Below are 205603 nucleotides of genomic sequence, written 5' to 3'. Positions count from 1 at the left end.
TTTTTGGTCAAAAATCAGGAATTTTGGCAAGCCTATAGCCTTACTTTTTCACAAAAAATCGACAACTTCTTAGGCCCAATTTTTCGTGTTAAATCATATTCTATTAGGTGAAGACTTTATTCAAAACTTTCTTCGCATCAAATAATATGTAGAAAAGCAGATTTTAGACAAATTTATTTTTGGTCAAAAATCAGGAATTTTGGCAAGCCTATAGCCTTACTTTTTCACAAAAAATCGACAACTTCTTAGGCCCAATTTTTCGTGTTAAATCATATTCTATTAGGTGAAGACTTTATTCAAAACTTTCTTCGCATCAAATAATATGTAGAAAAACAGATTTTAGACAAAATCATTTTTGGTCAAAACTAAGTAATTTTGGCAAGCCTATAGCCTTACTTTTTCACAAAAAATCGACAATTTGTTAGGCCCAATTTTTCTGTTAAAGCACATTCTATTAGGTCAAGACTTTATTCAAAACTTTCTTCCCATCAAATAGAATGTAGAAAAGAAGATTTTAAATAAAATTATTTTTGGTCAAAAATCAGTAATTTTGGCCAGCCTATAGCCTTACTTTTTCACAAAAAATCGACAACTTGTTAGGCCCAATTTTTCTGTTAAAGCACATTCTATTAGGTCAAGACTTTTTTCAAAACTTTCTTCGCATCAAATAGAATGTAGAAAAGCAGATTTTAGACAAAATTATTTTTGGTCAAAAATAAGTATTTTTGGCAAGGCTATAGCCTTAACTTTTTCACAAAAAATCGACAACTTGTTAGGCCCAATTTTTCTGTTAATTCGCATTCTATTAGGTGAAGACTTTTTCAAAACTTTCTTCGCATCAAATAGAATGTAGAAAAGCAGATTTTAGGCAAAATTATTTTTGGTCAAAAGTCAGTAATTTTGGCAAGCCTATAGCCTTACTTTTTCACAAAAAATCGACAACTTGTTAGGCCCAATTTTTCTGTTAATTCGCATTCCGATAGGTCAAGACTTTTTTCAAAACTTTCTTCGCATCAAATAGAATGTAGAAAAGCAGATTTTAGACAAAATTATTTTTGGTCAAAAATCAGTGATTTTTGCAAGCCTATAGCCTTACTTTTTCACAAAAAATCGACAACTTCTTAGGCCCAATTTTTCGTGTTCAATCACATTCTATTAGGTGAAGACTTTATTCAAAACTTTCTTCGCATCAAATAATATTTAGAAAAACAGATTTTAGACAAAATCATTTTTGGTCAAAAATAAGTAATTTTGGCAAGCCTATAGCCTTACTTTTTCACAAAAAATCGACAACTTGTTAGGCCCAATTTTTCTGTTAAAGCACATTCTATTAGGTGAAGACTTTATTCAAAACTTTCTTCGCATCAAATAATATGTAGAAAAACAGATTTTAGACAAAATCATTTTTGGTCAAAAATAAGTAATTTTGGCAAGCCTATAGCCTTACTTTTTCACAAAAAATCGACAACTTGTTAGGCCCAATTTTTCTGTTAAAGCACATTCTATTAGGTCAAGACTTTATTCAAAACTTTCTTCGCATCAAATAGAATGTAGAAAAGCAGATTTTAGACAAAATTATTTTTGGTCAAAAATCAGGAATTTTGGCAAGCCTATAGCCTTAACTTTTTCACAAAAAATCGACAACTTGTTAGGCCCAATTTTTCTGTTAATTCGCATTCTATTAGGTGAGGACTTTTTCAAAACTTTCTTCGCATCAAATAGAATGTAGAAAAGCAGATTTTAGGCAAAATTATTTTTGGTCAAAAGTCAGTAATTTTGGCAAGCCTATAGCCTTACTTTTTCACAAAAAACGACAACTTGTTAGGCCCAATTTTTCTGTTAAAGCACATTCTATTAGGTCAAGACTTTATTCAAAACTTTCTTCGCATCAAATAGAATGTAGAAAAGCAGATTTTAGACAAAATTATTTTTGGTCAAAAATCAGGAATTTTGGCAAGCCTATAGCCTTAACTTTTTCACAAAAAATCGACAACTTGTTAGGCCAAATTTTTCTGTTAAATTGCATTCTATTAGGTGAAGACTTTATTCAAAACTTTCTTTGCATCAAATAATATGTAGAAAAACAGATTTTAGACAAAATCATTTTTGGTCAAAAATAAGTAATTTTGGCAAGCCTATAGCCTTACTTTTTCACAAAAAATTGACAACTTCTTAGGCCCAATTTTTCTGTTAAAGCACATTCTATTAGGTCAAGACTTTTTTCAAAACTTTCTTCGCATCAAATAGAATGTAGAAAAGCAGATTTTAGACAAAATTATTTTTGGTCAAAAATAAGTATTTTTGGCAAGCCTATAGCCTTAACTTTTTCACAAAAAATCGACAACTTGTTAGGCCCAATTTTTCTGTTAATTCGCATTCTATTAGGTAAAAACTTTTTCAAAACTTTCTTCGCATCAAATAGAATCTAGAAAAGCAGATTTTAGACAAAATCATTTTTGGTCAAAAATCAGTAATTTTGGCAAGCCTATAGCCTTACTTTTTCACAAAAAATCGACAACTTGTTAGGCCCAATTTTTGTGTTAAAGCACATTCTATTAGGTCAAGACTTCATTCAAAACTTTCTTCGCATCAAATAGTATGTAGAAAAGCAGATTTTAGACAAAATTATTTTTGGTCAAAAATCAGATATTTTGGCAAGCCTATAGCCTTAACTTTTTCACAAAAAATCGACAACCTGTTAGCCCCAATTTTTTCTGTTAAACCACATTCTATTAGGTGAAGACTTTATTCAAAACTTTCTTCGCATCAAATAGAATTCAGAAAAGCAGATTTTAGACAAAATTATTTTTGGTCAAAAATCAGGAATTTTGGCAAGCCTATAGCCTTAACTTTTTCACAAAAAATCGACAACTTGTTAGGCCAAATTTTTTCTGTTAAATTGCATTCTATTAGGTCAAGATTTTATTCAAAACTTTCTTCGCATCAAATAGAATGTAGAAATAAAGATTTTAAATAAAATTATTTTTGGTCAAAAATCAGTAATTTTGGCAAGCCTATAGCCTTACTTTTTCACAAAAAATCGACAACTTGTTAGGCCCAATTTTTGTGTTAAATCGCATTCTATTAGGTGAAGACATTATTAAAAACTTTCTTCGCATCAAATAGAATTCAGAAAAGCAGAATTTAGACAAAATTATTTTTGGTCAAAAATCAGTAATTTTGGCAAGCCTATAGCCTTACTTTTTTACAAAAAATCGACAACTTGTTAGCCCCAATTTTTGTGTTTAATCGCATTCTATTAGGTCAAGACTTTATTCAAAACTTTCTTCGCATCGAATAGAATGTAGAAAAGCAGATTTTAGACAAAATTATTTTCGGTCAAAAATCAGTAATTTTGGCAAGCCTATAGCCTTACTTTTTCACAAAAAATCGACAACTTCTTAGGCCCAATTTTTCTGTTAAAGCACATTCTATTAGGTCAAGACTTTATTCAAAACTTTCTTCGCATCAAATAAAATGTAGAAAAACAGATTTTAGACAAAATTATTTTTGGTCAAAAATAAGTAATTTTGGCAAGCCTATAGCCTTACTTTTTCACAAAAAATCGACAACTTGTTAGGCCAAATTTTTTCTGTTAAATTGCATTCTATTAGGTTACGACTTCATTCAAAACTTTCTTCGCATCAAATAGAATAAAGAAAAACAGATTTTAGGCAAAATTATTTCCGGTTAAAAATAAGTAATTTCGGCAAGCCTATAGCCTTACTTTTTCACAAAAAATCGACAACTTGTTAGCCCCAATTTTTTCTGTTAAACCACATTCTATTAGGTGAAGACTTGATTCAAAACTTTCTTCGCATCAAATAGAATGCAGAAAAGCAGATTTTACGCAAAATTATTTCCGGTCAAAAATAAGTAATTTCGGCAAGCCTATAGCCTTACTTTTTTACAAAAAATCGACAACTTGTTAGGCCCAATTTTTGTGTTCAATCGCATTCTATTAGGTCAAGACTTTATTCAAAACTTTCTTCGCATCGAATAGAATGTAGAAAGGCAGATTTTAGACAAAATTATTTTCGGTCAAAAATCAGTGATTTTCGCAAGCCTATAGCCTTACTTTTTCACAAAAAATCGACAACTTGTTAGGCCCAATTTTTGCGTTAAATCGCATTCTATTAGGTCAAGACTTTATTCAAAACTTTCTTCGCATCAAATAGAATGTAGAAAAACAGATTTAATGCAAAATTATTTTCGGTCGAAAAAAAGTAATTTTGACAAGCCTATAGCCTTACTTTTTCACAAAAAATCGACAACTTGTTAGGCCCAATTTTTGTGTTAAATCGCATTCTATTAGGTCAAGTCTTTATTCAAAACTTTCTTCGCATCAAATAGAATGTAGAAAAACAGATTTAATGCAAAATTATTTTCGGTCGAAAAAAAGTAATTTTGACAAGCCTATAGCCTTACTTTTTCACAAAAAATCGACAACTTGTTAGGCCCAATTTTTGCGTTAAATCGCATTCTATTAGGTCAAGACTTTATTCAAAACTTTCTTCGCATCAAATAGAATGTAGAAAGGCAGATTTGAGATAAAATTATTTTTGGTCAAAAATAAGTAATTTTGACAAGCCTATAGCCTTACTTTTTCACAAAAAAGCGACAACTTGTTAGGCCCAATTTTTGCGTTAAATCGCATTCTATTAGGTCAAGACTTTATTCAAAACTTTCTTCGCATCAAATAGAATGTAGAAAGGCAGATTTTAGACAAAATTATTTTCGGTCAAAAATAAGTAATTTTGGCAAGCCTATAGCCTTACTTTTTCACAAAAAATCGACAACTTGTTAGGCCCAATTTTTGCGTTAAATCGCATTCTATTAGGTCAAGACTTTATTCAAAACTTTCTTCGCATCAAATAGAATGTAGAAAGGCAGATTTGAGATAAAATTATTTTTGGTCAAAAATAAGTAATTTTGGCAAGCCTATAGCCTTACTTTTTCACAAAAAATCGACAACTTGTTAGGCCCAATTTTTGTGTTAAATCGCATTCTATTAGGTCAAGTCTTTATTCAAAACTTTCTTCGCATCAAATAGAATGTAGAAAAGCAGATTTTAGGCAAAATTATTTTTGGTCAAAAGTCAGTAATTTTGGCAAGCCTATAGCCTTACTTTTTCACAAAAAAGCGACAACTTGTTAGGCCCAATTTTTGCGTTAAATCGCATTCTATTAGGTCAAGACTTTATTCAAAACTTTCTTCGCATCAAATAGAATGTAGAAAGGCAGATTTTAGACAAAATTATTTTCGGTCAAAAATAAGTAATTTTGGCAAGCCTATAGCCTTACTTTTTCACAAAAAATCGACAACTTGTTAGGCCCAATTTTTGCGTTAAATCGCATTCTATTAGGTCAAGACTTTATTCAAAACTTTCTTCGCATCAAATAGAATGTAGAAAGGCAGATTTGAGATAAAATTATTTTTGGTCAAAAATAAGTAATTTTGGCAAGCCTATAGCCTTACTTTTTCACAAAAAATCGACAACTTGTTAGGCCCAATTTTTGTGTTAAATCGCATTCTATTAGGTCAAGTCTTTATTCAAAACTTTCTTCGCATCAAATAGAATGTAGAAAGGCAGATTTTAGACAAAATTATTTTCGGTCAAAAATAAGTAATTTTGGCGAGCCTATAGCCTTACTTTTTCACAAAAAATCGACAACTTGTTAGGCCCAATTTTTTGTGTTAAACCACATTCTATTAGGTGAAGACTTGATTGAAAACTTTGTTCGCATCAAATAGAATGTAGAAAAACAGTTTTTAGACAAAATTATTTTCGGTCAAAAATTAGTAATTTTGGCAAGCCTATAGCCTTACTTTTTCACAAAAAATCGACAAATTGTTAGGCCCAATTTTTTGTGTTAAACCACATTCTATTAGGTGAAGACTTGATTGAAAACTTTGTTCGCATCAAATAGAATGTAGAAAAACAGTTTTTAGACAAAATTATTTTCGGTCAAAAATTAGTAATTTTGGCAAGCCTATAGCCTTACTTTTTCACAAAAAATCGACAAATTGTTAGGCCCAATTTTTTGTGTTAAACCACATTCTATTAGGTGAAGACTTGATTGAAAACTTTGTTCGCATCAAATAGAATGTAGAAAAACAGTTTTTAGACAAAATTATTTTCGGTCAAAAATTAGTAATTTTGGCAAGCCTATAGCCTTACTTTTTCACAAAAAAAGCGACAACTTGTTAGGCCCAATTTTTTGTGTTAAACCTTATTCTATTAGGTGAAGACTGGATTCAAAACTTTCTTCGCATCAAATAGAATGTAGAAAACAGATTTTAGACAAAATTATTTTCGTCCGAAAAACAACTATTTCCGCGAAAAATTGACAACTTGTTGGCCGCCATTTTTCGTTTTAAATCATACTCCATTAGGTCAAGACTTTATTCAAACCTTTTTTCAACTCTTCTTTTCACAGATCAACATTTAAAGTCTTGTGTGATCAATTTTGAGGTTCGAGTGTTCGATGCAGAATGATACCCTTACAGTGTGGGACATGAGTTTTGAAAAAATTCACTTCAAGAAAAGGCTAAGCTATAAGAGATGCTTGTTAATTGCTTTCTGCAAAAATTATGGGCAAAGTTATTGTCAAATGTTATCCATTTTTGGCTGACCAAAGTTTTTTATGAGAGAACTGTTATATGATAGGTTTGTTTAACCATTACTAGATATCATGTCGTCGAATCCTATGCTTTCATGTTCCCTGGTCGGAAGTTGAATTGAATTACAAACCTTTCGATTTAGCCTGGCTTCTGAAAGAATAGAAAGTTCGAATTTCAGAAGTTCAGCCAGTTAAGAATTCATTCTCGCATAATTGCAGCTATACGCCATTTTCAAAATCAGTTTTGATGGCTTCGTTCTTTGATTCTGTTTGCTGTCTTGGGGGGTATTGCCCCCAAACCCCCCTTAATCCATCGTCAATTTATTAATGTTATTTCATATCAAATTATGAATGAATGTCTTCGTTTCTTCAAATCTTCATTCTCATTGTTGCTCGCATCATCGTTGCTAGATAGTAGCGATTCAATTCAACTTTCGAACAGGGAACAAAAAGTGAGTCCCTAAAACTGCAGTCTAGCCCAAAAATCGTTTTTCGACTTTAACCACATTTTGGGGATACAAAGGCTTGGTCTATTTCCAGAAAAGACAGCTCATATCTGAGCATGTTTCTGTTGCAAAAAGAAATCCAGCGCAACGCTATCAATCTTTTATCAAAGGTGTCCCAGTACTTGTTGAACGTGATGTTAATAGATTGCCATTCAATTTTCAATAAAAAGACCTATTTCTTCTTTATAAAAATTCATTCTCAATATTTTCAAACATTACCATTAAATCATTATTTTTTACAAAAATTTCCCGCCATGTTTGGATGAAAAATTATATCCAAAGAGTAGTCTACTTGTTAAATATCAAATTGTACTAAAAAAACTATCTATGATAACGAAAATTTTAAAGTCTGGGAAAGCTACCAATTCTATTGGATCTTCAAGTATGGAAAAATGGCTTTGAAAAAACAAAAATCTTGAAACATACGAACAATTTTTTCGAACACTCTTAAACGTAAGAAGTACACATCGAAAATTCTAAAGAAGAGACTTTAAGACTCAGGATGTTTTTACGTTTTACACACTGAAAAATGTAAGACGAAAAGCCTTAGTATGCTTCAAAATGCTTGCCTTTTTTCAAAGCAATTTCTAATTTTTATACCACTAAAAAGCAGAGGTAGGAAAAACAACATCTCGTTTAAAATCAGCTGGCCAGGAGAATTTGAAACTATTGTTTGTCCTGAACACAAGTGAATTATTCTCTGTTCACACGAAAAAGGATTTATCTCGCACCAGATTCATTTAAATTCGGATTAATTTCGCATCAGATTCATTCCGCAGAGATCCCGCTTGTACCAGATTCATTTCGCATCGCATTTAATTCGAACCGGATTCATTGGGCATCAGATCCATTTTACAGCCGATTTGTCTCGCACCAGATTCATTTCACACCAGACTCGTTTCAAATCGGATTAATTTCGCACCAGAATCATTTCGCAGAGATCCAGCAGCGTGTACTAGACTCACTTCGCATCGCATTAAATTTGAACCGGATTCATTGCGCATCGGATCCATCTTACAGCAGATTGTATGGCGCCAGATTAATCTCACACCGGACCCATGTCGAATCGGAATCTATCGCATTATATCCGTCTCATAGCGGATTAATTTTGTAGTGGATTTGTCTCCCACCAGATTAATTCCACACAGGATAAATTCACCTTGCGTTCAAGTTGGAATTTGCGTTTCATAGCAGACTCCGATTTCGCATGGTGAAACTCAATTCGCTCTGATGGTGCGGGGGGGGGGCAGTAAAGTTGCAGTGGATTTATCCCACTTCAAACTCTTCTTTTCAATGGACAAATCGGAGTCGGACGGACGGTGGTAACAGACATCTTGCAGTAAGGGACAGAGCAGGAGCGTTTAAAACGTAGAATATTTTAAATCAACCCGATAACGCGTGATCAGGGCTAAATTTGACATAAGACTCTCTGAGAACATCCAATATGACCCAGTTGAGAAGTCCTTGCGGCATTGTGCGAAAATCTCAATTTTACCATTGTAACATCACAGCACCACATTCATCTTTGGGTGCTTTTATGCAACAATCAGTAACAGGCTGGACATAGAATATAATTTTTTTACGAGTCGTTTTAGGGATAACAAATCGAGTCGTTCTGAATGACTGGACAAATGCTTTGCCAAGAAATATCCCCAATTCATCTTCTTCATACCTTTCCCGTGAAAGATCATCCCAGAAAACATTGTAATTGCTGATCACTGCTTGACAGGTACCCCTTGCAAGGCAATCCCACATGATCGTTGTGCTTAAGACAAAATGGTCGTCTTTGTCTTCAACTAAAGAGTCCCGGAACCGCATATTATTAATCACAGGGAACTCAGGCACCAGATCTTGAACGGCATGCACCTTGATGTAAATACAGGACGAAAAATCTTTACGCTTAGGGTAAGGCGCTTAAGCAATAACACGAAAATTCTTATTGACATCATTTAAGTACCCTTGCCATCTAAACACCAGGCAAGGGACTTAATTAAATATGAAACACAAATACAAAATTACACCGTTTTTCGGTTTGTGTCTTCCATTTTCCAGTTTTCTTGTAATTTGGTGCGTTTTAAACCACCGTTCAAAAAAGAGGTTTATCAAAGAAGAAACCACCAAAATTTACAGGAAACATTAAACGAGCCTGACTTATTTCCAGGAGAGTATTGGCAGGAAGGCAGGGGGGCGGACTAAATGCCCTTCAACTTTTTCAACTTTTTTTTGTCAGAAAATTTCGAAAATTTTGCTGGAAGTTAAACGAAACTATTGTCTAAGTATTCATTTAATTACAAAGAAATACAAAAATACAAACTCACTTACCCGAACCTCCCCTAAGAGCAATGAGAACGGTGAAATTTTCTCGCCAACTGAAATAACAGAAAATATTTAATCAGAGGACCAAGATCAATGCAATGCGATCGACCAATTTTTATGTTTGCATTAAAACAGGTAGAAACTTTACACTATAAAAGCACATGTGAGAAATTCGACTATAAAGATCAAATTGAGAAAAATCAGTAAGAAAATAAATGTACTGAACAACGTGATTGATTAATTTAATGATAAAATACCTAAATAAAGTGGGCACCGCAAACCGTAAGTGGGTGTCTGTATATCATTAGGCTTTTTGACTTTGATGCAAGAAATCTTTCTTGGATATCAAATTCATGCTGCCCAGTTTGGCATTCTTGGGTTAATAACTTGTTTTATATCACTTTAAGATGGGAAATTTGTTTACTGTCAATCGATTGCCGCTTCATAGTGATTTACTATCATTTGAAAGTAAGGTTAAATGGTACATCCTGCTGCTCTAAGCACGTACCTTTTACACAACATTTTTGAGCCAATTTATGAAAAATATAATATTTTTTAAATAAATACTTAAGTGAAATAAATCTCAAGGTTTCGGGATAATATGCCTCAAAAACTAGTAAATGAAATGGGTGCAAATGAAACTCCGCTGTCTCTCATTTTTCCTTATCATTAGGCACGTCCGGTTGACTACTTTTCAAATTCGTATTTGAAGGTACTCTTCACAATAGATACAATTAATAACGAGAAAATTATCGGAGCTTAACTCCTGGATTCCACAACACGGTCCTTAATGACCCAAGATGATAAAATCTAGTGTGATTGAGAAGTTTTCCAACAGCGCTAGGTTATTGGTGAGTTGATGATTGGCAGATAATTCTGACAGATCGGATTGATCGCTTCATACCCGATAGGGCCCAGAAAAACAAATTCAAGATCTGAATACCAAATTTTCCAAACATCAACATAAGATGTCTTCCAGCTGCAAATCAACGAAAATAATACAACAACCACGCTCAAATGCAATACAAACCTGAAGATGTAGCCGTGCATGCAAGTCGAATTTCTTTCAATATCCTTGCATTTTTCTCGGAAATTAAGTAATACCTGGAAAACGATCAATTTCTCATTCAATATCAATTGAAAATAACAAAAAGAGACTATGGAAACAAACAATGAAATCTTTATCATCTTTAACCTGTATATACAGCGTAGTTTTTATCAATAAATTTCATGATAAACAAACTGGAACTTCTAGCTACAAGATACATGGCATACCTTGTCTTCCAGTTGACATTATTCCTTCCTAAAATCACGTTCATGGTTTCTTCTTCTTTGCCATGCAAGGGCTGCAGTATCATATAATTTCCTGATTCGCCCACAGGAAAATCACAACTTGAACTATCGACTTGACGAGAAGCATTGAATTCATGGTTACCAATCATTATTTCATTCTGCTTCTCAGCTTTTCTTTCTGAAAAGAAAAGCAACTTAAACTTAAAAATAAGGCAGGAGATTGCTTCAGCGGTGAAAAGGACAAAAGGAGAAGAATTATTCAGAGAACCAAAAGCAGCGGGAAAAAGTTACAGACGAAGAAAAACGGGTACATGCAAAGAAAATAGGAAGAACGAAAAGAAAAATATCAGAAAAAAGAGAAAGTGTGGCCAAGCAAAACAGTGTGCGCGTGGTATTGGTAATACACCGTCATAGAGTTGCCACGCAAATCAAAGATTAAGAAAGTACAAAATAATAGAAGAAATTTAGAGCAGAAGAAGATAGTATAAACGAAGAAGAAATTGAAAGGACAAAGAAATTGAAGTGATGATAAAGATACGAAAAAATTGAGGAGGCAAAGAGGAACTCATTAAAGGGGTACGATGTATTTAGGGATAACAAGTCGTGGAAAAAGTTTGAACTTAAAAAATGTCGCTGCTTAACACCACTGTTAAATAAAATTACTTTGTGAACGCAAATGCAAGACAATAATCTTGGGGAGACAACAAGTGAAGTCAAACACTCCATATCAGTTGTTTATTGTTAAGAATCAGCTGGCTTACCTTGGCCTAAAGGTGCTAGAACGGTGTAATTCGGCTTGCCCTCAAGAAGCAGCAGAAGATAAACTTGAAGATCGTTGTAATATTTTACTTTGAATGTAAAACTCACAATGATAGGAGAGTCTAGATGGAGGCCACATCTGAAAAGCCTGGAAGCGAAAAGAAAAGATGCTTATTAATCACATGCTTAAATAATTATACCGTGATCAAGAACTATTGTAAGTTGAGAAATCAGAGAGAAAAACAACATCTGCTGCCAGAAAAAACCTGATGTAAAAATTTGGAAAGTTTGAAAATGGAAATGTGGAGTTTTCTTACTCAAAACGAAAAAAATTTTGGTCGCTTGAAGCTGAGAAGACAGTAAATCGAATATGCATAGCCTGGTTTGGCATTTACGGCATTTTCGTGATACGGCCTAAGTCCGCATTGCAAAAACATATTTTACCTGAATATAGCTCTTGAGCCTTGTATTCTTGTATTAACAGCCCCCTCAATCTTCAAGCATCCACCGCCTTCAAATCCATCATCAATACAATAACCAATATCCTTGATTTCAATTCCTTTTTTAGGACCAAGTACAAAGTACTCATCGTTGAATGACGGCTGCAGTTGCTGGCAGCTAAGATGCGTCCACGATGTAGAAATAAGTTTCTTTGAAAAAATTATACGTTTTCAAGGCAGAGAATCAAGAAATGGTGGCTACACAAACAAACATAGATAATTTGCAAGAAAGCATAAAAATGAAAATCGTAATTGTATAGCATCTCGTTCTGTTATTTGTTTCATCAGTGAGACGTAATTCAAAGAGAAGATGCTTGTCTTGGGCTTACGACAGGGAAAGGTAAGACAAATTTTTTTATTCTTTGGAGACCCGTTGCTACAGTGTGACAGTAAATAAGTTCCCAAATAATGAATTGTACTCCGGTCTGTATCCGTAAACTTCAGCACTGCCATCAACCATTCTAGTGACAAACTGGGCTTCTAGATCAGGTAACATTATAGGCCATACAGGTTATCGACAGAATGTAAAAATAGCATCATAAGGCCTTCCACAAAGGAGGCTAGCAAAGAGGAATGGAACAAAAATGGATAGCTGGCAGGACAAAGCTGTGTAGATACTGGAGATTCTGCATTTCTGTTCCTTGAAAACGGGGCCTACTTGACTGTATATTGCATACATCACCCATTAATCAGAACATTCTACCTTGAGATTTTGACTATATTGATTATGACACCATATTCAGGTTACTAGGCAACATAGCTTGAGGTTAGGATATACATGATAACATGAGAACTGAGAACAAGTGGAGCAAATTAGTAAAATATGGAAGGAGATCTTTCCGAGTCAACGCAACTAGGCACTTTTGCTCACTCCCCGAAAAAATAAGGAACTATTCTACACACAACATTCCCGTATCTAGTAGAAAATTATCTGAACAAGCAGAGGAAAGTTTATTAAACATTGAAAATCTACTAAAACATTTCTGTAACATTTTCAGCCGAATAAAAGCTTGCAGTTCAGATCGAAATCGAAAGTTTGTACCTTCCCGCTAGAAAAATAATGCTTTCCAAATCCTTGACAAAATGAAGATACAATTGGTAACTTGACAGGAAAATGTGGGTAAAGATAGGGTGCAATCAAACGCCAGAATCTGAAAAGAAATCAAGGAAAGGATTTAGTTATCGATGTTAGGAATTCTGATATCATGTCAAACATCAGGATATTTAATGATCAGAAACATATGAAAGCATTCTTGCAATACATAAAATAGATTGAAAGAGCTTTTGTCAACATATCAGGTCAGGGCACCACAACTGCATTGAAAGATAGTGGTGGCTGATAGGAAAGAATCTCTTTTGGTAAGAATTCCAGCAACAAAAGGGCAATTCGTTTACATAAATGATGTTATTTACTTCATTTTATCGTCTTGAATGGCTCGGATGATATCAACCGCCAGTGGTTTTAAGTTAACAACCACGTAGTTTTGCAGTTTTGCTTTTTTGATGAAAGAGAGGTGGGTTTTCTTGGATTTAATTGAACTGAATGATGGGATAAGATCTGATTGCAAAAGCTTGATGTTTATGTATAATATTTAATAGCACTCAACTTACCAAGAGGTACCCGAACATTGTAATGCAACTTCAAAATTCTTAGTTACAAGAGTAGTTAGCTACAAAACATTAATTGATATCTGTTGTGGGCCATTGTGCTTTGTAATGTCTCTGCACGTTTTTAGTAGAGTTTACTGAATTTGCAATTTTAAAGATTAATAGCAGCAATCCTGCCTCTCTTGATTGTGCGGTAAAGTAAATTCATAAATGACTTCGACAAATATGCCAATAACCTGCTTTGATTGCTTGTAAAGTTGTCCTCTCCTTGGGTTTCCAGCACCCATCCCGGCGCAAATATTGCAGCAGAAAGATTATGTTCACGGATAACTTGCAATGCCTAGAAATAAGCCAAGACAAATCGTAAATTTAGGCCAATGTGATATGAATCAATGTAGAAACTGGCTCTGATTTTGTAAATCTTACCACCAAGCCCTAACACAAAAACATTGCTACTTTATAGTTCACCCAAATAAATTCTCGGCTTAGAACCGTCATGTTCGGTACACAAAAATCCTACAGGTCCACCTACACTGCATCGAGCAATTTATGACAGAAACTTGTGAAGGAAATCCACCGAGATTAATATGCCAACGCAGATTCGGTAAAAACCTTAATTAAAAATATACATGTAATGAAATAAATAATAAATAAAGAACTAAAATATTATTAAGTACAAAATTATCTATTTGACTGATTTTTAGACAAAGCAGCCTTTTTCGTCACTTGGATATCAAAATAGTAGCATTAAAAATGCCTGCACCAACACTCCACCGTGGCTTCTTTACTTTTTAAATCACAAGCAAACATGACCAATTACAGTTTATAAAAACTCTTTCTTTCGGCGTGTCATTGATAATAAAAGGCATTTGGCATTCGCTTATTTCTTAGTGTAATTTTGCCTTGAAGTTGACAAGAATATTTGCTCACTAACTTGCCATGCAGGCTATTTTATCCTAAAATGCTACCAAATCGTCAAGAAAAAGCTTCAGCAAAAAACAGGATAGTTTAGAGGAGACCACAAAACAAAATATCAAAAAATGTGCAGAAGATGTGTACGTGCATGTGAATCAGGGGTAAATAGCATTAGCTGTTGGATTTCAGCCTTGCTAGGCAACCCTATAACATTGCAGGTGACATGATCAAGTAGACCTTATTTGGACAGTAATCGTTTCGATATACATAGAAACTATTGCAGAAACCATTACCATAGAAACCTGCAATTACAGACCACTGAACTGAAATTCTACTTGTTACATCTTGATCTCCATGGTAATTTACAATGCCGAGTTGGAGAAAGGTGATGAAGATGATCACTTCTTATGCATATTGGCAGCAAGGAGTGAATCAGTAGTGAGAGTATGTCTGAGGAGGAATGGCAGCATAGTATCCCCAATCCCCCCGGGGGGGGGGGGGTACTTCCATTATGGCCTGACAGGGGGTCCAATCAGAGTCAAAGAGAGCCAAAGCTAAAGTGTTAAAAAATTACCCGCGAATGGTAGTCTTTTTTTACAATAACCCTCAAATGGTAGCACAATAACCGAAATTATGCCCTTGGTAGCATTCATGTGCTCGTCTGGTCCTCCTTTGACAAATTTTTTCGCTATTAAATGTTGTTGATTCGGGAAAGATAAGATCTTGTTAATTTTCTATAATGACTGCAACCTAAACAATGGAGCTGATTAGAAGTTCTCCCTACAAGGTAGCAACTACTTGGAATACCCCCCAAATTGCAGTATTATTGTCGAAACTGGGCCATTTGGTAGCCATTTGATAAGACCCCCAAATCCACTGGACCCCCCTGTCAGGCCTTAATGGGAGTACCCTCCCGGGCCCCAATCTCTCATTAGTCAGTGTCCGAAGGTCTTTAGATGTTCGCAAAATCCATAGTCAGTCCGTAAAAAAAATTCACCAGATCATATGTGAATAGGAACCCAATCCTCATTCGTGCCTTTAAGTCTCAAATTTTCACACCAGCCTCCTTTGCCAGGAAGGTAGAAGAATGCCATTTTTTATAGCAGTATGTTTCGTTATAAAATGTAATTAGATTGACTTAAATAAAACCCTAAAAAGCCCACTAATTAAATAACGAAGTAAGGCACTCCTCTTTCTGAATGTAACCGGAATGACTGAGTGACCAACTATTCCTTTCTAACGAAAAGAGTTATATGACTGGCTTTCTAAATGAGACAAAATTTCCAAAATAAAATGACGTTACCTTGTACGTGTTCCAGCCACCTCCACCAAAACAACCACGACCAAAGCAGTCAACACCAACATATACATCGAATTTTCTTTCACTTCCAGCTATAATCGACGATCTTGACAAATGGTGTACTGACCAGGTATAATTCAGGAAGATTCCATCGCAAACATAAAAAAACTTGCTGTTCGGAAGAAAGTGTCATTTAAGTGCTGAAAGCGTAAACTTTGAGTTCAGTTATAAGTATACTATTTTCCAATGAGCAGTTATTCATTATAAATTAACAGAGTGCAACAATGATAAGCAATGCAAAATTCGGCTAAGCTTGTGAGCATTAGAAATTTCCTCTCAAGCAACGCCATATTTGACAATGATAATTATAGAAAATATGCTGTTAAAGCTCTATCACAAGATTTTGGGCGATAGTGCCTTGTGATCGCTTTGTTGTTGTCTTAGATTGGGAAACATTTAAAGGAGTGTTGAGTGCAGCAAAAGTGCTATTGATTAGTAAGCACAAACTGAGTATAAGGAAAATTTAAAGACTCCAAGTCCAATAAAGTCAAATTTGTTGATACAACTTAGCCGTCACCAAAACTGTGTCACAAATTGTAGACTAAAAGAAACCCTAGTTACTAAACTTTGATTGCTGTAAATTTTTCTTTGAAAACGCAATCAAAAACACCAATTACAAGACTTGTCAATTTTGTGTTCCTGAAAAGGTGGGAGCAATTATTCTATCCAATTAGTTATATTGCTTCTATTCTACTCTCCATTGTTCCTTCCATTTCAAAAGCTTGCGACTTGGTAGGTCTGCATTACCAACCTTACAATACACAATCATCCTCCAATTTCTAGGTTGGGAGCTTTGTTAGTTAGAGCAGTATGTTAGGTGTTAACTTAATAACATCGATGAAAAGATATAGAATGAAGCTTGAACAAGAGAATGCACAGATTTGGTCTAAAAAGAACTACCTATTGTTTGCATTCAGCTCATCTTGCCATTTCAACTCCCCCTGGACTGTCACACTGTCATACCAAATAACCTGACTGGATGGGTTAGCTGCATGCATTTTTTTCGTCAGTACGTCAAGGAAACCAATTAAATCCTCCACTTGACTGGCCTACAACATTAATAATATATCCATCAACCTAAAACCATAGCTGTATAAACATCAATTTCGACAACTTTATAAACTTATCAAAACCACTTGAAACAAATTGTCATAAAGTATTGGCTAGAACTGGTTACTTTTCATTGTCAGGGAAACTGTCCAATAAAGGTTGAGGTAAGGTTTAAGACCAATAACTACACTTTAATCCCTAAACCTTTATTTGGCTTAAGTTACACTAATCAGGTCATATATAGGTCGCTTTTAGCATTCAAGAGCGTCTACTCTCTACCAAAATGGTATGAATTATCTTTACTGAATCACAGTGAAAATAAGCACATCTCAAAAGTGACAATAATGGCAATGATGATTATGATGTTGATGAGGTAAATGGATGTTATTTACATTAACTATTATAGACATGGACTAAATAGTTAATACACAAAATGTATAGATACAGAAAAGTTTACTTCTGACCCGATATTGATTTCACTATTCAAATTCTCAAATTTTCTTCAAAGCTAGAAATTTCCTCATGACCAAGTTTCATCTTATTTAAAATTTAGTCAAAGAAAACTTTGTCAATTTAATGTTTGTCCAAAATTTTGTCATAAAAAAATTATTTGTGGTTAATGTAATACTGCTGTCTTAAAATATTATCCATAAAATCATACATTATATTATATTATCAACTTGCATATTTATCAAAACTAAGAGCAAGGGCTATCACTAGCATTTGTGCCGAACAGAGGTCCCACAACCCCAATTGAGGAAAAAGGGGGTTATCTATCCTTTGTTGCTGACATCTATGAAAATTTGACAACGAAACCAACTAACAAATGGCAAGAAACTTCTCATTTAAAAAAAATTGAATTTCACTCCAAGGGGGCATCATGCCCCACACCCCCACAGTAGCGATAGCCTTGCTAAGGACAACAAAATTTATCCTTCAAAAATTGGCTGAAATGAAATTGAGGAGAACATACTTGAATTTGGTTCTCTATGTTAACAAGCCAACCATCAAACTGGTAATAGCATGCTATACCAACTAACTGGTTTGCAAATCTTGTATAGGAAGCTTTACTTTCCAGAATATTTGCACAATGTTTGGCACCATCATCCCATTCAGTTATAAATGTGCCTAGAACTTTAACTCCATGCTGGTGACAGCAGTTTGTCCAACATGGTGGTGGGATTGTAACAAGATTGTGACTGAAGTATACAAATGTGTCAATAAAATTCCACTGAGATAAACTGTAGCAAGCTGTTGAGTTAAAACCTTGAACATATCTGTGAAAGAAGTAAAAACAATAATCAAATCAAACATTATGGAACCAATACGAAGAAAATATTACTTTAAAATAAAAAGGTGGTTGTTCTCTATTGGTAAAAATTTTTCTTGTTGAGAAAGTAAATGATGTTTATTTTCCAAAGCAAAATATTAATTTTCGAATCCAGTTTTTCTTAGAGGGATGAAAGTCTGGATTATGTAAACATATGACCTCAACTGGGATGTAGTGGAAAACTGTCCAGTAAGGCTTTTGACTTGATAAAACAAGGTTTCTTACCAGCGAATATCGCAAGCCCACTTTTACCTGTCGGTACATACCCTGGAATTCATTTTGCCCAAAACAACACAAAGTCAACCTTGTCAAAACTTTACTACGTAGGGCAATCATGATCTGGAGAAATCTAAACTGGATTGGTAACACCTCCCTGCCATTGGAGAGTCAGATTAGGCAAGCAATCACAAGATGTTTCTTTGCTGTCAGTCCCTGTATTGTTTACAGCACTAGGAGAGCCCTTCAATCCATTCAAAAGGGTTGCGCTCCTACCAACCAAAAAAGTTCTGTTCTTTATGAATTTACGTGCCAGTGTGATTCTGGCTACATAGGACACACAACCCAAAGATTGGGGGATAGGATAAGACAACATAATCCTTCCAACATAAGAAACAAAACTGCCCTGCAAAGAGAACAGCCTCCTCAATCTTATAGGTCTGGAAACACAGTTAAAACAAGCGATTCTGCCATCGGTTAACATCTTTTAGATAACCCAGGTTGTGCTAAACTCTATAATGACAACATGTTTCGGATAATTGGCAGAGCATGGTAATCTTTCCATCTAGTAGTTTTAGAATCGATTCACATACAAACAAAAAAGCTGCCATTGTGAAGACAGAAGGAGTTTGCTTTCTCTCTTGAACTGTAGAGGTAATTTTTCTTTAAGCATGTGGCACTGATTGTTCAACTATACTGGTCTTGAGCTTGCATTTTTCTGATTGGCCTATTTTGATCCACAACTATTTTATATATTTTTAATTGTGTTCTTCTGGACCCTTATTCTGATGTTTTATGCTCTGAGGAGTGTCAGAGGAAAAAGCTTTAAGCCAATATGTTGTAAAATGATTGCCTTTTTCCAAGTCATTTTCAAGTTTTGTACTGACGAAAACTGTTCAAAACAAGGTTTCTTAAAAACAAGGTTTCTCAAGGTTTTTTTGCAACTTATAATATTGAAATATACAGACACAGCTCTTCTTGGCTGCCCCTCTCCCTTAATCAGGCAAATTTACCAAATTTCAGGCTATATAAAGCAGTCCTTTTCGTTTAGCGCGTGCGATCGCACCCGCACACGCCTGCACACGCGCAAGTTAAATTGCGCGTGCTTTTGACCACACGCGCAAACAGGTGTTTTTGCAGTTTTCTGTTAAAGGGCCTCTCCAGCCAAATTTTGCACTTGCATTTTATTGGCAATTTTTATAAAGAAGTTGAGCCTGCTGATCACGAATTCGTTATTTGTTTTTCGATATTTTTTTACAGTTTGTGAGATATAAGCTCTTGCATTTCGATAACTTAATTGAATTAACCGACAGAAATTCTTGGTTTGGTGACACTGTGACGCAATTTTGAAGTCACAGTGTATTTCGGATAGTCTCGCCTCAAACCGAATCGAACGACGGCGATTCGCAAATTGAACACTGCAAGTGATGGTACTTTCAGTTCTGTTCCGCCAGCTTTTAGTTTGAGCATTTCAGACACCAATTCTGAAGCCTTTAGTTGTTCATCGTTTCTGGAGAACAACTGAAGTGACAATTTCGATTAATTATACGCGAGGGAAGAGCTGGAACAGGAACTGGAACTGGATGCAGTTATCAACGCGTGACCATGAGTCCTTCACGCTTCGGTGGAAGATATACGAAATTCATGGCGAACGAGAGCCGCACATTGTGACGTCAGAATGTCACCAAACTGATTCGGCTTTTATCGTTTTTTTTCTCGGAAAGGTGCAACTTTAAAGCCTTACAACTTCTAAACTAATTGGAATTTTTCAAAAACAATGACTTTGTCATAATACACGCACCAGATGCTAACTTTTAAGTCATTAAAAAAAATTTTTTTTTGCTGGAGAGGCCCTTTAACATCAATTTCCCATGGTCTCATGATTGTTTATCCTTTTCCCTTGTTACCTGATTCGCACTTTTGACCACAATATGATTTTTCCAATTTTCGGAAGTGATGTTTGGCTTTTGACTGAGTGCTCCATTCAACTTAGCGTCTCGTCTTTCAGCTAAGTCGCCATTAGCATGTTAAGTGTAATTACTGATTTCCTGTCAAAACGTAATTAGGCCCTGAAAGCAAGTAGCTGTTGGAAACAATTTTAACTTGCTCTTGTAACTTTGGAGAGTTACGACGACTTTTAAAAGATGGCTGCTAAGGGCAACAAAATCTGTTATGCATTGATTAATTGAGTTTTGCTCTTGCACGTATTCGAGTGGCTTTTTCCTTCTTGCTCCTTTTACCAATTTTATCAGGTTTGTACTTCAAATTTTCTTACAAGTGCGATCGCACGCGCAAATTTGTTTACATGTGCGATTTGCCACACACGCGTAATTTTGCTCACGAAAAGGACTGTAAAGGCAATTTCATCTTATTGAAGCAATGTTATTCAGGCAAGCTCCAAACTAACCCCCTAGACATGTTTAGCATCAAATTTGAATGAACTTTTTTTGAATGAACAAAAATGCTTTATCACGCCCCTCCCTGAATGAAGAGCAGGTATTGAAAATTTACACTGGATAAGAGAACAATGCCATGCTTCAAAATATGGCACATCCTTTGATAAAACATCTTGCAGTTATTCCTTTTTATTATTTTCTTTGTTAGACTCCAAAGTGAAGGCAAAGAAATTTGTAAAGGAAATTGAATGCATAGGCTTAAGGTGGGTTTCCACTTCACTATATGGACAGAAAACAATAAACAGTTTGTAAAGTTTCCGCCCATCAACTTCCACTTGACTTCATTTCTATTTCCATTTTATGAATGAAACATGCCTGAGGAAGAGCAAAGAAGGCATGTTTATGCTAAACAACTTTATGATACTTTTCTGTTTGAAAGAAGATTGAAAAGTTTAAAGAGAAAGAAATATGAGAAGGGCATATGAGTGAAACACATTTCAAGAAAAAAACCAAAAGGAAAGTTCCACCAAGGGAACTAGATAGAAATACAAATGTTGCTATGAAAAATACAAGAGGGACCTTCTTGAAAAATTTCTCAGAAATGATAGCAGAAAGTAGAAAAGGGTTTATTATTGGTATTTACAAGAGGGGCTCTACAACTCTGCCTGCTTCAACTGATGACAGGTAATACTATTTCAAGTATTTCAGAACAACTGTGACTCAGTTCGAAGCACAGCTTGTTGCTGAAGTTATGATGCAATGTCTTGAACATGATTGGTTGAGTGGTCAAACGATATGAATTCCGTGGAAAAAATTGCCTTGTTTTCAACTTTCAAAAACGGAAAGCGGTACTGTAAGTGTACCGTTCTTGAATGTCAAAATACCTTCTGTGCATGCGTGTACCATATTCTGTTTTCTGTCCATATTGTGAAGCGGAAATCCACCTTTACAAAATAAAGTTTCCTAAAACCTAAATTTCAAGTCCTGCCTGCAGACATGAATGATCAATGGCTTAATAAATTAATTTTAAAGGCATACCTGTCTTCAGTATAGCCTCCTCTCATATCATGACAAACAAGAGTTTTAGGCCTTCTAACTGAATCTCTTTTAGTTATTCTAAGGGGTAAATTTGCAACATTGAAATGATCAAAGCCAGGCATCCAACCATAAACCTCGCTGACTCCTTTCAAAGGTTGACAAATAGGCTGTGAAGTGTCTCTTTCTAGTTCATTATTCAATGTTAATGGTGAATTTTTTTCCAGTCTGGCCTAAAAGAGATAAAGAAAATATACTGAAATGACTTAAAGAACTTGCTTGTGACATCAAATATAAGCGTTTCTTACAACTCTTTTCATTTCATTTTAGATAATCAGACATCTAAACACTTTTTCTCATATAGTATAATAAAAAGATAGAATCCATGGGGTGATGGAGGTTTTGATCTTGTCATTGGGGTGGGGGCCCAATTTTTTATAGATATAGAAAGAATAATAACACAAAGAGGTAATATACAAACATGCACAAACCAAACCTGTAATGAGATAGAGGGTTAAGAGGCAACATGTGCTCATTTTGATTCTCAGTACATCTGTACATTGCAACTCATACACTACCAATACTTGCCCATCGATCTGCAAACGCTTTGGTTTAGGGCCCCTCTAGAATATTGGGGGCCTAGAGGGCCCCTTGCCCCCTCTAAATACCCCCTGAATAAGCTATGCTTACTGCTGGAATCTTGTTTAAACTTTTCGTTCCGATAGGAGTTTGTCTATCATTCTTCTCAGAAAGATTATTTACATCATTTGGGCGTCTACGAAGGTCATTTAATGTTGTCTTGTGTTCTGATAGACTTTCATTACTCCCCGCGTTTTGTTGTGAATTACCATAGCTATTACTTTCATCGTCATTTGATTGTTTCGTACAGTCAAGCCTTCTATTTGTAGCTTCAAGAACAAGCTTTCTTGACACTGCTCGTTCTCTCTTCCTTTTAGAATTTCTACCCAACCATAGAAAAAGAAAGTAAAATGACAAAATCCCAGCTATGAAACACCAAAGCAACGTACTGTCAGCCGCCATTTCTATAAACAGGACTTGTTTGTGTTTGCAACATTAAAGCCTCGAATTCGTGAAAGACGATTGAGTGATTGAGTACAAACAATCCTACAGAAGCGGTGACTGATCGTCAGGGGGTGCACTCCTAGAGCAAGCTCCTCATTTCGTGCTTCCAGAATCCAGTTTGGACGAGTATACTCATTTCGCTCTATAATTTCTATAATAAAATTGAGATATCACTGAGTAGGCAATATTAGAGTTTTTATTCAGATTGGAAAACAATAGCAAAATGCATCAACAAGCTCATATAATTTTTTTAAAGACTTGATAGTGTAGTGAAATTTATTTGAATTTTAACAAGGATACGGTTCTTGATATTTTGAACCACTACCAGGGCAGTTTAGATAAAATAATAAGAAAACCGATAAAGAAATTGAATGCGGAAAAATTAAATTTTATCAGAGTTAATTTCACGACGGATGTTGTAGAATTTGATTTACTAGGGTTTCTAATTGCCTTTTCCCCTGTTGATGTCAATTACCATGTTTTCATTCTGGTCGTTGGTCCTTGTGTGCCCCTTTTTGACGCATTTGGGATAAAGGGCAGTAGGAGTTCTGTATTTTGGGTTTCTACACAGAGTTGTTGGTCCCTTGGCTCTGATGAGGGTATTTAAGTGTTTAGGTGCAGCTTATCGTGATTGTTGGTAGACCCCGTACCCTCCCTCCCTTTTTGGTATCTAGCTAAGTGTGTTTTCTTTTTCAAGTCTTTTAAAATCTTTCGTTCTCTTAGAAATTAGAGCTTACCTACATCACAGAATTCTTTAAAAGGTCCTGTTGCTTTTTAGTTTAGGATGGGTCCGGCTTTTTATTCTATCATATTTCGTCTTTCCCTCTCATACCTTAGGAATCTAAGATAGGACTAGTGCAACGGCCCACTGGTGGGAAAAAGTGATATTTTCTTGTCCATTCCCTGCCTAGAACTTAAAACTGCATGGACTTGAGTTCAAGATTGTCTTTCAACAATGCCAGCAATATTTCTATCTCAGACGCCCCCCTTCCCCCTGGATGACTGGAGACGTTCCAGGGTCTGTTGATTGAGCATTTGATGAGTTGTCAAAATGCACAGTCGACGTATCCAACGCAGACGTTAAAGGGGACATTTTAGATTTGTAAATTGTTGACAAATGTTGTCTTCATAGCAAGTTCTAATAATAACATTATCTTTCTCAATTACAACATGACATCTGAATCAGAAGAGGAAATTTTTACGCGCTATGCAACGAACCAGACGGGGCCTAAACACAGGTCAGTGCCGAAGAAGAGGCAATCAAGAATGAAAAGACTGTTAAACAGCGGCAAACGAAAGTCTTCCGCATCTGTAGAAATCACACCTGCACGCGTATATTTGTTCAATTTCTTTCTCTTCAGTTCGATTGGAAGCTTGATGCCCTTCATGCCTGTATTTTTCAAACTCATTGGCTTCAGTTCACTAGAGAATGGGCTTTTGTTTGCTGTGAGGCCATTGATTTCGTTTTGGTGGGGACCTCTTGTGGCGTCATTTGTCACTAGCTCAAAGTTTAGACAGTTGATATTATTCACATGTGTTGCTGGAACAGTTGCCAGCACATTTTGCATATCAGTTGTAAGAACAAACGACGGAGGCAATCTTGAAGATATCGCTTGTCAACTAGAGACTGTTCGGACTCATTATGGCCGGAATCATCACAAAAGTGTCGTTACATCCAATTATTCGCAAACGATTCCAAGCAGCCTACCCAAAGCAGCAAAAGAAAGTGGTCCTACAAACAAAACTACTTTGTCTTCCTGGAAAACGTATATCACTAAAACAAGCAAGCAAATTTATCATCAACTTGAAAAGGGAATCGTGATGAAGAATTTGTTTTTTTCAGTCCTTGTGCTTACAATATTAAGTGAACTGTTTATGAGCCCAACTATGCATGTTTCTCAAGCATCAATCAAGTTCAAAAGTGACCAGCCCTTTTTTAACAGCCTTTGCATTAATCGTGCATTCTGTAGAATAGGCATGACAGTAGCAGCATTGTCAATTTCATTTGTGGCATGGAAGTACCGCTGCACTTTCCAGAATGTTCACTTCTTTTACTTTCATTTTTATGGCTTTCTTGCCACTGGATGTATCACAGCATTAATGTCAATAATTTTGCCATCTCAGAGCCACCACAAAACATCATTTGCTACAATGATATGTAACAGTTTTCTCACTGTTGTCTTCGACTGGAACAATTTTGGTTATATTTTCGGCTTGTGGATTGCAGGTATAGCAGAGGGCACCATTAATGCCTACATACTTTGGTATGCTTATGACATCGGTGCATCAGAGCTTGTAATTGGTATTCTTGTTGCCTTGGCTCTGTTTACAGACATGGTGTTCCACTTAACAGTTGGTTACTCCATGAAATGGATTGGTCACAATGGACTTTTGTCTGTTGGAATATTCTTGATGGCCATACAGTTTTTCATCCTCACATATGTAGGAAATATTCTGTACATTCTTCCTTCACAACTTTTGTGTGGAATAGCAAGCTGTTGTGTGCGAAGCTCGTTTATTGGCTGTGCAAAACGCAATGCAAACAAAGATATGGAGAAAATATTGTTCTTTGTTTTCCAGGCTTCATACATGGGGCTAGGCCTTGGTCTTGGGGGCATTTTTGTTGCAATCCCTTATTACACATTAGGAGCACAAAAGACTTTTAGTGCCCTCTCTGTGTTAACACTTTCATACACATGCTTGTACATCATTATAAAGATTGGCATGTGGATAAAAAGCCCAAGAAAAACAGACAAAATCGCTTACCAGAAGTTAAATACACGGGATAGAAGAAAAGGTGACTGGCTTTTGGATGCTCTGCAAGATGAAGAGGCAGAAGAAAAGACAAATACCAGTAAAGAAGGTACAGGAGAAGAGATATTTTTCATGGAAGAAGGAGTAGCTTCTAAGACTGAAGCCCAACTAGATAAAGTGGAGGAGCCTTCAACAATGTCCAACAATAACAAAACAGAGGAAGAATCACCTGATGATCATACTGTAACTTAATCATCATGTATCCTTGTACAAATTATAGAGAGGACCAGATGTATCATAGTTTTAGATCCAAAGAGCAATAGAAACCAGTTTGCTTTTTGTTATATGTAACTTTTTGGCAATATTTATATATGTAGTTTATTTACGTCAAAGGGAGGCAACAGAAGGATGAAACTTGTTTCATTATTTATAAGTGTCAATTAGAAGAAAGCAGTTTGCCCAATAGTTGATATTTTTACATTCATAAATTTTAGTCAGATAACATAGAGTTATGAGAAAAAGTTGGGGAAACATTTCTTTGTCTTTACTTCTGCACTTTTCAAGATCTTGAAGCCAATTTTTGCATTTTAGGAAGAAGAAACAACTTCACTTTTCTAGTGTGTTGAAATAAGAGCCTGCTTTTCCATTATATGATAACCCTGATTAAAAAACAAAGAGATTGTATCAGCCAGAATTGACAATATCTGGTCTCAGAACAGCCACATAGCTGCAGGGCGTGCACAGGGGGCTGCCCCCCCCAAATAGAAATTTTGACAGCAACTTGCCCCCTCTGGCTACACTTTTTCCAAATTATATTTTGAAAAGTTGGCATAATTATGTATAATTCTGTGAGCTTGATTTAGTCCAAATATATTTGTTTGTTATAAATCTGCTCTCTTGTTTTAAAGACTGCCCTGCCCCCCTCAGGAATGGTTCTTGCTCGAGTTTGCCCACCCTAGCTGTCATCTACAGCTACATGGTTGTCTCAGAATGTATTTTACGCTCTAGACTGTTTCAAGGACTTTGTTTCTAAGCCGCAATTATGTATAAAGCTCAATTGGAAAATTTGGAGCATTAGCTGCCATACCTAAAAGATGGAACAACGCCTTTTTGAAAAAATTGAAATTAAACAACTCAATTTGCAAATCTATATGTTACAGCTTTCAATAATGTCAAATTTTTTTGGAATTTGCTAATTCCCTTCAATTTCTTTGCAATTTTGGACAATCACCAAGGGACAGAGGCAGAGAAAATTGGCTGATTATATATACCTTTTTTTACCAAAATTAAATGTATCTATTACAGTAGCACCAAAATGTAGTTCAAAAAGCGCCAAATCTTCTTGCAAATGAGCTGAGGTTAATTATACTTAGTTCTTTAATGAAATTATTAATTTTCAATAACTATTTTCTTCTTTTTGTCAACATTTTAATTTAATACGATGGGTACCACAATGAGTGGTTTGCTCTTTGGAACAAGCAGTTTTGGTCCCATGCATTCAAGTTTGCACAGTATGACTGGTTTTGATATGATCTTGGGTGCACCAACAGTCCTCCATACTGGATCGCAATTTTAAAGACATTTAAAATCTGGCTTTTAAAATTATAAAAATACTTAAATTTGCATCTTTTACACTTTCTAGCAGTTAAAAGAAGTTAAATATCATAATGATCAACTTTCAAGACTAGGGGTAACATTTAAGAAGATAAACGTAGATATAGAAAATTAAGGGCTATTTATCCAGCAAATAGACCATTTACAACCACTGCAGAGAATACTTCAGATTGAAGGGGCTAAAAGTGGTTGCCTTTTGTGTGGTTTTAAACATGGACGAAAATAAGTTGCTAATTTTGGAGGGGCGTGGAAGGATCAAAATTCCAACTTTAAGTGAGAAATTTTTGATGCGACCAGTAAATCTACTGTACCCACCAAATTGATATTTGTAAATAGCCCGAACACCATAGTTCTATTTTCTTTATAATTACCAAAACCTTACTCAACAAATAGCCTAAAACATAAAAGCCTAAATCTCTAAATTTTGATTACCATGAAACAAAAATTTAAACTTGCTGTAAGAAGTAAAGCAACATTCAAGCAAAACCAGTATTAGATATACTTAATGATTAGTAGTATTCTTTCAGATCAATTGATCAATTTTATCTAAATTGATCAATTGATCAATTGATGCAGATCTATGTATCTAAAATACATTTTTTCACGATATAGAAGCACCCAGAATTCGAGCCTTTTATTTTTGTTCTTGATCGAAGAAAACTACTAACACTTTTCAGAGGACCAAATGCCTTTTCGTTCTTTACAATTGAAATGATGATTTGAGAGCAAACTTGTGCATATGCCTGATTCGAAAGATGAAACACTCTTCTTTGATCAAATACTTCTACTGCAATTTTGCAATGTGTTCTTGCTTCACAGCAGTTTTGTCATAGCAAATTTATGATAATGAGTCAAGGACGTTAACAAATAACAGGGGGAGTTTAGCATAAACTCCTTTTTTATAAGAAGCGTTAAGAATTTTTAGTACTGAAAGTTTCTTAATCTTTTATTGAATTAACTACTCGTAGTTTCTTAAAAATCTCCCACTCTAAAATTTTCTGATCAATGCGGGTATTATTATTCCAAACTGTAAAGTTTCAAGTTTCTTATCCGGAAATTCACCTTGCCTGTTCGTAATTTGATTCAACTCCCATCAGAAAGAAAGCAAACGGGGCAATTGTGCAATTTGGATCCAGTGGAGACGGGATTCACAATAGAAAACGATTAATGGATGAGTCAGATTCAGCCTGTGAATTTTGATGTTTAGAATTTTTAGATTTGAAATAAAAAAACTTCTTAAAATATAAAATTCATAAGTTTGGACTTAAGAAAAAAATTCCAAGTCAACCGTTAAGTTTTCCAACTGTAACTGGATTTTCCAAACTTTGGGGGGGCGTTACGCCCCCCACGCCCCTCTATTATTTACGTGCCTGGTTTTAAATACATTTTAGAGGGCTATCGGAAAGTGGGAGGTGTTCAAATCATCCGCAAGCTACCAGGATCTCCAATCGATGGGGGCAGGGGACCATGCCCAAACTTTTCACAAAATATTTTGCTACAGGTGTTATATTTTCCCTTTCCCCCACTCACTTTCCGGCCTGTGGTGGAACCCATGACTTATACTTTGTGATCACTTTGACGGGTTAAATTCTGCAAATAATGATTCCCATTTTTATGCAAATTATATGCGGCAGACTCCAGCAATCTCGTTTTGCGGATGGTAGCCTCGTATAAAATGGTTTCCATACCAACATGTCACAATTTTGATGGATATTCGATGCTTAGGCCAAATGTCTTAACTTTTAAAATCGCACATTCCAATTCTTTTCACAGTTTTAAGGGTAGTCTGTCAAATGGAAGAAAGGTACATGATATATTAAGGCCAGAATGACCGATTGGGCTAAGCTGAATCCAGTTTTTTATGAGCACGATGCAAAACTGGCTACAAATATCGCCGACAATTTTGATGTCAGTTTAATACATCCAGTGTATTATGGGTTTGAAGATGCCGAAGAAGAGGAAATAAACGAAAAAGATAAAAAATGTGAAGACAAGAATATAAACAAAGACGACGAAAGGCATCGATGTACGTAGCTATATGTGATTATAATTTAATATGACCCGATAAAGGTACATCAGATAGGAAAAACACGTTTTTTTACGAAAAGAAGTGTGAGAAGAAAAAAACGAAACTTTTTCATTGGGTTACACAATGATAAAATGATTGATCTATATAAAAGTAACTAGCACTGTTTTGATAAGGGTTTTGATAGTGGGCAGTAGTAGTGTAGGCAGGTTCTCACTCTCTTTCACAAAACAAGCTGTTTTGTTGTTCCAAACCACAGAAATCTTAGTCCACATCTATTGATTTGCTGATGTCGTGGAAAGGCAGCCACATTCACAGTTTTCAGTGGAAAGGCAGCCACATTCATTGCCAATTTTCACTGAAAGCCGCAAAATGCAACTTATCCTGAAGAGGCAATCAGCAGAAAACCCTTTGCCAAATACAAAGGCTGCATGTATAAATAGGGTCAGGGCCGTGAAGCCGCAAACCTATAATAGAATCCCCATAATGTGCTAAATTTTACAAACAAAAAATATAACTTAAGGTGTATAGTAATTTCAGATATTTATTTGCTTTGAAGGTTCTGCAAAAGAGTACTTGGAGAAGGAAATATTTCCAGTTTTGCTCCCAGCTCTAGACAAGATGCTTCGATCTGCAGTTGAGAATGATGCCTTGAAGGTAAAATCATATACTTTATGGTGTTTTTATTTATATTTTATGTGGCAAATTGTTTTTAGTTGGCCATCTCCATAGGCACAGGACATTTTAAAATGCAAGTAGTTGATACCTGACATTTTTCCATATTCATTTAAAGGCATTGAATAAATAGGCTTTCTCAATAGGGGGTCATTTGCGATTTGCATGATTGCTGTTGTTACATGTGATATCAACATCTATTTTTGAAAACTTGCTATGTGCAGAAGCTGTTTTGTTAATCAGTATGAGTGTGATTAGTGTCAGGCCAGCCAATTGCATTAAAACACAAAAAAATAGGAGTCAGCGTATGTGGGTATACCCTCTCTTTTTGTCACAATTCACTGCCTTTTATTGACTGACCTGCCTTTAAATGACTGCAATTTGGTCATATTGTCCCTTTTCAGTGGAAGAGAACAAAATTCAATGCATGTGATTACTTGACTGAATATCTCTACAAGTGAGTCTTATGCAGTTTTCAAACGTTATAAAAATAATTTGATTACAGTGTTGCACTTCCCACCTTGGTCTTGAAATGCAAGTCTTTTAATCAAATGAAGTGGAATGTGAATGTGAGATGTTAGAATCAGCTAAGGAACGCACAGATGACATTAACTTTTCTGTATTTAGAGGCATAATATCAGGGCTAACAATTTGTTATTATGATTTTGTTTCTTTTATGGATCCAAAATATGTAACACTGTATAAATTCAACTTTAGAAATACGATTAAAAATACAACTTCTCTTGGGTTATCTGTATTTGAACAATAAAAAGTGTGGAAGTTGAAAATATATCCTTAAAATCTACAACAAATTTCATGCTGGAGAAGGGCTAGTTGATTCCAATTATCAACATTGATTGGAGCTTGCCTTCAATTAAAAAGTTACACCTAGGAACAACTCCCTTTGTCATACATCTATGGCACTAAAAAACATGCAGGTTAATAAATACTCTATAAGTTTCTAATGCATCACATTTTACTTTTAGCAACAACCCAAGGCACACTGAAAGAGAGGAGACATCATTATGGAACATCCCATTTGTACAAAGAATTAATGCAGAAAAGTATGTCTTTTTAAAGTCTATGATTATCCTTTGAGACCAAACATTTAATTTTTAAAACCAATCTATTTTGCATATTATACAAGATTATGACTATTTCCTCAGTTGCAATAAATACCTGGGCAAACTTTTTAAAGGTTAAAACTGCATGTATAGAAATTCATGGAATTTGAAAATGCTCTATTATGCATTATGCTCTATTAAAATGAAAATGTAAAATATTGAAAAATACATACCTATATGTGAATCAAAATTCCCGAAATGTTAGCGACTGTTAATTCACCGGACTTTTTCCTTGATAATTAGATTTAATTTTGCATACAATTCTCATTATTTATTTTCTAATCACAGTCCAAGGCCCCCATTACCCTTATCATTGATACTTACTGACGAGGAAGCTGCCATCATTATTCAGTCCTTCTGGAGAGGATGTGTGGTGAGCCCAAATTTTTAAAGCTGATTTTAATGCTTGAAAGTAGATGTAGATTCTTCTTAAATGCCAATACAGAACAAATCAGACTGAAGTCGAATGGTTTTATATATTAAAATTATTCATGGTTACATAAATACCCCTTCCTTTCTAAATCACCATTTCTTTACTTAAAACTTTTGTAAATTTTAAGCCTCAGTTCCAGTTGAGTTATATATCAATTTATACAAGGGAGTGCTGCATAATTTTTCATTAGGTAACTATTTTTGAAACATATTAATAGGTGCGGATGGATGAGGAGGTGCAGGAGCTTCGAAAATATCAAAAAGAAATGCGCGAGGTAAGTCATTATGTATGCTAGTGAATCAGGAGTGAATCTTATGCATTTTAGCTGTAACACAGTTCAAGGGGTCAATGGAGATTAGAATTTTTAGTAGTTTTGTGTTGAAAACTTGTGTTTGCTATCTTATACCTGACAAAGTCTTGAAAAAATTTATGAAAGCTCATTTTTGTAAAGATGTAATTCCTTTCACAGAGAATACTGGGTGTATGATACTTTTCTAATAATCCAACCAGGTCTAATTTTTATGGTCCTTTTCGTACGATGATAGCTACCCATTGCTTTCAGACAATTTTAAATAAATCAAGCAATTTTTTTATGTTATTGACTCATTCTGATCTGCATTTAGGTATTTACCAATTAATATAATCCAATCCGATGTGACATTCTACCAGATTTTGTCTAGTAGGGTTGGCTGGGAAGTGTCAAACCCCCTGCCACTTCTACACCTCAGTATTCTTGATTCTAAAAAGCAGCTTTAAGGGAAGGGTATGTTTTCATCTGTTTTCACACTTTAGACTAAGCTATTCTTTCTCAGTGTCTTACTCTTTCAAGTTCACAATATTTTGTATATTCCCAATGTTGTCCCAAATCCTATCACTCTATCTTAGAAATGAATTTTAAGGAGGAAACAAGTCAATTTTCATAAAGGTGCTTTAGCAAATTTATGATTGGAACCTCAATATCAAAAAAGCATTGTACTATGAAAAAGAGGCAATATCTTAAAATCTGATCTTCATGTTACCCAAAGACAAAATTAAATTAATAAAATTTAATTTTTATTAATAATTTTTATAAAATTTAATTATTAATAATTTAATTAAACTTTGATAAAAAACATGGGGGGCAGCTCACTTATTAGACTTGATGTTGGTTATCCTGGCAAAACATAAGCATTAAACCCTTCTGTCCTCAAGTTCCACCTGTTATGAGAAATAGAAACAAGGTTTATTGACAGTGAGTGATTTTAATAGCAGTGTTCACACATAACACTGCTTAACTGAATGATTTTCTAGGTATTCTAAACAACATTATTACGCGTACTTTATTTCTTTTAACCCAGCAACATTTACAAACGCTTCTTATAGATTCGTTTAACTCAGTTTTAATTGTTAAATGTGATAAATTCTGCAAAATGTACTTGTTTCTATTTTATTTTTATATAGCAAGAGTATGATATTGTACTGAAAGTGGAAGACTTTTGGAAAAAACATCCAGTTGGGGACGAGAGTGACGAAACAGCTTCATAACAATTTATTTAAATGACTTGCGATACTTTTGTATGAAATTGCTAATAGCTTCTCTTTACTTTGAATTTTACCTTATTGAAGGATTTCAACTTTAAGCATCCTCTTCAACGCCCAGTTCATAAACTTCAGAATCGTCAATCATCGTTGGGAGACGTTCTCCATTCTCAACCAGTAAACAGTACATTTTCCGAAAAACATCAATTTTCTCACTGAAAAAGAAACGAAAAATTTACCAAGAAAAACGCTTAAAAACTGATTAAAAAAGGTTTTACACTTTTCACATCGTAGCCGACTTTGTTTCATTTGAACCTCGTGTACACACGATTTTACGGCATTTTTGGGAGGAAGATATATCGAAATATTCCACTGCTAAATGTTCATTAATACATAATGTAACAAGGTTTATGCTGCAGTAAATTTTGTAAAAAAAATTCAATATGATCGTGAAAACATGATGTCATTTCAACTTCCAAGATTATAGGACCAACCATTTAGAATATTGAATTTATGTTATTTGAAAGCCATGGTTTTAAGAAAAATGCGGGCCATATTGCCTTCAAATAGTCGAAATCTTGCTCTTAAGAATCTTCGGAATAATTATTAAGAGCAATAGGCAGTTATGAAAAATAGGTGAAAATAAAGCTTCAATGATGTTGAGAGTTAATTAAAAAGATTAAAAACTTTTCCTTCAGCATTTAATGTTGATTTATCGAGTATTTGCAGTTTTAACGAATTGATGTGTGTTGCAATGTAATGACTAGAACCGCAGATAGGAACGCCGTTAAGAGTTAACATTAAGTTTTGTGAGTTATCGACGACCGAACACAACGTTCTCCTACATAATGTGTATATTTGTAATCTTCTACAATGCAAAATCAACGTTAAAGCTTTGAATTTATATCGCTTCCTTTTTGTATGTTATAAAAACGTTTGGGCGGTAAACACTGAAAAATCACACCCCTAGGTGAGTTCAATTGCTTGGTAAAAAATTTACAGCAGTCAAACAGACTCGACAATTAACAAAACTTTGTTTTGAATTTTCTTTAAACCTCGCGTAGGATTATCAAAAGCAGAACCGGGTCGAACTTATTCTAAATATTTGTCTTTAAAAATTTAGGTGGAATTTTTAGGTGGAGTTGCCTGTCTGTAACTCTATACAAAACTGTGCCTCGTATAATCAAACCTCAACTTAATCACATCCTATGGTTTTCAAGCACATAGATCTTATTGAATCAATCCAGACAGGTTTTAGCCAGTCTCTACATATAATTTTTAATTTTTAAAATTTTTAAGAAAGGAACCCTGCTTCACATTAGTACAAATAAAGTTGGTCTTTTCTCGGTCTTTCTTCAGATTATATATACAATATAACCGTAAGCAAAAAAACAGTAGCTTCGTGGATAAATTTTATATTGTACTAAAAAGCATTACTTCAAAAAAAATATCCAAATTACAATATTTCTTTCGCCGTAGAAGATAAAATATGTATATTGTCAAAATTAAAGACAACTTACGATTTGGACAAAGTTTCTGAATGCAGCAGGTTTTCAGCCATCTTTTGCATGATTTGTTTTCCTTCAAGTTCCAATTTCAGTTCAAGATATTTCATCACAGAATCGCAGAGCTCTTGAATCTCCTTAAAAAGTAACCAGATTGTGAAATTCATGGATGATATAATAGTCTTCGGATTGAATGCCTAAGTTAAAATAAATACTACAGGCTTAAAAGGCTGTGTACTTGGGTAACTAACGCATAGATTGGAATGTTATTTGATGTTTGCATTAAGCGTGAAACTCGAAGCAGCTTCAGCTTACAAACTTTCTGTTCTACACATAAAGGCGTGTAAAGCGCTGTCTTAACAGCATCTAGCACTTTACGATTAGCTCTTTTCAAGGTACACCAGGCAGGGGGCTGCGAGGGGCAATTCACTATAGCAAATATCGTACGAGATTTTCCCTAAAACAAAAGGATTTCTAGGGATTTTCAGATAAAACAATAGGATTTTCACAAAAGGTGTACGAGATTTTCTAGGAGTGATTTGCCCCTTGGGGGGCTATAGCCCGCTCACTTTTTTGCCGAACCATGATATTCAGGTAGTGACATCAGAGATAAGGAGGGAAAAGCTACAATAAATCTTTGCCAATTTACCTAAAGCCCCCCACTCCAAAATGTGCTCCGGAATCCCTGTGTTCAAAATAACGTAATCTATTTGAACATGATGTCAGTATTTTATGTTTAGCCATTGCATTGTATGAAGAAAGCTGAGTTGAATTGAATCCAAGAGAGTTTTATTCAATTGAATTGAACTATAGGCTCTTCAGTATATTTTACCGGAACATTTTTTAGGTTCAGTATTCAATTTAAGTATGTAATGAGTGACTTTAGACTGCATGTATACATAGGATGAAAGCAAAATCAAATTATTTTTTTGAATGAGGTAAAACACGTTGATCATGATGACTGAATGTGAAAATTGTAAGTCGACTTAATTTAAGTTTTTATTGTTCGAAAAGCTAAAAAAACGTTTTTATTGTTTTTCAGAGGAGGTAAGGGGGTAAATTGCGCTAGGGCCTCGAGGTCTAGGGGGCCTCAAAAAGTAATAAATTCCATTTCAAGAATGGAATCAATGTAACGTGGCAAAAGTATACCTAAAAATAGAAAAACGTTTCAGATAATTGCAAAAAATGTTCTGAAATGCAATTTAGAGTAATCTTAAGGTAGTCGCAAACATTTTCTGCTCGTTCCGCCTCGTCTTCGAAACCTCTCGGCCGCCCTGCTTGCTATAGGATCAATGCAATCAGTTTCATCCCATTTCTTTAAAATCAAGGGGCAGGATTGGCTATGTTATTCCTGCTTTAGATTATTATATCACGGCTCTTTTTAGTGTATGTGTTTGCCTTGCTACTGTCAGCTGATAATTACCTTTACACTGCTAAATGTGCTGTTCCAATCCAGTAAGGCTAGTGCCTGTGACAAGGGCGAGTCTAAAAGAGTAATAAAAAAATAATCATTATGACGTCATTACTATAACAGGAATCATATTCAAAACATTTTTGAAACACCGAGGAAGTTGGTATTCTAGAAAGAAATTGGTAAAAAGAAAGTCGAAGATAACAATATGGCGTGGAATTATCTTCTTTGCCTAAAGCTAAGCTTTGTTGAGTACAGACAAGATTAAAAGACTTCGGCACTCCAGGTTGAGAAGGAAAGGTGCTCATGCCTCAACTGTCTCTTCTTAACTTACGCTTTTGGGTTTATTTAAGTATCTAAATAATTCAATTAAGCCACCCTAACCCTTCTATCGAGTTTTGATTAAGCCCCTTCCCGAACAAGCCTCCTCTTTATTTTCGTCAGATTTTAAAAGCCAGTTGATAACAACTTCGTCACAGCGATATTTGAATTAGAACAGGGGTCGGCAACCTTTATAAAACAGGGGGCCAAATTTGATTTTTGAAATGCATACGAGGGCCGCAACTCAAAATACAGTACAATTTTAATATATACCAATTCTACCTAACTGCTAATCTACTCAATAAAATTGTATTTATCAGTAAATGTACTGTAACGTGGAAGCTGTACGTAAATAGATGTAAATTACATGTTCACTGGTCAGTATATTACAAGAAGCTAATGCGCAAGTTGGTGTTGCATGTCCTTGGCCAGCTTCTCAAAATTTGGCAGAATTGTTGATATTGGCAGCCGCAAGTTGCCTTAAGGTGCTGATCAGTCATTCGAGATCGCAGTCGACTCTCCGCATGCTTCATCTTTCTGAAGAGACTTTGGCAAAGGTAAGTACTTCCAAACATGCAACACATCTTCTTGGCATGCTGCACCAGACCTGGATAAGAACCATCATCCACCATGGAGATTCTCCGTATAAAACTGGATGAGTTTCTTTGTATTTCTGTTTCAATTCACTGGTACCCTGCAGCTCGATCAACCCCATTTGAAGATGGAAAGTGAACCAAGTTCCCTTAATTCAGCTGAGTTTTCCAAAGGTGTTGCATAAGCAGGAACGTGACAACATGTTCATACATGACATTCACAAATTGACCATGGCCTTGAAGCTTCTTGTTCAGCTTGTTCGAGTGACTAGTAATGATAACGGGGAATGCTAATCTAGACAAGAATCTAGGATCACTGAATCCGAGCCGACACTCGTGCATTGGGCCAAATTATTTACAGGTTAACAAGGGCCTTCCGGGCCACACAAAAGTACCTTGCGGGCCGCATGTGGCCCGCGGGCCGCGGGTTGCCGACCCCTGAATTAGAAGATACAAATGCAGTTTCTTAGAGCTTATTCATCCAGCTTTCTAAGTCAAAAACTATACTGTTTTTAAAGATTTTCTTGATTGCAAATGAGCCGCCCATTTAGATTTAGCAATTTTCCATAAGCCTCTCTCTACGAATAACCTCCAACCCAACTGACAATTGGCTTTTCAATATGCCTCCCATTAGGGCCCAATCAAATTATTACGGAAAATGGAACAACAGTTCAAGCAAGAGCATAAGGCTCAAATCTTCATGCTTCCAAGCAAGGGGAATTTCCTTTGAGCGGCTATCTTCCTTTTGTGGATAAAATAATAAATGAAATAATAAATTATTTGTTCAAGGTTGGCGTAGTAGATAGCACAAGGCTAATCAATGCCAACCATAACTTATACAACAACATGAAAGTAAAGGTGGTTATATAAGAACTTTATTGAACAACGTTGCAAATTCAGTCGGGTGTGTCTTGCACTCTTCCAATGGCACGGGAAACTTCTTTTCGAGTTGTTTCGTTCCTTTCATTACTGCGAAGGATGGTAATTCTATCTTTAACAGTAAACTCCTACTCTTTAACAGAAGGAAATAAAACTCCAAGGCTACTTACTTCTTGTGATCCTTTCCAACGAACTGGTTGGCAATTGCAACACACTTGAAGTATCCGAGTACGTCTTGCTATCCTGGCATAGTCCTTTTACATCCATTATAAATTTTTCTTTAGCCAGCGTATTCTTTCTCGAATTTTTAGATTCTTCATTTACAAGTTTCTTCTTCAAATGTCGAAGTTTCATACATATATTGACAATTTCATTATTAACGACACCTTCCGTTTTATCATTAAGCAGTTTGATCTCTGTATCTGGTTGGGGATTATGTCCTTCGTCCTTTTCTCGTGTTGTCAGTTCAGTTTCTTTTTCACAACCTTGTTTCTTGACTGCCTGCACAGCTTTTCGCCTTTCTTCAGTCTTAAGTCTATCTTTTTCGTCATTCTTTACTCCTTTTTGCTCCAATTTGGGGACTTTCCTTGTGCTGGGTACTGTTTTCGGTCTACTTGTAACTCTAGGTGCAATTTTTTGAAAACGGGCAGCTCTGATCTCTTTGGAATGAGTTACTCCTGCTGAAACTGCTTTTCGTTCTCTGGCATCTGAAAATAAATATGTTAATCAACACAATATAACAGCAGATTAATAGATTAAACAATAGGTTAACTTTTGGCATTAAAAATGTCATAATAAGCAAGAAGGGGATATTGTGCAACAAAATGTTATCCCAAAGGCACTTCAAGCATAAAAAGTTATTGTTTTTGTACATTCAATTCTACTTTCGAAACTCCCTTCAAAATAGAAGTAGGGGAGTGATGAAAATCGAGGAGTATTGAGTAGAATGGCGGGTGATTTGGAGATTTGGGGTGATGGAAAGAATGACCAGTGGTGAACAAATAATGGTTGGTAGGGGTGACAAGTGGAGACAGAGCAAAGGAGTGAGGGGTTGATTAATGAGTTAGGAGAAGAGTGAGGGGAGAGTAGGTATGTTCAAATATGTCGGCAGATATATATTTCTGCATACTTGTTGTGATCAGTGATATTCGCACAACATGTAATAGGTAAATAAAAACTAAGCTCTTGCTCAGTATTGTAACAATTTTCAAATTAACCTTTGATGTTGTGGGAAAATTATTTAATGCAACCAAGATAAAATAAGAGTTATCTTATTTTGTCTTGATGCAACAAAACTACCTTTAAATCCAATCCTTTCACATTTTCCTTAAATTTAACGTTTTATAATTATTTCTACGGCGTCACGCCAAAATCAGCTGATGGAAGTCGAATTACGAATAATCAGTAAACAGGTCGATAAGCTTTTCAAAATAATACAGAAAATGCTTCTTTTGCAGAATGTTTTATACGTAAAAGGCGTAGGGTTAATATGCAGGTCGTTGGGTGTTTTCTGTAGCTTTGTACTCTGTGTTATATCTTGATATGGTTTATCACAATGGGTCTAAAAAGCCAGGGGCGTCGCCCAAGAGGAGGGTACGGGGTGCGGTCCCCCCAACATTTTGTTCGTTGGCACATTTGAGATTTTTGCCACCCAAAAGATGGAATTTTTGTACTCATATTAACATTTCTGTGAAGTTGAACTTTAAAAATTTGGCACTAGAATAAAAACTTTGAAACAGAAACGCATAAAAGAGGCATGTAAAAGTATTTATCTTTTGACCAAAACCTTGATGAGTGAGACACGCCCTCTTTTGTCGGCAAAATGACCTCTTCAGCCCTCCAAACAATTTTCCTGGCTTCGCCCCTGCAAAACGCATCTATAGCATTCGCGTACTTCATTTGCTGGATTCAAGTGATTCAATGCTAGAAAGGTCAGTTTGAATCTGCAATAGTTTAAGTCATCGGGAAACATTTCACCTAAATGCTCGCTAAACTATTAGGTAGATTGTTTACGTAAAGAATAAACAGCAAAGGGCCAAATTCACTGCCCTGTGGAATTCCACTAATCGTATCATTCCGTGATGATCTAGGCCTATTCTATCTACGCGTGCAGTTTTCACCCAGAAATGAAATCCGTGATCCAGCGTAGATCGTGTTCTGTAAAACCATATTCGTTAATCTTTGATATCAAGCATTTAAGAGGAACAGTGTGAAAAGCTTTTGCAAACTCGAAGTAAATCACATAAAGATAATACCCTTCGTCGAGCAGCGACGGCCTATTCCCAGGGATTCAAATAAATTACATCATACACGAACGTTGTTCACGAAACCCAGACACGTAGGTTTGTTTATTGGTTTAGTTAAGAGATCATAGCCACCCGAGCTCGGGATCACGATTTAGAGCTTCTGTACTTAATCTGGGATGTACTAGGTATTTTGCTTGTACAACGAGTCATCCTGGAAAATTCACAGGAATGGGAGGGAGATGGTGGTTGATCATGACATTAAAGGCATCCAATTGCATTCTCAGCCCTTAGCCCTTTGAAACAGTAGTGGTCCAAGCACTCACTGGTGTAGGTTGCCTTATAAGATTTTGAAAAAAGTAGAAATTCAAAGGGTTCTAAGAGTATGAAAGTTAATGCTACCACGAGGTTTTGCCGCTACGAGCAGGCAGTTTCCCACTCTTTCAAAGGCCCTCCCCATTCCCCAAATTCTGCGCTTTCATCCGTCCCTTGAGACAGTGGCACTTCTGATTTTAAAGACAATGTTCTGTTGGCAAATGTGAAATTAGCAAAAAATAACGCATCTGTATGTTAAAAACCGCAAGAAGAAACACAAAGCTTGTTAACTGAAACGACCGGAAAATAAATCAGGGTTACTGCCTATCACGTGAAACGGAGGGGGGATATCTGGCATCAATACCAAGGTCCTACAACAAAATCGTACAAACCACTAATGTTCGGCAACCTGTAACAAACATCATCAACTTTCATTAACAATTATGCAAAAATGCCTCATCAAAATCTAACTTTCAACATTATCATTATCGCCATTATTATCGATTCATTTATAGTATAATAGCGAAATTGTTGCTAATTATTTCATGTCATTAACACGACCTGCTGTTGACAGGATAAGAGCAATTTGTAACAGAAATCATTGTGTCGCGTTTACTCAATGTCATGTTTTGGATTAATGTCAAATGGTTTTGCTGCTTTATGATCAAGGATCGATGCCTGCCAATTGGGGCAATCAAATTTAACAAAATATAATTTCATTACTGAAAAATTTCTAACAAAATGTGCCTGTTAAAGACTACGGAAGATTGCAGCAGCAAAACTTGCACAATGGGATTAATATGACCATATGCCACCTTAATCATACCCCAGAATTCCAAGCACACACCTACAAGCGTAGCCAGAGCAAGAGTGGTAAAATTGGAACGGGGCAAGTTCAGGGGCGAAAACACCAAGGGTGTGGGGTTGTGTGACACCCCCAATCAAAAAAATGGTCGATTCCGCAAAGCAATCAAAGATTTCGCAAGGCACGAAGAAGAGCTTATTTGCCCCGCAGAAACGCCACCTTTAAGGGTCTTAAGGGGCTGTTTAGGAATCTTGAAATGGAGATGTTATATTTTCTATGAACTTCCCTTCCTGACATTGCATTTTAGCCATTGCATTTTAGGAAATAAAATCCTGCCAATCAAAAGAGCATCTTCCTCTGTCATTCACAACTATGTGCAATCTGAAAGGAAAGGTTACCGTTTCTTCCCTTCCCCAACGTCTATCATTAGAGTTTTAGCATGACATCGCCCCACCCTATTTTTCCAAATCAACAATAATCAATTTTTTAGTAGTATAGTTTTTTCCTAAATTTTAGCCTGGCAGATGCTTTTTAGCCCTTTTACAAGGAATAATTTCAACATTTTCTTCACATCGGGCCCAACCATAATGGGTCCTCCTACCTCACTAAACTTGATTCTTAGTCCCCCCCCCCCCGGGCTAAACTTCGTCGCGCCGTCTACATCATGTACCAAAAAACATATGCCATGTGATACATGCTTTATTTCAAAGGAAAATTAAATTTGACATTTGATTTACGCTTACGTAGAGAAAAAGATATTTCATAGGCAATGAAGCTTCAAGTTTGTTTTTATTGCTTAGAAGTTTGTCCTTGGTAAAGACACAATGTACACTGGTAAAGCTTTCACTAGTAACCTATAGACAGACCTTTGCGACGAAGTCTGCAGGGCACCGCTCAGTTTTACAGGGCAGAAACCCTTTTCACCCCCCCCCCCCCAACCTACTGGCCAAGTTACGCCCCTGCGCAAGGTGAGGGTAGCATTTTAATTAAAGTCATTTTATTTCAATATTCGGGATCCTGTTAAAGCTGGACCGTTGGTAGTGAAAGGAGCACTACTCAAGTATGATGAGAAAAAATAAAGGATATGCAAAAATCAAATGAAGCAAATTGATTGTAAACTCCAGTGCAAATTTAGATCAAACAGATTTTCTCAAATTAAGCTCGTATCAAGGTGTTTATTATGTATTATCCGCTGATCAATGACTTCTTATTCGAGCAGGGAGTGGCTACGTGTTTCGTGTTCCTTCGTGATTAGGTTAAGGCGATTAATCATTCTTGTGTCTAACACAGTGACAATATCGAGCGTAGATTACTGCAAATGGGCCTTACATCAAAATAGGATGCTAATCGATGCTTTCATATCCTGTTTATGATGTTTACGTCCCTGCAAAACAGGTGATTACGTTCGTAAACAGTTGGCAATTGAAAAAAGTCTGGATTCTTGGAAGGGACTTCGCTTGCAGTTTTATCAGCGCGTGACATTATATGATCATCGGCACTTGACAATAGCTTCTTAGAGATTCTAGCTCCATCTTATGCTCCGTGATTTTGAGGCCCTCTTGCAGTGCATATACAAACATTATCAAGAATAATTTATTGCCTAAGGATTTTACAATGCACGACAGTGTGTCAATGAAAAAAAACTAAAAGGAGGATCGGGGAAGCTTATACCGAGTGATCATTGATTTAGTTGACGTTTCACTGTATTTTGACTCAAGTCAGTATTATGTAAACAAATAAATTATCGGTATATTTTTATAATAGAGGTCCCATATAGAAGAAAAGAACTTCGAAAACCGGTTACCTTTTCTTGAAACAAAAGTATTGATAATTAGTTTTGTATTTGCATACAGCAAAATTTTATAATTTCAGGAGGAAATATTTAGTTTTCAAACTAATGAAAATTACAGTTTTGCAAGACTGTCGATGACGCATAGGCTGTGCTGTAAAAACCTCTGTGTATAGGTTTGCAACTAAGAACCGTCCTGTTCTATACACCGAATGCATAGTTTTGAAACTATACTGTATGCTCGAACTGCACTGTGGGTGCTGCAACCTTCCATCGTCGTGGAAAAAAAATGATCGAGATAATGCTAGACTGTTTTGCTTTGTGACAGAGGTTTGGTTACTGATGCAAAATATTGTTGGTTAAGTTGTATCTTTCATTGGCTGGATCAGTTTGGATGAAGACAGATCAATTTGGAAATATAGCTGGAAACTCTTAAATAACATTACAAATATTTAAAGACTTATGCAGTGGCAGTTTTGGGGGGGGCCAAAGGGGGCAATAGCACCAGGCCCGCGCTTATGGTAGCCAGAAGGGGCTCCGCGCCTAAGAAAAAATTAAAATTGTAAAGGATAAGGGCCCCGTAGATGTATTCGTTCCTAGGCCCAGCAGTCCTTAAAACCCATATGCTTAAACCGCAGCTGGAAATTTGTTGTAGCATATGAATATGCTGTACAAAATCTCGTGATGAACACGTGCGTAATTGATTTATGTTCAGATATGAAAATCGTTTTGAAAAAAGGAACTTTTCAACTTTGATTTTGCTTGTGTTTTTGTCCGCTAAGCACAGAAGAACTGATGAAATGGAGCTTGCGAAGTAGGAGCGATGATGTAGGAGCAATGACATAGGAGCGATGACGAAGGAGCGATAACGTACGACTGATGACATGGAACTGATGACGTATGACTGATGACGTATGACTGATGACGTAGGGCTGATGACGTAGGAATAATGAGGTTGGACTTCTGAAGTTTCTAATCACATTTTTAAAAACTTCCTTGAATGTTATAGAACAGTATATTTTGTAATCACTCTCCTTGTGAAAACTAACATCTTCCACAACGCAAGTATGACTTAGAAGTATATTACAAGGCTAGGAACCCGTGATCGTAAAACTTTACTTTGTTTATCCAAAACATCAATAATAATCCAAAACAAACACATTCGATACTTATATCTCAACTAAATGCTAAAAGTAATTCTACAACAAGGAGTTGTTCAAAATTATTCGATTCGACGATAGAGGTGAATGTCGGGAAAGATGTATCACACAGACGACAGAGACTAGCCGTAGTTAAATGAAGACCCACGTTTGACTGTTCACATTGGAACAGTTCTATGGATTAGTTAGGACATTTAGCCTATTCATATTCCTTTCATATTTCACGAATTTTTAGGGCAATCTACCAGATATGTCCTAATCAAAGTGGAAAAGTTAAGTTAAAAAGGGTCCGTAACCAACTGCCTCCTTATCTGTGCCGAATTAAGCCCACATTGGGCTTGATGCTGCAGCACGAATAGAACCTATTATTTGGTCTATCATTTTGCCTTTTCAGCTTCAGAGGAATTCTTGTCTGTTTTATCTGGACCAATTTCAGGAATGGGCCTAACGCTTCAGCATCAATAGCACCCACCTTTCCCCGGCCCTGTCCCTACACTTCATTTCAGTCATGTTCTTTCTTATGCATTAAAACGAAAATGGATAAATGTTATGTAAAACATGATTCGCCAATCGGAATAAAGTGACGTTCAGGCAATCTTAATATAAGTGCCCAACGGATCACTCCTTGGACAGGTCTAGAGAAAACTGCCCCAAAACCATGTCCTTTTCAGCTATTTTAGACTTCTAAGAAAATTAAATGGCTGCACTTTCAACTTCAATGTGGAGGGCCTTAGATTGGAAAGAGTGTGGATATCAAATATTAACAATATTGCTGACTAGTACTGGGGTCTTATTAATCCCGTTTGATGCAATCCAAGATAACTCTCTTCCACCCAAATAGCTTTTGAACTGATCATAAAGTTAATATAAATCTTTTAAGGTAATTTTTTTAACTAATAGGGAATGCGGGAAAATAACTGACCCGAGTTGTCTTAAATTGTTCTCTATTAGTTGTCTTAAAAGTCCTGTTGCCTTTATACTTGTAATTTTTTCAGGTACGTCCAACAGAAAAAACATGGAATAAAATATTACGAATTGACGTCTGCTGGAGAGTGACTAATGAAACTATAAATAGGGAAAATTGAATGTTGAGTACTTTGAGGGAATAATTTTAGATTACCGTGTCAGATACAGTACGTGTTTACATATCACACCAAGAAGCAAAGAGCGACCTTGTAAAAGAGAATGTCAAACATTATCGAGGTCAGACAACGCAAAAGACATCTATATGCTAAGTTAAAAATCTCGGAAAAGGACAAGAAAGAGGCAAGGTGAGTCTAGCAGGATAAATACATTTCACTCTTTATTCTAGAAATGCTTTTGATAAGAACACCGAAGCTAGATTTTCTGATTGTTGTAAGAACAGTTTAAGAATTTGTCAAGCCTATGATAAAAAAGTAGACGTGTAAGATAAGAAATAAAAACGTGTTATTTAATTTCCTCTCGTGTCAACAACCACCCATCTAACATGTTCTAATATGGATAATCCACGTTATCCATATTAGAAAATGTTAGATGGGTGTAACAACTTAGGGCAGATTCTATCCTCTAATGAGCCCTGATACTAAAAATGTCGTGATAATCTGTTATTAGAGGTCTAAGAAACAATTGATAGTATGATATAGACAAATCAGTGTTAAGATAAGAAGGAGCAATAAGAATTCCCGAGTCTCTAATTATCCACAAAAAATAAGAACATCGAGCCTAAGCAAAAAGTATTATCTGCTTCTTATGAAAAAGTGTATTTCATACGAAAATCATATTTTAAGTACTCGGGTAAAAAAGCCCCACTTTGATGATCTGCTATAAAAGGTATGATAAGTTCGCAGTATTTTGGCATCCAATGAGTGCTATAAGTAAATCTTGTTGCTTGTCGATAGCAATATTCGTAAAGAGGCTATGCACCTTGCCTTGCTGGAAGGGCAACAGGGAATGTCGGAAAGTAGCTGGGTAACAGAATCAAAAACAAAAAAACTTGAAAAAAAATTCTAATAATGCCACTTCATCATACTTTTCTTGCAAGCATAGTTTGGCATTTTTTGGGCATTCTCTTTTTCCAGCTTTGGTTATTCGTGTCTGTGAAAGCGCATTAAGCTTCAAGTAGATATTTAATCTACGAAAACATATTTTCGCTATGAAAAATTCACAGCTTGTGCAACGTATAAATGTATATTCAAAATGAATTAAGTCTTGAATGTATGGATATATGTTTCGTGGAAATATTTCGCATTGTCCAGCACAAAAATAAACCTGTGCAAATGAAAAGCATTTTGTAAGAATTTATGCAGAGCAAGTCGACAATGCAAGAGAGTATGGTTTGTAGCTCCTTTGTTTTAAGAAACGATAGCAGCGGGTTATGATAACACGAACATGTGTGTTTTATGCATCTATTACGCAAAAGCTGAAAAACAAATCTTGTCCGGGAGGGGATACACGCAATCTATTTATCGTTTTCAAGTGAATGCGTTCACAGATTTCTTGGTTATCAAACTGCTTGTATCAATGCATAGCAAGGTGGAGTCAAACCATGCGCACGCGAATGTTTCATTGAAAAGGAAGAAGAATTACGTACAGGATTTGCCCTTCCTACTTAAATTGATAATTGTAAATAGAACACAAACAAGTCGTGTCATAGCTTTTATACCTCTGATTTCCGTATACAGAATCTGACAAGCGAATCTGCTGGTAAACTTCCTCAATTAGAATTGAAGTTAGAACTGTTGCTAGTTAAACAGTAAGAACTGTTGCTAGAAAGTTGATGATTGGTTTCAAATGAAGCCTGGAATAAATTCACTACGATTCGTAGTTTTAATAAATATAGTCGAAGAAGTAAGGCTGGTCATGTAAAAAATCAATGATCAAGAATACAGTATCTTCGCTTCTTGAATGTAAAAGGCGTTTGAGATTTGCTTTCGAGGTACGTCTGAAAATAAGTCAGCTTAGCAGAAACAGATCAGAGAAGGAGAAATAGGCCAGAGTAGCAAAAAAGGTCAGAGTAGCAAAAATAGGTCAGAGTAGCAGAAATAGGTCAGAGTAGGAGAGATAGGCAGAGATTAAAAAACCTGAAGAGAAGCATAAGCAGGACAGAGCAGCAGCAGAGGGGAAAAATAGTACAGAGAGGAACGGAATAGAGTCAGTCTAGCAAAAAATGATCAGTCTTGATTTCCTGCCCATTTGCTCAGTGGTGGTTCTTGTCTTGCAATATCTATCAGTCAAAAGTGAAGTCGAATTGATTCTTTTGTGTCCAAATAAGCTTTTGGTGTCTTACCAACTTTTCGTCTTTCCGTCGGCCTCGAAAAACGACCTCTACCCTTTGACCTAATTCTTCTTTATTAGAATCAAGGGTTGGGAGACAGATTTCTTCCCATCCTTGCAAATAAGGCTTCTAATTACATCCGAAGAGCGTTTAAGTTTCCTGTACGATAGTCAGATAAATTCGCCTCAAAGGTGTCGCCAAGCTGCTAGGCATGAGGCCAGTTTCCTAATCGCGATTCTGCCTTATGATATATTCCATTATTTTTAATTAAACTTGTATTATTTTTCTTTGGGATTGTCCTATCTTACATCAAGCCCCTGTTAATCATGACAATCTGCCTTACCCAGTTCTGATTGTTCGATGATCCCCATTGTTACAATGGATTCTTCAAAAGGAATCGCCTGAATCCACTAAACATTGAGTCTGGATGAAGCTTAGACAATTTCAGCACCACAGCCCTCTCACTAAATTAGAGCCTCCCGCCTAAAGAAAAGAGATAGCCTTCCCGGATTTCATCGTACGCCATTAAAACTGTCTGGTGTTTACTGCATTCTGCAATAAATGCAAATCAGTTCTTCAGAAAAAGACAATACGGTGGGGTATTAGTTTTTCCAGACAGCCGCAAGACAACTTAGAAACATGTAACGAGTTTTATTTGATTAATCTTCGCGTCAAATTTGGTGCAAGTAGCCAGTTTCTTTGATTGAAGCAAAGCCACAAATAGCCAATAGACTTACGTGATCAACTAATCTTTTCTAAACAAACAGGAAACGCAATCAATTGGTCAATCAAAAAGGGCTAATAGAACGGAATAAGGACATCATTGTCTTCTTTTTTGCTTCTCTGCCACTTTTCTTCCATACATTTTACAGAAAGGAAGGGGGTATGTTCGCGAAATTCAAATCAAAGAGCATCATACAATGCGTACTCTCTGTTGCTCTCTGCATGGGCGATGACGCATAATCAAAAGTCTCTTTAAATCAATGTAGATTTGCAAGTCTACAGAGGGAAATTTAACTGTTCAAAAAGGTATCTTTGCTTGACTGAAAAACTATATACTGGGTACGAGTTACGAGAGATGCAACCCCCCTCTCCCCAGTCAATTTCTGTGGAAAGAGAACACAGACGGCGGCCGCCATCTCTTTATTCCAGCAGACGGAGACAGGAAACAAAAAGCACTTTCAAAGGGTAATCAAAGCTATTGTCGTGAGGGAGGATCGCTTGTCTCCTTGTTTTCAGCTGGAAGAATAAAAGAATGATAGAAGTAACGTTTCCAGAAGAAAAGGGAACAACAACAGCTTTGTCGTCATTGCGGAGCATTAGTCTTGTCACATGATGGCAATGTGCCAGGCTATTTATTACTCAGCGGTGTCCCAAAATATAAAACCATGGTACCAGTTTTGGACCCAAATTGAGTCAGCAATAAAGTTTAAATGCAAGAGCAAACTGTTCAGAACCAGACTGAAACTGGTTCCATTGCAAAGCCGATTCACTTGTAAGATAAAATCCCTTGTAAACGACGTAAAAATTGGAAACTATCAAATAAAATATGGCACACACCACCAGCTCTTCACCTGAATAAGTCACGAGAACAGAAAGTTGTCCTTTCAAATCACTTTCTTGGAGTGATCCTTAATACATGAGGATTTGTAGAAATTTCACTTAACGACACTTAACGACTTCAAAGTGTAAAGTGTGAAAACAGATCTACACTATATTCTATAAATAACCTAGAATACTTTTAGTGTTGTAGGCTTCTTAATTTTTTACTTTGAGTGACCAAAGTTGTTTCCTTAATGTTTTCTTGATATATCGGAATTGCAGAATGTTAGTTTAGGAAATTTGCAGTAAAACAATTTTTCGAGCAATTCAATTTTTCTAAAGTTGGGTTTTCTAAAGTTTGTCAGCCACAAATGAAAGATTCTTCGCTAATCAAGAATGTGAGTACTGAGTTTATTAAAGAGAATTCCTCAAAAAAATAGAGCAGGTAAGGCTATCCCCTTCAAAAGAAGACACAATGTTGTGATCTGTGAGTTAAGATCCGAATGTTGACCAATAGTGACCGTTTCGACGGAAATTCCAAACTTGAGGACAGAATCATTCTGAAAAGAGGGATGTTAGCGATATTGGCAAATAAGTTGGAAGATACTCTTTAAATTTGTTACGCCATTTGGTGACTAATGGGGGAACTCAGGAACTCAGCGACGAAAACCCTATCCAACAAGTTTCTGTCTGGAAATTTGAATAAATAAAAAAAATTGGAAGCCGATGTTGAAAATCTTAATGAGCATTGAAATTTTGCATAGTTTTCAGAAACAGGAGTACTCATCTTCGACTTTTATTAAAACGAGTCTATTACAGATTCAAGACAGCTAGCAGGAGGCCAGATTCCAGAAAAATGCTACTCGGTGACGACAGCAAGGCAGGTCAATAGAAACAAAAGAAGACCCGCTACCACTGCTAGGTCACGCCTTATTTCGCTTCTTTATTGAGGAAATCTTGGCATGTCTTGGCTTGTTGGTTGGAGAAAATGAATGGGGTAGGAAAATCGTGTTTAAAAAACGACCCAGAAAACATGGCGGTCCAAGGGTCGACGATTGTCTGACAGGCAATTGGTATCAAAAAAAGTAACGCGCTGGGCCTATGTTCATTGTTTTCCAAAAAGACCTTCTGGTCAGACATCTCATAGATTAACGTTCTTCCAGATTCACGCAGCCCCTGCTGTAGTTCTTGTAAGAATCATGTCTTAGAAATTCTAGCTATTCTATTTAATTCCATTCCAAATTGTTCATATCTTCTGTTTGATCGAAATTAAAACTCCAAGTCGAGAAAGTGGAGATTTGATAAACAAACATGAAGAGAGGCAATTTTTAATTCTTGCTAAAATTCAAGCAGCATGGACATTACAGTATTTCTTAACGGAAAACTCTGTAAAGGACACTTGACACTGCAGGCACGGTAACGGCTTGATTTGAACTAATTCCAATCACTAAGTATTTCGCATATATTTCTTAGCAAGCAATATTCAGCAGCTTTGTCTGCTTACGTCACTGCATGTCACATTTCAAGACACAAGCTGGATACTTTAGGCGACCACCTGTTAGTTTTGCAAACAGTGTACTAAAAGGCATTTTGTTGACATCTGCTTCTTCCTGTCAAGAGAATCAAATATTCTCAACATCTTCCAAAATCTCAATTTCATTCACTTTAGATATCCAAACGAAACCAACAAGAAATCGTCTTAACGTAGCTAAACCAATATTCTTGCGTCTACACTAGAAGAGAATTAATTTACGGGACTCAGCTCAATCGAATCAATGTTTGATATGACGCACTTTATCCTAATAAATGTTCTAGTATTGTACGATACACTATGTTTCTATTGAACAATGTTAGTTGTTACATAATCACGCATAAAATTGACTTATGACATTTGATCCTTGAACCTGCTGACAAGACTTTCAACTTTGCCTTTTGGCTTATCTACGTGAAATAGATGATTTTTTCGGTCTTTTGCCATTAATCATTTACTTCAACTGAACAGTATTCCCGAAACTGTGCGTTCTATCATCCAAAATGCCAAGCGGACAATATATTGCAGTTTAAGCCATAGAAAATAATCAATCCAGTACACGTCTGCCTGTAAAGTAAACAGGCTTTAAGTTGGATCCGATTTAGATCGTACATCTTTTTCATGTAATCCCTGCAAAGTTGACACGACACAAATAGGATTTGATAGTCGTAAGTACACGAAGGTCGCCATACTTTTTCCTGTTAAGTAATAACCCATTTAGCGTTTGTTCTCAAATCGTCCTTTGCCTATAAGTGCAACTAGCAGTGAAAAATCTCATCAGTCATCTAATAACAGGCTTTCAGACAGATCTTTCAAGGAAGAAGAACAAAGAAAGACCCGTAAAGAACTTAAGAACAGCGTGGCAAGAAACCAGCAGTGTATATCCTGGTAGGCCTACACATTCTAATAACTTTAATTTCTTCTGGTTGTCACTGTAGTAGTTGACCTGAAGCCGCTATTTCAAAACTTCATATATAACCAGAGTTTAATTACATTCCTAGTTCCGCAGATAATTCTAATAGTCAAGAATTTTATATAGTTTTTTTAATTTAGAAATTTGGAAACAGAAAGAGTCTAGTAATTCAGAACATATCTTGCAAGACAAAGCTGGTAATATATTATTTTGATAAAGCGTTCCATGCCTAGAAAATAGGTATACATATACTTTTAAACTACTTGTCAATATCATTGTCAACTATAAATGTCACCAAATTAGAAACTAGGACACTTGCAATATAGATTTTTTATATTGACAAATAAGAAACTATATAAAGTGCATGTGGTACATCTTTAGATACTTTTGACATTAAACTTCTTTAGCGAGGTAGAGGAGCTTTCATTGAAAATTGCACATTGACAAAATCGAACTCTTCATTCAAAAATTCAATACAGAAATGGTGTATTTCATTCTTAAACGTGGAAGATGAGCTTATAAGGATATTTTCAGAGCAAGCTTCAGATACAGCATCACCAAGCCCAGTTGTTTTCTACAAAACACTAAATTCCCAAACCAAGTTGTGTTCTATAAAACAGAATCCTTTGGTCAGCCACAGTGAGACTATCAACCAGAAAAATTGCATATGACAACATGGTAATGTAAGATACCTTTACCAGAACTGTAAGTTACCAAATATCTTTGCTTGGCGTACAAGAGACGATTGGTCGCGTTAAAGACTCTTCTTTCAACTAAGATCAGCTTGCAAAACTAAAAGCTCACTTCATTAATTTCATCCTCAGCATTATTGGATTAACTACTGTAGAAAAATGCTGAATTGGCTAGATACTGTTCTTAGAACAGAGTCGTTGCAGCCAGTTTTACACACCGAAATGTAGAGGTATATACATACATTAATTGAAGCATATATTTTTCAAACTTTTTCAACAATACAAGTGTAAACCCCACAACTGGCTAATAGCTTACATTCGGTAAGGCTGGTACAGCATAAAATCATAGCAAAGCGAAGATACCATTTTTTCCTAAAATTCTATTAAAAAACTGTAGAGCAAGGAGACTGAAACCAATCGCAATGATTATGATTAATGAAAACCAAAAAATATTTCAATGCACCCAACTAAAACTGAAAAGACTGATCGTAATCAGGTTATGAATGGACTATGAAATGAGAACGTTCGCACATTTTACGTCAACAGCCTCAAATACGAGTTATATTATAATAACATATATATATATATATATATATATTATAATAACAGTTAAAATAAGATATAAACATAACAGAACGAGAGATTTTAGTCAATTAAATCTTATTTTTTCTTGAATTATTGCCACATCAAAGGCGATTCAACTACACGTAGCTTCTTGAAGGAAAAAATGGGTGGATTCAAAAATCAATTCGTATGCAGTGAAAATAACATTTTACGAAAACAGGCACATATCAGTTTTTTTTGCAAGCGCTAATTGCCTCTTTATAAATCGGAAACTCTCTGTGCTAATAGAACCATGCGTCAAACATCGATTCTTAAAAGAAACAACAACTTGATGTTCCTCTCTCCCAAGATTTTGACGCCATACACAACAAGGAGTGGCGAATAACTGGCCAAAGACAATTCTATAAATTGTGAAGGCGTCGAACTCAGTACAGACGGTAACTATCAAGTCAAAACAATACGAAATAAACATTTTGTAGGTAAATGCAAACGATCTGGCACGAAAATACGAATGGAGTTTCATTGTAGACAATTTCCTTTCCTTACAATTCCTCAGACCCCAGCGATATACATGTGAAAAAGCATTGTGTTCTCACCCTTGACAATAAAACACTGTTCTTTAACAAGGCAACCTTTCCTCTAGCCTGGCTAAAAAACAGTTTGGATATAGTCCGTTTTAGCGTTACGTTCCAACTAAAAACGGATAAGATCAAAAACGGGTCTCCAAGTGTATCACTTTTAACCCGGGTAGCTTTTAACCCATCGTGGGTTAGTGGAACGCCAAACCCGGATACTTGACTATTTATACAAAAGCAGCGTTTTACAAGAAAAAACCAATAATTGCAAATACAAAATTCTCTCACAGCCCTAAGTGCTTTGGTTTCACGTGGAAAAGAGAGGGCTAACGATTTATTTCAATCTGGGTTTAATTTAACCAAGGTTAGTAGATACGATAAAAACGGGAAAAACGAGTTAAAAAAACTGGCATTTCTATTGACTCATTTTAAAACGGATACATTTAAACCCGTTCTTGTTTTAACCCGGGATATTGGAAAATCTTAGATGGTTTCCTTAAGGAGCACGCCAAATTTACTGTTCTACAATGATCAAAACGATCTGATTTGCGCCCTGTGCCAATATTTGATGATAAAAAATGCCCTGTTTACGAAAAGTGATCCGTCCATGCGATAATTCATCTATTTCAATCAAATATTGTTCAATTTCATCGATCGTTTCATTTACGAGGAAGGATTAAACAAGAGTTTAGATTGAAGAGTATCTAACGGCTCGGGTAATCATGGCCCTGAGAGGATGTTTTGACGATACCGATAAATATAGGCCTTCAGAGATTTCGACTTGTACCAATTGCGTTGCCTTTCATATTGTTTGTCTTTACGATGAGGCTTTGAGTTACGACCTATGAATTACGGTATTTTTCGCTTCGAGCTTCGGCCTTTGTCGCTGTGAATTACCGTCTTTATCGTTTTGAGTTAAGGCCTTTATCGCTTTGAGTTATACCATTTATCGCTTTGGGCTAGGAAATCGCAGCTCTGAGCAGCTTTCGTCGTTTTGAGGTAAGATCCATTATTTCTGTGATTTACGGTCTTTATCGCTTTGAGTGTCGGCCTTTATCGCTGTGAATTACGGTCTTAATCGCTTTGAGTTATGGCCTTAATCGCTTTGAGTTATGGCCTTAATCGCTTTGAGTTACGGCCTCAATCGCTTTGAGTTTTGGCTTTTATCGTTTTGAGCAGCCTTCATCGCTTTGAGTTATGGCCTCTTCCCATCTAATGATCAATGAAACAAAAATACGATTTAATGATATTTATGTAGGCCTAACACTGGTCAATGCGAACTTTCTATTTTTCTCGTATATCTTCTTCTCTCCGTGTCTATGAATCCTTCAAACTATGTGTTTAGAATTTCAATCAAACTTCACTTAGAGTTAAGTCTTGTTTGATTGGTAGAGATATTCAAACAAGTACAGTGATAATGTAGCTATACCTGGTGGATTTCTAATTAAAGGCAATATCCATACCAATGAGCATAAGGTATTGTGCTCTTACGGGTTAAAATAGTAACATGCTGTCTCTAGATATGTGCTTTGCATCATAGTGTTTGCATAAAAGACATTCTTCAAAAGATAATCTGGTATGCAAGAAAAACTTTTCAAGTCACATGGAAAGGCACTTGATGAAACTTATGTTAGCAAAATTTCATTGCACATCTTGCAAAAAAGTGAGCGATTAATCCAAAGCATAAAACGAATGCTACAAATATTTATCTCGTCGCAACTTCTGCCATTACCTACACAAATACCATAGTTTTGTTGGTTTACGTGCAACGCATATGACAAAAACAAATAACTAATTACGTATGCAAGGACCTGATGGGGCAAAAACAAAAAGGACCAGAAAGAAAATAACTGGAAGGCAAGCAGCTAAGTCAAGGGTCACAGCTTCACTGTTTTCACGAAGTCATGAAGAAAGAAGGCTTTTAGAGAAAAATTTACGTTCTTATTCTAGTTGTACAAAAAGATTCAAAGGACTGACACGCAAGCATTTTCAGTACTGTCGAAAATAGAAAACGTTCTATTTTGAACCTGACTGAATTGCAAATTCGAGCATCACTGTTCACTGTTACAAAAGTAGATTGCCTGAGTTTACACAAAACAACACCATCACCAAGATACAAAAAATTACCAAGAACAAAAAAATCAAAAAAAGGGAAACAAAGATGGGTGTGTCCATAGTGGTAATAATGATAATCATTATCATTCTTATACCAACATCAATTCATAAAAATAAAACTATTAGTAATAATGACAAAATGAATAACAATAAGAACAACGAACGTTTCAGAATAAAAATCATAATCATAATTGATTCTGCACCTTATGTCTTTTCCTTAAGTTCGTGACTTATGGAAATCCAAATTACAAACAACATGTATTCAACATTGTTAAATGGTCAACATGATGCCTAAAAAGCTGGTATGTGGTAACAATGCATACCTCGAGAGGATAAAAATGCGCGTGGATGGAAAATTTGTACCATAAGCATCAAAAGGCACGCCAGTAGGTAGTTGTCTTGCAGGGTAGAAGAAAGTTGTTAAGGGAACACCAAGGTATACCTTGCCATAAAAAGCAGTAAAAGAATAGCATAAATTTGGCAAAACAAGACAATTCTAAGTAGGTGTTAGAGAAACAAGAAGGTAAGTCAAATCTTGAATTTAATTCGACTTTAGGGAGAGGATCCTCATTGCTATAAAATTTGGAGAAACTTGACATTATTTATTCTTACGTGAAGAAATATGAGTATTTTGACAGTAAAAATGTTTAAAAGGAGCCATTAATTGCATCATCAAAGACATGGCAAAGCATTAGCTAAATAATATGTGCCAAATAGGCAAACCGAATAATATGGCTTGAATCCCTAAATAACGTAATACATCATGTATCTTATCGTGTATTCTACAAATATACATGAGTAGAAGCAATCAGAACATTAATGAGATGGTCATGAAAACTTCAGCTAAAATTGGCAATTTTACATGGAAAACAAGGGCAAATTACGTCTCCTTTATCTAATAATTTTTGGCAAAATCATCACACAAAAAACTTCAGAATTTCCCTTTGCTCTTACAGAAGTCTGTGATAAACATTCTCCCTGTAAATCTGAAATTAGGCCAATGGGTATGCATCCCACAATTCCCCTAAACTCACACTTCGGATGAAAAGAGTTCAAAGCTCACTGGATTCAATGTTGGAGCAGCACATTTGTCGACAATTAATAATAATAATCTTACACCATATTCTTATTTTCGGAGCGGCAGCTACCTAATTAACATTGATTCTTGATTAGGCTTCTCAATAATTCGAACCTACCCTCTGTACCACCTGCAAGCGATCCCAGTTATGAACATTTTTCCAAAGGCTCGCTGCTAAAGACAGTTGCTTTATACACTCCCCATCCCATTTTACTCAATATTCAGTAAAGCTATGATAACAGTGAAATTTCAGTTAAGTCATAACAGTTATACAGCTAAAAAATCTTGAAGCAAAATTAGATGTGACTCGAACCATATTAAATCTGAGATCGTATTAAATTTCTTTTTATCAAAAGGGGACAGTAGTTTGTAACAGTCGCAACTTTCCAAACAGTATTTGATGTTACTTCAACCTGGACCGTAGTCCAATGGACTTGTGTCACACCTGGTTCTCATGACATGAATATCATTATGGCAAACGAGTGATTGAGTCAAGGAAATTTTCTTTCAATGACTTTATCAAAAGAAAATTCTATAGAAATCTCCATATTTGACCTGATGTCAATTTTAGAACCTTGCGTAAGAAACGATAATTATACGTTCTTTTCAGATTTTTCTTAAAATTAAGCCCACAAGTCTTGGTATCATTTTAGCAAATTTCAATTTATATTGTTGCTTTGAAGCTGATGGACACTGGAATAACGAATTAACATAAATTCATTTCAATGATATAACATCTTGCAGTCCTTCAAATTTAATGACCTAATCATTAACTTAGAGTAATTGATTCCCGTGAAGATTAGAACTAACAGAATTAGAAATTTTCTATGCTTTAATAAACAAGAATTAATTAAAAAAGGCATTAGAAGGTACAAATTCTTTAAGACAAGACAAATTGTGGTAATGGGGCAAAATCATGTGACTAAAGAGTGTGGCACACAGCATGTAGAGCAGAAGGGGATCCAAGAACGTGTAGAACAAACACTCTGCTATGAACCTTGCTTTGCCTTGCTTAACTGTAATGCTAATCACTTTTTCTTGCTCCTCCTAATCAACCAAACAGGTATGACTTTTTGAGATCAAGGGGGCATTATTTAGAGTTCTTGTTTGCAGGGAACTAAATTTAGAACAGTGACACTGCTTTGCTAACTTGCCTTTGTCTACAATGATTCCGATTTTTAGGTAGATACACAGGAAATACGTAAATGATGGCAAACAAAAAGCCTAATGATACACCGGTTTTAATGAGATAGAGATTACTGACAGTGTGCCAACGTTTGTGCCCCTGACTCATTGGCAGAATAAAGCCAGCTCAGCACAGTAGTAACTAGTTTTGTTACATGGTGAAAGGAGTTTTCTTACTCGTAGATAAAAATGAGTCTTGTACGCTCAGTTGGTCATTTGTCGTTTCAAAGCGAAGGCAACGGTTGCAAAATGGAAGTAGAGGTAGGCAGAGAAGCCGACCACAACCGCATACCAAAATGCGCAAGATGTCGCAATCATGGCTTGAACAACGTCTTAAAAGGCCACAAACATTATTGTCCGTGGAAAAATTGCCCATGCGAAAAATGCCAGGCAGTGCTGGAGAGGCAGAGGATCACGGCAGCAAGGGTAGCATCGCTAAGGCAGCAAAGAAAGGCACATGAGTTCAGGACACAAATGGATACCTCAAGCAATGATACAAGAGAAGCAAAATTGAGTTCATCTGGCTTGCATAGTGGGACCATGAAAAGCCGAGTGATGTTTCCTGTTGGGTACACAGTGCAAGAAATTCTTGGTCTGGATCAAGGTTCGTTCTTATTCACTTTTTAGTTAGCTCTGTTAATACAAACGAAGTACAGTCAACTCCATCTATAATTATCCGGTTAAAGACATATCATTGGTTACTGTCACATAAATTTTAGACCCAAATATGCAAAACTACTCAATCTAGCTCTGCATACGGTCATATTCCCTTTACAGTCGCAAATTTTTAAGCAAAATTTGCTGTGACTATAAGCGGAGTCAATTCTACCAGTAGACTGAACAAACCCACGTGTACGGCTTAAAGACTAGCCGCGTTCACGTGATTTTGTGAGAGGGAAAGTGTTTTTACATTTCGAATAACGTTGCTTTATATACAAAACGATACTAAAGTTGAAAATATTATCGAAATAAAGTTTTGTATCAAAGTAGCTTTCGTGGCCTAGCTTCTCGTCATACTTGCTTTAGCTTAAGGTAAAACCGAATGTTTAACTGTCTTTTCAAAAAACTCAAAAAAGCCTGCTTGCTTGAAAACATCATTTGAGGTGGCCTTTAACTTCATAATAACATTGTATACATGTCCCGATTCAGTGTAAAAGTGCATTTTCAACACCGCATACACGACCACGAACATGTAATTATGTCGTTAACTTAACCACTGTACATTTGCAGCGAATTCTTAATCGTATTACATGCAGTTTTACAGGCATCCAGCAGATTGCCAAATTGTCCTCTCTCGGATGCAAAGCAACTTCGTCACTTAATACGTTCATAATAGCACTTAGACTAAAAAATGTTTGATTAATTTCTTTTTCTCTTTCTTTTTCCAACTGAATTACGAACTAAAAAATTTACAGTTCCACCAGACTCTCATGAGGTTGCGAAGTATCTTTGAATATTCTACACATCAAAACGATTTTAAGGTATGGAAATTTCCAGAGAAGCAATCAATGCAAAATTGGGTAATACCACAGTTATGAATAAGCAAGCAAAGCAGTCATAGTGAAAGATTAGTTCAAGGCCTGATATTTACGAATATCAAAGTGCCAAAATTTTAATAGCAAAAAGGCCGTATTTGAAGTGGCCAAAAATGGTCCTTCTTTCAGAACTAAATGGTCCTAAAAGTACAAGCCAAACTAAGTAATCCTTGAAGCACTCAAATCTTTTAATGACGAAGAAATCCAAAACAAATAATTAAAACTTTTCTAATCAAGACTGTGTTCCACGCACACACAACAACGGGGCTGCACGTATTTTGGCAGCGATATGCTTATTACATCATGTACGAATGCAATCGCCTCAAAACGTTTTCAAAATTAAACGCAGATTAAAATTCCTTTCGGCAACTTAAAGTTTAATTTCTTGCTGCTTGATTGAGATGTATGCGAGGGCGTTCATACGGACAAAATTTCGTCGTTTAGAAAAGAGGGGCACAAGCAATTATGACGTAGAATTTCAACAGGTTTCGAAATGGGTTTGACGTCACAGGATTGCGCAAAGGGGAGGAAGGCTCACTGAAAATAGAAAATGGTGTAGAAAATTTTTATGATTTCTATGGTGTAGACAAGATTTTATGATTCACATAGATTTTAGAGATTTTAAAGGTGTCGAGGAAATGTTCTAAAACAAATTCAATGTCAAAAGTATTTTTAAAAGATTCGATTACTAAAAACTGAGAACCCTCGTCTCGAAAACTTAGATATATCAAAACCAAGCATTGAAAATTAGAATTTATAGAAGTGTCAATAAATGATATAATTTATGACGCAAAAACAGATCATGATATACTAATTAGTTATCACCAAGCGATCAATCGCGATGGGTATCATGATATCACTCCATCGGCTTAATCATAAACAGTCTAATTTTTTGACACCATGGAGGGACGACCCCTGAAGGGAGGAACGGTGGCTGATGGGGTTTACCCTGATAAAAAAAATTCCAAAATTTGCTAAAAACTGTACAATAAATGAGCCCTCCTGATTTTGCAAGCAGCTTATTGAGTCACCAAACACTTTAGCCTAATTATGTTCTGCGATCCCAACACTTTACGGACAAGGACATCCACAAATAACCTGGAGACAAAAATTACTTTTATTCAGTCGATACCCAATCAATGGTTATCTTTGATGAAATCGCTCCTAATAAGTTTTCATAACAGTTAAAAGTACAAAAAGACCTAAAGCTAGATGGTATGATCGTTATTGGCAATCCCGTCATATTTCAAAGTAGAACATTTCGTGTTACACTGTCACGCTTACAGTCATACCTGAAGTCTTAAACAATGTAGCAATATTAACGTAGAACAGTGACGTCAAATTGCGAGCTTATGCGGGATATTTGGAGTTACTTAGAGCACAGTCAACATCTTAATGAAAGCTGTTGACAACTAATTTTCTTGATTCGGCCAAGAAATTTGAGCTTAATGAGGGCATTAATTAAATTTCTTGCAATGTCGCTACAATTTGAAGTCTTTGTTAGAGCCGAGAAGATCAATGTGTTGTGTGCAAGGATTCCTTTCATGACGTTTTTCAGTTTCTTTAAACTTTCTATCATTTAAGGAAAATCCTTGACAAAAGTCATTGGAAGATTTTGATGAAATAAAGGTTTCCGGCCGTAAGATACAGAAATATCCCCCCTCCCCCCAAACAATGTTTGTTGTTACGCCTATTACTTACCCTAGCTGATACAGTGACATTGGATGAATTTCGAGCTTCGAAACTGTTGTTATTCAACATTGTTTCAAGGGGGAGAGGGGGATGCTACTGAAGTTATGCGATATTTTAGCTTAGTGTACCAAGGCTTTTGGCAAGGACTGTAGCTTCTCAATGCTTCAAAGTGGCAGTGAAGCAACTAAGAAGTCAGAATAACATATACTGATTGAATCAAGTTATGTGAAATAGGCTGAGAAACGGCCACTATGTCAAGAATCATAATTGTACCTATGTTAGAGAAACTATATCTGTTGAAATGCATTTTTAGGGAAGGAAGGCAAACAAATTGGCTACAGGAAAGATGACGATGAAAGTTCGACAGGCACCCCAGCTTCTATGTCACCTGTTTCAAGCCCAAAAATGAGCACCACGATATACAGCTGGAGAGGGAAAGGCGAAACCGAGAAAGAAGACGAGGGGGAATCAAAAGTCGAAGGCGTTGAACGGCATGGGACCGAAAGCCCAGCGTCATCAGCCTCTGATCAACCTGTCTCTCCTTGTGTTCCCTACATCACATCCCGCAGCAGAATAAATGCACTGCCTCAAACCCAACTCGAGGTTTTATCGAAAATATTTCCTGCATATCCAACAGACCTGCTCCAGATAACACTCATGGAATCCAGGGGGAGTGTGTCTCAAGCAGTTGAGAGAGTATTGTACGGCTCAGTGCCTCGCACAAGACATGGCGCACCATTTCACAGATCGCAGTCGAGCGCGTTCAAAGAGACAGAGCGGCATGACTGTGGATTGGCAACGTTGTCCACATTATCAACTCTAGTGAGATACTGCAATCGATGCGGTTACCGCGCCTTCGCAGCAGATAATTTCTGTTCAGCCTGTGGGTGTATATTGCGAAGGCGTTAAAAGAACTGAAAAGACATCGAATTGAGAAAAAACATCGAACTGAAGGAATTGATTCGAGATTAGAACAGCGCATTGAACAAGTTGCATCATTCAAACTTCAGCAATTGAATCATGGCCCAAAGGTGTTAGCGCCAGGAAAGCAAAGCAAAGAACAAAAATGGTAAATTTTTAATATAGATAAACTGTGAATCAAACGAAAAACTTTATAATCATTGAAAACATTCGGGTATTGAAGACTTGATGACTATCAGAGAGCTATTTTAAAAGTGAGAGCTGCTTGGAAACTGGCTTTTGTAGAACTTGTAAGCAAGCATTCTAATGAAACTGCTGACAACATCTTTCTAATTTTTTTGCAACATACATGTGAAGCATGGCTTGTGGAAAATATTATTTATTCGTAAAAATTAAGTCTTAAATTCTTAAACAATAACTTATTTAACTTTCATAAACGTCGCGATTATATATTAAAATTAAAATTAATTATTAACATTGATATCATATTATTATAGTTTTTTATCATTTTTATCATTGCGCTGAGAAATTTAGGCAGGTAAACTTGATTGTAGATTTAAAAAGAGATTGGTTACAAGTCATTACTCGTTGTGTTTGCTAATCGACTTTCTGTTTGATGTTAGCCTGTTGTGTATGTTCAAGCACTTACAATTATTATTTGGAACCTGATCTTAGTGAGTGTGTCGAAGTGTGTGCGATTGTCATGGCTATTCTGTTCATTCAGATACAGCTATAGAAAATTAGGGGCGTAACATCTTGGAGATGCCGCCAAACATTCTTTTAGATTGGGTCTGGCCGAGCGCTCTACCAGAATCGATAACTAGCGGTGCCACGAAAGGGGGGGCACGTTCCCCCTTAGTTCTCGGCAGGATCAATTTGAATTTCGCTAAATTCGATGAGAAAATGTTGAAGGAGGGGTTATATTTTGGCAAGGTACTTTTTGTGATGCAACACAAAGATTCTGAAACTAGAGCCAGAAGTTATTCATGGGCGCTTTCTCTTCGGGTCAAATTGGCGTTCCTTGTTCGTAATAGGGCGTTTTCTGTCGGTAGAATGTGAGTGGCCTAAACATCTTTCAGCCCCCACTATTCTCAGTTTGCACGCTAAGCCCCTGAAAAAGGAAGGTGTGCTAATTTGAATTTTTGGGTAATGAAAGGGCTCGGTTATAACTGGTGTGAACATTTATGAAATTTTTATATTTCTATGTGTAAAGAGCAAATTGGTGAAAATTGAGAAAGCATTTTAGTTTGATGTTTTGGTCGTTTTTCAGCGACTAAGCCCTAATGTTGGTAATTTGTTAAAAAAATTGCATGGATAATCCTGGCTAGCTATTTGGGGGGCGGAGAAAGGACTTCGTCCTGGATAGTGCAGTCTTCCTCCTGCTTCTTTGTCACCAATTCATGGCCACTTCCCTTCCCTCAACCTCAACGCTTTTCTTTCTACCCTTCATAATACGTAACAGCACCTACCTTCCTTCACCAGCTGTTCATGTCTTTTAATGGCGTTCCTTTGCTTCTTGGGGTTGCTTAGTGCTTTCTCCTTGCTTTCTGTTGCTTCCACTCGCACAGATTTTGCTTTCTCAAGTATCTTGTCTATTTCACTAAAGTCCACTTCTTCTGAATAAAAAGGCAGTTTGAAATAAAAAACTTTTTTAGATTACCAAGTATCAAAAAATAATATGCTGAAAGTCACTTTTGTATACCAAAGTGTACAATGAACTACTTTTAAACATACGTCGGACTGAAACGCACATATAATTTGTACTCGATGCAAAACTAGGTGGTGTAAATAATTTATTAATGCAATAGATTCATATTAATTTCATTAAGGCATAAGAAACCGGAGACACAGTGGCAACAACAGTTGTAACTGTTAAAATGTTTATATTGTATACACATTCGTTTTATTATTGATATTATTATCATTATTTTTATCATCTTTATTAGAGAGGGGATAAAAACCTCCTACATTATGGTGTCAGTTTAATGAGGGGCTTTACCAAACAAACTTTTAAAAAATATCAAACATTTTTGGAAATGTGTTATTTGTTTGATTTCATACTCAGCCAAGGGTGCTTTTTGGAGAAAAAACCAACACTTTTTTAAAGGTTTCTTAATAAGGAAAATATTTCTTTGTTTCTGCAGCATAAAGACTGCAATTTTTCATAGCACGAGATTCATATGTAAATTTTACTGATGGTGCAATCTACAGGCTGCAAACTAGCCATTTTCATGGGGAAGCCCTTGTGACAGTTTTACTTGAAGCACCTCTATTCACAATGATAAATGGGGCATTCAGCTCAGAAAACCTTGAATTTATGTAAATGATAAGCAAAATGTGTGTGAATGAATAAATTCTTCTTGAAAACAAAAGCAAAATGATGAAAAGATTTAAAATTAACTAGGAAAAAGTGGTTAGGTGGTTAAACTAACAAGTTTCTGGAACTGCTTAACTTGGTTCCTAGAATGGCAAAGTAAATATTGGAAGAAAGGTTGAAATGTCTAAAGTGAAATGTTGATTTTGTGGGAAACTTTTTAAATGTAGAAATGTCTTTGAGTTGGTGAAAATTTAAAAAACAAAGTATCCAATCAAATGTAGAAGATCAATAAAAAAAATAAAATTAGAAATGAATACAAAAATTAATATACAGTTTAATTGAAAACAAAAAAACCTGTTGATTTTTTTTGAATCTTTAAAAATGAATCATTACAAGATTTGATTGGTTGGAAAGTTCTTAGCACAAGGAAGTTATACACAGCAAAAACAAGATAAACCAACACATGACTAGAAACATTTTTTACCTTCAAAACTCTTAGGAACATCTTCAGTTTTTTCAACTTCTTTACTAACTTGTCTAGAGCTGAAATTAAGTCTAAATAATAGAGACATGGGATCTTTCTTGGCTTAAGAAAAATTTATTTCAAACAAACAAAGTTGATTTTGAAAAATGTGTAACTTAGTAACAAATGCTGGATAACTTCCTACATGATAATTATATGTAACAAAATCATGTAAAACTTTCCTGTTGTTCCCCTGGTTCTAATCTGTTACCTAATCTGATTGAATTTTACCGGCTGATCGTGAATTTTTTAAACAAATTTTTCTCGATATTTTGCAATGTGAAGCCATAAATTGTGCTCAGCAACTTGGAAAGTAAAGGAAGATTGATCTAATAAAAATGCTCATTCGGATCTTATTTGAGACCCTGCAAGCTGGAGAAGAACTGTGGCAATCTCAACCCCAAGTATGATTTGAAATCAAGAGTGATTCTTGTGGATTAATACACAAAACATTCAAAATGCATGGCATTAAAAAAATTGGCAAATCTTTTTGAGAATTCAGCTGAGATGTTGTGCTTACCCCCATTAAAGAAAGTGATGGATGCAACAAAATATAAAATCAGTACCTTTTCTTTAGTTGAGATAAAGAATATCTGTAGCAGGAACACCATTTTTCAACTACTTCCTTTTGTTGTGCTATTCCTACTTGTAATGATGTCAACCTTTGATTATGAAAGGAAATAGACTGATGGAAATGCCAAGGGAAAACTTTAATTTCAGAAGATAATAAACTCAGAATACATCTTCATTTTGCAATACACAAAAATAAAGCAACAAAGATGGATAGTTTGGAACATATTTATCATCAATTTTCCTTATTCAAGATTCTCATTGACTCTTTGGATCTTGAATACTACCTATTTCAAACAATGGAAATACAAATTTAAGGGAAAAGAAATCAAGCATCATCTCATCATCCTTCTAAATATTAAACAACTCTACACTTTTTATAATTTCGTAATTAAATACTAATTGACTCTTATTACTACAAAAGGTAAGAAGAAAACTAAAAACCAGAATTTAATTAAAAATGTTCTACAGTTGAAGGGAGATTCTTTCCCTGCATTCATTCAGTATCACATATAAGCAATACACAAGTATACTATAAATATGTGGGCAGAATCACATTAAATGTGAAATCGCAATATATTAATAAAAACGTTTTGAAAACACTGTTAGTTATTAATAACAGTGTTTTCAAAACATTCCCTTTCCAGGGCATTCAAGTATTGCATTATTTCGTAGTAAACCAGCTAAAAATTAAATTCATGAAAATTTAACCCTTTGATTTGTACGATATTTCAATTAAAAAAAATAGATGAAAGGTTATACCAATTCAATGTTTCACGAACAGCATTTTCATTCGCCATTTTAAAAAAATTCTTTTCTCGCGGTTCTATCCAGTCCTCGATTTCATAAATGATGTCACACAGACTCGTTTTGAGTTCAGTTGAAATTCGACGTTAGGGAGTGGAAAACGAAAATGGCACAGTGGAATACAAGGCCAAATTATGTGAGTCGCAAATGATACTTCTCAATTATATATCATTTTTTACCTTCCCAAGTACGCTATCTTATAGTTTACTGACTCCTGAATCTTTCGGAGCATGAAGTTGCTGACACATCGCGGTCCCCGTTAGGCCAAAAACAGCCAATGAATATGATCCCTGTAGGTTCTTTCATCTATACCTTCATCTTTCAAATAAAAAATTGAAAGAGCTGCCAACTTGTCTTCAACAAAATATTGTGGGGTTGCACTACTGGGTGTAACCCATCCAAGTCATGCAAGTTTTTTTGGTTCTGTGAGGTTCAACTCAGCTGGCCTTCAAAACTTATTGTCTTTATAAGGTCTTCCACTATAAGCTCCATTTCAAGGTGTTTATTGTTATAAAGCACAACACGATATTCGTAACAAATTTTTCCACATACTTTGTACCTTTATAGTTTGCTAATGATTCACTGCCCTTTTTCTAATCTGTTGCATTTATTTGGTGTTTTGTATATTTAAGTGATTAGGAACAACCAGTAGTCTGTCTATGCTGAACAGAACTATAATCTGACAAATGAGCAGGAAGGTCACAACATTTCTGGATTACAAAGCAAAATAGTCTCAGTTCCACAGTGCTTGTACAAGCAGATTAGTTTACTGGAACATATTTTGTTACAGTTCCAAACTTGCCAGGGTGACCAGGTGCTCCTCTTACCATTAAGGATCATAATTAATATCACAGTTAACCAGTAAACAAAAATGATTGTACAGTATAATCCGGTTATAACGTACTTTAAGGGACCAGTGTATTAAGTATGTTATGTCCGAAGTACATTGTAACGAGGGTAAGTAAGAATTGATTAAAACCAAGCACACCTTTTGCCGGGACCTTGCACACCAGTACGTTATATCCAAATTAGGTAATAACCAAGTACTTTATAATGGTATTCTACTGTATCATAAATTAGCATAGAGATGGTTTATAACTTTTCAATTCTATTGCACAGAGCTGTAATAGATTGCAAATGAGGCCACGGTCGACAAATATATATTAAACACTTGTCACATGCATATTTACCTGCAGAGTCACATGCATATTTACTTTCATTTCTTTTATTTTTTAGGGAAATGCTCCACAATACAACCAAGGATATGGACAAGAACCTGCGGGGTATCACCAATACCAACAACAACAGCCACAACAAGGCACGCATCCATATCAACAACCACAAGGTTACCAACAACAAAGAGGTGGTTACCAACCTCAGGGAGGTGGCTACCCTCCTCAGAGAAGCGGTTACCCATCACAAGGTGGTGGCTACCTACCTCAACAAAACTATCCTCAGGGTTATGGCTATCAACAAAATGCACCAAAACCTCCACCTCCAGGAGTTGATGCAGTTCTCTGGGGTTGGTTTCAGGTTAGTAAACTTCTGCTTAAAAGAAATTCCATATTATGCACAGTTTTACTTCATTCTAAATACCCACAATACATCTTGACAGATGATTGACACTTTGGTGGCATGGCAACCTCCTCCCAGGCAACTCTCATAAAGACTTCAAAACTTACTAGTGGAATGCTATTCCCAGGGGAGACAACTATACCAACTGACAACTAATATTAAATCAGGGCAGCTTTGAGAAATATGTATGATCATACTGTAAAAATTCTTTCAAAAATTTTATACTAGCAATGTGAGATATAAAATAAAAGTAAAATAAGAATTGGTTCAGTATGCAGTGTTGTCAGAACAAAATTTATATTTTTTGATTGGTGAAGCTGCTGTACATTCAGTTGATGCCCATTACTTATACCCAGTGCAATTTTTGTGGCTGCAGCCTTTGCCTCTTCAGCCCTAGTAAGATGTTGCTAATGAGATAGATAAGTTAAAAATACCGGTCAACTATACAGGTCTTGTGCTTGCGTTTTTCTGATTGGCCTATTTCGATCCACAACTGGGTATATATTTTCCATCGTGTTCTTTCGGAACCTTATTCTGACGTTTTATGCTCTGAGGAGTGTCAGACGAAAAAGCTTTTAGTATGTCGTAAAATGTTTGTTTTTTTCAAAGCCATTTTCAAAAGAATATTCATAAAACATGCTATTTCAATGATAGTTATATTTATATTAAATTTATTTTTAATTTATTTGTTTTAATATTAGTCAAATCATTAAATAATTAATACAATATGATTTTCTCTTCTAGTCAGTAGACAGGGATGGATCAGGCACAATCTCAGCTGATGAACTTCAGCAAGCTCTACTGAACAACAACTGGAGTCATTTTAATGGAGAAACATGCAGGCTTATGATTGGAATGTTTGACAAAGATAGGTAATTGTGAATTCTTCAAACTGTCTACCTTACCAAACTTCAATTTCTAAAGTAATGCATGATTTTTCCTTTTAAACTTATAACGGTTCTAAATACAGTGCTGTTACCCTGATTTTTCAAACATAGAGAAAGTTAAAAAACTCGGAAAAGTGATTATCAGAACTCTTATTAAATGATGATAATAATATGCTAAATTATTTGGAGCATTTAGACCATCAAGATGATGAAAAATTCAAGAAACTCTTGCTGACTAATTTGATTGAATATGAAGATTTTTAATGAAAATTACTGTTTACCGGTCTGTCATAAAATGCTTGATACCTAATAGGCAGAGCTGTACACGCTATTTGGTGTATAAAACAGGACCGCTCTAAGTTGCTACTCCAAGTTTTTCACGCTTAATGCAATCATCAGGCAATTGTTCAACTTCGATGCAGAACTGTGCCTGATGATTGCATTAAGCATGAAACTCAGAGTAGCAACTTAGAACTGTCCTGTTCCATACACTAAAAAGTTTAAACGGTTTTAAAATATTTTGCCTTTTTGAAGCTATATTACAAGCTCCCTGGGTTAAATCGCGGATTTATGGTAAAATCTGCTTTAATGGATCCCCATTAATTTTTTTAAAAAGCTGCCACTGATTACAAACTTTGTAGGGACCAAAAAAATTTCTATAGAGAGTTTGCTATACAGAGACTATTTCAAGGCACCATACTTTTAGTTCTTGAGAGCAAGAAGCTCGTAATGAGAAACATCTTTGTGCGGGTATTTTTGCATCTTTATCGCGATTGATTTCATAAAAACGTTATCTATCTATACTCGTTTTGCTGCAATTGGAGAAGACCGGTTAGAAAGACACCGGTTCTTACTCTTGTGAGTCTTAGGGACTTATTAGAAAGGGGGCTCATAAGGGGCCATAAATGGGGTTTACGCTCGCTCGTTTAAGGCAAAGAATCTCTCTATTTTGTGTCTAAGATCTTTAACGGAGGGATTAAAAACGAAGGTGACCTTACTAAACGCATTTTTTTGCGAAAAATGTAATGTTGATGCAACACGGGTCGACCTGACAGGAGTGAAGGCAAGAAATTTTTTTTGGAGGGTTAAAGAAGTGATTTTTGGCGACAAAAAAGGGTCTGTCTCTCTTTCTAAGGGTGTAGTCGAAATATAAATACTCTTATATGCTGCTATGCTACGTTTTTGTTTCAGAGCTCATACTTTAGTGCCATAATTCAGCTACGACATAAATTTTAATACCTTAAAATTGTTGTAAAAAAGTTACAGGAAGAGTACAAAAATTGTTTCTTTCGCCCGGCAAAAATCCTTAATGTGCCGACGGACAGATTGTTGGGGGTTACCGCACCCCCGTACCCCCTTGATGACGCCCCTGCGACCTGATCATGGTAACATACATCAGCAATATGACCGCAGAGCATTTTTTAAGGATTTTTAAGTACTGGAGCATTGTTCAAAAGGGGCCACGCTCACAACATGGTACAGTGCTTCAAATTATAATATGCTTCTGTTTTTTCTAAAAGAATCCAGGTGTTGTTGCGACAACTACATAGGATGTTTCACACATGTTTCCTGTAGGCATCTATTTGGTTAAGATTTGCTATTACCGAGGAAATTAGCTGAGAAAAGTTAACAATTTAGCTTTGAATGAGGAATTGTAATCTTGGTATTTGCATTATATCACAATTTAGGAAAATGTTCATTACATAATTAATGATCACGCTTTTTCGATACCGTGTCATTTTATAATTGAGTCCTAGGCTTCTATTAAAAAGTTTTCAGTAAAGGATCTGTTGGGAACGTGCACTCAACAGTTACGTAATTGCTGATTTTGTAAGTAAGCTAATAACCTTCGTTATTAGTAGCTAGTCTAGGACGCGAAGTTAGAGTAAATTGCGTGCTGCTCTATTGTCAGCTAATTAGAAGCTTCTAGAAAGTTCTAATGATCGCTGAGGTAGAACTTTTTATCACGCGTCACGTAGAGTTGAGTTAGTTGTATGTTTCGTAGTGAACAAGTCGGTAGAATCTCAAAACACAACAGAATCTGGATGTCTATGAGAAATTTCTAACAAAAATCCCAGAAAGGTTAAAAATGGCTGTTTCTGGAAGCATGGCTACCTAATGATGTCATTCTCGGTTTAATTGTGAACAATGTCGCCGAGAGATTTTCGAGTCCCTGTGGCAAAATGAATAAATAAGGCAATTTGCGAGCGAGGCGAGCAGAAGACTTTTGGCGACCATGCCCTTTAGTTTAGCTAAAAATAGTTTTCAGAATATTTTTGGAAACATTTTCTGGCAATTGTTTGAAACGTTGTACAAATCTTAGGCATAATTTTGTTATCTCTTACTAATTGTCTTCTTAAACTGGAAACCTCGAGGGGCCTCCTTATCCTCAAGACCTTAATGCAACTTGCAACTTCTTCCACCTTTCGGTGGCCCTAGTTGTGAGTTTGCAGTTTTGGTGTTTCTAAAGTCAGACCGCATAGAAACATTTTAGATCATGGTCCCAAAAAGTCACCTTCACTCTCTTTGCTCATTTCGTGTAGCACCTAAGTATTTAAAGGGCAATTTTTGTTTATGCAGTTGGCAAAAAAGGGCAACTTGGTAAGCTACTAAGGGGCATTTTACCTTAGGTTGTGAAAAGTTGGGGGCATGTGCCCCCTTTGACCCCCTGGTCTCTACGTCTATGAGGCAGGAAGAAGGAACCTTTCAGGGATTTGACAAAGTTGACAAATGAATTGTTAAAACACAATAGGAATTACGTGTGTCACTATTTTGTCATGTTTCATGTGTAAGTGCGCCCAAGCCTGGAGGTGCCCATTCCATTTCAACAAAACACCTCGTTGATATAATTACCAGCACGTTTGCGTTGTGTTCAATCTTTTGAAAAGGCCCCACAATGACCTAGGCATTTGGGGTAAGAGGAGCATTTTTGTCGTCATTAGTGGGGAAAGTAAGAGGGCCCTGGTGGGGCAATTCCCCCACTACTGAGTATGGTAAAAAATGCGCTGATATGACCTTTATATATAATTCGAATAAAGTAAATCAGTTCAGCACATGTTTCACTTCAGTTTTTTTTTACATAAACATGTTTACCCACTACAGCTATTTGAGAACGAATAGGAGGCTTTGTTTTTAGGGCACCATGCGCCGTCAATCAACCGTTCAGAGTTAACAGAAGGTCGATTCGATACATAACAATAGGTCTATTGTGTAGTCCAACCAATGGGAAATTTGAATGGCCAGCGATATGCGGTCGGGACATTGTGCCGGGACATTGTGCCGGGACATTGTGCCGGGACATTGTGCCGGGACATTGTGCCGGGACATTGTGCCGGGACATTGTGCCGGAACATTGTGCCGGGACATTGTGCCGGGACATTGTGCCGGGACATTGTACAATATAGTTAGATATCGATTGATAACCATGTTGTCGAAGAAAACTACTTTTTAGTAGGATAATTGCTTCTAACAACTTCACTTGTTAGGATTTTTGCCAAGAACATTTTCACTTCTGGCACTAACTATTTACTGAAAATTAATTGACAAATTGCTGATTAATAAATTTTGAGCTAAATGAAGTATTTTGCCTCACGCAGAGTTGCTGAAATGTGTCGTTTTGATACTTAATTTTGTTTTGGATATTTGCCGTCATTGAATAACAAAGGCGCTGCTGTTTTAAGTGCTTGGATTCAGGCCATACTGTTTGTTAATCAATTTAGTTTATTATGACTCATTTGTTGATCATGTGCTTTTATAATTAAAATCCTAGGTCTGGGACAATAGATGTGTATGAATTTGCTGCTCTTTGGAAGTACATCCAAGAATGGAAAGGCTGTTTTGATCGGTGAGTAATCACAGCCTTCTACAGCCTTGTGCGTCGTTTGCCTCGTACGCATTTGGCAAAAATCCTTTTGTTTTAAGGAAAAATCATCGAAAAATCCCTAAAGATCCTATTGTTTGAAAAAATTTCCTACGCTGTTTGGAAAGCGTGTTACACCCTTCGATTGCTGGTAATAAGAAATATGTCGCAGTTATCATGATTAAGAAAGACTTTGGCATGAGGGACAGAGGAAGCGACTTATGGGTGACCCCTTGGTCATTAAAATCTGGCATAAACCTGTAAACATATTTTAGTGGTCAATTTGGCAATAACCTTCAAATCCATGAAGATAATTTGAGGCAGCATTTGGCATGTATTAAAAAAACCTTTCGGAACATTTTTCATGAATTTCCAACAAAAAGTTTTCGGATCATTTATTTTACAACTAACGGTTTTATTTGTTAAGCAGCCATATGCGACTTATACAGGCTATTAATTTACGGAGGTTAATCATCTATGATTTTACGTGCCAGTTTGATTCTGGCTACGTAGGACGCAAAAATCCAAAGATTGGGGGATGACATTGACACTAGAACCAATTTATCTAGCATCATTAATTAAAAACATGATGTTTGTTACTTAATTGTATGTTCATTTAATTTTGTAAACCGGCAGCCTATCGGTATATAAACAGTGCTGGATTCATATATATTTCATTACATTTATTGTATAAACCAATCATCACAATCAAAAAAAAAAAAAGATTGGGGGATTAGACAACATGTCCTTCGAATATAAGAAAGAAAACTGCCCATCAAAGAGAACAGCCTCCTCGATCTTGTAGGTCTAGAAACTCCATTAAAACAAATTATTCGGCCATTGGACAAAATCTTTTAGATAACCCAGATTGTGCCAAAGTCTATAATGACGACATGTCGCCTCTCAATCTAGCAGTTCTGGAATCGATCTACATAAGCACAAAAAACCGCTATTGTGTAGACTGAAGGAGTTCGTTTTCACCTCAGGACTCCGTTGGTAACACCTTCAATAGGCAAGCGGCACTGACTGGGCAACCTCAACAGTCATGTGTTCGCGTTTCTGATTGGCCTATTTCGATCCACAACTGGGCATATACATTTCCTAGCTTAGAGTTTTCCGTCTTTTTTCCGACGTTTTATACCCTGCAGAGTGTCAGGCGACAAGTATTAGTGTATTTAAAGGTTTTTCTTTTTTCAAAGCCATTTTTAAGTTTTGTACCACCAAAAGATTGTTTACAATATTTTTTGTAAAAAGTGGGACAAGTAGCAAGGCCAGTATTTTTAAGCATTGTAGAAACTGCGCCGTGATCCTTGCTCTGCGTTGAAAGCAAGAAGCAATTAGGCAATTCGCAGTAGCCATACAACATCTTGAAAAGCCACATCATCTGTTACGACGATAATGTAAGGCAACGGTTATGAAAGACCTTAAAGATGTGTTTGAGAAACTTATAGTGCTTGGTATTCTGAGAATTTGAAGAAAACTTCATGCATTGGTTCAAAACTGCAGTTTTTTGTAATAACAGCATTATCATATTGTCTTGCTGCTAAGGAAAATGAAAAGTAATAACTGCAAATAAAATTTTTAACCAGCTAATGAAATCAGCATTTCTTGTGTCGTTATCATTGCGAATATCTAAAATGACAACCCCCCCCCCCCCCCCCCCCATCCCTAGAAAAGTCAACTCTTAATAATCCTACGCTGTTTTCTCTTCTAGGTTTGATCGTGATCGATCAGGAACAATAGACTGCGGCGAACTTCACCAAGCATTCACAACGTTCGGGTACAGACTGTAAGTGCACAGTGATGTCTTCTTCACATTTGAACATAGAGGCCTGGTTTTCACTAGAGTCATAAGAACCGTAAGATCATAAGAAACACAATTTTAAGATTTGATGACGCTTATGACATTATGAAAACAAACGATTTTTCTCTTACGATCCTTAAGACATTTTTATGATGGCGTTTTCATTTGGATTATAAGAAACATAAGCGACACGGACTTAAAAATTATGCTCTTTATGATCGATACGATCCTTAAGCCCTGGCAAAACGACTAAACATTTAACTAAACATTTCACCCAACTTTTGTTTAGTGAAGTTGAGCGAAGTTTAGCGAGGGTGGTAAAACGTGACTAAACTTTTCACTAAACTTCACTCAACTTTTTTTAACTGCGAGCTGTCTATGACACTGTTGGGTTGTAGGGGATCTTGCGTAGGAGTTTGCTTTTGGTTTATTTTGTTACATGCACAAGCAGTGGATAAAAATAAGAATTGGAAGAAGCGACGCGGAAAGAAAAGACTTTTTAGCACAATGACAACAAAGTTGACTGTTGAAGAAGACACAGTAGCGTACAACGAGATATGCAGATGTCTCATAAAGGCTTTTTGGGTCACGTAGAGACAGGAAAACCAACGTAAACAGACGAAAACCTTTGGATTTCCACAACTAGTGCGCTTGCGCGATCACAACAAATGTTTAATTGGAAGCAAAACGACTAAACATTTGCTAAACAACACTAAACAACGCTAAACATTTTTGACCAGTATCAAACTTTGCTCAACAACACTCAACACGACTAAACAACACTAAGCAGGGTGGCAAAACGAATAAACTTTTCGCCAAACTTTTCACTAACCTTTTGGCTAAACAAAAGATGAGGGAAATTAGGAACGGCTATCTCTTAACCCCGATTTTCTGGTTCGTGTTGAAAAAATGTATTGCACTTTGGAATGAGCATGTTACATTCAAGTTTCCTAATTCCAAATTGTTTTTTCAAATCTCTTCAGTTCAAATTTATCCATCTTCTTAAAGAACAAACCATCCGTTTTCCAGGCACTGCGCAGCCGTTGGGCTGGAAATGGCTATAGCCCCCCCCCCCCACCACGCACTTTTTGCAATAATAGGTTAGAGAATTTGTGAAAAGTTTACCTTATGCTACTTTGGAAAGTATCAGTTCTTCTTGACTGGGAACCCTTTTTGTTCCTTTTCCTGGTGTCTCATTTTGCGAAATCTATTTTTATACTAACTGATATCTTCTCTTGATCAAAATATTTATAAATAACAAATGGAAAGAAGCAAGTACTTTCTAAAAGGGGCGTTTTCCGGCGTTGTAAGAGGCGTGGCCTCAAAAAAATTTGATCACGCCCTTTTCAGCCCACCTACATTTAGACTGGTGCGCCGTGCCTGTCGGTTTTCCGTGGTTCACTCATGTTATTGCTTTTCTAGTGCCCATGTTTCTTGGTTCTGTCAAAGGTATTAACTCCGTTTTTGAATCATCCCGCAGGTCGATGGACTTCTCCAGACTTTGCGTACGAGTGTTTGATCGCAATAGCGTCAACTCGATGAAATTCGACGACTTTATTCAATGCTGCGTCATGCTTAAGTCAATGACCGACGCGTTTAAAAAGTACGACACCCAACAGCGGGGCGTTATCCACATCAACTATGAACAGGTATGAAACTTGGTATTACCCTTTAATCACGCATTTCACTACATCGTTTTTTGCAGTGTACAAGATACCTACAACAACCTTTCCTATACCTCATTGAAGTGTGACCCAATAGTTGGAGGGCCCCTTGAAAAACAACTTCCGTTGAAGAGCAACCCTCCTTAAACAAATCAAATATGAGAATATATAATAATAAAGATATATGAAATATAGGCACAGTAGCAATCGCGCTGTCATTTTTGTAAATGGAAAAATTAAGGGCCTCTTTTGCTCTAAATCTTCCAGTCCTTTCATTTTTGTACCACTCTGATTAACAACGATCAGAATTACATGCGCGTTAAACAGAGCTGCGCCTCCACATTCGTGCTTGTATCATGCTAGACTGCCCCAGTATGGTAAACAACCATTATTCACTATACTAGATAATTTTGGTATTGGGTGTCACGTGTTGGTGTGTTACATTTCCAAAGGCTTTAGCACCCAAAGCGTTTGGACTGGGTAAGTCTTGGCCAACATGTGAACGGCGGGACTACTTGCCAGATTTGAGTCACAGTGCTAAATACCTTAACACTAAGTTATTATTTCCTCGAACTCTTTATGCCGTACATAGGCTCAAACTTCTTCGTGGAAGCTAGCACGATGCTGTTTAGAAATTTGTGCATGTATCATTTGAACTAAAATATTTCGAATCGATGAAATATGCTTGATCTAACAATTAAGCAAAAAAAGAGCCTATGTTTGTTCCAAACTTGAATTGGTTCAAACCATTTCTTCGAGTTTTTCGGTGACATTTCAGTCTGAGCTGAACATCACTTTCAAGTAAGCTAAAAGTTCTTCCGTTGATAACTGTGTCTCTGATAAGCAGTCAAAGTGGCCAGGACTTTTCGATCCCTGAAACAAATTGACAGTCATCCTGGCATGTCTGCAGGGCATTTTCTTTGATTATTCTAGAACCATACGTAGGCAGTAAAGCCAAAAATCATATTCACAGCGACCTTTGATTATGACTATGTGCTAATATACTGACAAAGTGAGTCTTTTTTATAGTTTCTAGAAATGGTACTGGATAACACGCTGGCTGGCATATAAGACTCATTTCACGAAAGAACTCTGAACGCTTAGCATCACCTCTTTCATGGCACACGGGAGATTGTCCTGCAATCCAAAATTATGGAAATAGTTCGTATAATATAACTATTTTCATCTGGTATAATTATACTTATTTTTATATCGCTTAATGCAATTGAAATGACCATTTGTAACCCTGTAGTTCAAAATTTTGTACCTTAAGTGACGTAGCTCCATGCTAAGGACAAATATGTCCAAACTAGCCAAGGTTGTAAACCTTTGTTAGAATAAAGAAAACTCCAACTTTATTATCAACGTTGCATTTAATTCCACAGACTTTCGGAAAATTATTCTGTAATTTTTTTGCTAGTCAAAGTTTTGTATGGGACGTAATTCCTCTCCAAATATGGTTAAAAAGTACTCGGGGCATGTGATGTTATTTTGCGAGTAAACTGTTGATAATTTTACGAAAGATTCTTTGTATAAATGTTATTATGTTAAGAACAATTGAAGTACCGTCCAAAAGATTGTCCAAATGACCCGCATGCTTTCTCATAATTGTGCAAGCTGTTAGGGCTCACTACAAATAATACCCCAGAAAGGGATTTTTAAGTCATTTCGGGGAAAACTTTGTGCGGACACAAATATGCCCAAAGTACCCATTTAACCAACCGTGTTCAAAAAACTAATTATTTTGGAGCACATAACCAGTTCTGATTTGTTTAAATTGCTTCGTCAGTTTATTATTTTTAGCCATAGATACGTCAAAATCTGAAAAAAATTAAGGGGCAAAAAACCATCAAAGTTGCTAGTAAATATCTACAATTCTGGACAGAGGGTATTGCAATTTGACAAAAAAAGTTTAACGTTGACACCTCTGTTTAGGGATTTCTCTCAAAAGGTCTATCCAAGATTGTAGAATATAAAAGTTGTTTGAAAATGCTTTTTATGGCTCGTTGAATAAATGCAGTTAGTTTGAATGGGTTAGATTGGTGCAAACGTTTTGAGTAACAACAAAGGGTAAAATACTGCAGATATTTAAGCACAGATACACAAATTGTATTATTGTACACTATATTGTAATGCTTTCTAATGTTTGTTAATTTGGGATTGGTGGTAAGACTACAAACGGTTTAATAACTGGAGCTTCAAGGGTAACTATTATTTGAAAATGTTTTTCGTTATAATATATATATTCTTAATCAATGTTACAGAATAAAAGCATAAATGCAATAAAAAAGACGTGCATTGGTATTCTTTTGTTTTATTTTTATCATAAAAATTTCAAGCTTTTTGGCATCCGCTTTCTGGTTGCAATTGCAGTTCCATTTAGCAGGATGCAAAGATCGAATCGATTGCAGCAAAAAAACTTCGCATTTGTCGCATCATCCTGAAACATTGGCATTTCTTGGATTGGTCATTTTTTTAAATAAATTATAGGCATTATCTTAATTTGCAAATTCAAGTGAAAAGATGGAATATCATATATCATGGACTGGAATCTGACTGTTCATTCAAGAAAGCCAAAATTCAAGTTTAAAACACCCACCTACAACCGGAATTTCTTCAGTAGCTGGAAGCCACTTACTCACCCGCCGCCTACTTTAACCCCTACTTTAGTAAGACTACACAACTTATAGACGCCTACTTTTAGATGTGAGCCCTCGACTTAGAAAAATTAGTCAAAACTCTGCCTACAGGTAGAAAATGCACAGAAAATATCAGTTACAAATCGAGACCTGAACTTACTTTGACATAACATATTTCAAGACAAGTGGGATAAGGTTTTGGTAAGTTCTACAAAAACGAATTATTATGTTAAAAACATACATACCTGCTGGCAGGTTTAGCTTGATTTCATACAAACAATGGATCGGTTTCGATCTGTCGTAATTCATTCTTTAAATCTTCAGGCAAACTTGCAAAGTCTTCAGAACTAAGTATCTTTTGTTTGTCTTTCTTTATATGCGAAAGAGCCACACTCTAAAATATTTCAAATTTAAGATTATTTAGCATACATCAACTTTATTACTCCCGCGACAGAAATTTAGGTAGTTGAAAAAGTTTTTTTTTGTTTCTCTAGCGAGAATTAAAAAGTCTCCCCATTAGCAGGCATATTTTATAAGGTAAAAGGTACATGCATTGTCGTCTTTGGTTATCGCTCTAAGTTTTGTATAATAAGCTCTATCTACATCTCAAGGTTTTTCTTCTTTCTTGCGAAATCCAAAGCAATAACCAATTCTAACTTGTACATATTGAATCAATTGCCCAACCTTTATACCACAAATAATCGAACACAAAACGGCAAAAATTGGCATGTTAGAGTTGGGAGTAATTCGAGGGGTCTAATACAGGGACTGGGCATTTCAGATTCTGGAAAAGTTTTCATATTTCATTTACAAGGACCCTCGAGTCGCGTTGATATGTATTGTTTGCTGAAAACACTCACCTTTAGAGTGACAGCTGAAATGCTATCAGCAAGAGCAACCAGAAACAAAACATTCTCGTCGTTTATGCTTGCAACTAGCCGCCTTTCGCATAACTGTAGCAGGTCTTCAACCTAAAACGAAACAGTTATTACTCAAAGAAGCTTTCCAAGTCCAATACACTAAACATATAGACAAAAAATGATTAGAATTCACAGTAATAGCCATATCAATATGGAAATATTGTTGTGAACATTGGAAGCCGAACTGGCAAGAAACAAAAATACAGAGCTAGCTACACAACATCCCTTTCCTCGCCCCAAGTCAATGCTTTTGACAGAAAAGGGTTTTCTGGGAATATTCTTCTGATGCGGTAACCGTCGTATCAAAAATTTAACTCTATTGGGGGGAGGAGGAGGGAGAAGGGGGGCAGGAAGTGAAAGAAAATCGTTCACACGTCTTTGTTATGCAAGAAACAGGTATAAAGTACATATAAGGCTGGATTCGGGCAGCAACATTGGGAAATATCTAAGAGACATGGCTAGAAGGAGGACAATGAACAATATTTTGGTTTCAAACTGAATGATCTTTTGAAATACAAAGAACCAAAAATTATAGCTTAAATTCAGTTATTCTTGCCATTGTTGATCGTGTAAAAGAATTTTTCACCATTTGTTGAGATAAAATTCTACTAAAAGATTAAAAAAACAACCAGGACAGGAGGCTAAGGATGCTGAAAAATTAAGAAACAATGAAATCAAACGCTCGTGTATATAAAAAAGGGTTAATTTTTTTGCCAATACTTAAGTTTGACAGAAACGAAACATTAAAACATGAAAGTTCTCTGAAAATAACTGATGCTTTGAATTTTTTAAGATTGTCTTGTTTGTAGGCCATGTGACGCAGTCAAAGCTCAAATACATGTTACTTGTCAGTTCATGATTTGTTGTATAAACGCTTTATGTTGCCGGAACATTTGTCTGTCTAGAACCGTCGCATTCTAGACACCAAAGCGTGTACAGCTCGGCCTAAGCAGGATCCAACACTATTTGACAATCCGTTAAAAAGTAATTTTCATTATATACTGCTTATATTATATACTGCTGTTGCATTACGTAAGGAGCATATATATCGATGTTGATTCTTTGCTCTAGTGTTGAATTGTCTGTCAATTTTATTCTTTCCTTAACCATCGTAACATGATATATGCGCCAGTCTGATAACTTGCTCTGATAAAACCAGCAGATAAGCATACATAACTACGTAGATCAGAGTGTTTTATCTTGAACTGAGTCTAAATTTCACCACTGCTTAAAATTGACAGAAAATTGAGTGACGTATTAAAGAATTGGTTGTTTAGTTTGAAATGGTTGTTTTTGAGTTCAAATACTTAATTAGGGTGAAATCAAACCCTGATCTGATATTAGGAACCATGCTAAGAGAAAAAGATCGTGTATGCAGGGTGAATTAAGAATGATCTCTCAATGCTTCGAGCAGATTTAGAAAAAATCAGTCAGGTTTCAGTTATCAATCAGCAAATTTAAATTAAGCTACGGGCCTAAAATAGACTAGAACTAAGATGGCGACGTATGTGTAAGGTCACAACGTGTTGAGCATGGCACAATCTAAGCAGGGACAAGAGTTTCAGCAGCATGCAATGTCCTTCCATCCAGTGAGTCCCAGTGGATCTTATCAAATTCACTGGCAAGATTACATCCTTGCTATTCAGTTTTATATTGTTCTTCCTTCTATGGGTCATACTGATGATTAGCACCACTGTTCTCCATGCCCCCTTCCCCTACCCCTTCCCCCCAGAGGGTGCGTCCCCGTGTTCGGGGCAGCATGTGCATTCGAAATGACCATGTGCTGATGAATGGTGTATCAAATCATTCATGATTTCGATGCTTAATTTTCCAATTGGTAACATATCAATCATTCACATCACAAACTCATTAATTGCAGTAATATGAATCATTTTAAACCTATTTACCTCATACCGATCAGCCAGCGTTAAAATGCTTGCTACTTGCTGCACAGAAAGTTGATCTATATCCGCTATGTGTCCCGTGTACAGATATCGTAGAAACAGCCCAAAAATCTCCGGGTCACAACCCTCGATTTGAAATTTTCTACAAAAGACATACAAAAATACATTGCAAAATTTACATACAGGTGAAAAAATGCTATTGTTGATGGTCATTCGGCTATCTGTCTGGTGACCATTTTCTTCTTCCTAATGTTGAGCAGAATCAAATGAAAGTAGAAGATCTCCCTAACCAAACAAAACTGATACTGAACATAGTTAAGTTTCGTTGTCTGGAAAACGGGCACCAATAGCAGCTGCAAAGGCATCGATGCAATTTAAATGAATAACTAAAATGAATTAATATCATAGAGTTTATGGTAACTCTGCCCCCCGCCCCAGCGAACCGAGAGCCCCTGCCCCGCAAAAAGCCACCCCCAGAGACCAGCCAACGCTCCCCAACACCACCCAGCCCGCCGAAAAGCAGCAAAGACGCCGCTGCCCCGCAGAGTCCCAGCAATAGAAGAAACTTAACGTATACCTCGAAAGCTATAACCACGCAGAACAACACCGCCCCCACCGCCTTCTGTCAGGCCAGGCAGCACCTGAGAAAGAACCGACCCCCAAGGAGGGCATCCCCGCAAGAAGGCAGCCCGCAACTATTGCTAGTCCGTCTCTGCACCTGTTACCTTCCTTATCCGGTTTGGCACTTTGATCAGCAGTGTATTTGCCTGGTTCAGAAAATGTATTCTTTCTGGAAATTTCCCAGTTGTAGTCTTTCTTTTTACCTAATAAAGCCAGAGTGCTCATAAAAAATGATGGTCACACGGCCAAAGGTCGAAGGCGAACCAGTTTTCTTTAGTTTTCCAAGAAAGCTTTCCAAAGGAAATAGTCCGAAGAAAGTATAGACACTTTCGATCTCTTTATATTTTGCGGCACAACTGTTTTTCTCTTTGTTCTTTTTACTGGTCTAAGTAATGGGCTAAATTAACCTTTGATCTAGGCTGCCCTTTGACCCCGCTGATAGTACTTTAGCCTGAGCTTGGCGACTTGCTTGACCATGGATTAAATCGAACATTTTCACTTAAATGACCTGAAAATTGAAGCATCAGTTTGATAACATCACTGCTGCTATTGAGACTGGTTTTGCTTTTGAACAATGACTTCTGACCTCTGACTTCTTCCTTTGTAAGCTCAAGATTCTTGCGTCAACAGATACCTTTCTAGATTGTTGCGTTCCTCCTTCCTTGATACTTATTCTTGGGATTTTAATTCAAATTGCACCAACTTGTAAACCTTTTTGATAATCATTAAACAAACACTTTCAAAACGGAAGTAAAATAAAACAGAGATGAATTGCAGCTGCAAGGCGTCGCAGTCCGTCCTTGTGGTATACTTAAAGTATTTTTTTCTTCAGAAATGCTAAGCTCAGTTCTGACAAAGCGATTAAACTTTCTGACGCTTGAAATCATATTAACATCAAACTTGTTTCATGCATTTTAAAATTAGCATTACGAGCTATTGGTGTGACATTAAAACATGTAAGTTTCTGTAAGAGAGAAAATTAAGCCCAGTCTTCGTATTCACAATATGCCAACGTGCAGAATCAACGTGCAGCACTTAAAATCGTCCTTTTATATACACCAAAGCGTGTACTGCTTTGCCCATACGGTACCGAGCACTAGATGACAGAAAGTAAAAATAGCAGTTTTAACATTCCTTCCTTGCATGGAACTTCATCATATTTCATGAAAATCAACACAATTTCAATTATTTTCCTTTCAGAGTAATGACAGAAGGCGCATGTTGGAATGAGGGAAAATTTTCTACCTTTTCATACATACATTCAAATTATTTGCAAACTGTTGAATTGAAATTTTATGATTAAAAGCATTGACCACGCTGGATAGTTTGATTTCTGGCCTAAACCCACACACTTATTACATTGTAATGAAGAAATCTCTTATGTAGGTCTTAAGTGTGCTAAAACGTTTTTTGTTCTTTTATTCTTTATAATAACACTTTATACACACTCAAGTTGCGTACCTTTCAGACGATTCTTTCATACCGCTGCCCAGGGCTATACGAAACCAGTTACATCTGGTAGCAACAACAACACGATGAGCTCTGAACACAACAGCCTGGTCTACGTTCTTAGGTTCAGCATTCAAATCAACATGGTTCGATGAATCACCAGACACAACAAACACCAAGTCTGCAAAGGCAGAAGTTTCAAGAAGATTTTCCAAGCTGGTTGATAAGGCAGTGTTCTTTTCAAAACCAACTGTACCATTTTCATTTATTTCAAAGACCTGCAAAATTAAATGTTAAATAAGCATATCTTTTTAGCAGAGCCCAGAAAATATTACGGTTCTACGGCTGTTTACCGGAGGAAAGTTATCCAATGAGTCAGTAGTTTTGAGCAAGGCAAATATTTAGCTTGACAAGAGCATGTAAAGTAAGGAATTCACCGTTGTACGTGAATCTTTCTTTTTCCCTGACAAAGCGAAAAGACCAAACTATCGATGACCTTACTTGAATTCCATCTTTTAAAGACTTTTATTCAAAAGAGACCAGGAAAATTTTGAGGAAGGCCAATGAAACAAAGTTTCATCCAGAGGAAGATCGAGGCGTTTTCTCAACTCTGCTTTTTAGAAAATACTTTGGTCGAAAGAACTTTATGGGACTTTATGGACAGTGATGACTCTGTTTTCTAGTGATTAAAACAGCAAAATAGTTGTTTGCAGTACTGAGATGCAAATAACCCAAGATCTGAACGGAATATAGCTCCTAAGGCGTGTAATCAGATCGAGCTTGTCGATGAAAGCTGGTTTGTTATTTGTAGCGAATTTAACATAAAGGAAAAGCAAAGATGGATAAGCCATTACTTAATGATAGAGATTATATCAAAGCAAGAATGTTGCCAAGAAAAATTATCATATCAGAATGAGTCAAAGGTACCGACGACTTTTGTTTTCGTATAAACATTGCCCTTGTCTGAAATAGTTTGTGTTTCATTGCTCCTTTGTGGGTTTTGGTAAATTTGAACAGAGAGATAGAAAAACTAATCCATGACAACGTCACAAGAAATCTAAGAGAATGAAATATTGATAAAAATGTCTGGCACCTTTTTGATAAAATCCACACAAAATCAATTTATCTGATAAAATGAAATGTTAGTTATATCAGTCATTTTCAAATTCTTATTTAAACTGATCATGTTTCCTTGTATTACTAAACAAAATGACCAGGGGGTTGAAAAAAGAAAAAAATACAAAGCAATACAAAACAAACCGTGGAGCCTAAAAGTATAAACTGTCTTTTGTAGAAAGGGATGGTGTGTGCTTTCGAGCATACTCAGAAATCGATTCGATGCCAATGGAGAAAAAGGTGCATAAAGGATGTACTTTTATGAAATGCAACGTTATTAGCATACTTTGGACAACGGAAAAATTCTTGAAACCACTTTTCGCAGTAACTTCTTCGCAAAAAGTCCAAAAGCTGTATATTTTTTCGCTGATTGCACAGTCAGTTGAGATTACTGACGCAATGCATATTCGGCTTGCTGATTTTCTGATTTTTTGGGGACACTGTTTTTAGACAGGAGTTCATTACGCTACAAGAAAATTGTTCATAAAGCGGTTCCTCCCAAAATTAGGGGATTGATTCGGTTTTTAGAAAAGTAATACTAAAGTATTCTCTCGAAAAAAATCTGAGATCACCGTGTTGGTTTATCGCCTCTTTTTTACTGAAGCAAAAATGACTGCAGCTGGTAAGGAAGAATGGAAATAAGACAGGAAGTCTCAGTGCTAGCAAAAAGAAACAAAGAGGCCTCGGTTTTTATGAGAAGCGCTTAGAGAAAGGAAGGCTTGAGTTTGTTATTTTCGATATCTCATTGTATCAAAGCCTGATTGACGAAATCCGTAAATAGAAAAGGTTTTTGAGTGTCGAGAACTGAGCTGGATAACAAGAGTAAGAAAAAGTTATGGATTTTCTACAGATATTACGACTTTTTTCTCGTCTTCATCTGTTTTTGATTCAAAATGTCTGTCATGGAGACGAGGGACGGTTTAGGAAGGTGGGGCTGATACGAGGGAGTTGATATGAACTCTGCGAGATTACATCTAACAGCCAGAGGAAAATTCATTACTTTATTCCAGCAAATACATTAAGACTGGTTTGAGAAAAAATTAGAATGGAAATTCATGTCAATCTTATAATTCAATTCAAACATAATTATGTCTTTGTACTAAAACTTTATCCATTTACTTTTATTCATTTTTCAGCATTATTAGTATACTTGAGGTATTTCTACAATATTTTAAAAATTACATTTTGAATTAAATGGAGGGCTTCTTGTAAACCAGCCTTTGCTGAACGGCAATTCTCCTTAAATTATTTGAAATTTGAATGGAAAATATACATAGATAATTATACATATAACCTAATTCAAATATTGCGAGAAAATGCAAGAGAAATGCAAAAAGATACAATTCTTTGTTTTACAAGAACCTAAAGCAGAAAAGAGATTAGCATAAATGAGTATTGAATGAATGGCATATGTGTTAGAAAACGTGTGCTATATTCACCAATAGACTTGGAATCTCATTATGTTATCTAGTAAATCGATACCATTCATTTATTAAATACATTCAGCTATGGACATTTTCGGCTAGCTTTTAAAGGTCATTAAACAGGCAGATTTTACGGCAAGCAATAGATTTCGTGACAGAATGTTTGACGAGGATATTATAAATCTCCTATTTAAAGATACTCATAACACATTGAGAAGAAAAGTAAACCTCCACAAGCAGCGAGAAATAGGTAGTGATCAAGCACCTTAACGACCTTACATGAAAATCATAACAGATCCCCTTTGTGATAAATCAACGTAATTTAACTAAGCAGTACTGTTGTGGAATTCGCTCGAGATAAACCTTAGCAGAGACAACAGTCGTACCTTTATCAATCACACAAGTCAATTCTCACTCTTTGCCGCGTCGATGGACTCACAACTCAGCAAGGATGATCTTTCAAATCCTTTTCAAGGTGTTTAGTATTTATTCAAATTTAATCACGAGCCACTAATACCCTAACATTTCATTGATACTCCTTCAAGCCGAAAACAACTTAATAGATATTTTTTGTCTGCAAACAGTGACTTAAAAAGCCATTGACAAAGAAACTGAACCACTGTGTCTATACTAACGTCTAAAGCTTTTGCTAACATAGCCAAATAAGGTTTGCAACATGTGGATGATCCTCGTTTGGGACGTTTGCTTTTGCAACTTAAATCAGAGCTAGTCATTAAAATAACAAAACGCTGAGACCGTTTATGTATTCTGCGAACATCTGCCCTTTTCGACCGTTTACTCAGCTTCGATATTTGTATATTTTATAGTGTATTTTAGAAGAATTGCTTCACATTATTGGTTTAGTCAAAACCAACGAGTTTTGTGAACTGTGAAATATTGTAGAATTGGACTCAAGGAGGCCTAAAGGATCTATGGCCCAATAAAAGCTATGGCCTAAAGGCGGCCCTGATAAGGAATGGTATCGCTGAATTTGGTTGTGAATTAATTCCCACACAAGATAGGACACATAGATTTCAACAGATCTCCTCGTTACAAAAAGTTTTACTCAAGAAACCTTCTCAAAGTTTCTATTCCAAGAAGTCTGAAAGAAACATAGAGAAAGGAAAATTTTTATATTCTCATCTCTATCGACACTAAAACTATATTTTTAACCATTCACCTGATCCATTTTTCAACCATTAAACTAACTAGAAAAATGCTGAACATGTTCTGACCGTTTGGCCTAGTTAATTGGTAATGAAAAGCAATCAAACATGTTCGGTGACATAATGTGTGTTGACGATAGCATACGCGATCAGCCTCTTAGGTGGCATGGCTATGCGGAGAAAATGTAGAACCGGAGAAAAGAAACCAGAAAATGTTAAAAAGGACAAAAGATCAAATTGAAAAAACAAATGGATAAGAACTTTGACTACAAAAAAAGGAAGAAGAGATGAGGTAGAAAGGAATTTTTAGATCTAAAGGTGCACGATGATAATGAAGAAGGCCTGGCTGAGGAAGGAGCCCTTTTGGGTAAGATTTCTTAGGGAAATTTCGAAAGCATTTTGGCGTCGTAGTTGGTTTTTTATTGCCGAGGTGTTCTATTTATAGTTTCCTTTAGATTTAGTTTCTTTTAAAATTCTAAACCTTTGATCCTTTTACTTTAAAAACTATAATTTTCACAGGACCCTTGTTGATAGCAGTATCATTCTTACTGAAAAGGTTATCCTGTATAAATATATTGTATTGTATTGTATTCTTGTTCAAAAGAACAAATGAAGGTCAATGACAACGAAGGCGGGAAAAGCTTTGCTAGAAATGAAAACAGAGCAATGACGAAATGAAAACAAAAGAAATTTATACTTTTGTTCGCAAATGATCCATGATTACTGTTTTCTGTTTTCTGCAATAATGCGAAAAATGAAACATGATCAAACGAGATTGGATTTGAGCCAAGAAGCTAGTCAAAAAGAGGATTGTAATGGAGCCAAGGAAAATACTAGGGACATAAAAATATTTTAAATAGGACCCTATTAACCAAAAGTTGATTGAATTTGAAGTTTTGGCGACTAGAGATTTTGCTTGATCTCTGCGAAGGAGCATTATATAACCTCTTTTTTGGGTCGTAAACAAACAGGAGAGAATACTTAACTAAAGAAATGTTGCCAGGGCGAGTAAAAGAAAAGAATATTGTAACCAAAGAACAGAAAACAGAATAGAATAGAAAAAACAGTAACCAAGAAAGGAAAAAAAACCAAGAAGTTTCTGATCCTTCTGGATTAACCTGCAGCGAAGAAGAAAAATGGGGCTAGTTCAGAAGTCAGTAAAAATGAAGTAGGCGAAGCTTTAAAGGTGCTTTGTCTGCAAACACACCAGTTCGGTTCAGACCCCAGAACAATCACCACCAAGCAAATCATATCTCCAATCTTTGGAACTGTCTGCACCAAAATGCTGATGAGACAGTGTTGGAAAGATTTTGTAACGCTAGAGAATTGCTGATGAAGCGAGTAGCTTTTGACATGATGTTGTCAGGAAAAGTCATAAAATATTTAGGATCGCCATCGCAAATATGAGAGCCGCACTTGAAAAAAGTAAATAGTAGATTTGTAAACAGCAATTTGCAATACTTTTGATAGCTAATTTATATTGCAAACATGTGTAAGGCAAGGATGGATAAAGAGAGGTGTAAGGCAAGGATGTATCTTATCGCCTATACTCTTCAAGTCTTATAGTGAACATCTAATCCACTAGAAGTCACTAGAAGATAAGAAAAGCATACAAATAAATAGGGTTAGTATCGCAAACATTAGATATGCAGATTGTACAGTATTGATAGCTGAGACAGAAGAAATTTCAAAGGAATTGTAGATCATGGAATGGCGTTTAGATGCGAAAAAGACAAAGGATATGGTTCTATCTAAAAAAGAGGAGGGTGGTAGAAAAAACATCAATATAAGAGCAAGTGGTATACACCTAGAAGAGGTTAAAGAATACAAATATCTTGGACGATGGAAAACCAACGATGGTAGGTGCACTGATTGAATGAGAATATGAATAGCCAGAGCTTAAAGCGAATTTCGGGACACGAAAGAGCTGCTCAAAAGGGATATAAAACTTGAAATTGAAATGAAACTACTTGATACACATATAGCTGGTAAGAACATACAACAAATATCACCATCGAAGAGAGAATCGTCAACAAGAGAAATTTAGCAAATAATAGACTTGCCCAAAGAAAGATGAGCTTTGCAGGCAATACACCCAGGAGAGACACTCGTACTCTTTATATATGGGCTGGTCTCCCTGTATACGCTTTGAGGGACTGTTTACGCTGGAAGGATACATAGATTGTAAAAGAGATAGAAGCAAGCAGAGAAGAAAATGGGCCAATGAATTTAAACAATAAGCAACATCTACCAGTCTAGAAAAAGTAAAAAGAAATGCTGGAAAAATGCTAGTTTGTGGAGGAATTTTTTGTTAACCTTCGGACCGAAGGTGACACTCGATGATAATGAAACAACTAAAAGATGTCGAGACGAGAAGAACCAACACGCTTGAGAGAGAAACCCAAAGTTATGAGATGTACGATTACCAATAGATGGTTTAACCTTGATTGAGATAGACTGAGAAGAGAGATTTTTTTTGAAGGGGAGTGTTCACAATAGAACTGTGTCATAGAGGATTATCAGGAAAATGTCATCGGCCAAAAGATGGATACTTGAAGGGGTGGGAGAAAGAAGACCATCGATGTAGCAGATGAATAAACAGGAGATATGACAGTACCTTGTGGAACACCAGTAATACTTGGGTGACGATTTGAGAAGTAGCCATTAAATATAATGGGAATGCCTCAATCAGAGAAGAGGCAGTCATTAAACTTGAACAGGATGCAGAACGACATAAGGAGCTTAGAAAGGAAAAAATTGGCAGGACACGATCAAAGCCCTTGGAGATTTCGAAAGTAATCACTTTGCCATTACCAAAATATATGCAAATATAAAAATAGGTCAAACTCTCTCTTTCATATTGAATAAGCTGAAAGTTGGATCACCATATTTACAAACATTGATACAAAATAATAGGTTTGAATTTTGAGCAAGCGTAAAATAAAAATTGTCATCTCATACACTTATTTCGTATATCACCGCATCAAACTTCAAAAGGTATTAATAATATTTAAAATAAAATTTTTAAACCTACAAAAATAGATGTGAAAAATAAAAGCCTTCTATCTCACAGTAAAAAATGATTACTATTAAAAAAGAAAACAACGGGGAAGGCTTGTAAGACTGTGACGATTGATGACGCAGCTTGAAATCTAGAAATCTTGATAGAACTTTTTGTAGAAATCTGTGAGTGGTATGTCTTGAAATAGTGATTAACTTCACTCGTTCCCTATTTTTAGGAGCAATTAACACTATATCTTACGTAAATCTAAGCTATAGATAAGAAAAACGAAAAACTGTGTGGTAGGAAGATGAAAAAGATAGGGGAAAAGAGACGTTTCATCGAAAACAAAGGATTGTGATATCTTTGGCCTAAAAAACAATTGGAGCTACTTCCCTGCAAAGAGCAACCTTCACGTCAACATACCTCTGACTGCTGTGGAAGAATCTCTTTAGAACCAAGTGACTCTTCTCTCCAATCAAACTGTTGCTGGTCGCCAGTCAAACCAAGATCCTTCATGACATTCCCAAATACTTCTTTAGGGAACAATTCGATAACAGGACCTAGGCTTGAACGTTGCCTTCTAACCATCTCCAGCACATATGCCTAGAATGGAAACAGCTAGCTATTTAAAAAGACAACGAAAACTGGATATGAATGGGCATAACAGCCCCAGGGAGGTAACATGGTACATATAGAGCTGGGATGTCTAAAAGTACTTCTTTGAATTTGGGTAAAATATACTATTTTGGGTAAGCCACTTGTGAAAATATTTTTGGTTTCACGAAATGCTGTAATATTTTCGTATAATAAGTCTCAAACACTATAACATACAGAAAACTTGAATAATAATTAAAGATTAAGTAACATCAAGGGTCGAAAAAATATTTCATTGATTTATTTCTCTCCTGGCTGAAAGAAAGATATCCGGGCTTAAATCTCATAACACTTATCATTAATATACCAGAGTACCCCGGTTAAATGCTATTTCAAGAAGGGTTTTTAAGGGAAAAAACACAAATGATAAGCAATGTGTTTGTTCGAAGTAGTGATTGTTGGAGAAATCAGAAAAAAATGTCTCATTACATTTACTACTGTTATTATTGCTTAATTAAAATTCATATTCTTGAAAACCCCAAGCACAAATTACAAATTTCAATAGCTATTGGTTTGAAACACGCTTGAAGACATAAAAGAAAGAAGAGTGAAGGTGAAATAACTTGAAATGAACAAAAACGAAACGAGAATTAAGAAATTTTGCATTAAGAGAATTAACGTAAATTATAAAAATATTAATAATAAATGGAATTCAACAATAAAAAACTTATAGATAGAGAACAAATTACAAAAAAACTTTTTGTTGAAGCTAACTTTCGAAGGGTTGAGTATCGGTAATGCTTTAGAGGAAATTGAAAGATTAAGTTACACATATTTTACCTCGTGGGTATACCTCATCAGCAAACAGAAAGAAAATTACCAGCAACATTTTGAAAATAATACATTACTTTAAAAGTTAATGAAAAGTCTCCTGAACTCTTCACAATTTTTCTAACTGAATCAATTTTCAATTTGTTGATGAAATGTTGCTGGATACAGGCTTAATAAGCATCAATTGAAAGAATATTGTTGGGACGCACAGGCCATCCCACCTCTTCACAGCTACGCATCAATATTACCAGTTTGCATCTTTTGTATCAGTTACAAAAGAAATTATCATTTCTGGCAAGTAAATAAAAATAAATTAAAAACCAAAAATCATACGCAACGATATTAACCATCAAATTGAAATGCACTTGCTTAATTAGAGATTGCAGATCAAGAATGGTGAGAACCTTTTTGGAAGGGCCGAACGAAATAAGGCGAAAATTTCAAAACTACGGTTTTTCCTAGAATCATTCAATAAAATCACCCTTATGACGTCACACAAGTGAAAATGCAGGTGAGATATTAAGCCAACTACTACCCCTCGCATATAAATGACTTTGGAGGCGCTTACGTGTTATTACTTCGTTTATAGTATCATAAAGATTTTTCGCACATCCATTCACTGTTTGTCTTATTATGACGTATCTACTTTTCGGATATTTTTCGGACATTTTTGAAGCTCTTCTATATTGTTCAGCATTACGTGGCGGCATTTTTTCAGTAACTTGGAATGGCGATCTCCATGTTTTTTATGATGACCGTTCCCTTTCAAAAGTTTTTCATTGTTTCCAATATTCTAGATGTTCATCGATGCACGCGATCCAGGTTTCATTGGATGCCCCTTTCTAGATACGTTACAGGGCCTTCTTCAAAGTACCCATCAGGAGCGACGTACCCTCCAGCCTCGCTTCCTTTTAAATAATACATAATTTTGCTCATAAGAACAATTCTTTACGAAACAAGCATTAAATTGGTAAAAAAAATTAAGACCAAATCAAGAATAAGGATAAATCAAGTGCTGGTAGAAAGAATAAATCTTTCAAGACAAGGTATCTTTTAGGCAATATTATTAAAAAACAATTAACGCTTAATAACCATCCACGATAGTTTTGGTTGAAATTATCTTAATTCTTCAGCTCCATGCACTGGCATTTTGCAACTTTCTTAAGGCTTGATAACAAAGTAGAAACTTTGCAAAATTTCACTTCAAGTTTTGTACTCTTCACAATTTCAAACAAGAATTTGATAATGTAAACAGACCAAACTTTCTCGAAATCGATGTCATATATTAAGATAATCCTGCATCGTATGAATTTGTGTAAGAATAAACTTTATTATTTATAGCATACAGGGGTGTAGTGGTAGTGGGGCTCAGGAGAGTTGAGCCTCCTTGTAAATGCCGAAAATTGGCAAATTTCTCTTTTTGCTGTTGCTTTTCGCAAGATTTTGTGCATGAGACCCCCTTGTTATTTTGATAGCACTACAACACTAATAGCATACTATAGGCAGTAACTTCGTAATAAAACTCGAATAACTTTGCAATTCTTAAGATTTTCTCCCCCTGTGAAAGCAGCTGGCAATATAGAGGCAGGCTTACCACCCAATAAATCCAAACTAACAACGGTTGGGAAACATGCAGCGCTTGGCAAGATTTATAGAGTTGACCCAGTGATGCTTCTGTGTCTTCAAAAGCAAAAGGTCATCTCAGAATAACGACTTGAATAGTTCAACTGATCAATACAATTTGATTTTGCAGATGTCAAGACTTGCAGAGCCCTGAAGGCAAAGAATTTTTATCCACTAGTATTAGTCTCACCCGTATAATCTATACCGAAAGAGGTTGATTGGGTAAGCGATGAGGCAATTTTTCAGTGACCAGTCATTTCTCCTATTTCCTTTAATTTCTTTGCTGCAAGGCGAATAGGCGAGATTTATTAGCTCGTTTAATCATAGTCAACAAATGTCACATTGGTTACGAGAAGGGTATCTACTTAAACTTCAAAATGTTATCCGTCTGAAACCCCTGAGTCACACACCTATGCTACATTGGGATCAATTAGAATTCAAAAACAAAAATGGGGATAAAAAACCTATTTAAAGAGCACGTATATCGAACATGAGATTCGCACCCAATGCCTGGTGATTGCATTAAGCGAGAACTTCTGAGTTTCACATTAGCGTGCACAGCTTTGCTTTCATAGCATCGAGCACTTTATGACAGACTGGTTATACGGCTATATTTGTTTTCATATATTTTCTTTATACACATGCTCCAATAGGCGCATTTCATGAGTAAAATACTTGTACCATTTGAATAACTTCTAGGGAGGGGGGGGAAGCGCCCTACTGCTCCAAATCATCAGTGATTCAAGTTTTACAGAGGGGTAGAATCATGAAAAAAAGAGCTTTAAAAGAAACCGTAGGGCTGCTGTAGCCCCCTCCCTCACTATTTTGCTATCACATCAAGGTTATGGTATCAAAGATCGTTGCGACCAACTACCGTGGGACTATTCCAACTCGTGTAGATCACCCCCCCCCCCCCCTCCCCCTAACTCCAAAATGTGCTCTGGCGTCCTTGTTATAAGTGGGGTTCTTTCATTCAAGGGGTAAATACATTACATCGGGGAAATTTGCTTAGCAAAATCAAGGGTACTAAAGGTTGGTTCGTTATAGTAATTTGGTAATATGGGGTTTTTTTCAAATCAGGGTTCCGCTGTACTTAGAACACTGTCCCTCGGTTGAATACAAAATCATAAGTGAGTATCTGCTTAAAAAGGGGCAGTTTGCTGTGCTGACAGAAACATCCAGCAAAATAGATGATCTCAATGACCCAGGGCATTTGTTAAGATTGAAATAAATCAAAAATGAAAAGAAAACGAAGTCATGACATCATCCAACGAGTGCACTGAAGAGGTGCTTGTTTCTCAGCAATAAATATCGCAATTGGAAAGAGGCATCCTGCTGATTTGAGCAGAAACAAATACCCACTAATTATAAGCAAAGCAAGGGAATTTACTGTACCTCGTAAAATACACTTAGGCGGTTAGCAGCCGGCCGATATCACAAGATGCATAGAACAAAATTAGCTTCGTCAAATTTCACACGATAAAAATTGCACCATTGGAAATACAGGCTGGGCCAGAAGTATAATCAGTGGGAGACGTGGAAGATTTGCCGGCCAAACTCAAGCAACTGGCGATTCAAAATTTTAATGCGAGATTAAAGGAGACAAAAAATGTGTTTTAAGTTCTCAATAGCAAGTCTCGCAATAACCAACATGGAATGGGAATAGGAAATTCTGAAAATCTTAGTAATACTATCGTGAAGTCAAACAGATTTAAAAATTATAGCTGAGTCTAAGTTTAATGGTTGGACACAAGAACGTTGAAAATAAATATACTGATAAAGACACACATTTTAATCCTTTTAGCCTTTGAAAAATACGTTTTGTAGATGAATGAGCGAGCGAGGTAGAAAGGATAACCAGGGATAACTTGGTAGAAAAAGAAATGGTAAAAAAGCAATTCATAGCAATAACGAGGTCTGTAAAATCAAACCAATAAAATAGCTTCAGGCTTTTGTTATATATCAAAGGACGGTTCTAAGTTGCTACATCGATTTTCACGCGTATTGCGATCATCAGGCAATTGACTACAGCTGTGCTTACCCATTTCACAAAGTATTCCTACATACAAAAGCAAGAAATGATAGACACCTTAAGTTCAGCAAACTATAAGGTTCAGCGAAAAATATTTGCAACGGTCAAATTATAAATCTCTCCAAAATATAGGTTTTTGCGCATAAAACAATCTAATTAAAGATAAAGAAAAGACGCATGGATAAACTATTTTTGTCATGGTTCTCAAAAAATTCTTTTGAGATAAACCCCTGAGCCCCTTTGTACTACACCCCTGAATTTTCCTATTCAAACTCACTGGTAGAATGATACACTCATGGTCTAAGTATTTAAACCAAGATATTTCCCCAAGCATGGAAGAAACGGGGGCCAAATGTTTAGGGGGGCTTCGTATGGGTTTTGTACGAAATTGTTGCTTCATTGCTTCATTGAATTGCCCAAGTGGTCCTGAAATTTTATAAATTTTGCCTGACTGGGGGGTGTCCCCTACGCCTATGTCCCAAGTATATGGCAAGATAGTTAGAAAACAGCCATGCAGTTTTGGGTCGAATACTATTTTAAGTTTTGATGAAATAATGAGCAAAGAATGTATCACGAAACGATAAAATATTGTCAAAAAGTACCGACGGCGCTACACCGAAGCAAGCAGTAGCGCCGACCCGGACGCACACTCAACCGGGCAGCCATACACAAAAGGAACAAGTGGATTACAATAACATGCGACATGTGCAACAATTTCGTGCCTGATTAGCAACCTAATGCATTTTTGATTATAAAAAATTACTCTGTAACAGCAAGGGGTCTAAATCCAAGCAAAACGTTCTTTCAAATCGGGAAGACCCTCTTAACCCATACTAAGCTAAATACACTAATCATAGTCTCGTTTTCATTCTTTTCGGCAACTCAAGTGGCTGGTCTTCCCTTCGCAGAACACCAGCCTTAATGAATCTTAAAAAACCATTTGGAACGAACTTTCTAGAAATAACTTCGACAGAATCCAAAAAATTTGCTTACGCTTTTATTTTTCTACTGCGTTGATCGGTTTCATAGTTGCAGTTTCTATCCAAGGCTCTTTTAGAGTACACAGAGTGAAGGAATCTATCAAAGTTCATTCAATACTTTCAAACCTGGAAAACTAAATCGGCAAAAGTACACGGTTAATTTCTTTTGCCGCACTCAATCATCCACCTTGATATTTGATATGTCTCGAAAGATTCAAACCCTCGTGCTATGTGCCCCATCCCACTTCTAGAGATGCTTTGCCACCCCTAGCTTCATTCTTCATAAATTGGTCTGAGGCAGTTACGGCCTGGTCGCAACAATTTTGGACTGAGACAGGGCAAAAGTAGACATATTTCAACTTAGATTCACAATTCAAAAAAGAACATATGTTTGTCTGTTTCCAATTCAATTTCGCTGTATTGAAGAGCACTCCCGAATACACTTATAAGCTTGATGTTGCATGTTCTTATGCAAAGTTGTTCAGCAATTCACATTAAGCTGTCGATTAAAGCAGGCCACATTGAACATCTGAGGACATTGTAACTCTGGCCCTTCATATCAAACGATTGTTGATTTTCAGCTCTTTGCAAATTGGAAATCCTTTCCTAACAATGTTACAAAATCTGTTTTTCTAATCTACTGATCGTATCGACTTCCTGCCATGTCAACGAGCAATGAGCAAAACTCTGAAAAAAAGATGCTTTTGCCGCATTGATAGTTTTAGCAAGCGTGTCTTTTTCTGACCCATTGTTCGCCACATAACTAACAGCATTGAATTAATTAAAAAATGATCATGAATTTGTCAGGTTCGCTTTATCCATCACTGGTTGACATTCGCGTTGATTTGACTTCAATTAGCCTTGGCAGAGTGAGCTCAAACCGTGTGTTTAACTACTTATAGTTTCATTCAAGCTTTCCACTGACACAAAAAACAGGAACCTTTACACCTGATATCACGTCAACCATAAGGGACAGTTTTGACATCGGGCATTGGTTGATGACTTCCTCACACGAAAGGTCTTTCTTACATTAATTACAAGCTTGTTAACTGGCCTCACAAAAAGGCATGAAAAACAGTAAGTACCCGCATATAAGAAACCTCCTTGTAGTAGAAACAGGCCTCATTTTCTTCAAAAGAGGCTCATCTAAAAAAAAACAATTTGGCCTCAAATTAAAATGTTTCTTATTTTCAAGTACAAGTCGTGCTTTATATTTTCTGTTTATGCTCTAGGATAGTTGTAGTGTGTGTAATCTATTAATAAGAAAAACTATGCTGTAGATTATGCACCAAAGGGGGGGGGGCGGGGGCACTCAGCACATAGACATACGGAGGGATCAGTCCGATATTTTTGGGTCAAATTCTTATCCAAACTGATATTTTTGGGTTAAATATTTATCAGAAATGATATTTTTGTACAGTGCTGCATCTGTTCTGCGGAATTTTTAACTAAAATTTCTATAGGCACACCTCGTTTCCTTGCTTAAGGTTACTGGTAAAACTGAACTGCCAGGGCTGCTTTGAAATATCGAGAAACTATGTAAGAAGAAGGAAACTTAAACAAGTGGTACTGACATGATTCAGGGTTTGAACTCCAAAGTTGAGGGGTCACACAGTAGACACCCCTGACAATTCTTAGCCCAACCCGACCGCCCCCCTTCTATGTTCTCTAATTCATATTTCTGCAGATCTTTGCATGTGGTGAAAGTCGATTTAGTACAAGTCTGTGGAGGCACACCACGTTAACAATACAGTACACTATATAACAATACATCTGAAACCCCAATTAATTGCATCTCGGTAAATTCTGCCAGAATGTACGCTGAAATGTCTATAAATATATATTATGAATCAACTTTAGTGAGATGGCAATCATACCAAGGTCAATGACGACCTTAGACTTTGAGGTCTGGGAAGAAAGAAAGGTTGGATTTGATGTGTATAAGTCATGTGTAGAATATCATAAAACATAGATGTAAGGGCCTTTCTCATTGATATACCTCCAGTCATTGAGTTTCACAAAGAACGCCTTTGTAACGAATGGGGCGGAGCTGTGCCGAGTACCAAATGCTGAAACAAGTACGCCACTTGAGTTCTGACGTAAAAAGAGGTTAGCTTCATTGTGTTCCATTTTAAGTAGTTGTTTACAGTAAACACAGCAGCAATCGAAATAGGCTTGTTTCATTGAGTACGAAGTAGTTTTTCATTTGCTAGAACAATAGGCTGGCATGTTGGACCTAATACTGATTTAGCTTTGAGCAGGTGGCCAAATAGTAGTGCCTCTCGGATGGCGAGACATCGTCGTTCCGCAACAGCACCTCAAATAAACCATAACTAACATCCAATTGCTGGTGCTCATTTAAGTTATTTGGATTATTACATCAGGATTAAGGACTAAAACAAACAGAACGTGCAGGTGCAAATACACATCAATTATAAGCTATCTAAAATACTAATGGGCAAGTAGCCTTGTTTTTTGTTTGTTTGTTTGTTTGTTTGTTTGTTTGTTGGTTTGATAAATGTTGGTTCATCTCTTAATTACTTTATGATGCATCTTTTACAGTATGCATTGAAAATAGCCCAAAACCAGCCTCTTTCAATATTGTCATCTGGTAAGAAATGGACCAAAAACAAAGAACCAGGAACAAAGAGTTGGTGTTTGGTCAACTGGAAATCAACTAAAGTCAAGCAAGAATTAAACGTCCCTCCTTCGAGGTTTTAAAATAGAAAAGGACACAAAAAGCTAACTTGTCAGAGTTTCATCTCCTGTTCCAATTATTTAGAGGTCCTAAAAAGACAATCTCAATCAGAATTTCATCATTATTACAAAATATCGGCAGAACACTTGTAAAATTTCCAAATTAACATCTGGACCCTGAAGATCTTTATGAAATCAGACTGGGCACAGAATGCGATTTCGGCAGGAAATGAACCAGCAGATCATTTTGTCAGCAAAAAGTGGCCTCTCCTATTTGGATCGATGATGAAAAGGGTCAAAAACTAATTAGAAAAGATACACATGTCATTTAAAGACGGTTCATTCTATAATCGATTTTAAGTTTCCTTTGTTTTGGAGATCTAACGAAATTCAACGCCATGTCAAGCTTCTCAATGTCCCTGCACCTTTTTCAAATCATTTGAAGGGATTTTCGTTCCTAAGTTGCGGACAGTTATTCGTGACATTTAATCTAAGGACTCTAAACCACATTAAAATATCAATGATTTCTAAACTCAAATCAACCATCGTGTCAGGGATATAAGATTGGACTTCAAAATATAAAGTTAACAACAGTAAATTATTTTAGAAGAATTATATAAGAGTATAGAGGCTAGAAATTGGTGAGATTTAGAAGTTGACCAAAAATAATACATGTATTTTTTATAAGAAACTAAGGTCTGGTGCTGGTAGGCAGATTCTTAAACTTTCCGACTATTTTGCTATCAAAAGTTTCTTACATTTTTATTAAATTTCTTAGGTCATGAATTTTTTAATCGTGCTTCCAAGGTAAAGTAAATAGTTCACTCACATTCAGAAATAAACTAACAAAGTCATCAAGGAATTTTGTTTTCCTAGAATGACTAACTCTGTTGAGATCTGTAAACAGTTAAGCTTCATCAATGTCAAGTTGAAGTCAAAACAAATTCTTAAATGGAAACTTCTTGGGTGTGCAATTTACTGATGATGTATGCAAACTGCATGTCAAGTGTAGTGTTGCAATATACAGTGATGTTCAATGTCAAGACTGTTTTGAGTGTCAACTCGGAAATTAAAACTGCAGATTAAAATGGTTTCTTAGCTTTTTCTCAATTTGGGTAGGGTTGTTTCTTAACTTTCGAAAAAATGAGCCTACCGTTTCTCATAACCCGTTTCTTATCAAAAAAATGAGTGTAGCCAAGTTCCAAATTAAACGACAGTTTGACCCTTCATCTATATGTAATTTTCAGCAAACATAATGAGCGTGAAAACTCATTAACCAAGTATTTTGCAAGTATACTCCGTTACAATGTTTTGCTATAGATGAAAATTCAGGAATCGCTGAATTCTTAGACTCTGAATCAGAAATTTTTTCGTATATTGAGGATATCTTATAGAGAAATTGATTGCTATTTACTGTTCTAGAAATTATTGATATTCATTAGAATCTTTGTTAATTAGATCACAATTAGCTGCGTTTGTAATAAATGTTATTAACATTTTGGTTCGTTCTGGCATTAAAATGTACGTAGATGTTATGTTCGATAGATTAAGTGCCATTTCGGTCTATATATCTATATTGTAAAGAAAATTGAAAAAATGTGCAGCCTGGTAAAGATTTTGAATTCCAGAAAAATAAGAAATCATTCATCGCATCGATCCCCGTTTGTGAAAAAGATGCCCTACAGTCATTCGAGCTTAGACTAATAAAATTTACACAAATTATAACACTTACAATAAATGCCACTTGCTACACGTGAAGTCTTACTGCTTAGGCAGACAATCTCGGAAGACGGTGTCAATAACAAGAGAAATGGCAGACATACAGAGATGCTAGGTCAGATACAGTTCTTAGTCATACACAGCCCACTGGGATGGCCTTAGTTGTCTGCTGTCCTATCGAGCCTGTAAGCTTCGGGGCTTAGTAATGTTTACACCTACTGGGATTTTAACAAACCAAGTACGAGTAAGCCTAACCAGGAAATGCTACAACCATGGACCTCCATTAATAGACGGCTCCATACAGCTGGTTTTCCACTGTGTTTCATTCACACTCGTAGATGTTCTAGAAAACAACGTCTTGGCAGCACAGCGTTGCCGTTAGCGTCGCGCCACACACGAACACAACCTGTCCTACCGTTTATGCCCATACAATCATTAGAATTTCATTGCAGATAAGTAAGAATCTGTTAAAAAAACCAAGCGCAAAAATCGGGAAATGGCAATCTAAAAGCTTTACGGGGCGAAATATTAGCCTTTACTGATTTACGTGTATTTATTGTTGTTTATTCTCGGCGTATTGCCGTGTTTCATATTTGCTACGATATAAAGGCTCCCAGCACTCAATTTAATATTTTCCTAGGCAGTAATGAAAAAAACATTGATTTAGATTAGAGAAAGTGGCATGTATCTCCAAAATTCAACCGCCCTAAATCGAATAAAATTAGAGAATAACAGCATTGTATGGTATGAGAAACAAGAATATACAACAGCATGATAAGAATAAATTTCCTAGCAAGGTATTTAAGACTTTGCTGGACTTCAACTTTTCGTCTTCACTGTGGTCTATCTGTTTTTTGGCCATTGCATTTATTGAAGACTGTACCTAGCACCCCGCGCTGACACCCCTTCCATTCTACTCAAATATGACTAAACGAATATTGACAATCGGCAACAGGGGGTATTTGGGGGGGGGGGGGCTGATTCTTTACAAGCATTTACCAACAATAACCCTACCATTGCATTCAGTCCTTTGCTTGTACGCTGTGAACAGGCTCAAAATGACCATTTAAAACAAAGAAACATTTCATTAATTAGCTATTTCCGTTAGCTCGTGTCCATGAACTTAAACCGACTGCTGTGATTTCATATAAAGTTCAGCCTTGGCGAGAAATGTATTTCACACACTATGAAGTTACATGATCCAAAGAAAAATGTTACTGCGGCAAGGAAAAAACACAAAAAGGATGGCATCCACTGATTCTTGAGAAATGAAATAAATAGAATAAATTTAATCTCTGCACGCAACATTCGCTATTAAAAACTCACAAATACATCACTAAAACAAACTATCATCCTATTCGAAGCTTCAAACTTAAACAAGTTTTTGACAGCGAGTATAAATATTAACTCTTGTTAGGAATGCAAAGGAATTGAACGTCCCTGAAACTTTTTACAGGACAAATGATGTTATTCAAACTGCTAAAGACTTAACTCTTTTACATCTTGTTCATTACGAAGCTTTGATTTCACGATATCATGAAATATTCTTCTCTATATAAAACAGATGAGTGCTTGATAAGGTTTTCCAGCTTCAAAAGCATAAAATCAAGGCCAGGACTTAAAAGTTTAAAATCTTCAGTAAGCTCTGCAAGATCAACAAAATGATGTTAACTGACTTCTCCGTTTCGATCCATATGCTTGGTTAACAAGTAAGCGATGCTTGTCGACCGGGCATTGCCAATAAACCAAAGTGTTTAGGACTGCGCCAGTTGTCAATGGTGGCAGCAGCACCTCACTGGTCTAAAAGCTGTCCGGGAGCATTTTGTACAGTAGCAGCGATTCAGCTGTCTCAATCTGTCCGGGGCAGACCCGTTACAATACCTTTGATACGGATGAAAGGAAAAGTACATCGGCAATGGGTGCGACGGTATTGGATTGCGAATATGCAATCTTTCCTGAGTTTTGTCAGATAGCCTTTTGTCTTCCTTACAGTCATCATCGCGTTTTAGTATGCTCTCAATTGTGAAACTCTTGCTTTTGTTCTCTGTTATTGAACTAAACTTCGTTGTCTCTGGTAACTGATACAATTTCATGTCATCTTGCAGAGTTTTTCCTGTAATATCAAACGACTGTATTTTTACCTCTTTGGTGGGAACATTTTCGTTGGCAAAGTCTGATACATTTTCTTGTTTGATCTTGATTTCGACATTTGAAGATTTTGAGTTCTTTTTAGCGAGAAATCTCCTTTTTCGACGAAGAAAACTGCCATCTTGAAACATTTCTGCACAGTCAGGATGCAAGGTCCAGTAGCTGCCCTTTCCACCATGCTCTGTGCCTCGAAGAACTTTAATAAAACAGTCATTAAACGATAAATTATGCCGCAATGAGTTTTGCCACTTTGTTGAGTTTTTTCGATAAAACGGGAAATTGTCTGTGATAAACTTATATATCTGGCTGAGTGTCATCATTTTGTTTGTCGAACTGTGAATAGCCATCGCACACAAAGCAACGTAAGAATAGGGTGGCTTTTCGTCCCCGTATGTGCTTTTTCTTGGCCTTGGCATTTTTCAACCTAGTGTCCAGAAATAGTGTATGTGTCACCAATAATAATCCAATCGATTCGCAACTCGAGTCGTAGCAAGCAAATGCCCCTTGAAAATTTTTCAGTAAGAGCTCCGAGAATTCTGGCTCCGCGATCGGTATCTTCCTTGTAAATCCTTTAAAATATGTTTGTTTAATGCTTCTTTTACAGAGTGGCTACCCAGTCTACGCTCCTCTAACAGGTCACGCGTGTGTGACATTCCAACGCATGCCATCGGGTACTTATACTCAGCCACAGCCTCGTCTCGATCATACTATAACTAAACGTCATAGATCTCAGTCAGGGGGTCGCATCGGTCACACAAATTGTATTTTCGCTGGTGTTTTTTGCGAAACCTGTTGTTAGGGTATGCGTGCAGAAATAGAAAAAGCATGTACATCGTGTCTGAATACCATTATTATTTCATAGCAAATAATACAAGAGACAACTTTTTACAGCGACTTTACCTTTATCTTTAATTGGATAATGGAAAATTTGAGCATTCTTGCCAAGAAGCATGCTGCTTGGATTCCTTTTGTTGGCTCTAAGCATTTTAATTTGAATATTCCATTAGATGCCTTTAGAAGGCATATTTCCACACAGATGGCAGCTGCATGCACAATCATCTATACATTTTAATTTTTCTTGAAAATCTTGAATATGCAAGCAAAATATACCCCTAACCCCACATGTCAATCATTAAAATACCATTTGTTAACTCATGATGAGTCACATTCAACAGAAAATGAAAAACTAAACAATAATTAAATAAAGGATTTTTACAACGTTTTACGTAAAAATTGGTTTGTAGGATTTCATTTCTCAAATGATGTGAACTTGAAAAAGTGAGAAAGCTCTTAAACGAGCTTTTACCCTTTCATTTAATCTCCTCTTAAATTAGACGCTTCAGAAAACCTCCTAATAGATAGTGCCTCAATAACTTTCCCAATGGAGCTAACTCGAGCTTTTATGGAAGGCATCAATATCTCAGTTTAGATTTCCTAGAATAATAGATGAAATGTTCAGTTGCCTGATAATCGCATTTAGAGTGAAACTCGGCATTTTGATTTAGAATCGTCCTGTTCAATACACCAACGCTTGTACAGCTAGGCCTATACAACACTGAGCACTATATGACAGGCAAGTAAAAAGAAATTTTCAACAATTCGCATAATTTTGGTATGCATATATTGATGCCCGTGACTGCAGTTTGCTCAAAATGTCTTGACACACTACCCGGGCTTCATAGGCTACATGTAACAAGCGTATAGAAAGATAAAAGCTCTTTCATGGATGATGGTAGGTCAAGCCCTCAATTTGGCTCTCAATTTCTGCATTAACTGGCTAAGACTTTAAAAACAGATGGAGATAAGTAATCATTGAAAGGCAACTTTAAGCAGATTTGATGGTAAGGAGCTGCCGCGAGTTGGTAAGTGTGTGATGGCACGGGATTTAGTGGATTTGTTGCCCAAACAAAGGCATCATAATGTAACATAAGAGAAATTAATTGACGAAAAAAGGCAATTATTCAGCAGCATTACGCGGATCAATCGGTAAATCGGCAGCGCGCGATTCTCAACTCAGAGCTCACTTTCAAGAAAGACAAAAGCAACGGCAATTTGAGAGGTTCAGGGTAGAATACGGTATGCTTAAGAGGTATCAGCATTTATGAGGCATTGCAGAGAATACCGCATAATGCAGAATCTCTTTTCAAAGGCTACTTCCTATAAACTGGAAACAGTAAAGATAACACAAATCAGAGGTGGCGCCAGAAATCTTCCGACAGAGGGGTTGGAGCTTCCGACAGGGGGGCTAAAATGATTAAAATATGCAGTTTTCGTACGTTATTTTGTCAAATTTGCTTCAACGATAGCCTAAAATTCACCTCCGATGGGGGGGGCTAGATGCTTCCGATGGAGGGGCTGTAGCCCCCCTAGCCCTTCCCTGGCGCCACCACTGACACAAATGGTGCTTGATCACATAGATCAGTGATAGCGCCAGCAATTTTTTCGATGAAGAAGCTTGACCTTCCGATTTTGGAACTTCCAACGGGTGGCTAGTATGTTCCCCAAAGTTGGGAGGGGGTTCTAGCCCCCTAGTCCTGTGTGTGATATTCAAGCAACCCAGTTGCTAGCTAGCACAACTCTTGCTTCCTGGTATTCCAAGCAAACATTTACAAACCAATCAATAGAGAGCTACAGTTCCTTTAGAATTACCTTGCACATCGTGTGTTTACTTCTTAATCTACTGAGCACAGTTCGTTATCCAAACGACTAACGTGAAGACATTTTAAATGCGTATTAAATACATAAGTGTAAGGATGTCTGACAACGCATCTGCTTTAAGGAAGATTATGAACAAAATTCATGTATAAGATTATAACATGTTGATAATATTAAACAGCTTTTAGACCTGCAATATTTTTATTGATACATAATACTTCAGATATAATGTTTTCATATTTCCTTTTTAGCCTTTTTCTTTTTATGGGAAAACGTTGTTAACAGCCATTCAAAAATGCTGAAGTTTTTATCTTGGTTAAATTCACTTTTATTTTTATCATTATTATAATCATAATGAATAAAAAACATTACTATACCATCGCTACAAAATCAAAAGCTAACTTTTTGTTGAAAATAGCGATAGGTAGGCATTTTCCAAGGATAACAGCTTAGAAATCAAAACATCAGATTTTCATTAGATATTAATATCGTTGGATACTCTATTGTCGAATGAACATATTCTTCATTTTCGCGAGTAGCCGTAATACAAGTAGCAAAAAATACGCAGAAAATATATCTTTTCTATTGACAATACCATTTGCTGAATATCTGATGAAAAAACCTGACCGTGTAATTGCCAACACCACCCCAACCCCTCCTTCCCTCTATCTAGTATTTTGTAAAAAAACCTGTAGCAATATCGATATTTTTAAAAACTGCAATAGCAGTTGTCGCTGCGTTTGTCTAAATAAACCACCGGGATATGAAAGTGCTAATCAAACGCAATAGCGCAACGGTGGTTTTGCAATGCACCTGACACTGCACCAAAACATAACAGAAACATGTGGCCAAGAACAAGATGAAAGCAGACGCTTTGCGCAACCAATTAGTATGTGGCATATTAAGCGTAAACAATTTCAAATTTTAATTTGAGCCAATTAGTTTTGGTTGGTGAAATCAAAGAACAAATAGGATGGAGACGACTTAGGATAGATAGATTAAGAAGATCCTCATTCTTGATCCACGATTTAGGAAGAAAAGTCAAAATCACCATGGCGCTTACGATGAGACGTCATCCTCTTTGAAGAGCCACCGCAACCACGAAGTGAGGTGACACCCGAACGATTAACAGAAATCAAATCCAGCGTTGAACCCTCTAATTCCTGCTCGCAAAAGCTAAATGCCTGCAATTTGTGACTTATATTTTACATCAATAATGATTGTTATTCTATATAAGATTAATCTCTTGCTAAGTTGGTAAAAGATCTTCTTGACACGGATTTTCCCTACCTGACACCAGACGCATGGCTCTCTCTTTTCCGTATATCATTCAACTTAAAGATTGCTACACTAAGAATACAAGGGGAACAGGAAATCTATCTGAGCAATCTTTTGTAGTGTAACCTCGGTATTATTAAAGCCTCTTTCTTCAATCAAGTCATACGTCATACTCTTCGAATTATGATGACATGTTATGCTCGAAAGGTTGCAATTATACTCAATCTCCGTGCAGAAAGTCGTACTTTTACTATATTAATTTTATTTATTATACCTTTGACGCACAAAAAGATGATCTATGTACATTGATTCTCAGCAACATGTACAGAATGCCTGTAGGCCCTCTAGATTTGCACGATGGTGGTATAGTTTTACTGAGTGGGGGTCATCGACGGGAACAATAATGGGAATCGATCGGGTATCAACTGTATTTTATAAGCCTATTTTCTTTGTAGGACGTTACAGGAGTTCCTTGAAAACAATCAAAACTTTTGAACTAAGGTGAATGAGTTAACTCATGGTCCTACGATAACATAAAATTGTGCAGATAGGTTTTCTAAGCACTTTGAAAACAGAAATGAACATTGGACCATACATTTCCTAACCAAAAGATCAATTCACTACATCTGGGCTGGTAACGGCTCTGTAAAACTGACTGCCAATTTCTTACGAAAGGGGCAATTCATAAGCAAAAACTTTTCATTGCATAAATACGTCACATTTAAAAACATGAATAACAATTAAAATTGATTAATAATAGAAGGAGCACACTACTGTCTGTGAGTTGAGTAAATTCCCTATGATGTACGCCAAGCACCTTTCCCGATTTTATCGAAACTTACGGAGGGCCTTCAAACAATTTATTTACCCAGTATGTAAATTCTTAATTTTGAAAGACAAATTCAAAAAGCTTTTCGCAAGACAGACCTCAAGATGTCTAGGAGATAACGGAAACTTTTCCCTTTTATACTCTCTAAACTACTTTTCTTCACCGAGTATGATAAATTGCTTGAGTTAATCTATAAAATATATTTTCTAAAGAAGAACCATTTCAAAAAAAGGCGAGAGAATATATAAAAGCGTAGGTTAAATTGGTTCAAGCAACGGACAGGTCCGATTAAATATGGTAGAAGCTAAAAAGATACTAATTATAAAATGTTTTTCTCTAAGCGTGCATTAAACCATTAATTTTATTCTCCATAACATGGGTTCTCCCATTTTCAAAATCTATTGATAATATTAGCTTTGAGGCTTTAAAAATATACTTGGAAACCAATGACAAAAGGGTGGGTATTGGGTGAGGTACTTAAACTTTACTTGTTTTCAACGGTTGTTGAGCTTGCGACCGCCATGTTTTTCTGACCTCATTTCCGTACTACAGATGAATGTTAGAGCAGGTTATTGCTGTATTACGTCAACGAATGTAAGAGCCGTTAACAAAGTTTCTTACACCCACCTCAGCACAGGGTTAGCGCTTCTGTTCACGGTCTTACTTTGCTTGGGTTCATTGTCTTGCTTCAAGTACGAACAAAATCTTAGAGAAAATTTCTCAATTTTGTTCTTGTTAAAGTTACAATGACCATCGTTCTGAATCATGAAGTCCTTGTCACAAAGGTCTTTCGCTTTTCGCTAGCTACGATCTGTAGCATCATCATTTATTACTAGTTGCATAGTATAGCAGTATCATTGGGATCCACCCTCTTTCTAGGTCAGGGCTCAACGGCATCAATAAACACCTAATATCTGAGACCAAGTGAAGTTAGGCCTTCTATAGTTGACCAATCTATCTTGGAAACCATTTTTGCAACAGAACTTTTCTAAACCCAGACCCTCTTATCAATTTGGTTATAAGTAACGAGAATCTCTCTAAACTCAGTGATATTTATGAAATAGACAATTGACCTATCTATTAAAACAAACGCTTGACCCCCAAGCTCAAATATCATGACGATAGCTGGACCCCTTCTTTAAAAAAAGGGGGCTCTGGAAAAGTCAAACCCTCTTAGTTACGTTCTTCTGCATGAGCTAAGCCTTGAGAAATTTCCACTTGACCGACTCGATAGAATCACATCGAGAATAAGCGTGGCAGCACAAGTAGAAAAGAAAGGAAAATTATGGAAGTCTTTATCGTTCAAGCTTCATTGTCTACGGAGTCCACAAAATCATTCATAGAAGGAAATTAGACCTACTCTTGTAAGCTAAACATTGAAAACTAATGATGTTAACTTCAGTTTGTTGTCTAATCGGCCAAGGCTTTTGCCAGTGTGGTCTCACTCGTGCCATCATCATATTACGTCATCTATGACCGACTGTCTGCGATTGTTGAGTAGATACAAATGCGTTTAGGACCTTAATTATCATACATTAGAAGCATTTCCCAATCTCATTGTGAAATTGTCTCGTCTGTTTATCACTTCCATCAGCCATTTGTCCGTAAAAAGTGTTACTGTTAAGCCATTTACGTTTAAATCATTTAGTATTTGATTCATTCATATGTGAAGTATCATTCATTCATAATTTACCCTGTGAAGGATATTCATAACTAACTTCACGAATTTCCTTGCAGGGCAAAGTGTTTCGTCGAAATTGCATCCATCGGCAAATAATCGGAGAATAGTGTATGGTTTTAAGGTATCTATACTGTTTTCAGATAATATAGGGTATAATTGCGATATCAATGTACGGAAATAAAACGCTCTAGGAGCATCTAGATGGGACGGTCTGCAATAAAAGTATTTCTAAATGAATTACCCCTTCACCCCCATGCTCAGTTCCCAAATAACTATCCTCTCACTACGGCCCTGATTTTTATCAAGAATTGCGACCAAACCAAGATTAGTTATCGAAAATGTGTTAAAAAATTCCATCATATATTCGGACAGAGTATTCTCAAAATCGTACTTGAGCAGTTCAAATAAAGAGGACTTTCGGTAAATTACGTTTTATCATGCCCATTTATAGTCAAATTTATTCTGACTGGCATATCGAGCCACCAGTTGCTCTTATAAGAAGTAATTTTGTTTTGCAACTATGATGTAACAAATGAATGTCAAAATATGCATAAAATGCTTAAAAGAAAAATAAAAGAGCAAGCTTGTGTCTTACTTAAAAAAAGTAAGCTTGTGTCTTGCTTAAAAAACTATCCCATTTTCGTAACACTTGCTTGGCGTCACAAATTTGTCCTGTCTTTGCAAGAGAAAAGGGAAACTTTCATCTGCAACTTATGAGAGTTTGAAAAGTAAAGGAAGTGTTGGGTACTTCTTTTTTAATCAAACAAGAATAAGCAATCAAATTCTTGGGTAATTCAAATGCCGGTAGTATTCAGTGTGATTCTGGGAATATCATTACGGCAACCAAGCATATTTTCTTATACGGACGAAGAAAATCGCAACAACCGGCAAACTAAAATATAATATGTGAAGAACATAGAGGCCACGTGCTACTGAATACTCACGTGATCAAGAATACTTAATCAGGTTTTAGAAAATGCGCGCAATGATACTGCAGCAAAATGAAGGAAATTAAAAATCATATGGAAAAGAAAAATCACGGACTATAAGCCCTTCCGTGTGATTTTTATCGCAGGAAACCGATAAGTAATTGTTTTCGATGATTACTGTCTCCATCCCGCGTTTTAGCTTGGGTTTCAGCTTTGCTATCCCTTTGGCGGGCCGCATTTTATTCTCCGTTTAAACACAAAAGGATAAGTTAAAACGTTAATTAATTGACACAATGACAGAGACAACACAAAAGCCAAAAAGGTGAAATGCGAAGATTATTCGACCGTGCTTTGAGGAGAATAAGGCAAAAGCTGGGAGATTTGCTGGGACCAGATGCTATCTCTGGATGCAAATCATTGATTCGATACAGACAGCGGCCAGCAAGCCAATTAACGACTGCATTAAAAATCGGTCTCAAATTTGAACTAATCTTCTTTTTGATTCAGTGTTTCCGATATCTCAAAAGTCTAATTCCCTTTACTTTTAGGGAACTGAAAATAGAGATGATGACCAACGACTTATAAAGAGTAGTGTATATCTATAAGTTCCATTACAGATGTGATTTTGGGCAACAAGACACCAAAGATGCCAGAATGAGCATACCCTCCCCCTTTTCTTCTCTTCTTGAAATAACTATATAGCAACAAAGCGAACAGAGCGACTAATGGAACATCTTAATCTGTGTTAACAGAAATTTAGGTTGAAGAAAATGTTAAGCTAAGAAACTTGTTGTTAAGATTAGAAATAAATTAGAAATGTTATTTTCACAGTTTGATGTAGTTTTTTGATTGGCATGAGTATTGTGATTTCTCTAAGTAGAAACCAGATTGCGAAAAAGCAGGTTGTTTTTCTCTAAAATAAAGTACCGAAATAGCACGTGAAAAACAATTTAACTACATTATAGTAATGTAGCCTGATTCATATTACCATATAACCGTCGAACGAGCGAACCCTTCGGATGCGTGCCAACAAAGTAAAAATTCAATGAGCACCCTCCCCTTTCGAATAAGCATCCCCTTCCGCGAATGTTAATTCTTTTCTTGTTTAGGAAAAGGAATGGCGAGGGGGATTGTAATATTGATGATGAAGAACTCGACAGTGGTTGTAGAACAATTTTAAACAATATCATTTATTACTAAAATTATATTTTTCTTTTACTCTTTCAAAAGCTAGCCGTTTCTATTTGAATGAGAAATAGATTGTGAAAGTTTCTCATAGATTGATTTATAATATTTGGGGTATATTCTGATACACGATAAAATGAATCATGAAGTATCAGAGACGTCACAATGAGTTGATACTTGAATGAAATGCAGAACTTCTTAATGCAGCGCACAGTGCAGCGTTTTACTATGAGCATATAAATAAAACATTTTGCATTCGAAACTTGCCGGCTCTAAGAAAATTCGAAGTAAAACTTTGCTGTTGCATCAGGGCAAAAAGTACCTGTTTGTCAACTTGACAGAATATGTTTCGTAATCATTATAAGTCTTAAAACTAGACTTACCACAAGGGAGGCAACTATATGGAGAAAAACCAAACTTTTTTTCCTTTTTCCGTTTGTCACGATGATGTTCAAAATGTTTTTGTCGCGCAGTACCTTAAAAAGAAAGCGTAAATTATAGGTTAAAGCGTAAAAAACTGAATTTTAACTAGCTCAAGGGACAACTAGCTCATTTTCTAAATCTAATAAATTTTTCTAGGTTTAGTTATTGAAAAATAAAATTTAACCCTGATATTGAAAAATAAGCTTGTTTTAACCCTAAAATGCGACTAATAAAAACATATAAGAAAAACTTGAATCAACAATAGCGTTATTTTCTCAAATTACCATTGCCAAATGTTTTTTTAAAATATTTGCTTTCCAAAGGCATGGTAATTCCAGGAAAATAGAAGAAGGAACTGTATGGAAGAAGGAACTACAATGTAGTTGTTCGAGGAACGCCGACCCCTTTACGTCTAAATTATTCCACTTTGTCAACTACAGGCTTGATAAGCCACCTTAATCGTATAAATAGCCTGAAGATTTGCAGGCATTGCGAAGAGTAATTGTCTGTTATCAAATACTGAAAGCTTTATTCTATTTCCTGGAAACATACATATGGCATATACATTCTTGGATCGGATCTTAAAATGTACTCAAAACCTTTACCTCAAGGATACATTTTATGGATGGACGAATGGCTAAACACAGGAGAGTAGGGCCAAAATAAAAACCTTAAGGAAGATTTGCATCATTGTTCAAAGGAGGGACAAAATGGTTTAATATTACTCTGTTATATGGCAGTGATATTTCAATGCACGTAAGGGATGGAGGTTTGTTAGTGGACACTGAAAGGATTTTCCACAGCGAATATAAGGAACAATTATAGGATTTTACAAATTTTTGTCCAAACCAAAAAAGACTAGTTTAGCTTCATGCTTCATTGTCAGACTTCTGGCACCCAGGGATGGAATAGATTCAAAATAAGGACTAACTGATTTGCACTACTTAATTTGTGGCACCCAGTTGCAGGGAAACTGTTCCCAAACAGAGATTTAGCTTCACTATCATTGCTCTTGTTTTTACGAGGGTTATTGTCCATTTGATGAACTGTCCATTGAACAAAAAGTGCTTCAAAATAGCTTTGTGAGTCTTCCCATTCGCAATAAATTCCTAATTTCATTCAGATAAAGGAAGTTTGGGATCTCTAACTTGTGTAGTGAGTATAAACATAAATGGATCTTGAAATGGTCAGAAGATGAGACCTACCGCTTTGAGGTATTCCTTCAATTTCTTAGCTGAGTACAGAGCCTTCTCTGCATTACTTGCAGATTGCATTGTTTCACTAGGAATGAACCAGTGACAATTAACATATGCAAAGTGATTATAATTATCTAATCATAAATACTATATCCTGTTATATCTATTAATAGAGATTAAGTCTTATGTTCTCCTTAGTTCTTTGCAACCAGGCGTTCTTTGCAACCAGGCTTAAGATATCAATCTCGCATACAAATGAACGTGCTACTATTGGAAAAACACTTGATATTGAAAGAGTAAACTAAAGAAATGAGGCTGCAGGGAATTATCCTTATTTTAGTGAAAGGTGGAGCTGGAAAAGCTGCGACATTAATACAAGGTTTGGATGTTCAGGTGAAACCTACATCCGAAGTCAAACAGTTTGATATAAACACACAAACAAGAGATGAAAATTGGAAATGCTATCATAAAAAAATTACCTCCATTCGTTGACTTGATCAAAGAAGACCATCATGTCATCGTTTATGTCAGTAAATGTCATTAAAACTTTCATTAACATCTTCTACAAAAGCAGAAAAAAATATTTTAGACACTGAGAGAAAAGCATCTTTTTTTTCCAAATTTTACACAAGTAACTATAAGTTAATTAATATCAAACGTCCCAAATACGGGGAGTCTGGCACGGATAAAAATTTGTAGATACTTGATAGACATTGTGACAAATAAAGGAAAAGGAGTGGCACAAAATCAATTTGGGGGGGGGGACATGATAATCTAAACAATTAACTATAAATATAAAAAAAATAAAAAAAATATGAATATAAAAACAAAATTACAATGTTATTAGCAAAATTAGATAGAAAGTAGAAAGTAGGGAAATAGTTATGACAAATCAACTTTCGCATAATACTCTTTGCTTTCAATTTTTTGTAGATTATCCGACTTGAAAATACTGCGGAACAGCTGATACTGAAGTTCTTTTGAAAATGTGGCAGTACCAAGAAATATTTAGAAGGATAGGTGTTATATGACGAGAACCTGATTTGAACTTTTATTAGAAATTTTATAAGGAAAGATTGAAAAATTGATAATCGATATTTGTTTATTTTTAATTCCGTAATCTTACATATGAGATATAAAAGTATGATAGGACTATTTGGAAATTGACAAAATCCAAGAGAAAAGAAAAATAAAATTGTTTACGTTTTTCATCTTCCACAGGAAACTATGTCCTTTTTGCTGATCCCGAAGTTTAGCATTAGACTCCTCCATATCCGTCACTATACTTTTAATTGTTTCTTTGAGAGTTCGTTGAAGAACGTCCGCTATACCAAAGATCTGTTCAACCTACGAATGCGAGAATCACCAATTTCACACAATATAACCATGCATAAACACGCAAATAAGAACGAGCTTCTTGCACATACTAAATGCAAAATTTCAGCAGGAGGAACAAGACGAAAAATTTAAACACACAAAAAATCCAGTACGGCAATAGATATTTTAATGAAAAAAATATTTGTCTATACCATGTTTAAAATTTTTGCAAAATAATATATAAGAAAGAAAGTTTTAAAATCGTACGGACAAGCGGGAGCTTGCCAATCTAAAGTACTTCCCGTTTGACACACGTCAGAGTCTAAACCAAAGATTGAGATACAACTTTTTGTCGGGGGGGGGGGGGGGCAGCCCTGATAAATCAGTGTAACAACAGCCATATTTTACAAAACAAAAGTTTTTTGAGGGGGGCCGAGGCCCAACAAAACCAACCTATATCGTTAAAATGCGTTACCTGAGGTAAGATGTATTCTCCAAGGGCAGAAATGGAATCTGGTGACGAAGATTCAAGAGCAGCTAGTAAGTAATCTTGCTCTGCCTCCAGGATCTTTATGTGGCCTAAAATCCTAAAAAATGAGAGCAGGATTCAGAAAACTTTATTTGGCATCTAACACTAAATAGAAACTGGTAAATCAGCAGGTCAACATGCTTTGTTGTAAAGAAAACGTTTCAAATATTTTATACGGCAAAACGGACAAAAATAAACTGTAGGCAGCTATAATTGGATTTACATCAATTCAATGTTATATCGATTTAAACGTTTCTCAATTACTTGCAGGATATTATTTGCCATTTCAATGCTACAAATTTCTGGCATTCAGTATTCTTCGACTGGTAGCAAGGGTGATTTGAAATAATAGGTGTGATTTGATCGATTGATAAAGAATAGATGAACAACGAATTATAGAAATGGCATATTACTGACGAAAGATATCAGCATGAAGGAACGTTAAAGCTACAAATAACAACAGTCTCACGTACATATTTACGAATTTCTTACAAAGGCCTTGGCGAGTTCGTTTTCTCAATTTGTCTCGATTTAGGTGAAATTTATCACACCATAGAAGGAACTTGGCAGAAGCTGAAATTAAACCAAGAGCATGTAAATCAAATGAAGCGTTTAAAAACAAAACCGGTATTTTCAGTAATCTTAATTGTGTAGTGTTGAAGTATATTTAGTAAAACATGAAGCTTCTGATATTTGCAAACTTTACTGAGAAGACCTTAACTTATAGTTTTAAATATGAAAGATAAATTTGGAAATGATTTATCACGATTTTGTTGACATAATTCTGTTTATACAATATTTTATAGGATTATTCCCAATTCTTTAGCAGTCTTAACAAACTCTGGAAAAACTGATTTCTTAGATTTACCAAGACTATATATAAAAATAGGAACTAGGGACTTTGGTAATTTTCGTTCTGGTGGTAGACCCCTGCTGAAGAAGATATTTCGACAAAGTTAAAGGAAATTTAAAAAAATCAGGGCAAGTGGAAAATGATTTGTTTTAGGTTTTCGAACAGGACCGCTCTACTTTCAAGTCAGGGGTCTGTAGCAGAGGCTAGGCTGACGCCAGGAAATAAGACGCTGGAAGGGGTGGGATATTTACAATGTTAAAATAAATAACAACAGACCCATATGGGAAAAGGAAATTAAACCATTTTTCTTCAACCTTAAGACGAAATACAAAAATTTACCAATAAGTCAATGCCCTTAGAGAAAAGAAAGGTAATGCACCCCAAGCTCACAATAGATTCGACTATCCACTAAAGGGTAATAACAGATTGTCCTCTATCCATAACAAATGTCAACAAAGCTTGAAAATCGAAGTTTGTCTTGCTAGGAAATTGCTACATATTACATCAACTGTAACTTACAAGATTAATAATAATTAGTTATCTATACTGCCTATCAATAATAATCAGTTATCAATTACCTATACTGCCAACAAAAATTGGCTAATCTGACTCACCCAAGCACAGTTCCTCAAAAATTTGCTTGAAAATTGCTACCAGCCTATTTGGCTCATTGGCGAAGAAATTAGCTGCGTTATCTTGAACATTTAACAGCTTTCCTCCATCTAATAGTTGAATAATCTTCTCAAAGCAACAGCTAATATCCATTGTTAGTGCCTCTAGAACTGATAGAAAAGAGATGACTCCATTAAATTGTGCATATAACATCAAGTACTTAAAATATTTCACCGCTTTTAAGTGATTTCTAATACTAAAGAGTGGACTTTTTTCAACATAAATTTTGAGAACTAAATCGAAGCTTTTACTATAAAAGAAAGGCTGAAAAGAGAGTCCTATTACGTTACACCTATTTTTCTAAAAAGTAAAGTTAAAAGAAATCAGTAGCTACAAAGCTCAATATAATATACAAAACAGCGTCAAGTTCAAGGCTAAAATTTCAAGAACCGTCTCTCTTACAATATTAACTTTTATATATTTGAAAACGTTTTTACAAACAGAAAACCCTGACATTATAATGACAAAATCATGGAAATCGCTCATCCTGTAACTTGTGTTTGGTTAAATGCTAAATTTGCCGTACCGTTTTGAACAAAAATTGGCTTGTGACTTTTCTGCTGCATAAATTAGCATTTCATAGATTATTAACAAACTTTGCATGAATTTTGAAAAACATTTATTGCGTGTCCCTACCAGAGAGCAGCTATTTGAAATCTTTTCAAAACTAGATCGATCGATCCTCATAAAACTAAAATTGCAATAAAAAATCCTTTCAAAAAACAAAAGGCTTCTGCATACAATAAGAGACCAGCCTGGTATTAAACGTTCCTGAGACCCTTCCCAATAACTAACCTTGTTTTACGTCTGACTCTGCCAAAAAATCTTCGATTTCTTTCACTATTACATCGGTCGATTCCATCATATGGACAGCCTTTAAAAGCTCCTTTGCATTGTCTGGCATTAGATCTTCCGGCAGACATCTGCTGTACGCATAATACAGGGCTGCATATACCCCATCTTCACTCACACCACAAAGGAAGTTATTCTCTGAATCAAACTTTTGGCATGGGAAGACGGAAGCAAGAATGCATTGGTGGCATTTGAACTAGAATAAGATTTATCATTTTATAATTTTAGTCTTGATAAAAGCAATTCTTCAAAATAATTTTGCATCAATTTAAGGCTATAAAGGGTGCTGTATATCCCAAATATGAATCAATGAATAGATTTTGAAGAGAAGAACATCGAATGGGGAAGGCAGCATGGCCTCAACATGAAGTTTAAAATTCCAGATACACTATGGTTAGGGAAGCAGAAGTGTTTTTGGACAAGGAATGAATCTTCTAGAAGTGACGAATACGAATTAGCAAATTGAATTCTAATTGAGAAATTAGAAATTGGGTGAACCAAAGAAAAAAACAACATGTTAAAATGATCCACAAAATATCGTGAAAAGTGGAATACATGATCATAATTACTCTTTAATTTGGGCTATCTAGAAAAATTCTATATTCTACGATTTCTGATCACACCTGACGGTAGTTCATATTTCATTTTTTTCATATTTGATTTTCATAAGCAGGGTTGTCCCTCAGCATAAGCTGATTTTCAAGGGGCCTTGAAAACTGTTAATTAAATTTAACTGTAAAACCTAATCAAAAATATTCAAAACTTAAGTACGACGAAATGATACAAAAAATTTCATTTAAATAAAAGAAACAATCGTTCCTAAAATGTATTTTTAAAACTATAAATTGGGATGCCTAGTTTGACTCGACTCACAGAATATTCCGACTCAGAGTTCTACACATCAAAAAGAAAAACACCTCTGGCCATTATTCGACTTTTTCTTTGGAAACAGAAGGTCATTGTTTACTTTACGCAGGTTGCAAGATCTTCCGAGGATCAAATCACTCCATTAACATCTTGTACACCTCTGGTGGAAATCCTATTTTAATCTGAAAATCCCTGGAAATCTTTTTGCTTTCGTGGAAATTTCCAACGCTATTTGTATGAGTGAATTGCCCCTCGAGATGTTCGATCAACTTATCCAGCGATACCAAAGTCCACTAGTTGATTAGGAAAATTATAAGCAAAAATACGAAGCGAATAAGAACTGCAGAATAAACACGTACAACTTTCCTATTTTTTGCAATGATTTCTAAATCCGAGAATTCTTCATTCGTCAGAGCTTCCAACAGAGTAAATCCGACATCAGATGATATCTTGTCGGACACCTTGAATTCAAATAAGCAAGTTAATTCTACCTGAAGTCTGCAAACCACAATGGTAAGGGTCATAACAATACTTCAAGCTTTGTATATAATTGGCATTCATATGTACTTTATATTAGCAGCACTGGAATCTTAACAAGAGACGACCTGGCATTTAAACCCTAGGCCGGCTTTATCGTTTTGTATCAGGAATGTTTCAAACATATCTATTGAAGAAATCGTCTTTAAAGCAATGCATTAATCTATGAACAAGCTGAAGGGCAGCGATGGCGGGAAGAGACGAGGTGAAAAAAATCGCTCTTTGCTTACTCTGAATCTTGGCACACAGAACAGTTTTTTTGCTAAAGACTAAGATCTTTATTGTCGATAAAAAAATCGCTTATTTGGGGGGCTGATGCATTAAAGATTATTCTTGTTGTCAGTTTCGGGTGTAAGCAACAATTATTGGGGGGTGTTAGACACTAAATTGATTTTGATGCCACACCTTTCAGGTCACTTGAAAATGATGGAAACACCGATTTTAAAAATTTGGTTTTTAACTTTAAGCTATAGAAGATAACAACTTAAATAAAGTAAAATATTGGCGTTTTTTTCTTACTGCTGACTACCAAAAAATGATTGTTACCGAATGAAAGCAAAATTTACCAAAGGACACAGAAAAACCACCTTCCCCCTGGTTGTTGTGGAAGATTATAGACATTTGATATTTGTCTTCATGACTGGCAACAGATAAGCCAAGATTTTCTTTACCTTTTACTTTATAAAAACATTATTTACAGCAGTTGTGCTTTCCCAGCCAAATAAAAAAACTCATTTCTTACAACAATCAAAATAAATATGGGCATTCCAGAGTTCAAAACGTAACTAACTAAGATTAGGAATCAAAAGGAACAATTATTTTATTAAAATTCCATGTCATGGAAATAATACCTTTTGTAGCCGCAAGCAATACCCAATTTTATGAGCAAGGATAATATCCTCACCATGGAAAGAAACCTAAAAGATTATGCATAAAATTATATCATTGTTTTGTCCAACTTTAGCATAGGAGCCCTAGGGTGAACCATATTTTTTGTCACCAGAAATGAATTGTACCATGATTTTTCCACTTGGGCAGTCTTCAGAGATATATTGATGAAATGAAAGATACTACAAATACAAAAGCCAATCAAATTCAAACACAATTCACATGTGTTTGAATGGTGTCATTAATCTATTTAAAATCATAGATTGGAAAGCTAGGTCTTTTCAAAATCAATGCAATTCATTTGTAGTTTAGTCAAACATTTTTCAGGATATTGTTACAGGTTTCTATCATATGTTTTACATTGGGTTTGAGCACATGCCTCTTAAAAAAGGACTTCATTGTAACTTCTGTGCAAACTTCAGAGGCAGTGCAAATCTTAAAGTTTAGACAATGAGAATTAAACTTACATTCAGAAAACAACAATTTTGACTTAACAAAGATTGGACACATGAATAAGGAAAGTCATACATCAAATGAGATTGGTATTCCATTGTTAGTAAACATCCAGAGTTTCCATAAGCCCTTCTTGGTGTTTATCTGCAAAAACAAGTTTATTAATGGTAGCTAGAACAAATATCCCATCAGCAGTTGTTTGATATCCCATCATTAAACTCTTTATAACCAGGACATTGAATCAAAGTGCTTGAGTCCCCCAGGTAAAACTTATGATACTAATATGTTTCACCCTCTAAGGAATAAATCTAGGCCCAACCAATGCCAGGCTTTAGGCCCCTTTCGTGCCCTTTCTATAAAAGTTCTTGATATTTTGTCACACATATTATTCAGATACTCTATGTTGACATTTTAAACCCAGTTTTTCCTTTGAACACAATGCAATAGGAGCAGATTATGTTATGATTTGAGAAGCAATTGGCCATCTTAGAAAGTACAAACTGATCTTTCAAGAAAACTTTGTTTCAATTTCTATACCAAATACTTCGGAAGGAAAGATAAAAAAACAAACCCTTACCCTAATTATGCAAAACCTTTAAGAAAAAGGTAAAAACAAATTTTTTAAAGAAGGACGAATCATAGAAACTATCATTTATGAGAGGACAAGGAAATCTAATATTAGGCTTAATGTTTCCCTATAGATTGTGCAAAGATGTTCTGTTGTTTGACAGAATCAAATCTATCTAAGATAAAAATATGATATTCTTCTGAAGGCAATATTTTGACACTACCCTCTTATCATTAAAGAAGTTTCCTGAACACCCCCAGAACACAGATACGCTTGATATTCTATAACAAAAAATTGATAAAGTTATATGAGCATAAATGAGTTTTCAGCTTTAATGAAAAACAAACCAGGCTGACTTGCAAGAAAAAATAAAAAACATACTGAAAAAATTTTGGCATCCATAAAGGGATATTTTTCTGCATTGGCATGCGGAATCCATTTACAAAATCCATCCTTGTCAAATTCAACATAAGATCTGCAAAGTAATGAAGCAAAAATTAGACAAAGTCTAAAAATAGTTTTGCTTAGGTTCTATTTCTGGTATTGTAGTGACTCCACTTAGGCCATTTCACATGCACTTCCTATTCCTTCATCGGTCATGCCATCACTGTGAAATCCACTTACGCCATTCATGGCATCACCACCATAGGACATTCCCTTCAACATTCCTTACATGTTCACTCATCTAAGTCATGCTGACTTCTTTCCATGTATAGATCTTTCTCCTCTATTGCATCATCATTAGATCACTCTAACTCATCCTTATCTAGCAATTTGATTTCTGTATAAAAGTATGTTAATTTGTATGCAAGTTCAGTTCAGTTCAGATCAAAGTTATACAGCAACACACTGTCTCTCTCATTGGCTCCATGTCCTCTACACATTAAATAAAACTGGATCAAACATTAACGATGGAAAGTCCAAGGATAAAGATAGGAACCATGACAATTCTTGCTAAATAATATTGTTCTATAGTATATCATAACTCTAATCCATGCTTGAAATACATCAAAACAATATATACCAACAACATGAATGCTGATTCTAAAGTCTTTATTTGAAACTTGCAGCATTGGTTTATTATTTGTGTTCTTAAATGTTGTCAACGCTAATACATTACCAAAAAGCAAAAAATTCTACAACTGACCCATCTGTTCTTTGATACTTGTTCTTAAAAGAACTATTATTATACTTAAATCCCACACATTTCCTTAAGACTTTTCATTGGCATAAAACTGATCCCAATTCATGTTTAAATCAAGAACCTAGAGTTTCTTTCTTGGTCATTTTCAAAAACTACTTTTGAAGCCATTTGGAATCTAAACCACAAAGGGTAAAAAATTTACTGACATTTTCTATATGGCTACATTACTTCCATACTGATTCCAATCTTTATATGAATTAGCTAAACTTTGAGTGGATGAGCCTGATACAAATGCGTCCAAAGTGTGTGGAAACTGAATCTTATAATTGCATTTATCTTATGTTTAAAACAGGAAATCTTTTCAAGAGTTGAAAAATTAAAAGAATCGCAGAAACACAGAATAAAAATTTATTACTAACCCTTCTATACTAAACTGATTGAAGCTCTTGACAAAATTGCCATAATCTTCGAAAACAGTTTCATCCTTAAGTTTGTGTTGAACAACCTGTACAGAAAAAATGCAAAAGCAAAACATTCTATCTAAAGGCTCAAACCATACCAAATCAAAAACGTTTTCTCTCATCTAAATAAGACAATATTACTCTCAACAAAGGGAACAAGATAATAAAAATTATTAGGAGTGGAACCGAGTAAGCATCATTTTTTTAAAGTCCTTTATGCAGTCGACAAAAAGGTTTTTAAACCTAAGTCAAAACATAAAATCATACTTCCCCTTCCTTCTCGCCAAAAATGTTTCCAAGCAATCTTTTTTTATTTGCAACTTAAGTATCTGTGAAAATTATACTTACACGCCATGACCCGTGGAAATGGACTTTTCTCATTTTGGAGAGGCTGACTCAACAATTTGTCTCCAACACTTTCTAAATTTATCAACACAATCCAGTTTTTACAAAATACTTCTAGCCTCCCTGTCTCCGCATTCAAAACGAGATTCATTACGTCAGTCTGGACTATGTGGTCTGAGCCGCGCTGTCTGGACTTACGAGTCAGTAGGCTGTTGTCCCGTAAAACAGGGGATTCTTTTTATAAAATTTATAAAAGATTTATGAAAAATGAATAATTCATGTGAATCTAATACCAGAATTGTACATGATAAAAGTTAGTATTTACAAGAATAGATATTTAAAATTTGCAAGTAAAATGATAAAGTATCACAAAAAATGAAAATTGTAATTGATAAATTATGGAAAAATTTGTAATAACCATGTATGTATGTATGTATGTTGATGGTTAAAAGTCTAGGTTGATGTCCTTGTTGAATGCTTTCCATTTCAAAAGAGACATTTCAATTTGCAAGTTATTGGGTAGATGGTTGAAAATTTTTGCTCCTTGGAACGCAAAGGTTTTGTGTCCAGTTTCTGTTCTAATTTTTTAAATGACTACGCTTTTGATGCTTTTGGGGGAATTTTTATTGTAGCTGTTCCCTGTAAATAATTTGCTTTTAGTGCTGTGCCATTCAAGCATCTAAAAATCTCTAGGGTACATAGTCCTATTCTGATCTGATATATTCAGGGTGTTTTGCAAAATTTTTTCTCCAAGTGATGGTACGTACGTACTACTCGATCTCGTATTCAGCAATTTATACAATGTCAAGCATTAATTGGCATTCGATAATTTCGCAACTTTTCTTCCCACAATAAATGCCTGCATCATCAGCATGCAATATAATTTTACTGTTGATAATATTGACTAACAGAATGAGTAAAAATGGCCCTAAAATAGATCCTTGGGGCTCTCCAAATTTGAGTTTCAGACTTCACTCCATAATATTCAACAAACTGTTTTTGTCGAACAAATAGCTCTCAAACCAAAATTCAGTTCTTCAATATTTGTTTCAATATAGGGGTAGCTTTGATAGTATCCTCGAGCTAGGAACCACATACCAGATTTATGTCTAGAATTGGAAGCTGGCAATCTTGCCAACTTTTCCTAGGACAGACGACATACATGCATATGTTATTGTAACTGTACAAAGGGCTATTACGAAATTCAATTTCTGTGACGGACGGACAAACGACACTTTCATAAGGTCTTAAAAATTAGCGAATGATCCTGAATTTTCTCCTTTTGGGTCATGAAAGAACCCAGAAGAGGGTGTAGATGAGTTGAAGCAATCTCTTCTGGGAAAAGCACATCGCCGCGGAAGGATACAAATGTCTGTGGTGACGGACGGACGGACGGACGGAATAGAAATCATTGAAAAAACTAATTTACCACGTTCAAATATTCTATCTAAGCCAACAAACTTGAGATAAATTTGAGATATTTTTAACAATTAAACGCCAGTAAGAAACATCATCAAACAATTCAAACAAATTTTTTCTCAACATTTGGAACTTTTAAGGTCGAAAGTACCAATGGATCACCGTGACGGACGGACGTGACGGACGGGAAAATGTCGCTCTAGATTAATATTGTTAAAATGCACATTATTTGTCATTAACAATTAGTAGCTATAAATAACGACAAAAGTATTTTCTTTTGCTTTACCTATGATCTGGTACCTAAATCACTATTAATATTGATGATACAAGCCGAAACAAAGATTTTTTCGTTTTAAGGGAATTTATGATTGTCCGTCCGTCACGAAATTGCGGTGAACATGTATATGAGGCAAAGATATGATGAAAAAGTCTTAAACAATAATAAAAACAATATGTGTCTATTGAGGTTAATTTTGTCTCTTGAAGTAATAATTTCGAACCATTTTAATCACTCAAAGAAGCATTTTTTATGAAACCACAATACAAATGCACGTACAACGTTGAAAAAAGGCGGGAAATGAAACGCGGAACAAACAAATTGTTAAATTTTAGACGAACTACGTTTATGGGCACTGATAAAATGCAATAAACATGCTCGGTTTATCGAAATGAGATAGTTAAAAGGCAAAAAGTGATACGATTTATTTTTTTCATGTGCGGGATGAAACAATTTTGACTAAATTGCGTGACGGATGGACAGACCGGAGGGAAATGAGACTGTCCGTATGTGACAAAATATTTTTTCTCGAAAACAAATGGACAGTTTAAAGTAACCAGAATCATCAGTTATAACACAGGTGCCAATTTGTATGAAATAAATTCGATTGGAAGAAATTTGAACAAAATTATTTGTTCGTCCATCACAATTACTTTCATATTTAGCTTCTAAATCTGCTTTAAAAAAACTGTGTGCTAAAATTGAGATATATTTGTATTTTCTATCACTTTAACTATCTAATTCTGGGATAAACTTAATATTTCTGTGATATCAAGATGGTAGGATTTTTCTAAAAATGCAACGAAGTTCGTAATAGCCCCACAATTTCACACAAACAAGACAACCTCCTGATGTTCAAAGAAATAAACCTGAAACCTCTGGTAAATTGATGCCCCTTCCAGCAAAGAGAACGCAGGCACCTATCCAGTAAATATACGTCTATGTTCTTTGAATTCTTTTAGGACAAGCATATTTTACTTTCATAAATGGATAGAAACCAGATCCGTGGCCTGATATCCTATTTGGGTGCCTCAAAGGGTGATATGTTCCAAACCCTATACTGTTTTTGCGGTACGCATGTTTTTGCTACGAGATATCATATAAAAAATTTAAAGTAGCACGGCTTTGTAATTGTTAGGTATCTAGTTTAGCAAACTTTCACAGAGCATGGTAAACGTTTTCCGCTAAAAATTACTCTGCCAATCTTAATCCTCGTATATCGATTTTAGCACCCCAATTTGAATATAGAATATCTTTGATAGCCATAACTTTCTTAAGTGTAGATTGCCCTGCCTAATACCTGAGAGATATCTTTAAGATTTTATGCACGGCCCCTGAGAAGCAAACCCGCTCTACTGATGGGGCAACCATGGTTAAAGAAATTTAATTGAATACAAATGAATGAACAATTGGAAAAAGGAAAAATGAAACTTTCCTTAAATAAATCTTTTCTTATGCAGTTAAAAAATGTATCGATGAAATGAGATAATTCATTTTGCTTTGGGAAGAGAAGTAGCAGTTTTTGTTTACAAGTTATACGATTTTGAGGTCTTTTTTACTTCAGTAGAACCTAGTAGCCATCTCAGCTACCCTATCTCTGAGGCCATAAAGGCAAATGGCAAATGACAAAACATACAACGGTGATGTTTTGAAAAATAAGACGTGGAGTCTTATAAAAAAGCATTCTTAAAATACCGTAATGCCTCGAATACGTAAGCACCCAGGTGCTTACTCAATTTTTGAGGCTCCAGGGTTGGCACTTATTCGAGGAGGCGCTTAATCGAAGGGGGCGCTTATTTAGAAAGTAGATTTTGGTGCAAATTGTGTTGTTCATTAATCCTTCTTGTTGAATTGCTTTCCAATTATGTTTTCGTTGAAAATTCGAATAAGCGCCCATTTCTGAAGGTTGAAGGATGGGCGCTTATTCGAGGGTCGGGCACTTTTTCGAGAGGGGGGCGCTTATTCAATAACTTCGCCTCTAGGATGGGCACTTATTTGAGGGGGCGCTTATTTGAGGGGGCCGCTTTTTCGAGGCATTACGATAGTGTTCTCTTTAAACCAAAAGTAGGTAATTTCGAAAAAGTCTAAAAGCATCCTAGAGAAGTATACCAAACAAAAACAGCATACCAAACATATACCAAACAAACCCCCCCCCCCCCCCCCCGCTTCAGATGGCCAGTGTGTACTTTAATTGACAGAACAATTCTTCAGTATAATCTTCACTTACAAATATATTTGAAAACTGATATTTTTACAGTTAACTAATTATAGTTTACCATTAACTAAATAAGAATCTTTTCGACACAATATGCTCCAGGCGCATTCTCTATCATTGGTAGTTTATAAGTGTGCTTTAAATACGTCAGGAATGGTTCCAGGGCTTCGAAGTCACGAAAAGTGTCCATCTGCAAAAGAGGAATCAATGTTGTTATTGCGGTAAGCCAGTATTTGCAATGCGTGATGGAATGTATCTTATATTCAATGTTATGTTATATTTCATGCTATAGATGTTATGTTTTATGACCACTAGCATCATGTTATATATCTTGTGTTTTTCTTGTAGTGTACAGGGTTTGACCCTGATTTTTGTAAGCTAGCTGGCAATGCAGACAAGCACTGAGCTTTTGTGAATATTTTTTTTAAAGGTTCAATTCTTAAAACCGGTAACATATTGTTGACAGCGCTTTCTACCTTTTTTCACAGGGAGGTTTTCTTCTTAAATTAAGTATGGTGAGTAAGCAAGTTTCCATAGGTCAATCACTGGAGCCTGCACAGGCAAATATAAATTGAATCAGATTGTTATGAAGTTCATGTTCCCTGCAAATTCTCGTTGAAAACATGAGAGAACACTTGGAGAACTTTATTTCTGATCGGGAAGAGTAATCTAAATCAGACCCGGGCAACCTACGGACCGCGGTCTACATCCGGCCATTTAGGTGTTTTTTCCGGTCCAAATCAATGTGTGGTTAATTAGAACATGAATGAAAAATATTATAACATTTATGTGATAATATTCATGCTACAAAATTCTGCTACTTTTATTTTGAAAAACTCGTAATTTTTTAAAAATTTTTGGAAAAGTATTTCTTACAGTATTTTTTCTAGCAGTATTAGTTCGGCCCTCGTAAAAATAATTGCCAACCCCTGATCTAATCCAAAGGTTGCAGTTCTAGTTTATATCCGTCGATAGTTATACACTAAAAGCTGCATTTAGTTTTGCTCAGCCCCTGCTGGTCTGACCCACCCTTCCAATGTAGGAAACGTTGGACTTGGTCCTTGGTAAACTTGGTCCCCAAAGAAATAAAGGGTTACCTGCCCAGTGCTAAAGGGAGGACCTACTGTCAAATTTGTGCCACAGCGTGCTATATCTAATTGCATAAAATTATACTGAGTTGTATATTTATCGCTATATAAGACACACCTTTAATAACATGATTTAAACACAAACCTGGTAACTGACTGTCTGATAAATTTGTTTAACGAGTGGTGGTATGTCTTCAGCCAGCAAGATTGAGGTAAACTGGGCATTTATAACCATCGATAGCCAGTCAACAACCTAAAGGCAAGAAAAACGGTAGTGATGTAATTCGAGTGACGTTGGCTCAACAATAATGACGTCACAGAACTTCAAAGGCTGGCTTAATAACCGTATCAGGAACTCTCCTTTCTATAATATCTTTAAATGAAACACAACATAGTTTATTTTGACTCACTCCCTTGCACTACTCGGACTAATTGGAATTGCAAGTGCCTACACACAAACATCTGATATCATTGCAAACTCACCTTGTCGTGAGACACAGGGACACAAGAGCCTAGTTTATGGCGCGATAGAAGTTCGAATAAGATTTGCAGGAGTTCCTGAAAGAAAAAAATCTGGAGTTTAAGAAAGTACCAACCACAGCTGCATGCTCTGATGAATTTTTCATAGTATTTTTGATCATTTAGGCACAATAGCCCCTTCGATCTGTTAAGGTTGCTTTCCGGGGGCCGTTCTAAAAATTACTTTTAAAAGAAAACACATTATGCCCATATATACAAGTAGACAAAACACTTTATTTATCATGAGCACATGGAAAGTCTAGAAAGCATAAATCAAACTCTGAATTGACAACTGAATCTACTAATACGTTGCTACGTGACAAACTTTCATTGAATGTCTCTGCGCGGAAGCTCTACGAAGACAAATCTGTGAGCATCCTGTACGTTTTCTGCCAGTAATGCACAATTGAAAATGACAAATTGCGCACCTTTACTGTATGCTTTCTAGTCTAGAAAACTTTGACCATGCTTTGATAGAAAAGGGTAAAACGTTCTACCGTTAATAAATGGCTATTAATTTCCACTCCAGAGCTTTAAAACTCTCTACCTCGTGTACAACTCTATTACACCTCTATAACAACTTTAACTCTCTACTCTCTCTACCTATACCATACAAGACTTTTCTCGCCTCAAACAGAATGCATCTCCCCTTAAGCATATAAGAACATAGTACCCAATCTCTAGTCGAATGTTACTTTTCAGGTCAATGTCGATGACATCATCTGAATTATTGTCAGATTCACGTCCTAATTATTTTCAACATCAGAATGTTAGTAAGTTGAAAAGTCGTGCAAAGTGTCTTATCAGGCATATAATAAGAAGAAATCGTAATCACTACCTTTGTTTCTTGAATGGAGAGCATTCTTAACATATCTTGAAGTGCATATTCATTGTAACTGTAATTCAGAATTTGGATACTGAAAAGTCAAGGAAAGCGGTTGAACTCACAAGATGGCTCGCCGAATAATTCCTTACAAAAACCACAGAAAGGCCCACAATACAAACGATAAAAGCTTCAGTTCAATTTAGATTATGATTAATCAATTTCGAAGGCAGATTTAATTGATCTTTCTTGACACCAGACATTACATAAGGACACCTGGAAATCGCATGACAACCTGGCAGCGATTTAAATCAAGATATTGCAATTGTAACATAGTGGTCACAAATAAAAAAAAAACAAAAGAAGATAAAAGTTCTAATGATAAATTTGTGAGAGTTACCTGTTTACATAGTTTTTGGAGACAAGAAAAGCGGAAAATAAATTGACAATGGTTGGAATTTTTTTTTCACAGAGATGGGTAGCGTTTAGAAATGACGTCATACTATGCTATTACGTTGAGATTCTTATATGATGTAGAGGTCAGAAAGCTGAGAAAGTTGCTATATCTTCATGTTGCATTGAACATGCGAGAAATCAGCCTTGTTCTTTTTACCTTAAAAGTAGGAACAAACCTAACATGACAAAATAATTTTATGAACAGAAAAAAACACAGATGAAAAGATACAGAATTTGAAAAGCTTCTTCGTTGATTCTTACAAAGTCGTCGACCAACTCTCCTGTCAATAATTTTGGTTTCTTCCAGTCCTCAGAGGTGGCCTTCGTACTGAGAAACAAGTAGTAGGGTGAATTGCAAAGAAAATTGAAATTAGCCTATTCAAAACAATGCACGAAAACTACCTTAACATAAAAATACGCTTAACTTTAATCTGTCCCAAAAATCTTCGTTTTTTATTTTCCAATGAATAAGAACACAACCCAACTAAGCTAATTTCTTAAGCTCTTCGTTTGGTTTAATCAGTCCCTGGACACTTAAGACCAAATTTTCGAAAGTTTACCTTGTGACATTCAAAGAGGAAGAAAATCAGTGGATTACACCTAGTTAGACACAATACTTTATTTAAGGAATTGAGTAATGGTAGATAGATATTTCATAAAAGGGGTCATTTGCATTCGGAATCATGGCCGTAGTTTCATGTGATATTGGCATCCGTTTGTGACAAAATGCTTTTGACGGAATCTGTCTTGTAAATCAGTACGAGTTGAGTCCAAATGATCAGTTTGAGGCTCACCAATAGCAAAATAAATCACGAATTGGCGTATTTGGGTATACCCTTTCCTTTCATCATGACTCAATGCCTTAAAAACCATTCATTTCATAAGTTGAATACTTCGCTATTTGACCATGACAATGATTTCAATTGATATCATACACAAATATCAGTAGGTTAGAAATTAATATAGGAAATAATTATGCTGGAAATCATTTAGAAGAACGATAAAACAAAAAGATAACTGTAAAATATAAGAAAGTGAAAAATATGTGATCCTTAAGATGAAATAATACCTTAGTAGATATTGAATACTCTTGACTATATCTTTTTCATTTATACCATCAATGCAATCGAAACATTTTGCCAGTACATCCTTCAAGAGAAAAGGGAAGAAGATATACGAACTTGAAATGAACGAGAAATTGTCAATTTAATCTGAAAATGTTAAGCCGAACATTTTAAAGGCAATCTGTCTCGTTGTGGATTGGTTAACGAGAACAATAGCTGGAACAATAGCCTAAACACGATTCCAGCACTCCGCCAAATTTTTTACAATGCGATGAATTAAAGGGGGATTGGAAACAATAAAAATCCCTTTATTCTTATAACCAATCAACGTCGTGAAAGATTGCCTTTAATGTGATTACATAAACAATTGTGAACCAACATGCAATGAAAATGATTGTTTATCCGGATGTTGTGACGTGCTTTGTTCGATGCCGTACAGGCCAAGCTGAACGCATTTTGGTATATTGAACTGGGGGTACTAAGTGAGACACCTTTAATGCGACCATTAGGTAACTACTATCTCTTGATCTTCTTAAATGCAGGTTCTAATACTGATAGCCATAGTAAAGTGCATGGCAAAATTGTTTATAAAAACGAAAATAAATTGCAACTCACCAATGATTGTTTCTTCGTTGCTTCTGCTATCAGATCAGCGCATAAACTGCAAAAAATAGCGCAAAATGAATAAGTGTAATTTTCCAATTGCTACACGAACCATATACAGTAATACTCAAGTAGATTGTTGAGATGCAGGCAAAACACAAGGAACTGTGACATTGTACTGAACACACGTAAATTCTGAACAAATGCGCCGCATAAAAGTATTTAGTTCTTTAGGGTCATAGAAAACAGAAGAAGAATATCATGACATAAAGATATTTTGGAAGGAATACCTTGGAGGTACACATTGCAGCTCTAAGAGGTGAACTGGAACTCTAGTCGACCAAATACTGTCGTCTTCTTTGCATCTTTTGATTACTGTTTGCACAAAGACTTCCGGTACCAAATATTTTCTTTTCTAAAACGCACATTATGCAAACATCTTACAAAGAGGCAAGAGAAGTTATTCTAACAATGCAAGAAGTAGCAGAAAACTTTGGATTTTATAGAACGCGATAAATTTTGTGTGAAAAGAAAATAAAGAAATGCTCAAAACAAAAGATATCACCTTGGAAAGACCCTTCCCCGATGAGAGAGTTTTAAAGAAAAGTTGAGGACCTTCGTATATAAAAAGTTGGATTCGAAAAAGGATAATGAAAGAATGTGAAAGATGATGAAAGAAGTTCCCCAAAGAATGTGAAAAGATTCAGTAAGTACTTTTTGAACAAAAACACAGCTTGAATATTGAGGCAAAGAACCCCAAGGGAAGAGTGCGAAATTCTACTGTGGATCTCAAAGACAAAAGGATATTTACGTGAATAATGGCCTATAGCGGGCGTTTCCATAAGGGGATATCATAGGAATCACTGGGTAATAGCGGGCTTCTTGCAGATGCAGTTCAAGTGAAAATACATTACAAATTTCATTGACTTCTTCCTCTATGAGAAGAAAAAACACTGTTTTCAAAAGAGAAACTTTTTATGCATGAAAAATTGAATTGAAGAGATTACCGATTTTTCTTTATTTTTCTTTTTTCTGTGCGGTTCATCTGGAACAACTGTTGAAGAAAAAAAACCTTTAAGTAGATAATATAAAAATGTCTATGCCCAAACTAAAAGGTACGATTTTAGCAAACCACTGGTGAACTGGCATATAATCATGAAACCATTTTCACTTCACCAAAATATTTCAAAACCTGTTTACTGAATCGTTTAAAAACAAAATATTTCCAGCACACATTGCCGACAAAAGGTTTATTAGAAATGTTTAGATCTTATACTAGCAGAAGTTTAGCAGCTGCATATTTAGCCAGTGCATCAACAAGAAAATCTCCCTTGAAATTGGTCTACGGTTTTTAGAGAAATGACACACTGTCAAAAAAGGTACACACCCTTTGGCAAGATACCGGACCACGAAGTGTCACTTTATTTCGTGGCTTTGCTTAAACTTATCAAAATCTCCTTATGTATTGTAGAGTTAAATTGAAGAAATTAACTCTTTTAACGAAGCAGGGTTGTATAAATGATATTCTGTATAGAAATGTCTAACGAACAGATGACACTTTCTATCAGATGTCAAGAGACATCATCCTGCCCAGAGGTCTCGTTGCATTTTCCGGACATTTATTTTAGGAGGGTATATGAAAGGTACAAGAATCTTATCATAGTTTGATCAAATTTTTTTATGAAATTGAGAAAGACCAATCTTAAGGCACTCAGTTAACAAACTTTAAACACGAATTATTTATCCAGCCTCACTTTATCCTGAGAAATTCCTCGATAACAAAAGAGACACAAAACATTTGGTTCAAAAAAGTTTTAATATACTGTGAAAAAGGAAACATCATCTGAATAAAAAACAAACCGTTTAGATGAAGCCTCTTCAAAAACGCGTTGAGCTCTCTATTGAAGTCTTCAACAGTTGGTGTCTGTAGAGAAAAAAGGCTGTCTAGAATGTCAGCCTGTCTAAAGTAGAGAGACTGTCTAATATAAATGAAACAAAACTACAAACAAACAGTATTTGAATAAAAGATGGACTAGAAGGACGAATTGGAACCTTTGCTTTGAATCATTCGGCGCCAAAAGAGATTTCCTAACCCTTTGTCAATAAAAATCACGTGCTGTGGCCGCATCCATAGGAATGATGTGGGCCTTTCTAGATAGGCATCGGCTTGCATCTTTTTGCTTTTTTTTTAATCTTACATAGGGCGATAGGCTTGTTGTTAAAATCATTATGATTTATAACATAATACAATACAACAAAACATTTTCTTGGAAAATGACGTACTTTTGAGGCATCAGCAAGTTTTTCAAGACATTTCATTTGTTCTGTTTCTAATGAATGCTTGCCATCATCTCCCTTTGGAAAGAAAGTATGTAATAAAGTATAAAAAAGTTACCTTTTGAAAAAATAGAGCGAAATGAGAAAAATAATAAAAAAATACTGTGGATCTTTAAGCCATTGAAAAATACCTACAGCTTCAACAAAAGATATGTATGAATTTCAGCTTTCTGTGATGGAAGTTAATTTCTATATTCTCCGGCAAAATGTCTTTAACTATAGAAAATCTGTGCGGTAATATCTAAACGCGATGCAATATTAAGATGACTTAGAGCTTCACTTAGTGTCAGGACTATATTGCTAGTTGAATGCTTGATATAATTGCACGATCCACACCACCGTCCATTAATGAAACGAAATAATTATATGTTTCCTTTGATAAAAGTACTGTAAATTTTGTTCACACCGGAGACAATACTTAATGTAACAAAAACTTTTTCGTAGTACAATGTAAAGAAAGGCCACTTCTTGCAGAGTTAATCTTAAGAAGACGTAATTCAAAGTTAGTTTATTTCAATTCGATGAATAATCTGCTCAAATTTCTGTGACTTACTTTCTTGTTTCTTTTCAGCTTGTTCGAAGCAACTATCGGTTTTTCATCTGCGTATTGTATAACTGTTTCAGACCTGTCACAAACAAACGCACATCTTTCAATTACAGAAGATGGATACTTATGTTAATCATGTAAGACCGGTCGTTAAGAAAGAGCAATGGACTAGAGGTGAAAGCTGGAGGTAAATGGGACGTTTTATGCGTGTTTTGGTGCATTGTTATATCAGAATTTCTGTTTAGCTAAATCATAAAATCAAATGGTCAATCATAAAAAGTTGAATTCAACATTAAACAGGATTTTTAGTTCTCCGTGCAGTAAACAAGGCGTTTCTTTTATCGAAAACTGTAATTAAGATTGTCTCTACTGAAACCCACAGCATTTTCTAACAAAATTTTGTCTATATGAATTATACAGTTATATAAAGGGGGGACTATAGTAGTTGAAATGAGGCTCTTGACTTGCTCCTTCTTCGGACCACTTAGTGTCCACAAATCCAATTTGCTTTGACACTTCCAAATTGCCTTTGACACTTCCAATTTGATTTCAATTTCAATTTGACTTCCAATTTGACACTTCCTTTGACACTATGAATTCAACCCCCCCCCCCCCCATGAATTCAAAGCATAACCAATATGCTTGATAAACAATTTAATAGCATAGCGCTTCAATAGAATCAGCAGAAAATCTTTTTTAAAAGCTCAAGGTTTGGGGTTTCAATGACGTTTACACAATTGTACAACCACTGCATTGGGTGGGTTAGATTGTAAGGCCTGTGTAATGAGAACTTCACAGGGCCGTCGGAAGCGGGGGGGGGAAGCCCCCAATAATTTTTAAACTGTGCTATATTTCCTTAATAAAAGTGCACTGAACGGGAAGCAATGCAATGGGCAGGCCCCCACCCCCCTACCAATATGAATTTCGCTCCTGCAGTACTGCTTCTACGCAATAGTTAAAAAAAACAATAAATTACTAGGATACAACTGACCTTTTTATTTTACCCATCACCGCAGCAAGGCTTGATGAGATAATAGTACACGAACAGGCAATAACGGAAGTGGAGAGTGCAACAACAACATGACCAGACTGAAAAATGGCAGACAAGATATCTTGTTCCTTTGAAGATTCCGGATTGTAGTGAAGCGAAAAAGATGTCCTTGCTTGCTCTGTGCCATATTTTGTATTCAGAATACTGACAACGCCTGGCAAGTTAGAATACAATGAAATCAGTATCAACAAAGCCTTCTTACACAAAATTCCTCTTTAGACGTGAATAGAATTTCGACCATTCAAATATGTATAATATCATCCGGAACGTAAATTTCCGAATTACAAAATTTCCGAATGACAGTTATTATTATCCTCAACCTAACTTTCTGAAATACAACGCATTAAACTTCACATTGCATTAAACTCGTTACGTAACTTTGATGTCAAGAGGTACTGAAGTTGCCCTAAGAGCTATCATGATAACGATTCAACACACCGTAAATCTAAGTTTCATGAGGAAATTTGCAACATTAAGAATAAGAAGCGAAATTTTTAAGCTGATGGATTCTATTATCAAAAGCAGATGGATTCTATTATAAAATTCTGCTGTTTCAACTCATCTGGAAAAATACTTGTTTCCGTTTGAAGGAAACCCCACTTCGGAGGTTTTTTTGCAGGTGTAATCAGTATTTTTGCACGCTATAAGAGACAATATCAAGCCCAGTGGGGGCAGTTTATTCGAAGAAGAAGGTTAATTTGCATCAGAAAGGTTTTCCGGGGGACCCTTTTGGGAGAGAATTGAAGGGACCCTTTTGAAAGAGAATTGACCCTTCCGTGGGACCCTTTTGGAAGAGAATTGAGGGGGGATGCAATTTGCATCAGAAAAACTGACCTTTTTGAGGGCAGCGGGCTTACTCGGGGATTGAGTCTAATTCGAGCACGTACGGTACAAAAATTTTGGGATATTCAAAAAAATTAAGTTAAGGTATTTTTTTGACATGCATGGTGAGAGATCATTTCATAAACCTTGATTTTCCTTTTTATAGCTGCACAAATCCAGCTACCAATGGCCTATGTGAAGCTGCTATTCTTACTTGTTTAAAATTTGCAATTCGCTCAGATTTATAGCAGTTAAAAACAAAATAAGCCCTTCAAAATTTGTTTTAAGACAATATGGCTATGGATAATGGCTACACAATTACCTTGCTTCTTTTCGCCGACTTCAACTTTTGCCACAAGGAAAATATGTCCTTTGTCAATGGTGCCAATTTTTGGCTGTAAGAGGAAAAATATTTTTTTATAAAGAAAAAACATATAATTTGATCGCAAAACAGTTACAAGAGCTATTTGGTGATTATTTATGGCGAAAATAGGCCTCTGGTACCACAAGACTTAAAAATATCACGGAAAGAAAAAACATTTTATGCTATTTGCAAATCTAGATGGGGTAATTTTCATACTTTTAGTTCCAGCCTAAAGAAATCAAGCCCTGCGTTATTTAATTCATCTACATATCCTAATTTGTTATCATTATTATCATTACCAGAATACTCATACTGAGCTGAATTGAACTGAATGTGTCCCCTTCGTGTAATATCCATTCAAGATGTATACAAAAGTCTGACCATGCATTGTTTCAAAAACTGAACATGCAGCTAATTGAAGGAGCTCTTTTGTATGCAAAAAGTTGCAAGGGTGTGAAAAAGCGAAGATGAACATAAATTTGTCTAAAAGTGAATGAATGTTGGCAAATGGTGAAACTAAAAACAACAGTAAAAAATTATAAGATAAAAGCCAGACAAACTCGGGTAAATAATTCTTTAAAACAAATACCTTTGGGTTTCCTTTGCCTGAAATTTTGAATTCTTGTGGTAACTTCCGAATTAGAGTTCTGTTGAACATGGTCTGGTGCGAATCATTTTGATGGAGTGGAACTGAGTAGGCACACAGTGAATTGTCAGACCCTGTTGGATTAAAATCAGATAGATAGTTTTCCTGGGGGCCTAACTTGAAAAGAAGCACATAAGATCTCTTTAGCACCATATCATATATTATTTCTGATAACATTTTAGTATAAGTTTAATATTATACACCTAAAGATAATACAAAGATTTCACAAGTTCTTGGAAATGCATAAGAATATGTAAGAATGATACTGTCAACTTGGGAACCAAAATAACTTTATTGTGTCTTGAATTTGTAGCTTAAGTGATATTTAAGGCTACTCCTCGAATTCAAGGCACCATCAACCAAGCATAGATTAGACTCACTTCAGCTAACTTCATACAATGTTAAGAAAATCCACTCTATATATCCCATGTCTGATTTAAAGTGCCTGTGACATGTTTTTTTTTATTCTCTTAATTGAATCGTTGCACTGCTCTTATAGTAGATCTGAACTTTTTTTTGAAATAAAAGCGTTTTGATGTTGAAATTAAGCAAAATAGTGCGGCCTAGCCAAGTCGCTTTATCATCATTCGCCGTTCTCTTATGACGTCATGGGAGGAACCCGTTATTGTAACAATGTAAGCACTACCTTAAAAAATCTCATCTTCGCTGCCACTACTTTCTCTGGAAATATCGCTCATCTTGGACCTATTAGATTTCCCTCATTGACTACGATACAAAAACTTGAAGGAGGAGGCGATCGGGTTCCTCCCGTGACGTCACAGTCTACTCATTCTGAAAACCAAGATGGCGAATTTTGGCGTAGAAGATTGCCAATAACTCCTTCATTTCTCACGAAACGTAAAAACTAACCTCAGAAATGAAAATAATAGGCCTTTTTACATAAGAATAGATATATAAACCCAAAAGTACGAAAATCATGTCACAGGCACTGTAAATGGCTTAAGAATTGTGTTAAAACCTTTGAAAACATTTGACAGCATTCAATTTAAAGTTAAACTTCTGTGACAGTATCAAGTGTTCACAAAAAGTTGGATTCTAACATTAATTGTCTACATGCAAATATTCATTCTAATCCACAAAAGTTAAAACAATACTCACATAAAACAATAAGCCTTCTACCCTGAAGAGTGCAAGCAAGGATGTGGGATCCCTAAAGAAAGCAAAATGAAAACGTTTGATAACTTAGCATGCTACTCTAACAATTTTTAGAGATATGTATCTTGTAATTATATATGATTATGTATCTTGCACAGTAAAATCAACAAATAATACACAATTAATAAGATAAAAAGGAGCTACAAGGCAAATACTGACAATATTAACTTGATGTAAATATTTGAATGTTTCAGAAAAATCTTTTTTTGACAAACAAGTATATAGAGGGTTATTGCCTCAGTTACCAACAATAAAACACTTTTTTCTGAAAATATAGAAGAGCATCTTGAAATTGCATGCAAGTGCATCTTGACTGTGCATGTGTTTCCTGCTTGTATCAAAGGATTCCGCCTGACAAAAAAGGTGAACATTTTGTTTTCCATGATTTTCTAGCTAGTTTCACACTCATGTCATTACATGTTTCCAAGAAAGTGTATTTTTAGACATGGAAAAGGCTTGGTGCTTACAGCTTTTCCTGGGGATAAGCTTGATCAACTCTTTTTTGTACACCAAATATCCCTCCATGTTTTTCTCAGAAATGTTTGAGCAATGGCAATGCTGCATCCAGTTGGTACCATTTTGTTAAATGGAAGATAATTTGTGATATTTCTTGAATTGGATTATTCTGATGTTTTTTACTATATCTATAATAACTGAATCATTGTTGGCGGGTCAACATGGTAGGAAAATTTTCTTAAAGTCGCTGAGGCATAGGAGAATACTTGGGCATATACTGTCTTTAACTTTTAAATGCATTTACGATTTGTTGCTAGGGACACAAACCTTGGACATTGGCTCCAAGATGAATTCATGGGATTCTTGAAATCCAAAACCCTCTGTCACTTTTCCAATAAGCAAACTTGATAATTTATATGTTTGGGACTAAAACAGATATATACAACATTAGTATTTGAAGAGTTTTTGATCAATGTTTTCAATCGATATCCTGATGTTTTTGCTTTAAAGAATGTCTGATGACAAAAAGCTTTATAATGTCTTAAAATGTTTGCTTTTTTAAGCCATTGTTAAATATTGAGCTATCAAAAAATTGTTTGCAGCTATTTGGCTTCATAGTTTGATAATGATTTTATCTCAAATTGCAAAAATTAAATTGTGACATCAATATGCATCTTAAATTACACTATAAAATTGACTTAATAAATGAAATGAGAAAAAATAAATGTAAGAAATATTTTCCATTAAAGCTAGTCCTAATTCAAAATATGATTTAATTTCATTTTCACACGAATGAATAACTTAGAACCTATTAAATGGAGTTTTCCAAAAATGAAGAAAAAAATAAATTTGTCAATATATTTTCCATCAAAGTCACTTCTAATTCAAATCATGATAAAAATTCTATCTTCAAAACACTTATTCTCTGATATTTATATTCTCAACACCATTCAATTTCAGCAAGTGGTTCACATCTCTGCTTAAATAATGGAGTAAATAGATAAAAAATTGAATTTTTTCAAAACAAATACAAGAAAATGTTTCTAATAAATGTGGCGTGAAAGGATCAACAACATGATGCCAAAAGGTTGTTTCTTAATGCAGTTGTGATAATACCTCTTCTGTTACTGTAAAAAGCATCATATCATTTGACCTCTCAGCATCAACGATAGTGCTCCATAAGTACCTAAAATCGATATGTGATTAAGAAAATTAAGCCTTCTTTGGCTAAATGTCTTTTCTAATTACAAAAAAGGGCAACTGGGGGTTAACAGGGGCCAGTCCATCTAATGGATTATAAGCTAAGATTATATATCATGTTCAAAAGCTGTAATATGCAGAACAAAAATATTGGTGATGTTATAATAACTTGAATGGATAAAAATATTTAGACAAAACATTAATTGCTTGGAAAAATAAACAGAATATTGAACATGAAGCAATTTTCACATCTCATTTGCATGCTTCACAAATCTTTGAAAACCCTTGAGTAGTAATCTTCAACAAGTTGATCTCCCCTATATTTGAAGAATGCAGAGAGACAATGCCTCTTAAAAGTGGCATTACCAGCCTGAAGAAACTGGGAAGGACAAAAACAATTTTTTTGATCACGCCCATCAGATTCTTGGAAAACGTGTACAAAATGTTGTTTAAGTATTTTTTATCTATTTCAAAATCTTTTGAAAAGCAATTTTTTCAATAGAATTTTTCGCAACAAGGGCTTTTTACAAGAACAAACATTGAAATTGATCTGAGCAACCAAGCCTCCTCCCCCCCCCCCAAATCAACCACTGGGAAAACTAGGGTGGGAAAACATATATACCCTAGTCCACCATAGTTCACCCTGCGATGACGCCACTGACTATAGTGATCTTTCCTACCCAATGGCTCCTATCCACCCTTTATATAATGTTGAATTCCATTTACAAAATAATGATAATGTGGGTGGGATTGGGAAAAAATTTTCAGCAAAATGTTTATCTTCATTCCCAACTCTTTTAAAAGGAAGGAGGGGATCTACTTCCATGAAGCAGGAAAATGAAGGACAAATATGCATTCACTACAAGCATAGTCTCTGTGTTTTAACTTATTTTGGTGATCATTTTAGCTAATAGACAGTTCTCCATCAAGGGAAATAAAACCACTAAAAGAGCAACAGTAATTTGCAACAAACCTTCTTTTGCAGATTGCTGCAGTATCCTCTGTATTTGATTCTTTGGCTCTACTGTCACCAAGCTTTGACTTCAAATATGATTTTCCAGTTTTATCAAGTAGAATTACATCTTGTAACCCATCTTCTGATATCAGATGCATTTGGACAATAGGGTTGCTTATTTGCAGCAATTCCATTTTTGCCACTGACAAACTATAATGCTCATGGTTCCATGAAAACCATTCCTGGAACAAATGATGGTATCACAACATTTGCAGCTAAACACATTTCAACATTCCATATTCAAAATGCACATAATTACTTGAAAATTGTTTGATGATCTCTAAGTAAATAGACACTTTTCCCTATCGGACATTTTCTCTCTCTAGTATATATATAACACTGACTGTCATTTTCAAAAAGAGCTTAAAAGAAACATGGTATACATATATATACAGTGGTGAAGCTAACCAAGAACAGGTGGTCCTGCTCAAAGGGGGTCTGGTCGCGTGAAGCCACGCCCTAGAGACCCTCGGAAAAGGGGGAAACGCCCTTCTGGATATGTTGAAATCAAGATTGCAGTGAAACATTTTTCACTGTCACATTTTGGAAAAAAGGGGATGAAGGTTCGGATCCTTTCAAGATCCTCCTGCCTTACATTGACGAAGTCAAAAGAGCATCACAAAAATTCTTTCTAAAATAAGTTAGATTTGAAAATTTTTTCATTGATTGAAAATTTTGAAATCATTGACTAAAAAGAAATTGCTTGTACAGATAGGCATATACAGTTGTAATACATACTGGAAACATTATTAATTAAACTGGATTTAAATTATTTAAAAAAGTAAAAATATTTTGTAACAACATGGATATGTCTGATGAACGGTAGATAGGGTCTTGAATCAATTTGTTTTGAATATCAGAGGAGACCCCTGACATTTTGCCAGTACAATACAATCTGAGTCACCGAGTACAAAAGCTCCCAGTAATTACCATTGTTTTCATTTTCATCCTTTTCAAAGCGTCCTTTTCATCGGGACCTCTGAATTGTATGGTAGTTCCTGTTTAAGGCAGTAGGACGAACTGCTGAAATTAAATTTAAGCAAGCCCTTTTTCTGTCATTAACACTCCATCTCCCCTCGATCTCAACTTTCCTGGTACAAAAAAAAGAAGATTCTCTCTCGGCAGCGGCGGCAAACTTTTTCTACTTTTTAAAATAGGCCTTTGAATATGACTTCCTTCGCTCTCTGCAGTCTGAGAGAAAACTATATGCATAGCAGGTTTCTCGCGATGTCTGTGATATTCTCGACTTTAACAGTAAATAGGAGCAACAGAACGATCCTAAACAATTTGATTTCCATAAGTACCACTCGTCTTGAAACGATCGATTCTTGTATAAATCAATTGACGACAGTGTAGGGCCGAAGCTTCTAGCAGCAAAAACTTCTTCAGCAGCAGAATCATGATGTCTTCGTTACAGTTAGTTTTATCCATGATATCAAAATAGTTAAGCCTGACTATGGCCTGAGTGAAAATTCTTTGTGACCTTTGACCACGGTGCAGAAAATCAACAAATTATACCGAAACATAGGGCTCCAAAAGTCTAGGTCCTGCCTTCATGAAAGAGCAGGACCTGAGGTCCTGCCATTTCTGAAGGGCAGGAGTGCCATTGTTTTCTTCTATTGTGAGGCAGAACCAAAAACAGGGCTACGAGGCATTTGCCCATTGTTGGGCAGGACCTAACATAGGGTTTAGTCCTGCCTACGAGTATTGGGCAGGACTGACCACAGGGCTAAATTTTTGACGATATCAATTTACGAACGGGATACTCGAAATTCCATTTCAGTCACCCTGTGTCTCAAAATTGAAAAAGGGCACAGCCACGAAGTATAAGTGTAGAATAAGACAAGAAATGCCTTTGAATCAGGCATATAATGTTTTCATAAAGTGAATAAATTTTTAATATTTTAAAAATTGTTATCTTTGGAAATTTGTGGTCCTGCCCGGCAGGACAAGCAGGACCTTTGGCTTCGCCACTGTATATATATACATATATATAAATAGATGTAGTAATCTTATTCTTTCATAATCTCAGCAAAGGAACTCACCTTATCATTCATAACGGCAAAGTATTCTTGTAAATTACAGTTAAACACTGCAGGAGCCGAGAGATGTTGTCCTTTACTAATTGCCCAACTCTGGGTGGCTTTTCTACTGTCAAGCTTTGAAAAAGAAAGATATCATAATTAAGAAAAAATATGAATTCACCGTTCCAGGTTGATATCATCGATTCTGCATCTCGCTATCTACAGACCTTTCTCAAAAATGGACTTCAGATTTGAAATCTTCATGTTGAAATTAGTTTATATTGAGAATTTCATGTTGTTTGGACCATTCGTTTGTGTGTTACTTGTTTTAGAATATTTAGATATTTCTTTGGCTTTGACCAGAAATTGCTGCTGTAGTGAAAAAAACTTCACTACAGCAACAAATTCCATTGAAATGTAATAGGAAAAGCTAAATTTTGAAGATGGCTTAATTCGCTGAGTGACTGCCCAAACAAAATGAAATTTTCGGCACAGACTAATTTCAACATGAAGATTTCAATTCTATGACCCATTTTTGGCAAGTACGAAGATAAAAATTGCCCGGAATGGAACAGAGAATTATAATTGAAATCTTTATGCTGGTACGTTAGCTGGTTAGAGCCGCCAAGAGGGGCGTAAAAAAGAAGCTACTTTTGCAACAAATGCATCTCTGAACCAATCCCTCAAATGCCTAAGAATTTATTGTGTGGTGTACTTCCCCGAGTAGTGATCGATGAAGGCATGCAAACCAAATAATATAGTGTCCTCTTCTTTAGCATAGTTCACAAACAATTAAATCTCTTATAGATAAAATATAAATAGAATCTTACATCAAGCTTTAAGAAACCATTTTCTTTAGACGATACTATGGTGCATCTTTCATTTTCAATTGGCTGGATGGTCGTATTACGAGAAATTGTTAGCTTCGCTAACTCATAAACCTCTGTGAGTTCCGCCATTTTCAAAAGCAACAAGCATGTGGGACTTTTCAATATGAGGCACGCAAATAAGAGCTGATCGTAAATCCTCGAAAAAGCTCCGGGGGCACAGGCTAGGGGCTTATTTGTCAAAATGAATTTTTGGGTGGGGGCTTATTCAAGGGGGATTATTCGAGAGGGGGTTGTTTCAAAGTTTAGTATTATGCTCAAGGGTCGAAATAAAACGACTTATTTTCTCAATGAAATACTGACTGATTGAATGGTAAAAAAAGATAAGCATGAGCCTTTTGAGCTTCCAATTACAACAACTGACATCATTAAAAGAGTTACAAAGTGATGTGTGAAGATCTAACAAATATTATAATTCCTTGTCATCACAAAAGTCGCTTTTTTGTTTTTTGGTCTCCAGTCAAAGGAAATTATACTGTATAGCTATTGTCCTGTGGGGGTTTTCTTCAAGCGAGATACAGTATTATTCTGCAATTATGCTTCCCTTGAATAAGCCCCATGGGGGACTATTTGAAGGAGGGCTTATTTGCGAAAACAATTTTTTTGGTGGGGGCTTATTCGATGGGGGTTATTCTAGCGTGGGGGCTTACTCGAGGATTTACGGTAACTTTGGTGAATGTAACAGAGTGCAAGAAAAGAAACCGATAAATTTCATTCATGGCTCCAAGTTGACATTGTCAATTTCTCATCTACGTAATTGCCAAAAATGGATCATCGATTCGGAAATTGCATATTGAAATTAGTCTGTGCCGAAAAATTCATGTTGTTCTTCGGTTTGTAATAAGTTTTAAAATTCACAAGTCATGAGCATCTATCACATAATAACGATTAAAAAGCTCATTTGTGTTTAATGTATCGTAATGCATATGCATATGACAATTATTGGGCGACATTCGGAAAGTTTCAAAGGATTTGATATCACCATTGAAAATTTAAGAAATCCACTACAGAATTTCATGGAAACCTACAAAAAATTCAGAAATCCTTTAAAAATCGTTTGGAAAATCCGTAAATCCAGGATCTTATGTTTGGGGAAACCCATACATCATGTACGCTATTTGAAAAAGTGAGATGCTCCTTGTTAACTTAAACAAGGTTGACAAAGATGACATATTGCTAGCCACGGTGTTTAATGATTATAAATCATATATAACCATTTAACAACATGGCTAGAAAGCCGGTCATAGGAAATGCGATTTCAGAACACAACTGTATAGGCAGTAGCGTAGTGAGGGGGGTATATAAGGAGGGCGGACGCCTTCCCCACCCCAAATGAAAAGAATTTCTTTGAAAAGGGGCATTGTCCGGTTTTCAAAAAGGTGCGGACCCCACTTTTCCCTCGCTCAACTCACCTTTGCCCCCACCCCGATCAACTCACTAAGGGGTTTTGGAATGGATCTGCTTAACTTTGCAAACTCGGTATAATGGTTTTCGGCTACGATTGATATCACTATGGAAAGGGTTATCGTTATCTTATCATGGATAGGGCTGAAAAGAACTGTCTAGTGACAATGCAAAGGGATGTCAAAATACTGATCTCGAAAATCCTTTTTAGATTTGACCCAGAGATAAAACAAAAAAAGAGAAAGAATATCAAGCTTTTTAACTAGATAATAAATACGATTCACTGCAGCTACGTCAGATAAACATTACTTGCAGGTCAGAAACACAGTTAAGGGATCAAATAACAGATGTACAGTGCTATTTATACTACTATATAACACAATAACAACTAAAAATGATTTATATAACACATCTAATGACAGTGTCGATTGCGACCAACCATTGAAACAATCATCAACCCACTGGAACTTTGAATAAACAAAATGGTAAAAAAAAAGAGAGGCAAAACAGACAAGTTTGAATTGTTCATGTGTCTAAGTCTCTTGATGTCCATAAAGCAAAGTTCTGCTAGGAATCTTTACCGGGGAACGATTCCTAGAAATCAAGGAATCTTTTTGGGGTCACCACAATGTAGAATCTCTAAACTTTGCATACAGCGATTATTGATCGATGGTTTGCACAATCAGACTGCACACCAGCACCGCTTTATCTAAATCTAACACAGGGCACACTGTTGACAAAATACTTATATAGTACCATTTTAATGGAGAGTTTGGACTAGAAACTCGGGGTAGGTGGGGAGGGGACAATAACCTGATATGGTGAATAGGAGTCTCGAAGTGAAATAGAAATGAAAAGTCGCCCAAGAACTTTAAATTTGATTTCCAGCCTTCTAAATATTGGGGTATCTGATTCTTAATAATCTTTTTCACGAGAGCCTAAATATTTTTGGGACACTACACGAAAATGCCTGAAGAAAAGTTTTCTTTCAGTATTTCAACATATTTTCGATGACATTAACCGTTTATCAAAAGCCAAGCTGGCACAAGGCACTGACAAGTGAGTTGTTAGCCTGGCGATACTGGAGCCAAACGACCAATTCTGGTTCTTTGAAATTCAGTTCAAAAAATTTATCATTTATCATATCGTGACAGAGGATGAATAAGCAAAAACTCTCTTCTCCAAAACAAAACCACAGTCTAAGGTACGGAGACAGCAGAGACGCTTTGTTAAAACAGATCTCCTTAACAGGTGAATTATGGTGAAAGTAGCAAGCAGTTATCCGTATTCTTGTAAGATGTCGTTAAGCTTTTATCATATGCTTTAACACCTTCTATTCCACGATATCCCATTTGATAAAAAAAAATTAAGAACGTAATTGTCCTTTTTATTACATCACATCAGGGTCAATGAACAAAAAATAAGGTCCCAGCACCCGAGAATTAAGTCCTCACTTACAACTGCGGAATAGCTAATTGAAGAACTACAGATCTGCATGTTTAATGTCCTTTACGTACAATTTCGACGTAACATTTAAAGCTACGAAAGGTCTTTAAACAACCAGCGACACAAAACTGTTGTATTGCTGTATGTTCCTCTTCAATATGTCAATGCATGGGCCTAAGACACGTTCGAAACGTGCGCGATCAAGCTTGACACACTTGAGAGGCCCACGTGCAATTACAGTTGCAGCACGTGGTCTGTTCAGCACAAGAGCGATTTCCCCTACGAACAAAAACGAGCCTATTATTATGGGTCATAAACAAAAGGGAATGAAAGATTTTTTATAGATTCCAGGTCAATTATCAAGAAATGAAGCATCGCTACACATAAGTAATATTGAAAGATAGCTATTGAGATCTTTGAAGTTTTATGTTACAAGTATGGAACAAAGCAATAAAACATCCCACTAGAGGTGTGCATCAAGTTATTATAGTTAGAGGTTTTTACTATCGATCTTTATTAAGAAGAGTCTTCAAATCCCCCTTCTGCAATCCAGAGCAGACCGTGCTGTGATCTTACATCCCCCTTTTTCTCACAAGTTTGATGCCATTAAGATATATACACCCAAAGATGAACGGGGGAGATTTGGGAGGATGCACTATATTTGCAACTATTTAGAACATTTTATCGACAGCTGTGTTCAGGATTGTAGTATCCGGTATTCACTTTTTTGGTCTTTTAGGTATTCAGACATGCATCGGTATATTTGCATAGAAAATAAACACGGAAATAGGCAAAAAGTTCGCCTAACATGGGTCAAAGACTTCAAGCCATAATTATCAAATAAAGTAATGATGGCATTATCCTGTTCGAATAACCCATGTAAAAGCATGATTTTATCCTCCCTTTAGACTGCTTCACATGTAAAGTTGTTTCATTTTAACGATTCCCTACCATTTACAAAGTAAACATCCGGACTAAAATTAAAATAAATTGAAAGTAGGAAACGTACCAAAATAGTCGGAGGCACCCAGTTTACTGACTTCAATCGGATCTTCATTTGGACCTCTTCTTTGATAAACCGCAGCTTGTCCCTAAATAAGGCAATAGATAAAGAATTGGCTTTGAAAAAAGCAAACATTTGAGTATACTGAAGCTTTTCGTCTGACACTCTTTAGAGTATAAAACGTCAGAACATAGACCGAAAACTCTACGCTAGGAAATATATGTACCCAGTTATGGATCGAAATAGGCCGATCAGAAACGCGAGCATATGACTGTTGAGGTTGCCCAATCAGTGCCGCTTGCCTATTGAGAATGTTACCAATGGAGTCCTAAGGTGAAAACGAACACCTTCTGTCTACACAAAAGCGGTTTTTCGTGTTTATGTAGATAGATTCCAAGGCTGCTAGATGGAAGGACGATCGAGATGATAAAGAATTGTCATATCAATTACTCTGTTATGACAGTATCAATAAAACATTGCTTCAGGTATTAATAAGCTATTAAGATTTGAAAGTCTATGCTGAAGAGTATTTTTAACAATGAAAGTGGCCAAGGTGCCTAGAAATACATCACCTACTTACATTCTAGATGACTCTACTTACAAAAAAACATTGTAACATGGGGTTTTTGAACTGAAACTAGTTTGTGAGTATTTGTGGAAAACAATAATCGAGAACATTGGACAGTCAAACGTTTTAGTCTATTCTATTTCTAGGCTTATGGTTGTTAAGATGATTCGCACGATGCATTGAAGGTACATTCAAAATAAATTCGAATCATGTTAATACAAATTTTCCATCCATACTTTAAAGTCACTTTGTTCGTTTAACATAATATCATAATGCTTCTTAATACCTAAACAAAGCAAAACAAATAAAAATACCTCAACAATGATGAAGAATTCATCTCCAGGTTCCCCTTGCCTGACAATTTCTTCTGCATCCTGGAATGTACATGGCTCAAGCGAATCACAAATCGTCAACCTCTCCCAGCTGTCCAAGGACTCCAGAATGCTTACTTTACCCAAGAAAGATTCGTACAGTTTCCTCTTCCTTATCTGACTGCCCATTAGAATCCTTCGGTACGAGATACGATCAATGGCCCACAGTTTTACATCTGTCTTTGCCTGTAAAAGGAAGCATACTTGCAAACTGTTGAAATACACTAACATTCTCATCATTACCTTCATAATTACATCTTAAAAAAGCAATTTGAAACTAGAAGTCTGAAAATACTGGAAAACAAAAAATGAGTCCGGCGAATAAAAATATCTCCGAAGCATCTATGAGTCTTCATAACTTGTGTTTTGTCTTGTTGCAAGCAAATTTTCCATATTATTATAAATTTTTTCTTTTAATTGACAACTCAGCTGGTAAAGCCTCAAGGTGATGGAAATGATAGATAGATTCTCCTAATGCTAAGCAAATCTTAGTGGTGAATCCAGGATATCGCTTAAATTATTGCCCTTCTACTTCCAGGAAAGAACAAATTACAGGTAGCTTTCTAACGTTTCAGAAAAAATATAATAATTTCCCCTTTCATCAGTATGATATAAATAGTCTCTCAAAACATGAATTTATAAATAATTTCTTACTTCTTGAATCATATACATATACCATAAAAACTAAAAGAACAACGCACCTTTACAGTAGCAGCTCTTGGAGTGCCATAGATCAATGCAAGCTCTCCAAAACTTCCACCGTCAGTAATTGAAGTGACAAGCTCATCAGCTACAAAGACCTGTCAAGTTAGATTAAAAAAACTAAAAAAAAGATCATTGTGATTATTTTAGTACATCTTAATCATCAATAGCCAATTCTCCAACACACAACTCTTGCCTCCCAATGGCAACTATTAACATTACTTGACATTAAAAACGGCAGAATTCAGGTAATTTTTACTCTGTTTACTAGTCCATCACACAGTTCTAAATACCATACAGACCCTTAGGCAGGGGTGCCATGGAGGAGGGTTTGGGGGCTCAGCTCCCTATCAAAAAAATAAGAAAAACTTTGTGGGGGGTCCAGCCCTCTTAACAAGCGACACTGACAAATTCAGTGTTAGCAACCCTTCATTATGCTATAGATATTCCGCTGTTGTGGGTGTGATCACAGATGTGGCCTATAAAAGCTGCCTAAAGCTAAACCTCCCCTTCTAAGTTTATAGGACAGCACCCCTGCCCTTTAGTATGCTGAAAATAATTGCAACAGTTGCTTGGTGATTACAACACATGAGTATGAACAATTAGTCATTAATGTGAGTCCTGATAGCTACCAAGTGTATACAATTCAAACATGTCTTCAGACTTACATCAACTTCACCGCTGTCAACAATGTAAAAGTTATCACCCTCATCACCCTGCATGATAATCACTTCACCAGCACCGTGCTTCACTTGAAACATGGCGTCAAAGATGTCACTGAAAAAGAGTGTAGTTCAAACTTATGGCAGGAATGAAGATAAAAAAAAGAACGCCACCAGATTCACACTTCAAAGCAACATAAAAGTTATGTATCAATTTGGCAAGCAAAGCTTTGCACCCTTTAATAATTGGCAAATAATTGTTCAGGGAGGGACTTCTATAGAAGCATACCTGTCTTAAAACTTTTGACATAACATAGAAATGAAGACGACCATGGATGGCAAGAATTGCATATAGAGCTTCTCATGATTGAGCAACAACTTAATAAATACATAAAAAATATGCAACTAGTACTGTCTAGTAGCCACTGTTTGGACAAAACTAAGGGCAATAAGTTTTCTTTTTCTAATAAAAGGTTTTGGAATAATAGCTTTATAAAATGGAAATTCTCGTATTTTGAGAGACGATTTTGTTTCTGTGTTGAACTATACAAACAATTTCTAAAAATGCTTTTTAAAACTGATTTCAACACTAAGCATGATTTCATCAGTAATTGAAGACTGCAATTTGTTTGTAATATCATATCATATCTGGCTTTTTTTTAAACTAGATTATCTAACCTTCTTTCATTGTCATCCAAGTGTGTAAACAGAATATTCTTTTCTATGGCTTTGGACAGAGAAGCCATTGTCTTGTAGTCTTTTGGAATTACCTGGGACAAATGAGGTTTTGACAAATAAAAATACTAGTAGCATTAAATCTCAGCTGCATTAAAAAGTAACCATAGCCTGAAAATTGCAATGGATTTGATCATTATAATAAGAAAGCAAAGAGCGTTCATAGGAATAGCATAAGAAAAAAATTGAGCTATGTATAAACTTCACATAAATGACATGAGCTTGATAACAGCACAAAAATTCATCAGTTCTTCCTCCCATACCTTTTTGACATATGAAGCAGCATCCTCTTCTGTCATTACAGCTGCACTGACAGCCCCTCTTCTCCTTCTTGAAATGCTGGCCTTTGGAGGAGGCTGATCTTCAGCAACCTCAAAACTAGCCTCCTCATTGCTCTTCTTATCATGTTCCTGAATTAAATTCAACATAATAAAACAAGATGAATTGCTAGTAAACCATGACTACAAAGCATGTTAGAATTGGCCTGGGAGAATTTGGCAATATTGGCAGTATTTGGCAATAAGGCCTAGCCCACTTCCTAAACTGAAATGAATATATAAATGCAAGTATGAGTATAAGGAACAGTACAGTGTTATAAATATGAAAATCCACTAAAAAAGTATCAAGTGAAAATTCTTCATAAGGTTAAAAATTTTTTATATAGATTATGGAACAATTACTAGGTTCGCTGTAAGGTTTTTTCATCCATCTATGGCTTATAGAACATGAGCTGCTAAAAATTTGCACATTCTTGACAATAAGATTGCTGACTAATTATGGCAATATATGCTTTCTTGTACCTGTCTATGGAACCAGACATTTGGCTTTTATACAATGGTATTGTTTATTTCACTTAACCATACCTTCACAACATCTTTCATACTTAAGTTAAAATCTTTAAGTTCACATTATGATGAATGATAGGAAAATTTTGCTTCACTGTAGAATTTTTCATTCATGTGAAGTGTTTGATTTGATAAAGAATTTGCGATCCAAAAAGGATAGTGAAATTTTTTGGGGAAATTTAGTGAAAATTTCTAGTTTAAAGGACGTTTTTGAGGTTTGTCTTCTTAGAATTTGAGACCTCAACACTATGTCACATAAAAAGCTATGGATATGCCAAGATGGTTCTCCCTCAAAAATTTCTGTCTTTCTTCATTTCAAATCAAAGATCATACTGCAGCATTGATAGCACATTCAGTGTCACTGTATATTATCATAAGAGGGAAAACAAGAAACTGAAACCTGAAACTGACAGAGTAACTAAATACTACTCTCTAGTGAAGACTGAATAAAAAAGTGCCAGTTTAAACTGATTGTGTATATGGCCTACAGTTTGGTTACCATGTAAGCAAAAATACCAAACAAACTACCAGAGATACTGAATTCAAATTTGCATCAAATCAAGCAACAAACGGGACTACAATTTTCCATGGATATATTCACTTTGTCTGATGATAGCTTGTGGCCATTATATACAAGGACATTATATACACCTTATTTCATTATCCCAAATACAAATCCAGGATATCTTGTATATGGACATCTTTATTGATCTTTATTTTATTTATTACTTTTAAAAAAAGTGCCAAATATATCTTTATTTCTTTATGAGCCTTCTTTAGAGCCACTCAACCAAGCCTCTTTTTAGAGCCCTGTAAATTATTTGATTAATTTTATGAGGCAAGGACCAACAGTAGGGAATGTTTCTTGGAAAATACATGCATCAAATGACAAAATTGTCAGTTTCACATGACAAAAATTCATGCACAAAGCAGGTACATCAAACATTTACATCAGTTGAAAAAATAAAGCATCATTGGCTCACACTGGAATATACTCGGAGTACTTTCACATCTTGTTGTGGGGAATAAAATACTACAATAGAAGTTAACTGGACAATCTAACAAAATCATATTAACCATTTTATTATAGCACATTAACTAACTAGAAGCTTCATTGATTTATGTTAGCCTAACCATTTAGATAACGTTTCTTAGTTATATTCATCAATTAAAATTTTCCTATAAGGGGGTGGCCTCTCCTCGATTAGCTTTGCTACTAAGAGACCTCCTCAAAAATTCCTCTTCATGCAAATTTTCTAAATTTTCTGTAGTTGTGTTTAGTCTTTAAACTTGTATTGTAACTTGTAGCCTGTAGTTTATTTCAATGTTTTGACAAAATTTGTATGTAGTGGAATTTAAAATTATATATGAACTGAACTGATAATGCTTTGTCAATTTGCAGGCAAACAATTTTATTACTTGTACTGATATCATTTGAAGGCTCCATATCAAGCAGTATCTTAACAACCTATTTTATATTTCAAAAAATAATTTTATGTAACTTGTTAAATCAGGTTGCTCTGCAAAGCATCCTTGCTTATAGTTAATAATTTTTCTCATAGATGTGCGAGAAACTTCATAATGAAACTTTGGATGATGATTTTAAGAACTGCAAAGGTGAGGAAATACATTGAGACATCTTTTTTGCATTTCTACAACAGCCAAAATTATTTATAGTTAATATCTTTTCTAATTTATCTGTGTCAAATTATATTATATTATATCCCTCATAATCATTATGAATGTTACAGCTTTTCCAAGGACACCTTCCACGACTTCTTCAACAAAAATGCAATAGAGATAGCTCTGCATTTTCAAGTTGCTTCCGTGGCCTCCAAAAAAGCATGTTATGTAAAGACCATAAAATGAGTTAAAAACAATTAAATTGATAACGAAAGTTTTGCCAGTAGACCTTCAAAATAAACTTTGTTTTCAATCATCTGTCTGTGAGGTCCCAGACAATACCAGATATGAATGAGTCAAACAAGGCTTGTTGAAAGATGAAGTGTTATTGATTGTTATCTTATCGCTCGAAAAACTACAGATCAATAACCTAAGTTTCAAAATCAAAATTCCAAACACCTCCAGGCTAAAATAACAACCATAGAGAGAGAGAGAGTAGTTACTGACAAGACGTGTCACAAGCCAAAGCAATTATGGATCGATTACACAGTACTTATCATGTTTTTTGTTGTGTTCCACTGTGTTTCTCTAATACATCTGTCAGTCCTTTCGCAAGAAATAACCCACGCGAGTTGCCCATCGCTCCTATGATTTCTCTTGCGCGAGCGATCGTTCTAATAGTGATAGCTCGCGCAAGAGAAATGTTAGTTTGCAGTAACATCAAATGAAAACAAACGGTTATGATGACCTTTTATGCACTCCAAGAAAGAATAGATACCAAATACAAATGTGCAGGAGCGGATCTAAGCAACAATGATTGGGGGGGAGGGGGGGTTGTTGACAAGACTTTTTTTATTATCATGTATTGACTCATAGTATCATTGATTGACACTTTAAGTTAAGCCTTGCTTAGTCATGCTGTGAACACGTTTTTACTACTCTTACACTGAATACGTAACATGGCCTAGTATTATATCCTGACCGTATAAGTTGTTTTATTATGTTCATTCAACTGTAGTTTATCTTTCAAGATATTCTTCGTAGCATTCTAATAACTACAACAGTTGCCTGATGATTGCATTAAACATGACACTTATTTGAGTAGCAGCTTAGAAGTGTCCTTTTCTATACCCCAAATAGCGTGATTTCAAAACCATACAGAATATGATTTCTTTTAAAAAATTTTTTGTGAACAAACAAATACGGATATGAAAAACAAGGATAGTTTGATTAAAAGACTTTGTTTCGGCTAACTTTGTATCTTTTACCAGTAGCTTTAAATCTTAAAATGCAACAATATCAACAAAATTTAAGAAGAATATAGTTAAGCATAACAATAACCACTTGTGAATCTTTACTCTCATAATAAAAACATCTGTCCAGCACATTTTTAGAGGACTTTTAAAACAAATTGCTGGAGAATGAATCTGAGCTATGCAGGTACTTTGCTTATAACGAAACAATTTGGGCTGCAATTAGCAATAAGCTTTCTCACAATAATAATAATATTAGCAGACTTGGAAATTAAAAAGGGGAGAAAAAGTAGAGTCTGCGCAACCTAGCTTTTTCTTGTTTGCTGACATCAACATTTATTCTAAGCGCAAGAACAACAGCTTGCCTTGCTGTCCTGTGCAAAGACAATATAATAAATATGTCCAAGAGATTTAAAAGAAACTAGCCATTACTTCTAAATTTGAAAGCATTTGAAACCATAGTATTTGAAAGACAATTCAGATAATTTTAGTTGTTCAAAAGAACAAACAGGCCTATTCTATTATCCTGACACCATTTATTTATACCTCTGCTCGAAGGTGCCTCTTTGAAAACTAAAAAACAATTGAATTTCCCCTAACAAATCAAATTCAGTTCCTTGATTTTGAGGAACCTGCGAACAAGAAAAGCGGCTCGGTTGCACAGACTCTACTTTTTCTCCTCTTTTCAATTTTGTCAACAGAGGTTATATAATATAGGCTTGGAATAACAGATACACTCAATGATAATATATAAATTGACTGCAAATAAACACATTAATATTCAACTGTCTGATTATATAATATCAAGGTTGATCTATTATTGGTCAATTTTTACATCTTACTTTTATGTCTTATTTGAATTGATTTTTCTAATGTTAGAAACCATGACAAATTTCTAGAGTTTGAACAATTCTGACACTGCGAATCACTGAGCTTTCAGTTAGTGAAAGAAAGAAGACTGGAACATACAACTATTCAGTGTAACAGCTAAAATCACTATAAGAAAAATAAAGTATACGATTTATTTGACGTTTAAAGTTATTTTTGAATAAACCATCTAAGGTTTTGATTCTCTATCTCAAGGTAATCATCCCTACATGGGATGATATATGCAAGCAGACAGAAAATATGCTCAAATATATACAACGTGTCCTCTAGCAACAAAAAACAATGTAAATAAAACTTGATAATTAGATGTTGTGATGCTAGAACAATCAATTTTAATGCTGGTCAAAAGAGAATAGAGCAAGTGGAAATCTTTTCTTGGCGTTTTAATGTACAGCTGGAAGGCTTCCCTAGTAAAAATGTGTGCATTGCACAATGTCGCGTATACTTGTACCTCTACAGAACATTCGCAACAAAACTACCCCTTGCTCAAGAAAATTGGCTATCTAAACATATTTATATAAGTACAGAAGAATTTTAGGCAATTCGTTTCAATAATCACATTTAGGATCATTTTTAAGAAGTTTGAGTAACATCGAAGTCATGATTCAAGTGAAAGACAGACAACGTAGGTGGCCTTCTGTAATCCAAACCAAACTTGGTTCTTTCTGGGCTCGCAATAACTCATTACCCATTTGCAACAAATCCATTCCCTAAATTTCATATACTGTATACCTAAAGCTAAACTACTCTACTAGGACACTGAAAATCCTTGCTAAAATCGTTGCTCCGTTTCAATAATGACACTATTTAGATTTATCATTCAAAAAAGTTAGGCCAGAATATGGCGACGGGCTCACCTTCTCCAGCTTCTCGAAGTGTTCGCGCAAATACCTGAATGGGTTATCAGGTCTAGCAACGCAAAGTTGAACTATTGCATCCTTTAGAATACTTTGAATGTTTTTCTGTTCCACGTACTGCTCGCACTCCCGTATCATTTCAGCATCATTTTCGGCTGTTTGCGAGTCTGAAGCCATTTTCAACACTCAAGTTGCTGGATGTGAGAAAATTTCTAATTGATGCTAATTTATGTTAAATTATCCGCTATATCTACATTTCAAACACGCCGACAGCTCCTTCACGAATTTTTTTGCCCAAATGGTCAGAGAAGGCGATCAAAGGGGCAAAGTTACCCCTAAAAATTATAACAAAACTCTTAAAAGTTTAACAATTTCTTTGAAATAGCATAAAAATAACCAAATAAGGCTGTGAAGACGAAATTTTTAAAAAGAGGAAGGGATGTGGAAATAATGGGGGCTTCTTCACTCTTTACGACTCTGTTATTTACATTTTTGGGAGATTACAGAAATTCTCTTAGGCTCTGTTAGTTCCCCTTTCTCACCAGATCTGCTATTGACGAGCTATAGGGAACAGGATAACTATTCCTGCCCTTTACCTCTCTATTGCAGAGTTTGGAAAATTTGAAAGTGTATTAAACTAATTTCGTTTTAAATGGAGTACTATTGTAGTATCGATGATAACATTTGGATTGCCAGAGACAAGGCAAGTTTTGCAACAAAAAGGAGGTATTACGTGTGGGAGAAGCCCTGCTTCCTTGATAAAAATAAAGCATTTATAATCTTTCACAACATTGGCATATATATCATATACTATTTATAAATAAATATATCTTATGAAAATAACCATAGATTAAGAAAAGGGACTTTGTAAAGTTCTTAAAATCAAGTTATTATTTCCTTAAGTTAGTATCCTTATTCTTAACACATGCCCATATTTCCGATAAAACATTACAACGTGGAAAGCGATCTTCAGAAGAACACATTTACAATAACTGTTTGCCACGAAATAAAGATAAACAAGAATATTTGACAAATTTTTATAGTTCTGTATTTTGGTTATTCGTGCTTCATATCGAAACAAGTATTGAAAACTGGATATCTAAAACTGGTAAAGATATTTAGTCCTGTTCGTGGAAGTTATGCAAATTTATGCGAGTGACAGCTGCTGGTTCTCGAAGCGATTTTGCGCGAATAAATAGTGGCAGCAGCTGCAACGGGTTGATCAAGGAAAGCTTGCACTGCTGTTGTATGTTCAAAATTTACTAGGTCAGCCAGCTTCTGAAGGCGACGAAATGAGGTCAAGGAAAGCAATCGAGTTTGTGCAAAACTACTTTCATACTGCTCGAGGTCCTTCAGTGTCTTTCAGATTGGGTGTTAGTTAGTTTCAAATATCAGACAGATAATATTTATGAAATATTGCCTCCGACTTCAAGGGAGTTTAATGAAAGAAAGACCGCCCCTCCCCCCAATTTTTTTGAAAAAAAGGAACTCTGGCCAAAAGTATTTTGCAACTAATTTGAGAATTGGAATACCCTTATTCAAACTTAAAACACTCGCAAGAGGAACTGAACTCAGCTTATGTCTCATCACAATCTTCTTTAAATTTCCAGTTGCTGCTCTTCCTGTCTAATTGTCGCACTTTTTCATATAAGAAAATTATAAACTGTTAATTCATAGCGCTACTTGGAAGGGCAGTCTACAGAAAGAGAAAAACGTGGAAAAAATTTAATTTCAACTTCCCTAAAAAAGCCATCCATAAGGTTCTAAAACTTATCAGAAATACCATTACGTACGTATCAGGAACCATTGCACCTGTCAGAAATGAAAGACCCTATCGAAAACCCAAGCAATGGTCAGAAATCTAAGATCCTATCAGAAGACCAAGTATACTTAAGAAAGCCAGCTATGCATCAGAAATCTATCAGAAATCCAAGAATCTATCAGAAATCAAAGAATCTATCAGAAATCCAAAAATCTGTCTTCTTCCTAAACTCTGTACCAAAATGTACTGAAATTTCATCATCTTTACCACAGGTGACATTAGACACAAATATGAATGGTGTCTACATATATTTTCTACAAAACTATCCACAAACTATGTATAAAGCTGCCAAAAAAATATACAAAAGCCAAAGCACTTAGAGGGGGATTTGAGGCCAGGTTTCCCTAAATGAGAACTGGTGCTCTAAGATTTTTAATTATTGAATGTTCTTACAAATCTTCTTTGCAAGGTGCAAAAGTAGAAAGTATGACTCAAAATTTTTGCTTTTTTCAAAGACATTTTCAACTTTTGTACCACGAAAAGATTTTTTGTATATTAGAATTCTGTGAAGTTGAACATCAGCAATATTGTGGAAAGCTTCGAGTAATTGGCCGATAAGAGGGGCAAGTTCTCATAGATCCCATTCTTGCTGCCACCCCTGTTCTTCCTAACCAACTATAGAATATTTCTTTAAAAGCTGTCAATTTTGAAATTGGCTTGCTTTGTCTAGAAATAAAACAATGATACGTATACATTCAACAATCACTTTCCTTAACCTCTACCTATCTAACTTCAAAACATTTTTGAAAGCGTCGTAAGGCGAGTTTTGTTTTTCATTTATTCTCCACACTACAACGACATATTGCAAAAGAATGGCAAATTGCTGCGATTGCAGATAATTTCTTCACAAACTTGTCGATTTCTAGAAGACAATTACAAAATGTTTCACCAACAGACTTTAGAGCAGTTGGTGTGAATCTGCACACATGATTTGGCAGCAGCTAGATGCGAGGAAGGAATGGGGGGGGGGGTGGCTAGATGACCCGCCGCACCAGGCTCTGGCACATACTCAATGCTCCTTCACTCCAGAACGGAGGGTTGCTTCGCTTATTCAAAACTTACTCCTGTTCGTCTACCCAACAATGTCTTTTTAGGGGTATGTTGGCATTGGTGATTTTTCATGAAAACATCAATATAAATTGGTTATCAGTGTGATAATTCCATTTCTATTAATTAAGTTGTATTTGCGGTAAATTCAATAAGAAAGATGTAACAATAATCCAAAATATGAGTAAAACTAACGACTTTCAATGTGAGTAGGGCTACACTAATTTTTTATAAGAAACAAAGGTCGATGTTGAGAACTCCAGTTTCTTAATGTTCTGGAAGTTTCAATACTCGTTGTTTCTCAAGAGTTTCTTAATTATGATGTCATGAAAGATGATGTTATGAAATGTGCGTAACCTTTTTTTTCACGTCAAGAGATTCGCTTCCGTTCTGACGTTGTATTTAGACGTGGGAAGTATATTTTTATCCCTTGTGTCTAAATTTCTAGGCCATAAGGGCAATTAGGTTGTTGGCTTTTACAGAATTTCGTTGTTCTCAGTTTTATCACGATTAAATGCGTCGAGTACTGAAGTTTCTTAATTTTTTCTGACTGTCCAGTACTCGTTTCTTATAGCCAGTTTCTTATAAAAAAGGGGTGTATACAATTAGACAGATTAGTGGCTATTTCTACGTTACTTTAGGTAATCATCACGTGTTTTAAGAATGTAATGATCGGGAAACATATATACACATCATCAGAGGGCAGTTTTATAAACACTGCACTTGGTTACATTTATTAATTAACAAAACTGTTTTGTCAATGCACATAATGAGTATTACTTTATATGCTTTAGGGTCTTGAGAAACTATTCTAATCCAAAAATAAACTGCAGGAAAGGCCTTTTGTTTAATTGAACATTTGTTTAATGTTCAGTTACCCATGAAGACGCTAAATTTTTATTTTATCGATTTCCCATTTACCGAGCTGATTTTACCTGTAAAGCAGGTTTGTTGCTAAAAATCCCGCGTGCTGATTGGTCAATACCTTTGGAGAAAAATGGAACAGAGATATCTCAGCCGATTAAGTTTTCACCACTTTGCTGACTAAAGTCAGTCGTCTGTTATTAAGAATTGCCATTATTCAAATTTTCATTAATAAAACTTTGCAAAAATACACCATGAAGACTCTATATTGGCTTGGTTCGAAGTAAATCAATCAATACAAAATCTCATCAAGCTAACAAAAGATTTTAACATTTTTAAAAACAGCATAACTTTGAGTTAAAAAATTAAGCAACTCTATATTGCTTTGACACATTCTCCTTGACTCCCAAATGTCCACTATTCTTGCTAATTATGATTTAGAAAATTCTTTCGGGTATAAATCAACATTCTCTCCATATCAGTGTTATGAACGGCAATGTGGTAGATTTTCTGAGCAACAAACTCTATGGGAATATCATCGATGGCCACCTGCTGCAGGTTCATCGTATATTTGATCTCTGTGTTTCTCGCACGTACCTCGAATTCGCCAAAACCAACTTACGCAACAATTTTGCTTTAAAACGTAATTTGGTTTTTGAATGAACCGTATGATTTATTGAAAGGAATCGGGATCGGAGCAATGCGTACCAAGTTATGTAATAAGTGTCTGTTACATAAGAAAGAGGTACTTGCTTCTGTTAGAGAAATTACATGCAGTCTTTAAACTTCACCTTGGAATACCCCCCCCCCCCCTTGAATAAGCACGATCCTAAAGTAGTTTCTGTGAAATAAGGCCCCATCCCGAGTAAGCACCCTTTGGCTGAGACATGTCTCGAAAGCAATAGGTATATCCAAATACATTTCAATTTTTAAGTATACTGACAAGGCGGCTATTGCATAAGCCCCCACCTCCGAATAATCCCCCTTTCGAAAAAGCCCCCTCCTCAATTTCTTTGCGAAATAAGCCCCCGGGGCGTATTCGAGGGCTTTCGGTAAGCATAGCTTTTGCAATGTGCTGTGTGTCAGTCAAATTTAGATTGGCATTTCAGATTTCTAATTTACGTTTAAAACCTGTTACCGAAACTTCATGAATACAAATTCAGTTAGGTTTACGACAAGAGTTTGACTATTTTCTCTGCTCTAAGGATCGTCGTTGATAACTCACTGTTTATATCTTCGTCTGTAAAAGAAAAAACAAATGTAAGAATTTTCAAATAGCCAAAAATGAATGAAAACAAACTGGACCAAAACTATGAATATGAAAAGTTTGTTGGTAGGCTGATAAATGGGTCTCCGTGGCCGGAGCAAACCAATAGCAAATTCTAAGGTGGCTCCTCCTTCAACACCCCCTCCCCCCATTTTGCTCGAGATAGCCTTTCTAGTCAAGGAAACACGGTGACAATGCCAACGTGCTTTAGTGACAATGGCAAAGTACCTCGGTAACAATTTCTATGCACATTGGTGACAAAGCCTTTTTTAAAGATAAACATATAAATAAGATTCAAAAAACGGCCGATTAAAAAGAAATGAAGAGATCGGGAAACGGTATGGAGTAGTAGGCAAAGTGAAGAAATTTGAAAGATATGACTTTGATGGTTCTACCGAGCTGTGAGACAAAGCGGTCCAGAAGCTGATGGTCAAAAACAAGGAACCAATCAAGCACAAAATCCTTTCTCTCCGGTTACTTTCCATCCGCTTCTGGAAATAAATTTATGTTTACCTCTCATCATTATCGTTAGTTTACGTTTGTATTCTGACGAGTGTATGACGAAAAGTACTGTGGTGTGCTCTGTTTCCGTGCTATCTTCAAATTGCGTACGAAAATTTTGCACAATTAGAAATTGTATGCTGCAAAAACGTCTCAGAAAGTTTTGCTGCTAGAGTCATTGTCGTAGAACACCTTAAAAGCGCAGTGATAACATGTATCTTTCCACATTTTCCCTGCATAGTTCAAGTTTTGCATCGTTTTCTTCACCAATGACGCCAAGAGAATCTTCACACTAGAAAATGACAGTGGCTTCTCAAAAATCGTGATACAAAGTATGTTGACCTCCAAGTATCTCATTCCAAATAAGTCGAATCTACATGTAAAGAGGGTTTTCTAAAAGCCAACATTTTCTACACTTGAAATGTTTTCTAAGGTTTTACAAACCCAATTGGAATGGGACTCACCGGGAAACTTCCCGTTGTCCCGCCTAACAACAAAGCCCCTGATAAGTTCTGCTGAAGGGAAACCTCTAAAAAGAAATTGAATATGAAAAAATGCTGGAGTTTCTTCTTTGAGACTGGCAAGAACGGGCAAGTGCAGCGGTGTTCATTCTTTTTGCCGCCCTTTCCCTTCTTCATTACTTCCAAGCAGCAACAGCAACAACAGCTTGCAAATGACAACAGCGTTTCGGGCTTCACTTCACCCACCTTTGCATGGAAACTGACAAAACACATGAAAACCGATCTTGTTTCTTCTTGGAACTTTCAATATAGGTTTTATAAGACATGATCTGATCTTCAAGCTGTATCGCTGTTAAATGAAGCGACTCACAAGAATGCAAAAGACAACGGCAATGGCTACGAGCAAAGGAAAAAATGGCCTAAGTACATATGCCTACAAGAGATTGATAACCGTGGACCAGTCTAACTCTACTGATAAACCATTAAAAGAGTTTTCTTTCGAAAGCCAGCCAAAGGATTCGACTTCTATCTGTTACGTTGAATTTGCTTGCAACGGCAGGTATCTTGCTTGCGTCCAGGTTAGACATATGCCAAAAGTCAAGCAGTTTGCCGCGTGGAAAACCTTGACATCGGTGAGCCAATTGATGCTTTTGAAGTTTGTTGACAAAGCCCAGCAAGATTTTTATGATCAAGAGTCAACTGTGCATTTCGATTCTGACTTAGAGGATGATTTTTATGTAGTTGCATCCGAAAACCTAAAGTTAATTGAGGTTTATTGCGTGACAATGTCAAAAGACACAACCCAAATTGCTATCCACGGTTTCTCTTACAACGATCTTCTTCGAAAACCAGCAGTCAATGTATATGAAATTATCAATGGTGAAAATGATGACGTTTCTCTTGCCCATAAGGCCAGACTTCTTTTTGATTCAAGTGAAATATTATTTGCTAGAGTAACTGCTAGTACATTCTTTTCAACAAATGATGAACTTCTTATAACATCCATATGTAACGACTTCCACTCGGTTACAAAGACAAATTACTTAGACCTTTGGAATACAAAATCAAACAAAAGTGTCATAAGACTAAATCTAATCAAAGAATGCCCAAGATTTCAAGGCTACGTATCATCAATGGCAGTTTCAGCAGATAGCAAAATTTTAGCTATGGTATCTTCAACAATAAACTGGCAATTAGTATTATGTAGTATTCAAGAGAAGAAATTTGGCAAAATAATTTCATTACAAGAGCTGACTTATGACGAGCCAATGGACCATTTTGCAACATTCAGTGAATTTATCAGCAATGCAAAGGATTATGAGCTGTTGATTTGCACTTCAACAGGCGAATTAACAAAATTGCTTATTGATCAAAAAGCTCTAAAGATCAAACACATTATTTTTAGTACCAAAATGGTTGGAGATACACCTGGTCTCAGCATAGCTGGATTCAAGTATATCCCTGCATATTCTATCTGTGTGTTCAAAATGCATTGCAGGATCAGATTTGCAGATATTGAAACTGGCTCATTACTGAGAGGTTTTGACTTTAATGAAGGCTTCAGTTTCCCAGTTTGTTCTTGTCTTGCGGTTTCAAAGGATGGAATGGAAATATCGTTTATCAAAACCATTTCATCAATTTCAGTGGTGATTCTTGAGAATTGTGATATTAGTTTGAAAAACCTTTGCAGAAATGCAATAATAAAACTTTTTGCGGAGAACAAAATACCACAATTGGATTTACCAGAAACCCTCACAAAATACCTTCTTTATGGTAAATGTTAGCCAGGATTTTTTGCATGCCATTACACACGCTTAAACAAATTCAAATTATTAGATGACTTGATTGAAAGTCTTTTTTGCAAATTTTGTGAACAGGAAATATATTTTTTTGTAAAATGTGGCAATTTCTGACAATGATCATTTGATGTGTCTTTCAGGATCATGCAAATCATAATTTTTTTGAAGACCAAATTTGTTACCTTTTTGGTATATCATTATATGTTATTGGATAATATTTTGTCTTATGGAAATATAGTACAAGGAAATAACTAACAAATTAAACAGATCTTAAAATTGAAGGTTCTACACAGATTTTCATATTCAAGCCAATTGAATCCCTTGGTTGCCTAATAAAAAGGTGCATCAGAAATGAGGGAGCATCAGTTTTACTTAGCTTAAAGGCACTATATCTTACAAGACAACTGTTCAGTGTTAACAGTAGGATTTGGAGTGCATTTATGATCAAGGAAAAATTGTGGATTAGCCTTATGTTGCCAATTTTATACGTAATAATAGGTCTATTGTGTAGTCCAACCAATTGGAATTTAAATAGGGCACAATGGAGGGGGCACCAAAGGGGCATTTATGCCATAAGCTTCCTATTCTCAATCCAACTACACCACATTGCCATATTTTCAAATAATCAGATGAAGTAAGGATGTCAGCTCACACAAAATTGGAATATAGTAAAACTCACATAAGTTGAACTCAAATAAGCTGGATATTTCATAACTGGGACAAAAATACTTGTTCCCTATCCATTTTGCATATTAAGATTACAAGTTTTTATTGCATAACATCCGATATTTGCATTTTTGGATTAATTCTTTAAGTCTCTTGCGGAAAAAGAATTGCATAGATAGGATTTTTGCAACAAAACCAAGAAATTGTCATCCTAATGGTTCCCTTGAGAAAGGATCTGAAATATCTGATTAAGGTGTATGTTGGACTTCACCTAAGTGGGACAATTTTGAATGCTCTCAAGAGGTCCAATTTATGCGTGGTTGACAGTAGCAACATACAGGAAAAAAAACGAAACAAATCAGATGCGTTGCTGTCAGACACAAAATGATGAATGAAGTCATGCATGTTCTATGTACTGTATGTGTTATTACAACAACAACAACAACAACAACAACAACAACAACATCAACATCAACAAACACAAATGAATTTAAGATAGCTGATATTTCACTCCATCATATGGAGCTTATATTTTGCTCTGAGAAAACCCTGTATGCTGGGGTGAAAAATAAGCTATCTAAAATTTAGTTTTGTTCCTTGTTGTTTATTTTTGGTGCATTACAGTGACTCCTAATTATCAATATTTCATTAACTTTTTGCCCCAAGTATTACACTGAAGTCCTTTGAGCAGTTTGCTACCATGGCCTTTACATTTCTTGCAAACAAATTATTGATAGCATCTTCAGTTTTTTGGGTCAACAAACAAATCAGTATAGGATAGCCAATAAAAACATGACATGATATTTAATGACATCAAGTTCTGATTCAGAATTTTGTACTTTATTTACCTTCATTTTTCTCCATTATTTCTCTTGCCTTATTCAGTGTTTCTTGTCTTGAATTACCTTTAAGGTCTTTCATATACTTCAGCAAAATTTTGAAATGTTTGTTTGATACCTAAAAGCGATAATCAAAGTGATGAAAACATAATAAGATTGTTTATGAATTGCATTCTTAAAAACTTGAAAAGTCTTTGTGTTCAAAAGGAATCTTTATTAAACATGATTGAGCATGTGACAATTAACTCATGATCCAACTTATAACATGTTGATGATTATAACATTGGGCCTCTTCTAAATGACTCACAGGCCACACCCATAACCCTGTTGAAGCCACACCCACAACCCCATAACCTTTGGACCTGTTGAAGTCATTGTATTTATGTTACTTGGATTATTTTTTCATTTTTATGCAGCAAATGCAGCCTAACTTAGCTAATTATTGTACAAAGATAATGTTTAGAGTTTTCTAATGATCACACGAAGCACTGAGCTCAGAGTTTTTATAGCCCAGTCTGCAGAGTTATTTCAAGCAATTTTGCTGTGCCCTGTAATAAATCCAAAATTTGCATGGCTTTTCATAAGCAATTGGCTGCATCACTGTTACACTTAGTATTTTTTAAGAACACGATAAATTTACCCTGATATTTTTTAAAAATCTGAAAGAGTGCATTTTTTAAAATCTTTGTGTTCCTCTTTTGGTTCATGCCCTACCTGTGAGGCTTTAAGCCACAAACAATTTCAGCATTTCATTAATCTCCAGGTACATTGCTCATTTATAAATGCTTACGTGTATAGCAGCTATGGGTAATGGTGGGCAAGACCTCACGCAAATTATTTGCCCCCTTTTTATTCATAAAAATATCAAAGCCTTGTCCTAGCCATTCAATTTGAGAGATACTGTCTCATATCAAACATTTAACATATCAATGACATCAAGAAAGCAATCAAAACCCTGAAATAGCTTTCTTCCTGTGAATATTTATCTACAAACTGGAAGCATCCGAACTGGAAAAATTTTCCCAACCCTTCTACAGCAACCATGGTGCCCAGGTCCATTGAGAGGGGGACCAGCGCCTTGAGGTCATGGGGGCCAAATGAATGAGTAAAACTGTATGAGTTCAGTTTGAACCATTGCAGAGAAATGACTTCAAGAACATCTCCAAATGCATTTTAAGCTAATCTAAAGAGTGTGATCAAAAAAATTTTCTGTTCACTCCAATGGTAGGGGGCCTTGCTGTTTGGTTTTGCCCCAGGGCCTCCAAATCCTCTAGGCAGCCCTGATGGTACCACCTCAGATAGAAAGAAAATTGTGTGCTTGTTCTCAAAAATGCAGGTATACAGGGTTTTAAGACTAGTTTTAGGAGTTTTGCCTGCAATTTTGAAATCTTGCTGTGCAAAGCTAGCAATTCTAAAATGATCTTGTGTATGCATTTGCCATACCCTGCAAACAAACTGACCACTCTGTAGGCTAGTTTACAGCTCCTTATTGATCCAAAAAAAGATAAAATACCTTTGATTCATCATATAGGCTTTTTAACAGCCATACTTGTCGAACCTTCTTGAATGACCAATTGTTTTTGTCTTTCTTCCAAGTTAACAGGTATTCAATTGCAGGGTTTACTTCTTTTAATTGCATGCTTTCATCAGTTCCATCCTGTCCTGAAACATGATCTTTTTTATCTGCTGTAACCGACTTCTCTACGTCACTCAACACTTCTTTCTTCTTTTTTGGCTTGATTTTTTTAACTTTTTGTAACTTTGCAGTGTCCATACCTGTCAACACTTCAGTTAAATTATCCTTATTCTCGTCTAAATTGTTCATTTCATCTGAAAATACTATTTTGCTATCATTAATTGATTTTTTCTTGGTTTTCTTCCTCTTTTTCTTGTCATCATTTAAACTTACTTCTTCCAAATTTTTATCACACTCCTCTGAACTTGGTTTGTTTCTTTTGAAGCTTTTAGAAAATTCTTCAACAACAGTATCATTCAAGTTGTCCACTACTTTCTCATCATCCAGTCTGCATTCATCGTCGCCATCTTTTTCGGATCTATCTGCCTTCTTCTTCTTTGAAGTTTTTTTCGACTTCTTTACTTTTCTATTTTCACCTTCCTCCATCTCCAAGCCTATGCTAAAATTTATATTTCTGTCCCCACGAGGACCTAGGCCAATAACGTTGCCGTTTATCGACAGCCTCAGTTTATCGACTTTCTAAACGAGGCTTGGAGCCAAAAGAGGGACTTTCCATTGTTCACTTGTTTTTGCCAGATGACAAGGACTGTGTTTGCCTTACTTTCCGTTCCAAAAGATGTGCTTTGTTGCAAGTTCTTGGACGATCGCAATAGCTTGTGGATAAGGAAAGCAAAGTGACTCATTCATGGCATATTTTTAGCTATTAAGCGTGATCGGAAGGTGGCCTTTTTACGTAGCTATCTTTTGCTTATGCTTCTCGGAGAAGAAGGCCCAACTAAAGCAAAGAGTTGCAGTTTGACACCACCACACAATGGGTTGCCAATTGCCGCTTGTATTGAAACCGAACATAAACTGAAAGTCAACATTTTAAACTAGACTTTTATGTCAAGTCACTGGCTGGTAATAACGTCTCCAGGTAAGGTAAAACTTGCTAATATCTCTTCAAGTTAAGAAAGGAAAGGGGTGGTGTAGTGGTTGTTCACGTGAATTGTGTTTGTGAATTTTGTTCTTTATATCTTGGTTTTCAAAAATTTCAATTTTATGTTAGTTATTCAAAGTCATTGACAAGTCTGATAAGTCCTATGGAGCAAAGTAAACACAGTTGGAATATGGAAGAAATCCATAATATAAACAATGGTGTAACCATGGCTCCAAAGTGGGACTGATAAAGCATAAATGAGAGCAGGTCAAGTGTAAGATGCCTTCTGTGGAAAAACCTTTCAGACAATGTGCTTTGAGCACAACTTGAGACATTGTTTTCCACAACTCAACCTTTTGAGAACTGAGAAAAATTAATTATTTATTTTAATGTTATATTTATGAAAAAAATTCAGTTATATTGAAATTTTGATCTTATCCCCCACAGTAAAATAAAGCAAAACCATGGCAAAAGAGAAACCAACAAATTATTCAAAGTCAGTTCGCTTGCTTCTTGAAGATGGAATAAAGAACCACAGTAAAAAAATATGTTTATGTGGATTTAGCCTTCAAGAGGCACCCTATCTTGTTTTTGAGGATCCATTTCACAGATGTCTGCAGCATTTGGATTTAAGCAATAACATGCTTTTGTCTTTGAACACCCAGATTGGTCTGCTAGAGAATCTAGCTATTCTGATTCTGTCAGGGAATCAACTGATGCAAATCCCAAATGAAATTGGATTTTTAAGAAGACTAATGATGCTAGATTTGTCAAGGAACTGTCTGAAAATAATACCTAACGACATAAATAACCTAAAGGAATTAGAGACAGTAAATCTCAGTGGGAATCAGTTGTCGGTTGTTCCTGAATACCTTCTGAGGCTACCAAAGTTACAGAAAGTGTTTTGCATTAGAAATCCATATTTAGAGAACATTCCTAGAGAAATTGCTTCTAAAGGTCTGGAGGCAATGCGAGACTATTTGGGAATCAAAGTTGAGAAATATGAAGTTGTCACAGAAATAAAAGTTAGTGATAATACTTCAAATAATGAATGTCCGCGGATGATTTCTGAGATTGAAAAAGATTGGATACTTGAAAATGAACAGTATGTCAAGAAAATGAAGAACGCTTGTACTCAGCTTGATGAGCAAGAGTGTGATGAAATGAGATCAAATCATCATGTGAGCCAATCACAACTAGAGAGGTCTGCAAGTACACAAACTGAACCTGATGAAGATGGATTTTTGCTTGAAAACATAAAGCATGAAAAGAAGTCAATTCATGAAAGGTAGGAATTGGCCAAGGTTAAACATTTTATAACTGGAATGTCAGTTAATAACCTACTTTCATTTAATAATTCATGATAAAGCAAACTGACAATTTTTTGATCAATGAAAATATTTCATGAAAACAAGACCAAATTAGAATGATTTTGTGGGGAAAAGTCTGTGCTAATGTGAATATTTCTCAGCCAGCTTGTAACTTATTTCACTGATTTTCTACATCAAGTGGTATTTCATAATGCACTTTCAGGTTATATGGTCAAAACTGAAATATTCATAAAAATGGATTGTTGTGAGATCAAACTCAATTGCATCATATAGGTATTGACTATATGGTACAAATTAAAAAGATTTGAATTACATTTTATGGCTTCATCATTTAAAATAGATCTCTATTCAATAGATTGACAATTAATCTGAAAATTTTGTTTCCTATTCTATGACAAAAAACATTTCAATTTGCAGTAACTAGAGATAAATTTGATTTTAATTCATATGCAGCTTTTCTAAGAAGCCTATCAATGGAGATGTTTGTGTCAAAAGAAACCAGAACAGAAAGTGCAGCAATATAAATGATGCAATTGAAAACCTTGTAAAAATATTTCGCCATCAAATTCATCTCATTTCTGAGAGTAAAGGAAGTTTTCCACCAGAAGAAGTAAAGAATATACCATTAGCAAAGAATTGTTTTGGACACATTGATTTGAGCACTGGCATTTTGTCACCATCAAGAAAGCCAGGAGCATCGTGTCAATGCTGTGGGTTAACAAAAAGACGCCTTTCAACATCAGAGTATGGCAGCATGTCAGCTTATAGTCAACAACATGAAAGCAGTTTCATATTTAACCAAGATGATCACAGCTGTGATGGAACTGATGGTAGCCAACATTCTGATAATTTTAGTGATATGGATGATGACATATCAGACACAGAAGAGCTTAGCAGTTCAACTTCAGACCTTGATTTCTGGTATGTAATTGTGTGGTTTATTTTCCTTCAAAGAAATAAATGATAGGCAGGACCAACAAGAGTATAGGATCATTTATTACCAGAGTTGTCATCATGGTTGAATTCTTAAAAACCAGAAGGTGTATCATGATTTCTTTGGCTTAGACAAAAATAGACTGTAACAGTCAAAATGGTTTGAATAAATTGTGCATATAGAAGAGAAAACTGTATCAGGATTCAGAAAACTGAATAGATGATATCTTTAGTAGACTGTTTCATAAGTAGCTCCAACATTTTATTATTTATCATTTTTATCCTAACCTAACTATATTTTTTTCTCATTGTTTTGTTATTCTCTTCAAAAATTATAGTTATTGATTCTTTTAAGTTAGGTTAGGGCAATCTTGATCTTTAGGTAAATATTGTGGCACATGAAATTCTTATATCATTCACTTTTAAGCTTTTTATTTTGATTTAGGTCTTCCTCACAACATGTATACATCAATGCATGCAAGGAGGTAGTGATTCAACAATATGGAATTACCCTGAAAATTCCTCATGTCAATCTCAGTGGTCATGAACAAGCAGAGTTTTCATTCCAGGTTATTAGTGACCCTGAATTCTCACCAGAATTGACAAATAATATGCAACTTGCAACACCCATAGTGTATGCAAAACCTCATGGGGCAAAATTCTACTCATCTGCCCAAGCCACAGTTGAACTGCCTTTGAACATTGTCATTGAAAATGGCATGACTTTGCAATGCTTTGTCAGTGACACAAACATTGATGATTCTCCCAACTGGGAAGAAATATCATCAGATGAATTTGATTTTTCGCACAATATGGTGAGAATAAGAACAACTCATTTCTCGTTGTTTTGTGCAATGGCATCAAAATATTATGCATCTGCAAAGCAGCATATTTTAGCATCTAATGGGGGTGATTTAACCATCGATGAAGTCAGTGGACTTAATGTCCAGTTTTCAGCTAAATCTTTATCAAGTGACATTGAGGCATCTATAACTGTGTTGTTTGATGATTCGCAATATAAACCAGACAACATCGAGAAACCACTGGCAAGCCCTATTGTTGTACTTGGTCCTAATGGAACATATTTTGAAGATGATGTTGAGATAACACTTCCTCTTCCTGGAGCTGACAAAGTATTTGAAGCAATAGAGGATCCACAATTGATTATATTGGAAAGTCAGACAGATCTGAGTGAAAAGCCATCATGGAGTGAGCTCATAACTCCCTATCAACTCTCCAGTATTGATGGGGTACACACTGTAACATTCAGAGTAAAACATTTTACTGTTTTTACTGCAGCTTGGGATGGCCTTGCTTCAGCTGTAGCAACAGTAACAAGGATCATTCCTTGGTTTTCTCATTTAGTCTACTTCCAGGCTCTTATGAGTGACTGTCACCACAACAACCAGTTTGGCCTTTGCATCTTTTGTCATCTTGCTGGAAACCCCCCGGTTACGGATTGCTATCAATTTCCCATCGAAGTTGGAAGGTCTAAACCAAGAAAACTTAAGAAAGGAGATATAATAATACAGTAGGTGTTCATTTTTCTTGAGCTTCAGTAAATGTTTTGCTAAAAGTCACAGATATAAATCAAGAAACTACATTTTTTATCACAGAACTTAAGGATGTTCTGACTTTTCAGCCAACTGTTATACAAAATTTGTGGAGATCATTCAATTACTCGATGAATAAGCAATATAGAGCAGATATGTTTTCTGAATAATGTGCACAAAATGCTGCAACTTTTGGATGTAAAGATTATATTTTCTACTTCACAAGCATGTTGTTGTTCCAATTATTATATCACGTAATTAGTGCCAGCCATGTTCTTTGTTGTATGTTATGAACAAGACAACATGCATGTTTATTGCTGCAATATGACTTATATAGGTATGCTTTCAATTGTTCTAGGCTTAGATCGTCTCTCTTTAAAGCCGATGAGGACGTTGGAGAATCAGAAAATGGCTTAGAAAAAATTGAAGTTTTCAATGGCTACGATTTTGACAAGCAGTTTGCATTGCGATTCAATGAGTATTTTAAAGAAGGAATTTTTGGAAAGGTTAATATCAGCACTAAGGCTTCTGATGACGTGAAAAAAGAGGTCGTTGAATTTGTACTGCAAAAAGTAAGTGTCATGGATGAAGTTTATTTCATTTAATATTAACTTCCAATATCAATTCACTAAATTCAAATATTATACAAGAACAAAAACAAACTTTATTGCATGAAGGGAATAATTTAGAGGAGGAACTCTCTTAATAGTTAGATAACTCATCGAGGTAGAGTTTAGTTTTGGAATCCGCAAATAATTCCTAGTAGTGGGTAACTAACCGAGGAAGCGTTTAATTTTGGAATCCACAAGTGAAAATAAGATACACTTTTTCTCAAATTAAGCCCCTTCGTATTCTGAATACTATTTTTCTTAACTATGTGGGTGACAGCGATTGTATAATTGCGCACGCACCACGTTCCCAATCCCTATTGAAAGGCATTCGTAGTTTCTAGGCTTCGAAGCTAATTCTAAAATTGCCAAAGTAATAGCAGTGCCAAAGCGCTGGCTTAGCAAATAGATCGAGAAATCTAGTCCAAAATAACTTGGTGCCAGCACAAATTGACGGAGTTTCGTTTTTTCTATTGCCTAAACGTGGTACACAAGGTCTACTTGTTAACGAAAACTTTCTCAGAAACATTAAAAAAAGAGAGAAATCAGCTGTAAAAGGAAAAGAAACAGCTGTAAAGAACTTTTTTAAAGATATGAGAAGTAAAGTCTGGACAGATTTGTTTTTAGAAAAGTATCATCAAGAAAACTTCAGAGTTTGGATAATCCATTCCTACTAAGAAAGAGAAAATATCGACGCAATTATAAATTCTATTTAAACTCATTTTGTCAAGCCCAGTTTGAAGGTTTTTCAAATTTTTGTTACCGAAAAAGTTAAGATCAGATGTTACAAAGTTATATCTTAACAATACAAAAATGCTTAACTTTTTATTTTTAGTTGATAGTTCTTCTGTTAATATTTCAACGTTAATGTTTTTTTATAAAATCCGTGTTTCATTTATTTTTCTCCTCCATCTTATTTCGGGTACTTTTAAAATCTAAAAAAGGGTTTCATTACGAGCTGTTGTTATTCTAAAACTTTGCAAAACTTTTCTATTTCAAGTCAGCATCACAATAGACGCGACTATGCGACACCTTCAGTCAAAATTCATTTTAGATACAGTTTCTGGCCATCCCTAAGACATCATAATTCTAAAATTTTCCTTGCCGCCAACCCGTGTCGGCCTTTCCTAAGCCCTTTCAAGACTTTGATATTTTGGCCCCTCCACTTTCAAATACGTTTCGCCGGCTCTGCTTCTAACAATGCATCCTTTCGCTATGTTTTGTTTGGTTATTCCTGTGGTTGAAAGATTGTAAGGGAAATAAATCTTTCTTCCTAACAGAGCTCGCAGAAAAGAAGAAAATTAGATGATAAAATCCCAACGAAACTGGAGACTGCAGCGGTACAAGAGATTGCAGGTATGTTATCTGGCTCAACTTCATGTAGACCATTGACGTCAAATTTTGGAAGCATCTTCAGGAAATTTCTTGTCTGTTTTATCTGGGCCTTTTCAAGAAGTTTGGTTTTGTTTGTATTTTATGAAAGTTTACTTGATGACAAGGCTTTCGAATAAACTCCGGCCTCCTTATTTATTTCCAGGGCTTCTCAGTATAGAGGACAGATGGAAAGAACTTGCGTTGGCTCTCGGCTACACGAGGCGAGAAATAAGCACCAAATTTGACGCTGATAACCCGATTAAAGAAATATTGACTGACTTCATGGCTCGAGGTGGAGATGCAGATGAATTTATCAAGGCCATGTACAATGTTGCAAGAAGACTTAAACTTATCCCATACGAGCAAATTATGGAAAACAGAGAGAACAAGAGAATGGAGATTCGTCATGAAGGTATGTTATACAATTGTGTTGTATTGTATTGTTTTATATTGTATTGTAATGTATTTTATTGTACTGTATTGTATTGTATTGTATTGTATTGTATTGTATTGTATTGTATTGTAATGTATTTTATTGTATTGTATTGTATTGTATTGTATTGTATTGTATTGTATTGTATTGTATTGTATTGTATTATATTTTTTTGCATTTAATTGTATAGTTAAGGATTATTGTTTGATCGATCGTTTAAGGCAGACAGAACTTTACGCCTCTATGTATATGTTATACACCTTACACTTCCCACTTCACTCAACCCTTCGTTAAAAAAGCCACGCCCAACCCTGTATATCCCCATCCGCCCAATTCAGGTGCCTCCACAAACTCTACAATACTTTAATAAGCGCTATGTGTCGATTGCTATTTTTTGTTGATCGTTATAACATATATATTTTTTATCTGTATTTTCTTACGTTTGAAACCGTGATCCTAGACGCAGGATTGTGAGGGGCGCCTACGAGAACTGGACATACCGAATTAAAGACCCGATATGTCCCTCGTGGATTTCTGGCTGATGAATTGTTTTTTTTTGATATTTTACAGTAGAAGCTCGTTATAACATATTCGGTTTTTACATACTTTCAGATATAACGTACTAGTGTGCTTGGTCCCGGCAAAATATGTGCTTAGTTTTAGTCAATTTTTACTTACCCTGGTTACAACATACTTCGGATATGACGTACTTAATACGCCGGTCCCTTAAAGTTATAACTGGATTATACTGTATGCTCTTTTCGAGCTAATTGCTAAAAAACAAAGACTCACACACAGCCACCCCCTCCCCCCCCCCCCCATCTGGGTTTCAGGCTGTGACCTGGCGGTATTGACTACTCCTTATCTCCTCGTTTCTTATTTTCCCTTTTTGGATTTACATTTTTGTTCACACATTGGTTTTTTAGTTTTTACCTTCTATGCCTTAGATTGTCTTCTCAAATTTTCATGGGTCTTTTAATGAATCCAATTCTTAATTTCAGAATCAAGAAGCTCTCGTTATTGCCGCTGCCCGCCAACCCCTGAAGAGACACCGATTCGCAACGCCAAAAGAAAACTTGACGTGAGTTGCCATGACGACATTCAGCTTACAGATGCCAAGCTTGATAAAATTGCACGCCAAATTGTCAGTACGTGGAAAAGCGTCGGTCGAAATCTCAGTGTTGACGAGCGTAAATTATCCGAAATCGATCAATCAAATCAAAATGAGAGCGCAAGAGAAAAAGCGTTCCAAATGCTAATGGCTTGGAAAGAGATGTTTCCAGACGAATTTTGTGCAGAGGTCTTAGGTAGAGCGTTGGTTAAATGTGATCTGAAGTATACAGCTAGGCAGTATTTGTCCTACTGAACTGAGGGCTAAGTTGGTCATTTGAAAAGGTTGTCGATTACTTTCTTAGTTGAGCGCTTGTTGTTGTATACCAAACTTTGACTAAAATGATATCATAAATAGCGTGACTTATGATGGCACTTTGATTTATGCATTTAGTTGATGTGAGAACACTTTTTCCTTGAATCACACTTCCTTTTAGTGTAAATATTCTCCACTTACATGTGGGCTAGTCAACTATCTCCTGGACATTATAGGCCTATGATTTTGATAGTGGAAACTGATTCGGGACCATAAAATGAAGTTTTCGAGCATGACAGAGTTAAAGGTCAATATGACAGATTCATTGTGAGTAGTTTGCTGTGCTCCGTAGTTTTTGCAGGTCGAAAACTCCTGGTTGCTTTAGCAAATGAAAGCTGTAAACATTTTCAAGCATGGCTCAGTGCTTCTTATCTTTTATACTAAATACCTAGAAAATTTCTCGATGCTCTTGGTCGAAAGCTTAAAAACCACATTTCTATTCCAAAGTGCTTCCAACTTCCTTTTTTTGTTTCTCAATGATGCCTTTGGTCGCGATGAATAGCGTTGTTTGCTATCTTTTACCCGTGTAAGATATTTTTATTTCAGTCGTCTTTTTGCAGTATATATTGAAGAATGTCATTTATAAGTCTTTTATAGTCGTATCATGCGTTAAATACTTTGTAAGTGATATTTTTTAAGTGGCAGTTTGATAATTGCTCTGTTTCCTTGATACTTCCCCGGCCTTGATTTGCTTCCGGCTTGAAATTTGAAAATGGCTTGAAATTGCTGAAAACAGATTGTGTAACTAAAGTGTACTTTTCGTTCAACTGTCTAGAGTTATGACGTCACAAAATATCTTGTTAGGATTTATGAAATTTTACCAGGTAGGCGGAAGAACACGGTAAACTATCCTTTATGTACAACATCAGTTAAATCTCTTCGAAATTGGCTAATCTGTGATATGGTCCGAGAAAGATCTTGCTTTATCATTACTGTTATTTTTGCCTGGTGCTGGTGCATATCTTCTATAGCTTGTGCTCCAGACCCCTAACTTGAAAGTAGCGGTCTAGGACACATCTAGACCACAGCCAAACTACTGTGATTTGGGGGGGGGGCAAGATTATGTGACCATATGGCAACCTCTTAGGCAATCTCCAACTCTTTTGTCAATTCTTGGGCAATCTTTAACCGATCCAACTGATTTTGCTCATTTGGTAGTATTTTGCTTTTTTCTTTCAAGCAATGTGCTTAGAATTCGAAAATTTTAAGAATACTTTTTTATGACGTCATTACCTTTGCATTCTATTATCCGGGGTTTTATACTCTAAGGAAAGTTGAACGAAAGTGTACATACATTACCTATTTTCATGCTATTTTTTCACCATTTTGAAATTTTCTTGTACGAAAGAATTTGTATTTACTAATAACCAGTGTTGATTGAAAGCCCTGTTTTAGCCAATCAGATTCCTGTTAAATTACACGTGCATGTTTTAATTTCCACCGACTATGATTTAGGCAAAAAACGAATTGATGATAATTTTTATTTTTCTTTTAAATTATTCGGGTTTATTTTGATGCTGTTTCTAGAGGCTCATTGTATCAATATCCGGGTAAACAAAGCAAGGCTGCCAGAAAATATGTTGTCTCGAGTAATATATATTAAATGATCGCTGAATTATAAAATCTTGATTTTAAATTGTATATTATCGAGTTTCATTAGAAGCATATTAGATAATTAGAGGAAAAGATAGTTTGATTTAAAACTTTTTTAGACATCACGACTTTTTCTACTCTTTTTCTATAATTTAGTAGCTGGTGTATGGAAAACACTGTTTTTGCGGAATCTTCTGTTTTGTCCAAACAGTGTATATAATTTCACTAACCTATTTCCAGCTAATTCCTGCTTTGATCATATTTATGCATTTATGTTTAATGTTTCTTGTGTTCGTGAAGTAAAATTTTACCTCGTAGTCTTTTGTTTATAAACTGATTGCATTGTAGGCATTGCTTTTTGAGGGCACATGCTGCAGGCATTGCCATCTTTTTTATTAGAAACAGCCTGTTGCTGATACAACCAGAACTGATGATTGTTTCTCAGTAACATATTGGGTACTTTGGTAGTACCAGATGGCAAAAACTCGCATATAATTTTAATGCTATGAAGTCAGTATGACGTGACCTGGTCTGTATAATGCAGTGTCTACGTCATGGCTGTTACTGGGAATGTAGAGCCCACAAATAGCATAATGGACCAGAAGAAGTCATATTTAGAAAAGGACATAGAATAGATAACAAGATATGTTCTTAAATGAAAAGGAGCCAAAATTTCCCTTAGGGAACAAAAATTGGGGACCACAGGCCAAGACCCTTGCACTTTAGTTAGAAATTCTTTGCCCCCCCCCCCAACCAGAGCTGGCTGACCTATCTTAATCAACACACCAAGGAGGATACACACAACTCCCCCCCCCCCAGTCCCAAGGTGCAAATTAGCAAGCACACTGTGGCACCACATCTGCATGATCATATTTGATTTCGGATTTCAGAGGAAAGTTTTTGATATCTGAGACCACAGATCTTCACCTTCTGATTGCAGAACTGGCAGGTATAACATGCAGTTCTTACAAATTCTTACAATATGCAAATCAATAAACGCAAGCCCCAACTCTACCAATCATTATCTTCATGTTATGCACTAGTATATGCACTTCTGGTTTAACAATTTGCCAAAACTGAAACATATATGTCAAATATACTCATCCAATTTCATCAACTAGAAATATCTAGTGGAGAACAATTTTCCGCCTTCAAACTGAATTAAATACTGTACTCATTCTTCATACATAAACAGCCATATCCCCCCCCCTTTCCTTACATAATTTCAGAACCTGAATGACAACAGAATGTTTTGATAAAGTAGGCACCCTGAAATTATATTATAATCATTATAAAATCATATGATCAATGTTAAAAATTTCTTAATATTGTAGAAATAATTAAATGAATGATTTCAAAAAAATTGTAGCTAAATGATTTCTAGTTATATTTTTGAGCTTTTTCCATAAATATCCAAGCATTCAGTGGTGGCGCCAGAGGGGGGGCAGGGGGGGCTACAGCCCCCCCGTCGGAGGAGGCTAGCCCCTCCGTCGGAAGATAAATTATGCTTGAATTTTTTTTGTCGGAGCGAATTTTTTAAGTTTTGGCGGAAATAGAAATTTCTAAAAGGACTGTTATCAGAATTCAGGAAGCTCATCCCAAAACAACTCATCGACACATCAATTTCATGGTAAATAATAATCTGTTATAAGAGGTCTGTTCCTATAAAGTTACGTTGTGTTCCAGTTTTCCTTAAGTTCAGTTGGTTGCTTTTTATTTAAATTCATACTTTCCAAAGATAGGCCCTACTTGAATTGGCAACGTTTGATGAGTTGTAAAGATTTAGAGTAGTTTTAAGCTTATCTAGAGGCAGCTTTCAAAAAAAATTTCCAGGGACGCCGGAGAAGGGGGGCGCGGGGGGGCAAGCGCCCCTCCTGCCCTTTGCTAGGAGGGGCAAGGGAGGGGGCAAACGTGCCCTTAGTAATATGTCAAAAAACGTAGTAAAAAACACGATTACACCATTTTGATAGCATTTTTAGCCAATCTAATGGGTGTAGCCACCAAAATTTTCCCGGGGGAGTACCCCCGGACCCCCCGAATTTTCGGCTCGCAACGCTCGCCTTCGGTCTCCAGTACCCTTACAATTCCTTGTCGCCCCCTAGCCCTATCGTTCTCTAAAAAAATTAGCCCCTCCGTCGGAAGTGCTAGCCCCTTTGTCGGAGGAAACCTAGCGCCACCACTGCAAGCATTTACAACTTATGTCACGCTATAGCATATATTATTTTTCATTGAAGCAACAAAAAAGTCACAATAATATCTGAAAGCAGTGTTCAAGCAGCCTAGCTTCGTTGTGTGATTCTTCGTGACCAATTTCACGCCTCCTCTTTTGTTCCCCTTGTTGACAAGTAAGCGAACCAGGCAAAGATCGCAAAAGTCGATGCACCACGGACAGATGCAAATCTGTGCCACTTTTTAAGAACAGCTGCACCTTCTGATGCTGAAACATCTTTTGATGTAATCCTGCTGTTGATAGGGGACAAAAAGTAAAAAGTATATGGAAAGAAAGCCGCAAGAGTTAGAGAACCAACAAGCCAGGGAAAATCCTCTTTTCTGTTTTTTGACATGTAGTAAACACCACCAGCTGCACTTAATCCAACGACCAAACTTCCAACCAACGGAGCGATCCTAACCGTCATTCCTCTTTGCATCCTGAGTGCATTTTCAATGTCGAGATCCTTCATGAAGGTTGGGTGGACGTTTGTCAAATGCATGGCTGTTCCTGCAGCAAACGTTCCTGTGCCAACTGTGGCCAGGGCTTTGGTAAATCGCATCTTTTGCTCGTATGTAAGCGACATTTTGAATGGCCTTGAGTTTATGCGTTGATAGTTTCAGATTTCAGTAACGACTTCGGCCTACTTATCCGTTTGTTGTCAAATACAAACAACGCTGCCTGCAAGCATTCCTTGTCAATCTTCGACAAGTTGTGGTCGTACTTCCTAGTTCCTTCGCAGCTTTCGGCTATCACCATCGCAGCGACGGTTCAGAAACTTTAAAGATGGCGTCCTTACGCAGTCGTGTAATGCTGAATAAATCAGTGGTGTTAGCAAGACATTCAAGGTAATGTAAGAAATCGACCGCATGTGTTTTTAAGAAGCTGTTGTTCAACTCAAATGGTAGATCCTACGAAAGTAATTTACTGTTTCATAAATGGCGTAATCTGTTGTTGTGAAGATTGAAATAAAAAACATTTTTTAACTTAATATCTTGTTGCTACTAGAGTGTTCTAGACTTATTCTGACCCAAGAATATATAGAATAATGTACGCAGACGTGATTCTTTGAAGTTTCTTGCGAAATTTTTGAGCTCTTTTGCAAGGATTTTGAGATTTTGTTGAATAGACTGGGGTTTTATCCCCATAACTAAATAATATTTATGCAATGAACAGGGCCACCTACGAGGGTCTTTAAGAGAGAGTAGAAATCTATCGTTTAGAGCACTTTTAAGTTTAAATTTGCCATTCCGGTCACATTTTGCCAAAATTTCACTTCCCAAATTTCAGCCTCAGCTTGTTCTTAACTTTTGACCAATTTTGAGGAACACGTTCTTATAAAATTGTTCTTATATGAAAAGGTATATTTGATGTGAGTTTGTGTCTATATTCTAGACTGGCATGCAGTTACAAGAAGTTGGTAAGAACTTATTTCTGTACATCAAGTATGAAAAAAGAGAATAGACCAGATACACCAATAAAACTATCATCATCCCCAATATCAGACTACAAGACATCAAAAACATTTGGAGATCAAGAAATAAAGAAAGGAGATGTATTAAAAAGACTTATATTTGGATGCGGACTTCTAACAGTATTGATATATGTAATGGTCTGTTTCAATGATGAGCCGATGGACCTGTTTTCAACAGAAATACTTAATCAGTTAGAAGAAAAACTAGCCACAAATATTCAAAATGAAAATTCTAATCAAGTCAATGAAAGATGACAGAATATTTGATTTCTTGTTCTAGCTGTCTGGTTAGTGCGAATTAACTTGTTACATTCAAAAAGTTGCATTGTATAAATAAGTTTTTTGATAAATAAATTTGTTTGAAAAATCAAAGAAATCTGCACAGGACAGAGTCATTTTTGTAGATTGTAAAATTAATTTTTATTAAGATCTTTCTGATGATGATGTTGTAACTGTGCTATACCAATATTAACTTACAGATCTACAAATAAGATGAATTGTTTAGATTCATACAATCTTGTGTTTCAGAAAAAACTGTACTTAAAGAGCATATGTTGCATTCTGAAGAAGCATATTGCAAAACGTTAATCAAGTTGTTTTTTTACTGATCATCTATTTTAATTTTTAAAAAACATTACAGTTTAGAGCTTTTGAACACATATATATTTAGTTTGCTTAGAATAGGTATAGTAGGATGTTACATTATGGAGCATGTTATTTTGATTATTCGGACATTCATGTCACTTATGAAATTGGAACATCATCGAAGTTTTCTGGAGTTTTGCCGCTTTCATGGTTCCGTTCCTGCTGGATTGCGATTGAAGAAAGCTTGTTCATCCGCTTTTCTCACCTTCAACTGGGCCTAGAAAGTTTACTTGTGTCGTATAATTAGCCATTTTTGTCCTTGCTTGTAAAATGTGTTCTATTGTTTTGTATTCCTTATTTTATGCTCCAAATGTAAGAGAAGGTTATTCTAAAGAGGCATATTGCGAAACGTTGATCAGTTGTTTTTTACTGATCATCTATATATATATATCCTTTGCCTTATGATTACATATATATGGTTAAAATGGCTCTGACGAAGGCTTAAAGCCGAAACAGAATAAACAAAAACTACCTTGGCCACAGTGAAATCTCCAGTGTTGGCTTCAGAGATTCCTCGCTCATTTCATTGGGCTGTTTGGCTCAGTGGAATGAACATGGGTTTTTGAAGCAGCAAACTGGAGTTTGATTACGACCAAGAGTGGTTTGATACCTTGTGGAAAGATTTTCCTCCTGTCAGCCTTTGCTTTATGATTACATATATATTATATGTAAATTCTGAGAAAACAAAGTGTTTTATCAAAATAATTTGAGTTGTTGATTCAAGCTAGAAATAAACTTGTTTCAGAAGCCTAATCATGCAAGTCAATTAAAAAGAGGTGAACATCAAAATTGAAATACTTCAAATCTAGGTTAATTTGATGGCACAAACAAAACTATTAGAGCACCCCTGGCTTTTAAAAGCATCATTTGAAAACTTGCAAATACAGAGATGTGCTCAACCCATTACCATAGTGGTTAGGTAAAAAAGAGATTCTGCATAAAATCAGAGTCTCCCATCATCCCAAAAAAATGTTTGCTGAACATCAGTACTTTTTTTAAAAGGCATTGAGTCACAACTCTTTTGCTGTAATATTTGTTGATCTGGAACTGGTTCCATAAACTCACCTTGTACCATGACTCAGTCCCTGTACAACAATCCCCATATGCTATCTCTATGATAGTCTCCTACATAGAAGGGGTCTGATGAAAGGCATAGTCTTGCATACAGGCAGAATGGCTAACAGAGTTTGAATATGCACACAAAATGCTTTTTGATACAGTTTTGTCTAAAAAATTGATCTTTTGTTGATTTTAAGGTGGAGCCATGGATCTGTGTTCAGGTAAAACTCTTTGCCATAATTGCTTAGATAATTGCTTTGTAACTATGTGTGGAATGAGATCAAAGGTTCAAAGTGGCGATCCAAAAAGAATCATGCTATGCTCAACTATTGCTTGCTAGTTTATTCCAAATTGTTGAAACCTTCCTCAATCTTATTTAGAGGGGAGCTTATTAGAGTCACCAAGGTCAATTAATAATCCCTTGGGCATCTTCTAAACAAAATTCCACTGACTTTTTAACACACACAAATAAATATATACACAGGTCATTTTTAATGCACATGATCTTACCCTCATCATGTAGAGACCCATTCAGTGTGTTTTCTTTTTTGATGACAAGGGCTCAAGAGAAGTGCTTAATAGAGTGGCTTAAAGGGGGGGGGGGAGGTTTTCTGAACTTTTATGATAAATGTTTTCATTCAAAAATATATCCTTTTCTAGTGTTACCTTACAAAATATCTAATGTAATATAAATTCAAATCAAAGGGGGGGGGGTCCTTATGAAATGGATGCACACTAGGGGGATCACTGGAAAAGTATAACTGCCTAAGAGGTGTAGAATATCAATTTTTATGTATACGCATTATGTGAAAGTCCCGGCCATACAGCACCCACACAGGCAATTTTGAAATCTCCCCAACTGTAACAACTCTGCACTTGTAACAGTCCTGAAACATCTGCTATCAATGTTTGTGGATCCATTTTGCATCACACATGAAATAAAAAGAGGCAAACAAAGACACCAAATCAGCCAGACTGTTTATTTAGGATTTAAAATTCAGCTTACACTTTGTGAAATATGTAATTTAATATATATGTAGGGGGATCTATTCTCCAAAATCCGGACAGGATACATTCATTAAGGTGCATAGGAAATTATCAACAAAACTACTCTCTAGAAATAATTATGTACCATGTTAGCAGAACCACACCAGGCCTTTGCAGACAAGAATCAGACTCTTCCTGGCATAGTTCAGGTTTTCATTTGGAATTGTTCCACATACCAAATCTCACAAAAAAGTTTTTGCAGTGGGAATTTTGACAGTTAAACTTCATGGATGCTTCGATCAGGGCAGCCAAAATGCATAAAATTAGCCAATTGTTGAGCCCGTAACTCCACCTTGTAAAGCTAGAATTTTTTCCCTTCTTTCACATTTAAGCATAATAGTTGCCCAAAGTATTTTACTTCCAACAGTAACAAAAGTGTTATTGATTTAAACAATAAATACACACAAGATTCAGCAGAAAATACATCCTTTCTTATGTTGCATTATAATGAAATTACAAAGTTTCTTCCGCAATTTTAAAGAAGAAAGTTGCCATGAAAATTTGGAGTGGGCCTGATTAAGCTATTGACTATTATTGTCATGGCATGTTACTTTGCAATTACATATTTCGTTCTGAAACCAAATATTTTCTAATGAATCAAGTAGCCTCTACCCTACATCCAGACTGGAAACTTTGCTTCTTGCGCGGGCAAGTTATTTTTGAAAATTCGAGACTGCGCGCCTGAAATCATGCACTCTTAGTTATTTTTATTGTTAATAATGTTAAATGCTATTGTCTAGGGATCTAGGGGATTTTGCGCGGCCAATATGCAAAAGCGCGCAGATGTGTGCGCGGGCAATATATTGCAGGCGCACAGCAAAGTTTCCAGTCTGGCCCTACATATAATAGTCTTCAGTAGACTTTTACGGTATCAAAATAAAAGTTGCTAGGTAAAACTTAATAATAACATAACTTAATACAGTATGCCTATTTACAGTTGCAATGTCTTTCGATCGATCTAAGCTCTTTCTCCCCTTATTCTTCGAGCAAGCTGGATGTCTTTAGGCATAATGGTTACGCGCTTTGCGTGAATAGCACAGAGATTCGTGTCCTCAAACAGACCGACAAGATATGCTTCAGCGGCTTCCTGTAAACAAAAGGATCAAAGTTGACAACAGACATAATACAAAATTTTGGGGTAATAACCCCAGCAAGAAAATATTAAAAACTTTAATACAATGACCTTTGACACTCTTTCAAAGAAGGATGCAAAATAAGAAAATTTTGTTAGATTGACCAGCGTCAAAGAAAGTTACCAGTCACTTTTCCTTTGAAAAACACATGGAATATCTCAGCGGACAGACTAAATCCACGATTAAGGAATCCTGTGAATGTATTTGATTAGACGAATCCTACCGAGAAATAGGTCTATCTAAATTGAAAAACTTAAACATAGGTTTGTTAATTTAAGTTGGCCGCACACTTAAATATTTCTGAAAACCTCTTTCAGACAATGGCCGTTTCAAAATAATGGGCCTAATGGCGCCAAGGATATCCAGAACTGCTTAAGTGATCAAGATCGATAAAAACATGCCTGAAGAGCCCCGATCGCAGCACTCTGGAACCTCAGATCTGTTTTGAAATCCTGGGCAATTTCTCTTACGAGACGTTGAAAAGGAAGCTTCCTGATAAGTAACTCAGTGGACTTTTGGTATCTTCGGATTTCTCGAAGTGCGACAGTTCCTGGTCGATATCTGTGGGGTTTTTTCACTCCACCGGTTGAAGGTGCACTCTTCCTTGCTGCTTTTGTGGCAAGCTGTTTTCGTGGAGCTTTTCCTCCAGTTGATTTACGGGCAGTTTGTTTTGTACGTGCCATTTTTTATGTTTCGTCGATCCTCTCAAGTTCTTTTCTTCGCGTTCTACTGAAATCAACACGTTCCTTTGATTGCTGATTGTGAAACCATAATGAGGTATTCGTCTATATTGAATTATGATTGGCTTAGGTATTAGACATTTTCATTGGATAAAATCGTGAATTCTCCGTTTTCATTGGCCAATGTGTTCTTCAAGGCCATTGGTCAAAATTTATCAACTTCCGATCCAGTTTTAACCTGTTTTCGTTTGGGATAAGGGATAAGGGTATCTCTACGACTGTCGAGGGACGTGACAAAAATAGATAAAAATTTTGACTGGTTTTACAGGTTTAAAAACCAGGTCAAATTTAGGCAATTGTCTCGACATTATAAAGCCCAACTTCATGTCATCTGAACTGTTCAATGGCATGTTACTATGTTTTGAGTAATATAACATTTGTAAAGTTTGACCGAAATTTTGTAAGTTACGGAAAATTTTGATAAAATATAAAGGAAAAGCTAAATTTTGAAAACCTCCAGAAACAAGCAAAATTGACGATTAATTACAAAATTAATCGTCAAAATAATGTGCTTTTAGCCGACAATTTAGAGAAAGTTAGGGGCTCTTGCCCCCACATCCGTGCAATTTCCGTCACCGTATGTGGCAACCATGATACGTTTAATGGTAAATGATATGAAATGATACGAGTTTCATATTTACGATCCTAATTGAATAAATTGTGATGTAGCTAATTTAGGACGTTAACTTTGCAGAAAATTTTCTTCTGATCGTTTTTTCATTCGTGCACAAGGTATATCATGTCACTTGAGTATCAGCTTGAGTATTCATCATGTGCAGATGAACTACGTAACTTTTATCCATTTATCTAGGCAGATTCTGACTGAGCCTAACCCTTACTTTGAGCTTGTTATTACTAGTCAACCTTTGTGTAAGCAAATCTTCCTTGCTCGTAATGCGTGTTGTAAAAATCACCCGTAATTTGCAGAGATTAGGGAGATACAACTGGACAGGATACTAACTAGCCTAAGAGGCTTGCAAAAGCTCTTGTTCATCATCATAATCGAGTGTCGTCTTCGGCCCGAAGATTGACAAAAAATTCCTCCACAAACTACCATTTTTCCAAAATTTCTCTTCAGGGCATTTTTTAAGAATTTTCCGCTGGTGGGGCATTTGAGAAAAGGGCATATAGGTAAAGGCAGAATTTACAGATAAATAGGCTTTCAAAAATATTCTTAAAACATTGCTATAGACCATAGAACTTTGTGAATTAGAAGAGGAATAACCTATAGACGCAGCAGTTCCAGGGAAAAATTGAATCCAGTTCCAGGGAATTGAGATTTGAAACCTGTTCAATGAAGATTTCATCCACAAATATCTCAAATGAAGTAAAAAAATGAAAAAGTCACCGAATCATAAGGGCACTTGAGTGGTGGGGCAAACATGTTCCACTGGTGGGGCAATTAAAGGGGCTGGTGAGGAATTTCCCCACCACTTTATATGTCAAAAAATGCCCTGTTTCTCTTTGCTTCTCCTAGACTGGTAGATGTTGCATTGTTCGTTATGTTCGGCCCATGTTCTTCTCTGCTTATCTCTATCTCCTTTACCATCCATGTATCCTTCCAACACCAGGCTTGCCAGTTAACCGCTGGACCCTCTAAGCGTTCCTGAACAAATCTATTTGCTAAATTTCTCTTATTGCCGATTCCTCTTCGATGTTGACATTTGTTGCATGTTCTTTCCATTTGACTTTCAATTTTCTGCGATAGTACAAGAATTCAAATGCTGTTATACTCCTCAAAGTTTCCTTCCCATGGGTTCAGTTTCCAGTATCCCCCTTTCTTGAGATCAATAAAGCTTTTCTCGATATCTTTCGTTATGGAATTGGATTTTCCCCTGCCCCCTACTTTCAAACCTGTGTCCGAGCCCATGGTTTCCCGCCCTGTAACCAACGATTGAGAATATATAGGTATTAAATAGTTTCTTTTTTACTTCAAGTTTCAAACCCCAAAGGCACTTTTAAGGATTTTTCAGTAGTGGGCATTTCTCAGAAGAGGCAACGCTCTCGAAATTGTACAGTGCTTCAAACTGTAATTTGCCTTTGTTTCCACTAAAAAATCACAGTGTTGTTGCAACTGCTAAATGAGATGTTTCACATGTACTTTTTGAAGACATCTATTTGGTTAAAATTGCTCTTAACAAGGACATCAGATGTGGGAAGAATTTAACAATTTAGCTTAGAATGAGTAACTCTAACCTTGGTGTTTCAATAATGGTCACGCTGTTTTGATGCCGAGTTGTTTTGAGACTGAGCCTTAGGTTTCAAGATTTTACTCGAATTACCATAACAAAACGAAGTACCTTTAAAAAGTTCTTACAAATTGTTAATAAACCAAATTGGAACTCTTGCTTAAGAAATGTTTAAGACCAGGGACCAAATTAGAAAGATATTTTATTAAAAAGTTTTCAGAGAAGAATCTGGATGTCTATGAAAAATTTCTAACAAAGATTCCAATGAGGTTAAAAATGGGTGTTTCTGGAAGCTTGCCTACAATGATATCATTCTTAGTTTAATTGTGAACAGTGTCAACGAGAGATTTAGGAGACCCTGTGGCAAAATGGAAAGATGAAGCCCTTTGCAAGCAAGGCGAGCAGAAAACATTTGACGACAATGCCCTTTAGATTAGCTAAAAATACATTTCAGAATTTTTTTGGAAACATTTTCTTGCAATTGTTTAAAATGTTTAAAAAAAATTTAGGCATAATTTTGTTTTCCCCAGCTAGTTGCTTTCTTAAACTGGAAACTTCTTGGGCCCCCCTAATTTACCACCGCCCCCACCTTTCTGTGGCCTAGCTTTGAGTTTGTAGTTTTGGTGTTTCTAAAAACAGATCGCATAGAAAAATTTAAAATCGTGGTCCCAAAAGGTCACCCCAACTCTCTTTGCTCATTTCATATAAAGCCTAAGTACTTAAAGGGCAATTTTTAGTTATGCAGTTGGCAAAAAGGGCAACTTTGCAAGCTGCAAAGGGGCATTTTACCTGGAGTTTTGAAAAGTGGGGGACACGTGCCCCATTTGCCCGCAGTCCCTGCGTCTATGAGGCAGAACGACAGGATCTTTAAAGTGTTAGACAAAGTTGAAAAGTCTATTGTTAAAACACAATACGGTTTGTCACTATTTTGTCATATTTGCATTATGTTCTTTATTTTGGCCTAGGCATTTGTGGTAGCAAACGTAGCAAATAGCAAAAAGTTTTAACGGATTGCAGAAAATTGACTGTAAGATTAATGTAGTCATTAAAATTTTTTTTGGGGCCTTGTCTCTTGGTTTTACCCCCAAAGCCTCCAAAACTATTCGGCGGCTATGACCATTATATGTGTGTAAGTGTTGTAAGCCATTTCATGTAATTCTAAGGACAGGCAGTGCTTGTGAAAGACTGTGCTGTAATTTTATATCATACAATTCTACGTAGAGACTTTTTAAGACTTCTGAAGAGCAGTATTCCTACACGTTAGCCGAGATGGCACAGTTTAGCATTGGATTGTTAAAGCAATAAGAATTTGAAAGATTTATTTATCATCTCACAAGAACTTTTCTTTTTTCTTCTTTCTAGTCTCCATTCTTTATTTTAAGATGATGTTCCATTTTGCTTTTGGTGACTAAATTTACGTCCCCATTCGAAAAATTTATTTTTATGACGTCAGATCCGAATGTATAGAGCCTCGTGTAACTAGAAATGAAAGAGAGGTTGCAGGGTAATTGCATCATGGCTGCCAAGTTAAGCAGTCTTCCAAGTGGTAAAGTGTTTCTTCAAATGCTTAGTTGCGGAATTGAAGACACGGCTCCAAGTCTATTTTTGTTTACAGACAGTAAAAGGTTAATTCTAACTACTTTACATTTCTTCGATTTCTATATTTTACAAGACAGCCAATGTTTTGGTTTTGGGTAGGCGCGCGGGAAACCCCCCATCACTCAGTTAAGTTCAGTTCAGTTTCATTTTTTAAATTGCTCTACATACAAATTATTCAAATTAACTATACAATAAGAAACTAATACATTCCTTCAACACAACATTACACATACAAAATTAATACATCAACGCTGAGAATTAATACAAGGATACTTGTAGGATGAACTCTCTCAGTAGTTAAACTAATCGAGGAGAGAGCACCCCCTGTTTTAAAATTTCTCACATAAATTTGATTTCTTCAAGGAAAACATAAGCTATGGGCAGATGGTGACTTTCTAAATTAAAATTTCTTTTTTCAACTTTTGTAGTGGCTTTGATGAAAGAGGAAGGCGTAGTGAAAAATATTAGCGGGAGGTGATTTTTTATATCGACAGAAATGTCATTCCAGCATTTAGTTCAGTAGAAGCGCACTAACCTTATACCATAAGTTTTAGGACTTAGAAGTTTTGAAGTTAATTTGAAGTTACTTTTTTCAATTCTTTATTAACCACACTCTGCAGCTTAGCAAGACTTTCAGCTTCATAATAGATGTTAGTATCGTCAGCAAACAGATAGAAGGCTAATTTTGTTGATGCAAGGGGTAAATCATTAATGTGAATTAAGAAAAGCAGAGGGCCAAGAACAGAAACCTGTGGAACCCTGCCTAGGTAACATTGAGATCACTAGAGTTAGATCCATTTATTGAAACACATTGCTTCCTGCATGAAAGATATGATTTAAAACTCACCCTTGAGCAGCTCTCTATTTCCATAGTGTTCGAGTTTCATCAAAAGAATATCATGATTCACCATTTCAAAAGCCTTATTTATTCTATTTATAGATATTTATTCAATTGTGGTGAAGGCATCCAAAGGTTGTTCACAGAACATAAATTTAAAGTAGGAAAGCTTGGTACACTTTTTGTGACACAAAATAAATGGAGCCATCTTGGAGGGTTTCTGGGACTTTCCATGACACTTAGAGATATTGGAAGGTATGTATACAAGTAGCTTTAATTTATCAGCAATCTCTGCTATAGATCCGGACTGCAGATTATGGCAGTTTCCAACGAGATCTTGGGTGCGCAGGGCAAAATATCAAGTGTGCAAGTGTGCAAGTAATGTACATGGTTGATAGTTATTCTGCTATCAAACCAATGGAAGTTTATATTGAAGATCTTGAGGAAACTTAATTCTTCATTTGCCTTTGAATGTTGCTGAAATTTTCTGTGTATTTTCAAATTACAAAAGGGACAACCTGACCAAAGTTTTGAATCAATCTGAGTACATGGGTGTCACAGAAGTGAAGGATGTGTTGATTTGACATGGAATGACCCTTAAGCAATATAACACACCCATATCACACCCATATCTTGAAAAGCCACACTCTTTATCAAGTGTGCAGGAACATTTTGGAAAATATATCTCGTGTGTGAACTTGCCAAACTCTGCAGTCTGAGATATGATTCCTCGGGCATATAAAGCCTCTTGCTATTTTTAAGACATAATAAAACATAAATATAATATATTGATTTTTCAAGTTGACACATAAAGAAGCAAAAATCGATAGCTATTTAGTTACTTCTCAGTTATCCATCTTGCTTGTTTCACAACCTTCTTATTCACAATGCTTGTTTTACCAATCTATGTTCTGAAGCTTAATACTCTGAATGGTACTAGACAAAAAGCTTTAGCACTATGTTTCAAAATGTTTGCTTTTTTCATTTGAAGCCAATTATGTACCATAAAAAGATTGTTATACTGTTTTTACCTTTAGAGAGAACATCAACATATATGGCCCTTCAGGTTTGCAGAAAGTCATACATGGTGCTAGATATTTCTTGAATAAGGATAATGTTGACTTCAAAGTGACAGAATATTCACATGAAAACACTGAAACTTTTGAAGATGATGAAATCACAATTAAGCCTGTCACCATTTACCCAGGTAGGATTGAGACCAATTAGAAACATAAAGTTTGCTCCTCAAATTTTCAAAATGATTTTTAAACAAACTGAACATTTCCATATAAAGTTTTCTTAAAATGATGTGTTTATTAAAGGAAGACAACTGGTTGAAAATGGAAACAGAGAAGAAGTGCTGAATTGCCATTCAGTACCAATAAGAAAGTCACCAAATGATTGTAGTAATTATTGTGGAGATTTTTAAGTTATGTTTTTTGTTTTGCAAACTATATTATAAAGGGTTGATGTATTTTTATTGTGAAGTTTGAAAGTTATTTTGTTTAGCAAACATATTTAATTGAACTCATTTCAAGCCAAAAATATACTTTTTAGGGACAATCATATGTTTAGTAAGTTTTTCTAATGTTTGTTTAGTGGCTAAAAACTTTTCAACATGCAGACTGAAAAACTTTTTTTTCCAGCAAAGGAAAAGAATTTCAAATGCAGAAAGGTTCCCATTTTATCTAGATCTGCTCAGGTCATTGGGATGGGTTGCCAATTGATTAGGAACTTATATTTTAGGCAAAATGCTAGTTTAGAACATATTTTTAGGCATAATTTATTTTTCAGAGAAGAACAAAGATAGGGCATGCAGTCATTGGGATACCAAGTCAAGTGGAGATGATAATGATGCTATACATTCCTTTGTTATTAAGCCATCGCTTCTTAACCCGGTTGTCTGTTACATTGCAAAGCTTAGAGACTATCCAGGAAAGTTGTTACCAAAAGTAGCTGTTAAGCTTGGTGTACCAAAAGGACCAATGTTTAGACAGCTGAAAGATGGGCAAAGTGTTACACTGCCAAGTGGTAAAATTGTAGGTAATATTAAAAAATTATCTATTGAATATTGAATCATTCAAAGATGCTGAAAAATAAGATCTTTTGGTTAGTCGACTTAATCAATTTTTTAGATAGAACAAAGGAACCAAGTATTCATCAAAATGTCTAACTGTGTAGTATTTTGGGCTGTATTTATTGATTATAGGATCTTAAGACCTTGAAAATCTAATTATCTGACATCATTCTTGGCTCTTCTGACTTTTGGAATGCCAATAGTGTTTTTGAATCTTAGGTTGTGACCTTTTGGGCTAGGTACAAAATTGTCTTTCATGAAAACAGGATTAAAGTTGCAGTCAGATTGAGTTAGTTGTATAGCTCAAAATAGTCTTACTTCCAAAAGCTTTCTGGCTGCTTAATTTGTTGTTGTAAGAATGAGTTTGTTTCATTTTTTACATAGCTGTCATGTTTATCATCCCAGATGCATGAGATCTATTGCTCTAACTAATCAGCTCTTCTGTTACTATCATGCTTTCTATTGTTTCCTGCTTCTTGCAATTGTGAGACTCAGGCAAAATGGATGAGATTTGGTCTGTTATTCAATGATATGTGCTGCATTGTATGCTTTTATCTATATTTTGTGTTAGATTTTTAAGGTTTTTTATTATCTAGCAGTTTGCCATATTTATTTTTACATAGATATTGATAAATTAATTTTCAAAACACAGTTCATTCATTTGAATTGAGTGATTTGTTTCTAACTTTACATTTGAAAATTCAGATGAGATCTTTTAATTCAGAATATGAGACCATTGAGTAGTATTCAATGTTTAGTTGAAAGTGGCAAGATTCTTTGTTTGTGAAAACTGAAAGCGATACAAAGCACTGTATTAAAGTGTAGCTTACTGCTATTTGTATACAGGCCAAGGATGTATAAACAATATTAAATTTTTTATCATTGAAACAAGTTTTATAATAATGTTTCAGCCAAGCAATCAATTCTTTTTATGTCTAGTTTTTATTTCGAATCTTCTTATGGAATTGCTATAATAAGAGGGTTGCAAAGAGTTGATCTATTTGTCAATTCAGTAGTTTTTATATAAAATACTGTTTGAAGGTAACTCCAGACGAGGTTATGGAAGCTCCTATCCCAGGGCCAGCATTCCTGATAATTGACTGTCCTGCTAGGAAATACATTCCAGCAATCGCAAAGAGCAAAAGTTTTGAAAAATGTCAGGTTGAAGGCAGTAGCAAAGTGACTATGGTGGTGCATATGGCAGAGAAAGAAGTCATAAATGACCAACTGTATCAGCAATGGATGGCAAGGTATTGCAAACTGCATTGACAAGATTTTCGGGCACCAGTTTTTGCTTTTGTTCGCCTTTTTACTGGTACCGTAATGCCTCGAATAAGCGCCCGGGTGTTTATTTAATTTTTGAGGCGCTAAATCGATAGGGGTGCTATTTTAAAAAGTAGATTTGGGTGCAAATTGTGTTGTTCATTAATCTTTCTTGTTGAATTGCCTCCCAATTATATTTTCGTTGAAAATTCAAATAAACGCTCGTTTCTAAAGAGTGAAGGATAGGCGCTTATTTGAGGGGGGGTTGCTTTTTCGAGGGTGGCGCTTATTCAATAACTTCACCTCTAGGGTGGGCGCTTATTCGAGGGGGGCTGTTATTTGAGGGGGGCGCTGGTTTGAGGCATTACGGTAAACTTGGTATGTTATGATACTTAGGGTATGCTGCAGGACATTTTAACCTTTTTCTATGTCATAAAAGTACCACTGAGAAAGAGCCTTTTAGCTTGATGTTGTATTATCAAAGACTCTAGAATTAATACTGCACGATTTTGTTAAAGGATTGATTGAAAAGTGCTTTTAAAACAATGGAGGTATGTAATTACGCCTTTTGTTTTTTAGGTTTGATGAGAACACGTATCACTGCATCCTAGACAAAAAAGAGCTAAGCAAGTGTCCGTCTGTTTATTCAACACAGTTCGCAATGCAATGTCAGTTGAATCAAGTCGATGCAAACATATTTCCTTTAATAGAACAGTGGAGAAATGTGAGTGTGTTCAAGGATCCATGATAGACCTTAATCTGTTGAGCTATCCACGATAGTGGATAAAAAAGGAATAAATATGTGATACTTTAGACCGTTTTATAATATATAACACGAACGAATAAAAGTACACAAGGTAGGGAGTTACCACAGGTTTTAACGAAGTTAATGACCCAGTCCTCCTAACAACAGCAAATCTTGTCCATAATTATAAATGAAGTTTGATTTAACATCATCAATAAATTTTTAGTACCTTAGTCGGATATAAAAAAAGCGGCTGGACATGCTTTCAGGCTGGCAGACATACATAAGCAAACATTTATCTAACTCAAATATCGTTACAATGTGTTAGAACACATTAAGTGCCGGAAATATAATACCAAAAGTCTTTCTTTTCAGTGACTTTATGCACGATTCGCTTATACATTTTAATGCACATTTAAATAACATTGCCATAGATTCAAAATGTATTGACAATATGGAAGTCTGTCTTTTACTTCACTGTAGTTTTACCAGTGGTGCAAAAGAGGCATCTAGGGTCCTAAGAGAAACTGTGACGCCCCTATTTATGGACTGCCAAAAATTCCAGTCCAAATGTGTAGAGCATGTCAAAGACAATAGCGAGATAATTTTTCTCGTTAACTAGTGGTTGAGTTATCAAAGCTTAAGTTGAAGAGCTTGAAAAGTTTTTGAAAATCAGTTGAAGCTAAGAGAATTATTTAAAACATGGATATTTCGGGGCCCCTTTTAGTCTAGGGCGCTTGGTTTTTTAACAAAGATGCCCAAGCTGCGTTGCATCACTGAGTTTTACCCATAATTCTTTTTTCGAAAGACTTTCGATGCATGTTCTTTTTGATAAACAAATTTTTGTGATATCGTTTTTTATATTTGCAGTCAAATAGCACTGGTGAGGATAGTGAAGCTTCTGGTAACAGTAAAAACTTTGGCATTTATACGTGCAAAAACCTCTCAAAATTTAACCTTCGCCCGCAAAGCACTCTTGGAATAGACCCTTCGGACGAATTAAAAGCTATAGATACGAAGTCAATTATACAGGAGGCGAAATCAGCCTTATGGGTTGCAGGTTACTATAATCGCGATAACTTTGATGCTGGAAATGGTTCTTTTGGCATTGGTGTAGAAACCATCGATGCTGAAAACAGGAATATGAAAGAAAATATTCACTCGAAACGAGAAAGAGACACTGACGAGAAAATTTCGGAGGAAAGTAATGTTGACTGCCCGGCTGCGAAAATCTGCAAATGTACTCCAGAGGATAATGACTTTCCCTCGAAAAATAACGATCATACCAGGACAGATAGTTGTCACGAAAGTAATTGTTCACGGATAAACCATAATTGTAAATTTCCCAAAATAGTGATGCTAGGGACTGGCTCTTCCATGCCATCAAAGTATAGGAATGTGTCCTCCATCCTTATTAACGCAAGGTAGGTATGCTATTTCAGAGTCTAGTGTGCAACGATTATTGTATTATTGCTTTTGACTACGAAGTACCAGCATCCAAATGAGACAATTTTTGCAGCTATTGTAATTGTGCTCATACTGTATAATGTAGATGATTTTGATGACAAGAATATGTAGATGATTTTTTAATTGTTTAAAGCTAAAAGGTTCGTCGTATTTGTCGAATTTGGTGAAGTTACCACTCACATGACAGACCTATATGTGACCAAAAAGGACCACTGGTGCAAAAGAAAGATTTTACTCTCTAGTATTCAACAACAATTTATTCAGCAAGGACGTAGAGTTGCATTTTTTATTTATTAAAGAACAGAAGTGAATATTTTATCATGTTCATTGTTATACCTCAACAATTTAGTACTTATGATGTCCTAAGATGTCAATTGTGTTTTGCTGTGCAAATGTCGTTCTTTGATCTAATAAAGGGGTGGCTTAAAAACGGGCTTGAAAGCTATATAATTAAAAAAGAACTGAAAAGTTTGGAGCAATGCTCTTATTTTCGTTAGAGATAAGTTTTTTGCTGTGCTTTTGGTGATCCAGTTTTGGAAACTTTAATTTATCCAGGAATGATATTAGTCTGAACTAGAAGTGTGATGAGATTCTATGATGTTATTAATGGATTGCGTTATGTTGTTTATATCAACTTATGTCCACAGTCAACACACATCTATGCTGCTCGATTGCGGAGAAGGCTCTTATGGTCAAATGAAAAACCATTTTGGAAGAGAAGCAGAAGAGATATTGAAGAAATTGCAGTTTGTCTTTATATCTCATCTTCACGCAGACCACCATTTGGTAATAATTCTTTTTTTCTTTTTTTCTGAATTTAAGCTGTCGTTATTTTTTGAACGATGTTGGTGGCAAACATTCAAGTCTTTCAGAAGTAAGATATGTGTATATATATATGTAGGCATTGTGGTTACAGAGAGCTGACAAGCACAAAGAGACTTTATGATTTGACCGAAATTTGTCATTCATTGGTTGACAAGAGTGATTTATATCGTATGCAATGAATACATTTATAAATATATTATCAAATTACCAATAAATAGAAAGTGTATCGTTACTTGTGACAATGTCATTTATTTTCTTTGCTAGAAACAATGCTCAATGCTCTTTCTAGGGTCTGATAAGAATTTTGAAGCTTCGCTGGAAAATAATGGCAAAGGTAAGTTTTAAAAAAACTTTTATATAATTTGCCATCATAGGGATGAGGCATTTAGAAAATATCGATAGAAGACAGACAGCTTTTTATGACAAATTCAAGTTTAATCGCCTCCTCATCAATGCAGGGATTCACAAACAATCTAAAATTTTATTAATTTTTAAAGCTACATTTTTTGGCGTAATGTTGACTTTTTATGAATGGAGTTTTAATGTTTTGATGTACCGGAATGCTCGGATTTAACGCAGACTATGCGCAGATCGTACGCAGATCATCTCTTTATCATGATTGCTATTGTTCTTGCCACGGGTCATTGATTGTAGATTACAGCTAAGTGGATATAGCTTCATATAAGTCGAATGAATTGTGTCTATCAGGTCAGCTTGAGACGGATTTCCAAAAGGCGAACTAATCGCCGAGGCGAAATCATCTTTTGATTTCCACCTGATGCAACAAATCTTGGCGCAAGTATAAGCAACCTTTTTTCTTGGCGACGATTTGTGCCTTGACTGGCGGAGATTTCGTGGCGGAATTATTCGCCACGAAAAGCTAAAAAGATTCTTGCATGCATAACTGAAGCGAACTTTTTCTCAGCGAAATGAAAGTGAACAAACTGGGCATACCTTTAGCTGCAATAACGCAGATCAAATCGCCTCATGGAAATCCGTGATATTAGACTTAGGCCCAATATGCCGTAATCGAACATTCGTCCAATTAAGAGCTTAGAACCTGCATCTTACTTTCAACAAAAGATGTTTTGCTACTTTATGTTTATCAAATGAATAAACAGTGAAAATAGAGTGCTGCTTCTCAAAAAATAGAAGAAGTACATTTTATTTGAGTACTTATGTTTCAAAGAGCATGTACAATTAAATTATATATACATTGTGTAACCAGGATGGTGTCCCATATACTCCGCCAATAATAGCAGGTCCAAGGAAGCTGTCCATTTGGCTTCAAGAGTATTCATCTACCTGTGAAAGTCTGAGATATCGGTTAGTTGATTTACTTGCCAAATTTACTTTTATTAAATGCCTTTAATAAGTTACTTTTCGTTACTTCTCAACGTTACTTTTCGTTTTGGAATTTCGTGTAGTTTTGTGATCGATTACATTATATTTGCGTTATGTTGCTTAAAATATACCTTGAAGGTTTTGTGGCTCTTTCTTATTGAGGGTGACTTGTTAATAGGTTAACTTGAAATATTATATAACCCTCCTGCTCTATACATCAAAGTCTGTGCAGATCTGCGGCGCAACCATCAGGCATCTGTTGAACAACACTTTAACAGTCGAATACTATGTTGATCTGTTCCGCCAAGTCACCTTTAATAGTAGTCAAACGGTTGCTCGCTGTAAGCACAAATCTCAGAGTTGCAACTTGGAGCTATCCCATTCCCTTACACCAAAGCGTAAAGCGGTTAAATACAAAACAATCTTGAGATAGTTTTGTGAAACATGCAGGTATGTTTTTATACCCTTGTGAGTTTTGAAAACTTATAAATACATTTGATGACAGATGACTTCGATTTTAGATTTGTTGACTGCAAGAGACTAGCCTGGCAGGTTTCACCAAGCGCTCTGTCAAAGGAGATCGCTGAATTCACCAAAGTAATTGATTTTTGATATTCTTTGATATTTCGTTGAATGTACCAAAGAGTAATTATTTGTTCCTGATAGGCGAATTTTTCATGGCATTTCGAGCAAAAAGGCGGTTAGCGCAATGCAGAAGATTGATTCTCTCCTGCTGTATTAGTTCTCATTGTTGTTTGTCACTTTGCAAAAAGACGACAGTCATTTTTCAATAATGATACTAAATCGGGAATGCCAGAACCGGTATCGTAATATATAGATAATAGTAACATAAAACATTTGTTTACAGCTAGCAGCAAGATCTAGCTTTGTTAACTCCAGATTTTTTGTTTCGTTTAGAAATATACAGTGATTTGAACTCTTTACTTTCTATAAGTAACCTTTGACATAATTTTTAGGCCGGTAAGTGAATTGACTTCAGTGTTATTTGTTGCTATTCTGGTACTAGCTAAAATGGTGTTGTTGTTTGCTCGAAGTTTACATTATAGGTTTCTAGTTAAAAACATCTCCCATTAATGCTGAATTCAGTAGCCTGCGGACAGGCTCTACTTTCTGTTGCGAAGGAGAGCCAAGACGGAACTTGTAAAAGAAGTCTGCCCGCAGGCTACTGAACTCATATCATTAACATTTTTATGTATCTGATCAAGACCAACTGTAAATTCTCTGGTAAGCCGAGACTGATTTTGCTTTAGTTGTTAATAACTGATCAATATTGAAGATGGCCATATAGGTTCGGTTAAGGAGGGTCGATATATTTCTTTTGATGCTTGTAGGTTATGATCGTACCAGTTGAGCATAACACCGAGGCGTATGGAATTGCAATTACACACAAAGATGGCTGGAAGATCACTTACTCAGGAGACACTGTTCCTTGCGAAAGTTTGGTATACGCAGGTAAACTACATGTGTTTACTCATTAACGAGTTTTTAGGTGAATGAGTCTCTCTGCCTTAGTTTCGAAGAAGCTTCTGACATTACGAAGGGCAATTTTATCAAATACAAATACAGTTTTATCAAATACGATGTTTGACATATCAGTACCAGATGGCACATAAAAATTTCACATTGATCTGAGACCCGTAAATTTTTTGTAATATTCGTAGTTAAGTATTTTCATCTCTCTTCCTTTTTTTGTTCTTCCTGTTTTTCTTCTTTCTGCTCCTTCGCCTTCATTTTATTCTTCTCCGTTTCCTTTTTTCTCTGCCTTCGTCGCTTTTTTCATTTATTTTTTTCCTTCTACTTGTTTTCTTCTTCTCTTTTACATCTTTAATTTCTTTTACTTGGTTATCTTCTTCTGCTGATCCTCCTTCTGTCTACTCTTCTTCTCCATTTTCTTTTGCTTGCCTTTTTCTTTTCTTCTTCTGTGTATTTTTTTCATCTTTTCCTTTTTTCTTCTTCTTTCGCCCTTTCTTTGTCTTATTCTTAACCTGATTTTCTTCTTCTGCCTTCCTTTGACTTATTTTTCATCTGATTCTCCTCCTCTTTTTCTTCTTCTTCTTTTCTTCGTATTATTTTCTTCTTCTACTTGGTTTAATGCTTCTTTTTCTATCTCTTCTTATTCTCCACCTTCTTATTCTCTGTCCCCCTCTTTTCATCCATCTTCTAAAAGCTCATTGCTTCTCTTTCAAAGGAGAAAACTTTATTATTTTAAATTTGATTCCAATTAAACCCCGACCAGGAAAAGACTCGACATTGCTGATACACGAAGCGACATTTGAAGATGGCATGGAAGAAGATGCCAAAGATAAGCACCACAGGTAATGATAATGGATCGAACATGACGTTTTTTTCCAGAAAATATCATCTCTAAATACTTTAAGATAATACGGCATCTGCTGCCTAGAGCGTTGCCTGAATTTAATTCTTGCTTCACGTGATAATTATCTCTCCACCTAACAATTTTCGCTTTCTGATCTTCTGAAACAGGCAGATGATATAGGATTTGTTTATTTTCATCAGTTCATCATTTATATTTCGTTTTTATCATTCTTTTTTTAACTAGCTCTCTTCAGTACAAAAGTAACTCCTGTCACCAGGAAAGAAACTTTCTCGTTTAATAAAGACGTCAGGGTATTAGTTCGGGGTATTAATAGTGCTGGAATTGTAATTTATGCTTCGTTTGGAACAAACATTTGTGGGCTCGTAAGGAATTTCAATATAAGTAATCAGACCGGAAGTCAAGTCCTTGTGTAGCAGTCCTAGGCATGCCTGTGTTTTAATAAAGCTTTGTTTTTCTTCAGCTTTCCTTGGTCTTCATAATGTTTTATCTTATTTCAGCACTTGTGGACAAGCTTTAGATGTAGCAGAGAAAATGAAAGCGAGAAACGTCCTCTTGACACATTTCAGTCAGCGGTATTCAAAATTACCAGTCATGAAGAACGAAACACCAGTGGCTGTTGCCTTCGACCATATGGAGGTGGGTACCTAGAATTCTCTAACAAACTAGCAAGCTATTTACAGAGGAGTTTTATGTTCATCCAAAGAAGGTAGTTTGGAAATCCTCATCAAATTTTGCGGCACATCAGTTTGAATAAACATCAACATATTTTACTTTGTTTATGAAATATATATGTATTTTAATCAACATTGGTATAGATGAATATAGAATTCATTTATTATATGTTCATTTATTCTATATTCATTTATTCTATATTCATCGATACTATAATTTAAAGATATTATAGACATCGATACTTGATCTAAATATATTATTATGTTAACTCCAGTTTGCTTTACAATTAGGTAACAGCCTTCCCTACTAAGGGTTTCTAAAAAAATGTATCTAATCTCGTTGGTGGCGATGATAAAATTTTTATTGACTTTCACAACCTACTCTCAGAACTTACTTTCACAACAGTGAGTCTCAAACTGGCTAGCTCTCCTATTCTGTGCATTACATTTTGTAGAGAAGATTGTTAAAGAGAAAATTGTAGCGATAAACAAATAAAGTGAAATGAAAATTCTGCTATAGATAAAAAGTTTTCGGTTTTAACAATCAACGGCTTTGCAAATTGCTTACAGAGGTTCACGTGCCAAGATGCCTGTTGGCTTCCTAAATCTATCCATCAGTTTCCGTACTTTCTTCGTATTTTTACTTTGTTTTCACCACAATGTTTTATTTAGTTTTGACTCATTCAAGCAACCTATGCTATGTGGGATTTCACCTGGACACCTCTCCACAAACACTAGCTACTTCAATGAAAAAACATCCAGTTTTTCTACCATTAAGAATTCAAGAATGCACGGTTCTATCGCTAATGATGTTCATTCTGTTACCTACAGATTCATCCAGATGAGATACCCGAGGTTTCAAAGTTGCTGCCCAAATTGCAAGTGTTATTTTTGAATGAAGACAAAAGGTAGCCTGGACTTTTGCATAGCTCTCAAGCAATTGTCTAGCTCGATTGCACTTTAATCTATCCAATGTATTTATGTTTCTATAAAGAATGATTTTAAATTGCAAGATTAGGGTAACTTCATTGAGTGTTGCTTCTGTGAGAAATACTGTTAAAGCCTCTAAAATGCTTTAAAGTCCATCTTCAAAGGCGTAGCAAAATGAACTGACTTCTTGGAAATTACTTAACAAAACTGCACATTTTCTGCAAAGAAAAGCCTCACGTGAAAGCCTTAGTTTTTTGTTTACTAAACCATAATTATACCGGAACAAATATTGTCAGCGATATGTACCTTTTACATAAACTTGATGGGTTGTTCATCGCGATGAGTTTAATGACGTAGAGATGTTCCATGAATAATGAAACACGACACCACATAACATGATGATGGAATGAGATTATTTATGCATATTCTTCTTGTTTATTCATTTTTTCATCAATTGAGCAATACCTGCTCAATTGCTCAGGTTTGAGCAGAATGTTAAGAAAAAACCTTTTGCAGCCACGAATCGTGTTTTCAACATGAGGTAGAATTAAACCATAAGGTGCTAACTCTTTACAAGTTGTTTTCACTAAAAACGTTCTAATCAACATTATTTCAACTTAAAAAGATCTATATTTTCTTTTGAAGTGCAGGAAAAGGATCAGAAAAATCATTTATTACCCTATTGGCAGAAATTGGATTTTTCACAAAGAGTAAGGCTATAGACTTGGCAAAACTGCCAACTTTTTGTGAATTTTTTCACACTCAAAAACGTTATAATCTACATTAATTCAACTTAAAAATACCAATGTTTTCTTTTGAAATGCAGGAAAAGAATCAGAAAAATCATTTTTTACCCTATTGACAGAAATTGGATTTTTCACAAAGAGTAAGGCTATAGACTTGGCAAAACTGCCAACTTTTTGTGAATTTTTTCACGCTCAAAAACGTTATAATCTACATTAATTCAACTTAAAAATACCAATGTTTTCTTTTGAAATGCAGGAAAAGAATCAGAAAAATCATTTATTACCCTATTGGCAGAAATTGGATTTTTCACAAAGAGTAAGGCTATAGACTTGGCAAAACTGCCAACTTTTTGTCAATTTTTTCACACTCAAAAACGTTATAATATACGTTAATTCAACTTAAAAATGCCAATGTTTTCTTTTGAAATGCAGGAAAAGGATCAGAAAAATCATTTACTACCCTATTGACACAATTGGATTTTTCACAAAGAGTAAGGCTATAGACTTGGCAAAACTGCCAACTTTTTGTGAATTTGTTTACACTCAAAAACGTTATAATATACGTTAATTCAACTTAAAAATGCCAATGTTTTCTTTTGAAATGCAGGAAAAGGATCAGAAAAATCATTTACTACCCTATTGACATAATTGGATTTTTCACAAAGAGTAAGGCTATAGACTTGGCAAAACTGCCAACTTTTTGTGAATTTTTTTACACTCAAAAACGTTATAATATACGTTAATTCAACTTAAAAATACCAATGTTTTCTTTTGAAATGCAGGAAAAGGATCAGAAAAATCATTTACTACCCTATTGACATAATTGGATTTTTCACAAAGAGTAAGGCTATAGACTTGGCAAAACTGCCAACTTTTTGTGAATTTTTTTACACTCAAAAACGTTATAATATACGTTAATTCAACTTAAAAATACCAATGTTTTCTTTTGAAATGCAGGAAAAGGATCAGAAAAATCATTTATTACCCTATTGACATAATTGGATTTTTCACAAAGAGTAAGGCTATAGACTTGGCAAAACTGCCAACTTTTTGTGAATTTTTTTACACTCAAAAACGTTATAATATACGTTAATTCAACTTAAAAATACCAATGTTTTCTTTTGAAATGCAGGAAAAGGATCAGAAAAATCATTTATTACCCTATTGACAGAAATTGGATTTTTCACAAAGAGTAAGGCTATAGACTTGGCAAAACTGCCAACTTTTTGTGAATTTGTTTACACTCAAAAACGTTATAATCTACGTTAATTCAACTTAAAAATACCAATGTTTTCTTTTGAAATGCAGGAAAAGGATCAGAAAAATCATTTATTACCCTATTGACAGAAATTGGATTTTTCACAAAGAGTAAGGCTATAGACTTGGCAAAACTGCCAACTTTTTGTGAATTTTTTTACACTCAAAAACGTTATAATATACGTTAATTCAACTTAAAAATACCAATGTTTTCTTTTGAAATGCAGGAAAAGAATCAGAAAAATCATTTATTACCCTATCGACAGAAATTGGATTTTTCACAAAGAGTAAGGCTATAGACTTGGCAAAACTGCCAACTTTTTGTGAATTTGTTTACACTCAAAAACGTTATAATATACGTTAATTCAACTTAAAAATACCAATGTTTTCTTTTGAAATGCAGGAAAAGGATCAGAAAAATCATTTATTACCCTATCGACAGAAATTGGATTTTTCACAAAGAGTAAGGCTATAGACTTGGCAAAACTGCCAACTTTTTGTGAATTTTTTTACACTCAAAAACGTTATAATATACGTTAATTCAACTTAAAAATGCCAATGTTTTCTTTTGAAATGCAGGAAAAGGGTCAGAAAAATCATTTACTACCCTATTGACATAATTGGATTTTTCACAAAGAGTAAGGCTATAGACTTGGCAAAACTGCCAACTTTTTGTGAATTTTTTTACACTCAAAAACGTTATAATATACGTTAATTCAACTTAAAAATACCAATGTTTTCTTTTGAAATGCAGGAAAAGGATCAGAAAAATCATTTATTACCCTATTGACAGAAATTGGATTTTTCACAAAGAGTAAGGCTATAGACTTGGCAAAACTGCCAACTTTTTGTGAATTTGTTTACACTCAAAAACGTTATAATCTACGTTAATTCAACTTAAAAATACCAATGTTTTCTTTTGAAATGCAGGAAAAGGATCAGAAAAATCATTTATTACCCTATTGACAGAAATTGGATTTTTCACAAAGAGTAAGGCTATAGACTTGGCAAAACTGCCAACTTTTTGTGAATTTTTTTACACTCAAAAACGTTATAATATACGTTAATTCAACTTAAAAATACCAATGTTTTCTTTTGAAATGCAGGAAAAGAATCAGAAAAATCATTTATTACCCTATCGACAGAAATTGGATTTTTCACAAAGAGTAAGGCTATAGACTTGGCAAAACTGCCAACTTTTTGTGAATTTGTTTACACTCAAAAACGTTATAATATACGTTAATTCAACTTAAAAATACCAATGTTTTCTTTTGAAATGCAGGAAAAGGATCAGAAAAATCATTTATTACCCTATCGACAGAAATTGGATTTTTCACAAAGAGTAAGGCTATAGACTTGGCAAAACTGCCAACTTTTTGTGAATTTTTTTACACTCAAAAACGTTATAATATACGTTAATTCAACTTAAAAATGCCAATGTTTTCTTTTGAAATGCAGGAAAAGGGTCAGAAAAATCATTTACTACCCTATTGACATAATTGGATTTTTCACAAAGAGTAAGGCTATAGACTTGGCAAAACTGCCAACTTTTTGTGAATTTTTTTACACTCAAAAACGTTATAATATACGTTAATTCAACTTAAAAATACCAATGTTTTCTTTTGAAATGCAGGAAAAGGATCAGAAAAATCATTTATTACCCTATTGACATAATTGGATTTTTCACAAAGAGTAAGGCTATAGACTTGGCAAAACTGCCAACTTTTTGTGAATTTTTTCACACTCAAAAACGTTATAATATACGTTAATTCAACTTAAAAATACCAATGTTTTCTTTTGAAATGCAGGAAAAGAATCAGAAAAATCATTTATTACCCTATCGACAGAAATTGGATTTTTCACAAAGAGTAAGGCTATAGACTTGGCAAAACTGCCAACTTTTTGTGAATTTGTTTACACTCAAAAACGTTATAATATACGTTAATTCAACTTAAAAATACCAATGTTTTCTTTTGAAATGCAGGAAAAGGATCAGAAAAATCATTTATTACCCTATTGACATAATTGGATTTTTCACAAAGAGTAAGGCTATAGACTTGGCAAAACTGCCAACTTTTTGTGAATTTTTTTACACTCAAAAACGTTATAATATACGTTAATTCAACTTAAAAATACCAATGTTTTCTTTTGAAATGCAGGAAAAGGATCAGAAAAATCATTTATTACCCTATCGACAGAAATTGGATTTTTCACAAAGA

The 205603-nt window shown here is 35.6% G+C and overlaps 13 protein-coding genes across 18 annotated transcripts; 6 read left to right on the top strand and 7 right to left on the bottom strand.

Annotated features, from left to right (window-relative positions):
• Window positions 1-6039: 6039 nt before the first annotated feature.
• Window positions 6040-23663, bottom strand: LOC135691973 (uncharacterized). Of its 2 annotated transcripts, none has more exons than XM_065209986.2 (13): window positions 22936-23663; window positions 21911-22140; window positions 17904-18207; window positions 16781-16929; window positions 15824-15992; window positions 13842-13945; window positions 13040-13148; window positions 11942-12147; window positions 11500-11645; window positions 10721-10916; window positions 10476-10549; window positions 9452-9498; window positions 6040-8995 (listed from the first exon to the last, which is right to left on the bottom strand). In XM_065209986.2, exons 2-13 carry the CDS (start codon window positions 22030-22032, stop codon window positions 8621-8623), a joined length of 2001 nt encoding a protein of 666 aa, XP_065066058.2. In that variant the 5' UTR covers window positions 22033-22140; window positions 22936-23663; the 3' UTR covers window positions 6040-8620. The 2 variants fall into 2 exon arrangements, with proteins under 2 accessions (XP_065066058.2, XP_065066057.2); XM_065209985.2 differs by having other exon boundaries at window positions 6042-8995; window positions 22598-23662.
• Window positions 23664-24004: 341 nt separating this feature from the next.
• On the top strand, window positions 24005-28815 carry LOC135691976 (uncharacterized). Its single transcript, XM_065209988.2, has one exon. The coding sequence runs from the start codon at window positions 24161-24163 to the stop codon at window positions 25994-25996; it is 1836 nt and encodes a 611-aa protein (XP_065066060.1). The 5' UTR covers window positions 24005-24160; the 3' UTR covers window positions 25997-28815.
• A 269-nt stretch (window positions 28816-29084) lies between these two features.
• LOC135691977 (uncharacterized) lies at window positions 29085-66853 on the bottom strand. 2 transcript variants are annotated; one of them, XM_065209990.2, is made up of 8 exons: window positions 65927-66853; window positions 65161-65256; window positions 64556-64614; window positions 63224-63367; window positions 38014-38550; window positions 36063-36124; window positions 34655-34776; window positions 29085-33349 (listed from the first exon to the last, which is right to left on the bottom strand). In XM_065209990.2, exons 1-8 carry the CDS (start codon window positions 65962-65964, stop codon window positions 33232-33234), a joined length of 1176 nt encoding a protein of 391 aa, XP_065066062.1. In that variant the 5' UTR covers window positions 65965-66853; the 3' UTR covers window positions 29085-33231. The 2 variants fall into 2 exon arrangements, with proteins under 2 accessions (XP_065066062.1, XP_065066061.1); XM_065209989.2 differs by having other exon boundaries at window positions 63224-63370; window positions 65927-66851.
• On the top strand, window positions 29186-34026 carry LOC135691980 (IQ domain-containing protein K-like). Its single transcript, XM_065209995.1, has 7 exons — window positions 29186-29384; window positions 29944-30041; window positions 30464-30516; window positions 31046-31123; window positions 31472-31556; window positions 31834-31890; window positions 33057-34026. Exons 1-7 carry the CDS (start codon window positions 29186-29188, stop codon window positions 33138-33140), a joined length of 654 nt encoding a protein of 217 aa, XP_065066067.1. The 3' UTR covers window positions 33141-34026.
• LOC135691978 (doublesex- and mab-3-related transcription factor A2) lies at window positions 45387-62226 on the top strand. 3 transcript variants are annotated; one of them, XM_089112176.1, is made up of 3 exons: window positions 45387-45426; window positions 57790-58210; window positions 61147-62226. In XM_089112176.1, exons 2-3 carry the CDS (start codon window positions 57796-57798, stop codon window positions 61740-61742), a joined length of 1011 nt encoding a protein of 336 aa, XP_088968302.1. In that variant the 5' UTR covers window positions 45387-45426; window positions 57790-57795; the 3' UTR covers window positions 61743-62226. The 3 variants fall into 3 exon arrangements, with proteins under 3 accessions (XP_088968302.1, XP_065066064.1, XP_065066065.1); XM_065209992.2 differs by lacking the exon at window positions 45387-45426 and adding an exon at window positions 51272-51372; XM_065209993.2 differs by lacking the exon at window positions 45387-45426 and adding an exon at window positions 55702-55866.
• On the top strand, window positions 66032-78064 carry LOC135691979 (programmed cell death protein 6). The gene is made up of 7 exons (XM_065209994.2): window positions 66032-66107; window positions 67208-67504; window positions 68291-68418; window positions 72203-72277; window positions 74007-74081; window positions 75577-75745; window positions 76790-78064. The coding sequence occupies exons 1-7, from the start codon at window positions 66078-66080 to the stop codon at window positions 76829-76831; spliced, it is 816 nt and encodes a 271-aa protein (XP_065066066.1). The 5' UTR covers window positions 66032-66077; the 3' UTR covers window positions 76832-78064.
• Window positions 78062-122433, bottom strand: LOC135691975 (uncharacterized). The gene is made up of 20 exons (XM_065209987.2): window positions 122293-122433; window positions 121903-121988; window positions 120721-120814; window positions 119847-119915; window positions 119282-119347; window positions 118253-118354; window positions 116970-117222; window positions 116117-116284; window positions 115123-115222; window positions 114596-114707; window positions 114007-114150; window positions 113283-113365; window positions 112813-112888; window positions 111568-111660; window positions 90427-90606; window positions 83306-83571; window positions 81227-81365; window positions 79260-79370; window positions 78645-78793; window positions 78062-78200 (listed from the first exon to the last, which is right to left on the bottom strand). Exons 1-19 carry the CDS (start codon window positions 122323-122325, stop codon window positions 78668-78670), a joined length of 2301 nt encoding a protein of 766 aa, XP_065066059.2. The 5' UTR covers window positions 122326-122433; the 3' UTR covers window positions 78062-78200; window positions 78645-78667.
• Window positions 122434-126198: 3765 nt separating this feature from the next.
• Window positions 126199-143365, bottom strand: LOC135691981 (nucleolar protein 11). Its single transcript, XM_065209996.2, has 21 exons — window positions 143222-143365; window positions 142413-142526; window positions 140326-140549; window positions 139269-139338; window positions 138480-138578; window positions 137640-137691; window positions 136464-136594; window positions 135833-135905; window positions 134629-134842; window positions 133644-133716; window positions 133037-133108; window positions 132614-132677; window positions 131761-131807; window positions 131044-131168; window positions 130766-130811; window positions 130156-130235; window positions 129316-129414; window positions 128646-128724; window positions 127772-127846; window positions 127434-127541; window positions 126199-126390 (listed from the first exon to the last, which is right to left on the bottom strand). Exons 1-21 carry the CDS (start codon window positions 143348-143350, stop codon window positions 126268-126270), a joined length of 2097 nt encoding a protein of 698 aa, XP_065066068.2. The 5' UTR covers window positions 143351-143365; the 3' UTR covers window positions 126199-126267.
• Window positions 143366-144931: 1566 nt separating this feature from the next.
• Window positions 144932-155850, bottom strand: LOC135691982 (cAMP-dependent protein kinase type I-alpha regulatory subunit). Its single transcript, XM_065209997.2, has 8 exons — window positions 155636-155850; window positions 150433-150579; window positions 150113-150204; window positions 149441-149549; window positions 148772-148870; window positions 148014-148256; window positions 147138-147219; window positions 144932-146407 (listed from the first exon to the last, which is right to left on the bottom strand). The coding sequence occupies exons 1-8, from the start codon at window positions 155810-155812 to the stop codon at window positions 146235-146237; spliced, it is 1122 nt and encodes a 373-aa protein (XP_065066069.1). The 5' UTR covers window positions 155813-155850; the 3' UTR covers window positions 144932-146234.
• A 3675-nt stretch (window positions 155851-159525) lies between these two features.
• Window positions 159526-167088, bottom strand: LOC135691577 (uncharacterized). Its single transcript, XM_065209466.2, has 3 exons — window positions 166415-167088; window positions 164911-165019; window positions 159526-160608 (listed from the first exon to the last, which is right to left on the bottom strand). Exons 1-3 carry the CDS (start codon window positions 167021-167023, stop codon window positions 160538-160540), a joined length of 789 nt encoding a protein of 262 aa, XP_065065538.2. The 5' UTR covers window positions 167024-167088; the 3' UTR covers window positions 159526-160537.
• Window positions 167089-167373: 285 nt separating this feature from the next.
• LOC135691567 (uncharacterized) lies at window positions 167374-176889 on the top strand. The gene is made up of 8 exons (XM_065209453.2): window positions 167374-167513; window positions 167964-168804; window positions 169301-169768; window positions 170226-171311; window positions 171692-171905; window positions 173222-173297; window positions 173479-173727; window positions 174750-176889. Exons 2-8 carry the CDS (start codon window positions 167981-167983, stop codon window positions 175112-175114), a joined length of 3282 nt encoding a protein of 1093 aa, XP_065065525.2. The 5' UTR covers window positions 167374-167513; window positions 167964-167980; the 3' UTR covers window positions 175115-176889.
• A 6231-nt stretch (window positions 176890-183120) lies between these two features.
• Window positions 183121-185103, bottom strand: LOC135691579 (histone H3.3). 2 transcript variants are annotated; one of them, XR_016144503.1, is made up of 3 exons: window positions 184732-185103; window positions 184044-184284; window positions 183121-183820 (listed from the first exon to the last, which is right to left on the bottom strand). XR_016144503.1 is itself a non-coding variant. In XM_089112051.1 (2 exons), the coding sequence occupies exons 1-2, from the start codon at window positions 185015-185017 to the stop codon at window positions 184160-184162; spliced, it is 411 nt and encodes a 136-aa protein (XP_088968177.1). In that variant the 5' UTR covers window positions 185018-185103; the 3' UTR covers window positions 184036-184159. The 2 variants fall into 2 exon arrangements, 1 of the variants encoding a protein (XP_088968177.1); XM_089112051.1 differs by lacking the exon at window positions 183121-183820 and having other exon boundaries at window positions 184036-184284.
• Window positions 185104-188741: 3638 nt separating this feature from the next.
• Window positions 188742-202068, top strand: LOC135691570 (zinc phosphodiesterase ELAC protein 2). The gene is made up of 15 exons (XM_065209458.2): window positions 188742-188888; window positions 189803-189955; window positions 190738-190907; window positions 191495-191739; window positions 192819-193027; window positions 193620-193764; window positions 194656-195209; window positions 195900-196038; window positions 196367-196411; window positions 197306-197403; window positions 197943-198018; window positions 198774-198894; window positions 199679-199757; window positions 200278-200416; window positions 201283-202068. The coding sequence occupies exons 1-15, from the start codon at window positions 188749-188751 to the stop codon at window positions 201361-201363; spliced, it is 2394 nt and encodes a 797-aa protein (XP_065065530.2). The 5' UTR covers window positions 188742-188748; the 3' UTR covers window positions 201364-202068.
• The last annotated feature ends 3535 nt before the right edge of the window (window positions 202069-205603 follow it).

The sequence above is a fragment of the Rhopilema esculentum genome, chromosome 13 (genome assembly GCF_057945365.1).
Source record: "Rhopilema esculentum isolate cy_ngs chromosome 13, ASM5794536v1, whole genome shotgun sequence".
Taxonomy (NCBI): Eukaryota; Metazoa; Cnidaria; class Scyphozoa; order Rhizostomeae; family Rhizostomatidae; genus Rhopilema; species Rhopilema esculentum.
The sequence above is the reverse complement of the archived record's forward strand: the minus strand, read 5'-3'. Positions and strand labels throughout refer to the sequence as shown.

Excerpts from the sequence above, each read along its gene's own strand:
- LOC135691973 (XM_065209985.2), bottom strand. The coding sequence starts at position 22,948 with ATGGCGGCTGACAGTACGTTGCTTTGGTGTTTCATAGCTGGGATTTTG. Across the intron at positions 22,141-22,597 it reads GTTTAAACAAGATTCCAGCA|GCCAGACTGGAAAAAAATTC; the intron begins GTAAGCATAGCT and ends TATCTCTTTTAG. Across the intron at positions 10,917-11,499 it reads TCTAGCACCTTTAGGCCAAG|AAAGAAAAGCTGAGAAGCAG; the intron begins GTAAGCCAGCTG and ends TTTTCTTTTCAG.
- LOC135691976 (XM_065209988.2), top strand. The coding sequence starts at position 24,161 with ATGACATCTGAATCAGAAGAGGAAATTTTTACGCGCTATGCAACGAAC.
- LOC135691980 (XM_065209995.1), top strand. The coding sequence starts at position 29,186 with ATGACCGATTGGGCTAAGCTGAATCCAGTTTTTTATGAGCACGATGCA. Across the intron at positions 30,517-31,045 it reads TTGACTGAATATCTCTACAA|CAACAACCCAAGGCACACTG; the intron begins GTGAGTCTTATG and ends TTTTACTTTTAG. Across the intron at positions 31,124-31,471 it reads CAAAGAATTAATGCAGAAAA|TCCAAGGCCCCCATTACCCT; the intron begins GTATGTCTTTTT and ends TTCTAATCACAG.
- LOC135691978 (XM_089112176.1), top strand. The coding sequence starts at position 57,796 with ATGAGTCTTGTACGCTCAGTTGGTCATTTGTCGTTTCAAAGCGAAGGC. Across the intron at positions 58,211-61,146 it reads AATTCTTGGTCTGGATCAAG|GGAAGGAAGGCAAACAAATT; the intron begins GTTCGTTCTTAT and ends ATGCATTTTTAG.
- LOC135691977 (XM_065209989.2), bottom strand. The coding sequence starts at position 65,964 with ATGGCGAATGAAAATGCTGTTCGTGAAACATTGAATTG. Across the intron at positions 65,257-65,926 it reads GTTCGTGAAACATTGAATTG|GTTGACATCATTACAAGTAG; the intron begins GTATAACCTTTC and ends TCATAATCAAAG. Across the intron at positions 36,125-38,013 it reads GTTGGAAAGGATCACAAGAA|ACTCGCCCTTGTCACAGGCA; the intron begins GTAAGTAGCCTT and ends TTACTCTTTTAG.
- LOC135691979 (XM_065209994.2), top strand. The coding sequence starts at position 66,078 with ATGGCACAGTGGAATACAAGGCCAAATTAT. Across the intron at positions 68,419-72,202 it reads GGAATGTTTGACAAAGATAG|GTCTGGGACAATAGATGTGT; the intron begins GTAATTGTGAAT and ends TTAAAATCCTAG. Across the intron at positions 72,278-74,006 it reads TGGAAAGGCTGTTTTGATCG|GTTTGATCGTGATCGATCAG; the intron begins GTGAGTAATCAC and ends TTTCTCTTCTAG.
- LOC135691975 (XM_065209987.2), bottom strand. The coding sequence starts at position 122,325 with ATGAGAAAAGTCCATTTCCACGGGTCATGGCGT. Across the intron at positions 119,916-120,720 it reads TGGATGCCAAAATTTTTTCA|ATAAACACCAAGAAGGGCTT; the intron begins GTATGTTTTTTA and ends TTGTTTTTGCAG. Across the intron at positions 119,348-119,846 it reads GAATACCAATCTCATTTGAT|GTTTCTTTCCATGGTGAGGA; the intron begins GTATGACTTTCC and ends ATAATCTTTTAG.
- LOC135691981 (XM_065209996.2), bottom strand. The coding sequence starts at position 143,350 with ATGGCGGAACTCACAGAGGTTTATGAGTTAGCGAAGCTAACAATTTCT. Across the intron at positions 142,527-143,221 it reads ATGGTTTCTTAAAGCTTGAT|CTTGACAGTAGAAAAGCCAC; the intron begins GTAAGATTCTAT and ends TCTTTTTCAAAG. Across the intron at positions 128,725-129,315 it reads GAAGAAGCTTTTCAAATTCT|TATCCAAATTCTGAATTACA; the intron begins GTATCTTTTCAT and ends TTGACTTTTCAG.
- LOC135691982 (XM_065209997.2), bottom strand. The coding sequence starts at position 155,812 with ATGGCTTCAGACTCGCAAACAGCCGAAAATGATGCTGAAATGATACGG. Across the intron at positions 150,205-150,432 it reads CTGCTTCATATGTCAAAAAG|GTAATTCCAAAAGACTACAA; the intron begins GTATGGGAGGAA and ends CATTTGTCCCAG. Across the intron at positions 148,257-148,771 it reads CAAGAGCTGCTACTGTAAAG|GCAAAGACAGATGTAAAACT; the intron begins GTGCGTTGTTCT and ends TTCCTTTTACAG.
- LOC135691577 (XM_065209466.2), bottom strand. The coding sequence starts at position 167,023 with ATGGAGGAAGGTGAAAATAGAAAAGTAAAGAAGTCGAAAAAAACTTCA. Across the intron at positions 165,020-166,414 it reads GCCTATATGATGAATCAAAG|GTATCAAACAAACATTTCAA; the intron begins GTATTTTATCTT and ends TATCGCTTTTAG. Across the intron at positions 160,609-164,910 it reads AATAATGGAGAAAAATGAAG|ACGAAGATATAAACAGTGAG; the intron begins GTAAATAAAGTA and ends TTTCTTTTACAG.
- LOC135691567 (XM_065209453.2), top strand. The coding sequence starts at position 167,981 with ATGGCAAAAGAGAAACCAACAAATTATTCAAAGTCAGTTCGCTTGCTT. Across the intron at positions 168,805-169,300 it reads AAGAAGTCAATTCATGAAAG|CTTTTCTAAGAAGCCTATCA; the intron begins GTAGGAATTGGC and ends ATTCATATGCAG. Across the intron at positions 169,769-170,225 it reads ACTTCAGACCTTGATTTCTG|GTCTTCCTCACAACATGTAT; the intron begins GTATGTAATTGT and ends ATTTTGATTTAG.
- LOC135691579 (XM_089112051.1), bottom strand. The coding sequence starts at position 185,017 with ATGGCACGTACAAAACAAACTGCCCGTAAATCAACTGGAGGAAAAGCT. Across the intron at positions 184,285-184,731 it reads GATCGGGGCTCTTCAGGCAT|CCGCTGAAGCATATCTTGTC; the intron begins GTTTTTATCGAT and ends GTTTACAGGAAG.
- LOC135691570 (XM_065209458.2), top strand. The coding sequence starts at position 188,749 with ATGAAAGAGAGGTTGCAGGGTAATTGCATCATGGCTGCCAAGTTAAGC. Across the intron at positions 196,039-196,366 it reads TTCACGCAGACCACCATTTG|GGTCTGATAAGAATTTTGAA; the intron begins GTAATAATTCTT and ends TGCTCTTTCTAG. Across the intron at positions 198,895-199,678 it reads CGAAAGTTTGGTATACGCAG|GAAAAGACTCGACATTGCTG; the intron begins GTAAACTACATG and ends AACCCCGACCAG.